Source organism: Dermacentor variabilis, chromosome 8, assembly GCF_050947875.1.
Source record: "Dermacentor variabilis isolate Ectoservices chromosome 8, ASM5094787v1, whole genome shotgun sequence".
NCBI classification, from domain to species: Eukaryota; Metazoa; Arthropoda; class Arachnida; order Ixodida; family Ixodidae; genus Dermacentor; species Dermacentor variabilis.
Genome location: NC_134575.1, coordinates 35,783,430 through 36,049,361, shown reverse-complemented (window position 1 = coordinate 36,049,361; position 265,932 = coordinate 35,783,430). Strand labels below are relative to the sequence as shown.

General features: G+C 46.7%; 8 protein-coding genes across 16 annotated transcripts; 4 read left to right on the top strand and 4 right to left on the bottom strand.

Moving 5' to 3' along the window:
- The first annotated feature begins 16,499 nt into the window (after window positions 1–16,499).
- On the top strand, window positions 16,500–20,268 carry stv (BAG domain-containing protein starvin). 2 transcript variants are annotated; one of them, XM_075701808.1, is made up of 2 exons: window positions 16,500–16,739; window positions 18,377–20,268. In XM_075701808.1, the coding sequence occupies exons 1-2, from the start codon at window positions 16,575–16,577 to the stop codon at window positions 19,994–19,996; spliced, it is 1,785 nt and encodes a 594-aa protein (XP_075557923.1). In that variant the 5' UTR covers window positions 16,500–16,574; the 3' UTR covers window positions 19,997–20,268. The 2 variants fall into 2 exon arrangements, with proteins under 2 accessions (XP_075557923.1, XP_075557924.1); XM_075701809.1 differs by lacking the exon at window positions 16,500–16,739 and adding an exon at window positions 17,743–17,875.
- Window positions 20,269–47,329: 27,061 nt separating this feature from the next.
- On the bottom strand, window positions 47,330–53,437 carry LOC142590002 (uncharacterized). 2 transcript variants are annotated; one of them, XM_075701806.1, is made up of 3 exons: window positions 52,950–53,437; window positions 50,739–51,064; window positions 47,330–49,022 (listed from the first exon to the last, which is right to left on the bottom strand). In XM_075701806.1, the coding sequence occupies exons 1-3, from the start codon at window positions 53,324–53,326 to the stop codon at window positions 47,821–47,823; spliced, it is 1,905 nt and encodes a 634-aa protein (XP_075557921.1). In that variant the 5' UTR covers window positions 53,327–53,437; the 3' UTR covers window positions 47,330–47,820. The 2 variants fall into 2 exon arrangements, with proteins under 2 accessions (XP_075557921.1, XP_075557922.1); XM_075701807.1 differs by having other exon boundaries at window positions 50,742–51,064.
- A 15,330-nt stretch (window positions 53,438–68,767) lies between these two features.
- On the top strand, window positions 68,768–112,995 carry dor (vacuolar protein sorting-associated protein 18 dor). The gene is made up of 27 exons (XM_075701797.1): window positions 68,768–69,211; window positions 69,539–69,609; window positions 70,546–70,655; window positions 71,716–71,897; window positions 74,075–74,162; window positions 74,681–74,760; window positions 76,128–76,240; window positions 78,912–79,000; window positions 80,987–81,085; window positions 82,867–82,951; window positions 83,689–83,781; window positions 85,183–85,240; window positions 87,341–87,444; window positions 88,121–88,181; window positions 88,258–88,322; window positions 90,013–90,310; window positions 92,132–92,225; window positions 93,164–93,237; window positions 94,221–94,376; window positions 95,455–95,595; window positions 96,774–96,905; window positions 97,049–97,130; window positions 100,776–101,025; window positions 102,097–102,214; window positions 103,895–104,038; window positions 110,698–110,756; window positions 112,807–112,995. Exons 1-27 carry the CDS (start codon window positions 69,122–69,124, stop codon window positions 112,868–112,870), a joined length of 3,000 nt encoding a protein of 999 aa, XP_075557912.1. The 5' UTR covers window positions 68,768–69,121; the 3' UTR covers window positions 112,871–112,995.
- A 781-nt stretch (window positions 112,996–113,776) lies between these two features.
- Window positions 113,777–173,953, top strand: LOC142590001 (prominin-1-A-like). 7 transcript variants are annotated; one of them, XM_075701798.1, is made up of 21 exons: window positions 113,777–114,748; window positions 131,458–131,643; window positions 133,081–133,236; window positions 135,255–135,319; window positions 135,980–136,188; window positions 136,853–136,973; window positions 137,445–137,511; window positions 138,118–138,198; window positions 139,651–139,856; window positions 143,798–143,878; window positions 144,696–144,756; window positions 147,096–147,886; window positions 149,442–149,522; window positions 150,400–150,477; window positions 151,527–151,592; window positions 152,685–152,822; window positions 153,852–153,941; window positions 154,381–154,517; window positions 157,680–157,733; window positions 160,446–160,514; window positions 167,106–173,953. In XM_075701798.1, exons 2-21 carry the CDS (start codon window positions 131,544–131,546, stop codon window positions 167,419–167,421), a joined length of 2,967 nt encoding a protein of 988 aa, XP_075557913.1. In that variant the 5' UTR covers window positions 113,777–114,748; window positions 131,458–131,543; the 3' UTR covers window positions 167,422–173,953. The 7 variants fall into 7 exon arrangements, with proteins under 7 accessions (XP_075557913.1, XP_075557920.1, XP_075557919.1 ...); XM_075701805.1 differs by having other exon boundaries at window positions 160,446–160,510; window positions 167,106–167,239; XM_075701800.1 differs by lacking the exon at window positions 113,777–114,748 and adding an exon at window positions 115,303–115,413.
- A 5,535-nt stretch (window positions 173,954–179,488) lies between these two features.
- Window positions 179,489–211,751, top strand: LOC142589996 (protein argonaute-2-like). The gene is made up of 6 exons (XM_075701791.1): window positions 179,489–179,887; window positions 187,496–187,932; window positions 193,465–195,501; window positions 197,954–198,181; window positions 198,879–199,227; window positions 211,624–211,751. The coding sequence occupies exons 1-5, from the start codon at window positions 179,857–179,859 to the stop codon at window positions 199,188–199,190; spliced, it is 3,045 nt and encodes a 1,014-aa protein (XP_075557906.1). The 5' UTR covers window positions 179,489–179,856; the 3' UTR covers window positions 199,191–199,227; window positions 211,624–211,751.
- A 2,519-nt stretch (window positions 211,752–214,270) lies between these two features.
- LOC142590994 (uncharacterized) lies at window positions 214,271–230,185 on the bottom strand. Its single transcript, XM_075703369.1, has 9 exons — window positions 230,047–230,185; window positions 229,205–229,288; window positions 224,529–224,617; window positions 222,405–222,584; window positions 221,023–221,160; window positions 220,169–220,224; window positions 219,014–219,150; window positions 217,238–217,365; window positions 214,271–214,551 (listed from the first exon to the last, which is right to left on the bottom strand). The coding sequence occupies exons 1-9, from the start codon at window positions 230,171–230,173 to the stop codon at window positions 214,375–214,377; spliced, it is 1,116 nt and encodes a 371-aa protein (XP_075559484.1). The 5' UTR covers window positions 230,174–230,185; the 3' UTR covers window positions 214,271–214,374.
- A 5,345-nt stretch (window positions 230,186–235,530) lies between these two features.
- Window positions 235,531–239,092, bottom strand: LOC142589995 (uncharacterized). The gene is made up of 2 exons (XM_075701790.1): window positions 238,439–239,092; window positions 235,531–236,701 (listed from the first exon to the last, which is right to left on the bottom strand). Exons 1-2 carry the CDS (start codon window positions 238,479–238,481, stop codon window positions 236,106–236,108), a joined length of 639 nt encoding a protein of 212 aa, XP_075557905.1. The 5' UTR covers window positions 238,482–239,092; the 3' UTR covers window positions 235,531–236,105.
- An 803-nt stretch (window positions 239,093–239,895) lies between these two features.
- LOC142589998 (uncharacterized) lies at window positions 239,896–257,687 on the bottom strand. The gene is made up of 9 exons (XM_075701795.1): window positions 257,336–257,687; window positions 255,392–255,475; window positions 254,388–254,476; window positions 252,826–253,005; window positions 251,813–251,950; window positions 249,950–250,005; window positions 247,918–248,054; window positions 242,987–243,114; window positions 239,896–240,899 (listed from the first exon to the last, which is right to left on the bottom strand). The coding sequence occupies exons 1-9, from the start codon at window positions 257,460–257,462 to the stop codon at window positions 240,723–240,725; spliced, it is 1,116 nt and encodes a 371-aa protein (XP_075557910.1). The 5' UTR covers window positions 257,463–257,687; the 3' UTR covers window positions 239,896–240,722.
- Window positions 257,688–265,932: the final 8,245 nt, after the last annotated feature.

The window sequence follows — 265,932 nt, the reverse complement described above, 5'->3', positions numbered from 1 at the left end:
ACGTAATCCTAACGCGTAAATATCTAAGCGGGCGCTCAAATCCTCACTCCGCCGCATCTTCGATGCCCGTAGGTTGAGAGCTAAGCTAGCGGTGTCCTTCGAACCAGGCTTAGCGTTCCCCTCTGCTTAGTGTCGTATTTATGTTATGCTTTCAGATTTATCGTACTACATGTATTTCGCCCTTGTTCATCGCGCTAAATATATAATGAGAGAGGCGAAGAGACCCAGAGGAGGTTTAAATGCTGCAAGATTATCACTCGTTCGTCCGTCGACCATTGAAGAGCAGATATGTTGCTGATAACATGCACTATTGAGTGCGAGTTCGCTATTTTAGAGGTTTAGTTGCGCAATGTTGCGGGCGTATTCTATCAGATACCGGACGCTTTATTTTTAGAGTGTACACGCCTATATATCTGCCTATAGCTGTGGCAGATAGCGCAATTCTAGTCCTTGAGTTGGATTACTAGAAGAGTCGGACATTTACTTTCCGAAGAAATTGAAATGTGTATTCGACTAATTGAAACAGTTTCACGAATTACATATTTAGCTAGTTACGTTGCGGTATACATATTACAATGCACGAATTTAACCGGCGAGCTTAAAAAGCGAGTATCCGCTCGGATGAAGTTCTCAGAATGACACCACTCCGAGATATTCGTTCCCAAAGTGTGCGGAGAACTACAATGGCGGTCCAGTTCCAAAAGTAAGCGGAACAACGGCGTATCTTTACTGCATTTTTGACAACGCCTATCCGGAAATGGGTGCCATGCTCGAAATTCTTTCGACATTGACATGCCTTTCAAACTCCCTGGTTTCAATTTCTTCATTGCAATATGTACCATAAAATAGTTGGTTAAAAAACTGAATTTGTTAATTTTTGATAATTTGTCAATTATGCATTTCGATTTATTATCCAAGCAATGTCTGCCTCTTCGAGAAAACTAGTCCGAAGAATACTGTTGTGCTGTCAGTCGCAAGCAATCTTTAAGAATTCTGTATTAGTCTAAAAAAAAGACACGTACAATATACGAAAGCAGTCCGCCATCACAACTTCAACTTCGTCAGTTTTTTTCCGCGTGCGAGCCCTTTCCTCAGATCGCTCAGTTCACTCAGATCGCGAGGCCTCAGCCTCTGCGCACCAGGAATGCCGTGGAAAATTTCTAGCTTATGCAACAACTCTGGTAACGACATATTACACTGTGGTGTCCAAAACCCGACGTCTATGACGTGTATCTGGCTCCCAAGATCGCTTCCGCCGCATTCAACCAGCAAAAGCATGGGCTTTAAGATCCGCATTCGAAGTCCAGAGGGCGCCACCCTAGGAATCATAAAGCCCCTTAAACTTCGTAAAGTAATGCCGCGCTTCGAAGAATGTCGCCTCCTCCTCCGCGCTCTGGCCGAGGCCGACGCCCCATCGCTATTGGCCTAAAAGCATCACGTGGGTCCTCGCGCCGTGCATCAGCGCCATTTTTGCTCGAGAAGCGTCTACGGAGTGGCGAGGAGCGCATGTTGGCGCCGTTGCTACGCTCGAGCAGTGTAGGCGGCGCCACGGTCGAGGAGGGAGCGTGAAAGAGAGCAGAAACGAGGAGGAGTGAAGGCGGAGGAGGAGAGTGTAGTGCATTACTTTACGAAGTTTAATGGGCTTTAAGGATTCATGGATTCGTGCGCCACCTATTGGGACGCATAGTTTAACCACAGAGCACACAAGTGCTAATACACCAGTGACCTCCCCTGCCCTCTTTAGCTGCTGGCATGAAACGTCTACGTATATTTGTTTACTTATAGTCATTTTATTATTATTTTCCTTTGAAGAGAACGTGCGCGAGACACGCAAAAAAGAATGTTTCAGGCGCTTTGTAGTTGGACGAAGCGTCACAACTTATCGTGTGTCGCTACCAGTTTTGCTGCTGCCACAGAACACCTGCCTGGGTGTACGCATAAACGAAGGAAATATTATTATTTGGTCTGCACACATCACAACAATCACAGAGAAGACGAAGATAGCTGCACCGTAAAATAACATGAACCCTTAAAAGTGAAAAATTGTGTAAATCTGTCTATTACTCGCATCCTTACACCCGAAGCAAAATAATATACAAACTTAAAAGTGAAAATGGGTTTAAATCAGTTCATAACTGGAACCGTCACACCCAAACACCCATGTTCTGGGTGTAAGGCTGTGAGTTATAGACATATTTACACTCTTTTTCACTCTTAATTAAGGGTGCATATTATTTTACAGCATAGCTGGCGACTTCAGCCAGGTGGGGCACAGCGCCTGCCAGCTCTCGAACAAAAAAGCTACACAGAAAAAGAATAGTGAATGAAGAACTGCAGAAATATGAAGTGGGAAAGAAAATAACCTCTTCCCCCACCCTCGCACACACGCAAAAAAAAAATGGGAGGGATGAAGAGCAGCACAAGAATAAAACATGCTCTTGCGTCATTTAACGTTAGGCTGATGGTTCACAAATTACCACAAAGATTGGAGTAACATGGTAGGCTGTAATCTGGAATCTAGATTTGGATAACATTTTTTTTTCCGCGCCAGCGAAAGAGGGCGGAAGGAAGAGATTCACAATACAATGTTTTAACTTCGAAAACATCATTCCCAGAAAGAAAGAAAAAAAAAAGACACAGCAGCGCCTCACCTGATCAATATGTCAAGCTGAGCTTTGCAGAAAAGGCCCTTTCGTTATCCTAGCAGGTCGACAGACGGAGTGCTCACGCTCACCGGTTTGACTACATACTGCGGTTGACTGCCAGCGCCTCGATAATTTCGTGCACACATTTATCTTTGTGCGTGGTCAGAACCGCATGATCGCCAGACAAAGGAGCGCAGCCGCACCCCTGAGAGTGGACAAAGAGAGTGCCCCCAGCGGTAATACTTCACGTTTAAACTATATGCTCTCTTAAGTGGTCATAAGGACATCGTCCTGTCTGTCCTACGCGCTTCTTACACCGCAGGACTGTGCACTTATCGCAGTTTGGTGATCGTGTGGTTCTGGCCGCGCACAGAGGAACAGGTGTGCGCGGAATCATTGAGTCAGGGGGCTATCGATCGGAGTGGTCAAAGCTGCGTAAGCTTGACGTATTGATCAGGTGTGGTCCTACACTGTGCACTGTACGTTGTCTTTTTTTTTGTGGGGGGGGGGGGCAACAAAGTTCTTGAAGTTAGCGCATGATGTCCTCAACGTCGTCCTTCCGTTCTTGACTGCTGGCGCTGAAAATGTTTTCCAAGTTAGGATACGAACACGCCCAACATACAGCAGTCAGTGTGCTATACTTGCCGCCTTCAGAAATCACAGGTTAAGGGCTCTGTGGGCTTGGTGACGTTTGGACACACGTACTCACTGCAAACGTCCACCAAGATAATATGAAGAGGAAAAGGAAGATTAACGCAGCAGTATTAAGCACATCGCCATCATCGTCATCAGCCTGTTTTATGCCCACTGTAGGACGAGTGCCTCTCCCTGCGATCTCCAATTACCCGTGTCCTGCGCCAACCGATTCCAACTAGCGCCTGTGGATTTCCTAATTTCATTGCTCCACCTATTCTTCTGCCGTCCTCGACTGCGCTTCCCTTCTCTTGGTACCCATTCTGCAACCCTAATGGTACAACGGTTATCTAACCGGTGCATTACATGACCTGCCCAGCTCTATTTCTTTCTCTTGATGTCAATTAGAATATCGTCTATACCCGTTTGCTCTCTACTCCAAAACGCTCTCTTTCTGTACCTTAATGTTATGCCTAATAATCTTCGTTCCATCGCTCTTTGCGCGGTTCTTATCTCTGCCCTATATGTCAGCACTGCTAAACTGCGCTGATTGTACACCTTCCTTTTCAATGATAGTGGTAAGCACATAACGGGAACCAACTACAACGTCCGCACTTTGGAGATAAGTGTGAGGTGGTGCGAGGAATTCTGATAAGAGTAATGGTGCTCAGCGCTGACGTTTTGCAAATGCCATTGGGGGCTCAAATCTTGTCAGCGGTTCGAAAGTTATTGAAAGGATGGTGGGCCGATTGGCATAGCCCCCCCCCCCCCCCTCCAAGGTAAACCCACAAATTAGGCTGTGCAGGGTGGCGTGCAGTAAAGGGCCCCTTTCGAAGTCAGAGAGTGCAGATCGAAATTAGTTCCGCGACGAAAGACTCGGGGAACACGGGTGAAAATAAATGGGCGGCTAGAGTGCACGTAGATATGTTCCTCAAAAGCGTGGGCAGAGAACGAAGGAAGAGGTATCAAGAAAGTTGGCAACCAGGTGCAAGGCAATTTAATGTGTAAATAGGCAACCAGGAGACATCAAAAAGAAAGTGAGATAAACGGAGACGGTAAATTAGATGCGAAGCATCGAAATGAAAAATGCCGTGGAGATTTACAAAAAAAAAAAGACGGCAAGAAACAAATCAGGTGGAAAAATCTGCCCAACAGCACAAATGGCAATGCAGAGAGAGAGAGAGAGAGAGAGAATACAAGAGAGAAAAGTGAGCAGGTTAAGCAAGGACGTGCCCGGTTGGCTACTCTACACCTGGGGAGGGGGAGGGCAGTGCAATTGCTATTTGAGGCCCACGCTCGTTGCCTGAGAACAAGAACATCCCAAATGTTCCCAAGCTGAGGCATCTGCATGATGAAGCGAAAATCGGCAGACAACTCGGCACATCCTACTAGAACATGCGAAGGTAGGTTCACACAGCGAAACCAGTAGGTAACGCCCACCTTCGTTCCAGAAGCAGTGGGAGTCAAATCGGATGGAATCATTGACCGGTCAGCAGTCGAGATGAGCAAGAACGTTTTAGAGTACTTGGTGGGGTAAACAAAAAAGAAGGCAAGGGAAGAGATTGATCGGACCGGATCCGTTGCAGGCATAACTAACTATGCAATGTAGAGATGGAGGTTTTAATGGGAAAGGAACGTATCACTGAGAAGTAGACGAAATGCTGGACCGCGATCGGTGTAGTAAAGCCAGATTAGATCAAGTAAGTTAAGTGACTATTTGTCACCGCCGCGTTTCAAGGAGTGTGCGCCAGTGAAGATCGTCGCCATCTGCAGTCCACGGCTCCGGTGATTCCCCGTATAGCGCGTAAGCGGTAACAAGTTTGTAGCAGTACATTCTGAGAAGTATTGAATGCAGTATAAGCAGCTACAAATGCATCTATAGGTTCTCACGCGCGCGTATATACGGGAAGAGGCAACGCAACTCACCCCGAAAGGCCTACGATGACTCGCTCCCGCGGGCTTGTCGAAGGGAGTAATCCAATCCTGCGCGGTGTTGACGCTCTGCCGTAACGCTGGGACTCGTGGCGTTTGTTTATAAAGCACGCCGCGCGACAGCGCTGTATCTCTCTCTCTCTCGCCTCGGCAAGCTCGCGAGGAACGTGGGCGTGAAAATCCCTGGCTTCGCATTCTTATTGTCTTCAACCGATTGTACTTGCCGGCAATATCTCTCAAACCCTAGCCACGTGCTGCTGGGACGGCTTTGGCTATGGAAGGTGCAGTGACCGCTTACAAAGCCGATCGTCTCGAGCTGTGTCGAAGCGGCGATGATTTCCTTAATTGGGTCAGTGGGAGTCGCACTTATCGGCCCTTAACTCCATACTGAGCGCAGCTTGATTCTCCACGTCGAAACGGCCGCCTGTTGGTCGGCCACCTCACCTCGTGTGCGTCACTTATCACTTGACGCAGGTGGTAAATATAGCTATACTGCAGAGCGTTTGTGGGGAAAACAGAGCGGCGTATATGGGGGTGTGTGAAACCATACGCGTGTGTATACAACACGGATTGCGTGGAACCCCCAGGAGCGACTTGCGCACCGATATCGCACCGACTCGGCGATTGACACCCTATTGAAAAGGAACGCCTTTACAAAAGAAAAAAAAATTTGGCCGTCAGTGCAAGTTCAGTCGTTTTAGAGCGAAAGCTCTGCTCCTCGAGGTTCAGTTCCCAAGGTCAGTGTCAAGTGTGAAGATGCGACGTGACGCCACGTGATCCGCTGCGGAGAGGCTTCGCAGCTGCCGAGTAGCTGCCAAATTTAGTGGCAGCCAGAAGCCGAGTAGCAGCAAAATTTATGCAACTGACTGCACGCGCCTCCTAACTCCCGGTGACCACAGGTTTAAGTGTGATGGATTACGCCTACTGTACGGGGCTGGATTGAGCACTCTCAAACGTGACCACTGTCTCTTGGATCGACATGCGTATACAGCCGAGCTTCACCTCTCTGAGACGCCGAGGGAGGGGCTAAATTTGTCATCCGATTACGTCACGCGTGTGCGACAACGGCTCCATCTGCACACGCGACCTACATATGCATGTTCGAGTAATGGCTTCCTCTTCTCTACCAAGGCAAGGTGCGTACGTATATATAGCCCGGTTGAAAAGTTATATTACCGATAATAGTACTACGTGGCCTAGTTGCATGTGCTTTTAGCGCACAACCCTCTATGCTGAACGAAATGAAAGACGTGTCACGTGAAAAAAAGAAAAGCTAGGTTGTTTATTGCGCGTGCAGAACTATAACCGCACATTCGCAGTCAAGTATTGAAGTCAAGTAATTTTCTTGCGAGGCGTTGACGACGCCGTGATGTCGCGGTATCGACGGCGCATGCGCCGCTCCGCGAGGGGAAGGTTAGCGCGTGCGCCGTGCGTCTGGCCCCAAGAAACGGGGAAGACGAGTGGGAGCGCGCCCCGACATGCTCTTGCTGCGTGCAGTAGTAGTACGACAGCGGAACAGACGGTACCCACGCTTCCAGCTACAAGTGTGCTCTTTTCCTTCGGCGCTCCTCATCGTGCTAACGTTGTGAGACGCCTGGTAGCGGCCAGGGCGCTGTCTGTGCTGCGCGGCGCGGGTTGCCTCGCGCGCTGCACGTGTACGTCGTGCCGACATCGTGTCGCCATCGCCTTTTTTTAGAGCAGCGTCTGAGGAGCTTCTATATAGTAGTTCAGGCCGACCTCCCAGCTTTTCTCTCATAATATATATATATATATATATATATATATATTGTGTGTGTGTGTGCGCGTTATAGTGAGAAATATGGGCGGCAACAGAAGACAAAGAAGAAGACGATGGTTGTTGGTGCTCGGCCGTTGCCTGTCTCTGTGCATTAATATGAAACGCCGAGCGCATCTAAGCGCGTACTATCGATATTCAGTACTATAAATTCAGTGCAATATCAATATCAGTACTAGCTACGCTTTCATTGCATCGCCCTTCGGGCGAAACTGACCAGTTTTATTTTTCTGGTGGCATTCAATGAAGTACATAATTGACCCGCCTTGGTAGCTTAGTGGCTGTGGTGTTGGGCTGCTAAGCGCGAGGTCGCGGGATCGAATCCCGGTCACGGCGGCCGCATTTCGATGGGGGCGGAATGCGAAAACACCCGTGTATACTTAGATTTGAGGTGCGCCAAATTTCCGAAGCCGCCCACTGCGGCGTGCCTCACAATCAGATCGTCGTTTCAGCACGTAAAACCTCATAATTTAATCAATTAATGAAGTAATTGCAATTGTGTATCTAACTCGATAATTACTGCCCTATTTATCGCGAAGTCGATTAAGGAGTTCAATAGACGATTGTATTAATTAATCACTGAAATGGGAAGTTCTCAGCAAGGTACAATTAGCGTGCTCAATTTTTTCTACAGGAGCGAAAAATTCGCGATACGCGAAAGATACCACGTGATTACGTACCCGCCCGCACCACAGAGCAGCGTCCTCAAACAGGCTCATTGGATACGATGTATTTCAGCCCGAAACGTATATCGCCGTTCGTTCCTTATCAACACAATGGCGACGCGCTGTCTCGGGAACGGCGCGACAGATAAAGGGGTAGTTCTACCTTTTAGATTTTCTTTTTCGTGGGACGCGCTGTCTCGGGAAAGGCGCAACAGAGAAAGGGATTGCCCTATACCTTTTATATTTTCTTTCTCGTGGGACGCGCTGTCTCGGGAAAGGCGCAACAGATAAAGGGGTAGTTCTACCTTTTAGATTTTCTTTCTCGTGGGATAGAGAGAGAGAGATAAACATTTACTTTGTATAACATATGAATTATGGAATCGGTGGAGCGCGGCCCTATGTCCAAGGCCTCACTGGTACAGTTCTTCAACGCAACGTTGAAGAACTCTACCACGTGCTCCTGTGCCGGCAAGAGAGAGAGAGAAGTCATAAGGGAAAGGGAGGTTAACCAGGCTGAGCCCGGTAGCTAGCTACCCTGCACTTGGGACGGGGAAAAAGGGATTGAAATAGGAGTGCCGGCAACGAGATGTCAGCAACGTGCATGCTTCCATACGGGGTAGAAAGGTGTAGGGACAGGAGTAGAGAGAGGGAGGGGGGGCGGAGAAACAGACGCGTGTGTGTGTGGAGGGGGGGAGGTTGAGGGGAACTGCCATAGAATGGGTGGGGGGGAGCTGGGGTATCCCCACATCAAGGACAGAAAGGTGCGGGTTCGTGTCTGCGAAATCGCGGGGAAGCAAGGGGTTGGGGGTGCTGTAATGGAGTCAATAGTTGGATTGAGCTAGCCGTAACAGAGCGCCATGGCGCACGCGTGGGAGGGGGCCAACGCGCCTGAGAACACGATATGCAGTTTGAAGTGTGTGAGTTGGTTATAGTGAATGCCGGGGAGCCATGGCGCAAAGCTTCACTCGCGAGCGTGTTATCCCGTTCATTCTCCGAAAATCTCTCGGTCATGACGAGGCCGTGTGCAAAGACTGTGTTACGAGACTGCAAACGGCGCGTGAAGCGAACCCTGCCAAAGCTTGCGACAAGCGTCCGTGGAATAGGCAAGTATGATTCGGGAAGCTGTTAGGAATTCTGCAAGTAGTAGACTACGGAAGGCTGGGGGCCAGGAAATGCCGCTACGCGAGCGTAGGATCAGCAGTATTAGTTCGCAATGAACTATAGGGGGAGCACCGAGCAGCGACCTCGGAACTGTTTTTTATCAAGTATGTGCAATGGCCAGCTGAAGCGATCACAATATCGTTTTATTTTCTTTTTGGCCGTTTACGCACTCATTTGGCAAATTATTGGTGGTCACAACTAGATCTTTTTTTTTTTCGTATGAGTATTGCGGCCTTGCAAAACCTGTCGCTATGCTTGCAAGTCGTTACGTGAGCCTCGTGAGCCGAAGTTCATTGCATCTTTGACCCAACATCCGGACACCTTCAGTAGTCGTCCTAGTCTGAAATCGTGGTTCCTACACCGTCGAAGAGGACAGAGGTTACGAAAAGTGCACTAGAAAAAGCAAATAAAAAATGGAACATTGCATAACACAAGGACAGCAATTTTTTTTTTTTTTTAGAAAATTGAGGTACATATAGACCGTTTCATCGGGCGAGGAGGATAGGGCGCGCGGAGAGCCTTTCCTCCTCTCTGGCTTGGGCGATCCGGCGCGGCGCTGCTTGAAAGTATTGCTGTCGCGTGCTGCGGAACGATTTCGAGATGTTTTAGATCTTACTTTGGGAAATTTACGGCATGTTCGTTCATATAAGGTCGTCAGGGAAGCCTTTCGGTGCATCGGCAACTACTGTAGACGGAAATATGTCTTGGGGGCGCAAAAATGTGACGCGCATAATCAGCCACGGTGTACGCGTATTATCAGTCGCGGTGCGTGTATGAGTTGTTTACTATTTTGCCTATATTGATTTTAATTCAACAAAGAAAACCGGCGTCTCTGTATTACCAGCATTAAATGGTAAATGAGCTCACTGTCTGATCGATTAGCGTAGGGAGTAATACATAAAACATACTAGCGCATGCTCGTGCACGGCCAACCTAAGGCAACCACGAAATATCTGAGCGGCAGGCGCTATAAAATATTTGTGATACACTGACATCGCTCTCACGCATTTCAAGTCTAGTATGCTTGAAATTACCATATGTCTACGCTAGCCTTGCTGCATGAGGCCCATGGCGCTGCTCAACACAGCCATCACTGCGGTTGGTGAGCCAGCACGATACATACATAAGCTGTGTGCTTCGGCATTGCCTTTTTGGCCTGTATGCAGGCATAGTAAATGAGAGGGTTCGCATAAAAAGAATGCGATGGCTATTTTTGAGCGCAAAATTTCCGTAATACGTGTCAGTACGTCGTAGAGAACTGAACGAACACAACCGAAAAAAAATTCGGTTATCATCTTCTTACTCTAAAAAGCAAGTTAAATGGGCTAACGCCGCACAACGTTTATAAATATATAACCGCTGATGCCGCATGCTTGGACCATGCGCTATATAGAACAAATATATCTGTAACCCAGCACCTATATACTACTGCTTAGGACGCTCGCGCAGTTCGTCAACGGTCGCTTTGCTGGACAAGCTTAATTGAGACTCTAAGGTATGCTGCTATTACTAGCCAAAACTACTTTATTCATGGGTGAAAACCTCATCCATCCAACCAAGTAGTCACGCAATGTAACCTGCATCGAACAGTTTGAACGCTTGTCAAAGTATAACAGCACAGCTTCTATTGTATCAGAACGGTGCCCACGCTGTTACGATCGTCGCGTATTTTTCATGGCTCCTAAACCGCAGCTTAGAAATAGAGGATAATAATGCAATAAGGTCACATTAGTGATTGGAACATTCAGAAATACACAATTCATCTCCAAGGCTGATTGTAGGCTCAAATATGCGCGCACACATCGCGCTGCGTGTTCCGTCCACCTCAACGCCAGCAGAAATTCCGGCCATGACGCCATCTCGCAGCACGTCTCGCAGAACCGTTTACCATGTAGAAGACGCACGTCATACTAAACAGACCGCACGACCGCGAAAACAAACGCCAGAACCTACCGCCAAGCGTATACCCGCCATGCAAAAGACCGCTTTCACCCAAGCCAGTATGGCGCTGCTCATAGGCGGCGCCACTGCGTTCACAATATGGCGGCGCCTACGAAAAAACGGTCTATACTTGCGCACAACTTTCTGTATTATGTATTACGGCGCCAAGTAGTCCGCCAGCGTTTGACAGTAGAGAGTTTTAGAATAGAGGTCCCAAAGAAATAGCGTCGAAGCCACTGCGCATGCGCGAGACGCAAACTGCGTTTGGGTTTTGCGTTGGGAACGCCATTTCGCCGATTTAGCGGGAGCCCCAATAGCGGCCCCAAAAGCTTTGCGTCAGCAAACATGGCGGCACCCATCGAAGCGACGGCTCCAACCTAGCACTAGAGTGTACTAGATTCGGAGAGTGGGTCCAACGAGGGCTCCGCGCTGAGGCATTTTTTATTGAAAATCCAGAGGGCGCCACGATCGCCTTCTTCTGGAGGCCACGCCCCCGCGCGCGGCGGAGCCGGTCGAATAGCATGCCTCCCCCCTCCCCCCCCCCCAAAAAAAAAAAGAAAGCACGGCCGCGGTCGAGCGCAGCGTTGTAGTTGCGTTCGAGGATGACCGTGCCTGGATTAGCTGGAGTCCCGCAGTCAGATGCATCGCGTTTGCAGTTTGCCTTCCTTACCTTATGTGCGTGTTTCACTGAGTCATGAGAAAACGAAATTCATAGCTGATATTCTGAAGAAATGGGGACCATGTGCCGTAATGGGATGAGTTACAGGAGTTAATGAACTGTGTGGCATAATTAGGTGTTAAATAAAAATTGGTAAACCTTTGTTTTCTTCCTTTCTCAAGGCGATATATTGAATGCTAAAAAAATTTCCCCGATGCCATAATAACGGCAGCGATTTGAGATTTAGGGAGTCTATATGGGTCACATTATTCTTTACGTGCAGCACATTTTTTTGTAGGTTAATTGTGGGTTTTGAAGATATTTACGGAATAGCCTTTTTCTTCCCTATTTTTGTGCGTCATATACGCCTGAGATGTAGTTGGTTTTCCAGACCTCCTGGGTGAATAAAGCAAAACACATTGTTTATATAGGAAGCATGTTATCGGTTGTCTGTCTTCGAGCTCGCGCAGGTTTCCATTGACACATGCCTCCAATCTGAAGGACCGTTCAACTGAGAGCGGGAGCGTTCTCTTTGTTGACCGGCCTTCATCTGTTGAATATGAGGTCGTTCTCTTTCGCGTGGGCTGCTCGGGTGTAGGCTGCTCGCAGAGATAATCCTGAAAATACGGCAAATGATTGTGGGTACCGCAACAGACCGAAGCGCAGGCTTTCCACGCTGTGTAGATACTTCCTGGCCTTCAATGATATGCACATAATGCCTCAATATGTACTTTGGATCAAAGTGCAGCTCACGAATGGAGTCGGTGCGGTGAAGAATGAGCTCCTGCACGCGTCGCCGTTCTTCATCTTTAGGGACTCCGAAGAGCGAGAGCTTGGCCTGACCTTTCAATCTACTGTATACGGTTATGCAACCCATTACACAACAGTAGTTCTTTCGCCGAAGTGTGCTCATCCTCTCATTCTTCGAACACTGTACCAAGTCGCCGAGTTACTAGACAAACCATAACACATATGCGAGGGCCGTCTGCGCGCGTAGATATCGGGCAGACGGCATCGTTTGACGCAAGCGAGGAACCTCAATTCATGGCAAAGCAGTAATTATATTGTATTCTTTTTTCACATACCTGGTACAAAAATCAATTAGAAAGTAAATGACGAAATAAACACAAGCACGACGGCGTGTTCAGGAGACGGCGGCGCGTCGAGCAGACGACAGCTGGGCGCCGCCGTAACCTCCATCGGTAGGCGTGGTTCCGCCGGGCCGTCGAGGCACCGGATTGGCCGGAACGTCAGAAGAAGGCGACTGCAGCGCCGCCGCAAATTTCAATGTTTTTTGCTTCACTCTCGCCGCTTGTCGGGGCTTCCGCTGGACCCACTCCCCCATTCTAGTACACTCTACTAGCACCAAACTGGTTTCGATTCATGGTAACGCGTGAAGTTCGCAAGCTAGAAGTGACTGCGGTTATCGCTTTCTCACAACTAGCGTGTATTATGAAAATTGATTCATTAGATGTCGCTGATTCCGATTTTGATAGTGGATTTTATGGCTGGTAGGCCTAACATGGCTAAGCTTGGCTGGTGAAGGCACGTTAAGTTGGTTTGCTCAAAACTAAGCGCCACTAATTGTTTGCTGCTTGCAGAATAACCTCTAAATTGTAATTAAACGCGAATACACGCAAGTCAAAATTGCTATTCCTATAATAAAATGGTATATTTTATTTAATTATTTCTAATAGCTTTTCCTTGACGCCGTAGTGGCGCTGTCAGCGCAAGACGCTATCCGCAAACGTAAAACCCTATTCTAAAACTCTTCACTCCTGCGTCCACCAACGCTAACACCCGCAAAGCCCTATTCTAAAACTCTCTAGTGTTTTTGCTTGTTCGGAACAGACGCTGAGTCGACGCAGCTTTACGTGCGACGGTTTCACGTTTGCCCAGACGCGGAAGTGAAAAGCTGCAAAATAAGTAAACGTTCACACTCAGTGGTGTGTTTTATCTTATTTAACTGTTGCTAATAAGGTGTTCATGTTTTCTTTTCCCCAGCCTAAACTAACGTGGATGAAAACACCGGACTCTCTTGAGAAGCGCTCTCACTTGTGCGCGCTTTGCCTCCGTATAGTTTTTCCTTCATTGCCGCAGAAAGTTGTCCGCTAGTATATGTAGACGGCACCCTTATCAACGTAACCTTCCGGACGCTTCAACGAAAAAAAAAAAAACATCTTAGACTTTTACAAGAAGAGAGGGTAATAGTGGAGAGACCAGCTTTATGTAGGTAAAAACTCGGACGCAGAACTCCAGAGCGGAAGCTTGATATAATGTATGTCGTCTCGCGTTGTTGTGAAATGTACTTGTTTGTTTTCCACATGAATCGTAGGTGTTATGAATTTACTCATTGAAGTCGCCTTCCGCCTCTTTTTCTCTTCCCTGCAAGCACACCGTTCTCAGACTCAAATCATAGAGTTGAATTTCTTTGCCTATGTAGAAGCCTCGGGAAGATTCGCGAACACAGATCGATGCAACGGCTGCACCACATCTTCAGACCGGTAGCGCCATCCTGTGTCAAGTGCGGTCAACCATTGCCGCGGCATGCCATCGGTTATGGTGCATCCAGACGAAGGACCGAATCCGGATGTACAGGGCCGGACAGCGCGTCACGTGACCTCACATCAGCGATGTGCTTCGTCCGCGCCTCTTCCGTGAGCCGCGCGGACGGATAACGCCAACCCGTTTTTCACATCCAGATTCTGGCGGGGTAAAGCTGCAGCTTTAACTGGCCGGGAGAAAAGTGTCTGGCAACCAGTACACTTCTCTCCTGCTCGAGGACAGCCGCATTGCAGTAAGCATCAGTACGTTTGCTGGCGCCTGGTTTCAGTGGTTCGTAGCTCCTGGTGTCGTTCACGTCTATTGAACAAAAAACTTGTGCGATGACGCCGCCTTTTATTTCACATATTTCCATTCCTCCTCCGTGCGGGGTGTTCTTATAATGTTGCTTCCCAGCTCCTCGTAAATGGCAGTACATGTTTCATGTATAATGTCATTCACACTTGAGTGACCGAGCCTAAACTGTCGGCTCAGGGAATAGTGACTCTCTCCTGTAATAAAAAAGAAGAAATCTCAGTGAACTGCTCGCGAGCAGACTACAAAAAAGTAGGAAGTGTACAACAAATACATCTGATATCTGGCTGTTTCAGAGCAGTAAATGAATACAGTATCAGCGAAAAGCAATCGCGCTCACTGGCGTAGTTAAGTGCAAACAGATCAATATTATCTCATGCATGTTTATGCAAAAAGTCGGTGCGGACAGCACGGCCGTACAAAACTTGTGTTTACTCGTGATACTCCTTCCATGCGAACCCTCTGGATCTGCATTGGATATTTCGGATGCGATTGAGCTCGTACGCTACCACACGAGCGCGCTTCAACACACTTGTGTAGCGGCCTTCGATCAGCACCAAGCTCAGTTTTCAACCGATATACATTTACCACGGCGCTCTCCGTAATAACTTGGAAACGTGTGACACTTACCTGAAGCAAGGTACCGCAGTGTCACCTGCAGCCGTATTGCCGCCGATATAGAATGGCGCATAACGGTATCCTCCCTTCTTATGCGGGGCCCCACGCGTAACAGCAGTTGCAGAAACTGCTCTCTGCTTACACGAAGTAGCCTCCGATATTCGTCGAGGTCAGTCTTCAGGAGCTCTTCGTAGAGCATTCCAATTCTTTCCTTCCCATCCAGTCTTTCCGCCAACAACGCCGTTTTCGTGGAAGCAAATCAAAGTCCTCGTCAATCTCTGACAGAACAACAGCCATCGCGGCCAAACGTCGCTTTCTGCCGGCCTCCATTTTGTCGAACACTCACAATTCGCGGAAGAAACTCTCAGACCAGACTGTTGCTAGCCTGCGCAGAGGCTGCGGTCGAGAGTAATCCGGCTCTGTGGCGCTGTCGTCTGCTAGGGTCTCGTCCGCCGTGTGGATGCGCTTGCATCCGGACGGTCCGTGGCATAGTCTTCCGCGTCTGCTAAAAATCCGGATTCGGTCCTTCGTCTGGATGCACCATTACCGGAGCAACCCGAGTGGCGCCGGAGATGCCATGCCCGTGGTGCAGCGTGTAAACTTAGGTAAAGAATGCAGCAGGTAAACGTATGAAGGAACAATAAAAAGCTGAAGTAATCGAGAGTTAGACGGAAGCCCGTCTGAACGATGCGATTGAGCTAGGAATGCACCACGCCCCAGCGCAACGTACGCGTAAAAGCACTGAAACAACGACCTGAACCTTGAGTTTGCTTGAGCGCACCATAACCAGACCGCCAAACAGTACGCTTTCATACCCGTCTCCCACCTTTTACGAGATGACGCAAAACTTGCGTGGTGGGCGAGTCGTTTGGGATTCGTCGTACCTACGTTTAGTAACAGTGCAAAAGCAGCACGGACAAAACACAACACTTTTGCTCTGCACATCGCAACGTTTTCAATTACGGCACTGATAAAATACTGCGCGCGTTACAACTGGCACCGTTTCTGAAATTAAAATCATTAATACATCCTTGTCAGATTCTTTTACGGCATTTAAAGAATGTGTTTTATTCAACGTCATTGTCAGCAGATTTAAAGCTGTCAGTAACCGGAAGTGTAAAGAGGTAACGGGGGTGCACAACTGTCTAGGTTTTCTTTTTTTTTTTTTTTTATCGACATCAAAATGTGACGTCGAAACATATCGCTCAGTCGGCGTGAAGGGCCCCGGGTATTCTTTTCCCCACTTCAGAGAGCTCGAGAAAGTCAACGCTGCGAGCGCGTCGGGTGGCGACACGCGTCAAAGGCGTTTGAAGCTGGCGCGCCGCATCTCGAATGTTCGCCACGCCTCGAGAAGCTTGACGCTGGCTGGCGCCGGCGGTGGAGAAGCACGCGAAGCGGCGCGACATTTCGAGAACGTCGGGAGAGTTTCGAGAAGCTTCTCGTTCTCATTTCTGCGTTGCGGTGGCGCTAGGTTCCTGTCCAGCTTTCTTTGATTCGTCGGCTCAAATCGTGACGTTTCGCCGTTCTCGTTTCCAATTGGCTCCTGGGACTGGTGACGTCCGTATACGTCACCCACCGTTGCGTTTCCCCTTTTTCTCTTCTCTGCCTTTCTGCGTGTAGGTGGACAAACGCGTTGCGAGTTTTTTGCGCTGTGGGGGTAGCCGATAAATATGAGCTACAGACGAGTGCCGTTTCAGTTTAATCCCGACCGAAGCTCGGACGAGAGACGATCGGAGATACTGCGAAGATTCGGGTTTCAGCCCGAAGAGGATAACATGTTCTACGAAACCAATTCGCCCTCATGGTCGACGGACTGGGCCGGCCGTTTCCACAGGGTAAGTAGCAGCTCTCTCTCGACATATTGCGCAAGCAGCTGACAACGCATTTCGCGCCCAGTGGCTGCATTAACGCGCCTTCCCGGCCGCGTTTATAGGGGTTGGGTCCAAGCGTAATCGTACTTTCGCGTGTCAGACAGCATCGATTCTCCGAAACCATCAAGCGTGCTACAAATGGGCCAATGGTAACAGAAACTGCTGTGCCAGCGCACGGGTGTTGGCCTGGCTTCGTGATTGGCTTGGCTATGATGTACCGCATTGATTTCGCCGCGCATTGGCCGTCGATCGTCTGCTTGAGGCTCCTCGCAGTCGTCTGCTTCACTAATCCGGTTTCTTTCTGGGGCGAGCTAGCAGAAAAAAAAACGTAATTGTTGCGTGGCGTGCGAAGCGCATTGCAGAACCAGTCGTGAGAAGTCCGATTAGTGAAGGCTCTTCGAGCACTCGTCGTCTCTCGCGGCGCGTAACCTTCAAGCGGCGCTTTGGCTGAGACCTTGAACGCTCGGGCTATGGGAGCTGCAGTACGGGACTGGCCGCGTAGGCAAAACAAATACAGAAAGACCAGCCGAACGATCCCGCTTGCCGGAAAAAGGCGAGGTGGAAAAGATGTCGAGGCGAGGGGAAAATTGCAGTTCATAACGGATTGTTTAGCTAGCTTGTGTGGGGGTTCGTTGTTTGCGGCATGGTTTTTCGGCAGCGCGTTCGATGTGTTATATTTTTTTTTTCTTGTTGTCGCTGTTTCTTTTAGGGCTGCCGCGCCGACCGTCTCTTTTCTTGTTCTTCGGAATATTTTTAGACGGTCAGCGAAGTTGCTATTTTGCGTGGGTCGCCTGCCTCCCGCAGCGTTTGGGCGGTGCAACGTCACGGCGGCGCTACGCCATTTGACAGGCGGAAACGACGCGAAAAAAGCAAAAAATAGAGCGAACTGCGGGCGAGGTTAGGGGAGTGCGCCGAAAAGGATTTTTTTCTCTTCGTGGCTTTCGTTCCGCCGGTTGTCTGGTACGCGGTGCGTCTGCCTTTAAGCGGTTGTGCTGTGGATCAGCTGACTAGGCGTTGATCGTCAGCCTGCTTTCTTTTTGTGACTGGATTTGGAAGCGTGCGCGTCGCGGGATATGGCTGGTCGCAAGCGAAAATCTCAGGTGCATAGACTTCCGACCATCTGCGATCTTCTAGCGCGATCGAATTGCACCATCAGCAGAGTTTATAGAAGAAGCAAACGACAGCTGTCACGTTACGTCTCTGATCGCTCGCTACAGTTTTGCGTTTGTGTGAGCGTCATATCAAATGTAGTAGCAACTAGCGTGTTAGGGCTTTGCATTCGCGGCAGGTAACGATTGTATGAAGCTTCTGCGACTTTTTGCCAGCTCAGAGACGGATTAGTCAGAAGCAGACGACACTAGGCGCGTTCCAGCTTTGACTTCTGTTCAGCGATTTGTTACGTGAAGGTCAGCTCTCCTGATTAGCCTTAACTACCTGGTTTTGTTCTTAGTCCCCGCGCATTGACTGGCGTACGAACGTATACGCGGTTGTTTGTTGAAACGAGTAATTTTCATCGTTTGGTAATGCGTGCCTCGTCGCGTGGTTGCCACGGCGTTTTTTTCTTTTTTTCCTGACCTTTCCTTTTCGTTTCTCTGGCGCAGCCCGCCTTCTATGACGACCCGGAATGGCGCAACACCAGCTCCGTGTTCGGCAACTCCGGCTCCATGCCCGGCTCGCCGCAGTCGTCGCGCGTGCGCCGGGGCTGGACCACCGAATTCGACGAAGGCGGCGTGCCCATCAAGGTGGTCCACGAGACTTCCGGAGGCGGCGGCGGCGGCAGCAGCAGCCACGACGAGGCCAACGATGCCGCCTCGGAGACGTCGTCCCAGGGCAGTCGCTCCAGCTGCTCGAGCGCTCGCAGCGGCGGCGGCGGAGCCAACGGCGCGTCGTGCTCCAAGTCGCGCCACGAACCTCGCGTCCACCACATCCCCATCATGGTGGAGCCCCGCACGGGCGCCTCGAGCAGCGCGGGCTACGCGTCCGACGGTGAGCTCAAGCCTCAGAGCCAGGCCAGGAGGACGTTCGCCGCAGCCCCGAGCCCCAAGGAAAGCCAGCCGCAGCCTGCTTCCGGGGAGCCCAGGAATGTCCACACTATACCCGTCGAAGTGGACGGATACCCAATGCAGGGACAGGCCAGAAGCCCGTCGTCTCATAACCACCACCACCACAACGAAGAAATGGCCGGAGAGTCGCAGAACGTGCGGACTGTCCCCATTGAAATGGACTGCGGGGACGAGGCTATGGCCAGGTGTCGGGTCGACGATCCGATGGACGAGCAGGAAGCTGGCGGAAAGAGTTGGCCGCACACGTTCCCGAGGCAAAAGTGCCAGCAGTCGTCAAGGCGCACCCCATCGACGGCCAAATCGTCGTCGGGTGGCAGGCTAGGACCGCAGGCTGCACCAGCAAAGCAGGGCTCGGAGCCCCCGCCGCCACAGCAGCAAGAGACGAAGGCGCAGTCCACGGCCGAGGAGCAGATCCGAAGGATCAGCCTGGAGCTTGCGGACCTGCGACAGCAGGTGTTGAATTTCAGTGGTAGGACCGGTGACAAGCAGTACAAGTTTCTTGATGAGATGCTTACGCGACTCATGATCAAGCTTGATGCTGTGGACCCAGCAGGCAGAGATGACGTCCGCCAGCTGCGCAAGTCGATGGTCAGAGAAGTGCAGTCTGTCATCAACTTGCTCGAGGGCAGACCTCCAGCGGGTGCTCTTGTTGAGGTTGTAACTCAGGAAGTCGAAGGCCTTGCCGATGAAGCCGGTCCATCCAACGAAGAGGGAGGCAGTGAGAGTCCCAGCGAGGCTACCGGTGCTGCTGCAGCAGCCGCTTCCGCAGCTCCTGAGGTGTCGCCTGAAGTGCCACCGCCAGCTGCTGTCGAGAGGGTTGGCGGCAAGGATGAGAAAGGAGACACACCAATGGAAGTCGAGGCGCCAGCAACTTCTGAAGCCCAGCCACCACCAAGCGTCGAGATGGTCCCAGCCACATCGGGTGGTGGCGCAAGTGCAGAAGAGCTACCACCTGAACCCGAACTTCCAACAATTCCGATGCCTGTCGACATTGACCCTTGCGCAGCTAGTTCCTCTGGTAACATGGCAGAGGGGCTCCATGCGAGATCGGCGAGCCCCTTTAACGAACGAAACCTGTCGTCTCTAAACAGCGAAGATGAGAGTACACATATTGAAGGCAGCATCCCCACTGAGCACTCGGGCTCGACGGAACTCTGAAGAGGTTTCCTCCGGGTTGCCGTGTCACAGTATTGCAGTTAGGTTCTGTTAAGTGACAGAATCAGAGTTGGCCAGAAACCTTGCACATTGCTGTACAGTGCAGCGGGTGGCCTTGCTGGAACCAAAGTTTCTTGCAATGACTGACTGTACATACTGCTGTATCTAAGTCAAACTTGTGCATGTACATAAATTGTTTTTGCCGCGTGTATTTAAAAAGTGTGTTATGTTGCAAGTTGTTATAATAAATGTCTAGCATGTCTTGATGCACTCCATGTCTGCTTTCCTTGTTTCCTTTTTTTTTTTTTTTTGAACATGCACATATATTTTCGGGTCTTTCCGAGCATTCAGTGTGCAAGAGAGCAGAATAGCCTGCGCAAAGCTTCGAGGGAGTGTCTACCCCAGGAGCACCTCATGATTGTCCATTTCAACCATGTGATCTACGTGTCCAGGGCCGGTCTTGTCCCTCATTAGCGATTTCATTCCAGTGTTGGGTTAAACGGGCGTAGAACTTTCGAAAAATTAGTGCAAGGACTGCCTACACTTTACAGGGCCAAAACTAAAAGACAGAGTCAATTGACAACTCTAAATTCTAATGGGAAGATATCTATGGATTGCTATTCCCTTTCCCTAGTACGCAATGATTTAATTTGCCAAAGTTAGGCTGTACCTTCAGTGTCGAAACAGGCCGAGGTCCATGTACTATCACAGACTGTTCAGGTGCTGCTTCTGTGTTCAATGTCCTTTTGTTGACAATTTTTTTTAACAAGGGGGCTACCATCCTTGTCAAAGTGTTGACTCAAGACTGTACTTTCTCTGCCTACTGCTGATCGTTACACAAACGAGGCACACTTATTCCTTTAAATTAGAGAAGGCCTCTGGAGTCTCCCATCTAACCGCCCCGTTCGTACGCGGATTTACCGCGTATGTGTGGTATGCTGTGACGTCACTCTGCTTTCCGGTACCCGGTGCCACTACCGTTTCACCCACCCTTCCCCTCTTTTTCTTTCTCTTGCCACCCCCCTCACATTTCTTAACGCAGATTTTCTATAGTGAATATTTAAAAGGGCAACACTTCTAGTTTTGCCTGTGATTCGGCATTTACTTCTATAAAAAAGGGAGCCAGTAGGGTGGCAGTTAGAGATGTCGCATCTTGTAATCGTTCTAAAAAACTGCCGCCATAGGCACTGCAAACACATGAGCCCACAGCAGCTACAACATCATACATTGAAATGACACGGAATAAGCAATGTCAGCAGACGTTTACCGCATTCGGCTACGATCCGCTGAGAAAACGAAAGGCTCGAGTGGCCTACACCCGAAGCCTCCCACCCCACCCCCCTCCCCTAGGGACGCCACTGATGGTAGGCGCAGTCGAGTCCCTCCACAACGAACGCCACTACGACGAAGTGCCATGCGTAACGAAGGAACGATCCTGCGAACGATCCTGCCCCAGTTCGGTTGCCAGGCCGTGGCCACCCTTTATAACGAAGTGACCTGTGTAACGAATTGTTTCGGAGGAACCACGTGCTTCGTTATTTAACGGCCTTCAACTGTACGCAGTGCTTTCGCGGGGCCGTCAGAACGAGGCGACGCAAAGTCTCGGGCACGGTTTGCGCATCCCGTTGGGAGGCATTCCGCGGCGGCAACCGACAGCCATTCCATGGTCCCGCGCGCCGCTACATCGATATCCGGGCAGCCAGCCCATTGTCTCTATGCTCGCCGCTTGCATGCGCTTCCTGGTTTGATATTTCCCGGTCACGGATGGCGTGGCAGGTGTTCCCGTTTGCTTGGCCGGGCAAATAAGAGAGAGAGAGAGACGTTCGTCCTTGAGGGCCACGTCGCATCCTTTGTCTGCGTGGGTCACGCCTGTTTCACTTCGGTTATACATACTATAAAACGCGCGCGCGCAGAACGGTGACAGACAGATGCTGGCGTGCGGTAAACCTCTTGAAGATGGGAGAGAGACGTCAGATTTCCAATTAACTGACTTCGCAAGCGGTGCGATGCGCTCTTCGCGTCGGCTTCTCGTTTGTGGTGTCCTAGCCAATGAGCTCGTGTCCCTTTTGTAATGCACGAAGTGACGCACTATAAGCCAATTTACACTCGTAAGGGTACGTATAAGGGTGTGAACTTGTCGATAACCCCCACTCTTACACCCATAAAGATTGTAAGGGTGAGAGTCATAGGCGTATTTATACTTTATGCACCCTTTAGGCTCTAGATGGGTGTTCACAGTGCACCTTCATGATGCGATTCTTTCTTCTCTAACTCACGCTGCGCATTATTTCATCGTTCATTCCTTTCAACATGAGAGATACATCAATTACGTCACTCTTGCGTTTTCTTTTTTTCTTTTTTAACCTTCACACCTAGGCGTGCGCCTGCAAGTCTTTACGCTGCACCGAACTACAGGTGAAGACGGACTTCGGGCTTCAATTGAGTGCGATGTGTGCTACACTGGCTTACATGCATTTGGGGCTGCTGGGGAACTTGTAAGCGACGATGGAAACCTCCTCTGTTGCCAGCAGCAATGATGGAAGCATCCTTTGTCTGTCAGTCATCGTTGCGAGGGCATATCTAGCTTGCCGAGAAAATATCGGTGGCAAAAGACAAAGGGGCATTAAATCTTTGAAAATAGAGATAAACGAGCAACGGCGAAGCTTTCTTGTCACTTTACTCCCCCCCCCCCCCCCCGTAAAAGCCAAATGGCCAACATACATCGAGGGTGGCGATGTCGGCTTGTTGGCTGATCATCATGGAATGACACGAAGTAATGTAGCCAAGCCAAAACAAGGACACAAGAAGTAACGAAGCATGGCAACAAGGGCTAACTTTTAACTGAAAGCTATGCATTTTTGGAACGAATTTTCAGCATGGTGCAGTTTAGAGATATTCATTTCCAAACTGGGCGACGTAACACCTGGGCGTTCCAGTTACCTTTGGGCTTGACTGCATAACGCGGCGGCTTTGTTTCATTTTTATTTTAAATAAGTAGAACAATAGTGCATTTCTATACCGCAAATTTCATGGCGATTACCTTTAAACCCGTGTTATCCTTAGAATTCGTTGCAAATGGATATGCCTTGCAAGCTGACCGGTTACAACTGGAATATGTGCAGCGACGCAAATAATTTTAAAGTTAATTAGTTACTCTTTGTTAAATAGTCGATTATGCTTTTCGATTTTTGGTGTGACCAATGTCCGCCGGTTCGAGTAATCCAGCTCAAGGACTACAATTATGCTATCTGCCACAGACGATTTCTTTGTCTGTGGTATATATATATATATATATATATATATATATATATATATATAAGTGTGTGTGTGTGTGTGTGTGTGTGTGTGTGTGTGTGTGTGTGTGTGATATCGCCAGACGTGTACTCGGATCCGCAGACAGACGGCGACTATCCCTCGTTTGCAGACGACACAAATATGATGCGCTGTCCCTGCATACCTTCTTCAGCTACACCCCGATCCAAATTAGTAGTCCGATAATTATCATATCTCACCGTGGTCTTAGCTCGAACATTATGTGGGAAAATATCCAGACGGTATATATATATATATATATATATGCGGCTCGGCAGTCGGGCTGCGACAACCTCGTTTGCAGAAGACATAAATATGACCGTGCGGAGCGTGTGTTCACGCGGCGTCTCATTGCAAAAAATGCGAAGCGCACTGAGAAACTCGGAATAGAATCCAGTGACGACACACCTGACGTCACAACGACGGGGGGGTCCAACCGCGACGCTGCGCGGAAAGAGGCGTGCCAAGAAATTCCCGCTATTTTCTGCATTTTCGATGGGCAAGGCTGGCCGCGCACAGCCTCTCTCGAGCAGTTGCAGTTTTTGTAAAACAGGACTCTAGAAACCAAAAGAAGAAGAGACGGAAAAAGTCAAAGCCGCGCCGCGCATTGCTTGCGGCATTTTAAAGCGTCCGAATCTGATTCCTCCGCGGAAAGTATCCAGTGACTTCAACCGTTTCAATTGGCGTGCTACAGACGTAACTTTCCGGAATCGTCAAATCGTCTGGCTCCTGAAACAAACGATTTCTTTCTTTTTCTTTCTTTCTTCTTTTTTTTTTTTTGGTAGCGAACGTTAGGCTTAGCTGTACGTTCTTTTGCGCGCACTTAAATGTAGCGTACGTGGCCTCCCGAAAGCCGCAATGCCAGGTGCACGATGTCGCCGACGCTTGCAACGGTCGTACCCTGCGCAAGAACACGCCGCACTTTCTGAGGGCCTTCGAGCAACGGCCAGATTTCGGGCTCTGAACTTTGCGAGAGCACAGTCGCTATTTTGGGGGGAAGCGCGCGCGGGACAAGCACCCGCGGAGGCGTTATCGCTTCGTTCCTTTGTTTATGTTTGGCTTGGCGCCCTTCTTTCGTAACCTTGTTGCTTCGGTTCGTTATGCGTATGTATTTCTCTATTTCTAGGTACTGAAGATCGCTTATTTATTAGCTTTTATGCTACTTCTTTTTTAGAGACTTGTTGATGATGAGTTTATATGGATGTAAGAATACAAGAGACGACGCAAGGGCTTTGACGTCTGCAATTTTTATTTTTTTTGTTCCAGTGCACTGTCGTTGTTGCTGGGCGTTCTTGATGCGAGAGCAGACGGCACGTGTCTCGAGAAGGCGCTGCAGCAGACGACAGAGGAAAAGCAAACTCGGTCTTTGTCGTCTGCTACCTTTCTGGAAGTGTGCCATATTCCCTCCCATGCTACCATAATTTCATCTTCTTTGTCGACTAAAACGCAGGCAAAAGGCAAAAGAAAAGTCCAGAGATCGCAAAAATTGGTTGCACGGGGCCTATTTCGCGATACAATCTCCTTCGCATACATATTACGCCTCGTCTGCCGTCTGGATTTCGCTGAAGAAGGGTTGCGTGCGAGCAGGAATTAATTACGTATGTCGCAGCTTAATGTTCTGTAGCCCGAACCTGTTGGCACGCACTCTGACAGCTGGTGGCAGCGTCTTGTCTAGTCCAGCGTCCCGCAAAAATTTTGAAAACGCCTTCTTACGCAGTGGACGACGCGAATCATATGTGGCGCTGCTTTCGGAGAAGGACGATGGAATCGATGCGTCACTGTATCGAAGTAACTTAGGCAACGGATTTTTTTGTTTCATGGCAGGGCGACACCTGCCACATCTATCTATCTATCTATCTATCTATCTATCTATCTATCTATCTATCTATCTATCTATCTATCTATCTATCTATCTATCTATCTATCTATCTATCTACGTCTGGATGATACAAAGCCACGCAAGGCACAATGCCGATCATGAGCGCTGAATTTGAGATAAGAAGCACTTTGTGTTAGCCATGTTACAGTTTGTGTAACGGCATACCACAAGCGTTTTATAACGGACCCAAGAAAACGTGCCAGCGGTAGTGAGCATGCGCAGAACCTAAACTAAGTCTGTTCATTTGTACGGAGATCGATGCCGTCTGCTTACTTTAGTCCCAGTATTTTAGGAAAAAAAAAAAGAAACTCACTGCGACGAATGCAGTGAAGACAAGTACGCCCCCTGTTTCATATCCCGTTAGGTCTGTTCTCGCCTCGTAGTTTCCGAACTCTGCGTCCCACTTTAGCTGATCATTTGGGTGAAAACGTTTGACTAAAAAATAATAATAATAATAAACGCACGCATTGTTTTTGCAAACTGCGTGAGTGGACTGGTCACACGCCGCTAATACGACACCGTCGCCGAGTTGATATTGCGTTCTTTCTTTTTTTTTTTTCCGCTTATCCTCTTCGAGGTGGGTGTTATCCCCCCGTATACAAGTCCCACACAAGCAGTGCACGTGAGTTTGCAAGAGCCACACAAGATGCCAAACGTCGCCTTCGCTCCCCCTTCTCGAACACTTAACCTGTCGGTCGGTCCCTTCTCGCCCCAAAGCCCCGTAGACAATCACGCGCTCTTTCTCGCTTACGTGGGACGACTAGGAATGTCGTTTCTGTCCCTTTTAACTTCTTTTGTTTTCTCCGCTGCTTCGGCGGCCCTTCGCCCTTTCCCGTTTGGTGGCCTCCGTTCGACGATGCGGGACTCTTTTCTTGTTTCCTTTTTTTTTTGCTCTCTCGCCAACAACAAGCTCCTTTTCGAGACCGCTTGCCTGCCGGCCTGCCTGACTTCCCACTGCCTCTTACACCTGCATGAGTCAGAGCGCTGATGGATTGTCTTCGCCGACGTCGCCGTCACGATGACGTCATTGACTGCCGCCAACAACCGGTCGCGCGGCAGTGGGAGGGAGTATATAGCGGTGGGAGATTGTACTGCTGTGGCGTGTATAGTATAACCCACCTGTTTGATGCGTAAGCTCGAATGGATTTCTGTTCGAAGAAAGAGAGAAGCGTCGTTTCCTCTGACATGCCGTACGATGACTCCTTTTGGTCAATGGATGGTTGTACGCACCCACCCCAGGCGCGTAGCTCAGGAGGTGAAACTAGGTGAAACAGATTCGAACAGAGAAGAGGCGTAGCAGACGACGACCGTCGACGTTTGTTATTCGTCTGCTTTCGTGAGTGTGCTGCTGCGCGTAGAGTGTACACTCACCTACCTAATGCGTGAACTGGAGGAACATATTTCTAGCAAAAGAAGGATATATATATATATATATATATATATATATATATATATATATATATATATATATATATATATATATATATATATATATATCTCCCCTGGCCAGTAGCAGAAGGCGAAACAGAATCGAGCAGATGGCATCTAGAGCAGACGACAACCGTTGACGACGTTTGTCGTTCGTCTGCTCTACATTTTTTTAAAGCTTCGTTAAACCAGTCGCAGCGGCCATGATGCAATTTGGTGCAATAGCGTTTCGTCTACGGAAAACATACTTTCCGGGTGTCTGAAGCGACTGTTCACGAGGAGAATTACTCTGCGTTATTCACACTTAGGCTAATCTTAGCTTAATCGTCCGCCAAATTTCCAATCACGCTTTTTCTTCTATATTTTGTATGTGTGAGCACATCGACCTTATTTGAAGCAGTGTAAAAGTGCAACTCTTGATTTTTTACGTATTAATTAACCAATCCAGAAGCCAGTTCGTGTTCACACACCTGCTATACTGTAATAATTAGTTCGTTTTGGTTGATTGTTGCCTCTACGTGATTGTACTAGGCAGTTGTTTCTGAGATTCGTACATATATAATTAAGAGCACCAGACGTGGAGACAAATTACCTACGTCGCTTTTAACATACATCTAGGATTAAGCGGCACTGTTATCTTAAGCACGGGCCGATTAATTAACGTGCTCTTTCCTAGATGTACTTCTTGTCTATTTCAAAACATTTTGTTTTTTTAAGCGATGCCGTATATACACGGCAGGCAAGCTGCCTTTCCGTCCACCTTCATTTCACTTTTCCTTACTATTTCTACAAAAAAAGCCTTCATTTCTACACAATAACTATAATGATGGTGAACAACCGTATAACTAACAATTGCCCACTGACCACTCCAGCAGTGAAGTGGTGCAGTGCGTTAATTGTTTGATGTGCGCATTTGTTCTGTATTTATGCGTTCTCATTTCTGAACACGATGGTAACTTCTTGGGACCACAATTAAGAAGTTTATACGAGAAAAGGCGGTTATATCTAATGTTAGTTGCAGTTTACAGAACAATCTTCCTGGTCATGTAGAGAAACATGGAGCACTTTTTGCTATGCCGACACATTTCTACAAACTAAAGTATTAAATGCTTATTTTTATGCTGAAATCTAACATAAAGTGCGAGCTGCATTGCCCGTGTACATGAAGAACTGAAGAGAAGGAAACATTACCTTTTTTCTTTCTATTTATTCACCTCTTATGGTTGTTTACACATGAATCAATAACAGAATTATGCTAGGTATGCGGATGCTCCCCGTGTATTGTTTGTACTTAACTTACCATGGCTAATGAAATGTTTTTCAACATTTATTTAAAAATAAAAAGAACGCATAAATACCCCTCAGACTTGTACGTATCTTAAATGCTCAAAATACTTATTTTAAGTATTTTTGCGAAACTGTAGTTTGTATTGTAGCTGAAATCATTTCTGTTGGGGTTTTTTCACTCTTTCTTGAGATACTTTTCAGCATACTTCGACGGTAGTTGACTCTTGCAAGCTTGGAACATCTTTTCAACACCGGTGGCAAATTTTGAAAATCAGCTATTTCCGAGGACGAAAAAGAAAGGTTAACAAAGCTTTTGGTAATTCGGCCTTTCGCTTTGTTTGGCCAAATAAAGTGCTTGATTGATTCAGAACTTTGTTTCATCTGTGCAGTATCATTATTTGAAGCTATCTTGAAGATTACGAAATATTTTTTCAGTATTTTGTACTTAAGCACTTTTAAAATTTGGCTATTTAGTATACTGTAGTGCGTAAACTTTTTTTTTGCGTTGTATTCGGTGTCCTAACTAAGATTAGGCGTGTGCGAATATTTGGAACCTTTGAACAACCAACCGAATATTGTACTGTTTGATTCAGTTTTCAAATCGAACACACACATTCGTCAAGCTAATACTGATGGAGTAATAGCTTTCGAATAATTGACCATCGTCAACTGCGGTTGATCAAACTCAACATTCGAGCAAGAGGGGCCACAAATTCTATCCAGACATGACCGTAGTAAACACAAAACACGATAAGTTACGTAGTCTTACAGCGTAGCACACTGTAAACCTATACACGCAACTTTAAGGGTGCTTAACCGTTCAAATCGGTCTATTACACCTACACCCCCGCGAAGGGTGTAAATGCGCGAGTTACAAACAGAAATTACCCTTAACCCTTCGTTGACGAAAGTTGCCTGCAGTTATAGGCAACATACCAGAAATATATTTTTGTTCTTTCTTGCCGAGTTTGGGTTTTGAGTACGAAGTTGCTGGTTGAATGTCTTCGGCCAACACTGAGCGACGGGCAGCAAGTATCATTTGTTGGTTTGGAGCAGGGACACAGGGCGATAAAGAAAAAAAAAGTTTGGCACGGAACTCGCTTTCTCCCGAAACCACGGTCAGAATCACTTAAGCGACAGGAAACAGCAATGGTCAGAGGTTCGGGACAGATAGATGCGCTGTCTGCGGCTGCTGTGATGTCAGACGCCGGACGTAAAGGTAAAGAAAGGTACACCTCCATGGTTAACACATGACGAGAGCTATGTTCACAAATTTCAAAAGTAAATCGCAGGTGGATTGAGGTGAATCCCACTTCCAGTTTTCTGCCAGAAGAATTCAGCCACATATTGCCGAAGAAGTGTTCGCAAGAAATATACATTTTTTTTTTAGTTTCGTTGCTTACGCTTATTCTTAATGTGCTTTGCAGGCTAGGACAGCAAATATTTTTTTTCGGGTATTTCTGTGTTCCCTCATTGAAGGGTTAAGGGTGCAGATCGGTCTATAACTCGCACCCTTACACCCGTAAAGTGTGTGGAGGTGTGAGTTGTAGACAGGAAAGCACCCTTAAGTGTGTGTGTAGATCTGTCTGTAACGCGCACCCTTAGACCCGTAAAGTACGTAAAGGTGTGAGTTATAGACTAGAAAGCTCCATTAAGGGTGTACATCAATCTGTAACGCACGCCCTTGCACTTGTAAGAGGTGTTAAAGTGCGAGTTATAGACAGATGACACCCTTAAGGGTTCATATCGGTTTACAGTGCACCCGTGTTACAGGGAGCCACATACAGTTCCGGCTAAACCGCGATCATTCTCATTCGCCCAACGGCACTGCGTGGGCGATTGAAGTGCTCGTTTACTCCGAACGCTGTGTTTGTGCTTTCAGTAAGCAACGCTACATGAAGCGCAATGGAATGACGAGAAACTAGTTAACATAGTGAACACTCGGTATGTCGACACCGTTTTATAATAATGGGCGAAAGCGGCTGTTGTTTTCTTTTAAAAGTGACCAATTTGTTTCTGGCATCGCTCGATTCGCCATTCGACTTGGTCTCGAAAAATTACAATAAGCGCACCTCTCAAGATACCTTTTTTTGTGCGTGTGTGTGTGTGTGTGTCTTGTACATATCGGTTTCCCTCTTGCTTTCACCGACCTCGACGTCTGTTGACTTACGTGGTTGTAGCTAACCAAAAATTTGAAAAAAAAAGGAAATAGAAAACGATATCCTTTTCGTACAGCTTGTTCTCTCTCCTCCCCGTTTAGTTCGGTGAAATATTGTTATGGCACCCAGAGACTACAGCTCCTCCAGAGCTCACGTCGCTTGGGTGGCGTCCAAGAAAGAAAAAAAGAAAAATGACAAGAGTGAGAAATACGTCAGCTGCGCGCCGTTGCCACTGCCTACGCGGGCGGGATTTTCATAAGCAGGAAGTGGCTGTTCGGACACTTCTCGGCAGAAGCCTACGCACTATGAACGCGAACCTTTTGCTCCCAAAAAGGTGTAAACATGTCCCACGCTCTGAAACGAAATAGTGCTGCTCGGAAACAGAAGGAACGTGTAGAAGGAGAGGCATCTTCGTCACAATAAGCCCACGACCGCGTGGTCATTGTTCGGTACACTGTCGCTCACAGTTCAAGCCCGCGTGGGCTCGCCTCCCGGTGCCAGCGCAGTTTAGTACGTCATCACGCTGTAGTTCCGCTGAAATCCGCTAGGTGGAGGAAGTTTCGCGAAGTACCAAAAACACGAAGGCTATAGTAAGTGCATAGTTATATTCGAGGCCCGAGCTTGCTCCCTGAAGACAAAAAAAAAAAAGCAGAGCAAGTATTCGCGCATCAGAATTTGGCGTACGTCTAATTCAGCTAAATTCCGGAGCCGACTCAGCGAATCCTAATCTAAAGCGAAGGTATTCATCCGGCGACAACTGTGGGTAACGCCTACTTTCAAGAGCCGCTGGGATTCAAAGTGGGTGGAAGCATTAACTTGTGAGGCAGTCGAGGTAAGCAAGAGACCGAGTATTGGCGGAAGCAATTAAGGGAAGAGATTGATAAAGCCGCAGTCGTTACAGTCACAGGTAGCTGTAGAAGTTTCAATGAAGCGAGAATAGATCAAGAAGACATAGGCAAATTCTATTGACTGCAATATATATGTATGTTAGCTCAAACGCGGCTACGTGGCTGTTTGTCGCAGGCCTGCTTTGAAGTGGATGCGAACAGAAATCATCATCACCATTGGGAAACAAAATTTGGCCCACGTGTAAGTGTATAACACTAAGCTACAAAAGGAACCCGAGCGGGTTTTCCCAGAAAGAAAACTTCGCAACATAAGGTGGAAATTCATTCCAATACGGGGATCGAACCCGGGACCACCGCCGTTTCTCTGCGGTCGCTCTACCATGCGAGTTAGCCAGGGGCGTAGCAGATGTCAGTGCGACGCCGAAGCAATCGACAACTACAGAAAGCTGAGCTATTTGGTAAGAATTACTTATGCAACAAAGGTGAGGCGTGCAGACAGGACACAAGAGAAGTGGCGTCCGTGTTGTCCACTTCTCTTGTGTGCTGTCTGCACGCCTCACCTTTTTTTGCATAAGTAACCGACAACTTTATGAGAAACCCGCATGGAAATTCGTTCCGATCTGCCCCCACCACTTCCCTCCCTCTCAGGAAAATGGCAATGCTACGCCTGTGGATACACACCTATACCTAATGCACGTATATGCCCGTTTATACATTCCACTCTCGACATGGGTGCTGTACACGAAGTTACACCCTTGAAACAGAAGGAGGTGCCATGGGTACTCCCACCCGCCATGTTGCGACACGAACGCGAATTCCTTCGCCCCCCCCCTCCGACCTTCTTGTGTTCATTATTTTGTGCACGGCGATGAGTTTTTTGAGGCACGTGCGTTCTGTAGATGACGACGCGGGGCCAGCGATGCTGTTCGCCGATAAACTGAATCCCACGCGTAGCTTGTGAGAAGAGCGGCGCAGCCTCAGTCCTTGGGCGCAGAATTCTGAGACGCCTTACGAATCGCGGGCAGACCGTACGTGTCACCGATGGTGTAATAACTATTTGTTTTCTCCACTTGTCACTATATCGTTTACATATTTACTGATGTTGTCAAGGAGACTAAAAGGGGATTGTAATGTAAGAAACTGTATCGTAAGCTATCGCAAAGGAAACCCATATTTAAAGGCATTATAATCTGAGGAATGAAACTTACGTTAAGAAGGCAATTTGATTGTTATAACATTTGCAAGCTCCGTACAGTTGTCGCCGCAGTTGACTATGCAGTTTCCCGATGGTTGTCTTGTCACACCATAGCACATACATACATACATACATACATACATACATACGTACGTACGTACGTACGTACGTACGTACATACATACATACATACATACATACATACATACATACATACATACATACATACATACATACATACATACATACATACATACATACATACATACATACATACATACATACATACATACATAGAGCCTTATAGAGATTACCTATTTTGTTTCACGTCACGTTTTGTTTAATTTACTCACTGGGAGCTTTCTTTATTAAGCTTTTTCGCTCCTTCGGTGCCTTCACGACCACTCGTCGAGTTCTCACGCCTTTGATAAACACAGCGCGCTGCGCCATTTTCATCGCAGCCTGGGCGTCATCGTTCTGAGCATTTCCTGCATTGTTCCTCTGCGCCGTCTGCTAACGGAAGTCTGCGCTGTCAAAGCCGACGCCTGTCTCTTTCTACGAACGGCGTGGAAACCAAATTCACTAGTTGTGTGCAGCACTGTAGAAACCATATAGGAACGTACAATTAAGTAAAACCGAAACACAGACTGACAGCGTCATCTTCGAAGGCTCGTACAGTGTTCAGCGATGGAAACCCGATACTCGGAGTGCGTGGCGGCCGCATTCCTTTTTGGGCCGTTGGTGGGAGCCGGGAACTCAGAGCTGATGTACTTTTTTTTTTATCACGTGAAAGCGAGAGGCCTTTGCAGTGCATTGTGACTGCGGTTGGGCCTCCACCAATCACCATCCGCCATGCGGTGCGACTATTCCATTTCAATCGCTGAGCACGTGAGCACAGTGAATCGCTCTTCTTATATATTGAAACAAAGCAAAACGCTGTATCTGGAAAGCTTCGGTTAGATGAGAACGACGTCTGCCAGTGCTTTAGAGCTAGGTCGCAACGGGTCAGTTGTTTTGCGCTCTTCTTTTCTTTTTTTTTTTGCTACAGTTTACGCGAGCACTCGGCGCTGTGTTGCCCCTGGTGCGACTTGCGCACGCGCAGGCCCTCGCGCTGAGCGTTGGTGGTCACGTGATCTGTGGCGGAGTGCCAGGGCGAGAATGCGAGGGCGAACCGAGGAGCTAGGCCTACGAGAAGGCTCACGCCTCGATCTTCCCGAGTGTCCATCGTGCGAGGGATCACGTGATTTTCTTCCGCGTCTCGCAGGTGCGACAAGGGAGCGGCAGCGATGAACGTGAGATTCGGGAGAAAGCACGCGCACCGCGACCTCGATGCTGGTGCTGTACTCTTCAAGCCAGCGTTGTGGCCATGTTGTGGCGGCGACTGCTCGACGTCGAATTCTATACACGCGTGTCTTTGGGCACATGGCACACCACGGTAGTTTAGTTAGGTGGCAAATGCATGCCATACTACTGCCCCATAAAATTACAACCCTTACTTCGTGTAATATTTACTACACTTTGCTATAACTGTCAACGCATCGCCCCTGATCGCGCGGAATTGCGACTTTGTTATTCGTCTTCTGATGAACCGCCGCCGCCGCAGTGGGCTTTATGACCCATCACCAGACGCGAATAATACTGTGCAGTATATAACAGATCACTTAAATTGTGTGTTTAGAGTTATGACAGACAGATATGACGGAAAAAACTGAGGGTACTACAACCCGCAGCTTCACGGGAACGAGTCGAAACACTACTGTGTGCCTCGAGGATATCCAACAAACGATAATAATAAATGTGTTAAACAGCTCCCAAATTACTATCTCTGGAAATTTCTGGAAGCGTCAGTGCAGAATCACGGAACGAAGTCAAGTACTATACGCTTCAGCGTCCACAACACTGCACCGAAACCGCGAAATGCGACCCCACTCAGCAACGCTCGAAATCGTGTCGTCTGCGTTGTCGTCACTCTCTGCAGTCGGCGTTTCGCCTGCTAAAGAAAGGAAGAAAAAAATAGTGTTCGCCTTCTGCTTCCGTTGTCTGCTCGTTTCGTCTGCACGATGCGTCACGTTCAATGCAGACGATTCGTAGAACTCCACTAACCCTCAGCTATGCGGAGCAGCTATTGTGTCATGCACAAAGAAATGCGGTTGTTCGAGCTCTTCGTTGCTGTGTGGACGATATTACACTTCGGAAACAAGCGCGAAATGAGACTAGAGCGAGTATATATTATTGCTGTTAGCCTTCTTAGCCTATTTCAGCCCGCTATATCTATATATCTAGCCCATTCACGCTGCTCTTAAATTTAACAAAAAATATTTCAAAACTTCGATCTCCAATACTGGGTCACTCGGGTCCCAGCCTTACGCTTCCCTACAAAAGGGATCAATTCTCGACGTTAGCACGTTAAAAGAATCCCGGGTGGTCAGAATTAGTCGTATACGTTTGACTGTATACGCACCAACTTCTCGTTCGAATCCTTAACGATACACTATTCAAAACAACAGGAATGTTAATAATATTCAAAACGCCATCGAAACAATTTGCCGCAACCGTCAATTAAATAAACAGCAACGTTTTCTAATAAATGAAGGCTCTTGCAAGTCACGTCACGTGCACATGTATTCATCAAGCAGCGTTTTTATGGCCAAAGTTCGCGCACTGCGGAACCTCGGTTGCGTTTTGCTTCCACCGGAAAAATAACTAGAATGTGCAAAGCTGGAATATCTTCCGAGGTAATGCTTCTGAGAATTGTAACCGTAAAAAAAAAAATGTACACGAGATCACTTTTTTTAGTACGGTGACAGCGGAGAAAGGCCCGATAAGTGATTATTGTATAGCTATTTCTTTTTGAAAATTGTGCTGACTTGCATAACGAACTTAGCACGAAAGCATAACTACCTGTTGACAAATTCCTAAAGCTAGAGCAAATGTTAACTTTTTAGTGTTCGGCACATTTCCTCTCGATAGAGTATATATAATCTGCTGTTCTTTCATATTCGACAAATGCTTATCGTTGACAGTTCCAGCCAGTACGTCACAGCAAAAGCTGATTCAAAAGGACGGTGTTCAGGTATCTTAAGCTAAAGCTAATACTGATTTTCTTGTTTTGACATAGCTCATGCCGGAGGGGGTTCTTTCAATCGGAGCGTTGGAGGTGCGGTAAATGAAGCACTGCGAGTTAGGCCAACGTGAACCTTGTGCTTCTGAACTCTACTGTTCCGTTACGTATGTGTTCATCTTTCCCACTTTTGTTCAGAATGACGCGATTGACTCCTGAATTCTCGTCGTTGGCATCATTAAGAAGGCAGCGTTTTGCCCTTCTTGTTCAATTCTCCCTGGATCAGGCAGCACACTGTAAAACAATTTACATCTTTAAACGTGAAAAAGGGTGTGAATGTGGCTATAACTGACATTCTGAGGATGTGAGTTATAGACACATTCACACCGTTTTTCACTTTTAAGGGTGTAAATTATTTTAAAGTGCATCACGAGTACTAGGCTTCAGAAATCTGGACAGCTTCATTCTAGTCTAGTTATTCTAGTTATTCTAGTTATTGTAGTTCATATAAAAAAAACTGTCCAGACGACGGCAGTCCCTTCTGAAGCTCAATAGCATCCGTTTCATAAAAGAACTGGTAGCCAACTTTGAAGTGGTGTACTACTGCTTGCTTGCCAGATTCGGAGGAACCTTTAAGAGCTCGTATCTAAGATACACGGAAAGGGACAAATCGTTTTGCTCGCGATCCACCGCACGTAATTATATTAGGTACATATGTTGCAGTTAAAAACAAATCTTAACATCTACCGACTGTTGAAAATTCTTGACAAGTGCGAAAAAAGAAAAAAAAAGAAACGAAGCACCTCGCTTATAGTGCATCTACGTAACTATCACTATTCTGTAAACTGCATATGCACCTATTGAAACATGTAAAGGGCTCGAAACATGGCTCCGAATTATAACGCTTCTTTCGTGAGTGGTACTCTTGCGTAACCCTCGTAAACATTTTGATAAGCTCACATAAGATAAAATTGATATAGGGTGTCCCAGCTAACCTCAGCCATAAGTTATTTAACGAAAAAAAAAAAAGGTTGAAAAAGCATGGCGCCAAATACGATTTGACGACCTACGGTGTTCGATAATCAGACTGATAACGACACGAGACTGATAATACCGTATGTCGTATAAATGTATCATGCACCGTGTATTTTTTTTATTTTTTTTAATCTTCATTTTGGTTAAACAGCTCGGCCATAGCGTTAGCTTAACAGGACACACGGTGTAATCCATTTGTCCGCTTAAGATGTTCCAGCAAATGATGCATCCTCCAGAACTACGATGTCTACAGTACTTATAGTGCAGAGGTGATGGGTTTGTAAACTTTCGTGCTCAGTCAGTTGTTTTACTGGTCGATTTTCGGCAGTATTCGCAAATGCTATGAGGCCATAAATCGGGATTCCGCTTTGTACAGACAGCAGATTTTAGCTGTCCCCTTAAACGCAACCGCGAGTTCATTCGATACGGTTCAGCGGTTTTCTAATCAATGAATTTACGTGTTTTACGTGTATTTGACTAGAAAAACTGCCCGCGCCAAATCTCCCTCTTAACGCGTACGTGTGTCTGTGCGGCACTTGCAGTCCTAATGGAAAGGGAAACGTACAACCCCCTAAAGCCGAAAAAAATTTTTTGCGTCAGTTGGAGTAGCGTAAGTCATGGTTGGACAGTTACACACGAGGATAATCTTCCCTTATTAACCTGCAAATCCCTCACTATAGTTCCACCAATAACATGCACTGCATTCGACGCCATATTCTTAGTTTCAGTGGGTGTACCATTCGCCGGATTTTGTGCGTTTCCAGAGTTTCCTCCACTTCCGAAATCATTAAAAAAGTGCCCGACAGGGCCGGACAAGATAAACTACAATTCGCCGAAAAAATTGTCGCACAACCCGACGGCCCTATACCCAAGCAGCGAAAAATGCCGAAAATGTCCTACCGTAGGCTAATTACCCCACGATTGTCAACACTGATGCAGACGAACATGCTGCCATTGAAACAGACGACGCGCCTATCTGACGTCACTTTCGTGGTTATATGGCAGCTTAACAAGTGCTGATTTAACTTTGTTCTTATTATTTGTTTCTGTATACGTTGACGTTGGACTCGATCCAGCTCTGGCGGTGGTTTCAGCTCGGATGCTTAGGTGGGAGAGGAAAGCTCCTCCTCTTTAGCTTCCTACCTTCTATTGCGTTTTTCTCGTCTTATTCATTCCTGCGCATGGACGCTTTCCAAAGTGCGCAGGTATCCGTACTATACGTACGTTCGCACGCGATATAATACAGGCAACGCACGCAAACCAACGTTACACATTTTACGACTTTCGTCCGTCGGAAGCGCAAAAAAAAAAAGCCATTCTCCTGGAGAAACTGAATGGAAAAAACTGTTACGTGGGTGTGGCTCGACTTTTTAGCACTTCTGCTGCTTCGTTTTCCGTCGTCTGTTTCCGATAAGCATCGCTGCAGACGACGTGCCGCGAACGCTTCCCACTCGTGGCTTGCACACGCGCGGTGAAAAACAAACCGCCACCTTCGAGTCGTATTTCGCGTCCCTCGCTCACCGACCTTGCAAGGCTGCAGCTATACCCATGCTGGTGTTCTCCACGTGCCTTCAAGATCGTTGCGAGGGGTTTCTAAACAACCCCGGAAAAACGTATAAATAACGTGGCAAGGAGCCCTCTGCTTAACATTCGCTGAGCAGCGCAACCACCGCGTGCTTTTTTCTGTCGTCTGTTTTCTTTTTTCGTCTGCAAAAGTGCTTTTTTCTGTCGTCTGTTTTCTTTTTTCGTCTGCAAAAGTACAATCTCATGAAGATTTCCGCACCATGGGGGCGTAACGCAAGAACCCTCGTCATACTGTGCAGTGGGTGCACTTTAAAGAACCACATGGGGTCATAGAAGAACCCCTTTAGTGATCATCTACCTACGTTTTGTTTCTTAAGGATGAAGAAATATAAAACAATAAAATGGGTGTTGGTTCATATCAGGATTACAGTCCAAGTTCTTCAGCACTCTTCCTCTCTCTTATCGAGGAGACAAACTGGGAACCGATAATAACGCAAAGATTAGAAATAAACGAAGTTCCAAGACTACGATTAGGAAACCGTGAATCACACGCCTATACTTTCAAATAAGATTGCGGTCAAAAAATAACATGTATCATTCTTTTGTTAAGACACGTGATCTGCGGAAATTTGCCGAGTATAAAAAAATACCTCAACAAGCTCAATGCAGAACTTAAACATGCGAAAATAGATTACTATGAAAATTTGTTCTCTCGTATATCAAACGACAAAAGACAATTTCGGAAGTCAATTAACAATCTCGCTCAAAGAAAGAACGTTGCCGCGCCCATAGTTGTATCTTCGACTCAAGTTACCCTAAACGACGAGCGAGCTGCTACTCTGCTAAACTGTCAATTCATTCGTAGCAGAAAGCACACACCACCTATTCACAATGAACACAGAAGTATACTTATGCTGCCCCCCCCCCAAAAAAAAAAGAAATAAGAAGACACTACTGTTAATTCCATTTTATTGTCGCCAACTACGAAGTACCAAGTGACAGATATTATACGTAACCTAAAAGATAACGCTGCTGCAGGATACGATGATATCGAACCAACTGCCGTGACGGACGTAATGGACATTACTTCCAGCCCTCTAGCTCATATTGCTAATTGCAAGCTCCAATGTGGCGCTTTTCCGGAAGCACTCAAGCTAGCTAGTGTGTGTACAGGGCACAAAAGTGGCACAGATCACAGTTTTAGTAATTGCCGACCCATAGCTATATATTACCGGTAACGTCTAAAATTTTTGAGACAATCATAAACATCACAAACGCCCCTCTCGAAAATTTTGTTCGAGAGTACTCTATTATGTCCGGTGCGCAGTACGGGTTTAGAAAGGAAAGACCCCGTGAAGACGCATTACTCTCTATTAAACATGAAATAATAAGTGACATTGAACAAGGATCCTTCACCGTTGGTCTCTTTTTAGATCTCAGAAAATTTTTCGATTATATGTAAACCATGCCATTTTGTGGACCAAGATTTATGATTATGGGATAGGAGGGTTTGCATGGGATTTATGTCGCAGCTATTCGCAAGACAGGTAAAAGTACTTATCAATTGACAATTGCAAATCTCCGAAATTGCAGATATTACAAGGTGTCCCACAAAGCTCTATATTAGGACCTTTGTTATTTAACCTATACATCAATGATATTTCTCACATGCCAAATGCTCAAAGTTTAATAATGTGTGCTGATGCCACAAATGTGTTTTTCGCAGACAAGTCACTGAAAACGTTGCAGATTTCGATAAATAGTTACCTAAACCTTCTGATTTCATGGTTACGCAGCAGCAAATTGTATATAAATGTCAACAAAACTAAATAAATAACATTTGCACCAATTAACAAAACGATTAATTTTAAGGTAACAATATGGTTTCGAGACGTGCAAATAGCTCAAGTAGAAGCTCATAAGTTTCTGCGTATCTGGTTTAAAGATTATATGCATCCTGGAAGACACACGTGGAAAAGTTGTCTGCCGAACTCAGCAAACTCACGGGATGTTTTAACAGACTCAGGGATCTGATTCCACTTTGGCTTAAAAAGGTATTATATTACTCCATGTTTTATTTACGACTTACATATTGTGTACTTGTATGGGGTTCTCCGTATTCGTAAAATTATCGACAATTGATAGTCTTACAAAAAAGAGCTTTCAGATATTTCGAAAACGACAGGGGCAGGCTTCAAGATTTGAGAACGCGTACTCTATTCATTAAACACACTATGCTGAAAGCCAACCAGATATACTATTATAGATTATTGCAACATATAAAAACTAATAAACTTTGTACATCCAAATTATCTCATCAAGAGAGAGCAAGTGATAAAGGAAAGGTAGGGAGGTTAACTAGGACTGAGCCCGGTTGGCTACCCTACACTGGGGAAAGGGAAAAGGGGACGGAAAGCTTAAAAGAAGAGAAAGTCTACTGGGGATATCGTTCGGTCACTCAGTCCGGATCACAGACGCTGACTCAATCCAGTAGCTCTCAAATATCGCAGCAGCGCTTTTGTAGCCTTTTGTAGCTGAGATATGCGAGGCCATGGTCCCAGGATCTTGTTCAAGGTGAACGGTGTTCTGTCTAGCTGATTGAGAGCTGTGCAGAGGTCATGTCTCTCGTTTTCAAAAGATGGGCAGTAGCACAGTAGATGTTCTATAGTTTCCTCGACACCGCAGGCATTGCAGTCGGCGCTATCAGCCATTCCAATAAAAAAATCATCAAAATGTCACTAGTGCCTACGCAAGGAAACTAGGGAAACAACAAAGTGTTGAACAGACAGCATTTTGAATCACCAGGTCCTTCAATTATTAAATCACCCAATTTTACCTGATTACAATAAATGAGCTAAGAAAGCCATGGAAATGCACATTATAACGCATGAAATGCAATATAGACAATACGTATATTTTAGCATTCTACGTTGTGAAAAATTGTTATGGTTTTTGTAATCGAATAATACAATTAATTTATGTTTACCGTGTTACTAATTTCCCTGTATTGTTTCTACAGATTGATAGTCAATCCATATTAACATTCTTTTAATGTATGTATTTCTTTTCTATTTCGCGCTACTGCATGATCGGTTCAGCTAGTTTTATTTGAATGGCATGTTTACCTCCTTACTGCATATGTAACATTGATTTGATATGACGTCACCAGTGTATTTCATATACTGTACCACAGTGCTAAATTCCAACAGGAGCGGGAGCCATTTGTCAGGCCTTTGTAACCTCTTGCGTGTGCTCCCGTTTCTGAACAGAAACAAAAATAAACTTTCACTTTCAAAAATGATCCGAATACCCCCCCTCGGCGTGCCTCATAATCATATCGTCGTTATGGCCAGTGAAACCACAGAATGTAATTTTAATTAACGACGCGACGAGCAGTCTTGAGGCTTGTCTTGACTTGGCACTATTTTCTTGAGCAGGGCAGCTGCCGCCTCAGCGCATCTCCTACAGGTTCCGCAAGACTGCACGGTCTTATACTGCATTGTAAACTAATTTACACCCCTAAGAGACCAAAGGGTGTAAATCTGTAACTCACACCCTTACTACACCCTTTACCGGTGGGGAGTTACGGGCAGAGTCACACCATTTGCGGGTGGTAGTCATAGACCAACTTACACCCTCGCGCGGGTGTAAATTAGCCAGTGGTCGCAATCTTGGGAAGTTGAAGGCTTAGCTTTGCCAAACGCCATCCCTCATCACGTCCTACCTATGTATATGCCCTACTGCCAAGCAAGGTTCCTTCCTTCGCGGAGATTACCGCCCGCCCAATTAGCGATCGTTTAACTTGACACGTGTTCGAAAGCGAACGTGCTTCTTGCACAATGGATCGTTTAACTCGAGAGTGTATGTATACCTCCAACGCATGGCCATCATTTCGCTTGCAGAGTTCTGTCTTTGACCCCGTTCGCTAAAGGACTCGAAGTTATTCAGGGTCGTGTCACGGTCTTTATGCGTCGTTGCGCAGGCGGAGACATTGGCGTCGTTTGCGAGGTATTTTTTTTTGCCTGCTCGTTGCAGCGCGCAGAATGAGCAACAGAGCCCAGTTCAGCAAACAAATTTTGTAGCGCTGGAAGAAATAAAATACGTTAAAAAACGAATTCACACTCTAAAGAGGCTTTATACCGTACCAGGTACGGCTCAACCTCAATTTAACGACGCTGATAAGCTGCGAGAAAATATTTCGTTAGATTTGGAGCTTCGTTGCACGAGCCGAAAGCGTCTAAACACTTACGAGAATAAATTTGTCCCATTCACGCGCGAATTGTGGATTGCCTATAGATGCTTCAAATTTGTACAAGTTCATTCCAAAGCGCGCGACACTCCGCTGAAAGAAAGACGAGGAGGGAGGATGGCTGGTGTAAGGTCGTTGTGAATGCTCGGCTTGGTGAAGCTCATGTGTGCATTATTTTTCTTTGTTTAAGCGCGTGCTTGCTCGACTTCTCTGGGGTCCACCCTGTTTTCGTGTATGTGTTGCATTGCCATGTTGTGCTGTTGGCTCGCACCCGGGCCGCTTCCAGAGAGCGCCTGCTTTGGAAAGGCGGTGGCCGGACGCTGTTCGGCGAAAAAGGGAGCGGCAGGGGCTCTCGCTCACTGGTTCTGGCGAGCGCCATAAATCGCGCAGCGAGCCGCTGTAGTGAATCTGAAGAAGGGAGTAATTGGGGAGTGTTGAGTGAGAATGTGCGCGGCTGAGCGGGCAGTGTGAGCTGAGGCTTCAGAGACGACGGACCGATCTCGTCAGGTGCCCGATCGGAGCGACGGACTGCTCCGAGGCCTTGCTCAGCCACATTCGTAAACGCGAACCCGTTTTCCTTGTTTACTATATACCCATTGTAACCGTTAGTGTCTGCCTGTAAATAAATTCAGTTTAAGTTATTGACAGCCAGCATCTTTAGTCCCGGAATACCGAAGCTGAGAACAGTGCAGCGGCTTAGGAAAAGCCGAGAACGAGCTATAAAACACCAAGGGAGAAGAATCCGGAGGAGGAGAGAAAAACTTTACTGCTGGGATGGTTCCTTGCGCATTCTCACGAGTCATCGCAGTTGGAGAGTAATTAAATATCTATTCTCGGGGGGGCCGCGACTATACACTTATTTTCCTTTACTAATGCGAATGGCACTCTTTGCCTACTTCAGGCGTTTTGAGCAGGCATGTATCTATCTAGCCCAACACGCGGACCGAGTGTATACCTCAAGTTGTCTACCTTCTTTGCGCTCCTGGTCGGGATGCCGTCGTAGTCGTTCCATTGTCGTCATTCCACCTCCGAGATATCTTTCTCTCGTCGTGCCATTGTCGTCACACCTTCCAACCTGACCCAGAGGCCCAAGTTGTCTAACAGCTTGGGCCACTATAGGTTTGAAGCGTGGTCGTGATGCCCTCGCGTGGCCGTCGCATCTCCGTCATTCCAGGTTTGTCATCTGACACTCGTTATGCCGTAGGCGTGACGTCATCCTCGTCGTACAGTCGTCGTGCATACGTACTCACACCGCCACAGTGATGCCGTCGTGGTCTTTCAATCGTCGTCATTCCAGCTCCGTGATCTAACGTCTTGCTGCCATCTTCACGCCTTCTACTCCTACCCAGTGGTACAAGTTATCTACTAGCTTGGGCCACTGGTCAGTATGTATTCGGGGTCGGGATACGGTCGTGGTCATTGCATCGTCATTCCACCTACCTTTGTGATCCGACTGTCGCCGTGCCATGGTCGACCATCACGCCATCGTCGCCACACAGTCGTCGTCGTCGTGTCGTTGTCGTTCGTTGTCGTTTTATAATTCTAATCTTTTCAAGTAAGACGTCATCCAATTGCCATCGTGCCGTCGTCGCCATATATCGCCTTCGCCGTTCCATCAACGTCAATCTTCCTCGTTTTATTGTACCCGCAATGTCGTCATTCAATCGTGAATACGCCGCTCTTTGTCATGCCGTCATCGTCAGGCAATCGTCATGCATACGTTCCCACACCGCGATAGTGACGCCGTCGTGCCCTTTCAAGCGTCGTCATTCCAAACTTCGTGACCTGACTCTCGTCATACTGCCGTTGTCGCGCGCCTTCTAGTCCGACCCAGTGGTCCGAGTTGTCTAATAGCTTGGGCCACCAGCTGTGTGTTCGGGCTCGTGATTCCGTCGTTGCCGTTGGACCGCCATCATTCCACCTTTGCGATCCGTCGGTCATCATGCCGTCGTCATGCCGCCTTCGTCGTTCCGTCTACGTCAATCTTCGTCGCTGTATTGTAATCGCAATGTCTTCATTCAGTGGTGAATATGTGCCGCCCTTGTCATTCCGTCATCGTGAGACAGTCGCTATCGTGACAGCCGTCGTAATGCCGTCGTGATTGTGCCATCACCGGCACTCCAGCTTCGTCATCATCCGACTCTCGTCATTGCCGTCGTCGTCATAGCATCGTCGTCACACAACTTTCGCGATACAGTAACCCTCACGCCATTGTCATCGTACACTGTTCGTCATCTCTCTGTCCTCATATGAGAGGCTGATTGTACTCTGCGGATTTATCGGTTACCCGATTGATAACATGGATGTGATCCGTTGTAAAGTATCCCTTTCTGAAACCTGCCTGTTCCCTTGATTGACTGAGTCCAGTGTTGCCCTTATTCTATTGGAAATTATCTTGGTGAATATTTTATATAATACTGGGAGTAAGCTAATGGGACTATATTTTTTTTTTCAATTCTTTAACGTCTTCCTCTTTGTAGATTAGTATAATGTTTGCATTCTTCCAGTAAATAATTGAAAGTATGATTAGTGAATTGTTGTTAATAATCAAATATGAATTTTGATATATCTGGCAAGTTATGTCCGTCCCCTTCAGTAAATCGAGCTCCATGACTAGAGATATGCTATCTGCCACAGGCGATTCTGAAAAATGTTCTACAGTCTAAACAGATCAAATAAGAATACGATGTATATAGACAAACCACTGCGAAACCATGCACTTCGTGCCATTGATATTGTCTGCGTAGCCACGTTCCCATGGACGTTCGAAGAATCCTGCACGGTGACTTCGCATAAACACCTTTTCTCGATAACAAATAACAAGGCTGACCGCTGCCCGCGCCCGTCTTTGAAAGCTGCCGCTGATGCTTTCATCGTCTCTCACACGTTATCTGGCACTTGCCTACGATAAGGCGTTCAGAGAAGTCGCGTCTGCTTTTAAGCGAGGCTATAGCGCTGCTAGCGTGGGGTCGACAAAAGTCGCGCCCCAAAGCGTTATCTCGCGGCAGAAATCTGCGCACTCCGAAGGCCGACTTCTGCGCTAAAAACTTCTGCGAATGGATTAATGGCCGTGCTCGGTAGCATCACGTGATCGCTTCGCGGTGCAGCAGACGACGTCACGGCACCGCGGCCGCTACGAGAAAACGGCTTTGTAACGAAAATAAGTAAGTAACTAAATAAATTACGTAATTAATGAAGGCGAGGTGCATTTGCCACTTCTGGGAAGGCGCGATAGCTCGGGCTGGGCGACGTCACGTGATCACTTCGCGCTGCAGCAGACGACGTCACGGCACCAACTGCTACTAGGGAACGGATTCGTAGTGAAAGAAAGAAAGAAAGAAAGAAAGAAAGAAAGAAAGAAAGAAAGAAAGAAAGAAAGACGCGTAAGGCAATATGTGGGCGTCAGTTCGACCATTCACTCCCCGCCTTATTGAAGCGGTGCACAAACTTTTTTCTCTGTACGTCGACCAAATGACCACAGAATAACGTTCACGGAGTGTGTACTTTACACGTAATCGTGTATAACGCACCTGTTCCTACGCGAGCGTCTTCGGGGAGTGGCAGCGAACGACAGTGCTTACAAATAATTATAGCCAAAAAGGAAGAGCAGGGGGTGATCGGCGTACTTGTGGAGGTTGGTAGACAAGATGACGAAAGGGGGAGGGGGGGGGGAGTCGACGAGAGAGTGCGGATAGGGTGAAGAGGTGGTCATGGTGACGCTAATGTAAGCAGCTTAGTTGGAAACAGCCATCCAGCTGCGAAAAAAAAAAATAAGAACGAGAAGTGAGGCACCGTGAAGGAAAGGCGTTACAGCTTTTCGACCTTGATTCGCTTCTCTTCTGTATTTGCTCTCCTGCGCCCCCCCCCCCTTCCTGTCCTCCACCCTCATACAGACACTCCTGTGCCGCAGCGCGTGTTCCCCGTAACATTATGATTAGTTCGCGCGAAGACCGTTCCCCGCACAAAAACAACCCAACCCACGCTCTAAAGGCTATCAGTTGTAAGCGAACTCCTCGTCAACGGAAAGAGCGGTGGAGCCGCGCACGAAAAGAAAGCCGAATGAAACCGGTCAAAGAGGTTCAGCAATATTTTATATACTTAGTCTTGGTCTTACTGGTTTTGCGCAGCAGGGCCAAAGCTGCGAGACCTATAGCTACAAACGCAGGCGCTTGCGCGGTCACCAAGGCGTGCACGGATATAGCATTTTCTTTCTTTTTTTGTCGCGTTTGCTCTCCCGATTGGTCGAGACGCCCGTAGCTTCCCCATTACTGCACGCAACTGCCGAGACAGAGCAATGTGTGACCATACGGGGCTCGCTTGCGAGTTTCGTTCTCCAAAAAGGTGGCCAACCTACAAACACGATCGCGAACAAGGCGCGCCGCCCCGCGTGGGGGAATCTTTCAAAGCGGAAACGGGTGTCACGTGGGTGTTTGCGTGACGCAGACGCGAACGCGCACGACATAGGGATAGGGCGTGCGCCACCACGCATGCGCCGCTGTTTCGTACGATATACGAACGAAGTCCAACGACCGCGGAGAGCATAGTGAAACGCCGCTACGGTGGCAGGTGTGATCGTAAAGGAACGGCATCGTCAAAGGGGCGCTAAACGGAAGGTGTAAATCGGTTGTTAAGGTATCCCTTGGAAACGCTGTTTGCATTTCTTTGGCACACAAAAACGAAAGAAAAATGAGAACGCACAGGGCTTCGTGTTTCACTCGAGTGACCTTACGCGCAACGGCATTATGATAATCTCATTCGGTGATTATCTATCGACCATTCCCACGACTTCCTTTTCTCACTTCGTGGTCACCTGTATGAGTTGTCACCTTATTGTCTATAACTGCTGCTACCTACCTGACTACCACAACAGCGCGATTGCTTCCAGTTCATTTGAACATCGTAGTAATCATAGTTGTCACTGCATTATGATCACTGGCATGGACAACACACACACACACACACACGCTTACACGCACCCACGCACACACTCTCTCGTTCTCGACTCAGCTGTTGCCCCACCGAAAGGCATATTTTCCCCCATCGGCGAAGTCCAAGTTTTGATCTACATAATAATGCTATCGCATTGAACACTGCCTTCGGGATCGGCCTGCGTTACAAATCCCGGGCACACAAACCCGATGGCCAGTTTCGATCTGCATGGTGCTATCGCATTTAAAGAACGCATGATTTGCAATTTGCGGAGAAACTGAATGTCGATTTTTTTTTTGCGAAATGCTTGCGTTCGACCTTATATTCGGCTTCAGCCTAACTTTCGAGTTGTCCCTCTGGCTCTTCATTCATGTCACCAGCGCAATATAAAGGTGACACTGCGAGAAAGACGCCAACGACATAAAACATGGACGACTACATTTATTAACCCTTATCCACCAGATTCCATGGACATGTGATCCCCCACAGTTGGTGTGAGCCACAATGTCAGAGGATACTAACTGAAATTTGGTTCTTGCTCGTGTAGTCATGTGTTAAGCAAACTTCAGCATGGGTCCACCGTTTGTAGTGTCCGTCATCTCGTAGTGTATACCGTTTATATTGTGTCAACATCAACGAAGACCACCGATTGCCCGCTGAACAGCATTACTTAGTTTCTCCGGCTTCTCCGGAGCTTATGCTTCAAACGGCTGCACTTGATAGGCGACTGGTGAATATGCACCCAGGCATGCGAAAGGTAGCGATACATTACGGAGCAGATTCAGTCTAAATAGTTGCCGGTACATTGAAACACAAACGTACACCGCTTTTCGGCAACGGTACAGACACTCTCTTTTAATGCACTCGCGCTCGCACAACTAAACTCTTTTTTTTCTCTCCCCACTCAGAACTGCAGCCCCGTCAAATGCGCACCGCCAACTCTATCATCCTCGAGGAGTTGTCCCCGGAACCGTCCTCGACATTCCTTTGACCCCCAGCTGCGGCGGCCATCTCTCGAGATCCGAGGTTGACCTCAAAGTGGTGGTTGTTGTTGCCAGGCCGCATCGGTGGCGCCACCACCGGGCGATCGTGATCGCTATCGGTCGCGCAAAGGTCTTCCGCGCAGAGGTCGTCGTCGTCGTCGCTGAACATGAAGATGTCCGCGACCTCCCCGTCGTCGAAGGACGCCTTCGCCGCGGCCGTCCCAGACCGTTGGCGCGAGGACGCGGACGTCCTCCGCGCGAAGGCGCTGCCGTCGTCTTCGGAACTCGGAGCGGAACCGGAACACCGTTCCGCTCTGGGAACTTGGTGGCGGCGGCGGTGACGGTTGTGCCAGGTACCGGCCTGCCCGCTGAAGTCTCCCCTGGCGGCGTAGTTCTCGAGACTGCCGCGATCGCCGCACCAGAACTGCTGCTGGCGCTGCTGTTCGGACGTTGCGGGCGGGTGCGGGGGCGGGAAGTTTGCGGGGGGACTGTGCCTGAGGGCATACAGGAAGGAGCCGCTGTCGAAAACCGAGTCCCGACGCTGAACCGCTGCACCGCCCCTGCCGTTGTCGTCGCTGGAGATGCCGTTTCCCCAGCAACGTCGGCGCTGCTGCTGATACTGTTGGTGAGGCTGGATCAGAAGACCCACCGGGCAGTAGTTTCCCACCACGGGCCCCGTAGGGGACAGGCTGCCGCAGCGACGGGTCTCGATCGGTTCTGGCGTCACCCCGGGCGTTGTCGTAGAGGTCGTCTGGACCTGCTGCTGCGGGACCGCGAGAACTGTCCGCTCTTCGTCGGTGATGTCCGGCGTAGACGTCTGCCATCCAGGACACTCGGTCCTGGAACGCTTCTGCTGGACGACGACGGACCTCTGAAGGACCGCCGTCGTCATGGAGCCGTCGGCGTCGAAGGTCATGAGTTCGCATGCCTGTTCCTCGGAGGTGTCGCCCTCCGAGACGACTCGCGCCGTCTTCCGGCCGTAGCATATCCGCTCAGTGGTCTCGCTGAAGACAGACCTGCCATCGCGGAGGTTCACCCGCTGCTCCACGCTCTGCAGGCGTTCCACGACCACCTGGCTTTGCACAGTGGTTGCGGGATACTCGTCAAGACCCTTGCGCAGGTCCTGGAACGAGCTGCACTCTGCAACGGGAGGGGAATCGGGACCTCGCCCAGTTTGTATTATGTTTACCTGAAACTTGATATCTGGGGTATCGCATCTGCAACGCACTTTCGAACTCGTAAGTGCAGGATGTCATATCGGCTGGCCGCCTTCACGGGCCTAGTTGCTGCTCTTTTCATGAACAGTTCTAACGCGGGAACTTTTTAAAGCGAACTTCCCCGGAGGTTGGCACGCTCATCCTTTTCTCGCATATAATCATCAGCAGCAGCAGCAGAATCATCATCAACAGCAGCAGCATATTTTTATGTCCACTGCAGGACGAAGGTCTTTCCCAGCGATCTCTAATTACACCCCCGTCCTATTGCGTTAGCCGATTCCAACTTTCGCCTGCAAATTTCCTCATTTGCTCACGCTGCCTAATTTTCTGCTGTGTACTCGGCTTCGCTTTCGCTTCCCTTGGCACCCATTCCGTAGGTCTAATGGTCCGCCGGTTATCTGCTCTACATTGCACGGAGAACATCGCCTATATATGGTGGACAACAAATAGGGCTTCCTGGTGTGGTCCTTTCGGCAAATTCCATTAGGCACGCGGCCCCTAGTAGACAACTTAGGCGCTGTGTGTGTCTTCTCCATCCTTGGCTATTGCCACAGAATGCGTCATATAATATATGCCACTTTTATACAATGGGCATAGAATTAAGCCTTGTATGTAGTTACACATGTGTCATTCCTCCCTGTGCATAAAGCCCACGCCCAGCATTCTGCCGTCGACAAGCTTTATACGTTGTCTTCGCAGGCGAATATAGGCCGTGCGCGCGTGTGTTCAACCACTGCCGCTCGATGCAAAAGCTCGGGGTGCAAAAGCACCTTGCAAAAGGACGATGCAAAAGCAAGGCGCTTTTGCATTGAGCGGCCATGCTTCAGCTATCGCATCTACCTCGCCAACTCTTACAAGCTTCGCAATCCACTTGGACTCCAACATCACTTTCGATTTGCGGTTTTTATTGTAAGGACCATGAACCAAATAAAAAAAATTAGTTCAGCGTTGCACTCTAGAGCGTTATTTGCAGCTATACTGTAGCTTTTCCTTCACAAGGAACTATATATAACTATAGTATCTGCACACTCTACACGCATGCTATAGTCGCGCGTATATTTCTGCTCACTGAAACTGAAGGCAGGCTTGTGTACATGCGACAAAAGTGAGAGAGAAAAAAAAAGAGAAGCTTTAAATTGTCCTCGATACCGCAGACTATGAGATATATCTTACCGCTTTTAAACTCATCTCCCCTACGCTACACCAAGTGCTGCATGATCATCCTAAATTCCCTCAAGAAATGCAAGACTAATGTTTTCTAATTCTTAGGCCTTTACACCCACCGCAGCGCATCACAGGCATTGCAACCCATTATGCACGCAGTCACGTTTGTAACTTTCTATATACCGCACTACTAAACACTGTTACTGGCGCTCTTTGGCTGTCGTAGCCCTTGCGCCATAAAACACTATTAATCATCACTATGAGATCAGACGTCTTAGTTGTATTTGCCAGGAAACTGAGGGAAACTTTGATATATGTTTCTGGGAGAAGCTTTCTCTCTTACTCTGCATGTAGCCTGCGTCAGATGCTTTAGAGGGCGCAAGTCTGCAGCCACGCTCAACGTGTGTGAGGGTTCTCAAAAGAAAACGTTGCCGCACTAAAAAATAATGCGATGCACATTTAGAAGCGAACATACGACCTTGGTTGAGAGCGTCCGGCATGTAGCAGAGCTTGACATAGCCGGTGGACCAATTGATGTCGTCTTCTGCAAGGCAGGCGTAATCGTCTGCTCCCGCCGTCGCATTCGTGACTGTGCTGGGGTCGAGCGTCCCCGCGGGCGTCAGTCCGGGCTTGTTGGCAGACGGACTTCGCGGCGAGCCTTCTGCTAAGGCGCCGGCGACGTCGGCCGCGACGTTTGGAGGCGCCTTCGGACTAGCCGGGCCCTCAGGACTAGACATGGCCGAGTCACTCCTGGTCTTCAGTTTACGGAAGCCCCAACTTCTTCGACGGTCTCGGCCGTTCCTATGCGATACAACGGATGTTAATTGTTCGGTATACCGTGTGATTCAGCTAACGTTAGCGAAGATGTTCAGGGGGGGGGGAGATCTAAGATACAGTTATGAGGCCTATACGGTGTTCGCTCGTCAGAGAACCGATGACCGAACGCCGCAGGCTTTAGAATCTGACCTTCCACCATATCTCCTTAATCTATTTTAACGTGACAGCGTTAAGGAGCTCGTGTCGCAGAAAAGCCGGTGTCGTCGGCGGCGTTGGCCGTGAGCGATAAATTCCAGCAGGCACTTCATGAATGAAAAACAACTTGCAAGATGGGCTGGGTGGGAATCGAACCAGGGTCTCCGGAGTGTGAGACGGAGACGTTACCACTGAGCCACGAGTTCTTTTTTTTCTTTATTTCCTCGTTACAGAAATGCCATGCGAATGCATTGTTAAAAAGGGAATCAGCTTAGCTTATGCTGACTCTCTGAAATTAAAATCGCTTGAATTTAGCCAACTCATCGAACAGCGGCAACCAATCGGGCGGTTCTTTCTGGGCTTTGTACACTTCACGCATGTAGACGACACTTTCAATAAAGTTTTCTCGCACAGAATGGGCATTCACATCAGCATGACATACCGACATTCTTGTGGACCATATACTATGGAGGCTCAGCAGCATAATAAGGTCATATGGAATATCGTTATTGCCTGTGCGGTGCAAAAGCGCCTCTAGTGAACGCGGTGTTGCCTTAGAAACGAGCTGTTTCTAAGGCTCAGGCGTGCGTCGCTTGCTCAGGCGCACATTTCGTTGTCGCTCCGAACGCTGCGTTGCTCGACGCTCACCGCGTCCGATGCGGGGCGCGTAGTCGCTGCGCCGTAGCCCATTCTCTTCCACCCCTTGGCGGGTCGACGGGAACGCTGTCGCGTTCCACTCTTGAAGGCGAAGCTTAAGCGTCCTCCAATTTTTGTTTTCTTTTTCGTTGAACAGCTGGGCTAACGTTAGCTGGGACGCCGTGTATACAACTGAGCTGCATATTTGAAACAAATAGGTGTATGCAAAAAGAGCAGACGACGTTTCTCTTCGGCAACGATGTTTGAAATTTCTGGTCTAGTTGATGAATTCCAATCACTGACGCGCGCTATCGCACGTAAGAACACGAGGACTGGGATATACGTTCCCTAAAAGTATATCCGCCACTGCTTGTTTGAACACATCGTTGCGTGTAGTCGATCGACACGCATCCCTCGACACGACTGAACGAGCGGCGTCCAGATGTTTCGGTCCACTCGTGAACAGTTTACGGAACGACGCGCCGCGAGACGCGAACCAACGGACGACATGCACACAAGTCAGTGTTTACCTACGAACTCGGTGGCAAATACACAACGCGCTTTCCAGATTCACCAGTCATTTCCGTTCGCTCATTTGCACGACGCCATGGCGAATACTTGGATTTCTTTGAATGCCGACGTCTTTCTGCGTGGCCTTCGAGATCCCACCGGCGCGAAGGTGCAGTGTTGGAGGCCACGCAGTTAAGTTTAGATTGGAGTGCGGTGGCAGAGAGAGGGTCTTGAGGGCGGAGCTCATACGAAATTTTTACATGGTCACCGGCTACAGCTGCGAGTCCTTCGTGTAACTTCTGTCAAACTTCAGTCAACCCGCGCAGGCCGTAGAGCTAACAACTAAGATTGCCGAGATGGAACTCTGCAGCTGCTGCAATCGTTCGTCTACGATAGGCTACCATACATTTCAGCTACCAGAGTTCGCTGTGGTAGTCTTTGTACGGAACTCAGGCTGACTGAACCGATACTTGAAGCACCCGTATAGACACCATAGCGCAAGATTTCTGTCTAGGGATTTTTCCAGAAAACATTAAGCACGTCCAGGTGGCGAGACAAAAGTGCTCACCTGCGCCACCGTATCCTCTCCTCCGCCGCGGAAGACATGACGACGCCCATCAAGGACGTAGCCCTCGCCGAAGGACCTCCTCCTGCGGCCTTGCCTTTGTCCTCGGCCGTCGTCGAGGGACTGGTCGACTGCTGGACTCCGGCGTCGCGGACGTCTGCGGGCGACGCGTAGGGAGCCGTGGCGGTCGACGCCGGCGCCTTGCGCAGCCTGCTCCATGCGCGCCGGATGAACATGGCGTAGCGGGGCACCAGCAGCGGACCCGACCGGGGCGCCGAGCTCAGGGCCAGAGCGTCGGAGCAGGCCGGCTGCTGCTGCTGCGGCGGCGGTGGTACGGGCCGATCGGCCGTCGATGCAGCGCGCGAGCCCGAGCCGCCCATGCTGCTTATTTCTTTTCCTCGTCCTCGCCTCTCTTTCTTCCGCGCTCGCGTGTCGCAGGTTCATCGAGCATAGAAAACGACTTCTAGAAGGTCCCCTCCGCCAACTTGGATTAGCCACTACGCTACCTATCATTCTGTCTCAGGGGGCGTCGGCACTATAGGACACTGTAATAGGAACGTATGTGATGCCATACATACTTTTATAGTGGAAACAAGGAGACTTCCATGCTAATTTTACTCTGTTATTTTCCACAACAAGAAACCAAAAATATTAACTTCTAATTTTAAGAAACTATAGCATGAAAATTATTATTAACGATTAGAATTCATTTAATATCTCATTTTCAGTAAACAAAAAAATCCTATTTAGGTATACTTATTCTTTTTCGACCCACTGCCGCCCGATTCATGGCCAAACCCCACTAGGGGCTGTGCTATAACTGCAGGCACCAAACCAAGCCAAAGCTCGTGTGTGTTGCATGCGGTGATGATGCTTTCTGTGTCTTCTGCTGGCGAACGCAGTCGCATGCTGTCCTACAACCAGATCCGCGAAGGCTCGAAGTGATGTGCGTGCGTGCACTCGTTTTATTGCGATGGTAATTGTGTATAGGACACTCCAGGCAGATTCTGCATTCTTCGGCGTCGACGAACGCTGAATTCGCCGCATTCGTCGCCGGGAGGTTCCGTTATAAAGTCCATGTGTAAAAAGGTCGCGGCCGCGCGTACTGGTTTTCTTGCGATGACAATTGTATGTAGGACACTCCAGGCAAATTCCGCATTCGTCGGCGTTGATGCCACCGTGAGGTTCCGTTTAAGGTTCAGGTCCCGTAAGATCGCGCTCGTGCGTTGTATTATGTAGGTGCGAGGAGAAGCCGTGCGAGGGTGAGCCGAGAGGGTTGATGCCTTCGATGCGGAGGCGTCTTCTCGCGCGCGTTAAGGGGAGGGGGGGGGTGCAGGTTAGCATGCATCTTCGCTTCTACTCCGGCCGCGGCTGCGCATGGCATCAGCAGCCGCAGAGCATATAGATTCTACAACTGCGAAAAATACGGCGTCAGTACGCCATTTTAATCGCGCCTATACCTCCTCCCCGCCAGTCATCGCGTACAACTATTGCTCGTTATTCGATGTTGACCGCTCGAAAAAAAAAATCGAACCCACCCGAGTGCTGACGAGGCGCAATCGAATGCGACGCGTGACCGGCTCCCCAACGCGGCGTTCTTCGTTCGTTCGGCTCGGAGGGCCCCCGTCGGTGACCGCTTGCCCGCACGGAATGCTCCGAGGCATGCGCTTGCGAAGTTTGGACCGATGCCACCACGCGGTCCCGACGAAAACGACTCCCGATTCGCTGCCGGCGGAACGCTCGTTTAGTTTGCTCAGACAGCGGAGAACTCGTATTGCCATGGCAAGGACATCGACCTGAGATGGCGCGTTAAGGCCTGATGTGTACACTCTAAAAACAGTTGCACCCTTTGGGATGTATATTTGCCACACAACGATAATCGTCATCTGTCTTGCTTGCGTTTCCTCTCTGGAAAACGCTGCGCTCGCTGCTTTCCTGTCGAGAATGCTCTGTCATGCTGATAACGCGCATGCCGTTCGTGACTTGGAAGTACCGGGCTCGCAGCGTCAAAGAAAGAAAATTCGGGCAAGACGGATGACGATTATCGTTGTGTGGAAGAGATAAACTTGAAAGGGTGCAAACTTTTCTTACACTCTTAAAACGGTTGCACCCTTTGGGGTGTATATTTGTCCCACTGCAATAATCGTTATCTGCCTTGCTTGCGTTTCCTCTCTCGAAAACTCGGCGCCCGCTACTTTCCTGTCAAGAATGCTGCGTCACACTGATAGCGCGCATGCCTTTCGTTACTGGGAAGTACCGGGCTCGCAGTGTTAAAGGAAGGAAACGCGGGTAAGACAGATGACGATTATTGTTGTGGGACAAGATAAGCCCCAAAGGGTGTAAATGTTTCTAAGAGTGTAGAGTGTGCACTCTACACTCTTAGAAAAATTTACACCTTTTGGGGCGTATCTTGTCCCACAACAATAATCGTCATCTGTCTTACCCGCGTTTCCTTCCTTTAACACTGCGAGCCCGGTACTTCCCAGTAACGAAAGGCATGCGCGCTATCAGTGTGACGCAGCATTCTCGACAGGAAGGCCCCCCCCCCCCCCACCCAGAGCCGAGTTTTCAAGAAAGGAAACGCCAGCAAGGCAGATGACGATTATTGTTGTGGGACAAATACACACCCCAAAGGGTGCAACCGTTTTAAGAGTGTAAAAAAGCTTTACACCCTTTGGGTATGCATTTTGTCCCCAAACAGTAGTCGTCATCTGTCTTGCCCGCGTTTCCTTTCTTTGACACTGCGAGCCCGGTACTTCCCAGTCACGAACGGCACGCGCGTTATCAGTGTGACGCAGCATTCTCGACAGGAAAGTAGCGAGCGCCGAGTTTTCGAGAGAGGAAACGCAAGCAAGACAAGATAACGATTATTGTTTGGGGACAGGATAAGCCCCAAAGGGTGTAATATTTTTTTTCAGAGTGTATATAGGTATGCCAGTGTTGGGACTTAAGCGCCGTGCACACCGTGAAATAATATACACCCTTAGAAGTGAATAAGTGTGTCAGTCAATTTTTAACTCACACCTTTGCACCTATATAGGATATAAGTGTGTGTTATGCACACATTTACACCCTTATTCACTTTAAGGAGGTAAAAAATTTTGAAGTGTATGTACGACAACGAAAAAGAATATAAAACAAAAAGCGTTTTAGTCTGTCGGATGGGGGATGGGGGTAGGGGAGACTGGCGCCGTTACTCCAACGGCCTCGCCACTAAAATACGCGCTCACAAAACATTTGCTCTGTTTGCGCAAACTATATATATAAGCGAAGCTTTTCAGAGAGAAGAAAAATGCACCCGCGTAACTAAGAGCAAATTCATTTATAGATTACTTACCTAATTAAACTAAGCCAGTGGTTTCATTTCTTTTATGCTTAAACTCTTCATTAATTGTATATTGGTGAGGTGTTAACTCTTAATTTTGGCCACGGCGGCCGCATTTCGATGGGGGCGAAATGCGAAAACACCCGTGTGCTTAGATTTAGGTGCACGTTAAAGAACCCCAGGTGGTCAAAATTTCCGGAGTCCTCCACTACGGCGTGCCTCATAATCAGAAAGTGGTTTTGGCACGTAAAACCCCAAATATTAATTAATTAACTCTTAATTTTACTCCTAAACCAGTAACGTGCTTCCAGATATGCTTCGCCAATCACCCCGAGTGTGCATGTGTCCCTGTCACGATGGCCTACCATTACTACTGCCACTACTACTACTACTACTACTATACTTCTTTAGCTGCTACTACATACTAGACTACACTATATACGAAAAGGCCGCCTACGCAGTCCAGGAAGTCCATATATGTTCCGTAAATTTTTAAACGGAATTTACATGTATTTCGCACATAAATTACATTTATTTCCACACACGAAAAATAAAAAAAATTATTTCGTTGTTTTACGGGTTGACACCACGATTTGATTATGAAGCACACCGTAGCGGAAGACTTCGGACTAATTTTGACTGCATGTGCACGGGGTTTCTTTACGTGCACCCAACCGCGATATACGCGAGCATCTTTATTTATTTTTATTATATTTTTTTGCATTCCGCTCCCCATTGGCACGCGGCCACCGCGACCGGGATTCGATCCCGCGACCTCGAACTCAGCAGCGCAACGCCAAAGCCACCGGAGCTTTGGCGTTGCGTCGGGGTTATTTTCGCAATAATCGTACTGGAAGCAGGTGACATTATCGTACAACGTACGGAAAGATTCACTTAGTTACTGGTGCTGGTGGTAATGTTACTAGTTGGTCCTTACATTATATATATATATATCGGTCGAATTTTGGGGAACCGCCTCCCCTTCCTATCCCTTATTGCATGACTTCACTGACGAGAAACAAGTGGAGAAGTCTTATGGTACATTCGACTGGTTCCTACCGCCCTCCAACTCAGTTTGAAAGCGGTGTCGAGCCCTCTCGAGTGTTGAAGCCAGGGAGAACCTAACGCACCCGAACGTATGCAGATGCTCCCGGAGCAAGTCACGTGACCGAGATTCTGCCGGTTCTCGCTCGCGCTCCCAGGTCGAATTAGAAGAGAGCGCCTCCGATCCGCTCTGAGATGCTATAGCACGGCGTGCTGAATGAACCAGGAGGTCGAATGTGTTCCTAGCACACGGTTTTAGATCGGCCGAATGTAAACCGTTCCGCGAAAGCACTTGAAAGCGACCAGTGGAGTTATAGCGTGTAATAAACTTGCCAAGGCACATGGCTTTCACACACAAGCGAACCTTAAATTGTTCGCTAATTTCTAAGGCTTCCCAAGCAAAATACACAGAACAACAAAACAAGCCGTTTCTTGGGTGCGGCCCGGCAAGTCGTCTGCTAGCGTACTATACGTGCCAGCAGACGATACGCGCCGCCAGACAGGGCGGTGCACTGGACGCTATAGTAACGGCCATTGCGTCACGGGCGTTTCGTATCGATTTACCAGGGACAAACGAGTCACGCTTCCCAAAGCGTAGAGAGGACGTCGCAGGAGACAAGAGAGAAACAAAATATCATGCATTAGTAAAGACTGGGCGGACACGAGAACGTGCCTTCCGGTGGAGTTGTGGATCACGCTGCCTTCGCGTCGTCTTCCCACGAGCAAAAAGGCACGGCATACGTCGTTGGCCGCCGGATAGAAAAAAAAGAAAGAAGAAAAACCTTGAACTTAACCCTTGCTTAAATAGACACGAAAGGAATATTTAGTCATTTCTTTATCGCATATCTCTTTTGTTGATGTTCCATATAGCTTCCTGTCGCCCGTGACCACATCGCAAGCGATAAGGGTTAGCGTGACGCACATATACGTATACGCCTGCGCTTCGCGACAAGGGAACGTAGTCGTCTGTCGTGCACTGTCTGAGATGCAGACGGTTTTAAATAGACTTTGCTGGGTGCTGCCATTTTAGGCCCTTAATCTGAACCTGCTTTGGAATGTTATTGTGTTGCCAATTTTGCGACATATACAGTCGTGCATATGTGCTTATCGTCGCGCGACCGACCGATCGAACCACGAACGGTTTTCGTTTCTGCTTTTTTGTACACATACATACATACATACATACATACATACATACATACATACATACATACATACATACATACATACATACATACATACATACATACATACATACATACATACATACATACATACATACATACATACATAAATGACACTGCCATGGTCATGGGGAAGATCTCTTGCTGAGCATGTGCCAGTCAGACATGTTGTTTGTCGAGCAACAAGTTTTGTTCGACGCCATGTGTAAGAGTTGTTTTTCTACTAAATTCAAAAACTTGAACGTGAAATCTCGCAGCTTACGTCAGACAGAGAAATACGTGGTACCTCGTGTGTACACAAACTACGACAAGAGGACTCGCGCTTTCTACGTGCCGGCTAATTTCAATAAATTGAATGACAATTAATGATATCGCAGAAACATTTAAACAAATAAAATCACATTTAAGGTCATGGGTGATGCGTAATGCCCATATTTTTTAAACTTTTATTCGTGATTTGAAGCATGCGAACGTGATTGTGAAGTCATCTTTAATGTCAATATCTTTTTTCCTGTTGATGCAACATTATCTTTTGTTTGCAATATGATTTTTTGCAATATTATTTCTTTTTTCTATATTTCTTTTTTTTTTCTTATTTATTTATTTGTACGGATATCAGTACTACCAGCTGACTGTCCAGCCTCGCACACAAGCAATGTTGCTTATGCGGGCTGGATTTGTAACCATGACACGACTGGATGTAATAAAGATTATTATTATTATTATTATTATTATTATTATTATTATTATTATTATTATTATTATTATTATTATTATTATTATTATTATTATACATACATACATACATACATACATACATACATACATACATACATACATACATACATACATACAAACAAGGTGGAGGAATAGCACACTTTTTTTTAAATTTGCCGTGAGTATACGCCTTTTGAGGGATAGAGAAGCACTTGATTAAGGATGATTCACCTTTAGATGCAAAAGCACTACCAGCAGCAAACGTGGAACAGCAAATACTGACCAGCAACAAGTACATTGCGAGCAGTAGCATTCCGGGCAAGTTGGTAATCCATTAAATGATATTGCGCGACAAAAAAAAAAAAAAAGTAACGACACGGACGTCAGAGCAGCGCTTGGTGTGTCATTTAAGCAAAGTACATTGCCTTTAGGTCACAGCCCCTTTCCAAGCGACTTTTGCTGTTGCCAATTTTGACTGCTTCAGGCACATCAATAATTCTCAATCAATTTTCTTTATTTCCGTTTTCTTACCTAGTAAACTGAGGTTGGCGAGAGGGAAAGCATACAAACGACTGCTTGACAAGCTTCACTAACCCTAAAGAAGGAATGAACGATGACAAAACATTGTTGCCAGTACCTAAAGAATGTATGAAAGTACGTTCAGAACTTCGTAACATGGCAGATAAGTTTCAGATTAGTATTAATATTATAAAACATTTTGTATACCTTAAACATAAATAAGGTAGAAAAGCATAACTGACGCTAGATGGCCTAATAATATCGGCATTTCACTATGACACGGCTTGCATATTTGCACATAACATCAGAAGCAAAATCAATAAGCAGTTATAAGTACAGTTGCGGAAATATTCCTCGAAAGACTACGATACGATTAAATACTTGGTTATATTCGTGTTTGTACAGGAGTGGGGAGACGACAACGTTCATACAGCATGTACATATGTAAGAATATGTTCAACAACATTGACATTAGTGAAACAGAAAGAAAAGCAACAGTCTAATAAAATTCTACTCTACAAATATTTTTCGCAGAGCATAAAAAGACATAGATGCTATTTTTTGATGCGTGTCCGCATTCTAAAATTTAGGTTAGATGTATCTGAACGTTTGGGAACCATTATTTGTTGTGCAATGAGGCAATGTATGTACATTTCTTTATCGCATTTGATATAGGGTGTTTGGTGTAGTGAGAGTTTCACTAGTTTAAAGTGATGTGAGTCATTCCATGGATATTGTGTTTCCATAAAAGCGTGCGAACCTGTACTCAAATTGTGCACAGGTACAATTGTGTGCTGTAAACGTATGGGATGGGTAAGGGCCACGTTTGGAACAGCCACGTTTGGAACAGCCGAGTTTGCAACGTTTGGAAAAGCCTCGTTTGCAACAACACGAAGAATTTTTGTAGCATAAAAAAGTTTTTGTTTGTTAGTTGCTGTAGTTTCTCCCCAGACTAACGAGTAATAATTGACGGGAGGTTAAAAGCACGCATAGCAGATATTCAGCTTGGTTTTTTGTATATATAGGGAGCCAGGTGTATTGCGATTTTTGTGATGCCGGTGACTCCACGGAGAGGGTGTCGCAGAGTTTACTTACGGGATGGTCACAAGACATTTACAGCAGTAAAGGTTAGCAGAACTGATAGTTGGGCGAGTTGGTACGAATTCATAGTAAAATATTTTTGCGCGCCCAATTGACAAGGACACAGTGAAGGGGGGGACACACGAGAGCTGGTGAGAGCAGACTTAAGGCACGACATGGCAATTCCGTTTTTTACTACTTTGGAATGCTTGGATTGAAAGTTTAGCAATGGCTTCGAAGATCTTGGGGCGTACTGCCAACAAACGTGATTTTGTTCGAATACCAAGGAAATGTCTAGAAACTGAATTACGCGTCGCTGAGGAAATTCCTTGGTAAACTTTATTCCTCCTCCATAAAATTTAAATTGCTCACTTTGCAGCGGAATTGCAGCGGAATCGAATTCTTCCCTATTGCAGAAAATCAGGTAATCATCAACGTAACGAAATATCTTGATAACGCTATCACCTAAGGCTTTCTCTAAGCAGCTGTCAGCCTTACTCAGGTAAATATTGCTAAGAATAGGGGCAAACTTTGAGCCAATACAAATGCCTGATTTCTGCTGAAAAACGCCATCGCTCCACCCAATCAGCGTCGACTTCAAGTACATGGAAATAATTTCTAGAAAAGCTCCCGTGGAAACACCGCATCTGTCAGTAAAAGCCGACTCTTGCACTTATTATTTAATGCACTCATTTACGGAATTTAGCAACCCGTCATGCGGCAAGCAATAACACAGGTCTTCGATATCCATACTAAAAGCTGTACAATCACCAGGATTTTCCTCTCTTAAATACTGAACTAGTGCCTGAGAATTACGCAGGCAAAAGGGGACTGAAAAAACTAGTGAAGCTAAGCAGTTCTGTAGGTAACTAGCGACACAGATCTGCCACGTCCCTTTCTATGACACTATAGCACGAAAAGGAAGAGATTAAGTGCCTTAACAGTTATCTCTCAAGTAGACCGGCACATGCACCCATAGAGTTTCTCACTACATTACCTAGAGGGAAATCTGGCGCTGCTGCGCTGCGGTATGCATGGGAATGCCGGTATATTGTGGATTCGGATTGGCATCGTTCTCGTAGAGACAGGGCACCTTGAAGACGCGCTTGGCAAGTACCGTTCCGTCTGTCACAATGATTCATTTCCTACTAGAACAGCACGTGAAAAGCTCTTTTAGCTTTATTATTACGCGAAAACATGTTTTGTTTTAACTATGAGAACTTGTTATTGTGTGTACGACTACATGTTACGTAAAAAGTATCAGTGGGCCGCTAAAGTTGGAGGACAGACGACAAGGTTCGCGCTCGCTTTGAAACAGTTGGTCGTCTGTTCTTGCTTTTCTTCGCTTGGTCATGCATCGTGGGTGAGTAAAGATGTAATAGGCGTGAATGGAAACATTTTATGAAGATTGTACTTTGAGAACGCGTTATTTGCGTAGCCATATCCACGTTTTAGACGAAGCCTCTTACAACACCAGCCAGCACGAGCCTCGCAGACACATATACCGTCATTCCCATGACGGCACGGTGCCCCCTTAAGAAACTCCCATAGACGGTGGCGCCAGATTACCCTCTAGGTGTTATAGTGAGAAACTCTATGCATGCACCCGACTGACACGTGGTGATACCATTCCAGAGCTTGCGCAGATGAGTTTTGGGTCTTTCTTTTTTCGCCTCAGTGCTCCCTTCAGTTGATAGTCGGCGTTCGTGTTGTCCACTTCTCTACTCTTGTGTCCTGTCTGCACGCCTCACCTCTTTTTTGCACAATGAATCCTTACCAACTAGCTCAGCTGTTTGTCGTTCTAATAAACGTCATCTGTCTTGTACGAGTTTCTTTAACGCGGCGAGCCCGGTACCTCCCAGTAACGAACGGCGTGCGCCTTATCAGCATGACATAGCATTACCGACATGAAAGTAGAGGGCGCGGCGTTTTCAAGAAAGGAAACGTAAGGCAGATGACGATTATTGTTGTGTGGCAGTTATACACCCCAAAGGGTGCGAACTTATCTTAGAGTGTGCGGGTATGAATTGATGCCGTTCTCAGTCCACACGCGTACGTATACCTCCAAGGTGCCTCCCTGAGTTGCTGGGAGCAACTTCCCTTTTGCATCCGTTCACCAGAGGTCTTCCGATGGTATACGTTCGGAGTCCGACGACGAGCGAAACGTTTTGCACGTCACATTCGTAAAATCGTAACACGAGTCCAAATTCGTAAAGACTGTTGCGAAGACGGTTTGAAATATTCAGTGTAGCGTAGTCATTGGCAGGTGTGCAAACGTATACACAGACCACTTAAAGATGCGGCAGAGCCCGCGCAGCAGCGTATACGCATTCGGAGGAGCCATTTGTTCACACTTTCGCAACGACACGAGCACCTGTCATCGCACGTGTTGCGCGTGGGACCACCGCATAATTTGCCGAGCCCTGACGCAATCCGGGCGACGCCTTTGTCACCACTAGCGCACATGACCAAGCGTTCATTTTGTGCATGTTTTGTTTCGTTCTTTCTCACGGCCGCGGTTGACGTTCCCAAACATATTCCAGCTGCCGCAAAATTCGCTTCGATAGTCCGTTATTGAACCGTTAAACACGAGCCCTCTACTCTCATCCCCAACACGTAGGGTAGTTAGACTTACTTTTACTTGCCTATTTATTTGATTAGTTGATTCTTCATTATTATTTTTCTCTTTTTGCGCGATCACGCAAGCGTTATTCTGGACGTTCAAAGTCCGCCGTATTCTCAGCCCTGATTGGCTGATTACAGTTCAGCTGCGCCCTCTCTGATTTGCATGCGAAAAAAAATGCAAACACCGCTGAAATTGACAATGTACGTCAGTTCGGGAGTCGGCGCAAGCGCGAGAGTTACGACCTCCGCAGACTTTTCCTCCCGCATGCACGTAAACAACAACAAACGCTGATCGCAGGTTCTCATTTTTTTTTTTTTGCGCCACGTTATCGTTAGGTACTGGCGGACTGTGCCCTATACGTCCGCTGCTGGGCGCGTTCAGGCATGACTTCCATGTCGCAGCTGATAATGAATCTGCGACATGAAGGTCTGCGGCCTGTTTGTTTGTTTGTCAAACTTCGGAATGCGCGCGGGCGTAAGCTTGGCAGAGCTCCCACGTCTGTATATACAGGCACGTGGTGTAGCGCGCGACGTTTCATCAGCACCTCGTACTACGCACTAGACAATGTCCTCGTGCAGCTTTATACATACCACACGCACACACACACAAAAATCAATTACGCCCTTTGGGGCTTATCTTGTCAGCGTACAATAATCGTCTTCTTCGATCTTGGTAGTACACTCTTAAAAAAGTGTACACCCAGTGGCGTAGCTAGGTCGTCTGGCACCCGGGGCCCATAGGTCTTCTGTCACCCCCCCCCCCCCCCGGGTGTAGCCGGCGGATAGAGGGGTGTCTTCAGACGTATATGACACTCCCCCCCCTACTGGCCCCTTGCACCCGGGGCCCACGGCCCCCCGGCCCCCCCCCCCCCCCCCTGTTGCTACGCCACTGTGTACATCCTTTGGGGCTTATCTTGTCCCGCAACAACAACCGTCATTTGCCTTGCTTGCGTTTCCTTTCTTGAAAACTCAGCCTCGCTGCTTTTTCTGTCGAGAATGCTGTGTCACGCTGATGACGCGCAAGCCATTTTCGTGGCTTGGAAGTACCGGGCTCGCAGTGTTAAAGAAAGGAAATGCCAGCAAGACAGCTAGGTGGCAACTATTCTTGTGGGACAAAGGGTGTAAATTTCTTAAGAGTCTGAATATCTCCCGTATATGACTGTTCTATATGTTTATGCACTTCCTTACTGGCGTACGTTAACACTGCATGGAACAGTTTAGAACCTTTGGGGCGTATTATTTGCTCCAGAGCAATAATTTAATCGTCTGTCTTACTTGCATTATCTGTCTTGAAAATTCTGCGCCCGCTACTTTCGTGTCAAGAATGATATGTTGTTCGTGACCTGAAAGTACCGGGTGCGCAGTGTTAAAGGAAGGAAAGGCACGCAATGTATGGATGACGAGTATTGTTGTGGGACAAAGGATACACTCGAGAGGGTGTAAACTGTTTTTATACACTCTTAAAACAGTTGCACCCTTTGGTGTGTATATTTGTCCCACAATAATGATCGTCATCTGCCTTGCTTGCGCTTCCTTTCTTGAAAATGCTGCGCTTGCTACTTTCCTTTCGACAATGCTATGTCACGCTGACAACGCACATGCCGTTCGTGATTTGGAAATAGCGAGCTCGCAGCGTTAAAGGAAGGAAATGCGGACAAGACAGATGACGTTTATGGTTGTGTGGCAAGGTACGACTGAAAGGGTGTAAACTTTTTGAAGACTGTTCACTCTTAAACAAAATTTCACCCGTCAGGTTGTATCTTGCCACACAAGAGGTCAGCAACTTGCTGACCTCTATTGATTTGATATGTTCTGTTAAATCTAATAAAATAATAATCACAACACGCAGTAATCGTCATCTGTCTTGTCCACATTTCCTTTCGTTAACGCGGCGACCCCGCTACTTCCAAGTCGCGAATAGCATGCGCGTTATCAGCATGACAGAGCATTCTAGACAGGAAAGTAGCGAGTGCAGCGTTTTCAAGAAAGGAAACGCAAGCAAGGCAGATGATGATTATTGTTGTGATTATTATTGAGAATTTTATTACATTTAACAGAACATATCAAGTCAACAGAGGTCAGCAAGTCGTGACAGTGACATGACAAGAGAAAATAGAATTCTAATGAGCTACTAATGGAGAGAAACATACGAGAAAAAGTTCGTATTGCACACAATGCTACGAAGGACGATTCAGGGATAATTCAGGAAGCTAACCTAGCGGGCCGTCGGAATGCGCACCCTAACGCCGGCGTCGGTGATGAGCTTTCACTAAAATAGCAGCCAGCAACCTGGTACCGAAGTATTAACTAGAAACCAAACCTAACCTAACCTAACAGGACGCGTCGGAACTCGCAACTTGACACCGGCACCGGCGATGAGCTGCCACTAAAATAACAGCCACTAACCTGTCACCTAACAAGTAACTGAACCGAACCGAACAGGCCGTCAGAACGCGCAGCCGGCGCCGGTGTAGAGCCGACGCCGCACGCAGGAACATGGGTCGGATATAGAGAAGAGTGTCGATGTGTTAAGCTCGATATAACGAAGCACTTGAAAAAGCTTGGGTACAGCGAAGAACTTGCACCGGATAAAGTGGAGCGTTTGCAAAGCCTATAGTTCGGGTAGAAGCAAAACAGACCCTTACGATTTCCGAATGGTATGAGAGCTTGGTTACGGAGTTTCGCTGTCTTTGATGCCCGAGTTGCCGGGGTTGGCATAACTCTGCGAATCTCTGAAGGTAAAGGTTTTTTTTTTAATATATGGTCTGACACAGTCGCCGCAGAAGCACGCGCTAGAACAACTGTAATCCGCTTTTCACGGAACCGCAAGAATAAAATGCGCACAAACCGGAGAATCGCATTATGCGATCACGACGAACAATTTCTTGTTCCTTACCTTCTAGTGGTCTGCATTTTGGGCAACAGAGATGACCTTGTAGTGCGCATTCGCCGCAGCTGTGGGATCTATCGTGGTATCCGCTGCATTCAGCGACGTTATAGCTGGAAAAACTTGTTAACGAGATGCAACTGTCTACATAACGTGGGACCGTCTATTAAAGCGCATAAGCAATTCTGTTTAGAATATCGATTTCATCACCACGGCATCATGATCCCAGTGGCAAAAAACGAAGTTCCATGACTACTTTTGTGTGCACAGTGTTAGAATGACTTGGTGGATAATAGAGAGTATTAACGTGCCTGGTATTCCGGTATAGGTACGCAAAGGCGTTAGCGTAATACCGGATTACCGGCCGCCGGCACCGACCTCTTGTGACACTTCGTCTAACAAAAATGCTTTATGGAGACGTTTACGTGTTCCATGAGTGTTCCTGTCGGCAAAACATTTAAAAAGGCAACGTGATCACGATCGTATCGATGCCGAATATTTACACCAGCAGTGAAGTACGGTACACTTGGTTACAGGAATATAAGCTCCGTGTTTGTCTGGTTCAGCTCTGCTTCGCCAGGTGGCGTCACCAATCCGGCCGCTCAGGTTTACGCCTACGCTAAACCGGGAATCCACTTGCATATATCGGAACACCATACATTGCTAAACGATTTGAAACTATATTCTCCGACGGGATAAGAACATAACCGTGACAACTCCAGATTTTGCCAGTGGGCATCTTGTACTACACCAGGCCTGTTCATTGTGTCCTGTACGAACGGGCGTGTGCTTTTAGAATATATACTGAATTTTTAAAGCTCGCCTGTGGCGGATAACAGAATTGCAGTCCTCCAGCTGTACTGTTCGAAGTGGCGGGCATTACTTGTACGAGAAATCGAGAGTCATACTCGTCTAATTAACGAGACATTGCTAATTAAGCTTTTTAATTACTTTCTTTATGCCACAAATTGCAGTTTACGAATTGTAGCCGATGAGTTTTAAAGGCGTACTCACTTGGAACGAGTTCTGAGGACGGCACGGGTTTATGCGTCAGAAACTTGCGGTAAATATGTCCTATTGCTCCACTCACTTTTTGAACAAAACGTCATTTTGTGCGGTGAAGCATAAAAGTAAGCCGAACGTATCTATTTCGTCACAGGCTTTGGGAATGAATATATCTCTAAACTCACTGGCTACAACTCATCAATTGCAATACGGCCCCTTAAATAAATAATTCCAATTAATTAGTATAAGGATTTGTTAATTTGTCGATCATGGATTTCGATTTTTCATGCTAATAATGTCCACAATTTTGAGTAATCCAGCTTCGTGGCCAGAATTTATGCAATTTTTAAAAAATTCTTTATAGTCTAAAAAAGACCCTGCATATCCCTGGAAAGTCTTCACGCGACATTAACAAAAACTTGTCATTGCCTTGTGCTGCACAACTCGGATACTGAATTTAGCGTTGCTCGTCATAGGATCAAGTTCGCAGCGACGCAATATATTGCCTGTCGAGGGAATTTCAGCCACACAGCAACATCACAGCAACATCGTATCTTGCCACACATCAATAATCGTCATCTGTCTTGTCCGCATTTCCTTTCTTCAACGCTGCGATGCCCAGTACTTTCAAAACGGCATGCGCGTTATCAGCATGACATAGCATTCCCGACCGGAAAGTATCGGGCGCTGCGTTTTCAAGAATGGAAACGCAAGCAAGGCAGATGACGATTATCGTTGTGTGGCAGAGATACACCCCAAAAGGTGTAACGTTGCGTATACACTCTTTGAAAAATTACACCCTTTGGGGCGTATCTTGTCCCACAACAATAATCGTCATCTGTCTTGCCCGCCTTTCCTTTCTTTAACGCTGCGAGCCCGGTACTTCCCAGTCACGAACGGCATGCGCGTTATCAGTGTGACGCAGCATGTGTGACGCAGCATGTGTGTGCAACCGTTTCGGTTGCACCCTTTGGGGTGTGTATTTGTCCCACAACGATAATCGTCATCTGCCTTGCTGGCGTTTCCTTTCTTGAAAGCTCGGCTCTGGCTACTTTCCTGTCGAGAATGCTGCGTCACACTGATAACGCGCATGCCGTTCGTGACTGGGAACTACCGGGCTCGCAGCGTTAAAGAAAGGAAACGCGGGCAAGACAGATGATGATTATCGTTAAGGGACAAGATACGCCCCAAAGGGTGTAAATTTTTCTAAGAGTGTAAGAGTGTACTTGATAAGAAATCAGATATAATACATAAATCTGGTGAACATGCTAACTTGTATACAACCACATCGCTCCAGCCATGTATGGCAAGGCGTCACAGCTAAGTTGCGGGCGCCCGATAGAAATGTAATGATTTTATAAAACTCCGTCAACATCAAAGTGGTCTTTTGAGTGCCCACATGTCTTTGCACAGCGCGATTCGCGGAGGTCAGTTGGCAACAGTGAATTCTGTCATGGCCGCCTCCACATGCAACATGCAATTGTTTGTTTACAGTTCTTGCTAAGTTTTCGTTACGCCGTGTTTATTAATAGAGATCGATGCTGATTTCGTCTGTTAGGCCGAGTACTTAAGCAAATCGATACCGTTTGATGTGTGCATATATAAAGTGCAGAGTGTTGTTTACGAAATAGTAACATGCGCAGTATGTAAACTGTTGATAGGTGGTACAGTGGTACAACGCCCCCCACGACAGGAGTTCAGTTTTAAATGCTTAGCAAGTTCTCATGCACCAACCTGTTCGTCAAGATTAGTTCTTTCTAACCCTGATATACGAGGCTAAATACAAAAGATGGCGTCTTTGTTTGACCAGTATGAAGAGGTGACCTCGCAATCGGCCGGTTATCTGGGCTCTGCCGGCCGAACCGCTTTCCCAGAACTGGTAAGTTAGCTGTAAAATTATTTCGCTGCTATTATTGTTCTTACTCGTCAAAAATGTGTAACCGTGATCTGGAAGGAGGCCAGCTCCTTTTAACGTACAAGTAGTTCCCTTGCGACAATCGGCCTAGTTTAACTGGTTTCTGTTTGGGCAACTCATTGTTTGTGGCCGATGCGTCTCAGTCAGATACCAAACGACAAGGACTGATTGTAGAGCGGGGACACCAACTGGAGGCACCGAAAAAAAAAATAAACGTGTCTCCAGATGGCCTCAGTGACAACCGTGGTAGTAGGTGCAAGGGTTGTACTCGGGCGCTTTTCCACTTTTCAGACGACGGGCTACATCAATGCCTCGCTCGAAATGGAAGCACCGATCTTCAAGAAGACGAGGATAACATTCACGTAAGGTTCTTTTGGCTAGAAAGCTGCTTCAAGCGCTTAAAGAAACTACCGGTGCCAGAGAGATCTACTGGGCGTTGCGCTGTCAAGCCCGAGGACGCGGGATCGAATCCCGGCCGCGGATGCCGCATTCGGATGGGTGCGAAATGCGAAAACGCCCGTGCACCATACATTAGGGGCACGTTAAAAAACGCCAGGCGGTCTAAATTAATCCGGCGCCCCCCCCCCCCCCCCCCCCCCCCCCTATCCGGCGTGCTTGATAATCATTGTGGGTTTGCACGTAGAACCCCAGAATTTAAATTTTTCGCCTCTTGGTGGAAATAGTGAATGTAGAAAAAGAAACGAAACAAGAAAGAAAAGGAAAGAAAGACAGCGTTTGATAATTTCCTCGTAGATCAAGCAGCGAATTCGAAATTTGAAGACATCTTTATTATACAGTTTAAGGGGACCAGCCAGTTCTTATGTTCCACATTACGTTGGAAATTTAAATGCTTGCAACACATGAAAAATGCTGTACTCTGGGCAGTCCTGAACCATGCAGTGCCATCATTTCTCATTGCAACTTGCTGAATCTATTGTCAAAGCTCCATATATATCTCATTTGCCATGTAGCTTGTTTGGTGCGGTATGATAGAATTTCAACAAGTTATGTGTCTCCAGCAATTGGCAGAGGCATTTTATTCTTGAGAACAATATGTGTTTGGTTGGGGTCTCTTGTAGTACCTGTGTCTTTTACAACATTAAATCTAATGGGCTGATGTGTTCTTACATGTGCTCAACATTGACCTTGTAGCTTCAGTTCAGTTCTCTTGTAGCAGCGTTGCATTAGAAGATTAAAAATTAATCACTTGGTGGATTTATTGTTTGTTTGATTGATTCAGGCACTGCCTTTACTCATACGTGTGCTCAGCGTCGTCCTTAATGTACTGCTTTCAACAGGCCTCCTCACCCAATCACGCACTTGGTTGTCAGCAACCAGATCCTGGTCCTTGCCATGGCCAACAAGTGCCTTCTTCGCATAACCATCACAAATCCAAACAATCCGCACGGTAAGTTTGTAATGCCTTTCTCCATGTCACTTAAGTTCAAGAGGAAACCTTCACATTGGGTTTCTGTTTTGGAAAGTTGCAGCAACGGGCCGGCTGTCGTTCGAGTCGAATCGAAAGCTTAATGCGGTGCATACGAGAAAGAACACCTGGTTTGTGATGTACGTTTCCCTCCTCTTGTGACCATTTCTGCAAGCCTAACTTTTTCCTAACGTGGATCCTTAGTGTCTGGCTCCGCTTTCTGTCGTCCTCAGCTTCATTTGGCTGTTCCATTACCAGCTTCGTCTGGTAGCCAGGCAAGTCTATTATAGGCATTGATAATAATAATAATACTTGGGGTTTTACGTGCCAAAACCACTTTCTGATTATGAGGCACGCCGTAGTGGAGGACTCCGGAAATTTTGACCACCTGGGGTTCTTTAACGTGCACCTAAATCTAAGCACACGGGTGTTTTCGCATTTTGCCCCCATCGAAATGCGGCCGCCGTGGCCGGGATTTGATCCCGTGACCTCGTGCTCAGCAGCCCAACACCATAGTATTATAGGCATTGAAAAAGTTTCACAGAGCCACTTCGAAACAGCGTAGGGCCATATATTTGTCACGCAACCATGACAACTTCGTTCTGTTATGACATTGTACAAGAGTGCTATGCTTTATTTGTTTACGATTGTACAGAATAAAAGGTGACGGTACGAAAATTAAATTACCAACGCGAGTTGATTTCTTTTTTGCATCTTAGTCGTTTCGCTGTTTATGGGCAGTTTAACAAACCTGCCCAACTCGCCAGAGCCCGCACACTCAGTAGATTGCTTTCAAAGGTTTCTTTTAAAGATATATTTCCGAGATCACTTTCATTGTGCGCTGACCGGCTAAGCCAGCGGACAGGACACTGCTTGTTCCAGTAAGTTGTTTCAATGGCTGACTCACTGGAGACATCGCAACCAAGTGAAAAGCATCCCAGCGAATGCTTTGCGAAGAATGCAGCGCCCGTTTCAACAGTTTTAAGTTTGTTTTCTCTCGTATGAAGTTTTCTTCTATCTCTCTCACTTTTTTTTGTCGCAGAGGTTGATCTGATCCGGTCACTAGGAGACAAGGGTCATGCGGCCAAGATCTACCAGCTGTTCCTCGACCCGCTGGGTCGGCACCTGTTGGTCAGTGTGGTTCACTCTGACGGCGAGACGTTCTTTGACAACTGCTACCTCCACCAGAATGCCGCGAAGGCTCAGTCACTCGCGAAACTCAAGGTTTGTCTGTCATTTTGTCATGCCAAACTAAAGGCACATGAAATTCAAGGAAGCATTCCTACACGAGAAAATGTACTTGAGGCATGGCAGCAAGAAGCATGTGCTCACAGCTTTAAGGCAAGAGAGAGAGAGGAAGGGCAGGAAGGTTAACAAGGGTTTGTCCAATTTGCTACCCTACACGTGGAGAGGGGAAGCAAGATAAAGAGGGGGGGGGCAAGAGCACAAATGCTCAAATCATGCGTGCGAGCTGGAAAGTGTCCAGTATGTCTACAATAAGGCACTCAAATCAATTACCTTTGGGTATTGTAGAAGAGCTTGTACTCTGGCTTGCTGGGCTGATGAACAATGAGGACAGGCTCCGAGCACTCTTGCTTTGGTAAAAAGCTGATTGTCCAGTCTCCTCAAGGCACATTTGAGAGCCTAGCATTGTTTTGTCGAAGCGAAGGGAGAATAGGGGCAGAGGCGGCGTTCAATTTAAATATCCATTATTCGATTGATATTTAAGACAAGTTTTGCCTAGGCCAAACCCTGTTTTTTTTTTTTTCCTTCAGCTTTTAAGGTATTGAGCTACCTATTGTATATCTTTTGTTGTCTGTTCACTAGATAGTGAAGTAACCAGTATCATCGCAGATTTCGATGTTGTCTTCATGAAGCTGTCCTCCTTGCCATCTAGGGTAAGACTGAGACAGCACTGAATTGGAGGATTTACCTTGGGGGCCAACTGTGATTGCTGCATCCCAATACATATTACATGCAGAAATGCTCCTATGAGATAACTGCTGAGCTGATGCGGAGAAAATTTGTTGCATTTAATAGAGAAAGTTGAATTGTTAAAACTGTAGGAAGCTGGATTTTGATAAAGGGCTTTTTAGTTCTTGCAAAGAATTGCCAGAACTTGGTTAAGTTTAAAAATAATTTAAGCGTGAAGTTTACAAATTCGTAACTCTGTGTCAAATACAGAGACCACGGTACGGTAATATTAGAAGTTCTTTAGAGCACCTGCAGGGGAGAAACTTGATACTACTATACGGGCTTACATGAAATTGTCACAATGTTTAACAAGAGTTTCTTAAAAGTCCTACTCACAAATTGGTGGTATATACATCAGAGCAGTGTATAATGCATCATTTTTGTCCACATTTAGGTCTCTGAGTATGCGTATTTACAGAATTGTGGCATCATTCTTTTATTGCTGGGTTACAGATTTGTAAACCTTATGTTTCAGTGTTCTTGAATTCTGCAATTTTCACCACTTCTGTCAAAAAATTGGTCACCTAAATAAAGGATTTGTTTCCCTGGAGTTGAGAGATTCGATTTTATTTTTTTCACGCAACGAGACTCTGCAAATTCAGTGCTGTGGATGCCAAGCGAGACAATTTTCTTCGTTCTGTCATGTTTAGGTGGGAGCATCTGCGCTAAAGCTGCTATACACTGAAGGAAAATATTCAGTCGAGCTAGATCGACACCTTGTTCGTCCAGAAGTCTCGGGGTTTTCTCTGTGCCAGTATTTCACTTTGTTGCGCAGAAAATTGCCTCCAGAGGTGCCACTGCTGCAGCTCCCGAATTTAAACTGCACAGCCCAGAACAGACGAGTTGACATATTCTGAAGAGCGATGAGAAGGGCTAGTGGGTGGCTGTTCTATTGCGCAAAGCTCATTTGTGCATGTTTTCTGTACATTTTTATATAGCGCAAGAAGAAAGTATAGACGTAATATCCGTGTGACCTCCCTCCTTGGCGCTCTCTGTGAGTCGGTCAGTACTAACGTCGTATTTGAGGCAGCATCGTCTGCGACAGGTAGCGCCACTCCGATTCTGTATTTCGGTCATTTTCTCACAAACGCAAGCTTCGTGCTCACTATGAATGATGAATTCGTTAACACATGAGCCTAATCTTTCACTCTAGCTTGACTCAATACTCTCCTTTAGTGTTGCTTTGAGATGGCAGCTGCCTGGCAAAGACATTAAAGTAGCGGTCTGTATTGAGATTTGTAACGCATTATTTGGCTAAGAATCGTGCACATTGTCCGCCTTCTGTTAGTGCCTAAATTGTGTCTAGCAACTGTAGTCATTACTCTGATTCTCTAGTTTTGAAGCCCGGGGAATCGGGCCAAGTGGTACGCTGTACCACGTGGCTACTGCAAGGTCAGCAATGACCTCCTGTCATTCTTTTTTTTCAGGGACACGTCATCAGTGCTGTTGGCTGGAACTACGAAAACCCTTCTGAAAGTAACTCAACAAGCTTTATTCTTGTCGGCACAACCAAAGGTATGTGTTACTACTAGTTGCTGGCCTAGTTTGCGCATGCTTTTTTGTGATGTGTAAAGACACAAATTATAAGGAAAATTGTCATCCACCTGAACTGTAGCACAAAGCTACAAAGGAAAACCATACAGATTTCTCAGAAAGAAAGCTTTGCACTCTGAGAAAAATTTGACCTGGTTCAGCGGGCCTTATAATCGGATTGTGGTTTTGGCATGTAAAACACGAGAATTTTAAATTTATTTCTTTTTTAAAAGGTGCAGAATTAACTGTACCCGAGCAGACAGCGTCAAAATTTATGACATCGTGGTGAGCTGGCATGGGAGCTCCATGGTGGCTCTCCCACCTGCGTTTCGTTTTTGCATCTTTTCTGGCTTAACCGAGGACTCCTATTAGATTAGGAGTGGCAACTTTTCTATTGCAGAAGTGTCATTTACTGATACAGCTCACCCTGATACAGCTCACCCTGATACATGTTCCCCTCTAGGCTGTGTTTGACTTGCTGATGGTACAAATTGCCGCAGGCATGATTTTTGAGACCGAGCTGGCCGCCACTGACGACCGGTTCTTCTTGCAAGGCTCACCGGAGCGGTATTGCAAACTGGTAAGTTGGCATTGAAAGGAAAGGGAACAATCGTTGCATTCTAACGTACGGGGCAGCGACAAAGAACCTTGAAAAGAAGTTAAGGGCCGCTCAACGAGCGGTGGAACACAGAATGTTGGGCACAATGCTACAAGACAGCAGCACAGCGGTGGTGATTAGAGAGCAAACGGTTGTAGGCGATATTCTGGCTGACATTAAGAGGAAAAGAAAATGGAGTTGGCTGGGACATGTAATGTGTAGGGTGCGTAAAGAGTGGTGTACTGGAGTTGCTGGATGGGTGCCAAGAGACGGGGGAGCACATTGGAGAACCCCAGAGAAGTAGGTGGTGTGACGAAATTAGGAAATTCGCAGGCACAGGGTGGGATCAGCTAGCGCACGACAGGGGTAATTGGAAATCACCGGGAAATGCCCTTGCGCTGGAAGTGGACATAAATATAGGTTGGTGACGGCGATGGTGAACTTTGCATCACACGCACAAGCACAGGTGAATTTCATTTTAATGAAGTCGCATCAGGCACAAAAGTACCTTCGTTGTATCCAGAGTTCATTTAAGTGCATATTCGTTACATGGCGATGTCGGCGAGAAGCATCTTAGACTTAGTTCATTGCATCTGATAGTTTGTTACATCCAATAATTTATTATACCTGTTCTCTTTATATTAAGGTTAGACTGTGTCTGATACTGAAACACAAGGCCTGCAGGGGGTTTTGCAGCTGGTATGACTGGAACGCTCTGGTGCCCCACCACGTTGCACTTGGCAGCTGGGGGAAAGCAACTGAAGGGAAGCTTTACCTCGAGAACTCCCATCTAAATAGCGTGGAAATAGGGAAATCATTTCGCTTGGCATTCACTGCACTCAATGTGATATAGTTTGTTGCATTCGGAGCAAAAAAATTTGAAGCACTACTGACTGTAGGGAGTGAATGTTTTATTTAGGTCATCACTCCTCTGCAAATAATCTTTGAGGATGGTAGAAAAACACAAAAAAACCAGAGTACCAATTTCACAACTCTAACTCGGAGATAAACAGATGAATGATTACGGAGACGATTCCGTAAGCTGTGCGCACCGAGCCATCGGTAGTGGACAAAAGCAGTGTATTACACACTGCTCTGAAGCTTACATGTAACTTGTGAGCTAGACTTTTGCAAAACCCTCGTAACATTGCATAAATTTCGCGCAACCTGCAAAGTCGTAAATCACATTTGTCCACTTCAGGTGCTCTCAGACATGTGGTTTACGGGCCTGCGATGCTATCTGTTTTTGGCTGCAAAGTTATGTTATGAAATCCTTGTAAAAAAATCAGGGAGCTCTAAATTAAACTGAGGAAATGTGGACAGGTTTGTTGTTAAACTTTGTTTCCCAGGTCTTCCAGCTGAGTCAAGACCTGAGCATAGGGCCGATAATGGGCCTCGAGGTTCGGCGCTTCGTCCCACGCAGCTTGGACCAGCGGTGCTTCATCGTAGTCACGACTCCGAGGTATGGAGCTGGCTTGTCTTATCTGATGTGTAACATCTTTATCTAGAAAAAAAAAGCCCCAACTGCTTTAAGGGGCCCTGAAACCCTTTTTGAATGTAGTAAGTAAACATTGCCAATCCGTTAACAAGTTTCTCCTGTGGACATGTGAGCCAAGTATTATTGCACTGCATGCTGCAGGGAATTTACAATTTTATGCCAGAAGCAGTAAAAATTGCTTTCGCTCGCTCTTCCGCAATTTCATCATGCAGCATCTTCGCCAGCAGCTGGACCGACAACAGCTGTTGACTGATTTCATGATCGCGAGAACATTCCCGCTACTACAGTTATTACTTGTTTGAGTTAAGTAAATGAAAAATATAAATTTATGCCATCTCCAAAAGACAGGAAAGCCATTTGATCTTTCCACTGCCAGTATAAACATGACCGTTGCGTGTTGCAACGTCTGGTTCGCATGGCCTCTGAGATGAAAAGCGTAGCATAGATATCACAGACAGCCATGGGGCGGCCGCCATGGGCCGCCTCGCCACCAAGACGTTCCAACCTTTGGGCGGGGTTGGTGAGGCGTGCCTCTCTTGCGCCCCTTGCCATCTTCCCTGTGTAGCTTCTTGCACGCTAGTGGAAATGAAACATTTAGAAGGCCATGTATCGGTCCAATAACTATGTCTAACTTTGCTTGTGCTTGAAGGATTAGACAAAATTTTCAGCAGGATATTCGTGAGGTGATATAATCTAATAGTGTTGTCATTCTATCATTAGTTAGCATAGTATTCCAAGGCCGCTTTAGTATAGTACTGACATATTTTTGGAATTGTAGCCAATCTCCCACACATCTTGAATGTAAAAGAATGATGTTTTTATTTATTCATTCATCCATTCATTCATTTATTTAAATACTAGCCTAAATGTCTTTATGATGTTACAGTGAGAAGTGGGAGTTCAAAGCGTGCTCAATGTGGCTTGAACGAAATGGGGTCAGGGTTGCTGGCGACGGAGGTGGAGAATTGATTCCATTCAGATGATGCTTTGATACGAGCGATTGGAAGCATACCTGTTGGTCTGGCAGAATGGCACTTGAACTTTTAAACGATGGTCGACAGAAGGCGAAACACAGCAGGGAGGAGAGAACAATATGTGCTTCAGTTTTCAACTCAGGGTCAGAAAAGATCTTATGAAAAAGGCATAAGTGGGCTAGTTTTCATCCGTAAGAAAATTTGAGGAGGTCAAGAGATGATTATATTGCAGTAATACTGGCAGCACGAAAATGGTTAGCAAACAATGAACCGAGCTGAATTGCTTTGGATGGCTTCAAGTGCGGGCACAAGTGTGATGGTCCCATATGGAAGAAGCGTATTCAAGTTTTTTATCTGAATAATATTTGGTAAAGGTGGCAAGTGTGAAGGCCGGGAAGCATCAGATATCTTATTTTGGGATTAAAGTGGGCCTCGAAACATCAGGCTTGGCGTCATTGACATTACCACGACACCTTGACGCAGAGCAAAATTTTCTGATGTCATTTATGTGTAAGACTGGGTATGATGGTGTTGCTCATTGAAAAAATATGCAGGAGTGGTGCGCTGTTTTGGTTGCACCCATTCGTGGTATCTGCAGCAATTACAGGAATGAAGCGAGCAAAGCTATCACGACGACGTGACACATGTACCTACTTGGTACCAAAACTACTGGTACCTTTGCTCTTTAGAGTGATTTGACACTTTATAGTATGTTTTCTAGGATTTAGAGGGCGCAAAATTTTCCAAAACTCAGGAATAAAAGGACAAGCTGAAAATGCTGGGTCAGTACTCTCCTGTAAGCATAGAGGCGTGTTCGGAGGCCCCTTATGGGGGCTTCGGTTGATTTTTTACACTTGTAAAGTTGCTCATTGCTGTTTGGCTCTGATAACACATGGCAAAAGATGAAGAAGGCAAACAGATTTGCATCTGAGTGTTCCCTTAGTCTTTGGTTCAGTGTTATTCGTGCCAGGCAACATCATGCGGTGCATAGTAGTACTTCAATAGCATCAAGTACAATGTTCATTCAGGCCAAGTTGGAGTGACAGAATTCAAGACTATATATAATAGTGCACGAAAAAATACAACAACAAAAACGATAAAGAAACATGCGTGAGCATTTACTTCCAACTGGTCTTCATTTTACAATATTATGCATGTATGCGTGGTTTTGAAATTAAGAGTGGGTGGAACTCAGTTCTTGTATGTACCCATTCATTGTATGTGTAAAAATATATATTTTTTTCTTAATTTATGTGTCATCAAGTCTTCATACTCCCATTTGCAGTTTGCTAACACTTACTGAAATTAGAAGTTGGCGTCAAATTCTCTGTGCCTTTGCAGATTTGTATAGGCTTTAGCCTTGCTGCAGCGTAGATGTTTAACATTGTTGTATGTCTAACATTATAAACATAATAGCCATATCACTCAGTTTTTAAAAAAGATAATGCAGGCAGATCTACCAGTTTTTGGTACCAGTGCGCCCTCTCTCATTTGCAGTTTGCCAACACTTAGTGAAATTAGAAGTTGGTGTCAAATTATCTGTACCTTTGCAGATTTGTATAGGTTTTAGCCTTGCTGCAGCATAGATGTTTAACATTATTGTATGTCTGTCATTATAAACATAATGGCCATATCACGCAGTTTTTCTTAAAATAATGCAGGCGGATCTACCAGTTTGTTGGTACCAGTGCGCCCTCTGGTGAACAACCAGTGCTCCTGAGGGTTTTCAACGTCACCGACAATGTCATTGGTACTTGCAGTTTCTACTTACTTTTGGCTTTGTCAAATGCATTGTTCATGGACGTCATGCAGCCCTTCCATGCTGTCGGCTTCTTTGTCAACTGACTTGTCAAATTGTGACACAAACACCACGTACTTGGTAGCCTTTGATGTCCAGACGGTGCCCAAAATCATAGATGTATGCAAATGATTGTCGCATCCTAGTAGTATCTGTTAACACTTGAAAGAAAAGGAAGCTAATAGCTTTTATGGAATTCATCTGAGTGCAAAGAACACAAAGAACAGAACAGATTGAACGACTTGGGCGCTACTCCTGCAGCTGATTTGTTACAGTTGTTAGAGGACCAGAAAAATATGAGCACAGATGATGCAGGGGGTGTAGAATTTATCAAGGCAAGGAACATATATGCAGCTGAATTTCCTTTCCACATATAGATACAGAACATAAGTATTACTGTGTCCTGAAAGCATGATCCACTTGCTGGGCTGAATTCATCTGATGACTGTTACTTTGTCACCTAGTCTGTCAACCTGACAGGAGAAGTTGCCTTCAGGAGAAGACGTGTCGAGGTGGCTGTGACCGTGTGATAGTTTTATCCACAGATGGCTAGGTTACACAGAGGCTAGGTGTTGGCTAGGTTAGTTGACACTTGCGAAAGTCATCATAGCGCAAATAATAGAGATGCAAAGGACAGTATAGGCAAAACTACTAGACAGTTAAACTCATGCCTGATTGATTGCCGTAAAATCTCGAGAGATATCCACTGTAAAATCGGGAGAAAATCGAGTGAAAATATGAGGTGGGCTAACTTTCAGTTTTTTTAAGCCGGGAGCTTAGTCAGGGGTGGGTTATCTTTCGGGGGTGGGCCATCTCTCGGGATTTTACAGTCGCCAGAAGGTCAGAAAAATGCACATGTAAATAATGCGCATAGTGTAAAATTTATCACAGTAAAGAACTTGAAAAAAAAAAAAAAACTAATCTCGCTTCCTATGAGAGATAGGAAAATGTTACCGGGGCAGTCCACACGTCGTTTCCCGATGTGGAAGTCTATGCCTCGTTTGCATAACAGGGAACGACGCATAGACTTTGCCAGCAATACTTCTGTACGAACATCTTGAAGGGGCAGTGCCAGATGGCAAAGACAGAAAGCAGGAAAAATACAAGACCAGTGTCTTTCCTGCTTTCTGTCTTCATTGTCTTACACTGCCCCTTCAAGGTGTTCAACCAGCACTAACTTGCCCAAATGTCGATTATTCGTACTTCTTTACCTCAATGTGGAAGAGATAGGCAGTTTTTCTCCATTTTCTTTACTGTAATAAGTTGTATGTCAGGCATGCAACTTCTGTATTTTCTATGTAAGGGACCATCAGTTACCTGCCTTATGCATTACAAGGCCTGTCCAGCCCCATTTTCTCCTTTTAATATTAACTAGAATATTGGCTACCCATATTAGCACTTTAATCCAGACTGCTTTGTTCCTCTCTCTTAACTTTAAGCCTAACATTTTACGTTCCATCACTTGTATGGTCCTCAGCTTCTTAAATTTCTTAGTTAATCCCATGTTTCTGCCCCATATGTTAGTACTGGTCGAATGCAATGATTGTGCACTTTTCTTTTCAAGGATAGCAGTAAGTGTCCAGTCACAACTTGGCAAATGCCTTCCACATGTGCTCCAACTGATTTTTATTCTTCTGTAAATTTCCATCTCGCCATCTGTAACTAATTGGGCTAGATAAATGTGCTCTTGCACTTTGAAAATTCCAAAGTCTGTCTCTCCTGTCAGGTCAGTGGACTGCGTGACAAAGTGACAGGCGCCAAATGAATGATTCATCCCGGCAAGTGCAACATGCTCTCACAATGGGCAACTAATAAGGAGCCTTAGAAGAATGTCTTGCTAGGCTAATTGGTGAAACGTTGCTTCTGTGTATATTTTGTTTTTGTCATGGCATGTGTTGGCTTGTCTTGGCTGGCCTAACGAACGCGCCTCGCGTGCAGACCGATGCAAGGAAATCCCGAGCGACCTGAAGTACAGCTGCCTTCAGCTGTTCAGTTCGTGCCCAGCAGAACCTGCCAAGAAGTTTGCTATGATGCTGGGTAAGCAGATCTCCTGGTACTAACAAGCACACCTCTGTCTTTTTCTATACTGCGGATGAGCATAAGGATTCCGTATTGCAGAGTACGTATGATATACAATCCAGAATTCTTGTCCATACTGGGCAAGGATTCCATACTGTGGAGAAGAGGCAAGAAGGAAAGCTAGAAGACTATGGTTGTTGCTAGTTTCTACTGTCATGGACCTCTGATGTGTAGTCTAGCTAGAGGCAGCTGGAACACATTCTTCCAATATGACTTTCATCATTTCATTTCAGTGTGATTTCAGCTTATAAGCTTAGAGGTGCCTACATCATCCTTGGCAACTGGATGGCGTGGTGGCCGCGCTCTTGAGTTGTCGCTCATAAGAGGTGTTTTCTATGCTTTACTCGTAAGAGACATTCTACGTTATACTTTAATTCATGTTTCATTTGTCCACGATAGTATAGTGCATACTTCATGTGGGTGCAGTGGCATGGAATTAATGACAGAACCACACGCATAACATGCACTTCTTTGGTAAACAAGACAAAGGCTTTGCAGGAAGATGGTGGTTACTTGAGGTTGAAGGTTCAGTTCCTGGTCATTGTGGCCGCATCCTGAAGAGGGCAAAAGGAAAAAAATGCTCATGTACCCAACTTCTTGTGCACGTTAACCCTTCAAGCATGAAACATAAGAATACCCGGAAAAAAATATTTATTTTTCACCTGAATGTGCAAAATACACCAAGAATAAGCATAATCAACGAAAAGAAAAGTGTATCTTGTAGAAATTTTTTTAGCAATACTGTATGGGCGCAACATCAGGCAGAATGCTGCAAGTGGACTTCACCTCCAGCCAACTAGGGCTCCGTTTGGAATTTTTACAGGTAGCTCTGATCATATGGGAACCATAGGTGTACATTTCATTTGCTTTACATCATGGGTGGGGTACCAGTGCAGCCAGAGACCTTGTATCGGTCTTGTCTCCTCTGATCGAGCCTCATGCTAAATCTCTTCTTCCTCATCCTGTGTTCCTGCTCCAAACCAACAAATGATGCTTGCTTTCATCATTCAGTGTTGGCCAAAGACATTTAGCCACGAACTTCATATTCAAAAGTGAAACTCAGCAACGAGAAATTTTTTTTCTTGCGCGCTGTTCGTAGGCAACCCTGGTCCACACAGAGAGTAAAGAACCCGAGGTAATCAATTTAGAATAGCAAATTGGCGGGCTAGCTGGTGCAACATTTTGCTCAAGGCGCAGCACTAAAGTGGTATGGAAAAGAAGCAGAGAATGGGATCAGGAAAGACGCTTTTTTTCCCGGATGTCTTTCCCGCCTTTCTTTCCATCCCGCTCTAGCGCTCACCTTTGCCAATAAGGGCGAAGATTAATCCGTATTCCTCCACTATGACGACCCTGTGCAGCCCCCCCCCCTCTTGCTTAATTTCTGGACGTATAAAACCCCCCAGGTTTAATTAATTCATTTTGGCTCCTTGTCTTACAAAGGGCTGTCAGGTCCTAACACCCTCATCAAAATGTTGGCTCCAAGCTGAAGCTTCCCTTGTTGGGACACTGTTGGCCGAGCTTTGGCCAGAAACTGCAGACACAAAAAACTTGCATTTTACTCCTTGAGAAAAGATGATTCCATAGGTGAAAAGGAAGCAATAGTTTTATTAGAGACTAGAAGAGTTTCGGGGTTGTCTGATTTCAAAGCCTCAGTTAACCTATATATCATAAATTTTTTCCTCGTTTGTGGAGTAGAAAGATCTATTGTGTGCTTGAATGGTTGTTCTCTTTCTCGGCAGAACCTGGTGTCTACTTTGGTGATGTCTTGCTGCCTGCCATGGACTCCGACTCCAAGGTTGTTCTGTTCAATGCCAAGCTCTTGGAGTATCCTTCTCAGCCTGTGTAGCTTAGAGCGCATGCCCACTGGGACATGCATGCGTGCGCTCATTTTCGTGCATGGCCGACCGCACGAGTTTGCGAGGCATGTCTTTCTTGACAAATATGAATTTTTATTTTGTTTGAACTTGGCATTTTTATGGATCACTCTGTATGGTGCGAAAGCTTCTACAGATTGAAAGTCTAAATTTGAGGCAGCGTGCTCGGACTTCTCAAGAATTCAGATATTTTCGGACTTTACTGTCTTGTAAGCTTTTATGGCCGTCTGCACTTTGTGCACATTTAGAAAGTTGGCAGTCGTGCAAATGTTTGATCTCAAATCTGCACAGGGTTGTCCAAATTGAAAAAAAAAAATAAAAAAATAAACATTGTTGTGAACCAAACTGCTTGCGATGCATGGCAAAGGAACAGCACTTGTAAATCTCACGCTATCTTTGTTTACTCGGGGTCTGCATTTACCTAACAAAGTGCCGTTATATTTATGGTTGTCACTCAAAAAACCAGCAATAAGTAATTTTTTTCGAAAATAGATGACATGGAAAAACAAAGAAAATCTAAACATGTGATAAAATTGTCACATAGAAAGGAAGTCATCGGTTAGCAGCTACTTGTTGGGTGAATTTAGCAGTTCTCAAATAATTTTGGAGGAACTGTCTGTCTTCTCGCACTTCATCTAATAGTCATACAAGCACAAAGTTTTGTGTTCTTTAGCTACGGCAACTCAGATACGGGAACGAAGATGCTCAACGGAAGATGCTGAGGAAGCCTCTCTCCATGGTTCTCACAGAGTTCCATACGCTGGTGCTCTTTAATGACAGGTGAACGATGCCATGACTCAGTGAAACTAGTGAAGCAGTGAGCCCTCTTATATTGTTCATTTTTTTATGCTAATTCCGACCAGAAAGCTTATTTCGCTGTTTTTTGACAACCGGCAGTATTAACAAATGTATTATTAAGCAACAGAAAGGCAAATTACTCAATAGCATTATTACAGTTGCCACCTCTTGCACGACTGTACTTTTATATGCCGAAACTGAGTAGTGCTTCAAGAATTGAGACGAATGCGTAATGTGACAACCCACAGAACTACACACGACGCATGGCACTGCAGTGCCGTGCACCGTCGTGTTTATGGGCACGTTCAACTCCCTCCTGCATCCTTACATACGTCTTCACTGCACGACTCTTGGTTCTCGCGACTTTTTGGCTTTCCCGCATGACACATGAAGGTGGGAGCTGTGCAGCTTTGAAAAGAGACGGCACGAGCATTCCTTCTAACACTACCCGACGGTGCTGATCGCCTTGGGCACAAAAGGAAATCACTTTCGCGTTATTGATCTAGGGGACGCACAACTCTCGGTTCTCGTGACTTTTGGCTTTCCCGCATGACACACAAAGGTAGGAGCTATGCAGCATTGAAAAGAGATGGCAAAGTGGGGGGGGGGGGGGGGGCAAACATGATTGCTGAGCACATATCGGTTATGGGACGTCGCCCGTTAATGACCTAGGCTTTGGAGTTCTGCATTGCTTAAGCAGATGAACATTCCATATATCATCGTGGTGATTCAAGCTTCTTTGATTCACAGTGAACATATAATGGCATGTAAGGTTGAGGACAAAAAAGACTCCGCACAGCGCATGTGTGTGCTGCCTTCTCGTCCTCATCATTATGCACCATTATTCGTTCACTATGAATTGGAACCAATTAGCCCACCAGCAAACCTTAACAGACTTGTTTGATTCCTTAGTGTGTCTCATTTAGGAACTACCGGTCATTGTGTCCCTTGTTCCCAAGAGTTGGTAAACTCCACTGGCTATATATCTGTCGTCATCCTTGTAGCACTACTCAAGTTTCTGAGCACTCCAAACAAATTAATCGAGGCAGTGGTTTGGCTTAGTTTATGTGCATACTGCTGCCTATGCCTCGTGCCAACCTCGAAACACCCACTCACAGGTTCGGCAACTGCGGTGCTCTGGTGCTGAGCACAGAAGCGCAAGTTTGGTTCTCGCTCACTGCATTCCCAGTCTGGTCGAAACAGAATGCAAAGGACACACTTGTATTTTTCATATTTTGTTCTTGTTCAAGGTATCACGGGTAGCTAAAGTTAACCTCCACTGGGGTGTCTGTAGTTGTCCACAGGTTGCATTCGAATGGCAAGGCCCATGAATCAGCAGTTTGAGAACAGCAACTAATTTATCCTTTGCGCTTTCATTTGTAGGTTGAGAGCTTACTGTCTACTGAACGAAGAACTGGTCTTCGAGGATGTCTTTCCTGAGGTGTGTACATTACATTTTTCTCTCTCTGAGCTTTTGTTCTCAGCCACAAACATGTGAGAAAAAGATGTGCTGTGGTGCGAGGTATGCAAGATTCAGGCCCGAAGAAAAGGAATGTTGATGAAATTGAGTCGCTGTAAAAGAAATAGGTGCTCCAAAGGAATTACAGATATAAATTGGGCTTATTTTATTAGTGTTCTCAAAGAAGTAATCTTAAAACCCACATCATTGCATGAATGATTGTTTCTTGCACATGGAAAATTCCATATGGATAATAGAACAATTGTGGGAAAAAAGGCATGACATGTAAGTGATATGAATGTATTTGAGTTGCATGGTGGTTCCAGCAGTCCTTGTTATGTAGACAGAAAACGTAGGATTCATAAGGATGATCTGAAAAGCAGGATCATCATGGTGTGAAGTTGTTCTAGTGACCTGAGAGGTTTTTCAACCCTCGTGTGGGAATCGCCCCCATTTGAGTTGCATTCTACAATTGAAGTTGGGCTGTGCCTTAAGGCTCAACCAGACGTACGCGTTCCAATGCGCCCGCACGCGCCGCACCACGCCTGGGCGCGTACGGCGTCAGGCGCGGAGGCTGTTTCGCGTGTCGGCGCGCGGCGGCGTGGAGACCTACAACCGCTAGAATTTTTGCGCCCGCGCCGGAAGCTGCCGCTCGCGTCAGTAGCATGACACACCTCACATGACCACGGCAAGCCAACGTCACTTCCGGAACGACTCTTCGCACGACGTTCAGGCAAGCTTGCGGGAAACATGGCGGCGGTCCCGGCTGCCCGCTTCGAATTGAATTTGGCGTTGCTCTTGTAAAATGCACTTCGTTCGTAACAAATGACTGTGTAAACGGCTTTCGCTTAGTCTCAGGCCGCTTCGACGACAGAGTATTATGGATAACCTCGTGGTGTTTTTGAGATCGCTTCTCGTTTCGAACGAGTCGAAGCCTAACGAAAGAAACGTTCGAGATGTCAACGCCACCTGTCGCTAATGGCGCGAAATAGCCGCAACAACGGCATATGGCCTCTGAGATTCGAAGATATCGCCGGTCAACTAAAATTGTAGAAAACGTGCGCTGCTTAGCGTACGCTATATTATAGCGTATAGCGTACGCTGTAGTTGCTGACGCTAAACTAAAACTGTCTAATATGTAACACATTGCTTAACGAGGCCGTTAAGCGAAGGCTAGACTGCCTTGAACATGGCAAGCTAGCAACACTGCGCCGCCGCGACGAGACGCGCGGCTACGCGCGGCAACTCGTGCATCGTTTGGGTGCGCGCCCTCTTCCTCCGTCGGGCGCCACGCGACGTCGAGTCAGCGCGGCGTGTGCGGACGCATTGGAACGCGTACGTCTGGTTGAGCCTTTAGATCAGTATGCGTTGAAGGTATCTTGAAGGTGTCTTGAGCACATCTCAAATGGGAGGTGGAATTTACATGCTGAGTCTGTATACATTTGGAGTTTTGTTTTAGGCGTGATTAGCGTTGCCTTTGCCTTCCGGGGTAAGCACGGATCAGGCCTTGCAGTTGTCGTGGATTTTATCGGCTTGTCCCTGTAATGCCCAGTGTATCATGTCTGCTGCGCTGTTTCAATGGTTCAAAATTCTGATTTAAGCAGGGCAAACTTAACGCCAAGCTTATGGTACTGTTTTTCATATTCTGGAGAGAGTTCTCAGTTGCAGATAGTACAGCAAACAAATCACTAATTAATTAACATGCTAATTAACTTATCACCAAAATAAAATTTCATTGGCTTTTATTTGGGCGACTGTACTTTCCATTGCCAGAAATAAAGGTAAACAACGTATAATTTTTTATGATGTGGAATTATGTTTGGGTTATAGGGTCATGGAAGTTGGGACGCGGTATACCTTGGATCACTGCACATTTTTTGGCTGAGCCTGAAGATGTCATGAAAACATGTAGAGTACATCTCGAAGACGAGGTGCAGCTTAGGTGTTGAATCTGCGTACACCAGGATTTTTTGTTTTCATATAATTATTTTTCTCCTTGCCTTCTGGTTAAGCACAGGTAAGATCTCGCAGGTTGTAGTTGTGGATTCCTTCAGCTTATGCATGGTGGCTTGGTCTTCACAGATGTATGGCCGTGCAGTCGGTCTGGCCAGGGATCCCGTTCAGGGCACGATTTGGGCCTTCTCCGAGCTGGCCGTGTACCGCTACAAGGTCACGAACGAGGACAGGTGAGCCAGCACAGGACAGTGCCGCAGCAGAAGCAGAATTTTCCAATGGAAAGTGCAACTGCAATAAGTGCGCTGAAAAGAAATTAATGAAGAAAAAAAAAAAACCTTGTGCAAAGGAAATAGTATACAATTGTTTCAATGACAAGAACAACAGAAAAGAAACAAAAAGTTGTCGGACGCTGCTTTTGCAGTGTCAGAAAGTGGTACATTCCAATCGCCAGCAGTTTTTAAAAGAAAACAGATTTAAAGCAATCTCCTAGTGAATTTGTGTATTTTGAGCACAGTCTTTATTCTTTATTGACATAAGTAATCACCACCCGCCAGAGTCTCTCAGCGACTGCTTTGTTCTGCTAAGTACAAGGCGGCTGGTTCAATTCCTGGGAGCCACAGCTGCATTTTTCTGGGGTTAGGATGAAAAAAACTGTCGTGCACTTAAGTGCACATTATAGAACCTCAGGTGGTAAAAATTAATTTGGAGCCCTCCATTACGGTGTCTCTCATAGCCCCAAAGTTGATTTCGGAACTTTGAACCCCGTGAATGAATGAACCAGACATCATAAGTGGCTGTCTGCTGCTTGGCTTACTTACCTTGGCGAACAGTGTGAATGCGATATGCGAGTGGGAGGTGGCAATGAACCACTCGATCGGCCACTCACCCTACCAAACGTACGTGCAGGAACGTCTGGGAAGTGTACCTGAAAAGTTGCCAGTACGACCTTGCCAAGAAGCATTGCAAGGTATGTGGTATGAGGGAAATGTTCGTAAATTTTCCTTTTTAAAACATTGTTTGTTTCAAATTTTTTTTTTACAAAGGGAGACCCCCAGAAGCTGGACCAAGTCCTCACGAAACATGCCGAAGATCTCTTCAAAAAGAAGGAGTAAGTGACAGCTTCCAAGATTTGCTTTTGTATCAGCCATAGCAGATAATTAAGCTGACAGCTGCTTCCTGATGTAGTGTTATTGTGGGTAATTAGATGAACGCAGACACAAATATCTAAAAAGTGCAGAGCTGTAAGTGTATGCGGGTATGTCAACCAATAACTTTCCATCAACTGTCATCAATAATAATCCACCCTTAATTTCTGACTGTGCTCTCATCGAACAGCGCCATAAATTTATGTGCATGCGGGAAATTTTCTGTAATGTGCTCAACAAAATTGTGCTATATCAGTAGCTTCAATCTCTTTGACAGTGAGCATGATTTTGATGATGGTGCTGACATTGATAAATGCTTGACAATGTTCATTTGATGACAACAGTCATTATCGTCATTATCATGTTGTCATCATCAAACATTTGACGATGTGACACAGAAAATTTTCTGTTGTGTGTTCTTCAAAATGATGCTTTGACACTTACCACATTACATCAGTAGCTTTGACCTCTTTTCGACATATGACAATGAGCGTTTCTTTTTTTTGACAACGGGAAGCATTTGATGATGACCATCTGACAATGCATTATCAGGTTGTCATCATCAGGCTGCCTCCTCATTTTGCTGTCCCACAGCTCTTGAACTTGCCGATTTGTGCAGTGTTTCGCCAGACCACACACTCAGAGTGGTAGCACTTGTGCATGCATTTCAGAGGTCACAAAAGTAAGGGTGTGCGAACACCTGAAGTTCTGATGACACATTAAATTGTCCTTGCTATTTCATTCATATATTCGATTCGAGAATCGGCTATTCGAAATTGTTGAGTCTTCGCTTCTGTTCAAATGTAAGGGGACTTTCAGCATTCATGATAATCTCGAAGGAGAGCAATAGACACAAGTAAGGAGTGTCCCGAGTGATCCTGCTGGTTGTCGTGCAAGGGCACCGGTTTCTGAACGAATGCATCGGGCTAACTTCTGCTAACAATCTCCAGTCATTTCATAAGAAGGCCCTGCGTTTAGGCAGACAACATGCAAATTTTTTGTCTCAGTTTTTGGCTCAGCAATTTATAATTTAACCATTGTCAGCATATTTGCATCCATTTAAAACAATGTGCTATGCTGTAGTACCACACTTCTCCCCTTCAACAAACACATTTTGGTGAATCTGGTGACGTGCTGTGCTCGTGTCTCATTTCTGTCATTGTCATGGTGTGCCACATAACAGTTGACTAGACATTCAGTTGGGCGTTACATGCTTCTATAACTATGAACCATATGATGGAACAGCATTGCGTGCGTGTGAGAAATAATATAAACAAGGCTTAAATTTTTTTTTTTTAACCGAATGGTACCTCGCACACTTTATATTTCACTTAAGAAGTCGGAAAGTGTCTGATATTTGGTTTAAATATTTGCAGATAATTTTTCTCAAATAATTTCATGATCTATTCACTCTGGCAATTTCACTATAGCAGCACCCCTATACAAAAGGCAGTAACGTAGTGGACGAAGTGACACGCGCATCTTGAAAGTAGTTGTTCTTGAGATTACTATCGCGCCCACTGTCAACGCCGGCTGCTGTCACAGTAGATGAGTTCAGTATGGGAGGAATGGTTGACGTCTGCCGATTGTTCGAATGACTGTGGCCACAATAACGATCTTCTCCATAAAAAGAAATGGGAACTCTTGCTGCAGGTATGTGAAGAGTGCGGAGCTGTACGCGCAGACTCGCGCCTCTTTCGAGGAGGTATCGCTCAAGTTCCTCCAGTGTGCTGAGGAGGACAATGAGGACTCGCTGCGCCGGTTCCTGCTGCAGAAGCTCAAGGGCCTGCGGCCCTCCGACAAGACGCAGACGACGGTGATCACCTTCTGGCTCATCGAGCTGTTCCTGAACAGGCTCGGCACGCTGCGCACGGCAGGCAGGCAGAATGAGGGGACCTACCTCAACCTCGTTGCGGAGTTCCGGGGACTTCTGGAAGAGCCTAAAGTAGCGGTAGGCAGAAATCTTGGTTGGATCTGTTTAGTCAGACACGTTGTGGACATTTTTATTGGGAAAGCATTTAGTAAGTTGACGCGAACACTACGCATGTGCCAGGCAAGGCGATAACCAGCAAATGACATGTTAATCGTCAATCGAGGTACAGAGCCCCAGTGTCATGCTACATGATTGACATTCTGCTTATACCCATGTCTGCATTATTTTTTTATATGGTAAGTCTCAATTAGCGCCTGTGTTGTCTCTTTCACCGTCCATCATCCTTAGTGCGCTGTTACTAGTGTTGCAAAATGTTGTGGAATGTTGTGCAAAGCAGATGGCAATGTGCACAAAAACAACTGTGTGTCTTAGTTGTCGTTGCCGTCTGCTTGTTGTGCTGCTCGTTTGGACAAACTTTCGTGGTTGGCATTCCTTTCGGGTTTGTTGTCTTGGAGATGCTAGTAAAAACAAACAGGACCACGTTTATTCAACTAAACCTTAGTCTGCAGATGGTGCTCGGCTGGTTGTGTTTGTTCTCGTAATGTCGAAGGTAAAGGCGACACAAACAAACGCAGCAGTGTTTGTTGAACCTTAGTCAGAAGTACTCGTTCATGATTATGTTTGATCTTGTGGCATGGAAGAGATGGCAACAAGAACAGACATAACAATGTTTATTCGAACAAGCTTCAGTTGTTTGCATTTCTCTGGTTGTGTTCGTTGTTTTGGCTCAAGACAGGTGCCGAGGCACTTCTCTGGAACATGTGGCAACCCTCCCTGAATGGCTACTTTCTGCAGCTGCTGACAGGAGGCGATATAAGCTTATACTAGCGCCGTTTTCGCTGCAGCCATTTTTCTCATAGACAAACACAGTTTATCATTCTTTGTCTTTAGAAAAGCAGGCATGTCGCTGTGCCTAGTGTTACATTGAACAACGTAAACTCTCAAATGTAACCTTTCTGCTAAATTTGAGCAAAAACAGTGCAGCAGTAAGCGCAAAATCTTCCGAACATATTAAGCAAAATATCCACGTCCCTGACCATTTTGAAATACTTATAAATAGGACTTGTGCTGCAACTTTGACATGCTGAAGGTGTTTTAGTAAAACGAGTTGGAAGGTAGACGGTAGTCTGTTTGATCTCAATGTCAGTATGTCATCGGGTGTCATGTTCAACACTTTCATATTGTTTTTCACAAATTTTTACATTGGGCATATTTTACTACTGACTTCATAGGTACTTTCCAAGTATGCTAGACATGACATAGTTGATGTCCTCATACTTGACGTTCCGGTAAAGAGTTCTTGCATGGGATCCACATTCTGTAAACTTGACAGAACTTGCTGAAAAATAGAAAATTCTTGATTCCTTCTGAAGCTGTATGCCTTTCATGATCCTGAATATGCAAGAAATGGGGTGAAACTAAGTTTTCAATGGACAGAAATAATCAGCACCTGAAGGGGACATGTAACTGACTGGAAACTTTCCCCTCCTCATTCATAATTAATTCAACATTTCAGTAAAGAGTCAGTTAATATGCCATAGGCTTCACTGTCTGTTGGCTTATATTCATATGGTTGTTAATAAGAGGCAAGCACCTCAGTTTCCCTGAATAGTCTGGCTCTCTGAGAAGGCAGTATTTCTTCCTTGGCATTTGTAACTTATTCTGTTTGCCTCAAATTTTGCTGTCCTTCCTTGTCTTGGTCATTATTGGCATAAAGAAGTAAAGATGTTGAGTTGTTGTTGTTGAGATGTTGAAGGATGTTGTTGATGTTGAGTAAAGCTGACGAGTTGAGGAGATGTGGTATTCTTCATGTGTAACGCTTTCTTTTGGTTCCTTCAGGAATGCGTGAGCAATAACCGAAGTGCCGTCTACAAGCTCATCGCCAAGCACGGTGAAGAGAACATCCTCATCGACTTTGCCAACATCTTGAAAGGTCTGTGAATGCTCTCAGATATAAATGGCTTTACTGTGCTCATGCGCAGTCCCTTGACAATCTCTTCGGTGCTTAGTTCTAAGGTGCATTTTTAAAAATTGTATGCTCTGTTTTTAAGCAGACCCCAACAACAGCAGTGGTTCAACCTCTTCAGTTAATTCTGTCCGTTGACTTCATTTTCAATGAACAGATACTTTTTCTGTCTCATTTAGTGTGGACACCGGCAGATCAGGATTACACTTGGCAGCTGCTTGCAAGGCCTGATTAGCATTAAGGCAAGAATGACAAGAACAATGAATTATATAATCCTGTTATGGTTACACGATGGTGTCATCATCAAATATGTAGGCATTCATCTACTCATGCTTTTCACCAAGCACACTCCACACAAAAGGCTTAATTTTTACAGCACAGGTTCAGTCTAATATATCTGTCCTTATAAACATGCGATCTATGTTAACGTGATTGTTTCTTTTAGTGCTTATGATTTTGAGGTGCAATCTTGACGGGTACAGTTGTGTATGCAGCACCCAAATGGGTTGCTCACAGGAATTGTCTTTGTAAACTGCATAGAAACTCAATCGAAAACCCATATAAATATTTTTTTTCGGTGTGGGTTTGCTTGTTTTTGCTAATGTGATCACGGCTGAACTATTGCACCTTCTTCTGTAATAGAAATGCTCAAACACAAACATAAGTGTTGGTTTGAACATGCTCGACTGTCCAATCGGTATTGGTATAAACATGCTTTGCAGCTCACGGGAAAAAAAAACTTTAAAATGCGCCTTAGAGTGAGCAGCTGTGCACATGGTGCAAAAGGTTCCGGCAAATCTTTCAAGTGGGGCGAAAATTTGCATAAATATTCCATTCTGTTGCATTTCCCCATCCCCTCTTGCAACATAACTTGCCCACTTTTGGTGTCTCTCTCGTGTCTGCAGACTTTGAGCGTGTCATCCAGTACCACATCCAGAACAAGAACTACGCGGCTGCCCTTGAAGTGCTCACGCGACAGGTACTGCAGTGTCTTTTCTATGCTATCAGGTTTCAATGGACAGCTTTCTATCTGGATGTTTACTGATAAGGGCTGCATTGAGAAAGGTTTATTGACAACCCTTGTGCAAACGGGGACTATTTGAAAATTGCTGCGGTGGTTCGGTGGTTGTGACGTTCTGCGTAGCAAAAAGTCACGGGTACGACTCCTGGCCATCATGACTGCATTCTGATTGGGGAGAAATGTGAAAGTTCTCGTGCACATAGCTTTAGGAGCATGTTAAAGAACCCCAGCTGGTCGAAGTTAATTCGTAGCTCTCTGCAGCGTTTCTCATAGCCCCTTGTGGACGTAGAGCACCATTAGTCACACTGCTAGCTTGTTCACTCAAGTCGGTCAAATCTGTTACTTGGTCAGTCAGGTCAAGCATCCAGTGAATTAATGAGTCAGTTAGTCATGGAGTTAGTCAGTCAACCAGCCAATCAGTGAATCAGCGGTTCAATCAGTCAAGCCAGTCACCAAGCAAGTCAATCAGTCAGACAGCCAGTCAGTGAGTGAATCAGTCAAGTTAGTCGGCCTTTCACTGAGTCAGTGTGCCAGTTAGTGAGCATGCCAATGAATCAGTAAATCAGTAAGCCAATCACAGAGTTAAGTCAAGTCAGTCACCAGTCAGTCACCAGTCAGTCTGCCAGTCTGTGAATGCATCAATCAATCAGTCCATTTCTCACTCTATGTTTTCACCCACCTTGGTAGTCCAGTGGCTATGGCGTCACGCTGCTGAGCTTGCAGTTGCCAGTTTGATTCTGGCTATAGTGGGCATAGTTCGATAGGGCCAAATGTGACAGAACCCTTGGTGGTAGAAAAAAATCTGGAGTTCCCCTACTACATTGTGACTCATAACAAGATTGTGTTCTTGGCATGTAAAACCCTGGAATTTCATTTCTCACTTTACGTTTTTCTCCCTCTGTTTTTTCTCTCTTTTACCTTCCAACTGGATGTGGCTGCAGAACAACCCGGAGCTGGTGTACCAGTTCTCGCCAACGCTGGTGCAGAGCATCCCACAGAAAACGGTGGACATGTGGATTGCACAGGAGAAGCGGCTTGATCCAGCACGGCTCATCCCCGCCTTGGTCCAGTATGACAACATCAAGGATCGATCGCAGGTCGGTGGCAAGCTGTGTTGCACGCTTCAAAAATGCAGCAAGACTGGAGGGCATTCTAATTGCCCTTGTGGTGCTAAATTTTCTGCTAGACCTCCTCACTTTCATCATTGGTAATAAAGCTGGCACTGTCGAAGCTTATGTTCGTTACGTGCCGATATCAGAAAAAAATTTAATGGCATTTACTTTAGTCAGTAGAGAGAGGCGGCTGCACATTCCAGGTGCAGCACAAGGAGTCATCCATTTTGCACTACTAACCTTTCTGTGAAACTCATTCAGTCGGCGTAGCGCGGAAGGCAATTAGATGTGGATAATGGAAAAGCCTTCCAGCTGGTTCTCTTTTCTGGTTGGGTAAAGCGTAGAGATCAAAAGGGGTTACCGTCTGCTCTAGGCCTTGACACAGCGCACACTGCAGTTGGCGCAAGCCTGCCCATCAACTGTGATCTGGTGAAGGCTCGAGGAAACAGTGGATGACAACCACTTGTACACTCGGAAAGCATTTATTACGATTGAAACTAACACTTTGAGCAGGCCAGCTAGCCATAGTTTACATCGCTGAGTGTTTCCTCAAAGAGAATAATACGCTAGGTATAGAAGGCTTTCTGACTTACTAGCTGGGGTACCGGCAGCTGTAGCGACTGCCACAGCAGAAATTTGGTTGACTAACCATGTGTGGGAAACCGGGAGTGGCGGCGGGAGTGGCGGCAGAGCCTTCTAAACTCGCTGCTCGTCAATGACCAAAGAGACTCTGGCAATCTTGACAAGAAGTCACATGGCGGTGCTGATAGCCCTTGTGCTCCTATGCACAACCCGCTTGGAGGAGGCTTTCTCCCTCTCCCCAAACCTGCTTGATGCACCCGCCCGACGTTTGCCATGCAGGAGACCCCCACAAACGCAACCCATCGATTTCACTTCACTGCATGAAGTTGGCGAGACATAGTGTAGCTTTATGCTAGGTTCCGAGTCCAGGTGTACCGTCGTCCACTTCTTGGCATTCCTTTTCGCCTAATTGTTATTTATCATTATTATGCATTGGGGTTCGTGCCTAACACTGTTCGGCTCGTAACATCCTTGCACGCAGGGGTGCGAGGCGATCCGCTACCTCGAGTTCTGCGTCTACAAGCTGGGCAGCCGGGACGAGGCCATCCACAACTACCTGCTCGCCCTGTACGCTCGGCTGGACAGCGCCAAGCTCATGTGTTACCTCGACCGCGAGGGGCAGGTCAGTGTTTTCGTTTCTCAAAGGGAAGCCTTTCTTTGACTCTTCCTTCCAGTTTGTGCGAACGGCTGCGCAGCCGAGTGAACTGGGCTTGTCCCGGCAGCAAAAGGCATTGACTTCGCGTGCCGATCCCGATGCCAGTGCATGATGCGCGTCCTTGCTCGGGTTTCAGTGTGGTTTGTAATGCGACCGATTGTGGAGGTAGTTCGTCGCGGCACCCACAAGCTTCGTGGCATTAACCAATAGATCTAACCAACAAGTGTCCCCAGCAACCTATCCCAGTCAACCAGGAAGATAGCTTCACTTTGACGACCATCCTTCGATGGTTCCTGCCCAAGTTTTCGTCATCTGTGCGCATGAAAATACTGACAGTTACTAGCACGGGCAGTGTGTGCACGCACCCCTCCCCCCCCTAAAACCCAATGCTCAAGCATACATTTCCTCTAGCCTGGCCGCAGCAGCACGTGGCTGTCACTGTTCACTGTCACTGTCACGGTGTCACTGTCACATGGCACTGTCACGGTGTCACTGTCACATGGCACTGTCACGGTGTCACTGTCACATAGCACTGACACCACCATGCACCCTATCTAGGAGGTAGTAACTTATAGCAGGTGCATAGGCTGAGCAAGACGGTGTCGTCCCACTGCAGGCGATGTATCAGCCTCGGCAGCAAAGTAGCTGTGAAAGCTTCGCAGGCTTCGATTTGTGTTGCCGATGTGAAGGTATTGTCGACACGATGTGAAATATTATCATTGTTTGCTGACTTTTAAATTAAACAATGAAATTTTTGGTCCTTGAAATTAGTTTTTTTTCTAATTGCCCGACAATACAGGAATTCTTACAGCCCCTTCTGGGTAAGAAAAATCTATCGGCGACTGCACTTATTGGCATAAAAGGTCGAATTTCAATACATATAACAGGATTTCTAGGTAGCGAAGTGCCAATTTTACCGACTTCATTATACGTATTGAAGTTTAACTGTATATCTTTCTCTCATACGTAATGCACTATTTCTTGTCTGCAACAGCGGCCAGTGACAGAATTCTCTCTAGTCTTCGTAGCGTTGCGTGCTATTTGTGAAACAAAGTACAGTATCATGCAAGTAAGGTGCATTTTAGCCTACCCTTTGTCGTGCCTTATTTTCACCTGACGTCGTACAACACGTCCTTCTTTCCAAGGACCAAGCTACCGTGCCCTACGACCTCAAGTACGCCCTGCGCGTCTGCTCCGAGCTGCGACTGACGAGGGCCTGCGTGCACATCTACAGCACCATGGAGCTCTACGAGGAAGCCGTGGACCTTGCGCTCGAGGTGAGGAATTTCCTGCCGTCGTGCACTTTCGCTTGTTTTCGTACCTACTCTCCATCCTAATGTATTAATACAAACATAAATTGTATTCTGTGGGTTTGCAAAAACAAAAAAAAAAGAAACATTCGACAACCTTTGATCTCCAGGTGGACATTGACCTTGCAAAGCTGAACGCTGACAAGCCAGAGAACAACGAGGAGCTGCGAAAGAAACTGTGGCTCAAGATCGGTAAGCACTTGTAGCCATGATCTGTCCTACTTGGAGCATCCACAAGCCGGTCCCGATATTTAAATACAGTCGGGCTTGGATGCAACCAACTCGGATATATATGAAATTATTGGATGTAACAGAGCAAATGTCAAATTCTTAAATGTTTCTCAGTTGTACTGGCGTGTGGGATTATAACAAATATCGGATGCAGTGGAGGTGCCGCATTCACTCGATTCTGACGTACCCTCGGTTGTACCGACCAAGTGATCTTTCGCAGCCGGAATAATAAAAAAAAAAGCACCGCATCCGATTTTATACCACACGCACGCATGCACGCACGCACGCACTAAGTTTCATACTTCAAGAAATGCAAATAGAATGCCCTCGACTGTTCCGTGGCCTCATGTTGAAAGTAAGAGAGAGAGATACTAGCGAGTTGTTCTCGCTTCGGAAGATAAGTTTTATTACGTCCAAACCACAATGGAATGGGTGCCACTCGTCGTCCATGTTCGAGGCCTTCTTACGATTATCATCTCCCCAGAGCATGTCATCTTCGGTTTGGGCCGTGGCATTTGAGATGTCCCGCTTTGTCCAATGATGGCAAACTCTTGGCACCTGCAGTACAGCAAAGCGCTACCTTTGAGATTGGAAGGTGGGGATTCGAGCTCGAAGGGGTTGGAATTGGGCAGCACCTATCGCAGTTTTGGTTTCGTACTAAGTTCTAATGCACGTGTCACACTTTGGTGAACTTTTCCGGGGTAAAAAAGAATGTGCACGTTAGAATCAAATAAATATGGTATTCTTACGTTGGATGCAACTTCAATTACTAAGTTCAAACTGTTTTTTACCCCTTCGTTGGAGTCTTCCACACCTGTGAATAAGAGCAGAGCAACAGGGAAGAATTAAAAAATTTGCTTTTCTTTTGTACGGCTGTTTTTGTGAGAGGTTATAGAGCTTGTTAATTGCTTCAGGCATCTACAAAAACCTTCCAAGATGGACAGTGTAGAATGGTGTGTTATTTCATTCTATGTTCACTTTGAGAGGAGGGCTTTGTACTAAACTGACAGGGAACCCACTACCTTCTATATCCCACTACAGCAGCTTAGGTAGCAGACTACTAAGCAAACATTTTTAACAGTAATAAAATGAAATGATGTACAAACAATTAATAAGCAATCCAGTACACGTGTTTGCTCATGGGAAGCACAGAAGCTTATGGAAGAACTTGTTTCACCTTAGGAAGAAGCTTTAGCTTGGGGCCAATTCCTGTTTCTTTACTCAGATGCATCTAAAACACATAAATGCTTTTACAAGACAAGGGTAGGACTGGTTTGAATTAAGTTTGCTGCATTTGAGAGAGAACATTATATTCTAGTAACTCCAGGAAACAGAATTTCAACTTCGAACACCACATTTTTTTAAAACGATTGGCAAAAGTCAGTACGCTTAAAAAAAGAAAAAAGAAATAGAGGCATGAACTTTGTAAGTCTGTAACTTCATGCCAATAACAGATATCACAGTTCTGCAAACTGCATCGGTTAGACCATCACGAGCAGAGAGATTTGATATACAGTGTGTCACAGCTATAATGCTCCAAATTAAGAAAGAAATACAGACTATTTATTCCACATGAGCAAGACTACATGCAATTCGTGTAGAGAAACCCCCAGTAATGTTGTGGTCACTGACCTTCAATTCGTAAATAAAAGGAATTAGTTAACTTTTCAAATTTTCTAATTGTCAAGAGTTCCATTAGATTGTTTTAGAAGATAGCAATAGTTCTAACAATGATATGTTCCCAGCAAGATGCACTTTACTCTTTCTAGCAAATAGAAAAATCCCACGAAATATTAAAAACGCCACATGACTGCGCACCGAGTGAATACGGAATAGCAGTGTGATCAAACAGCCTCAAGTAAGAAAGCCAGCTGTTCATCTGTTACTGGGGCCAAGCAGCAGCAAAGACAGCACGCGTCTCCTTTGCACGACGTGCGAACAGCTCTTCAGGCAATCATTGCATATCAACATATAGGAATTGCGTTGTTCTGAATGACGAGCATGAGATGAACAGCTTTCTTTCTGACCCACACGGTTTGATAGCACAGCTGTTGCGCGCACATGGGTCTGCAGTCACGTGGTATTTTTCATAATTTGCGGGCTTTCTTTATTCGATGGAAAAAAGTCAACACGTGATGTGTGCCTTGCTAGAGACATCTCGTTTTGACATGTCTTACGGTTCTCTGCAACTGCCTAGTCGGTATGTTGACCATAGACAGTTTTCGAATAGCGTTTGTTGCCTTACGTACGTTAAACGCGAGCACCTTTGCATACCGTTATGATGCCTGTCCATTCAAGACCTTTAATTTACCATACGGGAACGGCCAACGCGAGGAAGACATTAGAAGGCAGGGTGCCATCTGGTGCGTCGTTCTAAATGTATCCAAGCTAAGACAATCCATTAGAAACCATCGTGTCATTTCTTTGCTGACACGTAACAGTAGGCCTGTGGACACCAAAATGACTGAATAATCTCAGAAATTGGATGCGCTAGGTTCTCATAACTGATGTTTCAGGTGAGTTTAGAGGAAAGGAAAGCTGATACCAACAGTTACTGGCGATCACCTATAGCGAGAACGGAGCCATCACGAGAATTCACTCTAAAGAGGGAGCCATAGGTGCCGCCATGTTCAACAACTCAATTTCCTAGCGTACGTGTACATTACGCACATTAAGCTTGCCAAATAATGTATGTTAACATAGCATGCATAAACCTCAGAAGCCCAGCAACGTACAAAGCGTACATGTGCAGGGAGGGCGACGCTGTTTCTTTACATATATACTGCATTTACATTCAGTCGCAAACGCTATTCTAAAGCTGTCTAATTAGAACAACGATTGCAAAGTTTGATAATCACTTTTAAATAAATAATTCTATGTCAGGTATTAGAAAATTACTGGCAGTTTCTCAACAAGACACAAAACAACATGCGCTTGCTCTTGTTCACACAAAATAATTCTTGTTATTTTGAAATCTGTGCACGATAGTTGAAACTTCCTGTATAAATTTACAGATTTGTGAAGTTACAATGCTTGCAAGGCGTATTGCAAAAGTCGTTCTAAAAAATGAGAGGTATATTTCAGAGTAGTACATAATGCATCAATATTTTTATTTATTTCAGATATCTTAAGACATGCAGTTTACATAGTTGTAATAGCATACTTATTGTTGAACTACAGAGTTATAAACTTGATGCTTGAATTGTCGTTCTTTTCATTTTGCAATTATCAAGACTCAAAAGAAAAGTTGTGTCTAAATTGAATAATCAATTTCCTAAGGTTACTACATTTTTATATATTTTTTTCTTTTAAGTGCTAAGAACGCCCTCGAAATTGCAGTGGTTGCCAAGAAAAATTATTTCTCTGTTCCCATGTATTTTAAACAGGACCTCCCGAGCTAAAGCTTCCCCTTAAGCTCGTCAGTTTCTAATTCACCTTCAGTCTTGCAAGCTAGGAAGTTGCCGCCTCAACGTGGACTAGTCACCATGTTGGACTGTTGCCTCCAGCAACATTCCTTGTTTGACCACACTTGATCACTCTGTCCCGTGGTATATTTCGTGGCTTACAAATGCCCCAAAAACTTTCCTCCACTGACTCGTGTGACAGCTCAGCACGTGGTGACGGAGCAGAAGGACATCAAGCGCGCCATGGAGTTTCTTCAGGAGTGCGACCTCATCAAGATCGAGGACATCCTGCCCTTCTTCGACGAGTTCGTGCGCATTGACCACTTCAAGGAGGCCATCATTTCCTCGCTCGAGGAGTACAACAACCACATCGAGGGCCTCAAGGCCGAGATGGAGGAGGCCACCCGCAGTGCCAAGGAGATCCGCGCCGAGATCCAGGCGTTCCGCAACAGGTGCCTTGTAGTTGGTCGGCCGGTTCGCTGACTGCTCTCTCAGTCGCCCACTTGGCCTGACCCTACAGAGCTTTCCTGCGAAAATTACTACAGAGGGAACTCGGTCGCTGCACTTGTTCAGTTACCATGCTAATGATAGTCCGGAGATGGGATTTGTCTGATATTTGTGCTTGTGGCTTCAGAAGCTCTTGCGGCTCTGTTTACTACACTCTAACTACTTTTATTGTCCCAAATTTCGAAACAATGCTATTTTTCCAAATGCAGAAGCCAATGAGGCTTTCAGCACATGCATTATCATTGCAAATATTGTTGCATGTGTAACCCAGTATTTTGTTGAAAGAAATAAATTTGCATAATCACAAAGCCGGTTGAAGCCCCAGAAGGATGAAGTTTATGCAAGTTCACATACCAACCGTCACTCCCACACTGGCTGAAACTGCCATGCTTGCTTCTTTCGCAGACACTAGTCCCAGTGTTCGTGCCGCTAATTTTTGCAGGAAACTGTACGGTCTGGTCACCTGTGTCTTAGCTAAGCTGAATGCACACTCGAGCTGAGTGATTTGTGGTCAAGTAAGGAAAAAAACAAAGCTCAAACACAAAACAAAAACTGAATAAAGGGATGAAAAAAAGAAAGAGCCCATCAGTGCTCCAACTGGATTAGCAACTGCAAGCCTTTATTACAGCATGAGAACACAAGTCCACCACAGAACGAAGATTTCCAAATGCATTGCTTTAAAAGAGTAGGTAGTTTCTCCACTGTTATTTGCGGTCGTTGGCTAAGCAAACATTTTTCAAACAATTCTTGGTGCAGAGTATTTTTCTTGTGCATAAACTTTAGTGAAACTGTAGTCGAAGGACTTTTCTTTTTTTATTCTAAGAAGCAATCATTTCAATCGTTTACTCATTTCCATTCTAGACACGTCATTCATGTGAGACTCTGTCGTGAGGGCACCAGCGGAAAGTGAAAACGAGGCGTCGGTTCTGAAGCTAGCCCATTTGTGAAAAATTGCCGCAATGCAATGCAATGCAGTGGAGTCAAGTGTGTAAACTGGCTGTATTTCCATGTTTCAGGTACGCCGTGGCCCAGTCGGATGCGAAGTGTGCCCTGTGTGAGTATGCGGTGATGAACCAGGCGTTCTACCTGTTCCCGTGTGGGCACATGTTCCACGGCGACTGCCTTTCGGCGGAGGTGAGCGTGCAGGACGTGCTCTGCTCCTTTCGAAGGCGAAAGCTTTCTTCGTGCACCCTTCCGGGCTTTCCTGAACCGTGATTTGGTGCCGCTGTCTTGCCGAACACCTACAGGACGGCACTAGTGTCCTTACCACCCTTACAGATGTCCTAGCTGCTGGCCTTGTTTTCTACAGAATTACTCAGTGATAGGACAAAGGATACCTATATATTCTCCTCATAACAAGTATGTGTCAGCAAGAGCACAATTCCTGTATATAGTGCAAACCTTCCTACGCCTACTTTCCTCGAGTTTGGCGTTTGGCACATCTGCTTGGCTGGTCTCTTTTCAGCGTCAAATGCAGTTTACTGTCGCACTATCTCCAGGATTGGCCCACTCTAGTCGGCACGCCGACCCTGGATGCAGTGTCATATAGCAAATAAGGCCAATCCCGGAGGCAGCATGTAATGCGCGGTCACATGTGTCATGTGGTGGGAGCAGCCTCCACATCTTTGCTTCTTCACTGATAGACAGGCAACCGCTGTGGTGCGAAATTCTGTGCATTGGCATGGCATTGAAGGCTTTGCTCATCAGATTCCAACGTGTGGGTTGTATCTGCACCATTCCTTTTTATGGCACTAGAATTTCAGTTGGGCACTGCTTGGCTTACCAAAAGCTTCAAAAGGGTTTGGTCTGTTGGTCCTTTCAGGCACACTGTCATTGTCATTATGATGTCATAGCTGTCAGGACACCTCCACATTAAGGGAGACTTCCGAAGCTCCTATGTAACTAAATAGAAATGGAGAAGTACTTGATTTTTTCTAAGCAACCACTTCACTGAATTCAGTGAGGTTTGCTGCATTTAAAAGAAAAGAGTTAGAACCTACCAACTTTATGCAGCAGATATTTTTATTTAGACTACCCATTCTTTTCACAAAATTTGCTGAAAGTAGCAAATTTTTAGAAAACTGATGCCTGAAGCATATAACCCTGCAATTCAGCGGCAGAAAAAGATATTGCTTACTGTAGAAAGTGGTAGACAGTAGAAAATGGTTTGGTTTACTTCGAATCTCGGGCCTACATTCTCTTGGTTTGCCAAGCAGAAGGTTAGGCAAATGCTGTATACCTTGTGGTTTGCAGACTTGGCTAGTGATTGCAGCTGTATGAAGATTTCAGTGGAAGAACATTGTATATGTTGGAGTATGCTAGTAATTAATGACCAAAGCTTGAATTTGAATTTTGCAGCTATTACAAGGGGGCACATCTTTTGGTATAAACAGTGCCATCAATTTATCTGATGTTCATTGTAAATAGGTTTGTTCAGCTGTTTACTACCTTAGAGTTTTTCACCAATGTAACCATAAGAACTCATTAGGGAGTGGCAAAATGATTTACTATAAGAATAGTAGTTTCACTACTATATTCAAAATTTATGTCCCAGTTCTCCTGTGTAGGCAGCCCCCACACAGCTGTTGGCACAGAGGAAAGTTCCAGGGAGAATTTCACATGTCCAGTCATCACTACTCTCAGTGCTGCTACTTACTGTTGAACAAAGCTTCTTTGAAAAGCAGTGGGCTTATTTGGCCGCAGTTTGATCTTGGAAAAGTTGTCATGCTTGTGCCTAGGCACCATCTCTCCCTGCCTTTCCTTCTTCCTCCCCCCCTCTCTCTCTCTCTCTCATTCTTGCAAATGTTGCAACAGGTCCAGCAGCACTCGCTGCCAACGAAGGCAAGCCGCATTGAGGACATCCACCGGCAGTTGGCATTGCTCAGCGGCCGGGACGACAGCGCCTCTTTGTCCTCTTCGGCGGGCTTGCCATCGATGACGACGCGGGAGAAGCTCATGGTAAGTTCTCTGCTTCCACTCGTGGGGCGCTTTCCTCGAAGGAGGAATACTCATGTTTAACATCCCCGGAAAGGGTGCTAAAAGGGTACACTCTAAAAACATCTTACATGCTTTGGGGGTGTATCTTTGTCCCGCAACAATAATCATCATAACAACTTGGGTGCCTTCCCTTTCTGCTAAAGCTATATGCCCGTTTCTTCCCTGTCACAAAAGGTATGCTTGTAATCATTGTGACATAGCACTCTTGACAGGAAAGTAGCAAGCGCAGAGTTTTCAAGGAAGGAAATTTGAACAAGTGCCATATGGTGGCCATTTTTTGGGTGCAAGATATGCCCCAAACTTTGGGAACTGTTTTTAAAGTATGCACCACAGAGCTTCCTACAAAAACCACCTGGGGGAACTTTGGCACTAGTGTCTACAGAAGCTGCAAGTTAGGCAGTTCAGCCAGCATGGAAATGATGGGAAGTACATGGACTTGCCTAAACTTTGTTCTGGCTGCAAATGGCTTTGATTTTGCTAACTGATTATCTTCAACTGAATATTGCAATATAAATGGAAGACTTCACAATGATTACACATGTGTGGAGAAACTAATATCCTTGCTCTGTTTAAGAAACTTTGAGTGCTTGAAAATTTAGAAAGTTAGCACATCAGCTGACTGTTTTCAGCGACAGCTGGAAACACTTTTGATGTAAGTGTTGTATAAGGTCTGGTGTCATATTTTGTGTTGTACTGTGTGTGTTATTCTGTTCACTTTCCTCTTATTGTGTTTCTCACTCCTGTAACACCATGACAGGGCTCACATTATTGTGAATAAAACAAATATAACAAATAATCTCAGCAGAAGGTTTAAAGCCACAAGCACGATGACTAGCTAAGCACAATGCTAGCTGAACAACGCGTGAAAAACTACGATTTTCGTGAGTAAGCAATTTCTCGCCTTGGAACGGGAAGTGCGCATCACACGACTGCAATGTCACTGAGACATTCAACAACCCTTGTTCCTTTTCCCCTACGTAGAATAGCAGGCCAGAGGTGAAGCTCCTCCGGCCTACCTCTCTCTGCTTTTCTCACATTAAGGCTACGTTCGCGCTTGGGAAACGGCAAGCGGGCGGAAAAGCCAAAGCGGGCCGGAAAATCTTTTCCGCGCATGTACAAGATGTTCACATTTGTTTCGCCACTGCAGCAGAAACCACTGCCGCTTTTGCCCACATCCATCTAGCTTGCGTACGTTTGTCCGCATGGTGGCGCTGTTCATCACACTATTTCACGACGTACGTTCATTCATTGACCCATCGGTTACTGAAACCTATCATTTCGTGCGCAACTGCGCGTGTCATTTTTAACTTTCGTCTAGCATGGAAGATAAACAAGACATAGTTTCGAGAGTTTTAGCTAATTGTTTTCCTAAAGATTGACAATGAACAACGGAAAATGTTAAATTTTACGACCGGATGTTTACATGCTAGTGCAGCTTCTGGTGATGTGGAACCGCTTTCTGCTTCGCCGTGGCGAAAAAATCGGTCCGAGACCGATTTTTTCGCCACCTGGTTTCCGGCCCGTTTTACCGCCTAGGCGGGCGAATTTTGTCAAGTTCTTTTTCCGCTTCCGCCTGCTCCGAGACCAAGTGTGAACATAGCCTAAGAGTGCTCCCTCTTGTTGAGGGCCCCTAGGGTATGCATGAACATACAAGAACCCTTGTGCGTGTTTGCTGTGCTTTCACACTTGAACACTTGAGCTTGAAGTTTCATACTTTCACACTTGAGCACTTGAAGCCCCCATAAGCCTCTGCCCCCTGGATACACTCATGGATGGCCCAAGACAGGGGTCATTGAAGATGGGTGGGAGTAACCTTCATCTTGCAATGGAAGCAAAGTAAACTGGCTATGCAGATACTGCTGATCTCGGAGGTCAGAGAGAATGCAACCGTCCTGCAGATAGCGTTGACAGAACATTGTGACAGGTGGAAGTACCGACCGTTATATCCGGGGAGAGAGCACACGCTTTGCCAGTACCTGGCGCCTGAAGGACTCGTCACCCGGGTCCAACTCCGATACCAGGGCCCAAAGAGTCCAGTTCAAAGCGCGCCACGGGAATATTGAAGCTTCTGTGCATCTCGATCAGCATGCACCAAGGCACACAGACTGCGAGCACGTTTGTGCTCGTCATGGACGCCAGTGCGCGATCTCCAATGGCCACTGCCTCACAGGCTGTCGTGTGCAGAGATGGCGTGCTCCTTGCTGCAGCTGTTGTTTTTCCTAGACCTGGCGCGACCGGCTCCCGCAGAACGGACTCGATCTGGCTGAACCGAGTACACGGACGTGAGCGAAAACATGACGCGATCAACGCAAGCTGTGTCGATCTGCCTTGCGCTTCAAACATCTCGGCTCGTTGATTTTGGCTCACGGTGTAGCGCACGAAGCCGGATGGATGGATGGATGTTGTTAGCATCCCCTTTGGAACGGGGCGGTGGGTTGTGCCACCAAGCTCATGCTGTTATGTTGCCTAATGTCCTACCTAGGTTTAAAAAAAAGAAAAGGAAAACAAAACCTACGGTGAATTCCCATAAACAAGTTTCCTGACCCCCTATTGCGAACTTTGTTTTTCTATGTCTCCATATTTTTGTTGTTTCCTTACTTCTACCAATCTCCTAATCGCCCGTTGCTAATCTCTATTGTGGACACGTAAACTTTCCCCCTACTCTCGTTGAACCCAAGGATTTCAAAAAGGCCAGGGCGCGCGCGTGCGTAAGCGCCACCTGGTTTAAGCGACCGGCGCGCTTTGGGACTGTTGCGCGAAAAAAATGCCTGAAGTCGAAGATATATGTGCTGCACAATGCAGCTCCTCATAGCTCGTGCTGGCCCAACATCAAGGAGACCGAACACCGCACTGCCCCCCGTCATGGATGCGAAGACGTTACGCTGGATATGGGCCGCGTACATCGACCACGTCTAGCTTGACGTAGCGTTGCCGACAGGAAACTAGCGGGCGCGGCGTTTTCTAGAAAGGAAGCGCAAGCAAGGCAGATGACGATTATCAGCATTGCCATTTGTTGGGGCGTGCTGGTAAACTGACTTGGAAAGCATATTTAGCGTCAGCAAACAAGGACAGAGGGAAACGACAGAGGAAGAGCTTTGTGGTGTCGTCTCTCTCTGTCCTTGTTTGCTGGGGATAAATGTGCCTTCCAAGACGATTATCTTTGCGGGACAAATGTACACCCCCAAGGGTGCAACTGTTTGAAGCTCGCACTCTAAAAAAAGTTTACACCATTTGGGGTGTCATATCTGCCACACAACCATAATCGTCATCTGCCTTGCTTGCGTTTCCTTTCTTGAAAACGCTGCGCCCGCTACTTTCCTGTTGGGAATGCTATGTCATGCTGATAACGCGCATGCCGTTCGTTACTGGGGGGTACCGGGCTCGCACAGTTAAAGAAAGGAAATGCGGGCAAGACAGATGGCGATTATCGTTGTGGGGAAAGATACGCCCCCAAAGGGCATAAACATTTCTTAGAGTGCGCACACAGTCTAATAAGAGTAGGCACATTGTGGGGCTTATCCTGACCCCAAAAAATAATCGAGTGCCAGGTTTTTCGAGAAAGAAAAATCGCAAGCAAAATAGATCACCATTATTGTTTGGTGACAAGATGGGCACAAGTAATGCCCGCAAACGCGACATCAAACTCCACTCGCTGCATGTGTGTTCAACCGTCTGTGCAATGTTCGAGCGCCAACGAGGGAGTGGTTTTATAACAGGAAGCGTCGCATGTATAAGGAGCTCCCATTTACACTGCACTCAGTATAGATAAGCTGCGTAGTTTCGACGCATGTGGTAAGTTTACTTTCATGCCTGTAATCGTCCCCTTTCCGCCAGTGCGTTAGATAGTTTGCACAGACTTCATCGCGGCCGCCATCTTTAAGTACTAGCACGTCGAGGAGGAGTGTAATCAAGAAACGTGACAGCATGATGGGCCCATCTTATGTCGGACGACTAAGCGATACCAGTGATAAACCGGCGAAAAACAGCCACCGTCAATAAGCAAAGCAATGTGCGCGTGATAATAGAATGCATTGACATCATCGTGGCCGCCATCTTTGGGTACTAACGCAGTGAGGTGTGCGTCCGTGACGTCACACGAAAACTATCTATAGTGGAGAAACGGAACACTGTCCCCATGGGGTCTGCGTCATCGTAGGGAGGGGGGGGGGGAGTGCGCCCCGTATCAGCGATGCAATGCCAGTGCGTGCGCGCGCACGTCCGAACGCACGATAAGCGTTATCTCGTATCGTTGCGGCTTCCTCCGACTAAAGTGACGAACGTCGGATGTTATAAATCGGTCTCGCCGCACCACTATAGGTGATTATACTGAAGACCCCACAATCGCCCAGTATCAGTGGAGCTAGAACGTTTCGATTGTGGACTACCGCGATAATCTTCAAGACAACTTTTTTTTTTTCTTGGCGAGTTACACTGGCCGATTCTGGAGACAGTGCAGCCTTTTAAAAAAGAAAAAAAAATGTGCGCCCCAGGACATATGTAGCGAAAGCTAAGGCATAGCGTGGTTAGCCTCGGTTAATCTTGATTGCAAGTCCAGGTTAGTCTGGTTGTCTAGCCATGTTGCGGCGTTCAGCCAGTCGTTCGGCGCGCTGTCAGTCTGTTTCCTGTGCGGTTCGTTTCCTCTTCGTCTCGTTCCGATGTCGATTCCAGGCCTCCTCCTGCTTATCGTAATTGTCGCCGTCCATACTGCCGCCTCAACGGTGGTTGCGGCGCACGCGAGCTCTCCTTTTCAATCCTCCGACATGTTATCAGGCATGCGACGCAGCTGCCGAAGCGAGCGGAGGCGAGCGCAACGACGAGGAACGCGGTGCGACTTCGTGTTCCTCCTCGGAGCGCGGCCACGGCGAAATCGCAAGTTCGCGGCCAGCAAAGCTTTCGCTTTAATAAATCTGGCACAGGTGCTTCGGCCGATTATATCGGTACCTGTGTTACCCGTGCTTCAGGTTGTATCGGTACCGGTGGTTATAGCACCGTGGAGTATCATCTCGCGGTGGCAGTGCCACCGTGCCCCACCGTACCGGTGGTATGGGGGATCGTTCTTGCGTTCTTCGCCGTGACAGCTATATATCGTTTTGAGAGGCGCTGTCGAGACGCTGCGCATACGGTGGAATACGCGGACCATGTCGTTTGAGACGCTGCGGGCGTCGCGGAATAAATTATGGGGTTAATGCACCCCCCCTCCCTACTTACCACTCCCCAAATCTCTAGGGAAGGCTTTGTCATTAATCGACGCCAACTCGCGCTTAAATGGCCTTCCGCCTGTAATTTTTTTTCTTTTGAGTTTCGTTCGGACGTCCTCGTTCGTATCGCTTGATTGTGTCGCTCACATTGTGTCACCACGAACTATAGTATTTCTTCATTTGCGAAGATTCATACACGCCTGTGGACTTGAGTGTCTTAAAAATTTAAGTGCTTTGAGTTTGTCGTGTGTGTGTGCGTGCGTGTGTGCGTGCGTGCGTGCGTTCGTGCGTGCGCTCTCGCATGGGGGTGGGGGGACCTCTAACGTTAGCCCGTCTGTTCAACGAAAAAAAAAAATATAACACTATTCAAGATACAATGATAAGACCTAAGGTGCTCCGATTTCAGGGGTCTGCTCGGACCCAACTCCGATGTCGCCTATTCAAAAACATATAATATGCAGAAATGCTTTTCTGAGATAACCCCTCGGCCGATTTTGATGAAATGTGGTGTACTTGAGAGAAAAAAGTTAAATTCTATTGCTTTCAGAAGCGAAATTTCGATGTACCACCTTTATATCTTTTGCGAAAATTGGCAAATTTTGGTAAGTTAGAAAAAGGTAGAAGCACGATGTTTACGAACCCGTAACTATGTACCAAAAATAGATATTGCAGTTTTGTAAATTGCCTCCAACAGAACATGCAAAGCTGACAAATTTGATGTATTAGCTTGTAGCTTACGTGAATTTGTTACAGTGTCTACGAAGGTTATGCGAAAGTCGTGCTCACATATTAGTGGTGCACTTGATAGCTATGTGTAATACATAAATTTTTTGCGCTTTATGTGTGCTATTAGATGCTATTTACAGAATTGCGATATCATTTTTCATTGCTGAGTTACAGAGGTGCAAATCTCACAGCTTCGTTTGCTGAAAACTTGCTATTTTCAACAATTTTTATTAAAAGACTGACGGCTTAAATAAATTTACGCATCCAATAGCTACTAGATTTACCCCCTTTTTTTTTAGATGCAACAAACCTCATCAAATTTGGTGCAGTGGTTGCCGAGAAAAACGATTTCTCCTTTCCCATGTATTTAGATAGTAGCCCCCAAGCTAAAACTTGTATCATATTAGTTTATTTTTTATTATATTTTTTGAACAGTTTGGCTAACGTTAACTGGGGCACCCTATATATGAAAACATACGGGTTTTTTATGTGGAATTTCCATACGCTCATATAAGCATACGGTACTTGCCCCCTTATATGTAATATATGGGAACGTACAGGTTTTCATATGGTACTTCCATACGTTTATATGCTTATGGAATCCCCCCCCTCCCTCTTTTCGATAGGGTGTCATTCCTGCCGCATATAGATATAGATATCAGCTTGAATGCACTGTTAAATCTGCTTTGTTTTCAGAATGAACTTGACGACCTCATTGCAGCCGAGTGCTTGTACTGCGGCGAAATCGCAATAAGGTAAGCGTGATCTGCCTTGAATGAAATCGTGCAGGCTCGTAGCCGTCTCGCACTATCTGCTTGTCATCCCGTAATTTTTGTTTTGCTCACGTTCTCCCCAACTGTGTGTAAGTGAGTCACTGCAGGTATCGTTGGCATGTGAGGCCGTATAGGCTTCTCGCGCCATTTGCATTTCGTCATATCTGCAGTGAGGCGTCTGCAGTGGGAAGCCGTCTGGCGATATTATTAAGAGCTATTTGGCGTTCGTTTAATGTCATACCTAAAGCTAAACTATTTTAATTGCAAAATTCATGACGGATGTAGTGCCCAAATACTGCGTCACATATGCAGTTACTGGCGAGCGAGCATTCTTTTTTTTTTTTTCAAAGCTCTGAGGGGCCTTCGTAATTTAGTTAAGTATGGACAACAGCCGGGCTAGTTGTTTGTAACTAGCATTATGAAACATCGTTCCAGCGCACAATTGAACACGGACGAATTTAGTTGCACCCAAGGTAGTATATAGCTTTTAGCTTTTTTTTAGTATAGTATAGTCTTTCAGCGTTTCTTTTTTTGTTTTTATGATTCTGGCGCCAGTCCAAGCCTGAAAAATGTGGCTGGAACGAGGAATCGAACTGAGCACCTCGGGTTTAGGAAATATGCGCTCATCCCATGTACTCCACATGTCTGCTACGGCAGGGAGACACACAGTCGAGGACGGCAGACAGCCTGGTCGTGCGATGAAATGAGGGAAATTGCGGATTTTGGATATGATCAGCTGGTGCAAGACAGTTGTAATTGGAGAGCGAAGGGAGGCGGGAGGCGTTCGTCCTGCAGTGGACATAGAAAATAGGCTGATGATGATGGTCCAGGATGTCGCAGGCACATGGTAGGCCCTTAAAGTTTTGGTGTGGGCCTTTTTTTCCCGAAATAATTAACATGGCTGGCAAATCGGTTCCGCGGAAGAGCCCGCAAGATGGAGGGAGGTTCATGAAATGGAAAATCGTCATCCACCCGACTGTTGCACGAAGTCACAAAGGAAACCCAGGCGAGTTTCTCGAAAAGTACGTGTTTAGAACGAGTACGGGTGAAACGGATACGGGTTGAAAACGGGTACGGGTAAAACGGGTACTGGTGAAACGGGTACGGGTAAATAACTAAGGGATTACGGGTTTTCTTAGCGCTACAGTCTGGTGGACGACAATTTTTTTTTCTGTAATAAACATGGTTGTATACGCATATTCGTCTCAAGCATGTGTTGATAGCACGCACAATCTCTTGTGAAAAGTAAAACGGGCTACGTGGCCTCCGCCCTCGAGACGGACTACAGGCTGCACATACATGTATGTGTAGCATTGTGAGCATTAAGAACTGTGCGTGGCATTCCAGATTTTAACGGACGTAACCCGAATCTGACAAAGTGTATTATATTTTTATAATGTCATCCGGTCTGTCCTGATCATTACGTCAGCATATGCTCTACTGACAAGCAACCGGCGCATTAATAAAGTCGTGTGAGACAAGTGCACTGATATCTGAACGAGCGCGCTTATCGCGCTGTGTGTTTCACGCCGCAATTAAATGCGCGGGCGCCATATGGGAATCGATAAGCTATTAATTATTATTACCATCGCTTTCCGAGAGGCTCGATATTCCGCCTCCTTGGCTTCGCTCTCTGTGCGGTGTCGCTTTTCTCATCTGTGTGCGCCAGCACTAACTTTTCAAAGTGCGTCTCCGACGCGTGTGGGTGTAGACGCAGTGGGGCGAAACCGAAACTGACGCGGCAAATCGGCTTTGACGCGCTACGGCTACGGCTCATTAACCTTGCCACTCGCCTGGGTAGCAATTTAATTAAAGCATTCACCGTTCCCCCCACATTATCGCATTAAAAAAGATTCCCACGTGATCGTGTGCGTTCTTTACTGCCGCCAACGGTCAGTACAACGTGCGCCATACGGTGCCCATGTTCGAAGACGGAACAAATTGTCGAGCATTATACGCGCGATGTCGTAACTTGGAATTTTTGCGTTGTCACGTGACGTGTATACTGGCCTTTTTTGTTTGTTTGTTAAAGGTCTGTGGATGAGCCTTTCATCGATCCCGAAGAATACGAGCAAGTGATGACAGACTGGCGGTGACGGCTGGATATATTCCGGAACACCACAGTAGAACCAAGAGACCACGTAGTTTATTTACTGTATATAATAGCAAAACGCAAACTTCGTAAACGATGATAATAAAACGCTTATGTGTATTGTGCCCAGGTCCTGACTTATATTTTATGCAGCGTTATTGTAGCGAACCTTGGTAAGTGTACGTAAAAGTACGTGACACAAAAAGCTTCGTTGAATGCGTATCACTAGCATGTTGAAATAGGCCTTAATGATTCGGAATGGGAAACAGCTCTGTTTTCTCTACTGATGTTATATCGATGCTCATTTACAGTTTTAGATATTCAAGATGGAATAGTGTACTGCCCACGTTATCGGCAAGATCGGGCGGCCATTAACAGTGGACGATAAGAAAGAATAGAATCTTGCGAAAAGAATTGACAAACCCGTAGAGTCACATTACTGCATAAATAAATTCTTGGCAGAGTGTGTACATACGAAGCGTTGGGTAAACGTATCTGAATAAAAAATGGCAAGAACACAATCACCAGTAAAAACATATAAAGGAAAAGAAAAACATGGCAAGGGGCTTTAGAACTTCGTAACAGCGCACAGTGCTTATCTCCCCGACCGTGAGGTGTTCTCTGCCGTGGCTTATTCCACGGGCTCCAGCCTCGAAAACGAATTTCTTAAGAAAGTTGCATCCCTACGGCAACTCGGCTTTCCGCCTGCGCGCATTGGTAAACACGGTGTTTCGCACTTTACAAGGCCGCCCTTTTAAAGAAGTGCATGCGACGTGGTTGCCAAGTTGGAAACCGCGGAGAGAAAAAAATAAAGAGACTCGGCAACGTCGCCAAAATAATTGCTAACCGCCACGACGCATCCGTAATGATCGCACGCAACGCCTCGTTTTGTGCCTGCTGGCAACAACATTCCGCACTGCTCATCAAAGATGGCCGCGCCGTCTACTACGCCGTTCCTGCGACGATGTTTTCCTCGTTGACGACCACGACGACGCGTCTCGTTCGCGGTGGGTCAGCGGACCCCGCTGTTTCGCAGTCTCCGCTTTCGTGGCACGCCAACGCATCGCGTCTCGTACGGGTTCAAATGGCGACGCGACGTTTTTCGTAGCGTCGAGGCGGGCATACCAACGAATGCGAAGCCGTCCGGAACAACTCGACACTACTACCTACAGCTACGGTGCGGTGCTGTGTCGCTCCCGCGGGTTCGGTGTGTCAGCAGGACGGTGGTTGCTACGCCACAGAAAGCGTAGTAGTAGTCGGACGAGCCCTACGCAGCCTCGCCTACCTACACCAACCTCCTCGGTCGCATAGCGCGCTTTTTAATAGCCGACGAGAAGGAGCAGCGATGTCATCGATAAGAAGGGGGTTCCCTCCGTGGCGATCGTCCAATTCCTGCGGTCATCGCGGCCACGCAACGCGTCATCAGCGACGATGCCGAGGCGGCGTTTTTTGATTGTGATCGCCCGGTGAAGAAGAAACCACCCGCCCCAGAGATCGTCTCAGCATCCGTTGGGGCCGCTCCTAAATTGCTTCCCCTCCGAAACTTCAGCCGACGTCGTCGGCAGTTTACTTCCTGTTGCGGGCCCGGAAAGCAAAGAAAAAGAGGCGTCAGGGAAGGAAGAAACAGGCTTCCAGCGCTAGCTGTAGCTCCGGTAGTGTGTCGACCATATTCAGTGCTTTGTGTTATTACTTCTTTGTCTTGCGTCTCCGTTGGAGAGAAGACCCTCCTGTCTCCGTGGGCTTCACGGATTTCGTGCACTGAGAGGCATTAAAAAAGAAAAGAAGCTACGCAAGACGGACTCGTGTAAGGCAAGCATGTAACGGACATCACGTCACCGCCGTCTCGGAGTCTTCTTTCTTGGACTGCATTGCAAACAAAGCGGTGAGTGGTTGCATACTCCTTTTTGTTTCTTTCCGGGCGTGCGCTTGGAACACGTAAACACACAAGCGTGCTGCGGAGGCGCCGACTTGTTTTTTGTTAACCCACTATACCGGCTGCTTGCGCAGTGCTTCTGCCAAGGTGAAAGAAAGAAAAAGAAATAAGAGCAGCACGTTGTAGCGGCTAGGTTGAGGTCGTCGGCGCTTGGGGTGGCAAGGTAGCAAACGCAACGAGCTTCTCCGACAGCTGACCGGAGAGTCACCCCCCCCCCCCCCCCCTTCTCGCGTTTCTTTGAACGCGGTCGTTCGGTAGCGAGTTTTCGGGAACGGGTGGTGTAGGATATGGCTTGGCGCGCCGTCTGCTGATGGGCTGGTTCGGGTGAAGCTTACCTTATCCGCCGTTTTTTGCCGGTAGCAACAGTTTTGTTGTATTAGTCGCCGTCGTGCAACGAGAAGGAGCGGTTCTTCCCGGATAAAGAGTTTGGCGAAGAGGGGGAGGGCAAAGCCTTGGCTGCTGTGCTCTTCTGGATATGACGTGTTTGCTTGGAGTGACGCTCCGATAGCGCGTCCGAGGTGGGTGTTCCACCGGCCCCGACACGATACACGGCTTCGTCGCTCCGTGCATAACGGACATCACCGGACACTCGGCTAGGATTTATTTGCCAAACGGTAGGGTGCGTCACCTGCTCTCACACAAAAAAATTTCGAGGAGTGTTGTTGGTGTTCACGTGGTGTTCTTGCTTCGCGTTCACGTGCGAGCACGTGACTTAGCAGTTGATTTGTCTTGCACTTTAAAAAAACAAACTCGTGGGTGAGTACGCACCTTTTCTACTGAAAGTTTAGCGTTACGAGCGCTACGTTTGTGGTCTGGCTTCGGTAGCACTGCATCTGTTTTTCCCCTCTCGATTTTCGACGGCTTTGTCGAATTTAAATTGACTTCTGCAGTTGTGTGAGGTAGCTGATATTGAGTTTCTTTATATAACAGCCTGCCGCGTATGGTTCTTTTTTCGGGAGCTTTTATTACCGCCGGCAAGGCGACGTGTCACGTGTTTGTCAGAAATCGCCCATCGAACGGACAACGTTTCGGCCGGCTCCTGACGTTGCAGTGCTTTGCTCTCTGCTTTCGAAACTATAGTTAATAAGAACCGTTTAAGTAACTTCCAATTGAAGACGTAACCAATTGAAGACGTAAAATGTACAGTCGAACGATAATTTCGGGAGGAGCCCAGAAGAACCGCAGATTAAAATGCCTGCTTTCATTTGTCCTATAGTATTATATTTTGTTCACTGTGTACTAAACGATTAAGGATTGTTTCTTGGCTTGTCCAAACATGTATACGCGCTCTCATATGTTAATCTGAACATTATGCAGCATATATTAAACTGCGGTGTTTGGAGAAACCGTTGTTCTTCTGATGTTGCTAACTTTAAAGCAGTTAATGATATTTTGAAAAAAAAAAAACAACATCGGACAGAATAAAAGCGTCACCGCAGTCCTCTTAAATCCGGAGTAAATTTTTAAATCTCAACAACGATGTGAAAATGCATTGGGGAAATGGAAGAGTTACTGCTTGGTTCTATCGAGATGTTTCCGCCATTCTGCCTTGACACGGAAGGCTTTCAACCCCCCGCCCCCCTCCGAGATGTTTGCTTATAATCTTGCTTTTACGTCCAACGCATTGCAAAAGGGCAACATCGCCTTTTACAAAGCGCACTTCGCCTTAAGCGTGCTTGTGAGTCAACCGCTCCCCGGGTTTGCAAAAGATGCCTGCGCGATGACCACGTTCTGCCTTTTCTGCTGACCTTTTCGAAAAATGCCCTGCGCGAACAGAAGTGGGAAAAAAATGCGTTGCTATGCGGCGACACATCCTTCGTTGAGGAGTGGGTGTCGTGCTCGTCTGGAAGGGCGCGCACGACACGTATAGAACGCGTCATTTTGTCTAGGAAATGGAAAGCGCTTCCTGTCTCTTTTTTTTTTTTTTTTTTTTTGCTTCTACGTTTTCTACGCGGTAACGACTTATCACTTCCTTCCTTTTTCGCGGCGAGCCGTCCCTTTTGTTTCAGCCGAATCGTGCGTTCCAAACTAAAGACATTAAAATCTTTGCAGCTCCGTAACTCGGAAGCGAAAAGAAAAGAAAAAAAAAAAACGACATCGCAGTTCTGCAGACGGCACCCGTTGAGGCATCCAAAGCGATCAAAATATATGTATTGTACATTGGTCTGAAACAAGCCACTAATTTGTGAGTAGGACATTTGCAACACACTCGTAAACGCCGTGGCAACGTTACCCAAGCCATCAACTCCTACATCAGATTTGTCCACTTGAGATGCTCCAGAAGTTATACCATTTATTTAGAGAACTGCGATGCAAGTTTTTCGTGCATAGTTACGAATTTGCAAACTTTCGGCTTCGAATTTTTTTTTTTTTCATTTGCCGATTACCGGTAACATTCGTAAAAACAGTGAGGCCTTAAATCAAGGTTGTATTCGCAACAGTTGGCATAGACCTCAGCGGTTGTCTATCAACATCAGTTCTGCGTTTCACATGTATTTAACTAGGAAAATCGAAGTCTGGCCCCAAACTCTAAAGCCCTCCTTATTCCTTCACGCGAGATCAAATTAAAGGACCGAGGTGACCAAGAAGAAGAAGTCGATTAACTGGAAAAGTCAGAGAGATTGGCCAAAAAGGGGAGTATCTGGCCTGCTACTCCGTGCAAGGGAAGAAGAGGAGAAGAAAGAAGGTCACAGTGGGGGATGATGAGGTGACAAAGATTAATCCTTAGACTTTCCACTAACTACGGCATCCTTTGCAACCCATTGTGTAGTTTCAAAACGTTAAACTAGACAATTTGAATATATATTCAGTGCAACTGCGTATTCCAGATTGCACAGGACAGGAGATGTGCCTGCATGAAGCGTCTGTTCAAGAGCATAGTGGTCTTGCGGCTGTTTGTAATTGATAGAACCTCAAAGTTCTCACAATTGAATGCACCTACTATGCGTAATGTGTTGCTTCGAGGTACCTTTGAGGCAAGTTCATCCAGAAGGTTATTTTACGCTCACTTATCCAACAAGAGTATTTCCTTAAGGTGATGCGATATATTTGAAGTAGCGTATAATACAGTCGCCGACTTACAGGTATCAACTGTGAGACTTTCGTCAGCATAACACATCTGTCAAAAATGTACGCATCTCTTGTAACAATGTTGTAACATATATATGAAAAAAAAATCTGAGATATATGAAGAAAGCTTTCGTCAAGCCATAGGGCAAAGCAGATTCTAATGAAATTGTGAATTTTGTATTACAGAAATGGAGACAGGTGTGCAATTAACATTGCGGAGTTAAACAAGATTAGTTACTTTTGCTTCTGCCACTGTTGAGAAATTTATAAGCTAGCAAGCTAACCTGTGTTTCTAGATCTGGACAAAGAAAAAATTGTTGGTATAGTGCTTTGCAGATATGGAGGAAAGAAAATCCTAGGTGTTTGCAAACACATCTCATACAGAAAGTTTCACTAGCTTCAGTTTGCAGCTAGTTAATTATTTCATAATTAAGTAACGTTTTATTTTAATATTGAAGAGATGCCAGCTGTGAGCATTTAATTTCAGTCAGCATGAATTGCTTCCACTTATATTATGACATTGGTTTTATTGATTCCTATATTCATAGCAGCATAATACATTTGGCACAATTGAACACATTGTTCATTCGTTTTTGTGTGAGCTTTATTCAATCCAACAGATTTGGAACTCCCTTTTCACTAAATCCAGCTCTTACTGTACTTTATGAAAAATACTTGATCACATTCGGAACTCCATGAGAACATGTTTATTTATAGCTTGAAATCGGAGCAACAAAGCTTTCATTAGGATGGCAATGTGACTTCAGGAAATCATGATAGCGCACTCCAAGTGAGATCTGGGAACTGATGCGAGCTCTCCATAGCTTTAAAAACTACGAGCATGGTGGAAGTGTTGTGTGGTCCGAGAAATAGGCTTACAATGCATCTGCCATTGCCAACCTTTAAATTATCCGTGCAACCTGTTTGTTTATTTAACCGTAATGCCTGCTCAACTCTTATTAACATTTTCTTAATCAGAGTCAAGCAAGTAGGGGACCGCTAGCCCAGCCGCATGACTTAAAAAAAAACAACAAATAATTGACTAATGCTTCAAGTTTTAATCTCATTAAATTAGCATCGCATGCACAAAGCTTAACAGCGTTCAGCTTAATGCCTGTTGCCTTCGCTGCAGCCAGTTAGTGCACGCAATGTGTTTACTTTGCTCCATTTTAGCCAGCATATTTTTCTATGCCTGGCAAAGCTGTATTGACAATATATATATATATATAATATGTTTCAATTCATGCAAATATTTGTTCTGGTAGGAACTCCATACACTGTAGCAATAAGTTCTGATCACATTTGGCACTGGCTTATGCTTGTTCTTTCGCACTAGCCTACTTCAACAATGAAACGAAAACCTCATTACATTGTGCAATATTTGGATATAACATTTGAATTATAGCGAAATTTTTTTAATGTATAGCCATACTTCTACGTTTGCAGTTCTTTGCAAAATTTGAGAATTTTCAGAAAATTTTAGGCATATCAGTGTTGTGGCACTAAAAGGGAATGCCTATCACTCATAACGTGTCTTTGGATTCTGATGCGACTGAGAAAGTTGTGTGTTGCATTGACGGAAACAAGCAATGACTTTTTGTTCCGTAAGCAAGGAAGTGTTTTTAGTTTGGCTTTTAAAGTGGTGCTAAAACGACATGTGGTGTCGCTTGATGGCGAAGCACTTCAAACCAAACTGTGCACCATCACGTGACCAAAAACCTATGCAGAGGGAGTTACCTTCTGATACATTGATGAATTGCTTAAAATTATTTTTTTCATTTGCTTCAGCTGTCTTTCCTTTCCGTCTCGGAGAGTAATTTCTTTATAACTTCCAGTTAGGACATGTTGAAAAGTCACATAGCCTTCGTGCGTGCTAACTTGAGTGGCGCATCCATGAGTCCTCAAATGTTGTGCACTTTTCACGTGGTGATGTGTAGCAGTGTGAGTAGCATTGTGGGAGTGTTGTGCTAGTCGCTGGCGTTTTACATCATAGGGAAAAATGCATTGCTCTTTTTTAATGCGGGCCGGCGTCTTCACAGCACTGCTGTAGGCATCCCTTACCGCAACGTGCCTGCTTAGACTACTGCACTAATGTCTTGGATTACCGGTGCCAGCTGAAAGGCACAGACCACGCCGGTCAAAAACAAGGGAGATTATAGGACAAACAAGAAAAAAAACTAATGACGCACCAAATTATGTGCTTGAGGCAGGTGTTAGGGTCATAATTAGTGTTTAACGCAAAGTAATCATTCCTTTGGAAACCCCGTGTGCTTCCAGTTCCTTGTGGCGTTGCAGTCGCGACAAGTAATTTAGTGTTGGTGGCGTCCGTAAACAGCTTTAAGAAGAGTCTACGTAGATTTAAATATTCTGCTTCAAGGTTTTATACCCTCGTTCCAAAAAAATAAAAAATTCCACTTTACGTTTAGTTTAGGCTCTTTATTGCACTACAATATAGAATGTCCTTGAAAAACGGTAGACAGTCCCGTTTTGATGACATCAAATCTTGACATTTGTATTTGCACCACGTGGGCTTCAAAAATAACAATAAATGCTTAATATCTTAACATTTTAATGACATTTGATGCTGCCACACACTGTGCATGTCTCCCAAAATTTGGCTACCAAATATATACTCCCACTCTTACAGTAAGCAGCTACAACTGCAAATGAAAATTCAATTTCTGAAGTAAACTCAAATAATGGCAAATAAATTAGGTCAAATATTCTTTTTAGTCGCACATCATGAACTTTTGCCTGCTAGATAATTTTATTTGATGACATTATGATTAACATTAACCTTATTCATGCAGCGGGGGTATTAGTCCTTGATACAATACCTTGTAACTTTTTGGGGGGAGTCAAAGGAACACTAAAGCAATACACTAAATTAATTTAGATTGATTAATGAATTGTTCAAAAGTATATCTTTGTTGGTTTTGCTGTAATAGCTTAACTATTGGAAGAGAAGATGAAGGTCAAGTTTTAAAGATATTGCACTTAAACCACAGCATCGGTACGTCAGTGTGACATCACAAATTTCCAAGTAATTTTTTGCTCTTGCGTCCTTGTGGCTCGCTGAAAGTTCTTGAAACTTGCCAAGTTCAGTCTTTGGGAATACAATGTAGTTCATATTTATCCGTAAAAATTTACCTAGGCCCTAGCAGACACTCTCGAAATTCACGACGAGCTGGTGCAAAAACTTAAAAGCACCATCGCCACCCATCTCTCATTTTCACGCCATTTCCGATGTCTCCCAGTAAGAGTGCCATATTTTGGTATTGTAGAAATGCAATTTACTACTACAGTTCAATTGAATTTAGTCCCCTTTGAATGCATAATGTTCGTTTATTTGTGTGTGTGTAGCTGGGGCATAGCTTCATTGCTGATTTCAGCCATGCTCATTTATAAAAGGACCTTTCGTTCTCTTAATGCTACGCGCTTGCTCCATCATAAATATTGTTTTGCAGACTGTAACATGCTCTTCACGCAGTGGACAATTCATCACCCAACTGAGTGGTACTTGTCTACATGGCACTTGTGATCCTGTGTCAAAACTGTGGGCATTGCATGCAGTACCTAGGAGTGCAACCGGTTCTCATAAAAAAAAAAAAAAAAAAAAAAATCGGAGGACTGATGGGGTGATTTCTTATGACATACCTCTAGCTCAATCTGTCTCCCTGGAGCTCTCTCTTAAATTAAGAGGATTGAAGTTGCATACGATAAGTCATTGCTATTTGATGCAATAACTTACTATTGGAAATTGTCCAATAGTTATTTCTGCTTGGGGAAAAAAAAAGAGAGAAAAAAAAACATTTACCCGTCGTGGTTGCTCAGTGGCTATGGTGTTGGGCTGCTGAGCACGAGGTCGCGGGATCGAATCCTGGCCACAGCGGCCGTATTTCGATGGGGGTGAAATGCGAAAACACCCATGTACTTGGATATAGGTGCACGTTAAAGAACCCCAGGTGGTCGAAATTTTCGGAGTCCTCCACTACGGTGTGCCTCGTGATCAGAAAACCCCATAATTAATTGAATTAAATTAATTGAAAAACATTGGTGTGATTGAGGACTGCTCCGATTGATCCTGTCATGGCAGCACCGGTTCCTGTGAAGAGGCACCAGTTCCCAAGTAATCGCACAGGGGCAAATAACTTTTGTTCAGTAATGTCCGGTCGTTTAATAAGAATGCTTTGCCTATAGACAGCCTATACACGAATTCGTTGTCTTGATTTATGTTTGCACTTCTTGAAGCTCTGTATTGTGCTGTAGGATGACACTTGCACGTCTCCTTTTCATTGCTCTCGTTTTCGTCACATGTGCGATAGCTGAAGACACTCGTTCCGCATTTGCAAGCTCCTGAGTGGACTGGACATGCAGTTGCAAACGGCATTACGGGCATAGATCAAACTGATTTCACGCAACCGTTATATGTCACTGTCTATAGAAATTTAAAAAATAGCGGTTCATTGTGCACACATGTGTGTTTTCGCATATCTCGAAATGAACAGAGCTATAGTCTTTCCAAGGTTTACTGCCTTGCCTGTGATTTAAATTGAGCAGCTGGTTTTCCTCCTCTGTACACATTGCTTTGTTAAGCTGTTTAGTAATGAACATTAAATGGCACAGCTGTGTCTTGTCCTTCATTCATGTTTTCTTTAGCTGTTCTCACGATGAATGCCTGGAGTATCCCCAATGTTCCTATCTTAGTCTGTTCACATGACACGGTGGTTTGAGATATTTGTGTATTTTAGGAAGCGCAGCCAAGTGAATTTCTTGCATCTATTTTGTCTTCACAGAAACTTAGCACTTTGAGAGTAGTATCATGCAATGTAGACTGTCATTATGGTTGAGGTTACAGGTTCGTGGAAGTACGGGTGATGACATTATTAAGCAATGAAGGGAATTAGAAAATCTCATCAAAATTTTTGATATGGCTAAAGAAAAACCTGTACTTTGGGCCCAACTTCAATTTACACATTCAAATACACGTGAAGTGAAAAAAGTTTTCTAATTATTAGCAAGGGCTAGATAGAATTGTATGAAATGTGTTTTGTTTAAAAGATAAAGCTAAATTCCACTGAAGGTGGGAAGAAAAATTGTCATATAAGGCCTGTTTTCTTTTTTTGGTAAAAAAAGATGGCCACAGTTTGGTACGCTTAAAAACTAAATTGAAGCACCAAGTTTGCAAACCTGTAACTCTGCCCCAAAAACAGAGGTGAGAATTCGGTAAACTGCATCAATTAGAGCATCTCAAGTGGAGAAATTTTGATATCAGTTTACAGCTGCACAAAATTGTTACGGGTATGTGAGTGTTTCAAAAAATATTTATACATTATGGCGTATTTCAAAGCAACGTATAATGCATCAGTATTGCCTGTTTTAGATGCTTCAGGAGGTGCACGTTACAAAATTGTGGTATATCGCTTTCTTTTGAAATTGTTGGAAAAAGAAATGATGGCCCAAATGAAGCGTCTACTTCTAAAGTTGTTAAACAGTTACTTTGTCTTTTAAATGCAACAGACCTCATTAGATTTAGTGCTATGAAATGCTAAGAAAAATGATTTATCCATTCCTATGGATTTAGATACGAGCTCCTAAGGTAAAGCTTTCTCTTAATGGTTTGGTGCTTGGATTTTGAAGGCAGGATTTGTACAGTAAGCCACATTTTTATTCCGATAACTTCAAAGAAACATATTTCACTTGCTGCTGCGTTGTGTGTGCTCAAATATCGTGCCAGGATAGGATATTTTGTTCTGAATTGTTCAGCAAAACAACCGCCATGGCCACTTACTCTCTCACTTGTGCCATTTCAGTTTGGAATCGTATTCCTGGTTATCATATCTATTACAGGCTGCGATATCTTTCTTGAATGTTCATGTGAATATGATACTTCTTAAGCTTCTTCTTGATATATACAGTCCTGCATATCATTAGTTTGAGGTAATTGTTTAATTCATTTGTGCTGTCACACTTTTTGCCCCGAATCCAACTTTCTTTTGTGGTTGTTGCACCCGCAAAGTGTATTCGAGATGTAGTGTTCTATTTGCCCATCTTTAGTGCAATCCTGCTTGTTGTACGTTTTTGGCATTTTATTCTCATCGCCATTTCTTGTCGTCTTCCATCTTATGTTAGCTTCTGGTTGTGCAAAATTAATGAGAATGGAGTTTTGAAAGAACACTTTATCAGTGCAAACTGACTTGGCGTGTTCTTAGGTGTCCCTTAAGGCGTGTTTGGCTTATGTAGGGTGGTGACTACATAGAAAAAAACTGCTTCAGTTCCTGAGCACCTCATAACAATCACACTGAAGGGATGTATATGCCAGCTTCGCTCGAGGGCAGGGAACAGGAAATGCTGAACAGGCAAACATATCTTTGCTGACGACTTCTGCGAACCTCCTATATGAATGCATGTTCTGTGCAGATGGGTGCAAGTATCTTGAGTGTGTGCATCAGTGCCTCATTTTCATCTGCATCATATCCTGGCTAGTTGTCGTAAACTGTTTTGGTGCGTGTACGTTACAATTGCTGTCCTGTCTGCCGATGTTGCTGTTGGCTGGGTTTGGGAAACATTCGCCGTAGCCTGTTTGCATGACCATCCTTTTCCTCGCAACTGCTGTGCTTCATGTCACCGTGTTTTTTGATTATTGGTTTACACTGAGAGAAACCTTGGGGTCAGAAGCTGCTTTCTAAATATATGGCAGCAGAGACATTGTTTTGCTCGTTATCAACTGCACTGAACATCAGGAGGTTTGCTTGATTATACCGATCATATCAAGCAGCCTTTCGGTTCAGTGCAATTTTTTATCGAAATTGCTAAATATTGTAACATTAATAAAAGAATTGCTGCATCAAGTTCATAACGCTCAATTCAACAATATATAGCAGGTAAAGGGTATGTATCATACTCTGAAATATACAGCTTATCTGTGAGTAGGACTTTTGCGAAGAATTTTCATAAAATTTTAAAGCGACACCGAATCAAAATATGAAGTCGAGCTAGATTGAAAGAATTAGGCTTGTGTAATAACGAATTCATCACTTGTAGTGAGAACAGAGCTTTTGTGAGCGATAAAATAAGAAAATGGAAAATCTGGAGTGGCGCTACCTGTTGTGGTCTATGGTACCTCACATGTGACGTCAGCGCTGGCTTATTCACTGAGAGCAGCATGGAGTGATGTCACGGGGAGATTGCGTCAACACGGCTGTTTTGGTGTGGGCTGTTCAAATCGAGAAACAGTAGTGGAACCTTCTGTGGCAATTTTTTCTGTGCAAAAAGGAGATATATTGGCATCCAGAAAATGCTGTCACACTTCTAGATGAATAATCGATGTAGCTAGACTTAAAGGGGCGCTGAAGCACTTTTCGGACACAGTAAGCCCACATTGCTGATCTGTACAAGAGTCCCCTGTGAACATGTGAGCCAAATATCGTTGCACTGCATGCGTCGGGGAATATGGAATCTCGTGTCGAAAACGGGGGAAAAATCTCTTGCACTCGCTTCGGCAATGTCGTTGTGCAGCGCCATCATGAGCAGCTGGAGCCACCAACAGCTATTGGCTGATTTCGTGATCGCGAGAACGTTCTCAGTAATACACAGTTGCAAATTTTGAGTTAAATGAATGAAAAACATGCGTCTGCAATTTCAAGAAGACAGAAAAATCATTTCATCTTTGCACTGCCGGTCTCCGCACGACAGTTGCGTGTAGCCGAGTCTGCTGTGTGGCGTAGTCTACCACGGCTGCCACAGGGTGCCGCAACGAGCCTTTTTGCTTCCAAGACATTAATCTTTTGGGTGAGGCTTTGCCCCCTTGGCTTCCCCCATGTGTAGCTTCCAGTGCGCTAGTGGCGACAAAAAAAGAGTGGAAGGTGCGTGTTGGTGCAATAACTTCACACGTATTTGAAGGATTTGAAAAAAAAATTTGTGCCTTAAGATTCACGAGACGACGTCCTTTAGTAGTGAGGTCATCCTACGATTAGTTGAAAAAGTGTGTCAGGGCCACTTTAATATTTCCCTTTAGTGCCCCTTTAACAATGTCACATAAGCCGTAAACTTGTATGTCACGTTTGATCACTTAACTGCGATATCCGTGTTTGGTGCAGAGTTGCGAATTTTGTTAACGTCACGCTTCAATTTCTTAAAACTTACAAATATTTTTCAAGTTTTGTAAAAAAGTATGAGAGTCCCTAGATCAAGCTTCCCACAGTCTGCATAATTCAACTTCCTCTATTAAATGCAACAAGTTTCATTCACATGAGTTAATAGCATTTCTGCTTTTCACCTGTATTTTTAATAAGGAAATCGGAGTTGGCCTTGAGCTAAAGCCTCCTCTTAAATGCCTGATAATCTACATCCTTGTGACTGACATGGGGGAGGCAGAGAGCTTGATAACATTCGCACATCTCACATGTACTTCCTTGGATCTCTACAGTTTTTGGATAAATCATTGTTCACGAAGTGCTGTTTTACGCGGTAGCTGGCGCTCACCCTATCTCTCATGTTCACGCGGGCTGGAGAGGGGCACGTTGACGTCTGCAGCAAATTGCCTTATCTCCCTCGCCCGTGACCTTTGATAAAATGGACAGGTCTCTAATCTTGCTCAGTCCTATTTTGATGCTTTCTTTATTTTCTGGTGTTCTTCGTGCTTTGTGTCAGGAGAGCCGCACAGTAGATGTATTACCTTTGGAACAATCGTGCTATCAGCGTTGAGAGGCTTGACGATAGGCCGCATCATCGCTGCTTCTCTTCGCTAGAGCCTTGGTGTGCTGTTCGAATTCCCAGAGCTTGCTTGCTGGTGCATTGTGTGCGAGCACCTTTTTGGATTTGCAGTCATTCTTCGACTCTTGTGCATACTGTAGCCACTAGGAATGTGTTTAGGATGTTAAATGTGATGTCAGCTGCGAAGTACTGTTGGGCTTAAGTCAGTTTTAGTCGGCAAGGTGAGCATCTTTTTCTTTCTTTATACTGTATTTCCATCGCAGCAACCTAATGATTCTTTCGTTTATTGAGCTTAATGGCCTGAAGCTAAACTGGGGCTGTTAAATATGCTGCATTTTTTTAACCCTTTCAGCGTCACTGACATACTGGCACGTTCTCGCTTTTCTGTCCGGCCGTGTCAGTGACGTCTGATAGAAATGTGCGGACCATACCTAGAGGGTATTTGCCATTATGCGTGTCATTTTCGCTCTTCTGCATGACCAAAAATAAACCATAGCGTTTGTTTTATAATATCCGAGAAAAAATACTCAATACTCCAGGTGTGTCACCTCCGAAAAAACCTGACACTGAAAGGGCTAATTCAGGTTATTTAGTGAGCGTGTATTTGTTAGTGGTGTCTGGTACGATGAGACCGCCACCTCTGCTTTCGGTGACGATAATAAGTGCCTTCCTCATGTCCAGCGCCGTGTTACACTTGGTGCGCATTCTGAACTGATCATATTGAAAGGTGATGTAATTATTTGCTATGCTGTCTAGCAACTGAGGCTCTGTAATGTAAATACATACCGATGTTGACAGCTCATAGAGAAATAAAAACGGGACAACATTTTTCTGTCAGTACTCCTTTAAAGAATTTCCGTTTATACATAAGAAGCGAAAGAAAATGCTCCATAAGGTATCTCCGGCAATTCAAACTGTACAGAAAATTAATGAAAATAAAGAAATGCTAAACTAAACACTATAGCTAAAGAAATGCTGTATAAAGAAGTCTACTCTCTCTGCCTGTCTCCTTTTTTCCTGGAGTCTGTGGGCACGGCAAGCACAACTGAGGCCAACTTCTGCCGACTCTTCCAAGCTTTTACACTTGCATGCGAATTGGGGAATGACGGACATGTAACGGGCACTTAGTATGTGGATAATTAGAATGTGAGAATTGGTAATAGGAAACATTTCCATTCCATAGGGCATTGTTATACTATCTGTTCCACTGTCTTAGTTGACCACGTGACATCACACAATAGTATCATACTACTTGATGGCACACCATTAGCGACGATGTTGTGTAGACTGGAATTGCGAGTTTCTGGCTCCGTCAAAGAAAAAAAAAAAAAGCAGTAGACTTGCCTCTGCTGTACATTATGTGCAGGACATCGTACGCATGAGCAGCTACCGAGGTTAACTTATAGGAGAAAATGTTCATGTTAGAAGAGAACAAAATGTACGTATCTGCCGTTTTTCCTGCCCTATGCACAACAATTGTCGTTGGAGAATGCGGGGGCGAGCTTCAAACAATGGGAGATAGGAGGGAACAAGGGAAGGCATCATAGTCTGTGGTTCGCTGCAGTGAATCGGTAGCTGTGGAGCTCTGATATGAGGTTGCACGTTTGATTCCTGTTCACATTATAATGAAGGGATACTAAAAAGCACCCTAGTTACTTAGATTTGGCAGCTCAATAAAGAGCCAGATAATGGTAAAAATATCTGAAGCAACCTTGGGACATTAAATATAATTTGTTATCATCACAGGTTACATGTGTGTCTCTCGCTTATCTCTTTTGTGGGCTTTTGAGGTGGCCTTGCTACACTGTATCAATTCAAAGAGTGTTTTGTGGTATCCGTAGTCATCATCATCATCCTAATTTAGGTTCACTGCAGGATGAAGGCCTCTGCCAGTAATCTCTAATTACCCCTGTCCTGTGCTAGCTGACTCTTATCTCATGCATGCAAATTTACTAATTTTATCACACCGCCTTACTTATCTGTTGTCCTTGGCTGAGCTTCCCTTGTCATGGCACCCACTTTGTAACTTTGATGAACGACTGGTGATTTGCCCTGTGCATTACATGACCAGCTCAGCTCCATTTTGTCCTCTTAATGTCAACAAGAATGTCGGCGGCTCCTAGCCCCATCTGCTCTCTAATCCACCCGCTGAGCTCCTGTCTCTTAACATTGCGTCCACCATTTTTTGTTCCATCGCTTGTTGTGTAGTCATTTGCTTGTTCGTGGGCTCCTTTGTTGCCATGCTCTGTTATGTTGTGTTTTGTTGTCGTATGCCCAACTAGACGTGCCACTTTAGAAGAGGCCAATTCTCATAGGGAGATGTGAGCTTCCCGTTTGTAAGACAGGCCAAGTTGAGCACATGAGTACATCTGTCTCGGTAGCTTGATTTGACATTTTGTAATTACACATGACAACGGAAAGGCAACAGTGATGCAGCACCTTTACGTGCTTGTATTGTTTCCATCCTGTTGTTTGGTTGTCCTTACTGTTAATGGGTCAACTTGAAGGCAACAACACAGGCACTGTGCCAGCTACAAAACAGCGGAAAGGAGACTGACGCAGGTGCTTACAAGTTATGTTGGTTGGAGGACAAATAGAATTGGGGCATTGTTGTGTTTCTGTTGCCTGCTGTACTTTAAAACATGTTTATTTTCAGCACATCGTCTTTTTAAGCTGTTAACAGAGTGTGAAATACAAATGCACAACAGAACACTGCACATTAACGGGAGCAGTTTTAGTAGCCTTCACACACAGACTGAAGAAACAGCAATTCCAATTCGCTTTAACATCATCAACAGAATCTGCACCCAGAACACTTCTACAATAACATTGTTACAGTCTGTAATCATGCTTAAAAAACAGGAATACTTAGACAGTCCTTGATGAGTAGAGTATACAAACATGAGAATTATTAGTACAGGCAGATGCTCTTGCCGGGGGAGGCATAACTGTAGAGGCTGGAATTTAGAATTGAGACATGTAACTTATACAAAAACATTAATCTGGCTATTATTGCAATAGCAATTATATGAACACTCCAGGTGAATTTCCACCGTCTGCATCGGTGCTGGCATGATGTCCTGTATAAAGTCCAAGTGCGATGACATCACGGCTGTGTGCCGTACACTGTAAATGCAAGGAAAGTGTGTTGGCTTGATGTAGGTGTGAGCCAAGGTGTGTGTGCTTGGAAAGGGGCAGGTTAGTGTGAATCTCCTCTCCTACACCAGCTGCCGCGGCTGAGCACGGCCGCATGCGTCCTATCGTAGAAGCAGCCTGGGTTTGGTTAGCAGACTAGCCAGCTGGATAAAGTGCTTGGCTTCATGTACGCTGTGTTCTCGTATGCTTTGTTGACATTGAAACGAGAGGCATCATGAAGGGGAATTTGCTTGCTGCTGCTGGCTGCTCTTCGTCATGCCAACGTTCTGACAGCGAGTGTAGTATGTGGTCATAGAGCGAGATGAGTTCGTGTTTACTTGCGCACGCATGACAACGTGATTGTTAATTTAGTTAGTGAGCAAATGTTTACAGTAGTTTATGCTGCTGATCGAACGACTAACCTTACTTTGTATAGCTGCCTAATAATTTGCTATCGCCATGAATGCTTCGCCTGCCGGGTGAAGCTAGGTCTTTTTTTTTTTTTTTTTTAGCAAGTTTCAAGGCTCTGCCACGCTAAGCAACTCGACAATGGAACGAGTTCTGTCACTGTCATTCGTAGAAAAATAAAATAAAAGTGAAGCTCAGAGCCAGATGTTGTATTTTCTCCAAATAATCGACAAGGTACAGCTGGCTTGGGTCCCAAGCTATACTTGCAATGTGGATTGTAATGTGTGCCTTTAGGGGATTGCCTTGCGCAGCATATCATTTTGTTGGCTACATTGGTTTCAGCAAGAATGCATCCTCGTACGATGCTTGTCATGGAAAGGCACTGGCCAAAATGGTTGGAATGCAGGCAGTACCATGCAATCTTGTTGTCCTCGAACCAGATAGATCCACTGTATTCTTATGGATATCTCTGTGGGTATCTCCTGTCTTGCTGTAAAGTAAATGAGATAGCTGTGTGGCTCTCCCACTGCGTGTTGACAAAGGAGACAGGATTTTTCAGATAGTGCACAACGGAAAAAAACAAGGTGTTCCATACGTAGGCCAATCTTTATTATTTTCCTTTTCTGAACTTAAAAGCATCTGTTAAATATAATTTTGTTTTGACACAGAGCCTAACTTCATTCATGGTATCTGTTGCTTTTGTTTTGAATTCTAAAGTAACGGTGCTGGATTTTCGGGTGCACCAGCACGACAGCTGCATATATGTACTCATTGTGTTGTTTACATGTCTTTGTTTATAACAGTTTCACCTACACTCTGCCAGGCACCAAATAAAGCAAATATTTTGCATTTGCAGTGTTGTGTTGGTATACATGACTTTGTGTATAGCATCTTGATTGTATCGGTTGAAAATTTCCGCACTATCTTCTGGTATGCTTTCGTCAGGCTGAAGAGATCAGATTAAAATGTCTGCTTGAGTCTGGCATGGCAGGTGGAGGGTTATGCCAGAAAGGGTGGCGTCGGGGTAGATTTTCGTGTTTTTGTGGGCCGATTTTTGCAATGTCTTAGGCACATTTAGACTGTAGGGTCAGTATAATGTAACAATTTTATTCTGAGGCTATTCCTGTTTACGCTTTGTCAGTGGTCCAAGAGGGGCCCTGCCCGCATCATCACCAGGATTGGGTAGCCTTAAGCTATAGACGTGAAGAGTAAAAGTAAGGGAAAAGTATCCAACATATTAGAGACTTAGATCTCCGGGCCAAGTAGCCAGTGAGACAAGGTTCAGTGACGCGTTTCATGTTAACGTGAAATGTTCTTCCATGCTTTTGCAGGACTCCCCCTCTGTTCCTAAGTGGGCACACAGTGGCAGAAGAGTCCGCCACATTTACTGCACCTAGGCCTGGATGACTGCGTCACCATGCTAGCTGCCAAGATGGGGCCAACGATAGCCTTCTTTGCCATCGCCTTGGCGGCGGCGGCGCTACCCATTGCCACATCCCAAAGCGATTCCGATAATGGTGGGTTCCTTTTAGCATGTGGTAAACTCGTTATATTGAGTGCAACTTTGGTGTGCACCAGCCGACACCTGGTCGCCTATTACTGTCTGTGACATTGTGTACCACTGGTTAAGAATAACAGCACAATGCTACGCAGTACTGCAAGTTAAAGGAAAAGTATGTGGAAAAGTATGGTTGTAGTAGAGACCTGTCTTATGTGCAAAGTTTGAACAAAGATGCGTGGGAGAGGTGAAAGATGTCAGCTTAATTGCTAGATTGCCTGGCTTACTTCTGGAGCAATGTAATGATTTGATGCCAGTGTGCATGGATCAGTCTTGACAGAGTGTGGAATTTCGCTGCGCTCCCACATCTGGTCGCCTCATTTCTTCTGGCAAAGGCTGGCAAATCAGTTCTGCAGAATGGCTGTACATCTTTGCTCCTTTTCAGAAGGCTTTACACCTTCTGAAAAAAAAAAAAAGAATGTTTATGCAATACGAAATATACTTTTGTGGCCTTGGGGCCATGCAACTTGTGATCTTGTGGCCTACAAAACTCGCTCAACTTCAAGCGCGGTGCTCAAGCTGTCGGTGAGCTTCAGGACATGTTTCTGCATATGTGAACTTCCTCGCAGTCTTTGTGCTTTCCAAATACATTTGGGGATCACTGAGGCAATCTGTTAACGTATAAAAGTATTCTAAACAGATATGAACTAGCATCCTGTGCGCAGGGCTCTGCGATTTGGGGATCACTGAGGCAATCTGTTAACGTATAAAAGTATTCTAAACAGGTATGAACTAGCATCCTGTGCGCAGGGCTCTGCGATTTGGGGATCACTGAGGCAATCTGTTAACGTATAAAAGTATTCTAAACAGGTATGAACTAACACCCTGTGTGCAGGGCTCCGCGAATGCCGTTTCAACTGGATATCTGACAACTTTTATGAGTTTATTGTGTAGGCTCGATTATGTTAGCTTGAGTGCAGTTGTCATAATGACACGAAAAGTTTATGAATTTTTGTTTGTACATCTGGTTTAGGGCAAAACTGTTCTTAATAGAATAGAACTAGTATACACGGTGCAGCTGGGTTTTTCTTACCCGCTTGATTATACGGATCTTCCTGCACGACCATCAGCCATGCCCCCCATGAAACAACCTATAACAGCAATCAAAACTTCTGCCAACATCATGCAAATATTGCGTGGAGAAGCAGGAATATTCCTGTTGTCTGTGGCACAGATCACTGTAGGTGCGCCTGTAGTACAGAGTGCCTGTTTGCAGCATCTGCACCTAACAGACTCTCCAAACTTTATTAATAAGCAGTCGCATTTTGAGTAATACTAAAGCAACTTTTAGTATTTCTCTGGCTTCGACAGTAGTATATCTAAAATTTTAATGTAGGGAGGCCTGGAACTGGCTCCACTAATTGTCTTTCCTTATTCATCGCGACTGCCACCTCAGGCTGCCTCAGCCCAGTGAACATCAACTTCACGTCGGTGGACCCAAGCTCGTATGACTTTCAGTCGGTTCGAGTGCCGGAAGCGAGTGGAATGGACCACCTGTACAGCATCGTGACACACTTTGCGTCGCTCGTTGCTAAGCCTGGAATTCCAAAAGGTGAGCGCTTTCTCTTGGATCCCGTGATAGGGCCAAGGAAGTGACTGCGGTATGTATGTATGCTCGCCTAAAGCCCACAGCGACTGACCCATTCCTTAACCACGATTCCAGACGTTACCATTTTTTATGCGCCAAAGTTTGGTGTTTCAGAATGGATATTTCAGCGTAAAAAACTTGACAGAAATCCTGTTGCAGCGTCTAAACAAAATTTTTTTTTTTTTAATGCAGTCGTGTGGAGTAGTTGGTAATAGCCATATGTCGGCAGAACAAGCAAAACTTCACTTGTACCCGCTCGCTCCCCAATATTTTCCGCAAGCCATGTGTTCACTCGGGCTCACGTGCCCTCACGTTGGGCGCTCACTCGCGTTCTTACTCGTGCCGATACTTACGAATGCTCGCTCGCATTCATTGTCACTCCCATTCACACTTACCTAACACCCACTCATGCTCAGACTCGCGTCCAGCCACTGGCACTCGCTCGCATACATACTCACACTCTCCAACAGCCAGCCACATTCATGCCAATGTCCACTGAAAATCGCCATCACCAACATTCATTTGTGCTCTCGTTTACCAGCACTCACTCCAGTTCATGCACACATCCACCCACACCCTTTGTTGCTTGCCAACACTCCATTTCGTGCCTGTGAAATGAGCATGGAGAAAGTGAAAGTCGGGGCTCTTCAGTGGTTTTCTTTTTTTTTTTTTATTGCCTTTCTTTCTTTCTTTCTTTCTTTTTCTCTTTTTGTGGGTGTATACTCCCTCCGTGGTCAGAAATAAAGGTTAACATGTTGTTTTACTTTCTTTGGTTGTGGAACAATGCATACCTGTCAACCTCTCCCAAACTTTCTGTACTATAGTTTGCGGAATTAAGGTTGTGCAATTTTATGACTGTTGCATCTTTGTCTCATTTTTCTTTTGCAGAAAGCAAATTCCGTATTTGGAAAAGGTTCCAAGGTGTTGCAAAATAGGGTAGCATGAAATTACAAGAAATGTGTGCAGAAAAGCAATTGCGATGGTACTCGCGCCAGTTCCTTGTGACACTGCAAGGGGCCGTATAACCATTGGGTACTTTCCTCGAGCAAGTCTCTTCAGTATAGTTCTCGAAACAAGCAAAACCAGTAACAGCAATGTTGCTGAAAATGTCAGTGCAGTCGAAAGACAATGTGTTGCCTCTCAATCCCTGCTGCTCCAAGCTTGCTGCTACTTGTGTGCCACGTCCAAAGTGAAATCATTGTTAATCAAATATGCCCCCATTCTGCAAAACTATCACGAATGTTAAAGCAAGCAGGTTGGCAGGTATGGTAATGCTTGGGCTTCGTAGCGCTAAGATAGCTTCCCCATAAGGCAGTTTGCCAAGCTGATGGTGGTGTGGTCGGTCTTTCAAATGGCGTTTCAAATGACGAGATGGAAGAAACACAGATGTGGCTAATGAAATCAGCGTGCAATGTATGAGCACCGGCAGGCCCAGTTTGCACTTTGTCATCATTTGACTGACGACTGGTCTGACCGTTAGTTAGGCAAATGTGCAATGCAGAGGAGCACACTCACAAATTTGGAAGAGGCTCTAGTGCATTTCCTGTAACTTTGTTGCACAGTGCCTAAGGAAATCGTTTGGGGAACTAATACAGTGAACACTGTCGTATTCATTTGCACATTTGGTGAACAAGGAAACTTGAAGCCTGTGTGTTAGTCTCACGATGGCCTACTAAGAGGGACGAGCCTTGAGCGCTGATTTGCTCCAGTTGCACGTTTTGTAATAGGTGCCCTAAAGGGATGATCTCGAAATTCAATTAAGAATTTTTATGAGATAATTGCACGTTTTTGCCCGCATATTATATCGGCTTTGTGGAGTGATCCTGCACGAAGTGGTAGAGTCGTGGCATCCACCACAGACAAACTTTTTTTGTTATGTGCATAATAATTCGATTTAAGAACCAGTTTTGCATATTAGTTGTGTGGTTTCTTTTTCCAAGCGCGGGATATAAATTGACCTTGTGAGTGCTTCTGGCTTGCAGAACTTCTCGAGGATGACAGGCTGTTCAAGGATCCCGTTTCCATTGCCTTGACACGATGGAAAGATGTGAGTGAAACTTAGTTTTGTTAGCATACACAAGTGGTTCTTACTAGCACAAGTGCGTCAAATTAAAGACATAGTGATCATCATGTCTTTTTTGCTGCCATTAACATTGTGGGGCCCACTTAGTTGGATTTTGCTTACAATTTTAGTTATAGTGTGCATAAGTTATAGTTAGCTTGAACCGTTAGGCACCCACTATGGTAATGTAGCTTGGTAGCTACATTAGCTACCAGTAGCTTGGTGAAGTGCTATGACATTTATGTCAAAAAAAGTCCAAAGTTTTAAAATGAGGACCATAAAGAAATAAATGATGCTACATTGGCCCACGCTATGAGTAGCAGCATAGGAGACTGCCGAGCAAGTCATAGCTAGTGCCCAAATGTTGCTATATTTTTATTGCTCTCACATGTCCACCTTCTGCATTGTGATGTCACAACACATACGCCTTATGGGGGACTAAACCAAACATGGTTCGTAGAGAAGCTACTATAGTAAGTTACTTAGGGCGCTCTGAGGATTGTCAGGATCTTCTGTTTCGAGGTAAGGACCTTCATTTAACGTAAAAAAATATAATTTAATTTGTTTAAGATGTTTTGACAGCGCTCCTTCAAACTCGGTAACTCCGTAAAGAAATAGACTGAGCATGGTGTCGTCTGTATGCAGTTTCCCTACGTCTTCATGGGCCTGCTCATCCTGCTGGCCGTCGGACTGTTCCTGGCACTGGTTGTGCCGTTTGTCGGCGTGCTGGTTCTGTGCTGCCGCTGCTGCTGCAAGAGGTGCGGTGGTGCCGAGAACGTGCCGGAGGGGAAAGGAGACGCGACCAAGCGGGGCTGGCGGGGCGTGCTTCTCTTCATTCTCGCCGTTGTGCTGCTGTGAGTCACTCGCAGCTTCCGCGTAGTTTTTTCGAAACGGCACGTTTTGTGCGGTGGCATTATTCGCCGGTCACTTCTGCAGCGCAAAGGATGAAGTGCGCGGCCCTCTCCTTTGTGTGTCTCTGGTAGCCCTTGTGCTATGCAAATAACGAATCTGTTTTTAGAGAGAATTGCAAAGCATACGCGGGCCACGTTTTGTAAATTTTTTCCCCTTCATCCGTTTTCATGACGAGCTGCTACATTGGTTAAGGGGTTGTGGCCTTCTGTTGCTGAGCACAAGGTCCTGTCTGTCTGTCTGTCTGTCCTGTCTTCTTATTATCCATGCATGTGTATCCTGTATCTATCTATAATCTAATCTATGTACTTATTGTCCATGTCTAATATCTTGCCCTTCCACCATTGGCTACTGTCTCATTAATCTTGTAGCATTGCCAAGAATGTACCATGTCGCAGTCATCTTTGCATTCCCTTGTTTTGGGAACACCAAGCCAATTGGCTTAGCGGCGCTTTCTTTTCTCTGGTGAAATGTAACCAATGCGCTCCAGATTTGGAGGTGCAAAATAAGGAGGTGTTGTGTTAACATCGAACAGCCGTAATTGCTTGTGCACTTGGCCGGCATTGAAGCATTGTCATTTACCACTTTTTTTTTTGTTTATTGTTTCAGCTTTGCAGTGGTCTGTGCGTTTGTGACCAACGCATTCGTTCCAGCAGCGGTGGTGAAGCTTCCGGACAGTATCAACCACTCTGTGCACGATGTTGTAGTCGTCGTGAATAGGACTAAAGACGTGAGTGTGCTGTGCTTTGTGTTTGCTAATGTTCACTGCATGCTGTTTGGCATTAAAATTTGTAGAAAAAGAATGCATATTTGAAAGTGTTAACTATTTAACCAGAGGAGCACCAAGCCACTAATGGTTAACGTGCAGCGCAAAAGCATTGAGCTCAAGTCTAAGTGCATTAAGGGCGGGAGTGTTAAGTGCAAGTAGCACACGTGTGCTGCTTCAGTATTTTGGACTGAAACGCCATAAGGACACAAAAAAGAAAAGCAAGGGGACATGTAATGTCCTTGACTCGTCCTGTCACTCCCGTTTTCTACCTTCCTGTGTCTAGGTATCAAAAAAACTTTCAGCCAGCTTGACCAAGCCTTCATAATTTAATGAGTCGTCTCTTGAAGCATAGCAAATGGGGGCATCGTTGTGTGCCGTAGTAACTCCCGTTTTCCAGAACTCATGCGCGTCATGGCGTGCCATCCCTTACAGGACGTGGACCATCTGCTTGTGAAAAACTATGCGGAGTTCAAGTTCCAGTTCGAGCAGCGGCTGAACGGTGAGCCCAATACACCTCATTTATGTTGAACCTCATTGCGTGTGGTGGTTCATTCAGATGTCTATTATTATGTTGTATGTTTCTACTTGTTGTTTCCTTTATTTCCCTACTTGACAGTCTTTGTGCACCACACTAGCTTGGCAGCATTGTTTCCCAAGTTGGGCGTTCTTCGACTGTATTGAATCTTGACTTTGGTTATGTTCTGGCACTGGCTATGGCTTATTGCTAGGCTTTATCTTTCATGCAAGTGTGGACTTTTCAGTCAGATATCTAAGTGCTTTAAATGAGTACTGACATTCCTTATTTGGTTAAATGAAGGTCTTGGACCTAGATGAGCTGTATGCAGACAGTTCTAATTCAGGAGTACAACATTTATGCTCTACGTTGCCATTTCTTTAGAATCACGAATATGTTAATTTTTACTTGTTTACTTGCGCTTTGAGCAAGTTACGCTTTAATGTTGTAAACAAGGCACCATGGCCTGGTTACGTGGAAGTATTGTGCCGACAGTATTAAATTAAATAAATTTGATTATTGGTTGTTTGGTTGATCGAAGCGTTTTTTTGTTGCACTGTTTTTTTTTTTTCTTTTTTTTTTTTTTTTCAGTGTGCACCCACCAGGTTGGCGATGACGTCTCTGGGATCATCACACGGTCCCCAGCATTTCAACTCAAGCATGTGGCTGACAGTGAGCTTGCATTTCTTCTTTTATCGCAGTGTAGTGATCAGTTGTTGGTAGCATTAGTTTGTTCATTAGCAGGAGGGGAAGCAGTGCCAAAAGCATTAAAAATCTCTGCCAGGGTTGTTCTTACTTACTGCAGTATCATGATAGCCCAGTGGTTATTGGTGTTCCACTGTTTGAGCAAGAGGGTAAAGATCCAATTTCTGGCTGCTGCACCAAAATTCCCAAGGCAGTAGTACGCAGAAGGTGTTGTATGCTTGTGTTAGCCGTGCCTGTTCTTTAAAAATTCAGGCGGTTGAAATTAACCTTGAGACCTTCACTGTGACGTCCCTCAATGCCCAAGTACAGCTTCAGGATGTTAACCCTTTCAGGGTCAAGACGTAAATGTATGGTGCCGCGAATGAGTCCAAAATGGTTGGTGCCGTATACTTACAGCGCCATCTATACGTTTAAAAAGCGTGCCAATTTCCTAACTTTTTCTTTTCTGGCATATGCTGTCACTATGTGGGAATACATGGCATTTTTTTCTCGCACCTTCCGTTCTCGGTTTTCGTTGCATGGTTTGTTTTAGAACTAGATTGTTTGCTCCGGTGCTTCTATGTACTATCGCTTCGCTCGCTCATTGGCACGCACGCAGGCGGTCGGCGGTTAGTTTGGGCTTTGTTCCACGGGGTTTGCGAATATAGGCGGTGGGCGACAGTGCAAAAGGTAGGACTTGGCTCTACTGCAGACGTGCCGTCGCAACGTCGTCCGTTAAGCACGACCGAGTTTTATGTGTAAGCGAATGGCCGGGCCCTCCGGCACGTGCCGTCGCGCAAGAGCTTTGAGGCACCTGAATGTTCAGACAGTTAACGATACTGCGGTGAAGCAGTCGGAGAGGACGACCCTCTTCTGCCCCCGCCCCTTACCCCTGTGGGGGTCGCAGGAGAGGGATCAGGCACAGTTACAGATGTACTGGCTAACAGCTGTGTTCATTATGCAAAAAAGAGGTGAGGCGTGCAGACAGGACACAAGAGTAGAGAAGTGGACAACACGGCGTTCGTGTTGTCCACTTCTCTACTCTTGTGTCCTGTCTGCACGCCTCACCTCTTTTTTGCATAATGAATCCTTAACAACTAGCTCGGCTTTCTGTCGTTCTAAGCTCTGTTCTCTATGCAATTACGTAATGAAACAAATGCTACCGGAATGTCCTCATTGCAACAAACATACACTTTCAGGCACATCTTCCCTTTAATCAAACAAATAGCCTTCCAGAAGTGCTTGGCTATTTGCTTATGTTGAAAATAATCTTTGGCGATTTCTGCAGAATTTTCGTTTGAATTTGTCGACTTGGCTGCATCTTTGCCGATGAGGCGTGGGAGCTGAAACTTTTTGATAATGCCCGGATGCCCGTCACGGTAGCAAATGTTCACGCACATCTTGCGTTTCATTTCTCAAGTGGTCGTCCTCTATTTGCAGACGTCGAGAAGCTGAGCTTGGAGGTGGACAACATCACGGCCGTGGCGAAAGAAGCCAAGGACGTCATGACGAACATAGAGAAGTCGGTCGAAAGCGTCAAGAAATCTGTGGAAGAGGCGTCCAAGAAGTGCAAGGAGAAAAGCGGCGGCTCCACCTGCGACGACATTGAGAAGCACAAGAAAGACCTGGAGTTCAAGTTCGAGACTGTACGTAGACTTCTTGGCAGTCTGTGCTTATGTGGAAATAATGTGGGCTGTACCAATGTGCCAATGGTCCTAGCAAGCTACCCTTGCGAGAGACTGAGAAAGCATTGTTAAGAAGCTTTACCCTCGGGAATTCCGGTCTAAATACATGGAAATAGACAAATCGTCCTGCTAGGCACGCACTGCCTCAAAATTTGAGGTTCATAGCATGTAAGAAAAGAAAAAAATTTGAGATCTACCACCTTCAGGAAGTAAAGCTTCTTCAACTTTTCATTGAACTATGTTTACAGTGCAAGGCCTCACGTGGATGAAAGCATAGACTAGGAAACAGACAGCACTATCTAGTGTCATCTGTCGGTCACTTGAAGCCTTGCGCTGTGAGCATAGTTAAGATAGTTGAAAAATCACCGACCAACTAGCCCAAGCATTTACACTGCGGAGTTACGGTTTCGTTCAAGTTAAGTTTAAGGTAACTGAAGAATCGTGCTTACATTTGCAACTTGGATTTAAAGTAACAATATCACAGTTCTGTAAGTGCACCAAGTGAGACATCTAAAGCGCACAAAATTCATGGGTTATACGCCTCTCTGAAACAAACCAATAATTTGGGAGTTGGACTTTTACAAAGCCCTCGCAAAAATTTTAACACTTCAGGTGAGACGTAAATTCACATATCAAGTTTGTCCGCTTCAGATCCTTGAAAGGTGCAGTTGCAGGTGCTCGTAAGAGATGCAGATATCGTAGAGAGTGCAATATGTTTTTGGTGAAGTGTACAAGATTTTTGCTTGCCGTGCTGGAGTACTGGCTTTGGTGTTGGTGTAATTGAATCCCGGCTGCGGAGGCCGCATTTCAGTGGAGGCGAAATGCAAGAATGCCCATGTACTTGCAATGGGTGGCCGTTAAAAGAACCCCAGGTGGTCGAAATTAATCCGGAGTTCTTCCTTTACACCGTACCTCATCATAATTTCCTGGTTCGGGCACATAAAACCCCACAGTTTATTGATCATTGTGCTGAACAAGCTTTCCGGTCAGCACAATGATTAATGGGCAACATCGCAAAATAGCCCAGAATTCCATTTTAGTTAAGGATTTATAAACTTCGTGCTTCAATGTTCTTTTTGAAACAACCTATTATTGGTAATAAATGTAAAAAGAAATAGAGGCTTTAAATAAAATTCTTGTTCCTAGTGTCTCTGCTCTCTCTCAAATGCGACAAAATTTCATTCAAATTGGTCCAGTGGCTGTCTCATAAAAGCGTTTTTTTTTTTCCCTCTTACATGTGCTTGAATGGGTAGCATCCAAGTTACACCTGAGCTTAAAGCTTCCTCTGAAATGCTAAAGCTTGAGGTTACTCATATCCAAGTTGGACCCATAGTGAAAACTGCCTCGATGCTGCTCCTGTAGCACAATGTTCTAGCCTCCTTAGCACAGCATCACAGGTACTGGAAGGAAACCTCTGATCCAAAAGAATGGGGGGGAGGGGGTAGAGAACACGGAGCAGGGTTGTTTCAGAGGTGGGAGTAGCATACATGAGTTTATTGTGGAAAGCTACTCTCACCAGTTTCGTCATGCAAAACACACAAACGCACACGCACACAGAAAGAACAACTGTTTCAGCTCCTTTTGTGTTTCTTGTAGGATTTCCTAGGCCATTGGCGATTGTTTACGACGTAGAGAAGCACTTCAGTAGCATCCCTCGCATGCCCACACCTGTGCCTTATCTGCCTCCGTGTCGGAGCTCCCGCTTTTGAAAGCCCGGTATATAATTTCCTGGTCCTTGTGGCTTATTGCCCTCCAACACAAAAGCAACGGCGACCGGATGCAGCAGTATAGGGACGTACGCTGCTTATCTCTAGATTAGGGCCGTCTCGTCGCGCTCCGTTACTCTCCGTTCTTTGTGCAGTGCCGGTGGATGATGTTATTGCCTTGCTGGGCAGTAGTGACGTTCAACGGTAGCTGTTTGTATAGAGGGGCTTCTGTCTGTTGTCGCCCGTCATGAATTGCTGGTCAGGCAGTTTTATGGAAGTGTGATAACAGGCTGTGATGTTTGCTTCCAGCCAACGTAGTGCTCGAGTTGTGAAGCCATAGAAACAGAAGAAGGTGACATTTACTAGAGTGTAAACCACTTGTGTGGTTGTTTAAAACGCACTTGGTAATACTTTGGCTGGTGTTTACTGTCTAGAGTTAACGCAGCCTTAGAGCATCCTACAAAGATCGCTAGAAAGAACTGATGCTGCAATCATTAGTCGATCATGGCAGTAGTAAGTAAGTAGTTCGTGGATTTGTTGCATCTTCAGATGTTCTTGTGGCTTTATTTATTATGCCTTTCTCGTTCTGAATTTTCAAGCAGTCATATTTTTCCAAATACTTGCAAGGCAATAAGTCTCTGCATGCTTACATGATAATTGTGAATTGTTTCACTTGTAACGCAATACTATGTTGAAAATGGCCATTTTGCAAAGTTGCAAAGCCATTCAAACCACAAGGATGAAGTTTATGCAAATCCATCTACTATTACATAAGGGGTGGGTTACACCAGTACATTATGTTGTTATGCTGCTACATTGGACCACGCAATGAGTAGCAACATGGCTGAAGACCGAGCAAGCAGGAGGAAGTGCCAAGTGTTGAAATGTTTTATTCTGCGTCATGACATCACGACACATACATGCACATACACCTCCTGGGAAACAAGACTGAAACTGGTTTGTAGAAAAGCTAATATGGTAAATTATTTAGGGTGCGCCGAAGCTCGCAGCATATTTATTAGGTCTTCGAGGTGCAGGACATTCACGTAACGAAAAAAAAAAACAATGACGATGTAATGTCAGTACTCATTAATTTGTAAAATCGGATAGTTCTGACGCCTCCTATAGTCATGCCAGATGTTTGGCCTATTTGACGGACCCAAACTCAATTCAGGTGTGTTTGGCTGCGCACCAGTTAATTCGAACAACTCTCGGGGCATGGTGAGCATGGAGCAGCACAAACGCCCAATGCGAAAGCAGCACTAGCGTCCAGTCGAAACAAAGTGTCGGAGCTGGCATTGTCACAGTCATTGGCGAAAACCGTGCAAGAACGACAGGAACACCGGAACGCTTTATACCCGCCATGCATGACATTGCGTTCGTTCTGTGCCTTCAGAACTAAGTAGCCGCCACCCACGACTGCGTTGATAACGATCATGGCTTCGTCCGCAGCTACTGCAGAAAACAGTAGATTCGGTTTCAGTGTACGCATTCGTCGGCCGTATTCCTTCAGAACTGCATAGTCACCATCCACGATTGCATTAAAAACGACCACGGTTTCGTCCGCAGCAGGTGTGGCGAGCGGTAGTTTCGTCTTTTACCCGGTGCAATGTTTGCGCTTGCAATGTCACAAACACAGCAGAAGCTGTCGAGGAGGAAGAGCGTATCAGCCGTGGCTCAGTGATTACACCACGATGGCTGGCCAATGTGTTGTTGGCAACCTGTGTCAAAAAGGTAATCGAGTGTGTGCGTGAGTAAAAAGGCGTGCCTCGGATGAAGACGAAAATCTTGTGATGCAGCCACACTGCGAGGGAAATTGCGAGGCCTTCGCTGCTATGGGTGCTATCAGTCTAGAATGACAACAATCGTAGCTTCCGCACTGCTCTTGTGCCTAACAGGAACAGGATTTGCTGAATTATTCAATACACAAACAAGTGTTGATGCAGCAAGCATTTGCTTGTGGTTCTCTTGATATCCTCGATAATTCGACTTGCAGTTAATTCGGATATCTATTTTTCGGTTCCATGAAATCCAAATGAATGAGGTATAACTCTTTTAAAAAGTGTTTCAGGACTTAAGGGTTGTCTGTGCTGACTAATGATGGGAAGTTGATGCATTGTTGTCGAAGGCACTGACAGCCCGCCTGACTGTTCACTGAGTCCCTTTTCACACATGGTGGCCCATTTCTCATTTCAGGTGAATGTGGATAAAATACAAAAGGCCAAGGATGATATTGACAAGCTGGAGCCTGCCAAGCTCAAGAGTGAAGTTGAAAAGGTGTCTATGCTTCAGCATCTTTTTTTTCTTCTTTCTTTAAATTTTACTGCTGGGAATATGTTGACGGACATCCTGCACCTCCTTGAAATTCTAGTCTGGTGTCATGCAATCACAGTTGGATCTCTTTGTGTTTGTTGCAAGCTATATTATCGCCATCAGCCACATCGAACTCCACCATGTGACAGGAACCTCTTTGAAGAATAGACTCGTGCAATGGGGATTCGTGGGGCTGCAGGCTTTACTTATATCTGTCTGTTCGTTTTGTTCTTTTTCTACTTTTTTAAAACTCATTTATCACCCTATACCAAATCCATGCAAGTCAATAGCCTGAGCCCATCCATAGAGTCGTAGCATGAAGGTGCAAATTGTTTCTCTACTGGGCTTCTGTTGTTCTCTTTGTTCATTTCTGTAGTGCTCCAATTTTGTTTCCAGAAAACCACTGAGCTTACTGCATAGCCTGGGGCGTTATTCTGATTCAGTAACCTTGAGAGAGAGTTGATCTCTCTTTAGTGTGATGCAACATCAGTGTGCTACTGGAACAAGTGTCCTCCGAGTGCGGTTGCAAACTGTCGAGCGTTTCATCACATTCATCAACTTCCTCTGCTTAGCCAATCAACAGGAACCGAAGGCAACATGCCTGAAAGAAATCACTCAAGAATGTAGCCCCTAGTTAATGTTGTTCTAGCCTGGAAAGATTAAGCCAACGGCTTACCGTATCTGCTGATGGTTAATGCTGGTGGTTAAAACGTTAGATTAGAATAATTTCTTTCTGTAAATTTGCTAATGTCTCTCTCCCTTTCTCCCTTTTGTCCAACAGGCCTTGGACACAGAAGAGAGGAGAAAGGACATCATGCAGAAAGTTAACACAGCAACAGAAGGTGAGCAAGTACTTGGTTCTCGTGATGACCATTTGAACACATACGTTCAGCACTAAAGGTGCTTTCAAGTACATTAAACCGTTTTCGTGACGAAGTCAACTGGGCAGCACAAGAATTCAGCAGGCGTGGCAGCTTGGTAAGAGTGGGTGCGTCTTGAAAGCTGTGACCATAGCAGCAGGGCCACCGGAACGCGGGGCTACCCCTCAGAAATGTTTCTTTCCCTAGTTGGCTGCTCCCATCGCCATCTGATGGCCTCCAAGACCGGAGATGTTATCACACTGGCAATTTTGGAGGCTACAACTCACCAAGGTGGCGAGAACTGCGTGCCATATTTAGCCAAGGCCATTAGCCAAAGTTGTTGGAACACCAGTTCTCCATGTTATGTTTTAGGGAAAAAAAAGAGGGAAAGGATTCAAGTGCTGCGAGTACACTGTTCTCTTCAAAGAATTTTCTGCAATAACTACTAGAGAGAACTCTGGCGCTACGATGCTATGGGAATGATGGATTTGTCTGATCTTCACGCTTGTGGCTTGAGACATTCTTGTGGCTTTGTTCATTGAGTTTTATCTGCCTTCTTTGTCTTTAATTTCAAAGCATTCTACACTTTTAAAAATGCAGGAGTCCCTATGAAAACGCACAATCGCTACCCATTGCAGCGGTTCAGCCCGTTGAGGGGGCCACATAGAAGCGCCAAGCGTCTCGACAGTATCAGGCTTCTGTAGTAGACGTCCTGTGTCCGAACCCTGCCGTGGGACAGTTATAATGGTGCTTGTTTAATTATTTACAGCGCAGTACTTTTGTTTAAAATGACTAGTTTACAAAGTCGTGAAGCTGTTTGAAGCCAGGAGGACGAAGTTTAGGCAAATCGATGTACTAACCGCCATTCCCGTGCTGGCCGAACCACCCTGCTTGAAGCTCCCGTTAACAGTAGCACCAGAGTTACGACTAGTACTTATTCTATGCAACTCTTTTTTTCTCTGCCTCGGGGCAAGGCTGAAGGCATGGATTTGTGCAGGCCGCCTTGCGGGCACCTCAAGATTAAGAATTTTGGCCAGTTTGGCCTTCTTTATAAGCGGAGCCCACTTCTTGTGAGCTTCGAGTATGCCGGTCTAAAGAGCATGCATTTGGATTGGGATTACGTAGCACGTGATTCAAACTGATAATTTGCATAAATCAATATTGTTGTAACAAAGGCTTACAGTACGAATGTGGGTGATCAGGGAATAAGTAATCTCTGTACTGCAGCCACGTAAAACCTGTGTCGGCAGGTTATATTATAGATCGTTATGGTCAGAATGAAAGCTTATTTCAAGCATCCTATGATTTGCCTTTTATCAATGTTGATAGGCTTTCACCTGTATATCACCTGTAAAGGGTGAAATTCACTGTGCTGTCTTCATCTCTGCATCTGTGGTTTGTGGCGCGTGATGGTTCGGATTAACTTAAAGGGTTTAAATTCGGCTCCATTTCACTTTATTGCAGTAGTAGACGAGACTGCCACTTATTGTAGGTCAGTTGCATTTCTCTCTTCATTCAGTAACTCTAAAATCGCATTAAAAAAATGACGTCTGTGTTAAGCGTTCTTGTAACAAGCACCACGGTGCCCTGAACATTGGTTTACTTTTCGGTGCTGTAACCGATTGAAATTTGTAGGCACGCAGTGTAAATTATTTAGAATTACTCGAATCACTAATTAGTGACTTCACTGTGTTGGGCCCGTGCCGTTTGGCTTGTTGGGGAGGTTTCTAGAAGTAAATTCGGTTGCAAGTCTACCTAATACCTTCAAGTTCAACATAATACCTTCAACTTTGTCTCCATTTGATTTTCTTTCTTACGGTCCATTCCTCTTTTCTGGCAATCCTGTGCTCAAATGCCACATACCACCTTGCCCAACAGCCTATCCTTGTAATGTAAATAAATGTATCATTATTCACTGCTGTGCTGGTTCGTTCATACTTAGTTATTGTTTAAAAGACTTTGAAAAATGTGGAGATATGACAGAACAGGTAAGAACAGCAGACAGCATAATTACTTGATGTTATGTTGGAGCAAGCACGCATTTTTGCAATTTAATTTCCATTGCTACCTGGTCTGATTTTGGTGCAGTAGTGTGTTTGCGCATGCCGAAACCTTTCCTGAAAAATTTAGCCATTCCCTTAAGTAAACCTAGTTTCAAATGACGCTCGTCTATGTCCTGTTATTTCTTTACACCTTTTCATCCCTTTTGCACCATAACCACGTAGATTAAACCTAGGGTCATCCTTTCTTTGAAGTGTTATAGTTCAGTTGAACCGAGCAAGGACTTAGTTCGTTTCCTTGTTCTTCTATTCATGCTTCAGAAATCCGCACCAAACTCAATGATGTCGAAAAAACGCTCCGGGATACGAGCAGCAAGTTTGACCTGCAGCTCATCTCCAACCCGAATGTTCTCGACGTGACATCCATCAGAGACACTTTCGAGGAAGCCAACAAGTACGTCACATACTACGGCTACGTCACCCTAGCCATCGCCTGCGTGCTCGCGTTCGTGCTCGCCTGCTACGTGCTCGGCCTCACTTGGGGCGGCTGCGGCTCCCGCGAGGGCTCCTGCAACCGCAAGACTGGCGGGAGCTGTCTGACGACCGGCGCCGTCCTGTTCGTGCTGGCATTCTTCGTGCCGATGGTGCTGTCGACACTGATCCTGGCCCTGGGAATCATGGGGCAGCGAGGCGTCTGCGACATCGCCCGCGACCCCGGCAGCGAGCAGTCGAGGTTGCTCATCGGCCAGGTCGCCCAGGCGGCAAGCAAGGAGGTGGCGCAGATCAATGCCACGACCATCGAGGAGATCATCGTGCGCTTCAGCGAGTGCCGCAACAAGTCGTACAGCCTGTTTCAGCTGCTCGGCAAGGAGCTGGTGATGAATATCACCCGCCAGGCAGCCGGTGGCCAGGCTGGGAAGGGTTCGGTCGATTGGCTCTGGGGTGAAGGTGATGTGGCGCAAATCGACATCGACCAGGGCATAAAGGACTTTGAGAAGACAATCAATGACATCAACGTTGACAACATTGTGCCAAAGCAGGTTGATGACAGGATCGAGCAACTGAGGAGCTTCAACATTAACAGGCGGGACCTTTCAGATTTGAAGACCAAGGTATTGTTTGGAGCTTTGCGCAACGTTACAAATTCAGTACATGGCTGCGACAGCCAGTCTTACTGTAGGGGTTGTAGTGTGACAGGTATGGTCAACCGCCAAATTTTATGAACTGCGGGACCTGAGAAAATATTGAACTTCCAAGCAGCTTGTGACAGCAGCCAGTAAAATCCTGCAAGACAGTGTTAGTGTTTCCACATACTACCTATACTACAGGATGTAAATCAGCGTACTAATCTGCATTCCAGAGATATTGGGCTTTTTCTGACCCTGCGGACTGTAAACTTTTGTGGTTGACTGTATCTATGTGTTGAGAGGCCTTCTGAAATTAGCGAAACTTTCTGCGCCAATCCTGAACAGTGCAGTTTGCTGTGCTATGAAAGTTAGAAATTGTTTGAGTAGCACATGGCATTTATATGTTTTAGAGGTGCTAATCTAACAAGCTTTGTCCCACATTTGGTGAGAGACAGGGAAAATATTTACTGGAGCGCCAGTATTCGCAAGTTTGGGGAAGGATGTCTTGTATATCCACTTGTGCACAGACATCTCAAGCACTTAGCAGCGTAAATTCTGAAATTAAATTGTGTACCATGAAGTGATTCATTAACATGTTGATTAGTATATATATATTTTTTGTTATTTAGTAATTGGTCATTACCACACATTTATCTATGTTTACTGCCACTACTAATCCATTGTCACAGAAGGAAAAAATTCACGCAGGAATTCCTCTGGGAATTAGTCTAAGTATGCATAAGCATTGTTCCGCTTGCTCATCTCCACGCGGCCCGGTATTATTATCAGTGTTATGCAAATTGATCCGACAGCGCTGCGGCGATAAGAACGGCTGCAGGTGGCGGCGTAAGGTGAAGTGATGGCGCAAGCAAACTACTGCAGGTGGTGATTCCAGGCACGCTGATGACGTATCAGTCATTATGAGCTGTTGTTGTCTGTTTTTAGCACCTTATCCATCCGCGTCGAACCGCTATCAACCGTGACCAACCGTACTGCGGCATGACTTAAAGATGGTAACAGCACAAACGCGCGCATCCACAAAGTAACGACGACGAAACACAAGTTAAAATTTTTAAGTCAAGTATGCATCAACTCGCCCAGAAAGAAGTTTTAATGACGTACTGAGGCAACAGCAGCTGTGTGTGGTGTTCTCGTGTTTCAGGCGATTGCGTATGGCACAGCTGCGCGAGATCTACCTAGATGGGGACAGAGTGTGCCGGCTGCTGATCTCTTCGTTTGCGCTGCGTTGTCGTCATTTATGAAGCAAGATGCTGGGGGCTCTGTTTTGAAAGGGGTGTTGTCTTACGTGACAAATGGACCGACAGGTTTCTTCATTGGGTAGGCACAGAAACGCTTATGTGTCTAAAACCAGATGAACTTCACTGGCCGTTCTGAAAAATTTTGACTGCTCACATTTGAAACACCCTGTATATTGGCATGCGTTCAAGCAGCAAATACGGAATATGCGCTTATATGTAGCCGTCTTGTTAGCAGTAGCAGCTTTTATTTTTTACTTACCGATTTGTTTCTCTTCTCGTAGGTCAATGATGCCCACCTCAAGTTTAACTTGGCTGAGGTGTTGACAAAGATGGAGGAGTTCAAGTCTGGAAAGACTGGTGAGGTGAGTTTCCTCCCAACTGCTTCATTCTTGGCACTGCGTTTGAGCCATGTGCAAACGATGCTAGCAATAGTACTAAACTAGTAGAGTTCCTTTGTCACGCGCGTCGCAAAGTTGGTCTGGAGACTATTCAGACTGGCTTTAAGAAATGATGCGTGTCCAACACACTTGAGAGCACCAAGAGCGATGTTTCTTTTTGAGTGCCGAGGACGCTTGCAAGGCATCCGGCAAGGATGACTTTTTTGGCAGTTCCGACGAGGATGCGGTTTGTGGCATCGACTAGCAAGGCTTAGTAGCCGGGCTTAAGGAAAATAAAGGTGTGTCATGTTCAAAGTTCTTTTCAGTTTTTCCAAAAAGATCAGGGTCGACCTATGTGGGAACATTTTTTTTTTTTTTCTTGGGGAGTTCACCATATATTAGGGGTCGACCTATATTTGAGTAAATACGGTAAGTTCATGACGTTGCACTGACATACCTTTGCTTGAGTTCTGTCGCAAGATTCGAAATGTACAAGCTCGGCCTTAATTCTCTGTTGTAGTAATCAACCCTCTACCGTGAGATTCGATGAAACTAGAGTTTATAAAGAATGCTTTATCAGTCTAGACTTATCCAGCGTTTCAATTAAGGGTACTGCTAAAGTACTCACTTGCAGGTAGGAACGAGAAATTTGATCTTTCTCGAATCATTCTAGATGGAATGCGAAGTGTTCCACCTGCGCTACTGAAGACAGGAACCCCTGTTAGTGGGCCGACAGTCTCCTGGGGGGATTTACACGTGGCTGGGCTTTTTTGCTTTCCCAGCGCGTTAGCTTGCTTTTCGGTTTTTGTGTGCACTTAATCGTGTGTTGATTTGTGTGCTGCCTGTGGTTGGCTTCTTGAAGGTGTTGACGCTCCTGAACAACGTCACTGATGAACTCAAGAAGCTTCAGGGATTCATCGGGACCCTTGAACAACTCAAGGTGAGTTCTCCATGAACACCAATGGCCACTGTCAAACAGGCCGGAGCTCAAAGCTTTAAACTGAGCGAGAAGGGCATAAAAGTGAAGTGTAAACGTGCCTTGTCGTGCGTTTACCCGATGCGTCACTCGCTGTTGTTCCACATTTCCTAATCCTTTGCCTCCAGAATAATTTTTTTACATCTCCCAAAATACAAATTTTTAAAAATTCTTGATTGACTCATCATATTAAATGCCAGAAATACATTTAGGATGATTATACTTATTTTGGGAACATGCAAAAAAATTTTTTGTGCTAGAAAAAGTTGCCTTCACTGCAACGCTTGAGGTTGACTTTTTCAACACCAATAAATTTCTTTTAAAGTTAACATCCAGAACGCGACTTCCGTACCCCTGCGAGAGTTGTGACGCAGCGGACTACCAGGTGCAATGAATAATTACCTGTTTCTGGCAGTTTCCTCGCGGAAAGATTCAACCACTACATGTGCAGCCCAACGACGGCAGTATTTTTGTTATTGTTAACCTAAACAAAATGCTTCTGTCGAGATTTTGAAACTGTTGCAGTGCCATCTGTGACCAGAAAACTGAGACGTAGACCTGTGTATATGCCCACATTGTCCTTGGTGAGATAAATTTGCCTTTACCACGAACTAGCCCAGCTCTTCAGAAGTAGCTGGTGGGCAAGACACTTGGACATGCCTAGCTCGTCTGTAAGAGGTAAAAGGTTAGTTAAGAGGCAGCATTGACCTCGACCAGCTCCGATTTCTTGTATTCAAAATGCGTGAAACACAGATACGTTTTGATTAGACAACCAGTAGACCAATTTGAATTAAACATGCTGCACTTCTCTGTTCCTAAGCATCCACTCATATCTTAAATGTAAAATTCTGTGCAGAGCCTGTGTTATATCTACAACGTCTAAAGGCATGCTTTCTAAACTGTCCAAAGTTTCATTGCAGTTGGCCTTTAAACACCTAATCACACTTTTTCACGTCATTGATTCTAGTGTACTATGTATAACAAAATTTGCTTGTGTGTGCTCTTGTTTACAGGGGGTAGTGGTGCCATCTATTGGACGTGTAGAAAGCCTTCTAGCCATAAATGGCACAGACCTGAATGTGAGTAACATGCATGTTCAAAAAGCTGTGCGTTGCTATGGCAAGTTAGGCGCTCGCATGCTTGGCATTTCTTCATAGTAGATGTATTTTTCTGCCCCCTTTTCCATATTTTGTCCTTTAATCATTTGGAGCCTGTTACATTGGTGAGACAGGCATCGCATTTATTTTCGCAGTTGGTCACCAACTGATAATTCAGTTGCTGAAAAGACTGCTTGAAAGACCGAATAATTAGGAGTTTGAAATATTGGATTCGTCAGAAATGAACTAAGTAGCCAAAAAAAAATGCTCTCCATTGCATCCTTGCATGGACATATGCTTGTATGCAACCTAGTCAGTCTATATTTTTACCATTGCCATGCTGTCACTACAAATAGATGAAAGTGCGGTCTACGTATGCACCGAATCTCCATCTGTGGACAATACACAGAGGTCATCAGCTGGGCTTCTATAGCCAAATGGTCACAAGATTCTTCGCAGCAATCGATGTCTGGCGGCCTCCCTCAGTTAAACGCCACTCTTGTCAGTGCTGATAATGCAGGTTGAGTTGGTGCCATTTGAAGCTGCCTGTCGATCCTGAACAACAAACATTCATAACAGCAATCGAAAGAAGTCACTCGGGACTGTGTTGTTCTTTCACTCGTGAAGCAACCAACGCTGGACGTGCTAAACTGCACGCAACAAACCACAAATGCAGCTTAACACGGTTGCGCAGAGCAACAAAGGGACAAGACTTGAGTGAGAAAACAACACACAACTAATTAATTTTTTACTCAATTTTTATTTCACTGTTTTCTTCGTACCAGTGTGAACAAGTTATAGTTTCGGTCGATATGAAAAACTGCAAAAATGCTCCCATTAATCAAGCACTAGACCGATTTAAATTAATTTTATTCCATTCGTGAGGGAACGTTAGACTTCATGTTCTTGTTCAGTGTATATTTATAAAGCTTGTTGAGGAAGTGAACTGGGCGCAGTCACGTTATCACTTAATTTTGCTAGTTTCTCCTTCACATCGATGTGTGCCAGCTTGCCCAGTTGTCATTTGCTGGGAGCAGCAGGCCCCTGCAGCGAATCACTTTCCACCTGTTTCAGGAGTACGCTTACAAGATAATCCAGGACGCCAAAAACCAGCTGAAGGAGGACGTTGTGAGGACCATCGAGTCGGCGAGAAAATACAAGGACAAGTTTCTCGAAATGGTCAACGAGTACCTGAACCACACCAGGAGAGGGGTGCGTCTACATGCGCTTGGCGTTGCACGACGTTTTGCTACCGCGGAGCGACACTGGGCAGTAAAACTCTCTCGTTTGGCTCGGCTCCAGTTTGGCTCGTTGAAATACAGTCGCCCAGTGGAGTGGCTCGGATGTCTGTGACGTTGGGTCGCTGCGCGCAAGGTCGTAGGTTCGATCCCAGCCTCAGCAGTCTCATTTTGATGGCAGGCAGAATGCAGAAACGCCCACGTATCGAGACTTAAATGTGCATTAAGGAAACCCGGGTGGCCAAAATGAATCCTGCGCCCTTCACTGCAGCGTACCTCGCCTCTCGGTGCACATTCTTGGGACGTGAAATCCCACAATTTAATTCAAACACAGCCGAACACTGTAGTGCGCCAAACAAGTATAACCAATTAGTGGATGTGAGAAAGTGAGTCGAAAGCGTTTATTGCCCATGTCAGTGCTTAACAAATGTAGCAGCCGGGAACCTGGTGAGTAATAGACATCACTGTGGAGACGATCATACAGGGTTTTTGGGGGAGCCTGGAAATGCTACTCGCTGCTCGTAAGTGATCTGATGAGCTGCGTCGGCTTGCGCTATGTCATTCACGAATGTAAGCGGCGGATGAGCTTAGAGCAGCGGGAAGTCCAAGTAATGAAGGGCAGAGAAAGGCTTGTGTCCATAGACAAGATAAAAGGGTGAGTAGCCAGCAATCTCGTGCCCAGAAGAGTTGGGAGAGTAACATAAGGCAAAATAATAGCTTCTCAGGCGCAGTGATTGGGGAACGTACATTTATAGTATGCTTATGACAAATATCAAATATAAGTATGTTATAACGAATTGGGCCTGCTAGTGTCTGAGATTTGTTCTCGGTGATTGCCAAGTATGCCAGGAGTTTGTTGATAACCTGGCTTGTCTGCTTAAGATTGGAATCATTGAGCGTGTTTCGATCGGACTCTCTCTTTTCATTTTGTTTGCCAGTTTATCTGTCATTGGTCATTCAGTCAGTTGACATCTTATATCTTTTACCACGTTTTGACATTTAGGTGGAAGAAAACGTTGGAGACTGCCGGGCTCTGTATGGAGTCTACAGTGCTGCTGTGAGCTCAGTCTGCGACGATGTCCTTTTGCCACTGGTAAGGGACTTTTCATTTGTAACACATAACATCATTTGTGTTCCTCTATTCTGTCGTTTGTGGTTGCATTTTTGCTGCATTCATTTCAGTTCTTAGTGCAAAATTTGGTTAAGTATGAACATGTAATCAGTACAGTCTTAAGTGAGGTTGATTTGTAAGAAAAATAATTAAAGCAAAACTTTTTATGGAGAGGTAAAGAGAATGATATATCCACCTTTCTTCATAGCTTGTTTGTTTTTTTCCTCTTCTGCCAATGACACGCATGTGTGTTCATATCTTATCCCATTTGAATACTCTCTGTTATTGCATTATGGTACTACAATTTCTTTTTACTTTCCGCATTATTTCTTGTTGATAGCCTACTCTATGCACTTCAGTTTTTTTTTTTTTTTTTTAATAAATGATGTGAATCGCACAAATCGTGGCTTGGCTTTTTCAGAATGGCTACTGGTTCAGTGTTGCTGCATTCCTGGTTGTGGGCATTCCGGCCGTCATGTTTGCTCTGTGCCTAGCTTCGTTGTACGCCAGAGTGGACCCGGCAACCTTGTACCTGGACCCACTGAGTCCTGTAGACTCGTAAGTACAGTCTTGTTTCAGTGTGTGTGTGTGTGTGTGTGTGTGTGTGTGTGTGTGTGTGTGTGTGTGTGTGTGTGTGTGTGTGTGTGTGTGTGTGTGTGTGTGTGTGTGTGCGCTGCTTGCGTAAGGTTTTCTGAAATCAGATGGTGTGTATTGCATTGATTCTTTCTCTTATTTGCACTTTTGTCACGTGAAAATTGCACAGGAAATGACAATGGCATACAAGTTGCCTTTACGTCACCCTGTAATGTTTATGAAAAAAAGTGTAATGGTGAATCCCACTGGGCATTTGGAGGAGCATGCGTATATCCTCAAGCAAGACCCCTGATGACACTTGCATGCAGCAAACCCAAATGTGATCTAAGGGAACTAAATGGCGATCGACAGAGGTCACGTGATCGGCTGCAGCTGCTGACTAAGGAGGGACTTGCAATGGCTGCTTGTTCGCACCAGTAAGCACTACCTGCCCGTAGCCACACACAGGTGTCTCTCGATTGATGCCACTAGCGTCGTCTCGCACCACCATCGTCACGTAACATTGCAAGATTTGTCGGACGATCTCGCCGCTGCCACCATTTGTAAGATCTGGAGTCGGGCTTGTAGGACAATCGGAGGAACTTGGGGCGACAGGACTAGGCGAGCAGGATTTATTTACAGTATTTACAGTTGAACATGGGATACATTTACACAGTCTAGCGTGACTCCCAAATGGAGCCCGCAAGACGAAGCATACAGCAATCGAGCACACAGCTCACGAGTACATTTCGAGCACAGAGCACGACGACGAGCACACTCTAGCCGCCGACAACAGCTCGTTATATCCACTTGGTGTTCCCTAGATCCCTAGGTGAGGCAACACGTTCAACGTCACCGTAAACAGGCTGCCTCTCTGTGGGACGTTTTACAAACACACACTCGCACACACAGGTTTCAGTGCCCCCTCCGCGGGCAGACTACCTTTGCAGCGCAGTCGTCATGGTGGCCATTGTCCTGCGTCCCCGTAGCCAGGCGGTCACGCCCGACCCCACCCGGCGCCTCTAAATTCCAGAGCTGCCTTTCTCCTGTTCTCCGAACGAGGTGCTTAGTGGATGAACGCCGCCGTAGTCAAGTTCTCCTAAGGAAGTTCACGGTTGGTTAGCGCCCTCCTCGCTGGTTCTCTGAAGGGCGCCACCACCCCGGATCGGTTGACGCACATGCAGCGGACGCACCTGCAGCAGTACCCCTGCAGGCCGATCCTAACAACATAAGCATTCAGCGTATCCCGTTCTCACGCCACTGACTGGTTCAGTAGGTTTGGCACTGCAGTCACGTGTCTGAAAAATTGAAGCGGCTAGCAACTGACCCAAGACGTTCGCTTTTCAACCAAAGCGACCATTTTGAACTATTTGTGACCAACTTAGTCGCGTGACCTCTGCGAGTTGCCCTTGTGCATGAGCCCCAAGTCGACAGCGGAGCACGGGGACACGGGTCTGCTGCCGAGTGACTTGATCCGTGACGGGGATGTTAACTGTGCCCCATAGCAGCCAATGCTACAAAGGCTAGCGAGACTTCTGTCGCTGCTTGCATTCTCAACCAAAAAATAGTGTTCATGCATGAAAGGAAGACATACACATGCACCGTGTCATTCTGTGTAACGTGCAAATATGATAATTTGATGTTAGAAAATGGAAGTCATTGTTAATTTGAACCTATTTACCACCGAACAAGTGAAGCGACACCTTTCTGCGACCATTGACCGCAGTACACTGCTTGCGCTCGAGACTATACACCGACTGTACACTATACACCGTCTATTCCACCGCCTATACACCGACTATTCCAACTATACACCGCTTGCACTCGAGACCAAAATAGTACATCGCATGTAAATATTAATTAACGTGATTTGACGTGACCTGAAGTTCGCAAGTTCTATAGCTGTACACTTGAAGCCGACAATAACGAAAGCCCGATACGGGTAAATTCTTGCCACAACAAAATGTTCTTTTATCCTCAACGAACGGCCACAGGATTCAATGCATTCCGTATCTCTCAACAAGCCGTCACTAATCTGAAATCCTGCATCAATAAAATTTGCCAACACATTAGACCCAATGTCATTTTCTCCTCACCTGTGTAAAAAATCATCACAGCACGCTTAAGAAGCCGCCGCCAGGTCTGTTTACAGAAGCAGCAAAGTGCTGGAACTGATTACTTGCGCCGGAAACACGTTATGTCTGCCATTTTATTTGTCAGTCAGCCGTTTCAAATGGCATGACCGCATCGCCATTGATGATCCTGATTGTCGTCAAAGTCTTCACTGTGTGTAGCGCATAATCTGGCTCAGTGAAAAAAAGTGCAACAATAACAACAAAAAAAACGCCTGTGGTTTAGCTCTGGTTAACCCTAGTTGAATGTCTTAAGTAGCTCCTGAAATATGGAATTCTTTTTCGCATGAAACCATGCTCACACAATAAAGGTGCGAAGAAGAAACACGGTCACCTAATTTTATTTGTTGCACAAAGCAAGAGCGTGTAGAAAGCAACTCGAGAACATCGGACATTTTCCATAGAAAGGCATTGACGCCTCTCACGTGACAGGCCTATGATCGGAGAGTCATTTCATGGCACTGTTTTGAAATAGGGGACATCAGCAGGCCTTCCTGCAAGGTGCTCCGTCCACACCTAAAGAGTATATCTACACTGTAGCCTAGATCAATCATACACTGTACAATGTACAGCATGTCTCCAGTCAGGCACTCAAGCCTTCATGTGCTGCAAACTTGTGTGGCTTTCTGGGCAGATTGGCTGTAAAGCCAGGCTTGCAAGGCATTCAGTTTGGCAAAACGCTGATCGTCAAAGTCTGCTCGAAGCACACTGGAGAATCAGCACAATTTGTCGAAGCGGGAACGGCTGGCTATGAGGTGATCGACAGCGAAGCAGCTATGGTAGTCTGTGTCAACCCTTGGAAAACAAGTGCTCAACTGCAGTGCTGTACCAACAAAGAAAGAATGTGTCAATGAAGACACAATTGCAAAATGCATGCAGTCTTAGTAATATTCCCAGTTTCAAGCATACCGACTTGCATGTTGACCTCTCAAATTTTCATGGTGGGGGAAATTGGCTTCGATGTCCTTGTCGATGAGGATTACAAATCTGTTTCTTCGTTCTTTTATCTGCTCAGGGACCACGTGTCTGGAGGCAGCTACATGGACAGTGACACCATCCCGCTTGCACGGTAAGCTGCGTGCCCACCCCTGGACTTGGCACTCCCAAGGAGGATTGTGACTGCCCCTGCTTTTACTAACAGTTTCTAGCACAGTTTAAGGCTTACTGCCTCAACTGCACCCACGCACTGCATGCATCTAGTCATTCTTTTGTTTCACTTGAATGTCTTTTCAACTTTATTGAGGCACTCTAGTCTCCCAGCATTGAGTACTTCTAGTTGTTTCCGACCCGCCGTGGTGGCGCAGTGGCTTTGGTGTTCCTCTGCTAAGTCCGAGGTTGTGGGGTCAAATCCCGGCGGCGGCGGCCGCATTCCTATGGGGGCGAAATGCAAAAACACCTACGTGCCAGGCATTGGGTGCACGTTGAAGAACCCCAAGTGGCCAAAATTTATACAGATATGGTGTGTCTCGTAAACGGATCGTGGTTTTGGCACATAAAATCCCAGAATTTAATTAGTATGCCAGTTGGTTCTGGTAGAACACTTGTTTGTTTCATGTATAGTCGACTGCCAATTATTTGGTCACCAATAATTCGAACATGCTCGATTATTCAGGCAGCCTCACGGCACCGCACTATACACTTAACGTATGAGAACGGCCGAAATTTCGGACACCTTACAGGCACGTTGTGCGATAATTCAGAACTCCGGCTACAAGACCATGTGCTATAATACGCCCACCGAGTCGAGCAGAAATAGTAGCAATATTTTCTATTTGAGATGTCGTCGGCATGCTGACCACGTCACCACTGCTCTGTGACAACGTAACTTGCTAAGCCTAGTCGATCTAATAGTCGCCGACAAGAAATCGTTGCTAGCATTGACAGCAGTTTCATGTATCTGTAGCGACAGCATGACAGTGGTCGGAATACAGGCTGCAATTTTGTAGCGATGCTTTTCACTCAATTCTATGCCACTGTTATCATCCACTGTTCATGGCCGGCTGATCCGTTGACAACGCTTGCAGAATGTCGCTGTGACCACTGAAAAAGCACGAAAAGCGTGAAAAGGAATAGCAACAACTGGTCCTGAATGAACAACTGACCACTGAATGTCTGGTCCAATGCTTGACCAGACACGTGCACCCCCCCCCCCCCCCTCCTCCTCCCGAAATTTGTTAGTATGCAACCTGCCCAACCTTCCATCCTTCCCTCCCCTCCCCTGAAAACAAAAAATTTTAAATGTGGCTATGACCTTGGTAATGCAAAAGATTGCATGCTTGACACTCTGTCAACAATGTCGTCGTTCGCAGACACCACTGTGTCTTGTGCTAGCCAGACGAAATTGAAGCTATCTCCAGCATTGACAAACCTCGAATACGGCACGCCTATTTTGACCACTTGGGGAATAAAGTTGCTTATTATTGGGCAAATACGGTATTTCGGACTCCCGGGTTATTCGGACGTTTTGACAGTCCCCGTCGAGTCTGATTATTGGTTGGCAACTGTGCCGTGTTTCATTCTCAGAGGCTGTTTTTACCCTTTCAAGCCCGTGCAAGCTTGAATGCGATGGTGATCAATTTGACTGTCTTTAACGTTTTTTTTATTTGTTCACGCAGATGCATGGGATGCCATTGAAATTTCTTGTGTAGCAAAATTTCATGGTTGCTGCAGGTATTGGTAGAGGATTCCGATCGTTTCTTATAACTGAAGGCCATGCAGGATTATTGTACGAGACTCATGGGAAAAAAAATATTATGGCAGAATGCCGTTGTTGTGAGCTGTATTGGAATAACTTAACTGTTTACCATAGTGGAATTCACATTTAACTATGCCACGCAGAGAAAACCGGTGATGACTGGCACTGTGTAATGAATGTGTGTGGAGTCTGTCCGTACACAGTGATGTATAGTTAGTGATCGCACTTTTCAACTTAGCATTTCTATAACTTAGCGGAGTGCAGTACGTATTACAAGCTTCACATGCTGATGTAGGAACAACAAATTCTCTGGCACACGTTGATGCCTGTATGGTTAGTAGCCAAGGCAGCCTAAAACTGGGCACATCCGTTAATGGTAGCTGCACCTAAATGTTTCCAGGAAAAAGGCCGAGGGGCCGAGGCATTGCGCTCTTTCTTATATAAAATGCCAAGAACATTGCCATCGATGCAGTGGCGACTCTGGGAGCTACAGTTTAATGCCGCCCGAATAGTGCATGTTGTTTGCTAGCTCTAAGCAGTCTTGTCATGTTTCACTTCTGGATAGAGCTTGCTTCCTTCCATATGTTGACATTCAAGTCACGACCAATAGGTATGTCTAATACAGAAAGTATGCTTTTGCTCCAATGAATTGGAAGGCAGGGGGTTCTGCCATAGCTATAGGCAGGGCGAAACATAGTAGAAAGCAATAGACAGATGACACGAGTGCCTGTGTCGTCTGTTTCTTGTCTTCTTGTCTATTATGTGCCAACTATAACAGACTGTACAAAGCTAGCCCAGTCAGTGTTTGTTATACCACAGGCTACAACTGAAAATGGAAAACACCTTGTAGATGACTAGAAGTGCTCACTGGTGTGGGCCAGCAGGACATTTGCTATTTGTTTTGCATTATCTTCTTTTCTGTGCGAATTATAGAAATTTCCCGAGTGCCCCAGAGTACCTCCTTGCTTCTTGAAAAGCTTCTGAGCGGTTCTTGCCGGTTCTTTCTTTTTTTTTTTTTCAACTGTTTGCATGCTGCATGCTTAGATGGGTCTTCTTCCCCCCGTGCCTTGGCACCTCTGTTTGCAGGCTGAAAAAGCTACCCCAGCAAAACGGACGAGACAATAGGGGCTACGATAACCATCCCTACCAGCGTGGGTTTGTGATTATATAAGCTCTCTCTCTCTTCCTGTCACTGTCTTTCTGTACGTCTGTCTTTCAAGGGTGGTTGTTTTCCTAGGGGGGTCCTGCCCCTCTTCTTTGGCTTTGGTCTCTTGTCTGGCATTCTCAGCAAGCTTGTCTGCCTGTCCGTCGTGGCCCCCTGGCTTCTGCTTCTTCGTCTTTGTTTTCTTTCACGTGTCTCTGTGATGTCATCTATCTGTGGCTTTGGTCTCGTCTGATGTCGAAAGTCCAGCTGTCCATGTTGCCTCATGTATTCTGTTTGGACCTTGTGTCCGTTTGCATGTCTCTGTGTAGTCATCTGTCTCTGACTTTGGTCTTGTCCGGTGTCGTCAGCAAGTCTGTCTGTCCATCTGGCTCTGGTCTTCTGCTTCAGCCTTGTCTTCCCTTCGCATGTGTCTTCTGGGAAGTCTTCTGTCCTTGGCTTTGGTCTCATCTGGTATTGTTAACAAATTCATCTGTCTGCGTGGTTCCGGTCTTCTGCTTGAAACTTGTGTTGCTCGACCTTTGATCTCGTATGATGTCAGCAAGCAGGTCTGCGCTCTGCTTCAAGCTTGTGCTGTTTTGTGCATTTCCTAAGTCTTCTCTCTGTGTAGCTCGACTTCCACTTCAACTTTGTGTAATTTCACCTGTCTCTGGCTTTATTTTCATCTTTTGTTGTCATTAAGTCGTCTGATTGCATGGTTCCTAGCATATTCTGCTTCAAACTTGCATTATCTTGGGCATTGCTAAAGTTGACCATCAATTGCACCTAAACAAAGGCCTTCTCTAATTCTTGCCAGCTCCACTACTCTGTCTTTCTCTCAGTTCTGTGTCTGCTACGTTTGCTGCCGCAAGCTGCCACCCTTCCTCGGATATGTCTGGTGGAGTTGTGCTGTTCTCTATCCTGTCGTCGTACTACATATTTAGGTGCTTTTGGCATGGGCGATGCAGTAGAACTGAAGCTTTTGCATGCCGTTGGCAGTTTTCATGACGACTAATAGCTCATGCTGCTGTGAGGTGCTGTTAACTGCATATTGTTTTCTCGTTTGGGGCTGAGTGAGGTCCTTACATGGTTACTGTGGGTTGTGGTTTCTCACTTAATATTGTGGGCTTGAATGCAGTGCAGGAGAAGGTATCATTCTCAAAGCATTGCTTATAAGTGGTGGCGTGTGAATCAAGTTTCAGCCTAGCGGAATGGCTCTTGCTAACCCGTCTTGGACATGTCTCCCTGAGAACTGTATGCCCAGTCTTAGGCTTAGAGACTCCTGGTGTTGGTCAAGCCAAGAAGGATACGACTGCCTGGTTTTCAGAGACGTCCAGTTCTATCTGAACTATGAGCTATAAAAGCTGGTCTGTTCTTGCACCAGCTGCTGTTGCTGCTTCTGAAGTGTGTGGCACATTTCAGAGGGCAATTAATACAGTGGAACCCCATCGATGCATTCCTCAGTGTTGCGTTTTCCCAGCTACATTGCATTTTCTTGTTCCCGACCTAAATCCAGTTGTCCGCAATGTATTTTGTTCCCACTTGATACGTCGCCCATTCTGTAATGTTCCCAGATCTTCACTGCATTCTAACACGGTGGTCACATAAATTTAGCTGTACAGAGGGAAATTTGCTCTTGCATGTTGCCACAAGTGACCTTTACATTGCTACAAGCGACAGATTCGTTTCAACAAGCAACTGAAGTTGCCAACGTAAGCTAAGCACTTCCTAACCATGGGGAGAAAATGTGCACAGAGCATTTGGCAAAGCACACGAAAAAGTGTGCATCGGTTAAAACCTGCCGGGAACCGCGCCCACTGGACCAAATCTGCCGAGCGCAGGTCTACATTTATTTTGTCGCCTGCAAAGGTCTCGTGTAGCATAATCGCCAGTTCTCTTTAGTCAGCTTCGCTGCAAGAGAGCCGTGTTATGCGGCGAAGGACATCAATAGTGGAAAGGGGCCACTGTCACTGAACATTGTGTGTGTCTTCTCGTAACTATACACACGCCATCTCCGGTCCCAGTACGAGCTCCGAGACTTCTAATATAACTGTGCTGGCAGCCATTCAGAGCTGTTTCAGACGGTCCTGCGGCTTGCAGCCTTCCTCACTGTTACGTTTTCCCAGCTGTTAAGTTTTGTTTTTCGCGATCCCTTGAAAAACATATCAACACGTTTGTACTGTATCCTTATACAAAAAAACAAGAAAAAGGTTATAATGAATTGATCACTAGACACAGCACCCGTGGGAAAGGGGGCAATGATGGTGGCCAGTGCACCACTATACTTAAAGGGCCCTTCACCAGGCCACATAGAAAATTTTCGTTATATGCTGAAAGTTGTTACGTGCCCTATATTCTACCTCAACAATATTTCAAATTGGTTTATTAATAGCCGAGATAGAAATATTTCAGTGCTGCGAACCCATGATTTCAGGAGGCTGGTGTCACTGCCAACTTGACACTCTTTCCACTTGCCCCGTCCAGCCTGCACAAGCGATATTCCTTCTCTCCATTCTGCCACACCAGAGCTCGAGGATCGCAAGACACATACGTCCACAAGCTTCGTATTATTCTTTTTCCTCCCGTTTCTTGCTGCGCGGCGCACTTCCGCTAATGGTGTCGTCCGTGAGCTGTTGCGTTTGTCTCATTTTGCGCAGTGCATAATTTTGTGCGCTGTGCACGAGAACACCCGACTATCGTTTTAAGTCAGTGCTACATGAACACTGAGGCAGACACAAGCTGATCACAGAGCATGATCGCGCGTTGGAACATAGTAGGAAATGACAGTTTTGTTGTCGGCGCGCACGACTGGCCGTGGGAACCTGCAGATGAAATGGAAGTACATCTCTCTTGCTGCGGTACGAAGTAAAATTAAAAAACACGCAGACGTTTGATTTGTGTGTATTATTATTTCTCTAAGCTTTAATTTGTCTATTGAAGCACCAAATTACAAAAGTAACAGATGTTGCCTTGAATAATTCTCGAAGTCGTGTCACTATGAGCGAGGTCACAGGACAGCCATGTATGTTGGCACATTTGCATGATATGCATCGACTCACCAGCTGGGAGTGTGGCACCTGCGAGGAGAAGGGCAAACAGCGTTTGGTTTGAAATTTTAGCTCTTTCTGCAGCGCGTGATGACGTAATACTTAGCAGGCACGATCGTTAGCGTGCATTGTATGCACCGACCTACCTGCCAACCCTCCCGATTCACCCGGGAGACTCCAGATTTTTTATTGAACTTTCCGATTGTATGATCACTGTCTTATATCTCCCAAGAAGTGATCTCTGTTTGCGCAATAATGGTTTTTGCGAAACCGACACTGCAAAATCTAAAGCCACATCGTAATCGCCAGCGTCGCCAACAACGGCCACGCTAGCACCATCGGTATCATCGACTAAGCAACCGACTACGGTGCCTAGTAAGCCGACAAAAGCCAGAGCCAACGTAGCTCTTGTATTACATGCAGGCCTTCCTCGATGGTGCATCTTGTTGCTGCTGCTTGCAAGGCTTTGCTGCTTGTGTGTATGATTAGTGTTGGCTAGGCCGTGTGCACGCGGTGCACCATGTAAAGTTACAATCCTCATGTGCTTGATGCCATGGCGCTATCAAAGCCCCAAAAAAGGTATTTGCAGAAGTTTTTGCGATCTTATACTTCTGTATTTCCGTGCTTTTAAAATGACATCAAGAAAATGAGAACCTTATGCATCTTGTACAACGTGTGGATGCGACGTCAGCACACGGTGGCAAAGGCGACTTGAAACTGCATGTTTCCACGGTGTACCACTGCGCAGCAAGACAACATATTGAACTTTGGAACAACTGCGACGACAGTGTCATACGTGTGGAGTGCCTGTTTACGGGATTCCTCGTCGAACACAACCTACCCCTTAGTGTCAGCGACCATGTTAGGCCTCTTCTACGGAAAATGTTTCCGAAATGCGACGAGACGAAGCGGTATGGATGTCGACGCAACTCTGAAACGCAGCTCGGAAGAATGCAGAGGTGGCCAACCTGAAATTTATTTCACAGGCATTGCTCTCGAGTCTTCGTTTCTTTATTCAGAGTTTCCCTCAGCTGCTGCCCCAAGATTCCAATGAATCTGCTGAAGACGCGTTAGATGATGTCGAAGCTGAGTTTGCCACACTACAGGCGTACAGTCTTCAAGAGCACATTCTGAATGAAGAAAGGTGGGACGTGCCGTGGTCTATGGTTGGAAAAATGAAAAACACTGATGGAAAACATGTTTCACTGAGTTGCTAAGGTGATGCTCGATTTACTCATGATACCGCATAGCAAGGCAGACTGTGAGAGGATTTTAGCACTGCACGAAAAACTAGGACTGAATTCTGCTCATCAATGTGCAACACAACCCTCCAACACCTGCTGCTAGTGAAGGGCCGTCACTCTGGACCATGTTTTGAGCAAAGCTACTCTAACAAATTTTTGAAGTCAGCAAAGCCTGCTACTGCAAGCCACCCCACCCCCGTTGGCGCGAATAAAAGGTCTCCCGATTTTTTATCTCGCCAGGTTGGCAGGTATGCACTGTGCTTGTCGGCGCAAAATGGCCAGACTGGTGAGGGACCCTTTAAGAAAAAAAGATACTGATGCAAGTACTAGTGCTCCATGGCAGTGAGCAAGGTGACTGTGGAAGTGATGAGACCCAACAAGTATGTAAGAACAGTGATAAGGTGATGGTGACATAAAGCATTCTGTGCTTGCACTTACTTCCAAATGTGGAATAGACGATCGCGTGTGGTATGCTACGCAGTTTTTTTTTTTCTTTGAACGGCCGTCCAGCAGCATGTTGCTTTGGTCACTATTTGTGCATCTTGGTATGAAAAGGTGAGCGTACAAAACATTGACATAATCAAAACGAGGACAATGCAAACTTGTGGTGTGGACAGCACAGACGTCTTTCCGTGATTGATTGAAAAGGGCTCTGCCTTTCCTTGAGCATGCTCGGATAGCTTTTGTTGTGTCTTCAGTTTTTCAGTTGATGGTCATAACTTGTGTTGCTCTCGCTATTCTTGCCTTTAGTGTGCCTTCCTCTTTGTACCGTTAATCCCTACCATATCACTCAGCCTTCAGTCATTCTAAGTTATATGTCTTGCTTCGCAGTGCTTGCATGCCCTTGCACAGCGTTCTGCACCTTGCTTCTTAGTCAGAACACCTTTGTAGCAGAGGCAGTGTAGTTGTAACCCCAACCAAGTCGCAAACGAGAGAGATACCACAATAGTTCTGAAGCGCCAACCTTCACGTCGTACCACCAGCAAACGTGGCCATTCTTGTGCTTGTCTGTCTTTTTTTAGCTCAAATATAACTATGAATCCCGATTCAGGTTACACCGATGTATTGTGTCGCAGTGCGATGCTGCTGTTGTGGGTCAATAAGAAGCTGGAGAAAAACAGGTTGGTTGCCGCTGTAAAGACGGCGGCAAAGCAAATGAAGACCATAGTGTCAGCTGTCAGTCTGTAGAGTTTTCATGCCTTTTAGATAAGTGGAAACCCGAAAGTATAAAAATTTAGCTAACATTAGGCCATAGTCCATGACTGAGGAACCTAACAGTAGTAACACGTTTGGTGCACCTGTAAGCCTACCTGTGTTAACTGCCTGTGACAAGATTATCTGCTATTCACTTTTTAAATGTAGCTGCATTAGACTCGACGTGCAGCCTGTGTTCAATCTGTTGGCACTTGATTATGAAAGCAGCACAATGAATGCCATTTATGGTATGGTGGGTTTTCTGTGTGGCTGCTTTCAGCTTGACTTGGTAGCTTGTAATACGAGTTAAAATTTTGGCTCGCTTTCAATACAGCACGAACGCATAATCAGCACCGGAACACAGTGAACTGAAGCACACTGTTAAATGGTGGTACTGCATGGCGTATATGTCTTCGTTCCATAATTAATATGATTGTCCGAAGTGAGAAAGAGTGCTGTGTTTATGTGTTTCCCGTCTTTGGGCTATTTGTGTTGTTTATATGTTCATTACCTATAATGCGTGTTTTGTTAAGTGCAAAGATATTTGTCGCTTCTTATTATCACTGTACGTGTTGATTTGTTTAGCCATGTCAGATTTGTGTTACAATGCTTCATTCCTTTATTTTTTTTTTTAAACTGAGAAAAGTTGATAGGATTACTGTCAGGCATAGCATAGCTGTCAAACATAACAACAACACATATGTGCTCATGTGGGCAATACCTACGGCCATAATCTTCAGAGAACTGTGCTACTGCAGGATGCAAGCATGGACACCATGAAGATAGGACACAGATTGGATGACATTGTTCTTCCCTGATCCGTGTCCTTCTTTTTTTTCATAATTTCATGTTGCCACAGTTCATTTGTATCTATTAACTCTGCAGTTCTCAGAAAATTACAGCCGTTGCTATAGCAATCATCTAGTTGTCACGCTGTTTACTGTCTTGTCTATAGCAGCAGGTGCCACAATGCAAGGAAACACTCTTAAGACAATATGTTGTGTGAAAACGAGCCAAGACCTTGTTACCATTGTACAGCATAGTCAGGGATTGCCAAAAGGGTAAGGGCAAGTTGGACGAACAGAGAAATTATCCTGTCAATGTCCTTTTGGTGTTTCAGTGTGAACCACAAGCGCCGACACACAGGAGGCAACAGTGCTGTCGTGAACCGGGCATCGTACGACAGCCGCGATGGCTACTACCATGACATCAGTCCCGAATACCGCGAGCACCCTGTTGCACCGCACCACCGCCCCGTGACGTCGCCCGCCATCGCCTACTCGCCCGCACCCGCCTACCACTACTCGCGTGACCCGGGCATCCCACATTACGCCAAGGGCTACGAGTCAGCGCCGCCACCGGCAGCACGCCACAGCGGAGACTGGGAGAGCAACCAGTTCGCGAAGCCGCCACCATACTACTACCCTGGCTCGTGAGCTTTCTCTCGCCGGTGATCGCTGGTCAGGAAGGTCAAAGTGGCTTGCGTGCCCCGCGAGGTGTCTCAACGTGTGGTGATGTCTGGGCAGCGCTAGTTCCAGTCTGCTGGTGGTTTCTGCCATGTGGGGTTTTTTAATGTTGGTAGTAGTTGATGTCGGATTTTCAGGAGCAGAGGTAGTACATGCCAGAAATATGCAGCATACTGCTTGTGTCTGATGTTTGGGGTGATGCTGGTGTGCTGTTTGTTGCTGGTAGTTCTGCCTAGTCGAGCTCCTGGACAAACGAAGTTAGTGGTAACTGATTTCTGGTGAGAGAGATCGCAGTGGCCAGCTTGTTCTGCTGGCAACAGCTGTGCTGGTGAGTTGGTAGGTTATGCCTAACTGAACTTGTAGACAAGCCGGTACTCACATATTTCTTGGGCAGAGGGTTCGTAGTTTGTACTCCATTCAGATAGTAGTAGCTGTGCTGGTGCCTGGTGCTGGTGTCTCATTGCTTGTAGTTTCCCATCTGTTCGGACGCTGAGGCAGATATGTGACTGTTCGATTTCGAAACTGAAGGATGTACCTACTGTAAGGAACATACCAGTTATGCATAGTTGCTCATGGATTCTACAAATGATGTTCAAGTATTATGTAACCTGTAAATCTGTGAGCCGTTAAGGCCAGGTCACTGATCATTTTGTAACTAGGTTTTGACCTATGGCGGTTTCGGTTATTCGAAGGCTCAGTATTTTTCGTTTGTGTATGGTAGCAGCATGTAAGCAGTCTGCCGACTACAATATTTAATGACAGGTGTGTTTTGAGTGTGCTACAGGTAAGAGTTTGGCGTAAAGTTGGAGTGTTGGGTACCGGTAACATTAGAAGCAAGCAGAAGGACTGGCTGTGCAGATCGCTGCTGCTGTAGTTGAATGTTCATGTAGTTTTGACATTGCTCAATCTTTATAGCGTTACACATTTGTGCAACTAAATGGCTTCACTGGTAGCCCTATATGTATAGTTCCTTGCTACAGATGTGCCACGCTGATTAAGTTTTAAAAAAGTGTACGCTTGTTTGTAGCTGTTTGTATGCTTCATATTGCAAGCAGCAAATGAGGTGTCACAAATTGCTTGGCTCAGTGAACATTGTTAACTTCTCGCAAGCAGGTGACTGTAAGATGTGCTAGGATGCTCAGCGAGTCCTTTGTTACACATTTCTTACTTGCGCAGTTTCGAGCCCACCTGGTTTGCCAGTTGTTAGCGCTTTGTCATTGGTGTTGCTAGCATTCGTTTTGCTGCTGTTTGTCAGACTTCGTACACAACTTTAACGCACCTGATGAGGGCATTCAAAAAACTGGAAAACTGGAAACTACAGTATTGACACCAGTAGCATGTACCAGCACCGGCCTAAGGCACCAGCAGCTGCTGTAGTGCTAGGACCAGCCACTAGACGGTACAACAGATGTTACATTGCCCATGCCATGGCTACTGTGCGGTATGGTTTTCTCGCTACACCAAGACTATGGAATGGCACCAGTGTAACTTACCAGCACAAGACACTGGCAGTTAAAGTACTAGAATCACTTGGTAGCATCTGTAGCACTACAGTATAGGGTGTTGCGTCACTGTGTGAAGCACAGCTCTGGCTCTGCACGTTTTGAATGCGACCAACTGCTCCTGACCATGTTTGCGACCTTCCTTATTACTTGTGCAAGCACATCTTATGCACCGAGCTCATTATTTCATTGTAACCATCATAACATTCTTGCTTGCTTAATTATCCCCAGTTTAAAGCCCCAGTTTTAGCCGTTGCTCAAGTTTTAAGCAGACGAAAAGGCCACTCGCGCTAACCACGGTGCCATGGAGCAGATGATTGGTTTGTTTCGTCTCCCACTCACTTCCGCTCTAGTTTGTTATTTCCCACTTTTTAATTCTAAGTCAATAGGGAGAGGGAAACAAACTCGTCTACTGCTACTAGTTCAGGTTCTTTGGTTTCCGTAGGCATTCTTTCTCCTTATTTTTTAAATTTGGAAGGGTTCTTTCGTGTCACTTGACAAAAGTTCTGCAATTCCAGTGAAGCCATCTCATAGGCCAGGTGTTACAGTAACATTTGTTTATGTGCAAACACTAATATCATCATCTGCCAATGCGCTCTTTGTGGAGGCAGGCAGAGCACACTGCCACTCAAGTGCTGACCAAGCCTACCAGGACACTCGGTGCCAACGTGGAAGTAGGCTGCCATTTAATTTCATTGTCACGCAAACCTGTGCTGGTTTTAGCAAGCATTGGCTCATTTGTGCTTGACATTTCTATGTTTGTGTGTGAGTGTGTGTTATCTTATGCACTTGTGTTTCATCACCAAGCTGTCTGATCCCCGCGATCTTTATTTTAAATGTTTGACGTGTATGAGATGGCCCTTGTGTGGGTTGGTGGACCGAAGTGCGGGCGACACAACGGTGGACGTCGTGGTGGTGCGGTGCTTGAGGGACTGTGCAGTGTAGTGCGATGTGCAGAACTCGTTGTTTCATTACGTCTGCTCCGTTGGAGGACTGCTCCTTGCTCTGGCGGGCTTTGGGCGCCATCCGGCATTCTACAGACGGATGTTGAGCTGCCAAAGAAATTCAGCTTTGCAAACTTGTACAAGAGTGCTGTAGAACGTGACTTTGGGGCTGTTTGGTAGTGGCAATACTGCTTTATTATTCGATGTTTTTTTTTAGTACATCTCAGTTGTGTGTGGACTCCACAGAAGCCCGCTGCACTGTTGGCGTGAGAGTGATTTTCCAAGACTGTTGGCAACGAACACATCTTGTGAATAGTTTCAAAACGTGCCGCAAGATCAGCGAGCGACAGTATACTCTTGGCCAAGCGATATCCACCTGCTGTGCTTCTGCCATGTGCAACCAAAAGTGCATGCCATGCTTGCAACAAATGTGCTTGAAAGGTTTTGGCCATATCTTCTGGCTTCTTATGACGTGGGTAATGGCATTGTCTGGTGCATTAATTCTGTAAGTATTAGTTTTCTGTGTAATGGCTTCACAAACTCAGTGAAAACTTAATGCACACTTCAAGAGTTGGGTGATTGGTGTAGTCACAGCCCGAGGCCTTATTGTCATCATCTTAAGCAAGTTTCAAAAGCACCTTGAACACTCAAGTTCAGCTTTGTTACAAGATAAGACATTTTTGTTAGCTTATGCCAGACCCAATGCGAAAGAAAGCTTTATGTGCAAAAAAATTTGGCAGTAACTCGTAGGTGCAGTATGTTGTAGCTCATCTGCGATGCCCTCCTTAGCCAGGCCTTGCTGGAACTGATCTGCACTTTGTATGTGTCGGCCACTAGCTTTTACCAAACAAGGTTAGCAAGCAGGCAACAGCAGCATGTCTGAATCCGTGTTGTTGTCCACCATGTTGCCGGTTCACGCTGTTCAATCGATGCTCTTTTGTGGTGTGCAAGCAAGTCATGCATCATGTTTTGGTGGCCACTGTTTGTCGTTGGGGTTCGTGGTGCAGTTCTCTTACAAGTGTCGTCGAGCTGTCCCAGGACTCGGTCAGATGCCATCTGTCCTGCTGCGTATTGCATTTGGAGCTTTAGGTGGCACTGGTACTTGCATTGAAGCTGTAATCAGCTTTGCGAATTGTTTGCACATTGGAAGGTGTGTTCTAGAGAGTGACGAAGAAAAGATGCGGCAGGTTCAGACTTGGAACCTGCGCATGTTTTACGGCAGACAGTGCAGCAGTACAGCGCGATGACATGCGAAGTATTGCGAGGCTCGCGCACCAGTCTTTGTGGCTGTGTGGTATAGGAGCAAGAACAGTGATGTGCAACTTGTGCAGTTCGTTCTCTGAAGGAACATACTTCGATCACACACCGAGTTTGGTCCTTAACTGTTTTTCCACGGTGTAGACGACGCACTGACAGTTGTCTGAAGGGCAGCAGTTGTGTTGCCTGTTCTTGCCTGTGTGTCATTTGCACTTTCTAAAAACGGTAATGAATTGCCAACAAGGCCATCTGGACATCTTGGAACAAGCAAGCATGTCTTTCCTTGTCAAACAACCCCCGAGGTTGGCCAAAAAGGAAAAGTGCTAGTATGTATATATAGAAGAGCCCACCACATCCTTAGCAGTTTGTAGAGGGAATTGTCGCACCCGTGGCTGGTTGCAGCAGTATTTTCTGGGACCCCTGTGCTTGTCTTCGGTAGCCTCCTGGTACCTGCTTTTGTTGCCATGCCCGTGTGCAGACCGCCACGCCAAAGCATCTGCGTATTTTTCGCGCTCGAGGAAAAGCTTTCTTTGGAACTGTGATGGTTTCTGGCCAACTTTTACGTTTTTGTTGACATAGCTCTCTTGCAGAAGTTTTGAATTTCCTCTCTAACTCGGTTGTTGTCGTGTAAGACTCCAGATATTTGTTTTTTAACATTTCCCTTGTACTGTACAGTAGTAGCTCGCACCTTACTGGTTCACGAAAGTGCGTTTACTTGTTGCATGATCATTTCTTGTTGCCTGTATACGTTGTTCTGTAGCAAAGAGACATAGGTGTCACTTCCGTGACGCTTGTTGCCATCCTTCAGTTAGGCACATTGCTGGTACCAGCATTGAGGTACCAGCAGCGGTCAAGCACCAGCAATCTTTGTGTACCACACCATGGTATGGTGCACTTTTTGCCCGCAGAAGAGATCACCAGAAGTTTGAAGACAAGATGTGTCTTTAAGGTTTTGATTTAGCTGCAGTGGCTATGCCTCTGTGGTATTGTTTGTCGTTTTGCAGTTAGCATGGCAGCAGAGCTTGCCTAGTGTACGGTAGCCCTTGCGCTGTAACACATCCTTCAAGGGCACTCACTTGCAATGTGCAGTGAATGGGTGTGAAGGTGCGCATTGTCGGCTCGTTTTTCCTGTGTAATAGCATGCAGCAACTCGTTCGTCACCTGGTCATTGTAGCATTACTTTGTGCAATGTTTCCCAAGGCATGTTTCCGAGGCCCAGAGGGTTGTTGGCCCCTGTGTCACGTACATTTGTGACCATACCTTCTATCCCATCAGCCTTGTAGTGGTTAGGGCATGCTGAGCTGACGCCCCGTACGAGAGGTGTCAGCAACGGCACTGTTTCTATCCTGTCAGTATACTGGCTGTACAAGATCCATAGGTTCGTCTACGCAGCCTGTGCTCAGTTTTTAGACGTTCATCCATTATTTCTCCATCCCTGGTGACTAAGCGTTGTGTAGGCAATTGAACAAACGTGGCTTCTTCAAGTTGCACAATGTCATCTCGCATAGCAGCTCGAAACTTTTCCGTGCCAAGGGTGAAAAAAAAAGAAAGGCGTTTTCTTCTTTCAAGTTCAAAAACAGTGCCCTCTGTTAAGCGATGCCATAGACATGGGGTTAATGACAGCCTGTACAGCTATAATTTAGAGCCTACGTACGAAGTGCCTTTGAACAAATCTTTATTGTAGAGTTGAAAGTGTGAACCCCCCTTGTAGTTTTAAGCTGTTGAACGAAGGAGCCTGTTATTTTAATACTGCTGTTGAAATCGCCAAACGACAAGCTACACCATGCGAGTCGTAGATTATGCACAAGACAGATATTAAGGCCATAAATAAGGCATCAAATATATATTATATACATGTTATATACACCATATTTTGGGCTGTGTCATGTAGTGTACATTGTGTGCATCGTACACCGCTACGTTCCCGTCGTCTGTTTCCGGTGGTGCCATTTTCTCACGGCTGGTAATGGTGGTGCCTGGTATATTCCTTTATAATGATCTCCGTGTGGTAATAACTGAAATGGTGGATTCTTTTGTTGCTGGTTTTTTTCTTCTTTGTGTTAATGTGCTGTGTTGTTGTACTGAGTTCTCAAAGTGCCCTTCTTTTTAAAAAATTTTCACAAGCGAGTGTTGTTTTCGGGTTTGTGTATTGATACATCTAGATTTAAGATGTGATACGTGATAAAAGATTTCCGCAATCATTGGAATATTGCCGAGCTACCTGGTGCTCTGCGAAGAAAGCCAGTTGTTCAGAGTACATTTTGATGTAATCTTCCCAGTACCCTCCCCCTCTCCCACCTTTTATTTTCTTTTCTTTTTTTCTTTTTTGAAGTGGGTAGAGGTTGTGGCATCCTGCATGTTCTGTCTACAGGAAGTGAAACATTGGTAGCCTGGCTTTTCATTCAACTTTGCATGCTCTAACAAACAACGAACATTTTCTGTTTTTTTATTGATAAGCTCGGCAGGCCGCAAGTTCACGCTTGAAGAGTCTAGGTTTTCGACGAGATGAAGCAAGATAGCATAATGACGTTATGCAAAAGAGATGTGGTATTTGTGAAGAGGAAGCAAAATGCTGCAGGCTGCAATGTTATGGCAATTTTATCAGTGAAGCTCCTGTATCACTAGAGACTGGGCGCACTGCTTTCCATGCAGGACAGAACAAGCAGGATGCTGCGGCTACTACCGAACTCTAAATCCGTACATATGTCGTATATGACGGAAGCCCATGAAAGATAACCCTATCACGTGGTGGTTGAATAAAACTGTTTGAATGTTCCAAACTGCTTGTTTTGAATCTGAGCATGATCGAATCATGTAGTCTTTTGCGATGCTTCGACCATTGGAATTGCGCAGGCACTGCATCATTCATGACGTTATTTCTCTTGATATTAGGACTCTTGCTCCATACCGTGGAAAGTCTGTTGGCATGTTTAATCAGCCTAGCCACAGACAAATTGTATATGCGTTGCGAGTTAATAGGCTGTCCAGCTAAATATGCAGGCACAGTCTTTTAGAGACATTTGTAGATTGGGGGGGGGGGGGTCTATACATGGAATTTATATAGTCCATAGGATGCCTGTAGGTCATACACTGACACAGAAAAGTCTGCAGAGGTGTAGTCTTTTAAAAAAAGAAAGCTAAGCAGTTTGTACACTGCTGCAGTCTTTCTACAAGGAGCAAGCTTGCTATTGCAGGGTAATCAGAGTAGGGTAATCAGGGTAATCATTGCAGGGCATGTGCAGAGTAATCGCCGACTACGCACAGGTAGTGTGGCACTGCCCGGGCACGGTACCTTCTTGGACTACTCTGAGTTGAATATCTTTGCTAAACATGACTGCCCGATGCATTTTTAGACGTAGTAGACTAGATCGACGGGGTGCAACATCATTGTAGAGGACTTTTTGTGAAGCGTTGCTTGCAGCAGTCCTGGCAAGGAAGTTTGTCACCTTAACAACTTTACCCTTTCTTAAATTTTTGCGCCACTTTTTAGGCGGCACAAGTAGCCAGCAAATTGTTCTGGTAAAACTCTTCAAGGGACTTCAGCCAAGTTCAATTACTTACCCCTTTATCCTAAAGGAGATTATGCTCTTTTTTTTTTTTTTGTCGCTACTTCTAAATGCCTGAATAGATTAGTGAGCCATTTGGGTGGGCGCATCGAAACTACTTTGCTGGGCAAGGCACAATCTTGAGACCTATGCCGCTTTCGGAAATGGGTTGTTTTTCCCCTTTCATATTCCGACCGTTGATTTGCCAATGCACGGGATAACTTGAAACTATAGTTTAACTTGAAGCTATAGTTTAAAAAGTAAGGAAAACTTCTAGGAACAATTTAAAAAAAAAATTCCACGCAAGTTGTCATCAGTTACCGACTTTTCACAAAGGCTGAGTATTTCGCGTGGCGACCTGGCGACTTTGTCAAAATATAAGGCTGCAAAAACTGGCTTGAATCACTGGCTAGACGTCGTGCAAGATTGTGCCGCTTTTTAGAGTGATATAGCTCTACTACTCTAGGTAAAAACGAAGAAAACGCCTCGTTCCGTACATCTAACTTTAAAGCTCAGCCAAGGCCAAATAGGGACTTAGCCTGCCACTGCCGGCAGCTGCTGCGTACGCCGCATGGGCGCCCATATCTTGAAGGCGATCTGCGATGTGGAGTGCTGGTAGATTCGTATGCGCTGTGCTTTCGGCGCTTAGTTCGTGTTGAAGTGAGGCGCAGCATGAAGGTCAAATTGCCTGCTGCCACGCCGAGCAGCATCTGTGGCCTTTCCCAAAGCAAGCAAAACCGTGCTATCACTTGATACACTTCGTTCAACCGCGTTCAACCACAGCAATTTGCAGCAGTAGAGCTGTGATGGGCCCCGTGACAGCTATACCGCTGCAAAGAAAAGGCGGCAGAGCATTTCCTAAGTCTTTGATGGTGCAGATGTATGGCGGTGTAACTGCGAACAGCCGCAGGCTTTTAAAGGAAAGCTGCAGGCTAAACAATTTCACAAAAGCTTCCACTGAGGATTAGAACCTACAACGTACTAATGAAGCATTTGCCTCAATAGGAGTGTTGAGCGAGCCAGGTGAACTTGCCAGGTCCTAGGGTCCCAGGGGTGAATCTCCGCATGGCTGCCATTGGCCGTTTTTGAACAGACGCTCTTTCGACGCTAGCGCCAAGGTACCCTTCAGTTACGACCCTAGCGTAAGGGCGATACTTTGACAAAATGGCGGCGCGCACGATTATTTACGTTGTCGTGGCAACAGAAACTGCAGGCGCGCGGCACCTTCTCACCCTAGCGCTCTTTCTTTATTATGACGACCCGCTCCGCTCCCTCTCCACCCTTCCCCTTGCCCCGCGTGCCTCTACTTTTGCTTTCTTTTTGCCCGTTCGCGTCGCGTATATTTTTTTATCGCGCGCTTGCGCAACCCCAAGCATTGTTTGTAAACTGGCGCATGGTATGCCGTGGGTTCGTTATGCGTTAGCGCTCCAGCAGTCTTGTCCATACTTTTGAGTATGCCAGCCATATGCCAGAACATATATAAATTCCACTTCCAACACAACGGGTCTTTTTATTGACTTCCGTTTCCGAAAACAAATATTTTCGAATAACTTGGTATGATACAAGCTCAGAAAATAAACAAAAGTGAAAAACTCATTACACGTACTTGACTACTAACCAACACAAAAATTTACAGTGAAATAACAAAAAAGATCAAACTCAAGAAAACGCTAAGGCCGTTTCATGCACACACATATAAAATGTTTTTATATAATGCTTTAAGACCGAAGTGTAGAAGAGCTTCGATCTGATTTGTGCACTGAGATATTGCACAAAACTGGACGATGTGTATGACATAGTTATGACAACTAAAGAAAGGGAAAATTCGCTGGTAATGGCAAAAGCAATGACACGAAAAATACCTAAAACGATAGAATAAAATGCTAAGATTGTTTGATTGACAGACATACCAAAAAAAAGCTTACTTATAAACCTGCACAAGGTATATGAAATGCGTGACATGTTTTTTATTACTGAACAAAATGAAAAAGACATGGCAGAGCAAAGATAACATTGTACTAAAAACGGAAATACACATTATCACATTTTGAACTTGGCCACAACTTGAGTAACGGTGGCAAGGCAGAACAGAACACTCGGCTTTTGCAGCAGCACATAGAAAACATTCGCAGAAAGGCCTATTCCTCAATGAAAGACCAGGTAAAATAAGCCAACAACACGCCTTTTCTTTCGCCCCGAATGCAATGCTTAGCAGTAAAATTACGTCACTTAAGGCATTAAGTCGTACCTACTGGGCGCTCCTTTGTGTAATAAGCACGAACTGCAAAAATCTGCATTTAGTGCACTTGCAGTGCTCATGCTTTCCAGAAGAAAAAAAAAACCGTATCATGCCTACGCGTGAAGGTTGTTCGCGCGGTTTTCCCATCGGCGATTACTGAGATAATGAACAAACACGAACAGTAATTTTGCAGCCGTTAGTACATTTGTAGAGCGGTGACACACAGAAAAAGTACTGAGGGCGGAATGGAAAGCTGGGGCACGTTACTGAAGTTGCAGAATGAGACTTGGTGCACAGAAAAACACAAGTCATACACCAGGTGACAATGAGGAGGAACATCTATTTGTCAGCTTTCTCTACCGGTAAGAATTCGTGTAGCACAACCAGAGCGCAACGACGCATGGAGCACACACATGGACAGGGCCGTGTTCGTGTACTGCAGGCATGCGTCTTCTTATGTCCTTGGGTATGCACGCTCACCCGTTGTCTTTAGGCACCCGGAACAACGTTGCAGGGCTTGTTTTTGAGGTATTCGTGCACCACTGCACGAGCGGCGCGAGTCGTGAAACGGGTGAAACGTCGCGGAGCACAAGCACACAGCTATTGAGGACCACGAAACTGACGAAACTACCCACGCCGGTCAACGCACAGCAGCGCACGCTTCCCGATAACAGCAGATAAGGAAACATTAAACGTCATGCAGCGGGCTAACCTGGGGCCAGGCCGGCGGGCGCGCGCGGAGACAGTCGAAGGTGAGGGAGTTGCGAGAGAAGGCAAGGGAAGAGGAGTTGAGAGGAGGGGCGAAAGGGCACGACTTCCTGTATTGACGCGCGCGTGTGCGTGCTGATCTAAGAGGTCGTGCAAGGGAAGCATAGTTGCTTTCCCGCCCTCCTAATGGATGGCGCTAATTACCTCTGCCACCCATGCCACCCCATGCAGTGGCCGAGTTTCCGAGGCCGGCTAGGGTCGCGTAGTTCCCTCAGGGGCCATTCGTTTGTCCCGCCGTGTGTTTCACTATGCGCTCGCTAGAGGTCACCAGCGCTCGTGTTTGCTCCGGCACTCGCTGAAGGTCACCCGTGCGTTCGACGTTGTCTCGCTCCGTGCACGCAACGGAAAATAAAACGCAGATGCAGCCTCGTTCATCACTCGAAAAGCGAAACACTGGTAGCGATTTAAAACTGTACACCAAGTAACGTTCGTAGTTTTTTGTCGTCTGAATAAGTTGCAGTAAACACTCGCGCGCTGACCAAATCACGAGCGTGGTGCCACGCGCGCACAGGTAAACATGAACATATCGCACTCGATGACCGCGAACACACGATGTCACAACTGGCGTGGAGAGCGCCGGCAGCGGTAGGGGACGAACTCTACGTGCTGCCTCTCGCTTCAACGCGTCTCCGAAACTTGAGATTGCGCGACCAGCAACGCTATATAGGCGTGCCGGAAGACGGCGCACGTGAAGCCACCAGCCATCTCGGCTCGCCCACGCTTTGCACCCGCCGCAGATTACCTCCAAGTTCGTTGGGACGCGCCGGCCCCGTATGTAAGGTCCCCGCGTATGCGCTCATTGGCGCCACTCGTGTGGGGACACACGCTCTCCTGCACCTCTCCAGGGCGTACTTGATCACGTGACCACCAACATTGGGCGTGCATAGAAGCCCGTCGAGGACACCCTCCTTTTTGGTTTCCTCCTCCCGTGTTGTCGCTCGCATCCTCACTGCAGTGTACGATTTGAGTGTACCGGAAATATCGGAATTCTAGGCCACTCAAATGCCGGGAGCGATCCTATCGCGTGTGAAACATCACGGCGACGGCAAAAATTCTCCTGGAGTGTGGATGCCGTTGCTATAGCGCAATAAAATGCACAGAGCCAAATTCCCGCTTCCTCCATCGTTGTTGGAAAGTACTAAGACGTGGTTTCGTTCACAGACGTGCCCTAAGGAAGTACGCGTACGCTCATCCTCGAACCATTTCGTTTTTCCTTATTCCAATAAAACAAGAATTCACTATGTCCATGTTTACGTCACTCACGGCAATTTCCGCTGTTCGTTTGCAACAACTATTTTACACTCTCTAATGCAGTCGTATATTTCATAAGGTGAGATCAGATAAAATGTAATTACGGTCTGTTGTATAACGTCAGCGTTGCGTCTAATCAACCTAACAAACATATTTTCTCCTCGCTGCAGCAGTGCAAAAAAGTCTGCTTGGAAGGATGCTGCAGGGCGAACTTTCCAATAGAAAAAAAAAAGAAAATAAAAAGAGACAGGGAGTTCACCCCGGTAGCGTCAAGCGCTGTGGGTCCATGAGCTCCGTTTCTGCAGCGGTTAAAACGGTGTGTCCACTGCAGTAGACGCGCTTTCCCACATTACAAGCGTCTCATACGCTGCAATTTATTACGCACGCACAAACACGCTCACAAACCGAAGCCAGCTGCGGTTGGCGGAGAGCCAAGCTCGCGCCGGTGGCCTCGTGACAGAAGCGCACCAACCAGGGTCCTCCGCGACAAAAAGAAAAACAAAGAAAAACGCTCTTAAATACAATTAACGGACGCCGGCAGCGTTCCATTAGGGATCCAGTAACGTTGAGGCATAGCGACCTGCCGTCCCATCATTTGCCGACGCGTTAGTCTGCGTGGCAGGTCCAGCAGGGGCTTCGGGCTTCCTTCGCCGATCACTCGGGAAGAGACTCCGCCGCCGACCGAGACCAACCGACGGCGTTTGTACGCGGCCATCTTCACGAACTAGCCGCGGCGACGAAAACGACGATTAACGACACATCCGCGCCACGCCAGACCAACCAATCAGCCAGCGACAGCGCGTTCCAGCCAAGTGTCTGTAAACGTTCCTGCCTCGGAGGGTGCCTGTGGAGCTCGAGCCGCTGCATTCGTACCAGGACTTTGCCAAGAAAGAAAAAAAATGTCGAAAGTTGCGGTGATGCGACCACGCAGTGAGTATTTACTTGTTCTACGTTCTTTCCCCGTCTTGTATAGCTGCCGTTCCCCCGCGTTCCTTTCATTTTACGATCGGGAAGACTCAAAAAGAAGTGTTCCATCCGTGTTTCCAGTTCGGAGATGGGCGAGGCCTCGCGGTGGGAAGCAAAAGAAGTCTTTCGCGTCGATTCCATATACTACTAAGTTTTTTTCCCGAACTTGTTCTCGAGTCTTGTTTGTACGTTTAAAAAAGAAGGGATGAGCCGTTCGAGACGCGGAAAGGACATGCAATTTGCATTTTAGCTTGGTATGCTTGTGCGAGACACGTAGTACTTAGCTCGGGCGTTCGATTTACGTTGATGGTCGGATAAGTCGTCTTCCCGACTGTTGATTACTTTTGTTTTACGGTTAATTGTATTGCTTGAGCTCGTTGTTAGACAGTTCTTTCTTTAATGTTCGCCAGAAGGGCATCTGGCACGAGTTTTAGTTGGTTTCGCGGAGGGTGTTCGTAGTGAACATGGCTCGCGTGCGGTCATAGAACGTGGCCATCTAGTAGGCCACGTACCTACGTTCCATCATCGGGTGTGCCTCGATTGCAAGCAATTTTATGACCGGGCGTGTGATTATTAGAGCATTTATTTTAAGAAACCAGGCATAGACAGTTGCTAAGTGTATTATAAGTGTAATTAATGGGACTTCTGAACGCGCGGTGGAGATTTCCTATTCTGATGACTGAATTTGTCGGGTCTTGCCCCCCCCCCCCCGCGTTTTTCTTTTGCTTTGTTTTTTGCTGTTTTGTTTCTCGCTTGCGTGAAAACATTAGAATTGAATTAGTTCTACCCGCTACTTCGCGATTTCGCCTTACGTGTTGAGACTTCCCCTCAGCAGTTACCACTGACTCAGGTCCCTCACCTGACTATGGAGTGACACTAATTGTCTGCTGGGCACGTATTCCCGGACGGTCACTTTCGGAGATGTCACTTTCAGTGCCTGTAAGTTTGCTGTTGAGCAAAACCGATTGAGCTGACTGGCTGGTTTAGCGAAACCGTTCGAATCTTACACCGCGCCGTGTGCCACGTCACCTGAAAGTGAAAGTATTGCCGGCATTGTGATCATCCGAGAATGCGTGCCCTGGTCACAACCGACGAGTTCTTCACTCCAATCCCCAGTTTATACATCTGATATCTCGGTTAATATGGGAATTTGGCACTAAACCAGTCTGGCCAGAATGAAATTTTCGAGTGGAAATTTTCTCGCTTTACAAAAAAGGAGATCCCCAAATTACCGGCTGTATGTGCTTGTGTATGCGCGTATCTACGTGCGTACACATACCATTCCACTCTGTGAAGGTACTGTGGACATTGCAGTCGACTGTATGCATTCGCTGTGTGACCTTAGTAGGCCGCCTTTCAACGCATCTACTGCAATAGCTTAATATACGAATAATTTATTACGGGCCAACGAGCTCCATTTCTGAAGTGGATAGCTCTAGTGGTGTCCTGTTGAAACCACACCCGAAAAAAAAAATCGACTTAACCGATACACTGAGATATCCGAATTCAAGTTAACGAAGCTTTTCTGTACATATGTATGTGCGGGGAAAAAAAGTTCTGCCGAATGAAAGAGTAGAAAATGGATACGCCTTTGCAAAAGCGACGTAAGAGCAAGAATGCCACCCGCACTTGTTCGTTTGCAAGGGGACGCAGTGCTCCCCTCCCCCACCCCCCGCGCTCTCTGAGGGCCTACTCCCGCTTTGCTATCGTAAATTTAAACATTAGTTTCGCAGAGGAAAAAAATATTGTGTAGGTGAAGTGAACCCAGCTCCTCTCCCCTACTTCTCTAAGCTCACGCGGGGAGCCCCTGGCTGCAGCATTTATGTGGTCTCAGGCCATAGTTCTACGTGAACTCGATCCTGACTCTCGCGTTTTGTTTTTCTATTTTCGTTTTTGCTCTTACGTCGTTTTTCCAAGGCCGTGTCTATTTCATTCGGCTCTGTTCGTCATCAATTTTTTTCTCAATTCATGTGGATTGACAGGAGTCGGTGCTTACTGAAAAGACTACTGATGCGACGGAGCGTCGAACCCCCCCCCCCCCCGCCACCCGCACAGATGCACAGTGAAGCCTCGGTAACTCGAATTTTTATATCTCGATATACCGGTTCTTTTTCGACTTGAGCATTTCGAAAATTTCTACCCATTTGCTTTTTTTTTTCGCCTATCTCGATAAATATTTGCGCCAGTGGACTCCGGATATTTCGAAAATCTTGACATCGGAAATACCGGGAATAAGGTGGCTATAACGTGGCGGTGTCGCCTGCGCTCGCTTTTCACCCGATGGCTATAATAGAGAGTTTTGGTTTAGGGGACGCAAGCGGCTTGCGTCCCCTAAACTAAAGCTCTCTATTAGCTCGCTAGCCGCGACAGACACCGCGAGGCGCTCCCCGCTTATATTTCCCCCTTCTTTCTATCACCGTCGCCCGCTTTTCTTCGGCTGCCACCGTGCGTACGCTATACGCTATGGATCGCTTAGCGTTCTGCGCATGCGCAGCAACGACCCGCTGTATTATAGCGTACGCAATGGCATAGCGTACGCTAAACTAAAACTGTCTACTGTCGCCTTCTTGTGGCCTCACGCGGCAGCGGTGGGCTGGTGGGAGTCGGTGTTTTACAGCGAAGCCTCTAGTTGGTAGGCATGTTTCATGCCCGCTTGTGCGCCGGGCTCGCACAAAAAAATGTGGGCCGATCCCGGTGACAGTGCAGAGAAGCGGAATATAAGCGCACGGCGCGCTGCGTCTCCTCTATATGGAGGCGTCGGGTGACATAATCGCTTGACAAAAACGCCATCGCTTGGCGTATCACGTTTGACGCGATGGCGCCTTCAGATGACGTCGTCAGGCGATGTCAGTCACGTGACGATGCCGTTATACTCTCGCGCTTGTGTCTAAGTCGTACTTTTACGAATTTTTGTGACGCAATTCACTTTAAGGAATTAAACTAGTTCAATAACGCGCTTGCGCTTGACGGAGGGCCTAGAGCAATCAGGATGTGACGTTGCACTTGCATGTTGTTTGCCGCCGTTTGGAAATACTTAGCCTATATTTTTTGCATTCCGCCTAATTAGATAGTCTCCATTATTTATTCAACCTGTCAAATATTATAGTTAGATGAAAAGTGTCAGCGAGAAAATTGTAGAGCAAGATGAAAAACTCCCGATACAGCTTTCTGTTTCTGAATGCGTGCCACATAAAGGCGTTTTTTCCGAGCGTGAGAGAAGCCCGCGAGTACGCGTAAAATTGCCGCGCGTCTGGCCGCTCGAGCCAGTCGAAGCTTGCCTTGGGCAGAAGAGGAGCGATTCGAGAAATATTACCGTGGCGTTGCTGACTGACCAACCGCACGAGGAGCGAAGGGGGACAAGTCGCCGAAAATTAAGGTGGTACTGTACATTTGATCCCTGACAACTCCGCCAAAGGGCAAAACATGAAACAACCGCGGCCACCAGTAGTTCTTTGACTCAGTAAAGTCATTTACAACAATACGGTGCTAATTAAGTGTTTTCCTGCGAAGACGAAGAGCTGACTGCGACCGCCCGAAGAATAGGTGAACGTTTCAGCACCCAATTCTTGGCCAATCCCCCAGTGTGGGTATGAGCCATAACATGAGGCCATCATAATCATCATCATCATAACCGCCCGGTCCGTGGTCTCGCGATCTCCCGCGGTCCGTTTGGCGCGACTGGGCGCGCGGGTGTTGCTTCGCCCCTCTACGCTGACGTCACGGCGGGTGACCAACAATGCCCCGCGCTCCTATTGGCCGAGCGGCCGCCGCCGAGCGCGCTGGGACCGAGGCTAGGCGCGCGGCCCGCGCCGCCTACCCAGGTCCAGAAGGAGCTCGTCCGCATCCGGCGCCGGCTGCATCCCCTCGCTGGAGCGCGACCCAACCCCACCCGCCCGACATCGCCCCCGTTGCGCCCCCGCGAACGGCCCGAAGGCCGTTGTTCCCTCGTCGTCGCAAATCTGGGATCCCACAAACGTTCCTTGTCCCCAATGGAGACCGTCCCGCTAGCGAGGCCACGAGGCCGTGGTAGAGGTGAGCGCTGTTCTTTTTTTGGGGTTTTCTTTCCTCCCTCGATTTGCAGCTTCGTGGGTCGGTTATATAGGGCCTGCGATCCCACGATGACCCTCCCCCCCCCCCCCCGTACTGTACGCACATTCATCTCGCCAATTTCGTGAGCTGCCTCGTAAGCTACGGATATAGCGTCAACCAACCAGCAAAGAGCCCCCCCCCCCCCCTATGTCCCCTATCTGTTGGCCCTCAGCGCGCGAACCGGATTGAACGGATGGTTCACGGAAGTATTGGTAGCCCACAACGGGTGGCCGGGCGCGCTCCTCCATCCTGTGTGGACACGCGGCCGGGTCCTCGTCGCTCATTGGCTGCACGCGAGCCCCCCGTACGCAGGCTTCGCTGCCGTGCACGGGGTTGGCGAGACGAAGCCGACCCAACGGCGTCGCGCTGACGCGCTTGCCGTTCTGCTTCGCGCCAGCTGCGGTGAGCGCGCCTTCCTCTCCCATTCCCTCGCATTCGGATTCGTGTGTGACGACCTGCGGATGATTGCGTAGACGAGCGCGTTGACCTCGCGTGCAACCGCCGCGCTGAACCGGACGGAACCGGATTTGGGTCTTTGTCTGGTTCGCGCCAACGTTGTCGCGGTGAGCGCTGAAGATTTTCCGCCTCTTATAGGTTGTGTATATGCGAAAGCATTAGAGAGTTTTAGCTTACGGGACGCGAGCGGCTTGCGCACGCAAGAACTAGGGGCGACGGCACTGCGCATGCGCAGACCCAGACGTAGGGGTCTGGGTCTGCGCGCTCGTGACGTTGCGTCGCAGCCAATGGGAATTTAGGTGCCGTTTCTCTGCACAGACGACGCCGGCCTTTTCGCTCAGTGGGCCGTTTGATGCTCTCGCATCGAAACAGTTTTAACGGTATTAGATGACGTGGTGTGCAAACGGTTGTGTCGATGGCGTGAGCCTTATGCGAATAGGGTGCGACAAGAAGCGCAGGCGTCTTGATTGGCCGGCAGGGCCAGTGACGTAGCTACACTCTAAGAAAAAAAGGACTAAAAGGGGTAGGGAGGTTAGTCCTTTTGGGGACTAACTGATTTGCCACAACCATTAGTCCTTTTGGGGACGAACTGACATGGGATGAACTGTTACTCCCCATGCGCTTACTCCTTCGGGGACTAACAGTTGCCCCTGCCCGATGGTCCTCAAGGGAGTAACTGTAATTCGTTCCGATGCTCCGCAAAGGTGTAATTAATTAAAATAGGCATTTATACTCTAATAAAAAAATTAATGAGCTGAAAAAAAAAAACCGTGCCCGACAGCAGGATTCGAACTCACGTCCTCTCGCTCACAAGTCAGGTACTCTAACCACTTCACCACGCCGCTTGCTTGGCAAGACGGGCTATTTCGACAAGGTTAAGCATGGGAACGCAAGTGCGGCAATATAAAATTGGCTGTATTTTGTGCAAGCTATGCAGTCAGACTCTAACGTTGAGTGTACTTGCAACCATAAGCGACTGCGAAAAGAAATCAGCCCGAGTATTTTTAGGGTGATTTAAACTGAGGCACTACGCCATGTATACGTGTAGCGAGCTCAAACGGGGCACCGAAGACGACAGAGAAGGGCAATTTCTCTGTCGCTTAGCGCGTGCCGTTTGAGCTACACATCGCTTCAGTTCGCAACCTCCTTGGAACGGAAGGAACTTAGGTACTATAGACCAAGAAAATCTAGCCGTCTATCAGTGACTTGCGCGTTTAATGTGTATCGCTCACTTATGGGGTGCGCACGAAGGGCATGCCTCTTCACATTCCAGTTTTAAGTTTCACGTAATTTTCTCACGAAGAGGCAAGGTGCTGCTTTGCATGTAGTTCAATAGACAATGCACGAACTTCGAACCATTCACGATTTATAGACAATACCGTTTTCGCCGCATCGCTTCATGACACGGACGAAAACAGCGAAGTGCCTGGGGAGTAACTGTTGCCGTTCGTCCTCCCATTGCTCTCTTTCCGAGCAGGGACTAAACACTTACTCTCCGAAATTTGCACACGGCCCGCACATTCATGCAGTTAGTCCTTTCAGGGACGAAAGCGCCCTTTTTAGGACTAACGGCGCAGTTACTCCCGTTTTCCCCGGGATTTTTCTTAGAGTGTAGGGCTTGCAGACCGGGCGCCTAAGCTCCTCCCCCGTTCCGAAATTTGTCATTGTGTGGCCTGCCCATCCCCATCTTCCCTTCCAGCAGATTCCCGTCCCCTGTCAAGTTTATGCTGCCCCCCCCCTAACCCCATCTCCAAAAAATATTTCCTGCTACGCCACTGTGCAATGTCAATCATATTGCGAGTTCGCGTGTGTACCTGATCAGTATTCAAGTGCTCGTGGTCAGGTCTGCGTTGTATGTCTCATCAGTCACTGTTTTCGAAGTGCTTTTGGAGCTGAAAGTGAAAAAAATGTTCACCCGAGTGCAGAAAAAAGCTACAAAAGGAAACCCAGACGGGATTCTCAGAATAGATTTGCTTGGTAGCTTTTTGCTGCATTGGCAATTCTTTTCCCTTTTAACGGGCTTTCCTCCACCTTGCAGGTTTACGCAGAACTGCTTTGCTTCAGAAGTTGTATTGGAATGAATGCTTGGAGATAGCCTTAAAATGCACAGTATCCGAGTTGTCTCCACTGCACCCAATTTCCGTCCAAACGGAATCGTATAAGCGGTCGATGCAGAGTTCGTAATGCAGTAGCGGCCGTATTCGGTAGTCTGTGGATGGCTCGTGTCACTGGGGCGGCACGTATAGCATCAGGTTTGCCGCTCCGCATTGCGCCATCGGCGCTAGCTGCTTAGTGCCAGAGCCATCGGCTACGGGATGCGATCTTTACAGCGCGAGCCACGTGGACCCGCTCTGGGTATGTTCCGCACAGCCACGATAGCAATTATATGGACACTCCAGGCGCATTTATACCGTCGCCGTCGTCGTGAGGTCCCGTATGAAGTCCAAGGGCGATGAAGGCGTCGTCGCGCGCCGTATGCTGTATGTGCGTGTGAAAGCGCGCGCGGTTGAGCCGTCGATTGCGGCTCAATCTCGCGCACGAAAGACGGGAAGCGCGCCGTTTTCCGCCGCGCGCAAGGCTTCGTGGAGAAGGGTAGGAAAGGGGGGCGCGTTCTTCTGCGGGCGCGCCGGGCAGCTGCATCTTGAAAGCCATCTGCGACGGGCACAGAGCCCGCGCTGCGCTTTGTGTTCGCGGCTTAGATCGCGTTGATGCGAGCGGCAGCACCAAGGCCAATTCGCTCGCTGCTGCTGCCGCGTTTCCTCAGGACAGCGCTTTTGATAGCGAGTTTTTGTGGTCATCGAGTGAGGTCCGTTCATGTTTGCTTGTGCGCGCGCCTGACACCACGCTCCTTAATTTAGTTTGTATGCCTGTGTTTATATATGTGAATACGTGTGTCGCAGCGTATACATATATTACGTATCAGTGTTTTCGAAAAGATTTTTCTACTGTAATTACTCTGGGAATAGGGTTGACAATATCCGACAATTAAAAGATAAATAAATTGCTATACTGCTGTTGCGTTTCCAGTGGCCGCTGGCTGTGCCGCGTCAGAACTCCGAACGGTACACGTGGGACGCTCCCCGGTCGTCGCAGGGGTACCAGGAGGAGGCAGCCAGGTGGCGCCCTCGGCGCTCCCCTACACCGGCCCGACACAGGCTTCGTTCGCGCAGGCCATCTCGCAGAGGGTGGCGCCCTCTGCCGCTGCGCAGCTGCGGGCTAACGCCGCCGCCGCGGCTGCCGCTGCCGCCACCACCACCTCCTCCGTCACCAGCGCGAACGTGGTCGCCGCCTCGGCGGCCATCAACCACGGCGGGGGAACCGCCAACGGAAACGGGGCCCGCAGCGTGGCCCCCACCGAGGGGTCGCTGCCTGCGACGTCGCCCTCGCCCACGGGCACGGCTGTGCGCGGTCACGGCAACGGGATCAGCAGGGACAAGTCGCAGAGCGACGAGCTCAGGATTCAGGTGAAGAGGCCCTACCGTAGCGCTTCTGGTTCCGTGCGTATGCATCGAAGCGTGTCCTCCGAGATCGGGCGGCGCGCGCGCCGTTTCACATCTCGAAGGCCACGCTCGAAGCGGGGAGGGGTGGTCGGTCGTTCACAGGGGGGAGTTGGGGGTGCGCTCACGAATGATCTCGTAGAGTTACTGTATATGCTACCCGAGGTAGCATATACAGTAACTTTAGGGTCTCGGGGGAGGCATGTGTCTGCTGCAGGCAAAATGTCCAGATATGCCTGAGCACATCGTTCTATTGAGCATGGTTAATAGAGCACGTGGTCTATTGAGCAATATGAACCGATTAGCCTAGCAACACGTACTTCTGCAATACGGTGCCAGGGTATTCGCCCCGCAAGACCCGTACAAAACGTCCGCCTTCTAGAGGCGCTGGGATTGGAATTGGGCAGCAGTTTAGATAAGCAGGATAGAGTACTGGTGGATAAAAAAAAAAAAGCGGGAATGTTGTTAGAACCGGAGTAGTTGCAGGCTTAAGTAACCGTACTTTGCAGACGTTTTAATGAAGATGGAAAAGATCGAGGAGGGATAAGCAAAACGCTCGACTGCGATAGATGCAGCAAAACCTGGTCGTATCGAGAAAGCTAGGTATTTGTCGTGGCCCCGTTTCAAATTGGATGCCAATAAACATCATTGGAGAGAGGGGAAGCAGGAACTTAACCACCACACCACTTCGGTTTACCAGTTGGGGCAATGGAGAGCGGAACACTTCGGAGCTCTTACATTGACCAGGGCGTGCAACAATGTCCGGCTCTGAAGGAGGACGAATTTTGCTTTCTCTCAACCGGTTAGGTAAAGGTATTTACTTAATAATAATAATAATAATAATAATAATAATAATCTTTATTTCACTCATGAAGTGAGGGAGTGCGGGAAAAAAAGCTGACAAGTCAGCTTGACTAGTTCCCAGCTCCCCGGAGAACAAAATAGAAGAAACAGAAACACTTTTTCGCATGGCAACATAAAAATCACAAACAAATAAATACTAATGCAGCAATAACTTGTCGATAACATTGACAATAAGGTACTATAGAAATAAAAAGTTTGTTAACTGCGTGATAGACCAATGTTAAACAAAAACGTACAAACATAAAACTGCAAGTAAAAAGCGCTACATAATGAAGGAAAAAACAAAAAATAAAACGGCACACATTGGTGTAGTATGAAACAGTACATTGCAATGCGTGTAGCGTACATGCGCAGAGATGAAAGAACCACATGAAATTCTGTCATGGGAAAGGAGCTTTGTCACAGAAGAACAATTTCAGTTTCTGGTTCGATGCTGTTTCGGGAGTGAAACCGTTTTTATGGCAGAAATTTAGCAAATGCGGTAGGGTTCTGTTTACCATTTGTTGTCCGTATCCGGTTCTGCACGTTTTGATTAGCCATGGCTGTGTATTTCGATTCTCATAAGGTGTGGTCCTTTTAGAAAGCGATGCCAACCGTAGTAGGGAATAGCTGTTATTTTTTACTTCAAGCTTATAACGTGAACACAGGCAATGCGGATATAGCTCATCTATTTTCATTACACAGTACTTCAAGAACAGAGGGTGGGAAGGGTGACTCATGGGGACGTTTTCAATATTTCGTAACATTTTTTTCTGTAATATCATGATTCTTTGCAAATTACCTTTTGTTGTGTTCCCCCAAACTAATTGGCAATATTTCATATGTGAGTGGAATAACGCATTGTACAGCAGAAGCTTAACCTTTGACGGTAGAATGTATCTGTTGGCGTATGTCAATCCAACGATGCGAGACAGTTTTGACACAACGTGGTCGATATGAGTGTCCCAGGTCATATTTTCGCTGAAATACACTCCAAGTATTTTAAATGCGCTTACTAGTTCTACTTTTGAGTTTCGCAGCTTAATGTCTGAGGTAATGTTAATTTTCTTGTTTTTCGCACGGTATATGACAGCCTTCGTTTTACTAACGTTTATTTTCAATTTGTTAAGTTGCGCCCATGTGTCTAATTCCACAAGCGTTCTGTTTGCTCTCAGAATCAACTCATCCGTACTTTCTGCAGAGAATAACAGTGTCACATCATCAGCATATATAACAAATTTCACCATAGGATCGACGTTAACAATGTCATTCAAATATAGGTTAAACAAAAATGGGCCCAGAATACTCCCTTGAGGTACGCCGGCAGAAATTGGTAATATATTAGAAGAGCAGCCATTTAAATACACGTACTGCTTGCGCTCACTAAGGTAGGACGTCAGTAGTGACAGAACCGTCCCCCGGAATCCGTACATATCAAGTTTTTTTAGCAGGATAGAGTGATTTAAATAATCGAAAGCTTTCGTGAAATCTACGTATATTCCAAGGGCTACTTCTTTATCTTCAAGCGATTGCAGGATAAATTCTTTTTGTTCTAACAGTGCCATTTCTGTTGATCGATATTTCCGGAAGCCATACTGCGCGCCATAAATGATATTGCATTGTTCGCTAAAATTTGTCATTCTAGTAAGAACTATTTTTTCAAAGCCTTTTGAGAAAACGGGTAATATAGATACTGGTCGAAAATTTGTAAAATCATTCTTACTACCTTTTTTGTGCAGTACGCTCACTTTGGCGAGTTGCATTTGCCCCGGAAATGTTCCTTGAGATAAGCAAAGGTTATATATGTGAGCTAAGCACTCTGCTATGTCTCCTATCACAAACTTCACCGGTTTTATCACAATTCCGTCTGCGTCACAACATTTGCTATTTTTTAGCCCCATGAAAACAGACATGACCTCTGATACTGATGTTGGTGTTAGGAACATTGACTTCTCGTTTCTTACATGAAGAGTATTTGAACCAACGAATTCACTCCTTGTCCCTCCTCCTGCTCCCTCATAACAGTTGTGCGCTGCCATAAATTAATTTTCAGCGTGAAGGTGTACCTGCCGTTGTAGCTGCGCATGTTCTCCTAAAAGCAATATCTCGCGTTTTCGCTCAAAAGCGTCTGCCCGTTCCTTCATTCAGCTAAAGCGCTGTTAATGACCCAATCAGGCACGTACCAAGGGCGCCCCCCCCCCTCCCCGCCCACGCCACCACTCCCCACACACATTCCTAAGGCGCCACCAAATCAAACTTGAAACAGCTATTCGGCGGTCAATATTTTACTGCCTTTTTCACTCCTTTTGGATGGCGGTAGTTATCGGCACCTCCTGGGTTGTGAAGGCCAGTTTTCACATAAGTTCGGTGCACGCGCGATTAACTCGACATGCGTTCAGTTGTCACCACCTATTCAACGGTCACGCGCAATGCTGATGCTTCGTTAGTTCAACCTTCTTTGTTTAGACTGATCCAGGGACCAGGAACGGGATTCGTTTCGTAGTCAGCTGGTCTGTATGCACGAGAAAACAGTTGCGGCGGGACAAAACGTCAGTTGAGTTTAACGTGTTTAACTTGCCCTTTTGCTTCATTATTTCATTGAGTGACGGCTCGCCGTGACGGTGGCAGTTTCTCGGAACCATATACCTGCGATATGGGGTAGATAAGGTGGAAAATAAAATAATGCGAAACAAAAAATGATGGGGTTTTAGGTGCCAAATCCACTTTCTGATTATGAGGCACGCCGTAGTGGAGGTCTCCGGAAATTTTCATCACCTGGGGTTCTTTAACGTGCACCTAAATCTAAGTACACGGCTGTTTTCGCATTTCGCTAATGCGAAACAGCGTCCTTCGTCAAACCCTGCAGTAATAAACCCTTAATAGGAAGCTTTGGCTCGGGCCCAACTCCGACGCGGCCTGTTCAAATACATGTTAAACGCAAAAAAACGTATTTTTTGAGATAACCCCTGGACAGATTTTAATAAAATTTGTTGCATTTGAGAGAGAAAGTTAAATTCTAGTGGCTACTGGAAGCCAAATTTCGATGTATCGCTTGAATTTTGTGAAAAAGATTTCGAAAGTTCGAAAAAAGGTAGACGCACGAAGTTTATAAATTAATAGGTTTGCATGAAAAAACAGATACCTTGGTTCTGTAAACGGCATCCATTAGATCATATAAAGCGGACAAGTTCGATACGTCTATTTATATATTACGTGAATTTGTTGCATTGTGTACAAGGGTTCAGCAAAAGCTGTATTTCCATATTACTGAACTTATTTAAATTCATGTGTAACATATAAATGTTGCCCCTTTAGATGTAACATCAGGTACAATTCACAAAATTGTGATATTGTTTTTCCTTGCTGAGTTAGTTGTAAACTTCATAGTTTCGTTTTATGAAAGTTTGTGATTTTTTGCCAATTTTTAATAAGAAATTGACAATGTAAACCAGAAATTGGAAACCAACAGTCACTAGATTTTAAGTTTCTCTTTTGAATGCAACAAACTTCGTCAAATTTGGTGCCGTGGTTGCCGAGAAAAACGAATTCTCCTTTTCCATGCGTTTAGATAGGAGCACCCGAGCTAAAGCTTCCTCTTAACCCCATAAGAGATATGACTGTCACCCGTTACCTCGTCTGGTTTTTCTCTAATTGCGCAGCACTTTTCGTGCAAAAGTGGCAATTGGAAACAAGAGTCGCAGAGAGTTGAGAAATTAAGCGATCTAAGGGAGAGAGCCAAGGCAACAGCCAAACAGGAAGAAAAAGCGAATATTAACAAAGTTAACCGTTGCAGCAGAACTGGTAGTTGGGTGAGTTGTTATGAAGTTAGCCTTTGTTTATCAACATTTTATTTAAAAAGAAGTAAAAACGCCACCGGAAATAAAAAACAATTCGGTGTGTTTTGAATGACGCTTCTACAGTTATCAGTCGAGCCGCCTGACGTAGCCACTTCTCTGCTGTGTCTATGTATAGGTGATTTTCTAACCTTCTGCGGTGGGCGCAGTGCGTCTATAACCGCAGCGTCCTGTGCTTTACACGGTTATACGGGACTGTCGGCCACGCATCGTTACGCAACTTCCCAAGTAACAATACGAGTCGGTTGTGGCACTTTGTCGAGCAGTAAACGAGGGATCCAAAAGAACTGTGATTGTTCCGCAAATGTATATTCCTCTACTTGATGTGGTTCCTTGTTTCCTAGTAAAAGAGAGGTGTATCTCACAGGCGTACCTGTGAGATACACTTTATTTCCATTTCTCTTTTGCGGGTTTACGCGTCTTTATGGTGAATGGCAGGCGTTAACATTTGTACGAGTAAAGGTACCCGCCCCCTCCCTCCCCCATTTTCATAGAAAAGTTACCTTGGGTTGCTTGCCCCCCCTCCCCCCCCCCCGAATAAGAATCCTGGGTACGGGCCTTGACACAATCTGTGGTTAAGGCGCGTCAATAGTGCCGGATTGGTAGGCGCCTATGATTAGTCTATTTGAGGTGACCATTCGTTGTGTGTTTTTTTATCGTTTCTGCTTATAATGGTAGCCGTTGAAATGATGCGTGCGCACACACACACACACACATTGGGACGCTTTTAACGACGGGCCCGCGTCATTCCATTCCGCTTGTGTGCGCGCGCGTGTCATTGCATCAACCGCGCTGCTCGCAGGAGATCCAGCGGACTCTTCCGTCCCACTTTCCGCGGCGGCCGGCGCAAGGCAGGCTGGGCCGGCCCATCCAGCTGACCGCCAACCACTTCGCCGTCGAGATCCCGGCCGGGAACGTGTACCACTACGACGTCGAGATCTTCTCCGAGACCCGCAAGGAGGTCAAGGTGCCCGAGAACCGGAAGTACCGCTGCATAAGCACCAAGATCAACCGCCTGGTCATCGAGTTGCTCGTCAAGAAGTACCGCCTGGACCTCAGCAACTGCGTGCCGGCCTTCGACGGCCGCAAGAACCTCTACACCCGGCGCGAGCTCAAGTTCCGCGAGCGCACCTTCACGGTCGACCTGGACGAGGACCAGCGGGTCCAGAAGTTCGTCGTCAAGATCCAGTACGCGGCCACCGTGAACCTGGACGCGCTGCATGCGGTCTTCGACAACCGCGTCAACACCGTCCCCCAGGAGGTCTTGCAGGCCGTCGACATCGTGCTTCGCCACGGGCCGTCCATCAAGCTGACGCCCGTCGGCCGGTCCTTCTTCAAGCCGCCGCCCCACAACGAGAACAACACGCTCGGCGGGGGTCGCGAGGTCTGGTTTGGCTACTACACCAGCGTGCGGCCGGCCCAGTGGAAGCCCATGCTGAACGTGGACATGTCCGCCACGGCCTTCTACGAGCCCCTACCCATCATCTCGTTCATGTGCAAGATCTTCAGCGAGGGCCGCCGCGAGATGACCGCGGGCGACTTCCGGGACCTGCGCGACTTCCAGAACGTCCGCCTCAACAAGGAGCTCAAGGGCCTGCGCGTCAAGGTGACCCACCTGCCGTACCCGCGAAAGTACAAGGTCATCCGCGTCACCAAGGAGCCCGCGAAGAAGCTCTACTTCAACATGGAGGACGGCTCGCGGTGCTCGGTCGCCGACTACTTCCAGAACCGGTACGGCCGGCTCAACTACCCGAACCTGCCCTGCGTGCAGACGGGCAGCGCGACGCACCCCGTCTACCTGCCGCTCGAAGTGTGCGAGATCGTCGAGGGCCAGCACTGCAAGAAAAAGCTCGACGAGAACCAGACGTCCGAGATGATCAAGCGCACGGCGCAGCCGCCGGCCAAGCGCTTCAACGAGATCCGCCAATCGGTGCGCGACCTGGTCACCAGCAGCGAGCAGTGTCTGCGCGAGTTCTCCATCAAGATCAGCACCGAGCCGACCCAGCTCAAGGGCCGCGTGCTGGAGCCGCCGTCGCTGGTGTTCGAGAACAACGCGGTGAGCAAGCCGCGCGAGGGAACCTGGGAGCTCCGGGGCCGCCACTTCTACAAGGCCGCGACGCTAAGCCGCTGGACGCTGCTGAACCTGAGCCGGTTCGCCCAGCGCGACAGCCTCGAGAACTTCGCCAAGATGCTCGTGCGCGTCGGGCACGAGCTGGGCATGCGCATTGAGCAGCCGCTGGACATCGGCGCCGCCGACACCAACCGCAAGCCGGTCCGCTCCGTGCTGCTGGAGGAGCAGCGCAAGCAGCCCAACCTCGAGATGATCGTCATCGTGCTGGCCAAGAACTCAAACTACGCCGAGATCAAGCAGGTGGCGGAGACCGAGATAGGGCTGCGCACCCAGTGCGTCATGGACAACAACGTGGTGAAGAAGTGTAACGCCGCGCTGGTCACCAACCTGCTGCAGAAGATCAACGCCAAGCTTGGCGGGACCAACAACAGCCTGCTGTCGCAGGAGAAGCCGGCCATCTTCCAGAAGCCCGTGATCATCATTGGGGCGGACGTGACCCATCCAGCTCCCGGGGACAAGCTGAGGCCCTCGATCGCCGCGTGCGTGGGCAGCCTGGACTCGATCCCGTCAAAGTTCCACGCCTCCATCCGCATCCAGATGGAGGACTCGGCGGCCACGGCGCGCGTGGAGATCATCAAAGACCTCAAGGACATGATGAAGGACATGCTGAAAGCCTTCTACCGCGCCACCAAGCACAAGCCCGAGCGGATCATCTTCTACCGCGACGGTGTGAGCGAGGGCCAGTTCATGGAGGTTCGCAATCGGGAGGTGAGAGAAATCGCTTCTGCTTGTCGTCTGCCCCGGGGTCGGGCCAAATTGCTTTGCTATTTAGACTACGTCTCGCAAGTCGTTTGCAGCACTGTGGAAAGCTGCAGGACACTGCTTAGCCGATATGGAAGGCCGAATGCCTCTCGGGGTGTGTTCATCCGCGCCGCGTCGTCTGCTCGACGTCTGCTGAATTTGCGGTATATATACACGACGTGCACGCTGAAATGTCCCAACATGTCGCGCATACCGCTGTAACGTGTGATGCACCAAGTAAAAGCGGAAATCCATTCGGAAATCCTGTCACGCTCGGAGCTATATGCTGCTGCGCAAAGATATATTGCCTGCGTGCACCTTGGTACCTCCGGCAGCGCTGCGAATGACTTGCGAGATTGAGCGTATATGTAGCTCTCTGCCGCCGTGGCCCAATTCCCCGAGCGAGTGATTATATCTCTAGAAATGCGCTCAAGACGTCCTTCCAGAGCGCGGGAGCGGGTATATATTGCCACGTGCGTTTATTTCGGCTTCACCGTTCACGCGCGCAGCGACGCGCGCGGCATCGTGGGCACGTCTCTAATATTAAGCGACGCGAGGTACAAATACGGGACCACCGCTTGCGCTGTGTCTGACCAATGCCTCCTTTGTCAGACCGACGCGTACGCCGTATAAGCGCGCTTGCTGTTTTCGCCGTCACGGAATCGTGCGTTCGCTGGCTTTCGGTCACATGTTCGCCGAATAAACTCTCAGGTTTCTTGCCGACGTAGTGTCCCTAACTGCGTGCCTGCGTGCCAGCCAGCTCGCAGTCACCTACGTGGCAAAATATATATATAGAAGAGCTGCGTTGTTTGTAGATATTATCAATATCTATCAGTACACCTACGTGGCAAAATATATATGTATAACAGAAAAGCTGCGTTGTTTGTAGATATTGTGATCAATATCTATCAGTACTAAATCAAACGGGACATCGTGAGGCTCAAGCATGGTGAAGGATGTAACCCCTTTGCCGATAGTGAGGCCGGCGATCCCCAGGGCAGCGACCGCGTAAGAGAAAGCTTTAGCTCGGGTGTTCCTATCTAAATACACGTGAAAGGAGAATTCGTTTTTCTCGGCAACCACTGCACCAAATTTGACGAGGCTTGTTGCATTTAAAAGAAAAACTTAAGGTCTAGTGCCTGTTGGTTTCGAATTTTTGAATTAGGTCATGAATTTTTAATTGAAGATTGACAAAAAGCGTAAATTTTCAGAAAACGAAACTATCATGTTTACAACTGTGCAATGAAAAATGATATTACAATTATGTGAATTGCATCTAATCGTACATCGAAAGCGGACATAAAGGATATGTTACACGTGAATCTAAAAAAGTATTGTAATATGGAAGCTTAGAACGACAGAAAGCTGAGCTAAGGATTAAGGAGCTAAGGAGCTAAGGTAAGGATTATTTATGCAAAAAGGTGAGGCTTGCAGACGGCGTTCGTGTTGTCCACTTCTCTTGTGTCCTGTCTGCACGCCTCACCTTTTTTGCATAATGGTAATATGGAAGTACAGCTGTTTCAAAACCCTTGTACACAACGTAACAAATTCACGTAAGCTATAGGTTGACATACTGAATGTGTCCGCTTTGAATGGTCTAATGGATGCCGTTTACGGAACGATATCTGTTCTTAATGCAGAGGTATTAGTTTATAAACTAATACCTCTGCATCTACTTCGTGCTTCTGTACTTCTAGAACTTCCGAATTTTTAAATTCTTTTAACAACATTCATCTCCTAAACGAAAATGCCGCTTCCAACAGTCACTAGTATTTTCCTTTCTTTCAAATGCAACAAATTTCATTAAAATCGGTCCAAGGGTTATTGCAGACAAGCGTTTCTGCGTTTTACATGTTTTTGAATAGGCCGCGTCGGAGTTGGGCCCGAGCTAAAGCTTCCTCTTAATGTGCGCAATTTGAGCATTGTTGTGCGCTCGCCGCTGCTAGATGTGCCCTAGCAATGCGCATAAGCTCGTGGCCAGCGTTTTTAGTTGGGTGCAGAAGAGCTTTGCTGAGGTCCCTTCCTTAGTGGGTCATATGCTCGCTCGAAGCGTGGAAGGGAAGCTTTTGTGTATAGTAACGTTGGTGAAATCTCCAATGCACATTCTGGCCATGGGTACTTGCATTGCCACGAGATATTTGCAGTGATGGAACTAGAGCTGTCATTGTGCCACGCGGTGAAGCTGCAGCTTCACTACAACGACGCTGCAAAGCACTTGAGAGCCAGCCGGCCGTTGTCTCCATGTTTGCGATACCGAAGTTGGCTCCAGTTACACGCGCTGCGAATGTCGAACCTCTGTCGCGACGAAGCCGCGTGCTACGCGAAAAAAAAAATGTGTTCGTTATATCCGATATTCGTTATAAGCGTATGTTTGTAGCGGGTGCAGTGAGCGCGTTCTCCTCCTCGCCGCCCGTTGCAGGTAAGCGCCATCCGTCTGGCCTGCCAGGAGCTGTCGCCCAACGAGACGTACGAGCCGGCCCTGACGTTCATCGTGGTCCAGAAGCGTCACCACACCCGGTTCATGCCGGCCAGCGACCGCGACGGCGTTGGCAAGTGCCGCAACGTGCCTCCCGGCACCACCGTCGACTCCGTGGTCACTCATCCGCTGGACTTCGACTTCTTCTTGTGCAGCCACTTCGGCATCCAGGTGCGGATGCGCGTCTTAGAAAAAAAAAAGAAACAAAACACGTAACTGCTTCTTGGCGATAGCAGCGCTGTTCAGACTTGCGTAAACTACGGGGTGCGTTTTTTTGACCGCGACCGTCTGAACACGAATCTGATGGCCGCCTGCATCTAAAGGGAATGGGTGCATGCGTTCCTTTTTAAAGCGACGCTCCCGCCATCTCTCCTGACCTATCCTGAACTAAAGAAAAATTAGATCTGCAAGTCTGGATAAGCCTTCAAACGATGCTCACGACGCCTGCAGGAGGCTGCATGAGGCGGCATTCTCGCCGGCGAACACTTTCCGGCGATAGTTTTTCACCCTCGCGGAACTCTGACGGCGAGAGCCAACGCGTTTGTCCGGTTCCTTGTCCGCATTTGTCCAGTGCCGGTTATCGCGAAATCTCGCGAACGTGAAACCATCTTCTAAAGTTGATCGTCCTAGAATAACGTCCCCTGTATTTTAGGATAATCCCGCGTTATGAACGGACCTCGAGTATCAACAATTCATTGCCACGTGCTGTGTTATCGGCGTAACTGCGATATCGCTCTTTGTTACATTGCAGAACGAACGCCCCGTTTTCCTACCTACGCGACGAGTCATATCTCCCTATAAACGACACATCTTGTTCTCTCTCTCTCTTTTCTTCATTTTCTTTTCTCTCGCGACCGGCGCGTCGCAGGGCACGAGCAAGCCCTCGCACTACTACATAGTGTGGGATGACTCCAACTTCTCAGCCGACGACCTGCAAAAGCTCAGTTACTACCTGTGCCACACGTACGCCAGGTGCGCGCGCAGCGTGAGCATCCCTGCGCCCGTGTACTACGCCCACCTGGCCGCGTACCGCGCCAAGAACCACGTGATGAGCAAGGTGGACGTCTCGAGCTCCAGCAGCGACTCGTCCGGCGGCAGCGCCGACTCGGTCTCCACCAGCCAGTACGTGGAGGCCGTCAAGGTTCTGGACTCCCTGCAGACGGCCATGTACTTCGTGTGACCCCCCCCTCTCGGCAAGCTTCGTCGTCTGCTCGGAGGTGGGTGGATGAGAGAGTGGCGTCTTGGCGATAATCCCGATGGCCCGTATTTAATGTTGTTGCGATAGCAATTGTATGGACACTCCGGCGCACTTGTGCCGTCGCCGTCGCCGTGAGGTTCCGTATGAGTTGAGTTCGAGGGTGAGCCGGCGAAAGCGGTTCAGTCTTCCGTGCGCGAGCGAGGAACGCGGCCCGGATGCGTGCCCTCTCCTGTGGCGCGCGAGGCAACGGGGCGAGGGAGGAGGGGCGTTCTTCTCTCTTCCTCGATGTACTCCTCGCCCGGCGCTCCGTACAGAGTGGAGACAACCGCGGCGTCTTCTCGGCGTTGGCCACGCGAATCGCGGACGCCGTGGTAGACGCATTGGGCAGACGCCTTGGGCAGACGCCGTAGGGACGCGTTTCCGGCGCTCGTGTGTCTTGAAAACAGTCTGCGACGCGGCTGTAAAGCGAACTGCAATGTTTGTAGAGCGCGCGTACTGCTGGTAGCTTCGGATGCGCTGTGCTTTCGACGTTTCGTACGCGTTGGAGCGACAGATGCACGGAAGTCAATTGGCTCGCTGCTGCTGCCGCGATTCCTATCTCCAACGTTTTCACAGACAGTCATCGAGCGACGTGCTTTCATGTTTATCTTTGCGCGCGTGACACCGTGCTGGTTAATTTAGTTAAAACGCATTGACTGGCTAGTTGGTTTGAATTCATGATACTATGTGTAAGCGCGACTGAACAAGGACGTAGAAAGAAGCAAAGACAGCGCGGTCCCCGTGGGTCTGTTTCTTTCTACGTCCTCGTTTTGTCACGCTCACACATTCTTTCATTGTTAATTTAGTTCGTAAGAGAATGTTTAGAAGGTTATACGGCCGATAATACTACTATCTTTACTACTTACAGCTATATACTAATTGGCTATCACAATCGGTGCTTCGCCTTTTCGGCGGAACTGCGATTTGTTTCATTTTTAAAGCGAATAGTTTAGGCGGGATTCAACAACGTTCCGTGCATCTTGCATTGGGCGTGCACGGTGACAGAACTACAGGCGCGTGGTTTTGGCGTGTAACATCCCCGGAATTGCTTCAGTTCAAGCTGTTGCCTGCATGATAAGCTATAGATTTGCAGAATAGCGTAATCAGTCGTCACGAGACAGTGACAAGACGGCGTTGCACCCAGCACTTAAAAAAAGCGGCAATAGTCCCTCTGCCAAACAGTCGCAGAAAGATAAGGAAGTTTAGCGCAGCGCAAGTTTTTAAAATCTAATTTGGAGGTTTTAAGTGCCAAAACCATGCGGTGTGATGGTGTACGAACGTTAACTGTGCATACAGTGTTAAGTGTTGCATTGTTGCGCGCAGCTTTCGGCGGGTACGTGGTAAATGAACTGGGTACTATCCTGGGTCCACATTCTGTAATGATTCATTTTTTTTTCGCCCTTTCGCCACCCGCCGGAAAACTGCGTGCAACAGTGCACGTCACAAAAACACCGCGTTGAAATGCTAGATGTTGTTCCTTCCGTGCAGTTCTGTAAAATTCATTCGTAGTAAAGTGGTGGTTAGCTGCAAATGATGACCGCTGAAAACTTCCGGGCATCCGCAGTTATTGCCGCACTATATAGACTTCTGCTCGCCACTGCCTGTCTTGCTCGTTTTGTCTGAGGAAACAAAGCTCGCGAGGGTTTGTAAAGATGACGTTTTTCTCGACACTGTTTGTGAAGGGAGTATGTATATGGTGATGTTGATTGTGCGTGCGTTGTCGGGCCGCTGCACAAGAAATTATCATTTTATGCCACTTGTGGTCCTCCCCGTTTCCCCAATGTTTTGACTATAGTTGTAAGTTGGTGCTTGCAGCATTGTGCGATTTGACGGTGTTTCGTGACGCTTCGTTGTTGTTTCTGTATGCTCGCTCCTTCTTTCGCCCTTCCTGAGGGCAGTTAGCATCCCCGTAGATGAATGAGGCCAAACCTCGATTTAACGAAAACTGATTTTGCGAAGTATTCGATTTAACGAACTGCTTTCAATTCCCCGATGCGGTGAGCCTGTTGGCGTTCGAGACACCGAGGCAGCAAACTCGCAACTCGAGGGTCTCGCGCAACGTTTTTTTTTTCTTTTTCTGGGCGAGACGTTGAGAGTTCAGGCTTGTGAGCGCGTTAAGCTCTGTGTCGGCGAATCGAAAGCATTTCGTTAGATTGGATAATATTGCTATATCATCCATAAAGACACTGCAGAGGAATTGTTGCCGTCGCCATGTTGTCCAACCGCGCCCCGCAGCGCCGTTTGCTGTAGACGCGGGGGAAAAGCGTGAGCCAGGAGGGACGCTGGCTTGATGGACGTCATACAAGGAGCACGAGATCGTTCGTGTGCGGTGTGTTTTCGCGCGCATATATTGTCAGAGATCGCGCACTCTCGAAAAAAGTTTCGAAGACTCGTTGAAACTAAAGACCAGACCACACATAAGCTCGCGTCCGCGCATGCGCAGACGGTGCGACACGTGGGTCGCGTGCGCGTCGAAAACGCGTCCCGATCCCCGCTGATCGCAGCTCCTCTCTGGAATCCCGCGCGCGGTCATATATGCCTCACTGTCGGCGCGCCTGGCTACGCAGCTGCGGCGTGGCACAGTGAACTCTGAGAGAGACAGACTTATGCCACGCGAGAAAGTGCTTTTGCTTTTGTGATTGCGCGGATCGATGTAACAGCCCTAAAGAATAAACAGTTACATATATATATATAGAAGCATTTTGAAACACTGTCAATAACAAGGTTCTAAGTGGCGTCTGCCGACACATCTGTCAACGAGCGCACGCTGTCGCACGTGGTTTGTAGATGCAAACCGCCATTCTTCAAGGTTGTAAGTGGCGTCTGCCGACACATCTGTCAACGAGCGCACGCTGTCGCACGTGGTTTGTAGATGCAAACCGCCATTCTTCGTAAAAAACTACGTACAGCACGAAGGACAAGGACTGCGAAAAACGACATACACTGCGCTCGTTTTTATCACGAATTACCGACTAGCCCAAGCAGCCACCCTAGTTCACTTTATTTCTAGTACAATGGGAGCTTTCTTCTTCTTCCTGTTTCTCAGCAAGTCCCACAGCGCAGTTTATATCGTCTCTCGCAGTCCTTGTCCATCACGCTGTACGTCTTTATCATGAATTACCCAACTACAGGCCAAGCAACCATCCCAGTTCACGCCATTCTTCGTGAGAAGTACTATCCCGATGAGGAAGGCGTTCCTGATAATTGACTAGTACTCAACCACTCGTAATAAAGATTGTACGCATTATAAGACGAAAAAAAAGATACTTGTCCAGTTCTGTTTGATTCTTTTGTAAAGAACTGATTGACGTTACCCTTGACAACGACGCGGTCGTGGTCGAAAAGCCCGCGCTTTCGCGTTTCAGTATAGTTTCGTTATCGCGTACTGCTGCGCTGGTTTTGCTGGCTTGCGAAACTCGCACAAACTGCAAGTACTGGCAGAGAGAGGAGGCCACATCCATGTGATGTCGCGGGATTCTTGAACGGTCCACGCCATGGTTTCTCACTATATTGCCTAGGGGGAAATCTATATTGCCTAGGGGGAAATCTGGCGCTGCTGCGCTCTGGTACGCATGGTAATGCCGGTATATGACGATTTCTAACTGGCATCGTTCTCGGAGAGCCAGGCAAGGACCGTTCCCTCTGTCATGATTCATTTTCTACTAAAAACGCAAGTAAAGAGCTGTTTTAGCTTTATTATTACACAAAAAACATGTTTTGTTTAACTATGAGAACTTGTTATTGCACGCACAATTATATGATACGTAAAAAGTATCAGCGGGCCGCTAAAGTTGGAGGACAGACGACAAGATTTGCTCTCGCTTTGAGACAGTTTGTCGTCTGTTCTTGCTTTTCTTCCCTTCGTCATGCATTGTGGGTGAGTAAAGATGCAATTTACGTGAATGGACATATTTTATGAAAATTTTGCTTTCATAACGCGTTGTCTAGCCATATCCACGTTTTAGACGAAGCCTCTTACTACACCAGCCCACACAAGCCTCGCAGACACATATACCGTCATTCTCATGACGGCACAGCGCCCCTTAAGAAACTACCATAGACGGTGGCGCCAGATTTCCCTCTAGGTGTTATAGTGAGATACTCTATGGTCCACGTCACTTGACTATAAGAGCAGCTGCCTGCAGCGCCACCAAGTTCTGTCTAATGTCCTACCCAAGTTAAAAAAAAAAAAAGAAAAACCACTATGAACTATCACAATCACATTTTCCGACCCCCTATTGCGAACTTTGCTTTTGTACGTCTCCGTTTTTGTCGTTTCCCTACTTTTCTTCCACCAATCCTCCAATCGTCTCTTGCTAATCCCTATTGCGGACAAGTTTACTTTTCCATCTGCTCTCGCTGAGCCCGAAGGCTTCAAGGAGGCCAGTGGTGCCTAAATAGACCGCTGGGTAGACGTCTTCACATTCTAATAAAACATGCTCCATAGTTTCCCTAGCTTTACCGCAGCAAGCACATGCTTCTTGTTCCTTATATCTCGCTTTGTAGGTGCGTGTTCTAAGGCATCCCAATCTCGCTTGGAAAAGTAATGAGTTACTCATGGCAGGTTTAAAGGGAAAATCGGACATCCACCCGTTCGTAGCAATTGCTACGAAGGAAACCCATACGGGTTCCTCGAAAGAAAAGCCTCAGAGTTGAAGAAAAATTCGTCCTGGTCCGGGACGAATTTTTCACTCTCCAAGCCCATTTGCTTTCTTCCACATTCCTCGGTCGTTCTTGATACTCAATTTTACTGCGAGCTTCCCTCACTTTCAAAACTAGCCCACGTCACCCTGCACACCTTCATTTGTAGTCTTCCCGTGAGTGCCCAATGCGAGGCGACCCACTGACCGGATGCGGGCGCCTCCCCCCCCCCCTTCCTCCGGAAGCGCCATCTGTTTTCTCTAGGACTAACTGCTCCGCGAAAAGAAAGGGTCAATACGAGAGTCCACCGGCGGCAGCTTCAGTCCCCAATTGTCCTCAGAGTCCTTGTCCGGACAAGGACTTTCGCTGAGGATACCCAATTTTTGAAATAAATTATACCACGTGTTTGGCGCATGATAGCCTGAGTTGCTTATGCGCCATAAAACCCAATACAATAGTCCCCTATTGTAGTCCGATCAAGCACACGCAAGCAAAAATGGCGTCTTTTATATTCGCTCATGAATAATTATTATGCTAATCACATAGAATGTTTTAGGTGTCGCAGCGCTTGCACGAGTGCATCCAAACGTCTGCTTTGTAACGAAGTTCTCGATTTAGCGAAGCGATTCTCGGGTCCCGTCGACTTGTCACATCCGTGTGTATAATCTGTTCTCGTGGTCGGTCCGAATTACGAGCACGACCCTTCGTGGTGGCTTTTTTCGTAACCATGGCGTTACGTTGCTGTGGGCTCGAAGTCGCGGGTTCGTTGTCGGTCGCTGAGGCTGCGGTTTTGGCAAAAGGTGGTTTTATTTGTTTTTTGAATTACGTACGCGAGCACATATTATTCGCGTTCATAGGATCTCGCGCTCTGTATTTATTCATGCGTTCGCTTGGCACAGCCAACCGAGCTGGCCAAGCAGCATGCGCAGAAACTCAGCCAGCGTTGGCCCAACATAACGGGTCTCTATAGCGCTACATAAGGAATTCGCTGCTTGACGTGTATAGGCTGTTCGTATAGGCGGGCTCCCCAACCGTTGCTGAAGACTTCGACTTGCAAGCACAGATCAACCTTTTTTCTTGTTGTTTTGATCTCTCTATTGTCTTTCTGGCCAGTGATTGTGCCATTGATGGTTAGTTATCTTTAGTCTTTACGCGTATGGGAATGGAGGAACCATTTTTGTCTCTGCAACCACGGCGGCGATTTTTGTTTAGGTTTGTTGCATTTATCAAAGAGAGAACTTATAGTAACTGTATAGGAGGTTGATCGATTCTCAATTTACCCTAGTAGTTACCTTGGGAAAAAAAATCTTGAAAGTTGCAATATTTTAGGAAACGCGGGCATCCAGTTCACGACTTCAATCGATGTATATTATGCACCGATCTTATGCCACTAAATTCTGTGCCACCGATCTGTGCCACTAAATTTGGAGTGACGTTTGCAAAAATTCTCATAAACGTCGTAGCGGTTTCACGTAACCTGTCAATTCATACATCAAATCTTTCCACTCGTGATGCTCTTACAGATTCGTTTTACAGAACTGCGATATGTTTTTGGCGCAGATAAGGATTTGTAAATTTTTGTAAAAAAAAGCAAATGTTCCGGCCCTAAATAACATTTTGCCTCCTACAGTCACTAGAAGTTAGCTTTCTTTCGAATGCGAGAAATTCGTTGAAAGCAGGCGCTCGTGTCACAAAAGCATTTCCGAGTATTACGCGTGTTTGAATAGGGAAATCGTATAGTTGGCCCCGCGCTAAGGCTTACGTAATGATCAATGTAAATTACGTAAGGGCTGCGTTCCAATACTCGCTGTAGACGGCAAAGTATAGACGGCTAAACGGACAGCTGCCATCTTAAGTCTCGTTCCGTTTCTCACTAAGACGTCAAAGAAGACAAGCATCGCGAAGACAGCATTGTAGTGAACAACGATGCAGGCTACTTTCCTGTCCAGACAAAATGGCGGCTAAGTAGGACGCTTGGAAAGCCGACAGGAAGGTTTGTCATCATACAAGAAAACGTCAGACACGCTTTTCTTGCGCCCTGTGTCACATTGTGTTTTTCGTAGGTTCGCAGACACAATGACATAAAATGCAGAAGTAATGCATGCTTTTTCGAACTTCTTCTCGTTGCCGCGAGGTTGCGTCACGTCACGGAAGCGTCTTCTAGACGTCTTCTATACGTCTTCCAGACGGCTCGATTCGCCTCTCCTTAGCTGTCTACGTAGACTTGTCTCCGATGCTGGCCGGAATTGGAACACACCCGAGGGTAGGGCTGATCTGCCGCATATTCTATGGGCATGCTCGAAGGCGGCTTCTTTCGAGGGCCGCAAAAATTCAAAGCCGACATCAGTGGGAGACCCTGCTGATCAGCTCGGACCAGCGAAACCAGGTCTGGGCCGTTCAGCTAGCCGAGGCAGCTGCCGCTCAGACCCAGGATTAGGGATGGCCGATTAATCTTTCTTTTTATTCGATTAAAGATTAAGCATTCCTCATTTTAGCTTTTAATCGATTAATCGCTTTCTATGCAGGGTTTCTACACCGATTAAATGATCCATCGATTTTTTTGCCGGGCACCTTTTAAAAAGGTACAAACGTAGTTATCTACTTTTGTAGTACCCTATATGAATGATTGAAAGGTGGAACCTAGGTTGAAACACAAAGGCATAAACGTTTGATAAAGTATCTTTAGTTTATTAAAGACTAAATATAGTTCGTACTAGTGGCTTCTGCAAATATCAGCGATATATGTTATAACGCATAAATAAATAAGATACATGACGCTAGTGAATCCCTGCACAGTACAGTTAAATAAGAAATAAGAGAAATGGCAAAAGTGAAAGGTGAAGTCCAATTGAAACATGCAGGAAATTGGAATGCGCACTGGGAAATTAGAAAATTACTGGTTTAGGATTTTAAATCGCATGCTCTTTCTTTTAAGCGAAGGAATGTCGATTGGCTGGGATGTTTGGGTGAAACCGACACCTTCTTTGAATGGCCCCACAACCAGCATGCGAAAATAGACGCTCGGGGACGCCATAGATTCGCTGGAATCGACGCGAACTTCGTCGCTATGTCAAATAGATGGTCCAAACTTGGCGCGAATGCTGTGACACGTCTTTAGTGGAGCTGGGAGTGGCACGACGATATCAGCGATTGGGTTGCTATGGCATGCCTATGCATGCCATAGGCATAGGCATACCATAGGCATAGGCATGCCTATGGCATGCTAGGGCGCTTCAAACCTCGAGGGGAAGCGCCCGGTTCGGCGTCGCCCGGAACTCGGAAATACGGTCGCTCTGCCGCAGCCGCACAGTTAGGGCCGATTTACGCTCGAGCCGCACATCGCCGCAAGCCGCACCGCACGCGTGCGGTCGCACGAAAGAGACTGCACGTATCAAACAACTTTGTGCACAAATTTCGGTTTACAGTGTGTAAGGTATACACTGGTGCACACAGTGTAAATGGTCATTTGTTCGCAAGTGCTGGATACGTGCAAATTTTTCGCGCGACCGCACGCGTGCGGTGCGGCTTGCGGCGATGGGCGGCTCGAGCGTAAAATCGGCCCTAACTGGTCGTGTGACGCCATTCCGGTGCCATTTCAAAATGTTCGCGCGCCACTTCCCGTCAAACTCTCGAAGAACGGTTAGTCGAACAGGTCTCGTCTATTAACTCGATTGAATGAAAGGTGGGCATCGATGAGGATTAATCGTTTTGCGCGAAACGTTTCAGCGATTAATCAATACGATATTACCAAACCTACCCAAGGTATCTCGGCCGTCTGCTATAGGCGGAGGGAGGCTGCGTCCGCTCCTTGAAGAGGCAGTTAAGCTGTGTAAGCTCAAAAGGATTTTATTTCAGCAATTTTTTTTTCTAGTTGCAATGTAGTCATATCACAGCCTTAACGTAGCCGCAGCCCGACCGTATCCACGTCACCGGTCGGGTAATCGCGGCTTTTTCTTCACGTAGCACTGAAGCGGTGAATAACTCTGCCGTGACCCTAATTGAATGAATGACTTCACGATTTCGACAACACTAACGTTGTTAAAGGCAGCTGATAGTACCGTCAGTGGTGGCGGCCACATCATAACCACCTAGCCAGAAAAGTGTTTCCTTCAATTAGCGCTGCACCACTAAAAACGGAGAACTGCGATTTATCCAACCAATGAGATCAGTCGTGACATTCACGCTTTATAATTTCGATGACCTCGTAACGGGATAAAGACGCGAGACGCGAAGTTTGCCGCACCACTAAACGAAGGAACTTCAATTATCCGACCGTTAACATGTTCAGAATGACAGTCATTTCGACTTGATACAGTATTACTTCAAAACACTACTGTCGTTACTCTAGTAGGCCGCTTATTAAGAAAATTAAAGTAAAAGCTTTCTTTTTATTTTCGCACTGATACCGCTGCGCCTGTACGTCAGTGTGACGTCATCCTGGACGTGGACGCATTTCTCGCATTCGGTTCGTTCTTTGGCGGCAGTAAAAGTAAATGCGCTAAGTGCAGCTTTTCGGATCCTTCAAAAATTCGGTATGGTCCATTTTTAATGATAAAACAAAGAAAAAGATGCCGGCAAAATTCATGACGCCCCGCGTCGAGCTGGCGCGGGTGGTGTCGCCAACCGTATTTCACTCTCGCGTCCTCTCTGCCTCTAAAAAAAAAAAAAAACGATCTTATTTTTTCTCATATTTTAAGAGGTTGACTTGGCAAGCACAGATCAACCTTTTCTTTTCTTGTTGTTTTGCTCTCTCTATTGTCTTTCTGGCCAGTGATTGCGCCATTGATGGTTAGTTATCTTTAGTCTGCACGACCTCGTCGCACCGCGAAAGCGACGGAACGAAACAGGTCGAGCGGTGATCGTTGTTCTCGGCGTTCGGTAAACGCGTAACGACCTTCCCCGCCGCCAGGGTTACCTATGGGTGAATGTTCTCGTGGGCAGAAGTTGCCAGCATTACTATATAGTAGCGTTTGCACGAATGCGACGAGTGGCGTGTCGCATCGTAGTTCTGGAGCGTTAGTACCCACGTTAGGCAGGGAAAGGAGGAATCGCACGAATGAGACAGTAAACAGGGTATAGGTGTACATCTAGACGGGGAAAAGTCGTCTCACGGCGGTGTGCTCGTGAACGCTGGCGTATCGCGTTGATGGGGAAGAGTCGAAGTGGGACGGCTGCCGCCGTCGTACTCGCGTTGTCGCGCGGCTGTGTACCGTCGCATTCGTGTAAAGGCGGCTACCTCAATAAGCGGCATGCTTGCACGGCCGTATTGCTCTAGCCTGCCGCGTGCATGGCCTCCGAGATGTGCGTGGGATCTCGGAGGCCATGGCGGCTGTAGACAATAGTTCCCTACACCAATCCAGCTGTGCGCCATCGATGGGTTATCGTACGTGAGTTTTCTAGATTATTGGTAATTTGTCCGAAGAAACTTTTCCTCTCGCGTTGTTTATTACGCTTTATTTCCGACTTCGTCTATTTCCTCAGCGTCACGTGCTGCTACACGTGGGTACGCCGACGTGCGAGTTAGCGAACCGTCGTCAGAAATATCGCACACGAGCGGCTACCTCATATCATACACATAGTGCACTTTTGAGCGTGTTCTTCGAGTGCATTCTTCAATGAGTTCTCCGTTTCTGGAACTCTGTGTAACGTTTGTGCAGCGCTGCCGATCGGGTATTTATCGCTGTGGGATGGCTGCCAGCGAGAGAGTTCACACAAATTATGCATGCCGCGAGTACTGGATAAGCTCGTGACGTCGAAGATCGCGGTGCAATTGGGTCGCACTGCGCTCAAATCGGAAGGCTGCACTCTCTTGAATGTAGTGCAGCAAAACCGTAACAATACAGACTTCTTCGACAACTTATATAGCGTACACCTTGACCACAAGCGCGTCCGCGTCGTCTCTGCGAAGTCGCTGGGATGCCCGGAAGAGGATTATATATACATAAAAAAGAATATTGCTTGAGGTGACATGATGATCCAAAAGTGAAGCCAGGCCACCGCCATCTTAGGGTGGGCACGAATAAGCGTTAGCTCATGGTGAAGCAAAGGAAATATTATACGAAAATAAAATGTAATAATAATAATAATAATAATAATAATAATAATAATAATAATAATAATAATAATAATAATAATAATAATAATAATAATAATAATAATAATAATAATGTAATATAATAGGAAATATAATATGTGAAGCAAAGGAAAGTTTAATATGACCAAAATTTCTTTGCAGATCCTTCTCTACGGGCGCGTTTACGTCGCTAGTTTTTAGGATAGTCTGAATGTCTCATCTTACTTTGTGGGCGATCACGACATCAGTGCTTAGTCCAATGATAAAGCTTTTTGCCGGAAACGAATTTTTGTTCTCCAATTAGTCTTGCACTAAGAAAGCGAAAGCACTTGAGCTGCGAGCGCACTTCAGCTCTCGGGGCTCTCTTTCAGAGGTGAACGGTGGGCAATTTGCACAGCAGACGATGGCTTCACTTCTGCTGGTGGCGGCTCCTGTGGATAGCACTACAATATTTAACGGAACCCGTGCACTACACCCGTCGATCTCGCGTTCGCTGAACCACCCTGCTTGCTTGCTCCCATAGACCCTAGCGCCAGAGTTCCACTAGTATATATTTTTTAGGATACTACGGTACAAGGTAACAGAGCTCAGCGGAAAAACGCAACTGCAAACCATGTGCGACGACCCTCTCGTGAAGCGAGGCAAACATTTACAAAGAAGGGCTAATCCTAGCTCACGCGGTCTTCAAGATAACGCGGTAGCCAACTGTACGCTGTCCCTTTTACACCCTTATTGGTGTATAATTTACAGGGTGTGACCGGTTTGCACGCTTAAGAGGAAGCTTTAGCTCGGGCCCAACTCCGACGCGGTCTATTCAAATACATGTAAAACGCAAAAACGTTTCCATGAGACAACCCTTGGACCCATTTTGATGAAATTTGTTGCATTAGAAAGAGAAAGTTCTAGTGACTGTTGGAAGCGGAATTTCGATTTAGGGCTTGAATTTTCTTAAAGCGATTTTCAAATATTTGACCGATTGAGAAAAATAGAAGCACGAAGTTTACAAATTCATAGCTCTGCATCAAGTACTGATATCGCGGTTCTGTAAACGGTATCCATTAGATCACTCAAAGCGGACAAATTCAATATGTCATTTTACATCTTACGTGAATTTGTTACGTTGGTTACAACGGTTTTGCAAAAGTTGTATTTCCCTATGATTAAATTTTTTCATATTCATGTGCAACATATCAATTTTGTCCGCTTTAGATGTACTATTAGATGCAATTCACATAATTGTATTATCATTTTTAGTGGTTGAGTTAGAGAGTTGTAAACTTGCTAGTATCGTTTTTTGAAAATTTTCAATTTTTGTCAATTTCTAATAAAAAATTGACAACCTAACTCAAATTCAAAACCAACAGTCACTAGATTTTAAGTTTGTCTTTTAAATGCAACAAACCTCGTCAAATTTGGTGCAGTGGTTGCCGAGAAAAACGAATTCTCCTTTTACATGTATTTAGATAGGAGCACTCGAGCTAAAGCTTCCTCTTAAGGGTGCGCATTTCGGTCCATAGCTTACATATCTCAAAAGAATGCGAGACGTAAAGCACGCTTGAGTGTGTAAATCGGTTTAGAGTGTTATATACGTGCGTATTTTATGCATGCGCCGCGAGAGCAACTTTTGCATGTTCTAACTTTTCTCTTTCTGCTTCGTTCCAGCACTTTTTTTTTTCAGGTCTTCAGCGCTGAGACGTGGTCTCAGCTTTCCTTCTTTGTGTGCTTTCTTTTTGTTTTGTTTTGAGAAGTGTCTTTTTTGTTTGAAATAAAAAAACCTTTGTCTGCTGTAACCTGTCGTTTGATCAACTCTGACGTTTCCCCTTTCCCTCAAGTGTTGGGTGGCCAGTACGACACGTTCTTGGTTAACCTCTCTCTCTCTTTGTGTGTGTGCACTGTGTGTGTGTGTGCAAACTTGTGTGTGTGTGTGCAAACTTGTGTGTGTGTGACGTTAAGCATGCTCTCGTTTCGCTTCGGAATGTCGCATTATGTCCGCGTTAATGTCTCCGCGGACAGAGTTAGCGCATAGACGGGGAATTTGCGGAGATCGCTGGGGGAGGCCCTCGTCCTGCAATCTATCCAGCACATAAATGTAGAGAGTTCGGCTACCGACTTAACTGGGCGAAACTAAAAAAAAAAAGTCGTGGTCGTGTGCATCAAGCTGGGGCGATTGTACTTCAGTCTTGTCCGTTGTCTCTGCTACCTTTTTGAAAGCGCAGATCATAGTTTCTCACAATATTGCATAGAGCGAAATCTGGCGGTGCTGCGCTGTGGTGCGCATGGGAATGCCGGTATATCGTGACTCCGGATTGGCATCGTTCTCGAATAGCCTGGCAAGCACCGTTCCGTCTGTCACAATGATGTATTTTCTACTAAAACAGCACGTAAAAATAAGTTTTAGCTTTATTATTACACAAAAACGTTTTATTTAATTATAAGAACTTGATATTGCATGTACAATTATATGAAACGTAGTAATATCAGCGGGCCGATAAAGTTGGAGGACAGACAAGATTCGTGCTCTTTGGAGCAGTTTGTCGTCTGTTCTTGCTTTCCTTCGCTTGGTCATTCATTGTAGGTGAGTAAACTTCACTGGAAGATGTCATAGGCGTGAATGGATGGATGCAAAACTTTAATGAAGGTCCTGAGGTACGCGACTCAGCGCGCTGCGGGCCGCTCCCACGTTGGGACATTTTATGCAGATTTGAAACATTTTATGCAGATTTTACTTAAGGAAGTCATTATTTGTGTAGCCGTATCCACGTTTCAGACGAAGCCTCTTACAACACCAGCCAACACAAGCCTCGCAGACACATTTACCGTCATTCCCATGACCGCACAGCGCCCCTTGGGAAACTTGGGAAACGTTTTCGCATGCGCTGATGTTCTAGCGGCGCGCTACGCCTACTAACCAAAAGATGTAGCATACCTGCAGAAGTATCGTGGACACGTGGTCAGTCATCCCATTAGTTTGCGGGTGGTATGCAGTAGTGTTACGGCGAATTACGAGGCACTCCTTGAGTAGGGCTTCTATAACATCAGAGAGAAAGACGTCGGCTCGAAGAGCGCGGTGCAGACGATGCGTGTGGCATGGTCGAAACGATGAATAAAGTAATCGATTTCTTCTACACTGAGCCCGAGTGAGTGAGTGAGTGAGTGAATAAACTTTTATTTGGTCCAGCAAAGCGCGATAAAACGCGCACCCGGCTAATCCCACGACGGGACTGACAGATCTAGTCTGCCGGCCCGATCGCGGGCGCGCTGGACGGCCAGGATTTGATCCTCAAAGACAGGACTTCGCAGGAGCGCGTCCCACTCTTCCTTGGTGAACTTCGGGCCCAGCGACCCGCACTCCCAGAGCATATGAGGCAACGTAGCTACCTCACCACAGGCCACGCAAAAACAATTTGGATAAATCTCTGGATATATGCTATTAAGGGACGCCGGATTTGGGTACGAGTTCGTTTGCAGAAGTCTTAGTGTAACCGCCTGCGGCCTGCTTAGCTTGGAGTGAGGCGGGGGGAAAACCCTTCTCTCTAAGTAAAAGAATTTCGTGATTTCGTTGTGTGTGAGAGGAGCGTCTCTGTGTCCGGGGAGAGAGTCGCCCGATCCGAGGGCAGCGCGGTCGGTAAAGCCACGCGCAGCCTCGTGGGCAGACTCGTTGAGGTTCAGAGGAACCCCCTCAATCGCCCCGACGTGTGCAGGGAACCAAACGATCGAGTGCATGGAGGTGTTGCCCTTTTTGGCGCCTTTCAGAATTTGAACTACCTGCCGGGCTACCCGGCCTTTCTGGAATGCCCTGATGGCGGCTTTCGAATCGCTATACACCCTGTCTCTCCGACCGTATTGCATGGCGAGTGCAATGGCCACTTGCTCGGCCACCTCTGGGTTCGTCGTCCGGACGGAAGCACAGTTGATGACTTTGCCCAGCGTGTGAGTGAGTGAGTGAGTGAATAAACTTTTATTCGGTCCAGCAAAGCGCGATAAAACGCGCACCCGGCTAATCCCACGACGGGACTGACAGATCTAGTCTGCCGGCCCGATCGCGGGCGCGCTGGACGGCCAGGATTTGATCCTCAAAGACAGGACTTCGCAGGAGCGCGTCCCACTCTTCCTTGGTGAACTTCGGGCCCAGCGACCCGCACTCCCAGAGCATATGAGTGCATGGATCGAGTGCATGGAGGTGTTGCCCTGTTTGGCGCCTTTCAGAATTTGAACTACCTGCCGGGCTTCCCGGCCTTTCTGGAATGCCCTGATGGCGTGTCAATGACGGAAACCGCAAAAGCCTTGTGCTAAAAAAACAAGGTGCGTGCCGTACCAACTTGTTCCAACCTGCAGCCACCCTTGATGGACTAAAAGTGCTATATAGACACTCCTTCAACTAATGCGGCCAAAATCGCGTCGATACCTCCCCGGCTAGACTGGGGCCGACCGGCACAGTTCTTCGACGACGTAGCGCATCTTGACCACGGCCGCGTCCACGTCGTCCGCGCTGACGTCGTTGTGGAGCACGGCGCGCGCCTTGGTCGGGCTGACCGCGCTCATCTTAACCGCGACGGCCTGCTGGAGATCGTCGTACTCCCGCTGCGTCACCTGCGGAACAGAGCGGTATATATATATATATATATATATATATATATATATATCCTCCTGAGACCCCGCTATGGGGATTTGTCCAATATATTGGACATTCAGATATGAGACAGTACTCCTGTGACAAGGTTTTCATCCTCATAAAACCACACTGTACAACTTATTGGACACCTGCTTGTGCCATCTATGCAGCATTGATGAAAATACATCGTTCAAATTCCCGCCGAAACAGTTCCACAATGGCGGCATTAAGCGGCGCGGCGTTTTACGGCAGCTGCCGGAGAAGTAAGCACTGTTTCTCGTATTTCTACCTGCTTTTAGGGCATATCTTTGATTTTATATTAAAGTAGATACAACAGCGTACGCGCAGAATACAAAATTTTAACTATTCGCGCGCTTACCTTTTCTTGCTCTTCCTTTGATTTCGCGTGTCCATTACGTTGGACGCTAGGACTCAACCCGGTTATTTTGACCGCGCTTTTTCAATGGCCTTGTTATGAACAGCATGCGAGTAGTGATGGCGTTTAGCGGCTTGTGGACGAAATTGCGTCTCTTTTTTTCTTCGGCGGACCGGCCTCGCGTGTCTTATGAATTAATCCAATAACGTTTCTTTTTTAAATCCATGGCTTCGACCCGCAAGACACCTACTGTCGCAGGTGGTCTCTTAAGGGAAAAAAAATATCAATATCCCTCTACCAGATATTGTTCGCATGTACAACTTCAACATGGGCGTTGTTGACAAGGCAGACCGAATGATAAGTTACTACAGGATAAAAGCAGGCGTCAACAAGTGGACAATGAGAGCCATCTTTCACCTCTTCGACATTGCCCTCAACAACTCCTGGGTGCAGAACACGCGGGACATACGCTCCGTAAAGAAACAGCGGAAATAAATACGCAAATATATGCAGTTCCACCAATCTGTTGCTGCGACTCTCGTGGCTCAAGGGAAGAAGCAGGATGAAACGGACAGTGAGAACGAAGCCAAGTGGCATCCGCCATCAAAGCAGGCTCAACTGTCTCCTCGAGAACCGAAAGAAAAGAGCACTACCCACTACTCAATACTGGCAGACACTGCAAACGCTGCCCGTTGCAGACTACAGGGCTGCGACATGAAAACAAAGTTCTTTTGCACGAAATGTCGGCTCTTCTTCTGCATCACCAAGGACAAACAGGTGTTTTGAAATTGCCCACGGGAAGTGAACACAAGAGCAAAATTTTTTTTTTTGAGCAGAGGAATGCTCTTCTTATGTACTTTATTGAATACTTTGCCTTTTGAGTTGTTAAATTATTTTTGCACACGAGTTTTGCGTAATATCTGCGGTACGTCATTATGTGCGCGCTGGGTGAAGAAAGACCGGGTAGCATCCCAGTGTCCAATATATTGGACATCGCGCTGAGCTGAAATTATCACGGGTATTGAAAAAACATTTAACACTTTTAACCTTCATAACCATCCTGATTTATTCTGAAAATTTGGAAAAAATCTGTGCACCCAAATGCATCCCGGGTCTCAGGAGGATATATATATATATATATATATATATATATAGCTCGCGGTAACGACAGTTCTCGGGCTTTCTGTTCGTTTCGGACGTCAGACTTGGGAGAGACGACTCCGAGGTGCGTTTACGCGTGTGCACGCAGATAGGTAACCCCAACACTTCTACCGACCGCGGGATCTGAGAATACGTTGAATTTCCGAGAGGCTTTTGCCCGTAGCCGCTCGCTCGCTCGCGCCGCACATCTATCTATAGAGTACAGATAGGAAATCCCATTACCAGGCCGTTCCGAAGGGGCGGAGTCGTTAGTTAACCTCTCTATCGGATTCAGCGGTCTGGAAACTTTCGCGGTTGACTGTACCACGGCGCAAGCGGTTCTTGCGCCTACTCGTTCGTGCGACACCTGTTGGAAGTGGGTGTACCACCTATAAACGTATAGTGACCTGTGTTTTGTGCTCCGACTCCAAACGTCTTAGAGCCTTGTTCTCTCTCCACCTCTCTGCCTCGAGTTCCGACTGATATTTCTCAAGCTCGCATTTTCCATGCTTGCATCGTTCGATGAAGCAGTCGGTATTCTTTTTTTCTTTTTTTTTTTGCTTTCCAGCTTTAACGTTTTAATCTGGCCACCCCACGCACCAGTTGTGGCCATAGTGTAGGCGGAATCTCTTGCCTTGGAGGGATCCAGGTCTCACTGGTCTAAAACAGGGATGGCTGTAGTGGGGAAATAGACGTCTCCTACATTCGGCAGTCTAGGGCCACGCTCCGTCATGTAGACATAAGAGATGGGAGTCTAGATAAGGAATCTGCAGTCTGTAGCTGCAGCGAGTTTTAAATGGGGTAGTGGAACGATTCTTAAGAGACGTGCACACCGCTTTCTGCCAGTCGCTCCCGACGGAACAAACAGACGACGGACAGACAGTCGAGGCTATAAACAATCGATACCTGAGCGAAAACAAAGGATCTGTAATCTCTTTGATGTATTATATAGTAAAGAGAGTGTTGAAATAATCACTCAACTATGTAGGATGAAAGTATGTGCCTTCGTATAGGCGTATTGCTCTTAGTACTGCCGAAGCGGCCGACAGGGGCAGTCCTGGCATTTCATTTCTAATCGAGGGGTTTCGGGCAGTAAAAAACACAAGCGCCTGTATGCATGGCACGAGGTCAGTGCAGCAACAATTAACCTTGTTGAGGCGCTCGCAGAGTGTAAGCGGCGACAGCCGGCAGGTGTCGTGGAAGTCGTAGACGGCGATGTTGGTCTGCACCGTCTCCAGGTCCACGCTGATGTACGGGTTACCCCGGAGGCTGACGCCTGCGCAGGGCGGTTTAATGAGAGGCGATTACTTGCGCGCCATCTATTTATACAGACTCCTGTGCGCGGTGTCAGAGATATATAATAATAATAATAATCATCATCATCATCATCATCATCATCCCGTTTTATGTCCACTGCAGGACGAAGGCAGTGGACATGCACTGCGATCTCCAATTGCCCCCTCTCCTGCGCCAGTCGATTCGAACTTGCGCCTGCGAATTTCCCGATTTCATCGCCCCACCTGTAGTTTTCGGCCGTCCTTCATTGCGCTTTCCTTCTCTTGGCACCCATTGCGTAACTCTATATGGTTCACCGTTTATTTATCCTGTGCATTACATTTGGCCTTCCCAGCTCCGTATTTTTTTTTCTCTTAATGTCAGTTAGAATACCGGCTATCCCCGTTTGCTCTCTGATCTACACCTCTCTCTCAACTTCAGAATGAGAGGGATCTCCTTTTCGTCCTAAACGACTTGTCGCGGTAAAGATCGACTGAGAGAGGGAGAGAGAGAAAAAAGAAAAGAAAAACAGCAGCGATGTAGCGGTAAATGCGCTAGCATTATGTCACACCTCTTTGAGGTCCCGGATCCGTGATTGAAACCGCGCTGACCACATTGCAAATTGTTGTTGAGTAGCTCACTCCGCACACGTCCTGCCTCTGTGAGGACGTACGTGTATGACATATATATCATACACGTACGTCACACATAACACGTGACCGCGTTCTCACACTTCGCGAACGTAAGCCTTTTTTTTTTTTCGTCACTTTGACGCTCCTAATGCTAGAGCATTAATAAAATAATACGACATATGCAGACACTACGCACATGTTGAAACGTATGTGAAGCGCACCTTTCGTGAAGCGGTTAATTAAACGCGATAATCTACACAGCGTTTTGCGTGCAGCGTAACGATTGCTTGCCTGCCATGCAAGACTTGGAGAGAGAGAGAGAAAGAGAGAGAGAGAATTTTATGCAGGGTTCGCATACACCTCTTTGGAAATCCTTGAGAGTCCCTTCAATATGAAAAAAAAAGAACAGAATCAAGGGCCCTCACAGTTCTCTGAAAGTAAATGTGCTCCTTGAATTCCTTGAAAGCTGAGATGGGCTGGTGTGGGCGGCGCACTTTTGAACATTCAGAGCAACAAACTTCACATGGGGGCAATACTATGTGTCATGGGCGCTGTCTATGTGAAATCTATCCTAGATCTGTTGTTGTTGCATTGTAGCTTTGGGGTGTAAAACACCATGAATGAGACGGTCGATATAGTTGTCATTCATTCATTCATTCATTCATTCATTCATTCATTCATTCATTCATTCATTCATTCATTCATTCATTCATTCATTATTCATTCATTCATTCATTCATTCATTCATCTTATCGGTCGCAGCTACGCTGGCGGTTTGAATGAACTGCGCTCTGCATACATTCATTTTAAAAGTTATTGTGCGCGAACAAACAGGGACGAAGAATAGAAGAAACACAAGGACGAGCGCTTTCTAACAACCGGTTTCTATTCTTCGTCCGTGTTTGTTCGCGCACAATAAGTTTTAAAACGAATTTGTTCCAACTAGGCCGACTCGCAGTCTTGCCTCTACATACACACTCGGAAGTGTCGGCATGCATGCCGTGGCGTGTCCCTCACCCCTGGCGAGCCTCTGCGTGTTCTCGTGGTCCTCGTGCAGCCTGGGCAGGACGGTCTTCAGGGAGACGAGTCCCGCCGCGGCCACGACCCCCGACTGGCACATGGCTCCGCCCAGGCACTTTCGCGCGCGTACCAGCCTGCAATTCCCGCCGGGGGCCGATTTGTTGAAGTTCGTGTTCTCATCGACTCTAGCGTATCCTCCGGCTGAACCAATGAGAAGCGGCCGTATAGTGGGCCGGTTGGAACAATTATGGTTGTGGTGCCACATACGTATAGGGTGGGTCTCGAGAGCGCATGCTTCTCGCATATTTAAAGCTCGCTGGTGACGCAAAAAAAAAAAAAAATAGCAGAAAAAAATGAGTAAAAGTGCGGCGGTGACGAGTGAAATAAAAATTTTACGCTTACAGTTGCCTTTCGAAACAATATGACGTGCTACATCACACGAACGCTGTTTCTATATATTATATATAGAAACAGCGTACGAGTGTACAGAGTGTACGCACGGAGTGCATAAACCGCCCGTGTAAAAGCTGTGTTTCCGTAGCGAGCGTCGCGTTCTTTTTTTTTTCATTAAACTTACTGTTAGTTTAACTTTGAACGCACTGTGTATTGCTACGTCATAGTTCTTAGTTTTCTATTTTTTAAATCTCATTTGTTACCCTCTTTTCGTTTGGTATTACTCCCCTATACCACCACCCTCGCACTGCTAACTGCCGTTCACGTGTCAGCAGAGGTAGCTAGACAGCTATACAGTGCGGTCAGCACTAGCTTCAGTTCCTTCATATGTATACAAACAAAACAAGCGCATATACTACTCGCGTTACTTCTAACGCTCTGCAAAAAAAAAAAAAAAAAAAAAAACAGAACGCCCCCGTACCGCGCATGGGGTGCACGTCAACAGAAACCGCGGATGGTGGAAATTATTTCGGAGTTAACTGACTTCCACTCGCCATGCATATATATTCGTGATGAAAAGGCTTGCTGGGGCTATTAGAATACAGATGCAAGCTCGTAGCGTAGTCCCATAGCGTGCGGTGGGCGGGGTGTGTTTAACGTACTCTTACGCAACACAGTGCGAGCCGAGCATTCATATATATATATATATATATATATATATATATATATATATATATATATATATATATGATTACCTACTTGTACACAAAGTCCTTCGTTCCAGCCACCAGGGACCCCACAGGACAGGCGAGGCCCTGGAATGAGTGAAGCAGATGAAAGAGTTCTGAAACATTTTTTCTGGCTAATCATACACCGGACTCACTATTAACGGATGTCATCTCGCGAATTTCACGCCGCCAAAGAATTTTTCGAACCCGTCAACTAGTTATCGCACCGATACCCCGCTTTCTTATTCCTTTCGTTTCTGCTTGCGCGCTGCAAGCTATGCAGCTGAGAAGCCAAAAACATCACCGCCCAAGCACTCCGTATACAGATGGTTAACCAGCGAAGCTGAAACGTGCGGCTTGCTCTCCTTGCTTATTATTTTTTTTGTTTTCGTTTTACAACAAAGCTGTTAAGGGCTACTCTCCCCACTATCGTGTCCGCGCGTAGAAAGAAATCCAGAAGATAGTGCAATGCCGGGCCGACCTGCGGCGGAGGTGACGCAGGCGTTATAAGCGCTCGCCATGCGGGGACCGATCCGGCCCGAAGATGGCACATTATATCAGGCCGACCCGCGGCGGAGGTGCAGTTCACCGTTAAGGGGCCCACATACGCAGCTTCGCTGGTCATCAACTTCCCAAAGTGGAAGTTTTTTGCACAGTGCGAAACTAGCGTGCTTGGCACAGCGCCAGAAACGCTGTCGGCCGTGTACGCGGTGTGGCGAAGTGACGCGAAATTTCGCGAAACTATCGCCGAAGAGCTTATAGCCCGAAATTGAAAGTACACCTTGATCAAAGAACAATGAAGTCTGTAAGTCCACAGTTCCTATATGATCCTGTTGTTGTGGTTGTTGTTGTCATTAAATATGGTTTTGGACACTTTTTACGTACCTTCGAAATGCACAACATAACGGAATCGCAACCCCTGAGGATGTCCTTCGCCGAGAGGCCCAGGTACGTCGCCGCGTTCATGATCCTGGCGCCGTCCATGTGCAGCGGTATCTTGTGACTCCTCGCGAATCGCGAAGCCTGCGTGGAAGCACGCGGATTGCTTGCCTGGTGGATTTTTCGAGAAAAAAAAAAAAAAACGAGCCTTTAAGCGCAAGACTTTTGCAACTTGGTAGAATGCGTATACACCTCGTGTCAACTGTAATTTCGTTGATAATACACGCGGGGAACCCTGACAAATAGCTAGAATAATGGTTGTGTTAGGGTAAAGCAGAATTGCGTATACTATGGTATTAGAGAATTGCTATTACACTAATTAATATCAAGGCACTTTTATGTCCGTTATAAAATTTCTTATCGCTGATATGTGTGTTGACATATATTTACCGCGTTCTTTACGATATTGACTATTTTGCTTTATTGATATTGCTTTTAGATAGCCCTCGTAATGTGTTGACCCCTCCCCCCCCCCCTTTTTTTTTTGCCTTAACAGTCCAGCCACATACTGTTTTCTCGTATATTTGTGTAGTACCTCCTGCATTTTTCAGAAGGTTTACTTGTTAAATATACCACCGTACGCTGGTTTTACTGCTTTTGAATTCAGTAGTAACGAATCGAGAGCTACGGTGCAGTGTTTGAATTTAGGATGATCTTCTGTGTAACACTTTAAGAAAACCACTGCTGACGAAATAATAGTCTGGAGCGTTCATAAAAAAACGAATGCTTGCGCTGAACTATAGTCAGGATACTGCAGGTTCGCATAGAAGGAAATTGACTTTTGACGAAGCACCGAAGCACCATATACTCTATCTCTTTCTTTATATATATATATATATATATATATATATATATATATATATATATATATATATATATATATATATATATATATACACATATATGGAGGGGGATTCGAGGTATCTTTGGCGCAAATAAGGGAACACAAAAGAGGCACACAGAAAAGCGCCATTCTCGCTTCCTCTTTTTTCCTTGTGTGTTTTTTCTTGCGCCAAAGCCAAATATACCTAGGATATTTATGTATCATTAGTCTAACATAGTACGCTCCTATACACGAAGAAATGCCTTTATTTTGATCAATTCATGAACCTATGTAATCATATAAGCAGGTTCAGTAATCTTTTTGCACCAACCTCTGCACCCACCTCTGCCAGGATAGTGCTGACTTTATCAGTAGAATGAATGAATGAATGACTCTCTCACAGAATCGCCAACTATGTGAGGAAAGCGTAAAGAGCATTCCGAATGATAGCAAGATGTAGAGGTCGCAATATTTCCGAGGGTCTTATGATTGGCTCTCACTGCACCTGTTCCACGTAGTCGACGGAGAGGACTGTGCCTCCGCTCATGTTGTGCGTGTTCTCCAGGCAGAGCAGCGCAGTCCTTGGGCAGGGTATGTCGCGGTACCTGACCCGTGACTCCAGGTCTTCTATGAGGATTCGGCCGTCCTTCTGCGTCGGAACGGCCCAGCTATGCACCGATGCCAACTGCGCGGACCAAGGAGCGCTCGATGTAGCGCAACGTTAGGGAGTTTTAGCGAGCCGCCGTAATTGCGCGGGGGAGTATAGAAGCACGGCCCAGCTGTATGCGCGGATGCCGCCTGCGCGGATCGTGTAGCGCGCGTACGATGCGATGCGCAGTAGCTTGAGAGTTGTAGCGAGCCACAGTTTCTCGGAACAACTGCGTCATCGGCCCAGTATACACTCAGGTGCGGAATGATGTAACGATTTTATCCCAACTTTTTCTCCCCCCCTTTCTCGCGCTTTGTTGATGGTCCGAACAACGCTCCGCCTACGTAATCTTTGCCTCTTGATAGTTGTGAGCGCGATGAATAACAATGGAACAGAATGGAGCGAAAGAAATACTCGCATTATGCCAGACCAAGCTCCCTGCGTGGTGCGAAAGAAAGGCACAATGTGGCGCAAAGTTGGGGAGCTTTAGCGAGCCGGTTGAAATTCCAGCACGGCCCAGATGTGCGCACGAGGTCATGCACCTGCGCGGGCACGCAGAGCGTGCAGAACGAGGCGCGAACCTATATTAGGGAGTTTTAGCGGTTTGCAGACGGCGTGCTACCGTTTTTTTTTTTTACGCAGCTAGTTTTGTTTTTATTGCACCGCGAAGTGGCGCCCTGCAGTATAAGTGAAAAGGCTGTGATAAATTGTTTCTGGTTGCGTCTAAACGTTGTCACTGTCGCGATCTATCCATTCTTCTTAATTCGATCCTCTGGTACAGTGCTTAGTCACAGCGACACCTCGGTTAGGGACATTTAGAAATGGGAAACCCAGAGCAAGGGGACCTGCCGCGAATGACAAAATGCCCAAAAAGGGCAAATTTCCAGCAGCAGCACGATTACTCTGCTGCCAAAAACCTGGACCAGCAGCGAAGTACCTAGAATAGAAATGGTTACTGCAGCTCTCTGTTTGTTACAAGCTCTTTGTTTGTCTGGCTGAGTTCTGCGCCACCAGGTGGCTGCACCGTGCAGGACGTTCGCGTTTGCAGCAACACGATTACTCTGCTGCCAAAAACCCAGACCAGTGGCGAAGTACCTACAATAGAAATGGTTACCGCAGCTCTCTGTTTGTTACAAGCTCTTTGTTTGTCTGGCTGAGTTCTGCGCCACCAGGTGGCTGCACCGTGCAGGTCGTTCGCGCCTCCGCTAATCATGCGATAGAAACGTCTCAGGCCGCTCGCGTTTACCCGAATACCGCGGGACGCGCTGAAATTCTCTAATGCTGGTCACACCAGTGTTGTGACCGCGAGTGCTGGATCGTGGTCGTCGGGTGGAACTCTTTTCACTTGTGTCCCTTGGGGCGCCCCCCCCCATTTTTAGTTAATAAACCAACGGTACTAAATCTCTATAACGCTATGACTCTCAACTCTATATCGCCGTGTATATGCTACGTACGCCAAACAACCAACTTATAGTCCGCCTAACAGTGTTGTATACTGGCTAGACTGGGGTATTGCCCCATCTGAAATTGCTGAACGGCATGTATCCCACTCGCTATAGGGCCTACTGGCCTTGGTGCGGTGGGATACAGACCCTATAATACATGTAACCTGGGAGTGAACTAAGCGCCCTCATAGGCCAAATAGCAGTGCCACAACGGAGCAGTGGGCGGCACAGCTCGCGCGTTCCGAATTGGCAGGACAAAAGTCCTTAATTAGCCGGGTCAAGCAGGCGGCCAGTGGGGGCCCCTGGACTGGGAGGCTCCAACCACCCCTCATTAAAATCTGTTCCTGTCAAATAAAGTTGCCATCTCTTTCTCTTAATATGTATGCGGCTGCTCGTGCACTCCATATAACGACGCATAGCAGTCCGTAAGAGTGCCACTGGGTCTTCGCGCGCATCGATGGAAAGGTCTACGCGGTAAGGCGCACGTGTCACTGGATTCGAAACTGTCGCGAAAGAATTCGAAGGCTGTGCTCACTTGTGCCGCTCCTCCCTGCTCGTTGAGGAAGATGTGCGAGGCGTCTCCGACCAGCATCTCCTGGCCCCTCCGGTCACAGTGAGCCATTACTGCGAAACGGCGTGCGACGGGGTGGGGGGTCAATTCACATATTCATTCTTTACGTATCCTGTTTACTGCAATGTAATTTGCTGTGCTTTTTGTTGTTGGTATTGTTGTCTTTTTGTTTTGCCCCTCCCGCCAGGACCCATTTAGGGTCCCCGCTATGCTGTAAATAAAATGAAATAAAATAAATAAATAAATAAATAAATAAATAAATTAGGTCGCCCCATGCGCGAGATGATCGATGCGACGCGCTCGTTTCGTATATATGACACAGATAAAGCGCGCGAGTGATTGCTTCACTGGTACATGAAGTTCAGGAGGAGGCTATGCCTCGAAAGCCAATCCCTGTTTTTATTATTAAAATTTTTGTGACGTACGGCGTTAACTGCCTTCGTTAGGCAAACGGGCCAATCAGTTCGAGTGAAGTCTATTACATTTAAGCAAGGAAAGCAGAGTTCTGCCAGCTGTATAGGAAATAAAATTTTGATTTAAGGCCTAAAAAAAAAAAAAGAAATTTTAGGGTTTCGCGTGCCAGAACCGCCAAAACCACGATCTGCATGATTATGTACGAGGCACGCCGTAGGTGACTCCGAATTCATTTTTACCACCTGGGATTCTGAAACGTGCTCCTAAATCTAAACGCGCGAGCATTTTTTGCATTTTTGCAGTACATTCGACGTGCTATACAACTCGGGCTCCACCTGCACCTCCCTGGCTTTTAAATGAAGGAGGAAGCGAACAATCCGGCGCGGCTATATAGCTTAGCGACTGCGGCGCTTCGATGCTGACCTTGAGCTCGCGGTTTCGATCCTGGGCCCGGCGGCCACATTTAGACGGGAGCGAAATGAAAAAAAAGAAAAAAAAAGCACGCTAGCGTAGTGTTGGATTTAGATGAACGTTAAAGAAACCCAGGTGGGTAAAAATTCACCCGAAGTCTTTCTTTTTCTTTCTTTCTTTCTTTTTTTCTCAACCCAACCGAAGAAAGTCGTGTTGCTAAGCTCGCGTCGTCATGTCACGTGTACAGTCAACAGCAGAAGTTTACGGGATGCTGTTTCCTCTTCAAATGTGAATTCCTGCACTGTTAAGACATGACACTTCGTATTTAACGAATCACTGTGTAGGTGGCGAAGGCTACTTACTACATGCTGGAACATTTAATTCGACGCTGTGTGATTATTCTTCGCGCGAATTCGGCTGCTTGGCAGATCCTGCGTCCCGTAAACTTTTGCGGTTGACTGTACATACCGCCTATGAAGCTGCTCGGAACACACGAGTGTATAATACCGTCTATATATGTGATAGATCCACCCGCCGTGGTTGCTCAGTGGCTATGGTGTTCGGCTGCTGAGCACGAGGTCGCGGGATCGAATCCCGGCCACGGCGGCCGCATTTCGATGGGGGCGAAATGCGAAAACACTCGTGTGCTTAGATTTAGGCGCACGTTAAAGAACCCCAGGTGGCCAAAATTTCCGGAGTCCTCCACTACGGCGTGCCTCATAATCGGAAAGTGGTTTTGGCACGTAAAACCCCAAATATTATTATTATATGTGATAGATCACGCCCGGTGTCCAAGCACTAAGTTTGCGCATAAGAACACTTGAGAGGCCGCTACATATGGGTATAAATATACATCGGCTGACCCATATGGGGCTCTCGCGATATTTGCGACAGCAGATGAAGCTGATATCTGATGGCGCGAGGACCGCGCCGTTATCGGGAAGACGCCGACGCTGAAGAAGCGCGCTTTCGGGAGGCGCGTTTCTCTTTCGGGACGCGAGTTTTGGTTTGCAAGCGCTAAGCTAAAACACTCTAATTTCACATTATACAGGAGCACAATCTAAAAGTGCAGAGACGGGGAGAGGGTGATCTCGCTTTACAGTGTCGCCAAATGTGTCTGCGCTCCGCTATTGGGAAAAAAAAATAATAACCTCGGTAATTGCTAAGCACGCAAGCGATGGCACCAGGTTGATAGTTGAAGCCGCGGCTATGTTGCTCAAGGCAGTTGTGTCAGCGAACCTTAATCTGTCACCTTATCAGAAAAAAAAAAGAGAACTGTTTACTCAGAATGCAAAGGAGGTGGTACGCTGTGCTAATCCATATACGTAAAGATTTAGAGATGCTCTTTTTGTTGTGTCGAGCACGGTTTCGGCACGTGATTGTGATCTACGTGAGCCTATGCGTGTGTTTTATTTACGAACATGAAGTTTAGCTGGAAGTGTCAGTGCTTGGTGTCCGTGTCGTGCCTTTCCGTTCCTTGTCTGCCATCGCGTCGTGCACGTTCGGAATGTACGAAGAGCAGATTCTGGGTGAAGAAATGGCAGGGACGACCGGGTTTGCATATAGCGCGTACTTTGGCGCTCGCGAAAGCGAGGCAACGTAAGTTTAGATTCCTGCGAAGTGTTGTCCTTAATAAGGGTGAAAAAAAAGAAAAGAAAACGCCGCTTTCACTTTATTCCGTGAATTAATATATATGCTTGTTTGTTATACTGAGAAGAGAAAGATAACGCTTTCCCCTTTTTGCGTCGTTGATACTTGTTATTGTGGGGCCTCGTCAGTTACGGTATATACTTGTTGTATTGTTGTGCTACAAGACACCGAAATTTACCCTACGCGAAATGCGCCCTTTAGCATATATAAGGTCTAAGCCTAAGCGGATGAAAGCAGGTGCCATGAGGGGTTGCGCCACCTCCGTCAACATGTCCTTATTAAAAAGTAAAGATTATTATTATTATTATTATTATTATTATTATTATTATTATTATTATTATTATTATTATTATTATTATTATTATTATTATTATTATTATTATTATTATTATTATAGCAGCGCCTCCAGATATGAGCCCTTCCGCTTCTTCAGTCTCCGCATCAACGAAGCCTATCTGCGCCCTTCTCACCCGCCATCAAAGGCGGACAGAGCATATCTTGGCCCTCTCTGGCGCGCCCGTATAATCGACTCAGACTATACGTAAACGCGAAAGGCTCGAGATATGTAGATGGAAGCGGTATAGCGCTCGCCCACTTTATCTCTCATTCATATTCGATCGCTCTGACTCATTCACTCCATCACCTAAACTCATCTCGCTCGCTTGCCGACTCACTGACTTCCTATAGCTCACTCTCCTAATCACCCGCACCCGCTTATCCGTTCGTTCATTCACTCACCGGCTCAGTAACTCAGTGCTGTCGGCTGGACTGCACTGTAAAATAATTTACACCCTAAAAAGTGAAAAAGGGTGTAAATCTGTCTATAACTCACTCCCTTAGGGTGTTATCTATATAATGGACACCCTAAGGGTGTGAGATATAGGCACATTTACACCCTTTTTCACTTTTTAGGGTGTAAATTATTTTACAGTGTGTGAGCCCATCAATACATAATTCAATCATATTCTCACTGCCGCACTTAAGGTCGCATTGTATAAGCCTATGGATAGGCAGATGGAAAAAAAAATCATGAGAATATGGAAGGGGAAACTGCCATCCGCCGGACTTGCAGCGCAAACCTATACACTTTTCTTATATACAGCTAAAGGAAATTCGTTTGTCTGCAAGAAAGCTTCGCAGTTCAAGAAAAAAAAACACAATTGTCCTGGTCCGGGGGGATCGAACCCGGCACCAACGCCTTTCCGGAGGGTAGGAGGAGGGGTGGGATCGCCTCGCTATTTGAGATAACCAGGAGGGTAGCCGTTTGCGGCGTGAGGCCGAATTCATCGACGGCTCGAAGCACAGAAACGCTGAATATGGCAAATCATTTGTGCGAAAGCGCCCAAGTCCAGTGAAGATTCATGAAAGGAAACGTGGGTTTCCTTTGTACACTGTAAAATAATTTACACCATTAACACTTTCAGTGTCGTTTTTTTAGGTGACGCACGCCCAGCGGCGGTTTTTTTTTTCTCGATCACAACTGTTTATTTTTGGTTATGCCTAAATGGAAAAAAAAGTCACATATAACGGCAAATGCTTTCTAGCTGGGTCCTCGCATTCCTATCCAACAAAAAGAAATGTCAAAAGGAACATGGCGGGACAGAGACGCGAAAACGTACCGGTACACGTCAGCGACGCTGAAAGGGTTAACAGTGAATAAGGGTGTAAATTAATCTATATATCAATTTACACCCTTTCAATTACTCCCTTTCTGATGTAGGGGAGTTATACACAACTCCCCCTATATCCGAAAGGGAGTAATTTTGTGGCTTATATATAGACAATTTTACACACTTATTCACTTTTAAGGGTGTGAAATGTATCTAACATATAAGGAACCCTACACAATCCGTATGGAGTTTTCTTTGCAGCTTAGTGCTGCAAGTCGGGCGCACGAAAAATATCCCTTTCGTCAATGTCCGTGCTCCTTATACGGGCTGCCGAAGAACCGATTTTGTTGAAGCGTGAGCTTAAGTTGTAGCGCCCGCTATCGGCTCGGACGCCAGGTGGCGCTCACTGCGAGCCAAGAAAAAAGAAATTAACATAAGCAGTCCATGGGTGTGCGTGTTCAGTCGGTTGTCAGCCTACGTGTAGACACTGCCTTTTTTTTTTCTTCGCTCTCGCTATACAAAAATGAACACGGAGCACGTATACGGGTCGATCACCTGATGCAATGTTGCCCATTGTTCCACTGGGCATGAACAACGCGGCATCCTTGCCTAGCAGTTCGGCCACCGCCCGCTCCAGCTCTGCACGAAAAAAAAAAAAAACCTTTAGATGAATGAATTTGCGTGTCGTGAAATACAAAGCGTTTGTATACCCGGAAACCTGCAAGTGTATCACCATACTTGCTGCCGGGCTGGTTGGTCCATGCTTTCAGAGCTGGGTTAGGACGATGGGATACGCCGTACACAGCGGGTGACAGCGATACGCGCTCGCACCATTATAACAAGTCGTTAGACCCTATATCGTGTATTAGTAGGTGCGCGCATGTATGTCGTACTAACCAAAGTGTGGGCTTTGCATAATAACGTGCCGAAACTTCACAGCGGGTCACGGTGGACGCGGTAATGTATAGGTTCGGGAATGAGGCTAACCAGTTGAGGTTCTCTTACGTGCACATTGCAAAGCACGCGATACACAAGCTCGCTTCTTTTTTTGTGTGTGTCTTTTGGCCTGATCAAAATACGGTCGCCGCGGCCTGTATTCGAACCCGCGACCTCGTGATCAGCAAGCAGCGCACCGAAGCAGGTACGCACACGTCACACTGACTGCGCTGTTTGCGCATGCGCATAGCCTTCTTTCGACGCGCTGCACAACGCAGCGACAAACTCGTGGTGAGCTTAGGCGTGACGTCTGCGCCTACATATATAAGGAAGGAAATGCGCGCAGCAAGAATAATGCACGTGATCGACGTGTTATGTGTGTACTATATGTACCTCGCGCGTGCTGTGACTGTGACTATAAACCTAACGCACTTAACCTTCAGTCATATATCCTAGCATACCGTTGACGGTGGGGTCCTCCTTGAAGACGTCGTCGCCGACCTTTGCTTCCATCATGGCCCGGCGCATTTCGGGCGTCGGCTTGGTCACCGTGTCCGAACGGAGGTCCACTACGAGCGGGTCGTCCATGTCCTGTAGTATGTGCAGTGGAACCCGGATGTATCGAACCCACATATAGCAAATTATTGTGTGCATCGAACAGCCGTAAAATTGCCTTGGGAAATTTTTGTACAAAGTTCTTGTTCGATACATCGAATTGCCTGTATATCGAACTTTTTTTTTTTTGCGACCCCCTTCAGATTCGGTATATCCGGGTTCGACTGTACGGAATTGAAAACTTGGCTTATAACTGGTTCGCGCGCGTGATCACATGACCGACGCAGCTATAGCGTATTTCGGGAAGCTGTAGTTGGTGAGGGGCCATTGCAAGTATTTATACAAGTGTACAGCGAGGGAAGACAAGGACAGCTGAAGCGAGCGCTGCGATCCCGCCGTGGTCCTTCCCGATGTCCTTGTCTGTTCGGGCTGCATATACTGTCACGTATACAGTCAACCACGAAAGTTTATGGACCACGTACGGGATCTCAGAAAGCGTTCAATTTCCGAGAAGCCTGTATAACAGTACTTAGTAAAATCCAAATATCGCAATGTTTGTTAGCGTATACTGGTATCGAGTCCGTAAATGCGAATACTGTACACTGCGTTCAGAGGCTGCGCAGATATTCGGCTTCTTTTTTTTTTTCTCAGATATCGTGTTCTCCAAACTTTGTGGTTGACTGTACCGCTATCGCCCCAACCACCCCGCAACATTCTGGCAAGGCGCTATTGGGCGTCTCTTACCGTTCATTCGGCGTTTAAAGGCCAACTGCAACGAAATTCCGCTTTGGCTCATTGTCTTTCCTTTCGTTTTTTTACAAATAAGCAGAGTACCGGTTGTTTATACGAATACTGTAAGTAATATTTAAAGAGGGCCGTTTTGAAATAAAGGAACGGTTCCTTTGCAAACATACCGTCAGTGTGATGGCGACCGCGAGGTGTCGGGTGATACGCGGTAACCGGTCGATAATTAACAAAAGTTGATTATCTAGCTTATAAAGCTTTAGGTTTCAGCGGGCCCTTCTTAACTGGGGAAATTAAGTCGGATTATCCATTACAATCTTATCAAAGTTTTAGATCTGGAACAAAAAGAAAATGTGACTACCCGCGCGGAACTGTGGCACGACGAATTTCGGCTATCGGAGCGGCGCGAAAACCGAAACTATAGGGGGCTACAGGAGAGAGAGAGATGCAAATGAGAGAAAGGCAGGGAGGTTAACCAGAGTTAAAGCATACGGTTTGCTACCCTGCCCTGGGGGAAGAGAAATGGGAAGTAAAGGCGGAAAGAAGAGCGGGGACAAAAAGAAAGGCGTGAAAAAAAAGTGCAAAGGTACGGAATGGGATCATTATAGCTTTCCACTAGGCCACTGCCTATTCTCCAGGAGAGCACAAAGTCCTCGACGTGACGTTCTGCTTACGTCAGCCAGCAGTGAGCAGACAGCCGTGCGTGCAGCCAGCCGCGACTCCGTGATCCCCGCTGTTTCAGGGCGCTGGCTGCTGGGTGACAAGTTGTTGCAAAAAAGTTATTGTAATAACTTATGCTCGAGGCTTTCACTAAAAAAAAATTAATGTCTCGCGAGGGAAGGTCATAGCAAGACGAAGAATACACTCGCCATAGCAAAAGAAAAAGTAAAACGTATATTGACCAGGAGCCAGTGAATGTTGGAAGTTTCGAATATGAATCGAATAGTATACGCACTAACTTTTTGTATTCGAAAAGGATATCCTAATCGATTGTTTCTAATATTTGAAACTAATTACTATTTCACAACAACGTCTTGCGAAAGTATTGTTGCTGTTCGTCCGCTAAACAGAGTGTCGCAAATGATCGGAAGTGAAGCTACAGAAGCTTTCCAAGGAGTGCAGCAACAAAAATGGGTTACGCATGTTGTGTTTCCTTGTTCGTTTGTAGTCTGTCCTATAGTGTTTCTACCAGTCTAGTCATGTAGAACTTCTTTTTTTACGCTTCGACCAGCGGTGTTTTCCTGGCGAAGGACCCTTTTACGTGTGTCTATTATACACGTCCTTCAGGAGCTTCTTTTTTTTTCTTTTTCCAAACTTGTCATCTTTTCACGGCGATCATTTATTTACCCTTTTTGTGCAAGCTCTGCTCCATACAGCAGCCATTAATTCTCGGAAAGCTCGTTTGCAAACTGGATGCGAAGATCTTGAGACGTTTTCCGTGCAGTTTTTTTTATTGGCAGTTAGTCATATTGCGCTTAAAAGTGATTCTTAATCCCTGATGTGTCTTTCTTTTGGACTAGTAAGTGCAAGCTTGGTGCGTAATTATACAGAGATAAATACAGTGGCTCTAAATGCGTATATGACTGCTCGATATTTGATAGTTGCTATTCGTATTCGACTCATATACTCGAAAGCTTTGTATGTATGTATGTATGTATGTATGTATGTATGTATGTATGTATGTATGTATGTATGTACGTACGTACGTACGCGTGCGTGCGCGCGTGCATGCACGCCACCTCTGGACACGCGCGACTAAGGTTCCTGCAGCTTTCGGAAGATTCGCGACCCCGGATGATACGCACCTCTGTGCGTGTCTTTCGCGCGGAGAGAACAAGAACCCAGGATCGCAATTCTGACTTACCCCACGGGCCTCGGTGTTCTCTGCGGCGCTATGTGGGTGTCGTGACGCCACTGCACGCTTCGAAATGAGCTTTGCTGCTGCACGCGGCGCGAGGTTGCCGCTGTTGTCGATGTCCCGACGCGAAGGACCACTAGCGGAGGATCGCCTTCCGTTCGTCGACGGAAGCACAGCCTCGAGGAATCGCAGCTGTGCACACTATATATATATATATATATATATATATATATATATATATATATATATATATATATACTGTTTGCGATAAAGGGGACAACGTATGGCCTTCTTCATTTCTTTTCGTTGCGTAATGGCGCCTCCTCCTTCGTCTTAGACACCCCATGTGTCGGTCTGCAAGACGAGCGCGTGTGAAAATGAGCACTTGTGTGGCTGCTGATAAGGGAGGCAAAAAGAAAAAAAAAAGGTATTGGAGACACTTCCTGCAAAAAAAAAAAAAAAAAAGAAAGCTATATGTGCGTCGTGTCGTGTTTTCTTCTTAACTGATAGCCACACGAGAATGTTCCAGCGGTGCTCGCAGCAGGCCTCCTTGAGTGCACCGAACTTGTGCACTGTCTTATTGGCGCGACGGTATATATATACTTAGTTTTGATAGACATGACGGTGTCTATCACATATGACGCGACATATGTGCTGCCGCTCGCGTTCATTTTCTCGGGGGGAAAAAAGAAGAAAAAAAAAGATTAAAATACATGTTCTGTCCTTGGGCTGTGGGCGGTCGACCTCTGTGCCTGTCCTGTAAATAAAATATCCCTCTTTGCGCTGTAAGGTGACAGTTGTGCTGTTCAGAGGACGACCTGCGCGCGTATGCACTTCATACACGCCAGCTGTCCCGCTGCGTAGTAGTCGCTGACTCTTGCATCACGTTCTGCTATATATAGCGGTGGTGCTTCCGTGAAAGAGGCCGTTGATTTGTTTCCCATAATGTGGCAGCGCTGGGCGCCCCCCCGTTTGGAAGGAGGCAGAACGCGATAATATGCCCGTGTACGCGGATATATGTGCACTGTACAAAGATGCAAGTGCTCTGTGCGCAGACTTAAATGCACTGTACACGCTGATTTAATGCCCCCGGAGTGTCTGAGTTAATCCGGAGCCCTCCGAGTTGGCGTCCGTCGTAGCCCGAACGGTGCAGCTCCTAAATGTTTTAGGTGTTTTCCTTTTTATGCGGAACTCATGAATTAAGAAAAAAACTGATATCGAGGCCCCTGTCGTTTTGGCTACTTATCTAAGCAGACATTAATAGAGAAAAAAAAATTTAACGGCGATTTCACTAATTAACTAAAATATGATATTAGAATTGACGTATTAACTACTAACTTTAGGGCACGTGTTGTAGTAGCCAAACTGAAGTGGCGATGAGTTGTAAAGTCGTCCTTAACAGAAATTCGTAGACTAGCGGATCTTTCGAGGTGTTCATTCCCGAAATGTGCTGAAGAAGATATGCCTCAGTGTTCCAGTTAATACTGTTCTGGACTGTTACATGCGCGCTTTTGGGGGAGGTGAGAGAGAGAGAGAGAGAGAGAGAGAGAGAGAGAGAGAGAGAGAGAGAGAGGGCCGCTATATTTCGTAGCCCGTTTCAAGGTCTCATACCTCGAAAGTGGCGCTATTATAAGGAAGCGTTTTGTTCCAGTCGAGCTCGTGCTGCCACCACGAGGACCAAGCTGTGCAGCTGGTGATTATATACACAGGTGAAGGAGTTGCACAATGGATGATGATATGTAGAGAAGATGATGAAAATCGGGCATGTGTTGCTCTCACACTATATATAGTCATATGATTTATGCTAAGCAGACATGGCCTCACTACTCGGCATAGATTTCGCAATTACATATGTGCCTTCAATTCAGCAAATTGAAAGCTAATTAGCTCATTTTGGTTAACTAGAGCAACTATCGTTGAAAGCTCTTTCTTTTGTTTGCTGCTAATCTCCAGCTATCCGCGTAGCCTATTCGCAAAAAGGGCAGGAACACTAGTAAAGGTGTGCCGCATAAGAAAACACCTGGTTGACAGCCATAGATTTAAGTGCATATCCTCCAAGCTCTATACGGGCTCCGGCGACTATGCGACGGTGCGGGTGGCTGGTATACCAGCCACCCGCACCACACAAGGCATAACGTGGCAGACAGCCGAGAGGTCGACGCTTCGTAGTCAAGAAGCCAACCACTGTTGGCTCTGAATTTGAGGTAGGGTTGGCACGCACTCGACCGGGGCCGGAGAGGTTGAGGAGGGGTAGTGGGGGTGAGAGGGCACTTGGCAGGCGGCGCGCTCACACATCGTGAGGCTTACAGCGCGTGAAAAGACAAGGACGAAAGGAAGACGTCACACACACAGGCGCTAACTTGCAACTGCGTGTCTCACCAACAAGCCCAAATCACTACAATACGCTCACACAGAAATTTCGGGGAGGGCGAGCACCTGTACCCCCACCCCTACACGCCCCTGTCTGCGACACTGGGATTCGGGTCTTGGGACGATTGATGTCGGCTGCGCAGTGGAGCTTGAACCATGCGCTTGGCTGCGCTGGAGCTGGCTTGTCGTTTGTAGAATAAACCTATTTTCTCACCGTCCCTATACCCACCCGGGGGAAGGGGAGGGATAACGAGAAAATAAGAATTCTTGGCGACATCAAAAGGCTGTGCCAGGTCCCCTTCCGTCCATTCGAAGGGACTAACGGAACGTGCGAATCATTCAGCGATGCGAAATTTCTCGTCGCCGTTTGCGATGACGCGACGGAAAATTGCTTATTGATCAAACTTGTACACAGGAGGAGAAAATAGGCAACACACACTTTCTTTATCGGTTTACACCACCGCGTTTGGGCGAGAAAAAAAAAATAAAGAAATGCAAAGAATTTCTTCATGGCTCCCCATTCAACTACATATTAAAAAAAAACAAAAACAAAGTCAAAACCAAGAAAAACAACAAAAAGTCAAAACCAAGAAAAAAAAAATAAGCTCAGCCAGTGGCCCACGCCTGTACGTTGCTGCCACGTCACCAGTGCGCGACATGGGTCAGTCTTTGCAGTCAATCACTGCAGCGCGCCAGCAGCCCCGACAGACACTCGATACTATCACTACCACTTCACGCAGGAACTGGTATTCCTCGTGCACTTGAAAGAACTGTTTTTGATGGTCAAGAAAACACAAACTCCAAAAGCAGTGCAGGGATCGCTTGGCCTCCTCTGCCGGCTCGCTGACACATAGCCTCAGGCTATGGCTCACAGTGACTTCTACACGCGTAGCACCAGCAGTGGCTGCAGGCTGGAGAACTGCCTATGGTCAACCAACTAGCCCAGTCAGCTTATACGCTAGTTAGCAAGGAGTCACCACATGGTCGACGAGGTCACTGCCGGTTTACAACCTCGTGGTCTTGGGACGACAACCTCCAGGCCGACGTCGCCGCCTTTTGATAGCAGCAAGCTGACTGCCGTTTTTTTTCAGTTGGCGACCAGTCGGTATGCCGGCCCCCGCCGCGTAGTCGACTGCTCTTCTGTGGACAGCTCGGCGCTAACGTCGCAGTGTAGGGACCCCGATTCGTCGACTTCAGCGCCGTCGCCCGCGGAAGCCTGGCTTTGCGGTAGCGTAGAAGCGCAGAGGCGAGTAGAGGCAGCAGGTTCAGGGCGAATATAGACGCTACGAAATGGAGGACCACACTCGTGAAGTGGCGGCACCGGGACGACACCTTCTTCTTCCTCGGTGCGGGAAGCAGCAGCTGTGGTAGCACGATAGGATGACCGTGGACACAAGGCAAGAACGCGCTCGGGACGCGTTGCGAGAGTAATGGTTGTCCCGTTTCACCTGTCGACGTGACAGGGGCTTGGCACGGAGGGGGCAGCACCACGGGGTGGTTCTCATTTGGGAGCAGCTGAACAACGGTCGTCACTGACGGCGGCCACCGCGAGAGGTACACGCCTCCGCCGAAATCGTTTATCGATATTCCTGCGTATGGGAGGAGGAGAGGGAAATTGGTGTTAGGGAGTTTAACTAAAGCCCCTTAAACTTTGCTAAGTAGCGACACGCTTTGAAGAATGCCGCCTCCTCCTCGCGCGCTCTGGCTGACGCCGCGTGGCTATTGGCCTAATGGCACCACGTGGACCCTCGGGCCGTGCGTCAGCGCCATTTTTGCTCGAGAAGCGTCTACGGAGTGGCGAGGAGCGCATGTTGGCGCCGTTGCTACGCTCGAGCAGTGTAGGCGGCGCCACGGTCGAGGAGGGAGCGTGAAAGAGAAGAGAAACGAGGAGGAGTGAAGGCGGAGGAGGTGAGTGTCGCTACTTTACGAAGTTTGAAGGTTAAACCCCATGAGCGCGATTTTGTGCGCGACAGCGACGAGCGACGGATCGAGCCGTCGTGTGAACAGATCGCTCGGTCTTGTCGCGCGATCGCTCGGTTCTCCAAATCTAGAATTCGTCGCTCGCCGCCCGGAAGTGCTATGAGCGACTAGCCAATAGCGCGAAGCCGGAACTGGATGTACATAACTCAAGTACTTCCGATTGTCGCAGGGAACGAGCAAACGATTGAATTTTTATACGTGCAAGGATAAGAACCTACTGCAAGACTTTCAGAAATATTTTACGCTGCTTTTTACAGTAAAACGCATCAACTTAAGGTAATAAAGCACGCGTCACGCTAGTTTCGGCGCCTGTATTGCTGCCCTCATACCGGCAACACTGGGGAGACGTCGCTCGAAGTCATCGCTCGCATGGGGTGCAAGCGAACGCGACAGCCATTTCCATCGCGTCGCTTGTCGCTGACGCGTGCAAGATCGCTTGCATGGGGTTTATACTTAAGGGCTTTAAGAGAGCCAGGAGGAGGGCTCGCCCGTTGTCCGCCCCACCGATCGCCCTGCGCCCCATGCCGACCGAATGGGAGCTTCGCGGACGGATCAGTGGTACACAGTGGGCGAGCCCTCCTGCTCCTTTCACTGGCACTCGCAGCAGGCTCTCGTCACCGAATGGCCGACTTGAGCCCATATATGGCCTTCCCTGCAGGGGCGTAGCCAGAAATGTTTTTCGGGGGGGCCCGATGGTGGTGGGGAGGCGGGTGATTGCACACAAGTGACCTGGAACGGGCTTCTCCCCCCCTCCCCCTCGCCTGGCTACGACACCGCAGTGCAAAGAATAAGGGGGAGCCTACATGTTTATCAGGCTATTTAGTGTTTCGACTGCAGGACGAACGATCTCTCCCAGTGATCTTAATTATGCGTCGATCTTAACGCCAGCTGACTTGTAGACATCCTCGCTTACTTCCCCTTCGCATTACATGTGGTCCAGCCTACTCCATTTTCTCTTCATGTCAAACAGAATGTAGGTAACCACCGCTCGCTCTCCAACACACCGCCGCTGTCTTTCCGTCTCTTCACGTTACGCCTAATATTTTTCGTCGTGCTGAGACAGAACTTATATATTATACATATAACCTCCCATTCTTTTTGAAGAAGGCTGACGCATGTCGTATTTGCCCTATACGTTAGACCCATATAGTGCTACAACTTGTTAATTGTTACTCATGTAGTTTATTGCTTCATATTTGTTTACATGCTGTGCCTTCCTATATGATTGCTTTCTATTGAATTGGTTAAACATCTACTGTGCCTAGTTTGATGATAGCAATGTAACCGCAACTCCTTCCTGTCTTGGCTCGTGCTGACAGTATGAGTAAATACATAAAAATACGCACCTGCGCAGTGGCAGGGTTGGTCGGCTAGCGGGACGGTCTCCATGGGGGGCAGCGGCTGCCTGGTCCTCCTTCCGGTCTCGGCGGGGGGAGGGGGGGGGGGTCGCGGAGACGACGCGTGTCACGACGACGTCTCCTCGGAGCGCGGGGTCTTCGGGGGGACCTCGGACGTCCACCGAAGACGACGGGCAACTCGGGGCTGACCCGCGGCGGGTTCGGGATCCGCCGAGCCTTCTTTCTTCTTCGTTCTTCTTCTTCTTCGTCGATTCGGGCCTCTCGCGCGCTCGGCTGCGTATCCCGCAAAGCCCGGCCGTTTGCGGACTGCAACTGCGTTCTATTAGAATCTGTTCTAATAGAATAGATTCTAATGGGACAGAGTTGTTTTGTTAGGTGATTATATTACTTATTATATTGTTATTATTACGTATTATCATATCATTATTAGATTATTAAAATTGTTAGACTGTTCGATTAGAATCGTCCTGGATTTTACTCGCCTTAATTTATTCTTCGAAATTATGGACTTCTAAATTTATTTGCATAACACATACGTAAAATCTGCCCGACTGTTAGCCAAACCACGTTAAAGGATATGTTCCAGAGTTTAGGACCCATCACCATGATGATTATCATCGCATAATGTCATTTATTGAACTGATGCCGTTGCCGCCATATATATATATATATATATATATATATATATATATATATATAGACAACTACCAGGGGAGTTTCTGCGTAATTTTTTTATATGCGTTCTCCATATGTCTTTAGGGGGAAAAGTATGGAAATTTTGGCGTAAGAAAAGATAACAGGACCGCAAGGACCATATAGTCTCTTCGAAGATCTAGGGGCCGTATTCGCAGAGCTTTTCGTTCGTAAGCACTCTTTGCCATTGGCTGGCCATCTTTGCTAATATGTCAATACTCAGGGTTGACAGGAATTCGAACAACTGTGGCGTAAGAGCCTGTGTGAATGCGGGCCTATATGTAGGCCGAATTCAGAAAGTGTTTTGCTCGTAAGCGCTGTATGCACGTCATTGGCCGTCTACCATCACCATCGTCTCGAACCTGATTTTAAAATACTTCTAGCATAATATTTTTTTTTTATTTTTTTGTGTGTGACTACGGGCCCCGGTTTCTTTCTGTCAGTTCAACAGTGGAAGCTGGTCAATCGAAAAAGTAACGTTGCTATTATCCCATTGTCACGAAAAAAGCTTTCTGTTTTCATTCTGAGCAACCTGGGAGCCTATCTCATGCGTTAATCGTGTGTTTCGTTCAGACAGGTGTGAAAGTTGCGGCCTTTGTCACGAAGCGGATGTCGTGGGGTACATGTCACTTAAGGTGCCTTAATTCTTGGCTGCTCTGCGAACATCGCATATAGTATCATACAGCGTGAGCCGCAGTATAAGAGCCAAGAAAGGAACATCACAGGTGACAGTTTGGCACGCATAAGAGATCAGACGGGGTGACATTCTTTATTACGTCAGGACTGTGATGGCTGGTAGAACCAACCTGAGGACCCGGAGCGGTGGCTGGGGAGTCTTGCTGCAGAACACGAAGGTCGCGGGTTCGCTATCCGATTGCAATTTCTATAGGAGCGGAATGCAAGAGCGGCCGCGCGTGCATCGAACTTTTGAGTGCACATTAAAGAACTCCAGGTTTTCAGAATCAATCCAATTTTTTCCCGCTATAGCGTATACCAAAGCCTTACTTAGTTTCGAACGCTTAATTCAATCCCGATCGATCAACCAATCAAACTCCACAGAGAAGGGGAATGTTGAGGGGAGTCGGCATCCTTTCCTATAAAATCCAAGGCCTCCGCGGATTCACGAGGGACCGGATTAGGACTCTGGCATTCGGATGTGTTCGGGAATACCGCGACTTTGAAGACTTTTTGCCACTGCGACAAGTATATGACTGTATGGTGTATATGATTTTTTCGCGACCTGGACGCGACCTGGATGCGACCTGGACGCGACATGGACACGACGTGGACCGGACGTGGACGCGACATAGACGCGACATGGACACGACATAGACACGACATAGACGCGACATGGACACGTACGCCTGTTTATACGTGTCCACGTGCCCATCGCGTGTCACCTTATCGTCGCAGTCGTACGCAGTCATGCCGTGCCAACTATATAAGCTTCATTCGAAGTAGTTCCGAGCTGCGCGAACGTTCGAAGGTACGTCTCGCCGAGGGTGCGCATGCGCGCGCCATTATGTGCCGCTCGCGTGTGCGCACATCTTCAGTTCTTTGAGACCACGTGGTTACACGACTATGCACCGGCGGACCGGCACAGTTCCTCGATGACGTAACGTATCTTGACCAGAGCCGCGTCCACGTCGTCCGCGCTGACGCCGTTGTAGAGGACAGCGCGGGCCTTGTTCAGGCCGATGGGAATCATCTTCACCGTTACGGCCTGCTGGAGGTCATCGTACTCCCGCTGCGTAACCTGAAAGAGGGGCAAAAAAGAAAAACATCAAAAAGCAGAACCACGTACTGCGAAATGTTGCACCTCGGCAGTGTTGTGGAAGAGTTCAGTCATCGTATCAGTAAAGTCAAGCGATATGCACGAGTCCACAGGAAGACGGGGGCTTGAATTGAGGTGATCAATCGTAGTCGGAAAAAGGGGATGTCCCATGGAACGAACGCTTCAGCAAAGAGGGGGGGGGGGGGCGCACCTTCCTCAGCGCAGCAAACGGCTTCTGACGAAATCAGGTCCCCTTGTCGAAGCGTTGGCTGCAAAGACATTCCTTGTCCGACCATCGTTAATCACATCATTGTTAGAGTAATCCATAAATGATGAAGGGGGCTGGCAGATATAGTTGCACACTGTGGTATAAAGGTTATTATAAACACGGATGAGGTGCCCCAGACAGGCCGGCCAACGTTTCGATAGGAGCACCTATCTTAGTCGAAGGCATCTTTGATCTATCTTCCGTATTTGACGGCTATAGGTCCTCGTGTCGGTACCTCATCCCCGTTTATAATAACCTTTATACCGATTCATTGTTATAACAGTCGTATGGCTCGAGCGAACAATTAAAGATTCGGGAACGTTTCTGGCCATATCCTCACGCGTGCCCATGGCTCATTCTGATGCACATTCCCTTGAGTCCTTTTCCGAGAATAATCGAGAAATAGACAGCGTAAGATATTCGTCCGGGATATATAAGTTCAGATGCGTGCGGAGTCGTATGCGTATGGAAGTTGTTTCAAGCGCGTTCATATATACCGCCACCTTGGTGAAAAGCTTCACTGAACTTTGACCTTATATATATATATATATATATATATATATACATATATATATATATATATATATATATATATATATATATATATATATATATATATATATATATATATATATATATATATATATATATATAATGTGTGACCGTCGTCCCACACTTCACACGCATACCCTTTGTTTAGTTGTTGTTTCACTTTGACACTCCTAATGCTAAGGCATTAAAAACCAGCTTTTTTTTTCTTTTTTTACATTTGTAACATACCAGTCGGTAACAGAACCGACTTGCAAAGCTATATTATGTCCGAGCTGTCTTCGTCTCCGACAAGGATACGTAAAGAAACACCAAGGAGACAGAAATCTGCGACACGACGTGGCCGCAAGAATTTGTGTTCTGGAACCTGCACGTGCAAACAAATGATGTACAGTCTTTGTCAAAAGTATACGGGCTACTCTGCGGCTTCACTATAGCGGGTGTCCCAGTTGTCATGAACCAAATTTTTAAAGGATTATTCTACGCTAATAACACCAAGTGCATGTTGTTGAGGCTTGCCGAGAGAGTTTTGTAAAAAAAAAAAAAAACGCTAGTAATTGATTAGTCACTTACATCCAATTATTTCAATAAATTTTATCATCCAGCTTCTTAAGTGTTCGAACTGTCAAGCTGCCAATTGGGCATTTGTGAAGAATAGTAACGCCAAAATGAGGCGTTTCTAACAAGCTACAAATTGTATGTTCTTTTGTTTGTTTTTCATTTGTTTTTCTGGCAAGTAAAGCAGGCCCTGGAAATATGAAAAAGATATACCGTATGACTGTGCACCAGGTAATATTTCTCTATCTGCGAGAAAAACAAAGAAAACGCGATGTGCACCTGTCTGAAAAAAGAAACCAACGATTTTCTTTACAGCCGCCTGATTTACATATTGACAATTAGAGCACCAATTAAAAGAAACTACACGCTTTTTACCGAAATAGTGGATGTCGTTGAGTAAAAAGATTACTGGAAGTCTCTCAGAAAGAGACGCTGAAGAACATGCACTCGACCTTAAGAATCATCCCGTTCTTTTTTGTTTGTTTGCTGCGGTTCCCGTGACACTGCATAATGACACTCCTGACTTCTGTATGCAGGACACGATAATTCATTCCGCAGGGCGTTGAAACTTTCGGCATTCCACAGAAACGCCTTTAAGCATCCCGTTAGTGAGCATGGCGGTCGCAGGCAACCTATAGCCCCGTGTACTTTTGACAAAGACTGTCGCATTCTTCCGATAGAGAGATACTGTAACCTTGTTGAGGCGCTCGCAGAAGGTGAGCGGCGACAGACGGCTCGTGTCTCCAAATTCGTAAATGACCATGTTGGTCTGCACCGTGCCCAGGTCCAAGCCGATGTAGGGGTTGCCCTGCAGACTGACGCCTGCAAAGAACCAGATAGCGCAGAAGTGCAACTCATACGCCTCGGTTATATATATATATATATATATATATATATATATATATATATATGAAGATCTTGCAGAAGTACAACTCATACACCTCTGTTAAAGAGAGAGAGAGCGAGATAAAGATCTTGCAGAAGTACAACTCACTCCTCGGTTAAAGAGAGAGAGAGAGAGATAAAGATCGTGCAGAAGTACAACTCATACACCTCTGTTAAAGAGAGAGAGAGAGCGAGATAAAGATCTTGCAGAAGTACAACTCATTCCTCGGTTAAAGAGAGAGATAGAGATAAAGGTCGTGCAGAAGTACAACTCACACTCCTTGGTTAACGAGAGAGAGAGAGAGAGATAAAGATCGTGCGGAAGTACAACTCCTGCTGCTCCTCTGTTAAAGAGAGAGAGAGAGAGAACTAGAAGACAGGAAAGACAGGTAGGTTAACCAGACGCAAGTCCTGTTTGATACCCTGCACAGGGGGAAGGGGGTATGGGGATGAAGAGAGAGAGGAGGGAGAGAGAGAGCAGTTAGCGCACAGTTGAAGGTTCGCACCGAGTACCCCTCGGTTAAAACGGGCTTCGGTCACATAGGCCTCGTGTATAACACACATTCCCCTGCTGCGTGCTCATATGTGGTTGTGCGTATGTATGACCGTGAAGATGCGATTGAGTGAACATATTTGGGTCGAAGTTGAGGCACCTTAGCCTCTTTCTTTTCTTTTTGGACGGTTTATTGTCCAAAATACCTTTAGGAGAACTATCTTTTTTTGCGTGCGGCATGTATGGCTATGCTCGTTTCTATAAATGTCGGAATTTAAATTATTAATCGTCAGTAATAATTTAAATTATATTTACTTTTTGTTGAAGCAAAGCGAAGTTGCCTCCGAGTCAAGTTTGTTCGCAAATCGACCCCATCCAATAAGACGCAGTAATTGGTCACGTACAGCCGTGGGTTCCAAATTCGCTTGGTCGGGTGACATTGGTGGCGAAGCGGTTGCGGTCACCGCGGTCACTTTTGTAGGAATCGTTACTGATCCGAACGACGGCCGACACTATCAGCAGGACAGATGCACGTAGTTTAATTGCATAGTATTACACCTCGTCGTACGTCGGTTCCGATAGTCGCGCGACACCGTGCTTACGCGTGGACAATTAAGAAAGAAAGAACGAACGAAAGAAAGAAGCAAGCAAACAAGCAAGGAAAGAAAGGAAGGGGAGGCAAGAGAGAGACAGAAAGAAAGAATGAAAGAAAGAAGGAAGGAAGGAACGAAAGAAAGAAAGAAAGAAAGAAAGAAAGAAAGAAAGAAAGAAAGAAAGAAAGAAAGAAAGAAAGAAAGAAAGAAAGAACGAAATATCCTTAGATCGAGTTGGGGATAACCGCAGACGTTCCTGAATGCGACAGAAGCGCTCCTGGCGGTGTCCACTTCTCTGCTGTCAGAGCGCCTCCCATCGAAAAAAGTGCATCGTCTTTGTCTCGGTATACTTCAAGAACGCCATAGCAATCAGAGCTCTTCAATCGTACGAGGTGCGAAACACACTACAGGCTGCGGGTTTCGACACCTGAACGCAGCAAGAGAACGAGGCGGGCCTGCTGACTGTTGGTCGGGTAACAAAACTGACTAGAAAACTATACTTTCTTTTTTACCACAACGAAAGATCTCGGCACGAAGTAAGCAAAATCAAATAAACAGTATTTTCAATCAGCACCTTCCCTTTCTTTTGTTTTTCGCTCATACAGTACACCTCCGTTATATGGTGAAGTAGTCACAACCGGGGAAAATTTTCGTTATATCAGTGCCCTTGCTGTAACCCTAGTTCATCGTCTTGCCTTCCTGTAACTATGCGACATTTTTTCCAAGTACAGTAGGCTGATTCTCGTTCAAAAGAGAGCAATTTTTTTCTGTTTATTGAAACACAGATTCACAGGCTGCTATCACTATGTGTATGGGTGCTGTCTCGCCAATGTAAAAGTGTGATGACCCCTTTGATAAGATTTGATAATATCGAGGCAGTCAGTGCACACACGAATTATAGTTGCAGAGACGGTGTGCTCAAATCACGGTGAGTGTGATCGTCCTTTACTCCGTCATCGTTAGGAAATCATAGTTTTTCGCGTCCTTACTGTTACATGACATGCATTTTTCGTGGGCGTGTCGTTCTGCATATATATATATATATATATATATATATATATATATATATATATATATATATATATATATATATATATATATATATATATATTCGTTTCTTCGCTATAGCCGCTAATTCACTATATGCGGGTTCACTGTAACGAGGTTTTACTGTATTTGCCATTTGAAGCATTGAGTGTCATTCTAAAATTATAGCGGAGGGAAGTATGGCACTTGCGTTTACGCGAATCGCCGATACAGCGCTTCAACTAGCCTGCCGATGGTGGTAAAGTGCACTTTAATGACTGATATAGTACACAAATATAGTACATATAATCCAGGCATGGGGGGGGGGGGCTTTGCCTGAAAGCTTCGGCCCTTTTACTTCAAGCGACCTTCTGGTTCCTTGCTCTAAAACTGTGTATTGTCATCTCAAGTTTGCTGCATGCCAACGATTGTCCTTGTTCACCCTCTAATTTCTAGCATCGCGCTGTTTTGAGAACGTTACAAATGAAAAGGAATTCTTTGAAGTAACTAAATATCATGGCAACCCTTGGTGAGTGTCACCGCCCAAGAGCCCCGTCCAGATGTGTATAGCGACACTCATCACTGTCTATATTCATTTATGCAGTATAAGTTACATAACAAAGCGAAGCAGTTGTCAATGTTTAACGCTTCACTACTCTCAAGAAATGTTGTATGACAAGCACGCAACACAGCTGAACCACCAGAAACGATAGGCGGGGTCCAAATCTACGCTCCGGCTCCCTCAGAGTAACAGAAACTGATCTCGAAGGCTGTATACTTGTGCGGACAGCACGTGCCGGAAGTGACTGCGGAAGCAAAAATGTGTCATGGCCGCCATTCTTTTGGCACCATCTATAAAAGAAGGTGCGTTTTGTTTTCTTCAACGAAGCCATGCCGAATCATAGGGAAATCCACCTACTATCCTGCCTTTCCGCGGTGGTTGCATCCCTGCTACGCTGTTTCCCTTATAGTCAGGAAACCCTTTGATTTCAAACACTCTTTATCAGGCATTAGGTGACCACAAGTTTCACCTTGCCGTACGCAGATGGCGCGTCAGTCGGTTAACCCGACTCGCACTGAAAAGTATGCGCTAAAACATGCCCAGAGGTTGACAAGGAGCTTTGGAGCTGGTGTGGTATTGGACAACTATGGGAGTCAGGTACGGCCAAGAAATATCTGGCTCGGCCCTCAACGTTGGGGCCGATATTGGCCTCGAGCTCCACCACTGGAAAAGCTGGCGCCACCGTCGGCGTGACGTGCTAGGAGGGATCACGTGGACATAGCGGCCGCGTCGGCTGCTTCGGGAGCGCCGAAGCGAGCTGAAAACGAGAGTTTAAATTCCCTCGTACGCTGCGGTCCTCATTTAGTGGGGGGATTTCCCCGCTTCGAGTGTCTCCTTTACAACGCTTGAAAGCACTACAATAGGTAGTGGCTGCCTTTGAAGGCGCGCAACATGGTAGGCTACTGCTCGGTGCCGCAGTGCCGGGCGTACGTAACGGAGGCCGATGTCAGCCTTCTTCACACGTAGGCGCAGGACAAGAAGCCGCGTGAAGCTTGGCTCGCGAACCATAAAACCGGCAAACAGTCATCGGCTACAACTCGAGTATCCAGCAAGCACAGACGCGAGGAAGATTTCTGCTACGGCGCCGTGTCTGTGATGTTCGAAAACGCGCACTGAGGTCGACGCTCGCCCGAGTCCATCGCCCGAGTAATGTCACGACGGTTTGGTCTATGAACTTGTCGATGCTATAGATACTGGCAAGTTCAGTGGAGTGGAAAGGGAGTGGTAAGAAGCACATTAAAAAGAAAGCATGGCATATGGTCATGTTTGTGTTATGAATCAGTGCACTGGATTACAAAAAAGGAGCAGCGGGAAATCGCACGCTGAGAACACCGATAAGCATACAGTGTGACGCAACTCTAGAAATAATATTGAAAGGTAAAAGAATTTAGAATAAAAAAAATATTGAATCGTCGCGACGGCACGTACATCATAGTCCCCGTAGGCGTCGAAGTCTCTACAATGAAATTATTTTTTGAACAGCTCTGATAGCGCCCACGCAACAATGGTTGCTTGTATACTGTCAAACGCTCATATTCTGCGGTCTAAAGCTCATGGCACAGTGCGAAAACGAGCACGCGGCGAAAGCGAAACAGTGCGCGGACAAGCATGCAGACGCGCAGTCGGTCGCTGCGAATCTGTGCGATCGCTGCATTGAGGCTTCATTCTATTACGCTACATTTAGTTATACAAACACTATAAGAACATATTTCATGTGGTTTGCTCTCAGCGTTTACCTACCTTTCACGCAAGAAGCCGGTTCGGGAGACTCCATCGCGGCGACCGCGCACAGTGGCGTTCACTGTACGTATTCGGTAAAGAGATAGCGTCTGTAAACGATTGCGCTCTTTCAGTTTGCCCAAGATTATTATTTAGACAGTAAAAAGCTTCTGTCGTTTCGAAAGTACTTACAGAAATGTCCGGAAGAGCTCGCGCGTGGTGTTTTTAGTGAGCGCTGACAGCAAAACCTATGAGGAGCGCGCCACGTGATCCCTCATACTACGCCAGCGAGCCGCTTCCGATAGATGGCGACTCCGTAACTCCTCGCCGCCAATATACCGTCTTACCCCTGGCGAGCCTCTGCGCGTTGTCGTGGTCCTCGTGCACTCTGGCCACCATGGTCCGGAGCGCGACGAGGCCCGCCGCGGCCACGATGCCCGCCTGGCGCATGCCTCCGCCCAAGCACTTGCGGGCTCTCCCCACCCTGCACGTCACAGTCGCTCGATTACTTGGAGCGACCGCTCGTTATAACGAACTCTCTTTATTCGAAATATCTCTTTATTCGAAGTTTTCGTAGTCCCGACCGCGCAGTGTGCGCATTTTTAGAACGATTATCGGAACGACCATGATGCCGGATACATTGACAATGCCTTTATGTGAGCCCGTTGGTTGATCTCTACCGTGTCCATACGTAACACCGCTACAGAATTGGTCGAAAAGAACACATATGACAGCACGGTGCCCTGGACAAAGGTCCCCACCCATGCTAAACCAAGTCAAGAGCGTTCAAGAATACCCTGACGGACTACAACAAAATTTCCTGCAGATACCAATAAATGTTTTTGATGTCGATGATGGACGATCCTGTCGAATGTGTTCGTTTTGCTCTCGTTTTTAGCGCTGTTATTTATGAACACTGCCACATACCGCTTGGTACGAAGTTCGAAGCGCCTTAGACCTTCGTATCAACCTTGAGAGGTAAAGAACGCTCTGAAGATTACTCCGCCACCTGACGGCAGCTCTTTCGAACAGTATCACGTGATGAACACTGACGGGCGAGACAGCCGGCCATGGGAGTCAGCCAAATTTCGCTGTTGGGTCGCATGTATCGAGTGCGCCTTTGTTTCGATGTACGTTTCACGAGCTCCCGCACGTGTGATGAGCGCCCCCGTCCTGCGTTACAATGACTCCTTTAGAGACTTCCCGCTTCTAACGACATACCGCTTAAACCGAAGTATATTTGCTGTTCCGATGAAATCGTTACAGCGAGCATTCTGCCGCACATTTTGTATCGCATATGCATGCGTACATCGAAGGCCATAAGTAAGAAATAAGACAACACAATTTTTCACTCCTTCTTCTGCGCTATATTACAGTCGGCAGACGAGGACAACGTTAGTGTACTGGCAACTGCTTGCCTGTTAGTAATCTTTAGCCTTTATTTGACTCCGTTTTCTACAGCGCCCGTGCTATCCCGTGGCGTACATCGTACAAACACTTTACACCCTTTCAGGCACATGTTTGTCAAACAGCAAGGATCGTCATCTGTCTTGCTTGCGTTTACTTTGTTGGAAACTGTGCTCGCTACTTTCCTGCCAAGAAATGCTATGCCACGCTGATAACGCGCAATCCGCTCGTGATCCGGAAGTACCGGGCGCGCGTAATGTTACAGAAAGGAAAGCCACGCAAGGTGATACCGATTATTGCTGTGGGAAAAAAAAATACGCCCCAAAGGGTGTGTACTGTTCTCAGATTGCGTCCATTGACTCCAAGCAGGTTGAATGAGGGTGAAAGTATTCCATTAAGAGAGCACAAAGATGTTATTAAAAGTGGTGTCGGATGCAAGAGAAAAATTATAAAAGCAATTAATGCATCGCAAAAAAGTTTCCGCGACCACCTTCCTTAGCAGAGTTTCTGGAGTGCCCAACCACTTCAAAACAGACATATTGTACACTAAGAAAAATTTGCTCCCTTTGGGGCTTACTATGACCCTAAACAACAACCATCATCTATCTTCGGTATGCACGTATGAGGGTGATTTAGCGTTCCTCACAGAAAAGTACCAACCGCAGGGCGATAAATAAATGAAATGTATACGCATGATCGATAGCGATTATCGTTCGGGGACAAGGCAAGCCCTGGAGCATTAAAAAAAAAAATTAAAGAGTGTATACGTAGCGTGCGTTCGTAGATTGGGTGGCCGTACCCAGCCACCTCGAGAGCGACACTACAAAAGCGTGAGAAATCACTGCCGGCCCAGCTGCACAAGTCGTTCAAGGTGCATGTTGCACGCGCGAAGTAGGCATTCGGAACACTAGTTACATTTCGAGTACTTCGCGGTCTACAAACAACGAAGTGTGTATCGCTGCCACGACTTACTTGTATATGAAGTCCTTAGACCCGGCCACCAGGGACCCTATGGGGCACGACAGTCCCTGGAGAAACGAGAACCGACCGGTCACCGGCGCTGCCCTGTGAGTCATGATACTCGAGAAAGAAAAGAGCTGCCAACGTAGGGAATGACCAAGTGGACGACGAGCCAACGCGATTAGTTATTGTTCTCGTGTCTTCATTATTACTTCACGGGGTGTGAACCTATGTTTAGTGTGACAGGTCGTCTTCTCAAATGGTTTTGTTGAGCTGTACTGCAAACTTTATTCTATGCGAACTCATACAGTATGACTGGTTGGCATATGGCACATATATATAAACGTATTCTTAATAAATCTGTCGCATTGTGTCGTTCTTTCGTCCCGGCCGGGTCGGCCAAGCGCCACCCTAGCAAACCATCTCACGTGATATACAAAACTGGGGAAGGGAGGTGGGGGGGGGGTGTATCCTGTAAGAGTCCACCTAGCGGACGTGCCTATTTCGTCTGCTGCTGAAGTGCTGATTGGGTGGAGTCCCTGCCTCCTTCTGAAGCGTACCCTAGCACAGCCAATCAGCACTTCAGCAGCAGACAAAATGGACATGTCCACTAGGTAGACTCCTTGGACTACGTACAGTATTCTGTAAAAGTGGTGGACTCCTCAGACTACAGGTGGACTCCTTAGACGACTTCCAGTATTCTGTAAGAGTTCACTATGTGGGCTCCTATAGAATACCCTCCCCCCCCCCCGTACTACGTAATTACAGCATCCCCCGTCAGGCGCTGCGCGCCTTTAGCTTCTGTACCTTTCCTGAAATGTATCGAGAATAAATCAACGCATCAAATCGTTAAGCGTTGAAAAGCCACTGCTTCAATTCTAACACGAGGAGCCCTACGCCCTGCACGCTTCCGTTCATACACTTTCATATATCTCCGCAAGCAAGCTGTTCGACTGACACCCTCCTCTCCCGCCGCCGGAGCTCTCTCCCACAGCCGCCACAGGGGTAAACTGCGACCTAGAGAAGAGGAGGGCAGTCTTTCCCGAGCTCTCCACCACGCCACCCAAACCTTCCGACGCCCCCCCCCCCCCCCCCCCCTCCCCGAAGCTTTCGCGCGACAGCAAGTGTCTCTGAAAGAGCTATGGCAAACAGGGGAGAAGACGGGAGATGGAAGTTCAAGACGATGGGGAAAACGAGAACAAGGTGAAAGCAGGAGCCAGCGTTTCGACAAGTGGACTTGTCTTCCGCAAATGTAAGCAGGAGGCAACGTTTCGACAAGTGGACTTGTCTTCAAATGTAAGCAGGAGCCAACGTTTCGACAAGTGTACTTGTCTTCTTCAAATGTAAGCAGGAGCCAACGTTTCGACAAGTGGACTTGTCTTCTTCAAATGTAAGAAGGAGCCAACGTTTATACAAGTGGGCTTGTCTTGTTCAAATGTAAGCAGGAGCCAGCGTTTCGACAAGTGGGCTTGTCTTCTTCAAGGCCTTGAAGAAGTCAAGTCCACTTGTCGAAACTTTGATTCCTGCTTTCACCTTGATCTCGTTTGCTCATCGTCTCAAAGAGCTAAATAATACATGCTGCTGTTCGAACTCAGTTTGGGCGAGAGCATCCGCGGTGCAAGCCTGACTACCAAACAGAAAAAAAACGGGCGAAAGAGCCAGAGGAAGGTGTTCGCTTTAAGATTACACGCGTGTGGCTTCCTTTCTTTCGCACGAAAGCGTTTTCGAGTGGGCGCTTATTTGCTGGGGACGTCTAAAACAGCAAGCTGTATAGGCGCGCGCGTGAGCGCTTGTGTGCTGGTTACGTCGTATTTATAATGATATACAAGCAGCGGCGTTCTCGTGTATCGCGACACGCGTTGGTTGTGCACGCACCTTGGAGATGCACATCATGACGGAGTCGCAGCCCCTGAGGAGGTCCTTGACCGGCAGGTCCAGGTACGCCGCCGCGTTGGTGATCCTCGCGCCGTCCATGTGCAGCGGTATGTTGTGGCTCTTCGCGAACCGGGAGGCCTGCGCGCGAACGGCACTTTTAAAGGGACACTAAATCGAAACAGTAAATCAGTTTAGACTAATGAAGCATTGTTTAAGAACCCTGCAGGCAGTCATTTCAAAATAACAGTTTGATTATTAGATGAGAAAATGAAGGTATCGGTATTTGAATCTCTCTGTCTGGAGCCAATAGTTATTAATGCGTTTGCGCTCTTAGGGTACTTCACGCTCTTTCCGGGGGCTGTATGTTTGTTTGTACCTAACAGTTTTTTTCCCCCTACGTGGGTCACTGGTTATGGTTCGTGGTCGAACGGGCAGCACATCGGCTGGCTCTGCTTAGGTAACAGGGTTCGAAACCAACCGCCGGACTAACTGGGGTAGCCGAGTGTATGGCAGTGTGTACGTATGTGTCGCTCTTCGACGAACCTCTCTCACGTCGACGTGGGCCAACTGTGTATGTGCGGGACTGGGTATAGGTACTGCTGTGCGAAGAAACTCTCTGACGCCGACTTGGAGTACTCGGTAGGTGCCACTTGGTCTATGCTCGCCTTCGACGAACCTCTTCGAGGCCAACTCGGGCCCGCGTTTGCACGCGTTAAATAAAGCGACAGTGTGCTGCTAAAAGTACTATGTCCGGTCAGCGTGTTCCGTGCGCGTAAGCCGTATAGACTCTTGGAAGGAATATGTGGCGTGACCTGCAGTAAAGTTTCTTTACTCGCTCACTCGGAGGTCGTCGCGTGACACAAGCGACCCAATCCTCGCGGCGCGCGGAAAACAAATGCGTGATATACTCTGAAGAAAAAATTGTTTCAATTGACTCTTCTTTTTTGCGAAGCAAGAAAAAAAAATGAAGACTGGCAATAAAAGATCCAAGGTTGATCCCATCCCTCGAGCACCTGTTCGACGTAGTCGACGGGGAGCACGGTGCCTCCGCAGAAGTTGTGCGTGTTCTCGAGGCACAGCAGTGCAGTCTTGGGGCAGGGTATGTTGCGGTACCTGACGCGAGACTCCAGGTCTTCGATGAGCAGCCGGCCGTCTTTCTGCGTCGGCACGGCCCAGCTATGCACCGAGGCCACCTGCGTCGATAAGTTGGAGCGGTTCAATGCGCTGCACAGTTGGAGAAGCGTTTTCATCATCATCATCAGCCTGGCTACGCCCACTGCAGGGCAAAGGCATCTCCCATACTTCTCCAACTACCCCGGTCATGTGCTAATTGTGGCCATGTTGACCCTGCAAACTTCTTAATCTCATCCGCCCACCTAACTTTCTGCCACCCCCTGCTACGCTTCCATTCTCTTGGAATCCAGTCCGTAACCCTTAATGACCATCGGTTATCTTCCCTCCTCGTTACATGTCCCGCCCATATGCCCATTTCTTTTTCTTGATTTCATTTTCTTGATTTCATTTTCGGAGAGCGTTTTAGCGAGCGACAACCGGCAGAGGCGTAGCCAGAATTTTTTTTTTTTTCCGAAGAGGTTGATGGGGAGGAGGGCTGGGGAGGAGGCGTACTAATGCAGAAATTTCGAGGGAGGAGAGGAGGGGGAGGAGGGCAGGGGCACGTGCCCGGTGTGCTTCCCCTTGACTACGCCAACGCACAGCTGCAACTTATCACGCAGTCGGCTTTGTGTACATCTACATCTGCGCAGCACTTTGCATAGAGCCTATCCGCAACTCTGTGCTACAGTCAGGCGGATGCTGGGCCAGCGATGCCTTTGCTTTGCACTGCATCCGCGATTGAGCCGCTTGCACTGACGCCAAGGAGGAAGACCAGCGAGTTTCCTACGAATTGCTATCGCACTGAAACGCCGGCAAACCATACACTAGCGTGGGGCACTCTATCGTGTATTCACTATGGGTGTCAATAATATCGATAGTTTTTTTCACACTACAGATGGTGTAAAGACTGTCGATGCTGTTAGTATTGATAGTATTACGATATTTCGCTATGAAACTATATATATATATATATATATATAAAGTGCACAGAAAAATAGCTTTAGATAGGAGCGCTATCGACAGTGTTGCAATAGTTAGCTATTGACAGTGCGATCGATAGTTTTACCATTCTTGGCTAGTGATGTAAGACATTTTCCCCGAAAACAGACCATCGACAAGCTCGTGCAATTCGGAACAGGGAAACGATCGTCCAGTTCGTGATGCAGAGTTTACGTGCGCTTCGTCGCGTAATTTTACATTATCGATAAAGTGCGATCGATACTATGGACATAGTACATCGATAGCGCGATAACAACTAAACTATCGATAGTATATATAGTACTATTGATAGTTTTGAATCACCAGTGTTCGTGTGCACGTTACGCAGACTTCTTTATCCGCTTGCACAAGTTCTGACTACACTACAAGGCACCGCAGCCGATTGTGAATGGCATTGTAGCTCATGGATCTCACTCCGCCTGCCAGCTTCGTGATATGACGCTAGTTCTGGAAGAGCACTTACCTGCGCCGTTCCTCCCTGCTCGCAGAGGAAGATGTGGGACGCGTCACCCACCAGCACCTCCTCTCCCCTCCTGTCGCAGTGGGCCATCACTGTGGAAGTCACGCAAGAATAAGAGATCTCAGAGATAAGCACGCGTTTTAGACTGTGTAATGCGTCAGCATTTTTTATCGACTCTCTCTCTCTCTCGTTCCACGACTGCCGAGACGGCGCCTCCTCCTCTCCCACCAAATCTACCAGCTCTGATTCGGCACTCCTCACGTGACCCTTGACGTCACACCACTCCTATTCACTCTTCAAACGCGCCGACATTTTGAATTCTGGATCCGCTGCCCGAGTGGTGTAATAAATGCGAAAACATTAGAAAATGAAAATAAATAAATAAATAAATAAATCGGTTAACCTCTCCGAGCCTCTTGTCGCGATTTCGTGACGCTGAATCTAAGGTTCACAAGTCCAAACGAGACGCTTAGGCGAGACAAATCCCGATTTTGACGTCATCACTGGACAACCAGCAAAAACACGTCAGGGTGTCGCCGTCTCTGACTCAAAGGAATAAAACAAAAAACAAGAATGTTTCGCGCCCGGTGCTTCCAAAGGAGTTGGGCACTCCAATATACTCGGGTGGCTGCGTCCACTCAGGTCCATAAATTGAAGTCGCTATCTCTGCAGTGCCGACTGTTCACCAAGTCTGAGTTTATTCAGTGCCAAAACATGCGAATACAAAGGCATTGTATTGTACAAAGCCATATAGATGCCCGTTTCAGCTTTCTTTAAACCACTCTACAAATATCATCCGGAATAGCAAATGGTATGATAGTAATTTCGATGTTCTTATCCCGTACCTGGTATAAAAATATTTCTAACCGCAATTCCATTTCTTTTTTCTTCAAGGAAAAAACTGTCACGCTATAAGAGGTCGAAGAACAGACTGGAAAGCGTCGGCACTCTGCGAAGAGAGACGGATGGAAAGTGCAAGGGGCGTTTACGAGATATTTCCGTCTCACCTGACGCCAGGTTTCCCATGGTCCCCGTGGGCACGAACAGAGCGGACTCCTTTCCCATGAACTCGGCCACCACACGTTCGAGCTCTGCAAAACACAAAGAAAGGATGGTGCAGAGAAAGAGAGAGAGAGAACGCAACGTATTGGAAGGAAAAGCTGGTATAGGCTGTCGCGGGTCCTTAGTCCAGGGACTGGCTTGCAACGTTGTTCTGGATGTCGCTGGTGAAGACCGCAAGATACGTTTGGTCTTGGTATCAGGCAGGTGGTGGAGTTCAGAGGTGAGGGATACGTTGGAGCCCTACATTATGGGTGTAGTGTGGGGAATCAGTGCCGTAACTTGTGAGAATTATTTGGGGTATAGTCGGTGCACTGTGTCGGCACAGTTGTGGGCCCCGCGTGAGGAGATAGGCCAGTTGGAAGGCTCGCACATACAGGCTGGAGTATATGAGCGAGTTGTTGGTTTGGGCCTGGCAGATGCGTGCTTGTTCTTGGCACATCAGAGGAGGAGTGAAGTAAATGGGGAGTACGTGGCTATTTCTCGCGTAATCGAACTATCTGTAGCTCGCACCGCTTCTTTTTTTCATTGCGCATATTTATTTTTCATTGGAAGGTGGGGGAAGCGGCGGGTGAGGGAGGAGCTGCGCCATCGCTGTTCGTTCTTTCCTGAGGTCTCGTCTACCGTCGATGCATATGCATTAGCGCACGCACGGGTACTGCCGAGTTCAATGTGAAAGGGAGCGGCTGTTTGGGATTCGAGAAACCATAAAAGTGTAACAACGCTGTTCTGAGAAGATGGGAAATTAATTTTCCTTTTTTTTCATTCCATAGCAATTACATGGACACTCCAGGCACATTACCGCCGTCGCCGTGAGGTTACGTATGAAGTCCCTATGCAGCGCGCCGTGGGTATGCTGTAGGTGCGAGAGAAAGGGTGCAAGGGTCAGGAAGCGCGCCGTCTTTCGTCGCGCGCAAGGCAGCAGGTGGCTGCCTTGCGCGCCACCTGCTGCCTGCCACCTGCGTGGCCGCGCCATTCGCAGGTGGCTGCGAATGGCGTGGCCGCGCAGGCCCTATCACAAAGCGATCTCTGGTGAGTACAGAGTGTAGGCGCGCCCAGGGCTGATGGCTTCGTGTGCGCTGTACTCTTGCCACTTCGTTCGCACTGAAGCGAGAGGCGGCGGGACGGGACATTCGCTTGCTGCTGCTGTCGCGCTTCCTCACGCTACCGTTTTGACAGCGAGCGTTCGCGGTAATCGAGTGATATGCGTTCGTGTTTGCCTCTGCGCATGTGGCACAATGCTTGTTAATTTAGTTACTAAGCGAATGTTCACGAGTATACATATGGCCGATAAAGTTGCTATCCTTACTTCGTGTAGCTGTCTAATAATTTGTTATCGCACTCGATGCTTCGCTTTTCAGGCGAAACTGCAACGTTATTTTTTTTTAGGCAAGGCAAATTACGTAACCAGTAGCGCTTCTCTCAGTGCTAACCAGCTGGGGCGCGATCTTATACCAGTTCGGAAATCGAACCGTTACAAGATCGCGCCCGTAAGCTCGCCTTTGAATCACCCGCGTAAACAGCCGCAACCGAAACGCGAAAACGACAATCGCGCCGCGCAGGTTGCAATGCCTTTAGTCGCGCGCAACGTTCTTTGTACCGCAGAACATAGGCGCTCACTAAAGTTTAGGAACTTGATGCTACAGAACACTGACATTGGTACGCGAGTCTGTTGTTAGAGCCGCTTTCCGAGCGAGGCAAGCAGACGACGCTGTGGGGCTGGTCGCGCGCATGCGCAACATAGCGGAATGTGTCGTCTGGCGCTCACGCCACAGCTCGCGCCGTCTGCTCTCGCACGCTCTCGCTACGGGAGTTCACTGTACTCTCGCTGCTCAGAACGCGGTTTGGAGATCGTGTTAACCGTGCTGCACCATATGGCTGCACGTGCATACCGTTGACGGTAGGGTCCTCCTTGAAGACGTCGTCGCCGACTTCGGCGTCCCTCATGGCTTCCCGCATCTCGGGCGTCGGCTTGGTCAGCGTGTCCGATCGAAGGTCCACCACGCGCGGGTTGTCCATGGCCGCTGTAAACGTCGACAGGTTACAGGTTACGTAGAGAGTACGGCACAAACACCGCACGGTTCTCGTCGCCACGTCCTGTTTGCTAACGGTCCCGGCTGCTCGTTTTGCTGAGAGCGCACGCAATGCGCTGGCGCTTGGTGCGAACGCGAACAAATTTACGTGTGTCTGTAGATCGACCGCTCAGACAGCTGCGACACAGAGCGGCGACCGAAGAGTGATCTCGGAAACGACTGTTTCGAGCCGTTACCGTGGCATGGCGCCACATGCTGGTGCGGTGGTAAGGCGGGAAATTCGAACAGTGGTGAACGCGTTGATGGTTACGGATGCTACTAACTGAAAACGATGTGATTAATTACCGCCGCTGCTGTTACGACAGAGCGTCGGAACATGCCTCAGTGGGCATTGCAGCAGAATCATTGCTGCTTATCTTTCATCTGGCTGTTCGCAAGTCGTCTTTTTTACTTGCGTGTACCACGCCCACGATGCCTCGCGCGAGAACCAACACGTTCAAGTTTCCTCATTTTACGTAACCCATTGAAAGATTGAATCAAGCGTCAGCTCGCCGTAATAGACTAACGTATTTCCTGCAGTTAGTTATGCACGTTTAGAAGTGATTCTGGTGATCAACACTGGATGAACGCGGGAAGCCATGGAGCCAACGATTCAGCAAGGGGACTTGTGTTGATTCGTCACAGCGAATGTGTTTCAGAATGTGTTCTCAGAGGATGTGGATGTCGGCCAGTTACTTTCAATGGTACGTTTTTCGGTAATCAAACTCTAAGCTACAGATGCGACGTTCTAGAAGTCTATATAAAGCCAACAGACAACAAAACCAAGGAAAGCATCGGGGAATTTAGCTGCAGTTTAAATTGAAAGGTTGAAAGTAAAGAAAGGGAAATGAAAGTGGACGAAAATATGACGAGCCGCCGGTGGGAGTCGAACCCACAACCTCCGCATTACGCGTGCCTTGATCCACCAATTGTGCTACGGCGACGGCTACGAAAGCGTCCACCAACTTGTCTATTTATGTTTACTAGCTAGGTCTAACCCTAGGAGTGTTAGCCAGCGCCACTCAGAGCCAAGGTACGTGGGCGGATGTGGAACATCCTTATCGTTTCATTTCCCTTTCTTTATTATTTTCTGCATTTCAGTTTCAACTACAGCTAATTTCCCCTATGACTTCCTTGGCTTCATCGTCTGTTGTCTTTATATAGTCACGATTAACAAAATCGAGCCTTTCGGTTCCCCTTCTTCTCTCCCTTGTTCTAGAAGTCGGTATTACCTATCGCTGATCAGACTTAAGCGCCAAATGGAACGTTCTAGAAGTCTCCATTATACATCGTGTTGCTCACAAGATTCCGTTCCACAAGTTCGGCTACACGCAGTGGGACAGCCATCTTGCAGTACCGGTGACAACGAGGTGACACAAAAGCTTTAGCTCTATAGGCCAACTCCGATTTACAGATTCAGATACCCGTAAAACGCCGAAATGCTTTTACGAGACAACCGCTTGACCGATTTGAATGAAATTTATTGCACTTGAAAAAAAAAAAAAAAAAGGCTCTATTCCACTCACTCAATATGGAACAAAATTCTGATACGCGCCCTTGAATTGTTTACAGTTATTCCCGCAAATCTGTAACATACGCGAAAAAAATTGAAACACGAAGTTTACAACTCCGCCGTAATTCTGCACAAAAACGGCATGCTCCCTCCAGGGGCGTAGCCAGGGGGAGGGGGGGGGGCTTATGGGGCTTCAGCCCCCCCCCCCCGAAATTTTTTCGTGCTGTCATGCACCGACGACCAAAACAACCTTCCGCGGAGGAAATCATGCTGGATTTAGTCTAGAATGTCCTTTTCATGCTCGAAAAGACATTTCAGCGCGAACATTGCGAAATCGGACTGGATTTCGCGGCAACGCCCATGCACAGGGAGTCACAGATCGCAACGCAACGAGCCCCTCCCGAGCACAAAGTTTCAAGGGCGTTTTGATGGCGAGCGGGCTCGTCGCCGCATCTCGCGGAGGCCGCGCAATCGACAGAGCGCATGGATTTCAATTCTGGAACTTTACGGGTACGAAGTTCTCATAAACTGTTGATGGGAAAGATGCATTGACATTTCCAAATTCCTGCTTTAGATTTTCAATTCCGTAACGTTGCGGGCTCAATGTTGTTACAAACATCTGAAGCCAAAGGTGCGTTGACTTTTCTAAAAGTCCTACATCGGACCATACAACGAGGCAAGCCAAATCAACACACTGTCGGACAAGTTGACAAAGCACGCAGCGAGGTCTCATGAGACGAAGCGTTGTGGTATAGTTCATTTGTGGCAGTGTGTCACAGACAAGAATATCAAAATTTTTTTTTCACTTGCGCCAAAGCATCCATGTCAAGGTACTTAAAGCCAGCAAAAATAACTACGTTCTTATTTATTTTTCTACTTTGACTTTCATTCCTGAGAACACATTGAGCCTCTTCATTTTTCCTTCTTGCTTTTTTTTTTTGTTGTTGTTGTTGTTCTTGCTACCCGCGGGCTGCCGGAGCCAGCCACAGCACAGGCGTTTTTCTCGTGTTGCCACGATCCCCGCGCAGCACACTTCGATGCGCGTTCGTTTTTCTCTGACCGAGTGGATTTTCGTCTGGCATAGTTTTGGACGCTTTCTGGCTAGCAGACGAGAAAAAGAAACGAATGCATGGCCGCTCGCCGCCATCACTGCGGGGACTCGACGGACTGCAACGCGTTCGCTTGAGCGGAATTTCTCCGGAAAATTAGGATACGATACCGCGCAGCATGCCTGTGGTTAACTGTGGACCAATCGTCTCACGTTTTCTTCGATATTCCTTCGGTAGCCGCATTAGGCGCCCAAAGTAGGCATTCCATTATGGTCAACATGCCTTCCTTGCGTTCTTTTTTTTTTTCAGTTCCATGCCCCCGCCCTACAAAAGAAAAAAATACATTGTTGCGGCGCAGCAAATTGTCGCATGGTGAAAGTTCGATTTTGTTACTTCTTCTTTTGTGGAGAGTAATGAGCCACGGGACGCTTCAGTTGGCGGATACTCGTTATTTTATTGCGCTAGCAATTATGTGGACCCTCCAGGCGCATTCCTGCCGTCGCTGTCGCCCTCATGTTCCGTATAAAGTCCAAGAGCGATAACATCGTGACCGCGTGCCGCATGCTGCATGTGCGAGTGAAAGCGTAAGAGGGAGGGGTGGGGGTGGCATGGGTTCGCCGACGATGGTGGCTCAATCTTGTGTGTGCAAGGGACAAAAGCGGGGAGGAAGCTCGCCGCCTCCTGTCGCGCGCGATAGATCAGAGGGAGTCGAGGGAGGGGGGGGGGCTGTGATCTGTGAGTCTGTGGTTGCGCAACATGTTTATTTGCCTTGTTTGACGCCTTTTATATAGTGACTTTTTATTAGATACGTAGATTTATTGGAGACTTATAGGTATATTGAAATATCTTGTTGCGAGGTTTTGTGTATACGTGCACTTAACTTTGTTTCCAGCGACACTTTTTTGCCTTCTATCAAGCTGTATCTTCGCATTTGCATATTCCATTGTATCTTCGCATTTCTAATGCACGAGGGCGAGTGAAATGAAAATGAGCCAACCCACCCCGCGCAATAATGGTTCGGTTCATTATCTGCGAGGCATGCACATAGCACAGAGGCATCTCTCGTTTACGAAAGTGACACACAGGTGTGAGGATAAAAGTTCTTTAATGCTCTTGTACATTGGGTTGAACTTGGTTTCGTGGTATGGTGGACACTCCGAAAGTTTCACAGTATGTTGTCGTGAGGTTTTTGACAGCTGAAGACGTTTCGGAAAAAGAAATTAGTCGCCGTGTGGTTGCCGTGTACGTTGAACATTGCATTCCATTGGCCACTGTGAAGCGTTCGAGCAAACGGTTCCAAGAAGGACGTGAAAGTTGCGAAGACGATCCAAGACCGTGCCAAAGCCACCGTGCAACCAACCCAACACAATTGCAAAGGCTTGTTAGAAAAGAACGGAGGATAAGCACCGGTGAATTGGCAGGGCGTGTGAACATCCGTCATGGTTCGGGTCACACCATAATTCACGAACATCTCAGTTATCGGCTCTTGTGTGCGCAATGGGTGCCCAAGATTTTGAACCACGGCCAGAAGACGGAGAGGTTCGGCGCTGCCTTGACTCGTATAATTCTGTATCACAATGAGGGTGACGACTTTTGTCTGCAATTGTGACCGGGAACGAATCATGGTGCCACTACTACGAGCCTGAAAGACGACGGCAAAGCTTACAGAGGAAACATTTCAATTCATAACCTCCAAGAAAAGCGAAGGCCGTCATTTCTGGCGAAAAGGTGTTGACTTTCTTTCGGTCGTCAGGGGCCATAACTGATCGAATTTGCTAAACCTAGAGACACTCAATCGTTTCGGATATTGTAAAACGTCGGATCGGGTGCGTGTCGCAATCAAAAACAAATGACGTGGAAATTGAGGAATGGGGTCATCTTGCTCCACAATGCCCGTCTCCACGCCGCTGATGTCGTTAACATAAAACTGACAAAGCTCAAGTGGGAAACGCTGCAACATTTGCCATACAGCCTAGACCTGTCGCCTTGTGACTTCCACATTTTGGAGCATTTGAAAAAAACAGCTCGAAGGAACCAGAATTGTGTCGGATGATGACGTGAATGACTAAGTTACAGACTTTTTGAAGCAGCAACACAAGGAATCTTATGAGACGGGAATCACGCGACTCGTTAGTCAGTGGGTCAAATGTCTAAATGCTTATGGAGACTACTTTTAAACAAAGTACGCCGTTAGTCATACATTCGCATTGGCTCACTTTCATTTGACTCGCCCTCGTACATTTGGCAGAACTCCTTATTCTTATATTTGTTTAATTTATTCCATACTGATAGCCTGGGTGCCAGGCCTTAAGCAGGAGTGAGCATACATAATTTTTTTGGCCAAATAGTTGCAACATATAACATCACAAAGACATGGTGAAAAAAAATAGAAAAACAACTGAACAAAGAAAAAAGCAGAAATAAACATGGCGTTATCTATAATGAAGTGCATCATTATACAACCAACACAATAAGAACAAAATCAGGTTTGGTGCCGGAGCCCATTTATACATAGTTCGACTGTTTCACATTTTACAACATCAGCTGGTAGACAATTTCATTTACGGGTTGTTCTCGGAAAAATAAATTTTTGAACGTATCAGTGGAATTTATAAAATCTGCAACTTTATTAGAGGGACAAAAGCGCATTGTACATTCTGACGATGGTTTTGTATATGATGCCTTATCAATTCCAATTTTGTCATGAAAAACTAAATAAAAGAATTTCAGCCTTTCCGTACTTCTTCGTAGCCCTTGAAGTTCCGCTTTTTGTAAGACGTGTGCTCTCTGTTGCGACTATATTTTTGGTGAAATTACTCACAATACACGACCGATGACAGCTGCTCCTGCGCAATGCATTCTTACAAAGGACAGTGCCATTGAGATTTTTCCTGGTCTTTGCATATGTACAAAAATGTGAACAAAGTTCTTGAACGAAAGAGATAGAGAGATGCAAATGAGAGAAAAGCACGGAGATTAACAAAGTTTCATTATAATATTCGTCCTCAACTTGTTCATTTCATGGCCTTTACATGTTTCATATCAGCGGCATGCACTGCTTTGCTGGTTTCAAACCTATATAGTTCTAAAGTTTGTGTGATATTTTCTTTACGTATTCACTAGACAGAAAGCATGGAAGCATTGATATAAGTTATTTCGGGAACAATTTTTGAGACACACGAGTGTACTATTGTATGAAAAAATACATATTTTACTCCTCTATCTGGACAGTGCATAGCGTTAAACTATTCGTTTACCGCATCTTTCGCAATGACAATGAAGTTATTATTAATGTAATTGATCCCTCGACAAATTCCATGAGGAGGAGGCGGAGCCGGACCGTGAGCCCCTCCCCCCCCCCCACCCCCCACCCCCCTCCGAACGAAATTTCTGGCTACGCCACTGGTGTTGAGCATTATATACGACACTGCAGAAATAAATCGAGATTTTATGCGGTAATATTTGAGTATAGCTTCGTTTACTGCGCCGCAAGATAACGCCGCTAGTCTAAGGATCGAAGTCAATCCGAAGCCTGTACTTTCCATCATTCCTCATGTAGGTTGAGGCAACGCTCATGAGAGCCCCCGTAGACACCAGCGCCATATTTCCCTCTAGGCTATTTATTCCGAAACTTTATGGCCTGTAACACACGTTGCCATTTTAGACAAGGGTTAACCGGTACGCCGGGGCATGACAAGAAGGACGGGGGGGGGGGGAATTGCCGCGTTCACGCTGAGCAGTAATAGGCCGAGCCGAAGATGAGGTTAGGTGCGAGGCGACACGGCAGTGGCGTCGGAGGTGAGACGCGTGTACAATGGCGTTGCAGAAGTATCAAGCATTAATAGGCAGAGCCGAAGGTAAAGCAGATGCAAGGACGCCGCCGCAGTAGACAGTAGGGTAGCAGAAGTACCGAGCAGAAATCAGGCAGCCGAAGAAATGCAAAAAGAAAAAAATACTGCTCGAAACAACGGCAGGACAAGCGAAAGATGCCGTGAAGAAAGCATTTGGCAGCCGCAACTCGCAAGTATAGGCTCGATATACTGCCAACCGTTGGCAGTTGGCAGGACATGACGCAGGCGTCAACGCTAGTAGCGTCCGGGCAGAATCCGGCGTCCTCGGCAGCAAAACGGTTTCCAAGGAATCTTGAAGGCATTGTTGTACGTACGGAAGGATTTATCCTCGTTGCCAAACTGTTACGTTGGCGGGGCCACGCCGGGACGGCGGCCGGAGAGAGGCACGGAGACGCAGACGGAGACCGAGCCAGAGAGAGAGTTTATTGCAAACGTGCACACGCCATAGAGTTTCTAAATAAATACCCTAGGAGGAAATGTGGCGCTAGTGTCTACGGGGGCTCTCATGACCGTTGCCTCAACCTACATGGGAATGATGGAAAGTACAGGCTTTGGATTGACTTCGATCTAGTGGCGTTTGCTTGCGGCGCAGTAAACGAAGCTATACTCAAATATTATCGCGCGAGATCTAAGTTTATTTTGCAGTACGTTATATAATGTACTACACGTTACATAAACTTTGTATGACTTTGAGATGTAAGCACGGGTTACTATGGTTTATCACCAGGGCGCATCAGTATTTATGGAAATAAGAATGTTGTATTGTGAGAAAGCGTTGCGCCCTTGAGAGGAACGCTACAAGTGTCGTCTGCTACGACGCCTGCTCGCTGCAAACGCGAGACTTTTCTCGCAGACGACAGGCACTTGCGTACTCTCTCGCTATTTCGAAATGCTGCGACGGCTGTCTGTGATGACCCTAATATGGGGCAAAGGTTCGTGTACTCAATGGTTCGGTTGGTTCTCTTAGGCGGAGCCTCCGAGAACCCAATTGAGGACAAAGCCGTTGGTTTGAACACACACACAAAGACTTTTAATCAAACTAAAAAGAGGCATAAAGTAAATAGAAGGAAATAGAAAGCATGCCTAAAGTAAACACTCAAGCAGACATTGCGGCAAGGAACACACATAGGGCTTGCATGAGGTTAACGAGTGCGCGAGTCCGGGCTTGCCACGAGGGCGGGGACGCGTCACAGTCTCGACGCGGCGACGCGGCGACAAGCTGGCGAAAGGAGTGGTGCCGGTCTCACCATAGGTCGCGGTGCAAGCTGACCGACCGGGCGACCGGAGCGCGCCAGCTCTGGCTAGGCGAGGTAAAGCCGGCGGCTCGGTGGCGCGAGTAGACGGCGTCGGCGTTCTGGCCGGGCAGCTGGCGTAGAACTCGGGCCCGAAGCCCGACTGTTCTCGTCTCGCCCACGGGCGCAGAAGCTCGAACGCCGGCCTCGGGCAGCAGGCGGCACGACAGACGGGGGTGGCGTTCCGGCCGGGCAGCTGGCTTAGAACTCGGGCCCGTAGCCCGACTGTTCTCGTCCTGCCCACTGGCGCAAAAGCTCACCGGCGTTGAGGAGCTGACTGCACGCTCGGGTAGACGGGCGACGCACAGGAACAGGTTGGCAGGAGGCCCCGGTCGGGTGAAGTCCTGGTGGGCTCGGGTCCAGAACCCGACGGCCCGTCTTCAACTCCCGGTCCGGTGGTTGACCTCCTCCTGGCGTTGCCTCCTGGAACTCTCCTGGCGTCTCCCCGGCGTCTCCCTGCGTGTCCTCTCGTTCTGCCAGCGCACCACGCTTTTTCTTCTCATCTGGCCGATTTGGCATTCTCGGATTGGCTGCCCGACGCCCCGTGGTCTTTTCTAATTGGTTGCGTTTCTTCTTTTTGTTGTCTTTCATGCGCCACGCGTTCTCGTGCCGGACGCTCTTCGGCGTCGTTGTTTTCCTTCTTCCACCTCGGCGCGCGTGCACTCAGCGTCGTCTGCTCCTGACCGTCCCGATCACCGCACCATGTCGAGCA

Excerpts from the sequence above, each read along its gene's own strand:
- stv (XM_075701808.1), top strand. The coding sequence starts at position 16,575 with ATGAGCTACAGACGAGTGCCGTTTCAGTTTAATCCCGACCGAAGCTCG. Across the intron at positions 16,740-18,376 it reads GGGCCGGCCGTTTCCACAGG|CCCGCCTTCTATGACGACCC; the intron begins GTAAGTAGCAGC and ends TCTCTGGCGCAG.
- LOC142590002 (XM_075701806.1), bottom strand. The coding sequence starts at position 53,326 with ATGGGCGGCTCGGGCTCGCGCGCTGCATCGACGGCCGATCGGCCCGTA. Across the intron at positions 51,065-52,949 it reads GAGAGGATACGGTGGCGCAG|GAACGGCCGAGACCGTCGAA; the intron begins GTGAGCACTTTT and ends TGTATCGCATAG. Across the intron at positions 49,023-50,738 it reads GGACGCTCTCAACCAAGGTC|AGTGCAGCTCGTTCCAGGAC; the intron begins GTATGTTCGCTT and ends CTCCCGTTGCAG.
- dor (XM_075701797.1), top strand. The coding sequence starts at position 69,122 with ATGGCGTCTTTGTTTGACCAGTATGAAGAGGTGACCTCGCAATCGGCC. Across the intron at positions 70,656-71,715 it reads AAATCCAAACAATCCGCACG|AGGTTGATCTGATCCGGTCA; the intron begins GTAAGTTTGTAA and ends TTTTTGTCGCAG. Across the intron at positions 83,782-85,182 it reads CTGGTGCTCTTTAATGACAG|GTTGAGAGCTTACTGTCTAC; the intron begins GTGAACGATGCC and ends TTTCATTTGTAG.
- LOC142590001 (XM_075701798.1), top strand. The coding sequence starts at position 131,544 with ATGCTAGCTGCCAAGATGGGGCCAACGATAGCCTTCTTTGCCATCGCC. Across the intron at positions 136,189-136,852 it reads ATTCTCGCCGTTGTGCTGCT|CTTTGCAGTGGTCTGTGCGT; the intron begins GTGAGTCACTCG and ends TTATTGTTTCAG. Across the intron at positions 147,887-149,441 it reads TTTCAGATTTGAAGACCAAG|GTCAATGATGCCCACCTCAA; the intron begins GTATTGTTTGGA and ends CTCTTCTCGTAG.
- LOC142589996 (XM_075701791.1), top strand. The coding sequence starts at position 179,857 with ATGTCGAAAGTTGCGGTGATGCGACCACGCA. Across the intron at positions 195,502-197,953 it reads TGGAGGTTCGCAATCGGGAG|GTAAGCGCCATCCGTCTGGC; the intron begins GTGAGAGAAATC and ends CGCCCGTTGCAG. Across the intron at positions 198,182-198,878 it reads GCAGCCACTTCGGCATCCAG|GGCACGAGCAAGCCCTCGCA; the intron begins GTGCGGATGCGC and ends GGCGCGTCGCAG.
- LOC142590994 (XM_075703369.1), bottom strand. The coding sequence starts at position 230,173 with ATGGACGACCCGCTCGTAGTGGACCTCCGTTCGGACACGGTGACCAAG. Across the intron at positions 224,618-229,204 it reads AATGGGCAACATTGCATCAG|TAATGGCTCACTGTGACCGG; the intron begins GTGATCGACCCG and ends GCCGTTTCGCAG. Across the intron at positions 214,552-217,237 it reads TCTGCGAGCGCCTCAACAAG|GTGACGCAGCGGGAGTACGA; the intron begins GTTAATTGTTGC and ends TCTGTTCCGCAG.
- LOC142589995 (XM_075701790.1), bottom strand. The coding sequence starts at position 238,481 with ATGGAGACCGTCCCGCTAGCCGACCAACCCTGCCACTGCGCAG. Across the intron at positions 236,702-238,438 it reads CCAACCCTGCCACTGCGCAG|GAATATCGATAAACGATTTC; the intron begins GTGCGTATTTTT and ends TCCCATACGCAG.
- LOC142589998 (XM_075701795.1), bottom strand. The coding sequence starts at position 257,462 with ATGGACAACCCGCGCGTGGTGGACCTTCGATCGGACACGCTGACCAAG. Across the intron at positions 254,477-255,391 it reads CATGGGAAACCTGGCGTCAG|TGATGGCCCACTGCGACAGG; the intron begins GTGAGACGGAAA and ends TGACTTCCACAG. Across the intron at positions 250,006-251,812 it reads TCATGATGTGCATCTCCAAG|GGACTGTCGTGCCCCATAGG; the intron begins GTGCGTGCACAA and ends TCGTTTCTCCAG.